This window comes from Netta rufina (assembly GCF_964035555.1).
Source record: "Netta rufina genome assembly, chromosome: 1".
In the NCBI taxonomy this organism is placed as follows: domain Eukaryota; kingdom Metazoa; phylum Chordata; class Aves; order Anseriformes; family Anatidae; genus Netta; species Netta rufina.
Window position 1 is genome coordinate 146,674,541 of NC_140123.1, and position 282,721 is coordinate 146,957,261.

Genomic DNA, 282,721 nt, shown 5'->3' on the forward strand with positions numbered 1-282,721 from the left:
GGGCCCGGGCGCGCCGCGCCGCCGGGAGCTGCCCGGGATCCCCGCGCTGCGCTGCGCTCCCCTCCCCTCCCCCTCCCCTTTTCCCCCCTCCCGTCCCGTCCCGCTACGGGTCGCGGCTGGGCCCGTCCCGGCGGCGCGGCCGCGGCTCCCCCCGCCCGCCCCGCCCCCGCCCCCTCCCCCGCCCCCGCCCCCCCCGGCGCGGGCAGCCAAGATGGCGGCGCTGAGCGGCGGCGGCGGCGGCGGGGCCGAGGGGGCCTCGCTCTTCAACGGCGACGCCGGCCCCGAGCCCCCCGCGGCCGCGGCCGCTGCCCTCGCCGCCTGCTACGGCGCGGGGGGAGGCGGGGACCCGGCCATCCCCGAGGAGGTGAGGACAGAAAGGGGGGAAATAGGGAACGGGGAACGGGGGGGGGCGGCACGCAGCGCAGCGCATCGCCCTCACGGTGCTGGGGCGGCTGTGCCCGGAGGTGCGCTGCCCTGCTCGCTCTGCCATAAAAATCCCCCAAATCATGCAAATCCCCGTGGGATGGTTTCGCTAACCGGCTTGTGTTGTGGCCCCGTGGTACCAGCGCGGCTGAGGGGGTCGAGAGACGGCGGTGCGAGGGAGGGGAGAGGAGGAAACCGTGGCAGGAGACGGGGGTTATTCGGAGCAGCCCTCATGCCAAAGGAGGTGGCACTTCCAAAATGTTTCGGCTCGCGTGGGTTGGCAGGTTTGACTCCCAACGCTCAATTACATGCTGCAGGGTTTTGTCCTCATGTTCTTCTTTCTCTTGAATATCTTGCGGCCCTGCATGAGAGAAAAAGAGCAGCAGCCCGGTACCTGGCACGCCTGCTGGCCGAGAGGCTGCCCCGTCCCAGCCATGGGTCCGTGTGCAGGTGGTTAAGGAGCGTGTGGCCTTGCTGTGTTATGTACAAGTTGGGAATAATGAAACACGCGGGTCTAAGGCAGAGCCGGTGCTAAAATTTCTGCTTCTTGAAGCGGTTTTGTTCCCCAGTTAACTCACTCTTCCTTAAGTCGTAGGTAATTAACTTTTGTTTACGGCTGAAGCGCACGTGTTACGTCAGCTAAAAGTAGTTTTAATAAAACTCAAGACCAAAAAATCGCTGATAAGGTTAAAATAGAAACCGTCCTTAATACAAAAACAAGCCGGCGTAAACTCTAATGCAAATTTGAGGTAACTTAAGTCAGAAAAATACTGAGGTGCTTATAACTGACTCATGGCTCTAATAGAAGTGCCGGTTTTAGTGTTTTGTTTTGTTTCTTCAAGAGAATGTAAGCCTAGGCTTTAGAAGTAACCTTGCTGTGGGAGTGCATCAAGGAGCGTAACTTGGCGTATTTGGAGGGGATGCCTGGAAAGGTTTTAGTTCCACGGCCGTTCAGGAAATGCCCTCCTGCCCTCTGGGAGGAAAGCCTTGTGTTCTACACTGAGCGTCTCGTTTTAAGAGGCGGGTAACCAAGAAGAGTCTTTGACGGCTCTTGAAGTAAGCGGACACAAACTCGTCAGCTGAAGTCCTCTGGTAAAGGAGGTGTTATGTATCAAGATCATAATCAAGTGTTGGTTGAAACTGCAGCAGCGTTATTTACCGACTCAAGGCTCGGGGCTTTGCAAAACAAGTTTACGCCGTATCGTTCAAATCATGGCCAACTTCTAGTCGAACAATGAATGTAGTGCTTCAGAAGTTGCCTTTTCTATCCTGAGAGCTGGTACTAAAAATCCTCAAATAACAAAGTCCTTACATAAGAGAATAATAATTGCTGAAGCAATTTTTTTCTATGTTACAGTTGAAGATTAGGAAGAACGCTTGCATGTGTGCTTATAAGAACAGAGCACTTAGGAAATAAATCCTTTTGCCACCAAGAAGTACCTGAAAAGAGTAGGGGCAAGTGAATCGAGGAAATTTTCTCTTCCCCTCATCATCCTGCTTCTGGTATTAGGAGGCCTGCGATGAGTGCTGGCATCCAGAGGCTTGGAGGCTGGCCTTTGGCAACCCCACGATGAGTTGTCAGGACTAGAGACTGTCTGGATGGGAGGTTTTCAGCGTGTTGTGGGGTTGCTGATGTAGTAAAGTGCGTGAAACAGCTGGGAGGAGAGGCTCTGATCTTGTTGCTAGAGATTATTTACACCAATATTAAATAATTCAAATGGGATTTTCTGTACTCGGAGCTTTGTGCCCTCAAGTGCTCTTTGGAAGGCAAAAATGACTGGAAGCTGTGAACTGAGGCCCTGAGCTGATCTCTTCCTAGGTGGCAATGCTGGAGTTGATCCTGCATAAATACTAGTTATATATTTAGAAACCTTAATCTTGCAAAACATTTTTAAGAAGAAATAAAAAAAATAGAATGAAAAGATGCCTCTGAACTTAAATAACTGGTGGGATCTCATAAAGTAGCGTTGGTATGATAAGAAAAGTCGGCGTTACTTTTGTTGCAGTAGCACTTGGGGAACCTATCATGCAGGGAATTGGAATAACTTTTAATACGTTTCACTGAAGAGTTGACAATTAAATGTGCTGCTTCTTTGGAAAGTTGGAAAGAGAAGCATTTTTTACTTCGTTGCTTTTGAAATTCAACATGAAACATATTCCCAAAATTGCAATTAAGTTTCATTGCACTTGTGTTCAGTGACTGAGCTAAGTTTGCAGTCAGGATTGCCATCCCATTTAACTGTGAGGACGAGTTACACTTTGGCTGGAGATGAAGCATCTCATGGCCAGTGTTCTGCAGGAGCGTATCTCAAAAGATAGCACAAGAGTTGTGTTTTGCACAGCAGCAGAAAGGCCTTTGCTGAGTACTTGGTCGGACTTTGGGCTGCGGCTTCAAGCAGTACGTGGTCCAGCTGGGGAGGGTCCAGAGAAAAGGAAGGAGAGGCTAGATCAGACCTTTGAGGAAAGACTGAAAAAATTGAGGTCATTTAAAAAAAGAAATGGAAATTGTCGAAGATGCCAAGAAGAGCACAAATAACTTGTTCTCTGGGTTGATGGTCATGACTGCTGGGAGTAGTGAGTTTACATGGTAGCAGGAGATTGTTTCAGGTTACTATCAGTCCTTTTCCTTTATGGCTAGGGATCGTGAAGCAGGACAGTAGACCTAAATTATTTGAAAAATGCCTATTAACAGATTCTGTCACCTCCACAGACAAGCGTATGTCAGGAATGATGGGGGAGAGTTGAGCTGGGTGTAGAAAAGACAGTGATTTTGATAACCTCTTGTCTTTTTCTCCTTAGGCTTAAAGGACTTGAGTTTAGTGGGGGTGTTTTTTTTTTTTTTTTAAAAAAAAAAAAAATCTGCTTATGCTGTTTTACCCAAAAGGCAATGGGATTAACAGCTGTGTTCTGTAGTAGCTCTTTTGATTACACAAAACTTGCTTAATAGACCGCTAGGGTCTGAAAAGTTCGGCTGTCTCAGGGGATTTGCCTTCAGCCTGTGTGGATACCCACGGCTTGGATACAAGGCGCTTGGTGCCGAGTTCTGTTGTGAATTGATGTTGGTACTTCAGCTGCTAGTGCTATTTCTACTTGTACTTTGTTGTAGTTGTTAAAGATGTCTTATTTTTAAAGCTGTTCTAATAATATCTTTCTTGACACTTGTTTTAGCTAGGAAAGGCAATTCTTTTGTTGCATGCAGTTAAAAGTACCGTAGAGGAGATGTGGTTTTTGGTTTTTGTTTTTTCTTTTTTTTTATGGAGATATCTCTTAATAACAAAAAATCCTTAAAGCTCCAGTATTCTACTTAGCTTTATTTTGTAACAAATCCATAGTTTAGTTTTATTAATTGCTGTACCTGTAGGAAACGTGAAATCCACCCTAAAATCCTTCATGCACAAAAGAGGAAATAGGATCTTATTTGTACTTGGGAAAGAAATAAAAGGAGGCTTCGAATTAGCATGAAGCTGATAACCATCTTCCTGCCGAGCCTGGTGCAGAAGCTGCAGGTTTCACAGTTTTTTGGAGACGCTTCTCTGCCGAGCGCGTTGCCTGCAGTACGTTTCAGTTTGAGCAACCCGCTTTTGAAGGGCAGTGCAGCAGGAATGCCCCGTCATAACCGTAGTGGCAGATGATTAATGCTGCTCCCGTCGCTGCAATCGCGCTGAAGCTGATCAAAGGGTGCCCCGCCACCCAGAGGGGCCACTTGTGCCATTTCGGGTACCTGCGCCCGGGTACGCAGCCAGATCCACGCCAGCTGAGTGCCGCTGAGATCCTCTCCCAGGTTGATACAGCTCGCTGAAGAAAATTGTGTCACTTTTGGTAGGTTTTCTGCAAGGGTAGCAGACTGAATCTCCTCAGCAAGGCGGCTGGCGAGCTCCAAAGCTCGTGTGCAGTAGGTGGCAAGAAGAATGTGGTTAGGGAGAGCAGTGCTAGCGTTTGACACGCACATACACACCCTTCGTTTTTTTTTAAGGTCACCACTGTCCTGTTAAACTCCACTGGTGTTCGTTTTTCTGGTGTATGTTTGACTGAGAGCTCTTGTGTGGCTGAAGCTTTCTTTGCTGGACTTGTCGGGCTCAGATCCTGACGCGTTAGGTCTTTGTGGTCTTGAGTTTCCTGTGCTGGGCTGTAGCAATCGTGCTTGGTTTCTCTGGACAGCTTCTGAGTGCACCTTTCATGCCCTGAGCATGGCAGTGTTTCACCGGCGTGCCAGGGACGCCAAGGCCCTCTCTGGGCTGCTGGTACAGCAGGCGTTTCACCACGTGAGACTGCGGGGTACAATATCCAGTTTTCTGAGGTGTGAGATGGCTTTCACCATGTTCAGCTGTTCACACGTGTGTGTGTGTGCACGGCTCTGTCCTCAGGGCTGGTACAGCACACCGCAGCGTACAACACGCGTCTTGCTCTGCCGCAGTTTCCCTCTACCAGTTGCTCCGGAGCTTTTGGGGCGTGCGATGCAATCCTCTTAATCTGTTCTCCTGCACACAGCTTCTTTCTAAAATGATGAAATACGTATTTATGCAACTGATTTCCTCTCTGTGACCAGTTCTAAAGTTATACAAGGCTGCTTGAAGCAGAATTACGGGCCTTTTTCCTGTTCAAACACTTGCAGCAAGGAGCTGAACTTGTTACTCCACCTTTCTAACTTTATTTTGGAAGGAGCAGCAGCAATGCCTTTCCTTATTCTGTCTGATGACAGTTTATGCTTGTGGCCCCTTGCAGAAAGAGGTGGAAAGGCTGAAGGTGTAGTTTTTAACCATCCCCGTTGTCTGTTCAGGTGGGAGCTCTCAGGGAGCGGTGCTGCGGCTGTCATCCCACCTGGGGAATTCAGACCCACATAAACAGTAAGGACCCCAAACCAGAGCCTGTGCTCTTTCCAGAATGGGGTTTGTTGTGTAGTGCTCGGTACCAAGTGAGCTCTCCACCCTATCAGCACCACAATCAGGAGGTGATAGGGGTGTCTGTGTGCATTCGTCCCTCTGAGCTTCTGACCAAGTGAAATATTTTTGTGATTCTCCCAATATACCTGCACAAAATGTAGTATGAAAGGGAGATGAAATCTCTGCTTGCAGGGTACCAGTTTCCTTTCAAAATCTCATGTCTGGGAGGCAATCGAGTTTGTTAGTGAACAAAATGTACTTACTGATTAAAACCGTGCTGCATTATGAGGTTGCTAGGATTTTTTTTCCCCTGCAAGAAGAGGAATACCGGCGGTAATATCTCACCGCTGTGCAGTGAGGCCTCTTAAGCAGTATGGTTATTAGTAAAGATGTTGTTAAATGTACTGCTAAGTGGTAAATACATCTCAAATGCAGTCACACTGTGTTTAGTCAACGTTTTCTGACCCTTTGGAGCTCGGGTTTGGTATCCCCTAACTTTTATTGTTCCTCTCAGATGAAGGGAATACATCTTCAATGTAGATGTGTCTGAAGTGTGGGTAGCACACCTAGTTTCCTCCCTCTCTATTGCAAGTTACTTATTAATAATGCCTCAGAAGCACTAAAATCAACTTGAAATAAAACATTATCATGACTTTAAGGAGTTGGTAGCAGCTAGGCGTTTGGAAAATCTGGGTGGTTGTATATTAACACCGCAGCCTTTGAAATGGTTTTGCAAATTTATGCATTAAATCTTAATAAGTCAAACGTTCTCTCTACTTTTAAGTAATGCAGATTTAAATGCACGTCTTAAGCATCATCTGAGGTAGCTTTCAGAAAGGACTTCTTTCAATCTTTTCATATTTTTTCTAGAATGCTGTTTGTTAGTGAGAATAAATTCTTGTGACTTTTCTGAAGCTTGTGCTGGTAGTTGAAAATTTTCCCAGTCTCCAGATCCAGTCATCACAGCTTATGGGCCTTGCAGCAGCCTTTCTGTGACAAATAGTTCTCCAGTTTGATCGGTTCAGGTCTGACTGAACCAACCCACAAGGTCTATCAGCGTTTTTTCCATTTGTCTCTGGAATAGATGGTTCTTTTCACCATCCTGCCGTGATGTGTGCCGTGCCTTGTTTTGATTAATTTATTTTTTAAAAAGACCCTCCTAGCTCTTTGTACAATGAGTGGCAAGGAGCCAGTTCTGCCTTTTAAATTATTTCGTTTTCCACGGTGCTGTTAGAGGTAGTAGGCAGGCTGGTCTGCTGAGCTGAACAGAAATGCCATCTAGGAAAATGTGGTTTCTATGGCAGTTTCTATTTGTGACTGTTTGCTGAGATTGTGGGCAAATTACTTGTACCTGGCTTATTATGATTTTTTTTATTATTTTTTTTGCTTTATAAAACACACTTGCCCTTTTGAGGGTTTGAAGATCTGTTTGTGATAAAAAATGAGATGCCTTAGTTGCTTTGTTGGATGACAGCTCCACTTAAACTAATAGGGTAGATTTGTGTTTGATGCTTATTATCGAAATACGTTCGGATTATATAAGAATATATTTGTATTTCTAACCAGTTAGGAGAAAACACATGCACCATGTAGCAAAAGACTAGTGGTTGAATATTGTAAAGTGCACGGAAAACTATTTTCTGGATGGATAAGATGAACTTGTAAATAGGCGCTGTTTGTCTTCTCTGGGTAGTCTAATTAGTTGGGTGCTCTGGCAAGGAGCGAGCAGGAAGGTTGTGCAGTTCAGGGGAGACTGTTTTGTCACTTTAATTAATGTGACCCAGCCTGTGTCAGAGCTCTGCTCGACTCGCATTTGCTTCTTACATGCAATTATTGTAATTAGCTGGTTGGCTGCTTGCTTTCCATCGCTGATATGACTTGTCCTCAGTGTAACGTGTGTGGAGAAACAGCCCGATGTGTACACAGCACTGGCTCCTTCTTAAGCTCACCACTGGATGGGATTAACACTCACTGACAGTCAACGGTAGTTACCTCTCAGGAGCAAAACTGTGTCCCTAGGTTAGGAAATCAGAATAAGGCTTTCCTCCTACCTCCCGTTTTTTTAACCTTTGATAATCTAGGGAGGATTTTTTTTTTTAATTGGTAAGTGTAAATGCAATGAATTGTACCAAAACGTGATCTGTGTGTGATGCTCTTGGCTACCGAACCACTTCCAGAGTGAATGAACGGGGCTAACAGTAATGCAAGACAGAAGCCTTGAGGAATGTGGAAGAGGAGGTTTCGTTGGATCGCAGAAAGCCGTGCAACTGGTGCTTAGTGACTTCAGGATGGGTACAGACACCTCTTGTTTTTCACACTCTTGTGCTCTGCTGCGGTAGAAAGCTTTTGTTAACTTTCCTTTTCGTGCTGCTTGGAGGCAAATTCTGCTCAGCAGCAAGCAGCAAAGATGGCAGGTGTTGGAAAAGTGGGGGCCTGCGAGCGAAGTGAAGCTGCACAGGAAGGCTGCTGCTTCCTGGGGGCCCGAAGCGCCGACCTGTGGGCTGCAGAGAGGAAAGGTGGCTTTTTGCACCAGCTCCGGTGGTCACCGGGTCCTTGCCAAGCTCTTCTAGCACACTAGGCTGGCAGAAAACTAACCTCAACAGAGAGAAGAAATATTTTGAGTAGGGAAGGGGCGCAAGCAGTGCCCCTGTGCTTAGAGAGAAACTTCTTGGTTATCTTTCAAGACTCTGTCGAACTTTATCCTTTACAATTTGTCGCTGTATCTCAAAAATATTTTTAAATGCTCCCAATAAATAAGAAACACTTGAAGTCCAATTTTGTTTTGTTTAAGAGGAGGCAACCTGAACGGCAAAGGCTGGCAGGTTGGAAAGCTGTTTATTCTGCTTTAAAAAGGGAGCTCAGCGATGAGCAATCCAATTTGCCTTGAGAATTAAACGAAGGAAAAGACAGATCGCTATCAGCTGCAACTGATGGATTGCAAGTAAATGAGAGATGCAAGGCTGTTAAGTACAAACGAAGTGGTTGTAGTACTGAGATGGTTGTGGGGTAAAAGCCTCCTGGTAAAGAAGCAAGTCTTTATCGAATATGCCTGTCTATTGCAGAAGAGTTACCCTGCAGTTCTCATTCAGACAGAATTTCTGCTGATAATTCTTCAGAGATGATAATCCAGATACTTGAGTATGAATGTGGTCAGATGTTTCTGAGTCTTTTGGGGTAGGAAGGGAATTGTTGGCTGTTTGCTTTTAGTCTTTTTTTTGCTCAACGTAAACAGTTTCACAACAAACACAGCTGAAAACCTGCATTATTACTGGTTACAGGGGGATAAGAATAAGCCTTCTCCTTCCTAAAAATGTTACCTGTTAAATGGAAAAAAAGTTGTAATCTTGAAACCTTCTTAATATTTTACTAATTGCCGTGCTTGCAGCAGGTGCCAGCTGACCATATTTACCATAGTAGCTTACTTAGGTGTAATCAGACAGGGTGGTACAGAAAAATGCTGCAACTCTTCCTGAGACCTTCACTTCTTGAACATGCTGTCGTACATCTTCACCAGTGTGGAAAGATATGTTCAGAGACCTTAGACTTTTGTGGAAGAAGAGACTTCTTTCCCGCAGTTACAGCAATGCCTGTAGATAGTAATGTCTGTGACTTGTGTACTGCACCATGAGGGTGAATTTTAACAGACTTGTTCTGAACTGTCTAGCTTAGCCAACAAGGAAGACACAGTGTCAGAGTTGGTATCTCAGACAGGAGCTGCAATAAAATGATTTGCCACCACGAATAAAAAGTTGGGGAAGATAAAGTAGCAAGGGCAGTCTCAATGTTGGCATTTATGTCACTTCTGTAAACTCTTAGGTGAAACTCACTGCAAGCTGGTTTTCAATTCAGTAGTTTTTCAGCTCTTAGTATTTTTCATAATACCTATTCTATTCTTAAAAAAAAAAAAAAAAAAACTTACGCTGCTGAAAATATAATAAGCATAATGAGCTAACAGAGTAGGAGAAATGCAAAAATGAGCACAGTGGATGTGCAAATGGAGAGAAGCTTCTGTTGAGAGACGGAGCAAAGCTGAAGCCTGAAGAAAAGGAGGAAGGAAAAGACTGTCCTTCCCACTCCATGTACCTGTCATATTCCAGTGTACGACACCATAAAATGGGGAGAAAGCTTTGTAAGAGGCAGGAAGAGTGCTAACACCACTCTGGGTTGATGAGGGGAGAAAGTATCTCAGGTAAGATATCAAAATGTGAGAAAGCTTTAACGGTGATTTTTGGCAAAGACACGGGGAAGATGCAAGTTTTGCATCTTGATGTGCAAGCCCTGAGGTGGGGTGCTGAGTTACTAACCCCAACCATGTGTCCTCTCACCTCTTACGCTCTGACACTTTGCTTTCAGGTTCGCGGAGGTGTTAGTTCAGCTAAGAATGAGCTCGTACATGACGGCTTTCTAAAGTCGTGGACCAAACAATCAAATTCATTCTCGAAGAAGCAAGCCTGAAGGGGCTGATGAGAGTAGTGTTGGATATGTATCAATGATTTCATCTTCATTGTGAAAGAGTTTTCAAATCGATTCTTCAGTGACTTCACCTCGTTTGTTCAATTGAAGTATTCTCCATCATCACTACGTGTGATAATCCAAATGCAGGACACACAATGTCTGTGCAAAGAATGACTTCCTTTTCTTTACGGAACAGATTCAGACGTTCAGGTGTCTCCTACAAAGTGTGAATCACAGAGCTCACAGCTGGCATGTGCTGCAAGGCTTGGGTACTGGTGCCAGGTGCAAGAAGCATAAAAGACAGCGTGCTTTGTGCTGTCTCAGGCAGTGCATTTCTTGACAAGCAGCATGGGATGCAAAAACAACTTCATGGCTTACAGCCTCACATGCTGCAGAGCCAGTCTTCACTGAATACAATGGATTTGGCCTCCTACTCCATCTGACTTGCCTCTGGCTTGAAATAGGTCATCATCTTTTCATTACGTTGCAAGGGAGTGCTTATTTGCAAAATTAATGCATGGTTATCCACAATGGGCAGATAGGAGTTGATATATTCCAGAATATCTGGAATATCTCCGGTCTTCTGTCTGTCTGTATCCATTTTAGCCTGTGTCAGCTTCTTTCCGTCAGCAGCACTAAAAGAAGAATCAAATCTAATCTCTTGTGATAAAGAATAACCTTAACCTAATGCTACCAGATAAGGCGGAAAAATTTATTTGAGGCTTTTTAGGAAAAAAAATAAGGTTATCCCAGATATAAAGGAGTCATTACTTTTTTTTTTTTTTTTTTTTTTTGGTGGAACTACAATGAAACTCTGCCTCAAATGACCATGCTGCTTCCCGTGGAAAGTGGCTGGACTTGCTTGTGCGCAATGCTGCAATCGTTGCAGATGGACTTGAGAACGCATCAATATTTCTAGCAACTGGCTCTTAGGCTGGCATTGTTTTTTGCACTTCTGTGAGATATTTGGCAGTAATTTTCTTGCAGAAATCCCTTTATCCACATTTTATTTATGCTTTCACTAGAATGAGAAGAAAACTGGAGAAGCCTGCTGGTCACTAAGGAAGACCAGCACTATTTTTTTGTTGTTATGAGCATGTTTATGAGCACTCCACTGCCATGAAATTCCACACCTGGATGATGTGTGTGATGGGGATGTGGTGTTGAGAGACTATCCTGGCCCAAGGTCTTTAAAGCTGGCCTGGTGCACAGGATGCACACGTGGGTGAGGTGAGTTACCAGAACGTGCAGGTTTGAGAGGAGAAAAGGCAGGCAGGGACTGCTGGCGGTGCACGTGCAGCACGTACAGCGTCGTTCTTGTGAGGAGGAAGCCACGGGCGCTGTGGTGTGCAGAAGCAGGCCTTTTCAGGTCACACGAGGTAACTTGCACAGAGCACCACTTCTGAACTCCAATTAGGAAAAGGCTTACATCCCTTCAATTAAATTGCAGTAGTCGTAGATCCTGCATAATAGGATGCTATATGCTTTCACAGGGGTTGAGTATCAAGGGGAATCAGCTACCTAGATAAGGGATGCTCAGGACCACAAGCGACCCTATTTAACTCTTTTCGCTGATAGGAAACAGCAGAAGGTAGCTTCATGGAAGTAGTAAGAGCTGCTACTTAAAGAGGAACTGTGAGGCTTGGACGCTTGCCATGTCGTGTTCTGGTGCATACTAGATTAAGGAGAGAGTATGCTAGTCAATACTGGATTTGTGAGAGTTTTTTTCAGCTTGTCAGAAGACTTTTGATGAATATGGCACACGAAATAGGTTTTCCATTTCTGTGAGCAACAAGTAATGACTCAGTGCTGTGGTTGACGTTGATAAATTTCCTTCTGCCTTCAGTGTACTTTTAGCTGTGTGAGTAGCCTTTCTAAGGTAATAGAAATCCATGCAAAGTTTCCCTGCAAGATGCTCTTACTTTAGTGCTCAGGTGTACAGAAAGTAATTCAGGGCATCATTTCCAGCCGCTCTGGGCCGTGCTGTCTTCCACTAGATTTAACTGCGGCTTCTTCAGGTAGAGAAATTTTTGCCGTAATCCAGCAGCTGGCAGTAAGTCTCAAATTTGTGGTTTTTTTTTTTTGTTGTTTTTTTTTCATTAGTCATTGAGTTTTTGCTCTTGTCATGGTATTAACATAACCAGAAGATTTCTGTCCTCTGAACTGTTCAAGGCTGTTTTTAGATTTTGTTGCTGCCACCTTCTAATTAACGCGCTTCTGCTGTGCGTGTTGCTGCTTTACTTCTTTAAAAGAAAGCAAGGTTGCTGTCATGGACACAAAATGGGAAATAATCTCTGAGCAATGAAGTTGCTTATTATCAATCTTCAAAAAAAGTATTCGAAAAACTTCATCCAACAGGTTACTTTGTCGGGGAAGCACCTTCCCTCCCCACAGTTGGCAGGCATTTAAGTGTAGTAAGTTTTTGGTGCTGTTTAAAGTGTAGTAAGTGTTGAGGATGACTTCTGTAGGTAGAATTGCCAGAATGAATAATAAAAGTTGCATTAAATAGTAACGAAACTTGTTTTCTGAAAGTAATCTTGAGGCATGCTTCCTTGGTTTGCCATGAATTTCCTGTGTACGCAGCCAGGTTAATAGCACGTTACCATTTGTACAGCAACTAAACATCTAAAACTCTTCTATTGAACAGGTTAATTGACATAGGGTATTGGTTCAAGCTTGTTCCCTTCACCAAGGATGTGGCTACCTCTTGCCAACTTGGGAAAAACGTTAGCAAAATGCAGAGATCTTCCTGTTTGCTGGTTAGCATTCCTAACTCCACATGATAAAGTGATTGTAAGTTGAGAAGCAAGTTGACTTCCCCAGTTGCCTTAAGTGAGTTTGCATCCAGAATGTTTGAACGTCATGCTCTTCATTTGGTGTCCCCTCACCCTTGGTGGTTCAGGTTACTTGTCCCTCAGCAAACTGCTTTTGCTTGAATGTAGCTTGGTGATGAAACCTTTGTTCTGTTTGTTCTGAAACTGGAGCGAGATAGGAATCAATCCTTAGTTTCTTTAGGGAATGGCTTACCTTTAATCTTAATGTTTACTGGCGGATAACCAATGTCTTAAGTGAGTGTAAGTAAGGTGATGCACAACATAGGAACTATATTTTAGAGTTTGTTTCTTCGTGAATATCTCAAGACTGGTAAGACTTGTTTTGATCCAGGTTGGGTTGGATCCTGTTCTTGGTATATACTATGGAATACTCTGGTGGTTGCATCTGCTTTTTAAAGAGAGAAGTTGTGATAACTTCCAGGTCCAGGCCCAGGCCCAGTCTTGAGGTTGTATATGTCATAATAATCCATGAAGTAGAGAAGAGTTAAACTGAAAGATGTAACAGAAGTCCTTATAAACCCTTTGGAAGAAGCAGTGTGGTGTTGTTTTGTTTGTTTGTTTTTTCCTATTCTGGGTCTGGTAACCCTGATTATTTTTTTTCAGGTAAATTAGCTGAACAACAGTACCTGTGAAGAAGAGATTCTCCTCTTTCTTCCCTCTCCGCCCTATACATTTCTGATTTTTGTTGGGTCTAAGTAGGTTCTTAAATCAGTGTAGCGTTATTGTTTGAAATGATTTGAGTTAGTGGTTCGGTGCCTTCTTAGGTGATAGCACTAGGATTCGTAATGCCATTTCCCTGCAGTAATCTCAAAGTCGTGGAATGGGCTCTTTCAGGATGTTGTGACGAATAACTACCAACCTGAGTTGTTTCACAGTACAGTGCCATAAATCTTCTCTGTGCACTAGAGGTAAATGTTTCTTTCAGATCACATCCAAGGCCTGTAAGAAAACTTGTAAGGCACGGGAATGTGGAATTCACGGTATAGGAAGTACTTAAGATCGAGACGTTGTATTACCATGCAAATAGAACTGAGTCTGGATTACGTGAATGTGTTGACGCAGATTACTTATGGCTTGATACAACTCCACTAAACTTGGTAGAGCTGTTGCAAGAAAAATGCTAAATATGGTTTTGATAAACATAAGAACCAAAACATTCCAAAAAGTTGCTTATACAGTCATTCCTGAATTTTGAAACCAAATTTACTTCTTCTCTGTTTACGAGGGAAGTAAAATGTGTCTTACTGACCATGAATGAGCAGGATAGCTTTGTGCACTTACTGATACTAAAATATTTTTATTATGGACTTTTGTTATTAAATATCTAGAAAATGTAATTTGTTTTTGTTTAGGGCTGATTTTATAGGCTCCCTAGGATTTAATTAAGTTAAAATATTTCATTTTCTATTTTAGGTGTGGAATATCAAACAGATGATTAAATTAACACAAGAACATATAGAAGCATTGCTAGACAAGTTTGGAGGAGAGCATAACCCACCATCAATATATTTAGAGGTAAGTTTGTGGACAAATGTGGCTAGGTCACTGGTATGTTATCTATCTTGTGTTAAAAGTAAGAATACCTGTAGTAAGAGTATATCTCCCTTGTGGACTAGAAACCTAACTTTTTTTATTTGGAGATGGAAGGGGGCTGTGTGGAATTCCTCATACGCATCAGTAAGGGAGGATCAGTGGCATTTTTTAACAGTTAATGCTGGTGCAATTGAAATGTAAGGCGTCCTTTTTGGTGCAGGGGGAAAAACTGTGTATGTAGTTTTAAAAGAATAATAGTAATAATAATGAAAATAAAAAATATAACAAAGAATGCATTTTTAAGTGAATATATGCACATGGAACATAAGACTAACTTTGCCTTTACAGCAGTTGAATCCCCCTTCTTTTATCCTTTGAAATACAGTCATGTGGAATACAAAAACTGTTATTAGTAGAAGGGATCTTTCTTACAGAAATGCAAAGAATTGTAGGGTGGAGTAATATTTTAAAGCTGCGTTTAATTTGTAAGCTAATTAAAAATTAAATCTTTTTATTCTTTCATTACTCCTGATTCATGAAGTTGCGTAGATGCAGGACCATTAAGAAACTATAAAAGGACCACATGCATCAGTTGCATCTATTAGGAATTGAATAGGTATCGCTTGCTCCAAACCCTGCCCTTTTCTTGGGTCTTTCAAGTACTGAAATAACTGGAGGTCAACCAGTTTTCTTTTGTAGTCACTTTAATTGTGCTTGCTGCCTAATGGCACTGGGTAATTAAAAATAAAGATCTCATTATTTCAGGTATTTCTAGCTTTTATCTTACCATGTCAGAGCAGGGCGGTAACCTGATTGTACGAGTGTTGACATAATGTCCTTAACTGTTAAGGTCAAATGAGGCCCTCTGTAGTTCCTTTCTTGCTAATATGAAATGTAAGGATTGAATCAGTGTTAATCACTATTTTAACCACTCAGTGGTATATAAACACACCAGTGTTTATATAAACTTGAACCGGTTCATTCCAGATCTCTGTATTTAATATTGCTGAATCTCTGTTGGTTTTATTAAATGATGAATCAAATTGCAATAATAATAAGCCTAATGCTTACTAAGTCTGGATTTCAGGTCGTGAACTGTTTGGTTTGGTACAGCCATTTGTTACTTGCTTGTATGTAGATTAAAAGTGAGGTTCCTACATTGGAAGCTTTTAAATTATTCCATAGTTCATCGATAGGAGAGAGGCCATTTACAGGAGTAAATGTTTACCTAGAAATTATTGCAATAGTGTAAAAACTATGGTAAGTCTGGGATGCTTAGTGACTACAAAATATCAAGCTTAAAGTAGGTTTGTGAGTTTGCTGGTTCCACGTGCAGCTGAGACGTAACAGTAAGGTGGACTGGACTCATCTGTGTGCTATGCAAGCCCTGCTGGACAGGGCAGGGTGTTCTTCTGCCACACCAAGTTGTCCTGGGTCATGAAGAGAGTCTTATGACAAGTAATGCTGGTACTCTTTCAGATAAATTATCCCATAAGGGAGCGGGTCCTGTGAAAAAGAGCCCACCATCATTGAAATGAAGATCCTGAGGTTTTTTTCCCAGCTCTTTGCTAAGTGGTTCCTCTGCTTCCTTGGCTCAGGTACTTGCAGTACCAGTAGTGGCTAAGCCACTTGGAGTCCTTAACCCAAGAGGAAAATATTCTGGTTTTGCTGGATTCGTTTGCCATCCAGCTAGTGGACTGACTGTGGTTATGATGGAGTCCCATGAGTCCCAGAGCTGTGGTTAGTGTTCGGGAAGGGGAAGAGGTTGCAGCTGTGAGTCAAGAACCTAGAAAATGGGGTGAGAGAGAGGGAAACTTCCTCTTTGCGTGGTCATCAACCTGGATTAGATCACGCTTGGATGGATTAATGGAACTGAATAGGATTATATGCTGCAAGCCAGTCACTTGTTTAGTTTTTAGATTTCCTTCAGTAGAACTGAAGTGTGAGGGAAAGAGAAGAAGGAAATTTATTACAACATACCTGATACGGTGAGAAGCAAGATTACTGGCAGCCCTTGATGATTCATTTCAATGCAGCAACAGTTATCTGGTCCGACCTTTCTGCACCTTTCTGGCTGTTTTTTTGGCTTGGTCCAGAACAAAAGCTGCTTTCCATTGTCCAAATTTACTTTGCAGGCATCTATCTGGATGTAGCTCGTCACTGCTGGAGCTAATGTTTTAACTTGCTGTATTCCTCCGCTTATCAGAAAAAGTGCTAGGACAGCCCTGGCCGCAACATGAAAGGACAAAGCTACATGCGACAAGCTGTGGATGTAGCGTGATAAAGTGGGGAAGGACATGTTTGCTTCTAGAAAATGCAGAACTAAGAAAATGCAGTAGTTTTGATATGCATAAAAAGAACAGGAAATTATGCAGAGTACGTGTGGGTAGCTTAAGCAGTTCAGTAGATAACTCATCCTTCTGACATCCGTTAGAAATAGCAAGCTACCTGTGTTCGGAGCCACTCTTGGGCCTCTTGCTCACTTTCCATACCTGGGCATCGTCATGTCTTCTGCGTGTGACTTCTGCCTTTTCCCAGGGCTTCAATGTAGGCCTTGACACCATGGTCTCCAGTATATGCTTGAATGGGAAGGCTATGCAACTTCAAGCTCTGTCCAGCCTCCTCTGATTTCTCATATTTTAATTGCTTTGCTGAAGTCTCATTTCTGGATGTAGAATGTGATATTGCCCTGTTTTTGCCAGAGTCTTTGTGGGTAAATTTGTTAGCCTGTTCCGGTGATGGTGTCAGCTTTCGCTTTCCTTCCTTCCACTGCTCTGATATGTCTTGCATCTTCCATAAAAACTGAGCAACACTTAAGGACTTCTGTGGACTCTGCCTGTTGATCACCTCTTGAGGGCTATCAGCAAGCATGTTGTCTGCTTTTCTTCGCAAAAGATGGAATTATCCAAAGCTAATTGCTAGATAAGTACCTGCAGATGAACGCTTCTGCTTTCACTCCTGTTGCAAACATCTAGTTTATTGCTGTATTGCTTTCTATAAAACCATGGCTTTTTGATATCTCCTGAAAGCTTGACGGCTATCCATCGTCTGGTCTGAAGAGTTCAGTACTACAGCATTCGTTCAGTTCTTTTGTACTCTCATATGGCTTTATATCTTGCTTCTTGTGCCTCTTACCAAGTGCAGAAGTTCACAGGAAGGATTTGGAGCACCTGGTATGCTGTCTGGTATTCTGTGTTACAGCTGCCTCTATGGATTTGTCAAGTAAAGTTGTGGTTGGGCCTGGCAACAAAATAGCATTTCAATTAAAAGCAATAAAAGAGATGGGAAGCATCCATAGGAAAGCTGAAGAAATAGACAAAAAAAATAAAATAAATCTGGAAATCGGCCATTCAGAGGATTTAGGAGAAATATTTTTGCATTGAATATAAAACCTACAGCTCATTTAAAAATAAAAATGAATTTATGCCTTAGTTACAGTTGCTTAAGAAGATATGAGCTAACAAGCTTTTGCTTCTGTGCTCATCTCAAAGAGCGAAGACAAATTTTGTGTGGCAGTTCTTTTTAATTCTGAGGGTGGGGTTCAACACGTCTTACACGAGAAGAATTTTAAAACTGACAGCTATTGTTGCAGCCATCACTTCAGAATTCATCAATTGACTGTGAAAGAAGAGCAGATGACTTGAAATATTGCAGGTAATTGACGTATGCTATGTTGAGTTCAGCGTGTATTTGTGCTTGCAAGAGGGGGTACTCAGATTCAGGGGCATCTCCCTGCCTTGATCCATCACTCCTCAGCAATGGCCTTAAAGAATTGACTCTTAGGCAAGTGGTGTAGGGCCTTCAAGCCTGTATGTGTTACCACTTCCAGCTGCCTGGAGTGGAAAAAGTAGTGTGAAACTCTAGGATATCACGTAACCTGTCTCCCTCCTGTCGGGACAGGAAAGGAGAGGCTGAGGAAGGAGAGTGAAGCTGCAGAGATGCTCCTGAGCATGCGTGTGAGATGCAGGGGTAGGAAACGAAGTGAACAGAAGAAAGAAAAGAACACTCGTCATTAACCATACAATTTTCTTCTAATTGCTGTAATTAGTAATAGCTTTGGGACTCTTATCAAGGCTCTCTAAAATGATTACAAGAAAAACCTCTCTGTTTGTTCTGGATGGAAGAAATAATTAATGTAGTAAGCATTGGCTGTGTTCAGATCTAAGTGTGGCTTCTGTATTGTAGCTAAAATCCTTTCTTAGGTCATCCCAGAACTTCTTCCTACCTCTGTGTGTGAGCATGCATCTCGGATCTAAGAGACCCCTGGAAACCACTGTTAAATATTTGAAATAACTGTTTGACTCAGTCGATGTAGAAATAGTATTAATAGCACTTCTCTTTTATTCTGGAGAAGAGGCTGCAGGGGCTCCTTGGTAGGTTTTACTACATTTTTGGAAGCACTCTGTATCACAGCAGCTGAAAACATCAATGATTTTTGTCTTCCCACATAATTTCTCACTGTGTTATATCTGTACTTGAAGTGCTGTTTCCCAAAATACACAGTTTGTGATTCACTGTGGAAAAACCCTTTTTCTGAAGATTTGTTAGAGCATTGTAAATAGTGGAAAACTTTACTGCAAGAAAAGTCAAGTACTATGATACTGGGAAATCCTGTTCGCAAAAACTTAAAATAAAAACTGTTAGAACAATACGCAAGGATTTATTTTATAATGGCCATCAAAATGAAACCTTTTTGTCTCTACCAACAAAGTACTGATGACAAGGATAACACAAGTTAGGGGCAGAAGGATAAAGGTCTGTGTATTTCAGTGCAACACTGGCAATAAATGCTGTCTGTGAACTCAAAATGGGTTGTACAGATGAAAACTGGCCAAAAGCGGTCAGCTTAAATTTATAAAGGAGAGATCATACTTAAGTAACTTAATCAGATTTGTTAGCCATTATAGACTCTTAATGACCGTTCAAGAGGCCTTATTTAAAATTCCAGAACGTGTTGTGTCCTTCTTGCCTAGCAGTCACGTGTACAAAGTAATCTGATGAATTCAGCTGAGAATTTCACTTAGCACTATTAGCCCCTTAGTTCTGTTACCTAGCCCAGAGTTCTTCGCGTAGTGTGAGGCTGCCTCTTGCACCTGCTCTCTCCTTCATTTAACAGTACAAGAGCAAGCTGCCTGCTTTTAAATTTAGGTTCCATGCAAAATAAAGCAGTACAAATGCATGGCTGGAATGACAGTATCAAATCAAGTTTCAAAACTCAGTCAGCTTTTTGGTGTGCAGGAATCTTCCTTTTTCATAGTCTCACTGTTGGATGCTAATTAAAATGAGAATGATGTGGGTAGAGATGTTTGTCCCTAACTGCTGTGATTTTCTACTTTACACCTAATAGTCCAGGAAAACAGAATTTTATTCAGAGGCCTTGCTCTTGCCATTTTTTGAGAGTTCAGCTATTGAATTTCTGGAGAGTGTTTCGTTCCTTATTCCTGCATAACGAGAATCCATGCAGGAAGTCTAATTAATTAAAGAAGATTACCTCTTTGCTGACCTACAGCATGTTTTTGCAACAGCAGGCGCATACGGGCTGAAATGGATCAGAATGATGAATCTCAGCTTGGTTCAGACTGTTTGTGGTATTTCAAGAAATACTGATGCTGGGTACAGTCACTGGGAAACCTGGCGGTCCCTGGAGAGATTCAGGTTAACTTTCACCAGGCTCCTAACTGATGTGGATCAAATATGTTGGACCAAAACTGGGGTGTCTAAAGTTAGACTGAGTACAGATTTAGGAGCCTTACTAAATGAAGAAATCCTGATTTACGTTACTGTCTATCTTCAGCTCCCATTTAACTTAGTGGGATTTGCATTTGATCAACAGTCTAAAAGGTCAGACATCTTTTAAATAGCAACACAATCTGGGTTTCAGAGACGTGGAAGCTGTAATTTGGGCTTTTAAGAGCCTTGCAAAATATGGGTGGTACCTAAAATTTGATTGAGGAAGGGAGAGAGAATGATAAAAACCATTTGGTCCACTTGAGTTTAGGCTGGGTTCCCACCAGATGCAGTGGGGGACAGGGAAAAGGGGAAACCATAATTCGGTATTGTCCCAGGTTAATTCTGAAAAAAGAAAAACATTCCACTTGTTATTTCTACTTCAGATGTTCTTAACAGAATGTATAGTCTGGTTATGGCCCAAGAAAGCAAATTTCAAATATAATATGAGTAATACGTAATAGAAAAACATGCGTGCCTTTGAGGAAATCCCTTGCTGGCAAGATGATGCTGACAGGACTGAGGTGGGACAGCTGTGTGCCTATTGCGGTTCTGCTGATTTTGGAGGTCACCACTAATTTTGTCAATGGGCTGCAACGCTTAAGGAGTAACTTCTTTCACTCTGCTGCCTGTGAGTGAGCAGCAACATAGTATAGCATGTCTGTACGTTGCATATAAGCACGCCAACTTGTAATGCTTTAAATGGACTTGGCAGCTTACCAGGCCTTTGTACGTTTTACTCGCAGTTAAAGCTTCAGGAGTGGTCTCATATGTATGAGTGCACGATATGCGTATGTACTGATATGCAATATGGTTAATTTTAACTTTTCCTTCTAGTTTAGATAGCCATAGGGTTATTTGCAGATTAGAAAGATGTGCCAGTTTGAATCTAGCATTCAGCTCCTTGAATAAATTTTTCCTTAACTTTGGGGAATGCTGCAAATTCACCCAAAATTGGGAGCCTTCTAGTGATAGGGTGGACAAACAAAGTTGTTGTGGATAATACATGTTATTAAAGACATTTTGGTTTTGGCAATTGATAGACCCCCTGGAGGAGTGGACCATGGAAGCCCAGTGGTAGCAACAAGCACAGCAGGAAAGCTAAGTGCAGAGTTTTGTGCCTGGAACGGGATGGCTGGAGAGCAACTTCACTTTAAAATCCTTCATTTCATGAATTACTACAATGTTCAGCATAATCTTTATTTTTATGGTAGATATGATATGCTTTTTTTCTAAGTTTATATTTCAAATGCTAATGATGATAGAAATCAACCTTAGGGTTGACCAATAGGTCCTTGTCTGATTTTTGTAGCTGTTGATGTCTGCCAGCTAATGTGGCCATGGTCTATGGCATAGCCTTCTCCTAGATAGAAATACCTTACCAAAGGCCACTCCTGCTGTCGTAACACTCCTTAAATTTAACTCCATGAGATAATTCTAGGCTTTGACTTGGTGCTGTTGTCTGTGTAAGGTCCGTGGGTGTTAGTCATCAGCTGAGACTGATGTACTTAATCTTTGTGAAAATGAGATTTCATTGGAGCTGTTCTGTTTCTGCTGCACCTACTATTGCAGCTTCTATATAGAAATATTTTTTTAAGAGGAAAAACATATCTAAAGTCTAATGGTAAATTTTTACTTCCATAGTGTTCTGTAATGGGATCTTCTGCTCTGACATTGAGAGCTTTTGCCTCCATAAAAAAAAATAGGTCTTTTCATGCAGAGTTTAATAGTATAGAATCTAAAGCCTGCAAGAGCTCCCAGTTTTTCGTGCTCAATGTTTATGCTTGTAAGATAAATCATTTGACTTTTGAGTTTGCATTAGTGACAGATTAAGCTGCCAGTGTAAACATTGTAGGATTGAGTATTTTGAAAGATGTGTAGTTTTGTGCAGGAACTAAGCCCACAAGTATCCGGAAGCAATGTAACATTGCATATGTTAGTGCAAATAATATTTTGCAATGTTCATGAGAAAAGGAAGTAAGTATTTAGAAAAGTATTGGTGAAATGGTAACAGTTTATGATTCTTAATTTTTGTTTACTGAAAATAATTCTTGACACATGGAACTTTTACTGGAATTTACATGAAAAGTTGTTCCTGGAAGTAAGAGTGAGATGCTTATGGTACTGTACAGCCAAAAATGCCATTATTTATAATTGTGTAACTTTCAATTTACTTTTGACAGCAGAGTGAAAATGTTCTGGCCTAAAGTCATCAAGTTTGTGGTCTAATCATGAAACACTAGATACTTTCAGTTCTCAAAAGAAATAGCGAGCAGTTGTCAGTTTCTTGCAGCTTATGGCCATTTATTAAAAGATGGAACCTGTATGATTTAAATGGAATTGTAAAATGTAGTGTGTGTTTGCATCACTTGCATCTATGAGCAAGGTTATTTTTTCTCTTAAAATCAATATTTTTTCCAAATATGCACCCTGCAGCTTTTTGGTTAGTTCAGTTCTATAAATTTAAATTGAAGCAAGTTATGCACAGAGAACTAGAGAAATACAAGTAAGGACGGATCTTTCCCTGAAGTAAATATCTTCTTTCACGTTGAAAACATATGCAGCCTGGCACAGTTCTCAGTCTTGCTGGAGAGCTAAGAAGAAAATTCTCTTCATTACTGTTTAGATGTTAAGTTTGAAAGATCTTATTCTCTGCAAAGGTCTAACACAGCTTTGTTTAACGCCAAAATGTTTATGTAGCATGAAGCACAAGTTTCTTAACTGGTTCAAGCTTTTTGATTCAGAATTTTGAAGGCACCTACTAACTTGTATGCTGAAGAAGTAACACTGGTATTTGGATATAGATTGCGATGTTCTTGTTACAAATAAAGTTGATGGAAACAGATTTCAAAACAAAATATATACAGTTGCATGTTTGTGTTCTATAACTTACCAGTAATGTTTATTGGCTATATTTATTTTAAAACTTTATGGACAAATTCAGTGTTGCTGACTTTTTTTTTTTAAAGGAATTTGGTCAGTGTGTAATTAGGATTTGTATAACCTTTACTTGGCAGAAAATCAAATTAATACCATACAGTTTAATTAAAAATATATATATTTCAAACGATTGCTTCCATGTGGTTTTTGGGTGACTTTGTAACAGGGCAAAGTTGGTTGTGTTGTAACTGTAACAAATGTTTTTACCATCTGGAATGGAAGGTTAGTACCAGAGGTGAAGAATGGTGAACAGTGAGCTGAGTACGTGGTCACATTCAGGAAGTAAGAAGCAGGTTTCTGCTTTCTCTTAATTATTGCATTAGATGTATTTTTCTGTTATTCCAAGAGAGTGCTGCATTTAGCTGTAGCACAATAATTTGGAAAGGCACCTGACAACACTCGTTGAAGATTGCTGTCCTTTAACGTAGTTCTGAATTATACCAGATAGTAGAGGCACTTTGGAACTATGAGCTATGATTTCTTTTATCCACTTACCTATTTTATCGATTCAAAAATCAGTTGTTTCAGAAAGTTTAACGTGAGTTTAAAGCCACTGCTTCTTTTTCCTATTAAAAACTTTGACCAGATCATTTTGTACATTTTCCTGGGAAATTTGAACTAGTTCAGAATGCTCTTTGTTTCATGTTCATTCTGAATTTAGACTTCTGTTTTTGTCTGAGGCTACTACATCATTAAAATAGCTGTTCTTCCTTCACAGGCCTATGAAGAGTACACCAGCAAACTAGATGCCCTACAGCAGAGAGAACAGCAGTTATTGGAATCCATGGGGAATGGAACTGATTTCTCTGTCTCCAGTTCAGCTTCAACAGACACAGTTGCATCATCTTCCTCCTCTAGCCTCTCAGTAGCAACTTCATCCCTTTCAGTTTATCAAAACCCTACTGATATGTCACGGAATAACCCTAAGTCTCCACAGAAGCCTATCGTTAGAGTCTTCCTGCCCAACAAGCAAAGGACTGTGGTAAGTCAATTTCTTTGTACATACTTAGAACCTCAGTAGTTCCTGTATTTCTGTTTGTCTTCGTTCAAAAGTTAATTCAGGAGCTGAAAAAATAACCCAGGTGGAAGTCAAAGAGGTGGCAAATCTGTTTGCGGTCTTCAGTACTCCATCATTTTGATGGGTTGGATATTTTCTACAGCATTAACACTAATATGCATTCTGCATTACTGCTATAGTAGACAACACTTTCAGGAGTTCCCTAAGAATGGAAATAACTCAAATATTTTCCAAAAAAAAAAAAAAGCTCTTTTAGATACATAGTGTACTGTACTGCTTTACAACAGGTAAGAGGGGGCAGAAAAATCTATTTCTTGTACTATGTAAAATTATTGATTAGTTTAACAGGGCAAGATTAGGGAAAATAAATGTTTTCCGTCTTGTTGAAGTTACTAGCAGCAGTGAATGCTCTACAGCAAGCACCAAGCTAAGCACAGCTAAGTAGAGCTGTGCAGAATCACTTGTTTTTCTGTTGTTTACCTCCCCACTCTCTGTGGTGAGTGCTTTGTGTTGGGACCCTGATGCTATCGGGTGCTGTATATAGAACTGACATGGGGAGGGACATTGCTTCTGTTAACAGGAGCCTGCAAGTATTTCTGTCGTAGCATTGCCTGCACACTGCTCAAAACCTCTTGTTTATCAGTTTTGACAATGTTACTGTGATTCCTGGGATCATGGAAGAAGAGTTAACTTTTTGCAGGCTATCTAGCTGTCCTTTAGAGGCATGTGTTGTGTTGTTGGTTTTTTTTTTTGTTACAAGCTGTCTACTGAAGAGCCTCAATATGTGCTTTTGAATAATACACTGACCAGTAAACTGATACATGACTGTATCTTGTCAGCAGTTGCTAGCATTTTTTTGGTTTGGTGTTTTTTTGTGGTTTTTTTTTTGTTTGTTTGTTTGTTTTGTTTTTTTTTTTGGTTTTTTTTTTTGTTTTTTTTTTTTTGGAAGTCTTCTCACTTAAAGGGGAGCCATGTTCCCAGTGGAAGTGGGAATTGAATGGATTGCACAGCCAGTGTCTGTGTGAAACTAGTGCTTTTTGTAGCAGTCAGTCAGGTATTGACTCTGACTGAACTGTGACAACCTATGGGATTTCTCTTACTAGCTAAGAGGAGAAAACACAAACTGAGTAGTACTGGACATGAGAAGCATGTCTTCTCCCTTCTCCTGCCACTTTACTTCCCTCCATCCCACGAAATGTAATTTAATGTAAATTACAACCTCTTTGTAGCACTGTGCAGATGCATAGTGTTAAGCAAGGTGATTTTGTTGCCTGCCTGTGAGGTATGGCTTGGCAGCTAGTGCTGCCTATATGTGAAATTTGGAGAGAGGGGTAATGGATTTCAGTCATCCTGCTCTTTTCAGGTGTTTTGTCCCCATCTGTGTAGCTGTTGTAGCCTCAGCTCCTGTGATCAAGCTGCCACAAGTTTTCTCCTTCTTTCCTGCAGTAGGTCACAGTATATCACTGCCTGCATTGTTCTGTGTGTTTCTTGTTGCTCCATCTTATCTCTTCCTCTTCTCTAAGCCATATAGCATGTTTCCACTCTTACTTTTTCTCCTCACCGCAATATGCTTCTGCTGCTCCTTTCCCTCCCCTTTTAACTTCCTCTTCAATCCTTTTATTAGAGATGTTTTTAAGGCTTTTAGCAAGCCTGACCTCTGTTTTGCATTTAAAGGAATCATTTTGTATAAAGAAGAGCTTATGATTATGATTATGCAATACAGTACAGCAAACGTGAAGGCAAGCATAATTGTTTTGATGTTTATAAACATGTGCTTCTCCAGGTTTAAGTTAGGCTACAGGTAGGATCACCAGAGAAAATATGTTTGACTTTACTTGGTTGTGCAACCAGGGCACCTAAAAGAAAAGTTATTTCTGCATATGTAAATCTGATTACAGTTTAGGAAGAAGAGGTGACTGCATTTCTGTGTGAACGTGATACAGGAGGTAATTTGGGGCCAGTACAGAGCTATCTTGCCTCTGAGATAAGGTTGTGTGTGTGTTGCTGCCCCAGTCTAATCGAAGTAAAACAGGCTGCCTAAAGAACTTGAGGTTTAAGTAACAGTGGTGGATTAGCTTGGTATGCTCTAAGACACATGAAGCTGTGCTTCCCTAGACTATGATGTCTTCTCATTTTTATCTCTAAGCTTTGAGTTTTCGGTGGATGCTGTGATTCTGCAGTATTAGTCATGCTCATTAGGAGCTTGCAGACTTAATCACTCTGTCACAGACAAGCTGGTGTTCTTGACCTCGATCACTTGTCCAGCCTCTTGACTAGGAGGAAACTTTCTAGCTTGAGGATGTGCTGTCATTTGAAGGAGTTTGGACCAGAACTTAGTAATGGTCTGTGCTTGACAGCAGAGGAAAAGGAGTTCTTCTGACACTGAACCCAGATGCTTTTCCTGGTTATGGGATGCAAATGAGGTTCAAGTTGGGTGTATACTCAGGGAGAGGCTCTTGCTCTTATCTCCTGCTCTCTCCTGGAGTTTAATTACCATTTGCCTTCCCAGGGTAGGCCTGCAGCTTGGTTTCAGCTTGCTAAATGTGAGACACTAAGCACAGAACTTCAGGAAAATCTGTGGTCTTGTGCTGTGGTAGGATTAAAGAAAAGAAAAAAAAGGCTGTACTGACAAAAGAGGAAGAGGCACGTAAGTGGTGGAGGGAAAGTGCAAGTCCTCCTTAGGCTCAGATCTGGTGTAAGTGTGTCTGCAGGTGTGCGTGCACAAACAGATGTGTGCAGAAGCAGGGAGGGATGACCAGACAGGATTCTGCAGGTCCTTGTAGGGCACTGCTAGCAGATGGTGGCTAGATCTGAGGCGCGTAACCAGGCTTTGTCTGCTCAGAGCAGCCTCAGTAAGTCCTCCTTGGGTGGTGGAACAGATTTTAGACTGCGTTGTTTCCTGCCGGGTGTTTGCAGTGGAGAGGCTTAATCCTGCCTCATATGCTGTATAGCCAGGGGGAGGACAGCTCCCGTTCTGCTTGGAGCAACCCGTTTTTGCTTGAAACTGTTATTCTAAATACACAATTGGAAATACATGCTCAGGTCTGATCAGCAAATACTGCAAATTAATGATTCAGCTTTGTTTCAGGTAGAGAAATGACTATCATTCAGTTTTACACACTGCTTGGATCTAGTTAAGTTACTAAGTTAAGCTTTTATTAAATAGACATAGTCAACTGTCTCTTTCAGAGCTGGGAATTGGTGCTTATAGGAACTCTGAGTGTTGGGGGTTATTGGCCTTGGAGTTGAAGTTCATGTATCAAACTTGAAATGGTGCTTACGTCACTGAGAAAGTTAGGAATATCTTGTACGACAACTCTTAGTAAATACTGGAAACGGAGCAACTACGCTGATCCTACACTTAGTCTGCTGGAAACTCAGGAAATTTCCTAAGCAAACCCACTTCAGAAGTAATTGCAGTTTGCAGTGCGGTTTGGACTGCAGGTAGCTGGGTGATAGGCTGCCAGCCTAAAAACCATCCGGCCATTCTCTGTGAGTGCTGGGATTACTTGCTGTAGTACTTCCTTCATTCTCCAAATGGTTGAAGAAGCATCGCACACATTTTAATCTTCCAAACTAACACAACCTTAACTAGGACCTCTGGCTTTAAGAACAGACCTCTCACGTCTTTCTCGTGCCTATTAACAGAGGCATTTGCTCGGGGTTTTCAGATGTACAGAACAGCTTCAGGTGTGCTGGATTGAAGTAGGAAGGTGATTCCTTGTGAAAATATATGGTACCTACTGTTAGTGTGCCTCCACCCCAATCCCAATTCCATACATTCAGGCTCTGCCACCAATTACATACCTAATTGTAGGACTGGGGACCCACTTCAGGAGTTGAGAGCTTTTGTCAGATACAAGACGGGCTTGTTGTTTTTTTTTCAGCAGGGAGTACAACGATGCTGCTTAAACTGACTTTATAAAACCTGCCTGGTTGGTAATGGAGAGCCAACTTTGTTATTCGTCTTTGATCATGTTCTGAAACAGTCCCAACTACTGCAGCAGCCTTCTGCTGTTCCTTTGGAGCTGCTAGACGTGCAGGAAATAGTGGGGTGAGCTGCTTACGTTCCTGCCCAGCAACTGCCTCGATACTTAAAATGTTTCTGTGTTTTTTGTTTATTAGTAGTACTGTTTATGTGGAAGATCAAGTAAATATATCTGTTTCACTTGGCTCCAGCTAGGAGTATAATGAGAGGTGGTGTGGTTTTAACCCTGGCAGGCAGCTGAGCACCACACAGCTGCTCGCTCTCCCCAGGTGGGATGGGGAGAGAACTGGGAAGGTAAAAGTGCAAGAACTCATGGGCTGAGATAAGGACAGTTTATTAGATAAAGCAAAAGGCATGTGCACAAGCAAAGCAAACCAAGGAGTTCAGTCACTGCCTTCCATCAGCAGGCAGGAGTTCAGCCACTGCCAGGGAAGCAGGGCTCAGCACGCAGGATGATTTCTTGGGAAGACAAATGCCATCGCCCCAAACGTCCCCCCTTCCTCCTCCTTTACCCCAGCTTTGTTGCTGAGCATGACACCACACGGTGTGGGACTTCCCTCTGGCCAGCTGGGGCCAACTGTCCTGGCTGTGTCCCCTCCCAGCTCCTGGTGCACCCTCAGCCCCTCGCTGGTGGGCAGCACGAGGAGCTGGCGAGTCCTTGGCTCTGTGTGAGCACTGCTCTGCAACTGCTGAAACATAGGTATGTTATCAACACTATCTCCATCAAAATCCAAAATGCAGCATCTTATGAGCCTCTATGAGGAAAATTAACTCTATTTCAGCCAAAACTTTAACAAGAGAAAAACGATGGCATACAGAGAAACAAGACCATGTTGACCAGTGTAAGTATGTTGTGTATCTGATGTAAAGTTTCTTGGTGTCAGGATAAATCATGGCGTTTGACAGAAAGGTTTTGGTAATGTGAGAAAGCCTTGAAGGTGCTTCATTGAAAGCCTAGCCAGTAAGTGGTGGAGCCTACTGCTGCTGATTAATTAGCAGATCAAGTTAGCATCTTGATTCAGCTGGAAACACGGCAGAATTAGGACTTCTTTGAAAGTAAAAACAAGTAGCTGGGTTGGTTAGTTGGAGGGGAATCAATGCATACGCGAGTGTCAGAAATAAGATTGTTTTCCTGTGTAGTCATCTTGGGAGGAGATGAAGTTTTCTTCTCTGAACAACCTCCCAGAAAAGTCAACAGATTGTTTGCTCTTCTCAGGGGAAAAGAAATGTCCATCCCCTATAACGTAGAGAGATAAATGTCTGAATTCAAGTCCTGCAAAGAAATATGCATACTTCCTCTGTTCTCAGTGGCGTGGCTCAACTTGCGTGTTAAATGTTTTCTGGAGAAGTGTTCTGCATGGGTGTGACCAGGATAGGTCTCTGTGGGTTTCTTGCTTGTTTTCTAGGCCAGAGAGAAGGATTTTGAAATAATACAAGTGCAAGATGGTACGAGCATTACCTGACATCGTCAGTTATTTTGTAGAACAAATCTCATGCTCTACCCAGACTATGGATGGGAGAATTTAGGGAAAATGAGTTCATTTGGGTCAGGAACCTAAATGGGTATTAGGTGCATAGTAACAAACCCCCAGTTAGGGGAAAGAGCTGTTGTGGGGAGGAGGTAAGAATGCTGACCTTGACCTTAGGGGCTTTTTTTTGTTTGTTTGGTGTTTTTTGAGCACCGGGGTAATGTAATCTTTTGCATGTCTTTGAGACTGCCAATTTTAAACTGATAAGCCTGGGATAAGGATGAAATCCCAGTTCCCAGTTGCTAGGGCTGTTGCATGTTTTGCCGCCTTCTGTAAAATCTGACAATGTAAAGCTAAAATTACTTAGGAATTTCACTTAATGGATTGCTTGGTTACTGTAGACTTTTAAGGTATTAGCAAGACTCTGGATAGGTTTTCTGTGGCCCATCAGTTCTGGCTTGTAGCAACGTGTTCTGAGACCTCGAATGGACTGAACACCTTCTGGATGCATCTGGAGAGCTTGGCAGCCCTGAAGGGATGACCCAAGTGTGTTTCTGTGAAGGGCCATAGAGGACCTAATGCAATATTCAGGACAGTAGCAAGTCTGGAAGAAGGATCTGTGGTTCTCAAGTTTGGCTTAGCTTGTGTAGTCAGTGCTGCGGCTGTGCAGACATGAGCTTGGCAGGTATGTTATATCACTGGCTGGGGCAGAAAGTATGCTGTAAGGGGCACTACAGGAAGAAAATGCAGCTTGGGCTAGGACCTAGCTGTGTGCTTAGTTCTGCATTGTCCTACAAGGAAGGATGGACACGAGGACAACTCTTGTTTTCTCTGGCCTACACATTGCTCTGTGTTCCTTCCTGGTGGCTCCTTCAGTCCAACAGAACACATCACTACAGAGTGTCTTCTGGAACATGTAGGAACCGTGGGGCAGGCCTGAGCTCTGTCCAGCACAGTTTCCTCTTTCAGTGGTCACAGGTAGATGCCTACGGAAGAATACAAGAACAGACCAGGCACGTTTAATATTCTTCCAGCATCCTTTTGAATTTGAACTATTTGTCACTCAGGGATTTTGAGTTTGTGTTTTCTACTTGCTAACCTTCAGTCCAGTGTCCATTAAACCCTTGCTGTGGGTACTAGAAGTTTGTCTTATGCCCACAGAATTCCTTACCATGATTGTATGCTGTGTGAACAACCATCTTTCTTTAGGCTTGGTCTTTGAACATGCTGAACGCTAGCTCTCTAGCTTTTGTAATTCATACTGGAGGAGAGAAAAGCTTTTGAGAAGAGCTGGTTAATACCACGCCTTGGTACAACAACAAAGGGCTAAAACTAGTCCTAACTGCAGTTAGGAACAATATTAGGAGGTATCTGGCAGTGCAGTGAAGTCCAGTAGGGAAGAAGGGAACGTGGTTGGAGGGACTTTGAATGCAAGTACATTATGAAAAAATTTATGTGTTTAATCAAACGCTTGTTTGGTTATATGTTCAGTCAAAGGAGTGAACTTGCTCGTATCTTAGCACTCCTGGCAGATCCTGATTGCCCAAGAGATCTCTTCCAGCTAAGTACTTCTGGTTTGCTAAGACAGTCTGAAGGTAAAGGAGCAGTCCTGAATGCCGCTATGCTGGACAACACCAAGTCAGAAAAATTGGTATTTGGGTGTGAGAAATGAAAGGCATCAGGTGGCGATGGTTCTTGCTCCTGTACGTGGCCTGTTGCTGCCAGCTGCACCCTACTAGCCCCCAGAGGAGATATCTGCTTCGTGCCCTCCAGCCTTCTTGGTGGAGTAGTCTGAAGTGTGGTGAGCAGCTCCGAGTTTAGAGCTAGCCTTTTCTTCAGTGCCTGCTCTTTTTCCATGAGCGTGAGCAAGGAGTGGGTTTGGTTGTTCTCAATTTCAGTTCTGCCTCTAGTGGTCTGAGTAGGGACAGTGAAACTATGCAAAGAAGAGTAGCAGGGGCTGCTCCTGCTGCCAGAAGGAAGCCTCCCTCAGCTGCCTGCCCATTCGGGATGGAATCAAGTCAGTGTGTGGTGGTTTGTTTATTTATTATTATTATTTTTATTTTTTTTAAACTGTGAGGTCTAAAAACATGCCATGGCAGTTTCTAAACCTTATTACTTCAGTCCAAAGAAATTTCCTTTTCTGCTATGTTCAACTACAGAAGAATTTTTTTGTTGTTGTTGTTTAACAGTAATTAGAGATGGTGTAAAAACTCAGCATAAATTTGGGCCAGTACAGTTGATTCCACTTTATTATGTGCTGGCGTGCTGTATATAAGGCTCACAAGTATATATGTATTTAAAAGTTGATGGAAGTTCTTAAAATGCAAATGTGAGATTGAGTATTTTTAAAAGGGGAAATTTGTATTTTTAAGACTTTCAAGGTCCTGTTTAGCTTCTGTATGCTGTGCATGGGGACAATTCAGGTTTCTTACTCCTGTCATGCCTTTGTTAATTAGTACATCTTCCTTTTAATTAGAAAAGCAATCATGTGGTCTTCTCTGCAGTCATGAAGACTGGAAGAATCAGATATTTTTACCCTACCTAAATTCTTAGCATAAATTAATTCATCATGCATGCACAACTGGATTCCTTCAAGTGTTAGTTTGTAAATCTGCTGTTCAGTGTGTTTCTTTTTGACTTAAGATTTTCATCTTACTTTCTGCAGTTCATGGTACGAGCTTGTGCCTCGAGCTTACAGAGTTGTAAGCACTGGATTTCTAGAGGCATTCAAGCTGTCCTACCAGTTTCACCTGTCAAGTTTAGGGAAAATTCAGAGAGGGGATGTTCAGGCAGCTGAATAACTAGTTTCTTCCTTTTAATTACACACCTGGTTTAATGTGATTAGGTTCTTCTAATCTAAAACAATTACAAATTCCCATGCCATATCAAATGCTCCAAAAATGGGGTTTATGTAGCCTGTGCCAATGAGTGCTTTCTGAATGTATCTGTATGCTTTGGGATTTTATGCATTATATGAAGAAACTGGGAGAATGGATCACTGACTTTCAAGTAAACTTTACTGTGTTGTTTTTTGTCTCTTTAATTGTTGTGTCGTCAGGGAGTACTATTGTCCTACCTATCCCATTGCTGAAAGGCAAAATCAAATGAGAGACTAAATTGCCAATTTTAATTGCGAAGAAATTTAACTATGGAAGACTTCTCCTTTAGAATGTTAATAAGCAAACAATTTCATTGCAGAAAAGGAGTTGTACAATGAAATGGACTTCACAGCCAGCATGAGTAAGTCCTTCATATCTAAGAAAGCCTGGAGAATGCACCTTCAGAGGTGTGCAAGGAACCAGGGTGCAATACCAGATGTCACTTGGTCTAGCTGGGATGGAGTTCATTTTCTTGATAGCAGCCTGTATGGTGCTGTGCTTGATGCTGGTGGCCAAAACAACATTGGGAACACGTGGATGCTTCAGCTGTTGCTGAGCAGTGCTTGCACAGTGCTCAGGCCACCTTCCCTGTTTCCTGCTCTGCCCCCATAGCAAGTAGGCTGGGGGTGGGCAAGGGCCTGGAAGAGGCCACGGCTGGGACAGCTGACTCAAATTGACTGAGGAGATGTTCCAAGCCATATAATATGCTCTGTAAGGGAACTGGGAGGAGTTTGTCCCAAGTGACTGTTGCTCAGGGACTGACTGGGTATCGATCTGCTTGTGGTGGGTGATTGCTTCTGTATCACCTGGGGAAAAAGTTTGGGTTTTTTTCCTTCACTTTATTTAAACCATCTTTATCTTGACGGTCATAGCCTTGACGAAGACCATGAGTTTTCTTGCTTTTACACTTCCAGTTCTGTTCCCCCATTCTGTCTGGGATGGGTGAGCAAGCGGCTGTGTTGCTTGGCTGCCTGCTGGGGTTAACCCACCAAATAAAATAAACTGTTGTATAAATTCAAAGTAGTATGTATTAGGAGGCGAGTAATTTAATCCTCTTCAATTTTATTGACAAGCAGCCTTAGATCGCAAAGACAAGCGATATGGAAAGCTCGCCATTATAAAATCGATGGCCTGTCATCTGAAGTGCCTTACGCAACATCGATCGCTGCTTTTTAAGGGTGTTCCTCAAGCACGGGTCGCTCAGCGAGTGCAGTGACTGTTGAATGAAAGGCCAGTTATGGAATTAAGATTTCGTACTTTAAGAGGTGGGAAGTCTGTCTGCACAAAGTAAATCAATGATACAGAAAACGCTGTTTGGAGTGTGTATCTCAGCTTATAATGCGGTAGACAGGGACTTAGTGAAACGGAATGAAGATCACAAATCTGAAAATAATCACAAATATTTCAGTTCTGTGTCTGGTAAATCGTGCTTCGACACATGGTCTCTTGTGTCATCTAAGCAAACTAATCAACCAAAGCTTTAATATTTCTAGGGAAAGCGTATACTACCTGGATTTGAATGTACTTGTTTTTAGGATCATTTACAATCCTTTTAGAAAAGGGTGTGAATCGTAAGCCTTTCATGGTACAATTTCTTGCCATTATCTTTAAAGTATTTAGAGTGTGATTGTCTGAGACAGGGTATTACTCCAAGCTCAGGACTTGACCTGTTACACTTAATTAAACTATTTTGTAACTTTAAAAGAGATGCATTAGAAGTTTGGGGTTTGAGCTGGTTTTTCATCACTTCAAGAGAAACCTCAAGTTTTTTGAGTTTGATGCTCATAGTGCAGCTATGGATATTTTCCTCGATGAGCAGTTCTCTTCTCTGAAGTCTAACCCCTCTTTTCCAAACTTTTTTTTATTAGTGGGTCACTGTCAGCCTTCACAACGTCTGGCATTGGCATCCAGCCCTAGCTTTTAAGACAGTGATCCAGCAGTATGCTATGAATCTGCCACGATCTTATAGCAAGTGTTCCTCTGAACACGGTTTGGGATCTATTCTTCAAAAGCTTGAACAATTGACTGTTGAAGGCTGCTGTTGTGTAAACATGCTGGGTTTGCTCCAGTGTGGTTTAGGGACGGTGTATTCCTGTTCAAATGTTTCGGTGATATGTATCAGTCCCCTGTGTTCTACAAACGAGTACTTTTTAATGGCATTAGCGATGCGGGTGCTGGTAACAGATGTCTCCAAGTTAAATGGGATGCATTTGATGGAACGGTAACAGCTTTGTAAAACGGGTAAGTTCTGTTCAATTTGCCTTGGAAACAATATTCTGTGCAATGCAGTTGTCTCCCATTTGTCTTATCTACTTAATGCGTTTCAGAATATAAACTCTTTTCCTATAGAAGTTGGTCAGAGCACCGTGCCCTGAAATCCAGAACAGCTGCCTGAAAGCTGTATTTTTCATTTCATAGATGTTGTCATGTTCAGTGTCATCATATGTAAGATAGGAAAATAAATGAGGATCTCAAGCTTGGATTTTTATTTATTGGACACAAAAATAGTTTGGTTTATTTCTCCCCTAACACAGTTGAATTCTGTGAGCACATGGTTGGCATTTTTAGTCATATAGATGGGCACCAGGGAAAATAAAGCGTGATCCTTCAAGGTGAAGTAAGTAAACAAGCACTTTGAAGTGATATTTCAAAACCAAGTATGAAATATTCTAGCTGTTGTGCCCAGTGCTCTGATTGTTGAGAATTCTTCTGAAACTCTAAGGTATATTAATGCACAACATTTGACAAGAGTGAACTGAACTACAGTGCTAGGCTGAGGAAAAAAAAATGAATTGGCTAACTAGTTATGAGAATTGTAACGCTGGGTGTTCAGAGCTGTCCAGCTTCCCCACTTCAGAGAACACCTTTACATTGATTTTTGAAGTGCTCGTCAGCCTCAACGGTCTCTTTATTGCTATAAAACATTGGAAACTGCACTAGTGTAAGGAAGCATATTTAACTTACTGCGATGTTGCCATGAGTTTGTGCTCTGATGTTAGAAAAGTGATGTAAGAGTTATTTAAGGATGCAGGCCTGACTTACTGAATCGGGAATGACCCGATTTACAGAAATAAATTAGGCATTGCTTAAATGCTTGTGGCTGCAGTATTAAACATGTATCAGCTCTGGGGCCCCCAGCACAAGAAGGACATGGAAGAACAAGTCCAGAGGAGAGCCACAAAGATGATCAGGGGGCTGGAGCACCTCTCCTACAAAGACAGGCTGAGGAGCTGGGGTTGTTCAGCCTGGAGAAGAGAAGGCTCCGGGGGACCTTATAGCAGACTTCCAGTACCTAAAGGGGGCTACAGGAAGACTGGGGAGGGACTCCTTGTCAGGGAGTGTAGCAGTGGGGTGAGGGAAATGTTCTGGAAGTGCTCAAGGCCAGGCTGGATGGGGCTTTGGGCAGCCTGGTCTGGTGGGAGGTGTCCCTGCTCATGGCAGGGGGTGGAATAGGATGGGCTTTAAGGTCCTTCCCAACCCAAACTGTTCTATGATTCTATAAATAATTTTCTGTCCATAAAAATAGTTTACATGAGTAAAAGAAGCAAGGAAATGGTGCTAAAGTTCTCTTTAGACTGTTTAGGTGGTAAGACTGGCTTGAGAATTTTTGGAGGCACCGGAATAATTTTCATTCGTTTCCTTGGGATTTCATGTTTGCAAAGTCGAATGTGTATTTTGGTGTCTTCCTGAATCACTGCTCGCCTGATGCAAGATGCACAAATAGGTTACTCTGCTATATTATTAAGCTTTCTACTTAATACATCATGCAGTCTACACAGGCAGCTGCTGTGCCATTTCTTAGCTTTGTAGAGCCCATGCTCTTCGTTTTTTTTAAAGTTGTTTGCTGGATCAACTATTCAAATTTTTCTAAAAAAAAAAATAAAAAATATAATAATAAAGCGAGATTTTTCTTCACCTTTGCCACAATTTGGGTGTGAGAAGAGGATGGGGGAGAAAGAGAGGTTTAGATGTGATTTCTTTGCAGGGAGATATTTCTCCTTTCCAGCAAGCTCTGGTATGGACTGGAGGAGGGAGCTGAAGGGCTCCATGCACAGATGGTGATGGACCATGCTGTACCAATCTGGGAACGTGATTAATCAATACCAGAGGAATTTATTCTAGTTCTTCAGCCTTCTGTTTCTTTGCTCGTGAGTTCTGTTAGAGAATGTTCTAAATGTTATGCTGATTCAGGATCCTGATGGGTTTTAGAGGCATCAAAACACTTCACTGTTTGTTAGCTGGAGCTTGTTGCAAATGGCAGTGAAGAGAACAAATGTTCTGGCCGTGTTTCTGACTGCAAGTTGCATAAATACGGTTCAGAAGTTAACGAAAGGAACTTGGGGCAGTAACACTGAGGAACAGTGAAAGATGGGTGAGGGAGACACTTAAGGCATGTTTTTTTATAATCCTATGGCGCTTATTTGGCTGTAGGAAACCTTCGTTCTGATAGCTCCGACATTTTGAGAGCTTGCCTTTCTGACTTCAGTGATCTCTTAAAAGTAAGTCTGTAACTTCATAGATCTTGTTTTCAACTGAATTTAAAAAAAAAAAAATCACATGAAGTGGCATTGGTGTAGTTTATTGATAGCAGTGGAACCTTTAGTTTCCCAGTGCAGTCCTTTGCTTCCTGAAGTGCTGAGGCATGCTGTCGTCGTTGGTGTAAGATCAGTGCCAGAGGAAGAAAATGTCTTCCAAAGAGCAGGAGACTCCTTCCTATTTCTCTCTTCATCTTCCATTTCTCTTTCATGATCGGCCACTTCCCTGCGTATATTCAGTCCCCCTTTTCCCCTAGTTGGTCTGTCACCCTCCCAGTATTTCATCTTCCACCACTTACGGGTGTTGGTGGTGAAGTGTGTGTTGTTGCTGAGAAGTTAGACCTGGAGTTTCTGTGGGGCTTCTACCCCGGTCCAGCACGTCATGTACTTACAGGGAAAACAGCCGTGAGCTGCAGAACGCTCACTTATTTGTTTTTTAGAGATGCTTCATGGCTGGACCTGTCATGTGGGAGGCTGGAGTACACATCTGAAATCCCTAGAGATTTCAGTGAAAAATATTTATTTTGTATTTGTAAATATGTACGTTGGAGGCAGGGAGAAATATGTTACAAACAATTTCAGCATGAACGGTTACGTTGGTAGAGACGTCAAACCCAGTGCTCTGTTGCTTAAAATGGAAAATTTGTTGACAATATTGACAGTAATAGGTGCTCCCAGGCTCCCTGTTACACCAGGGCTTGCTAACAGCTACGGGTGTTTTATGCTGGAGGAGTGACCTACTTCCACAGGTGACTGAAAGCCACAGCATTGACTTTGAGGAGGGGAAGAAGTTACTTTGGTTACTTCACAATACATCTTTTTATTAATCCCATGCATAAAGCACAGCCAGTTGAGGTTGAATAAGAAGATCTTAAAGTGGTATGTTAAAGGATGGTTTTTCCAAGGAAATAATAGAAGTTCTCTTTTAAAAGTTGACGTGTTGATCAGCTGGGAAGCCCAAATGCCCTGTAAGGAATGTTTTCATATTAATGGGAAGAAGCTTGTGAAGCAAAACATTCCTTTAATGTGCCTGTTCTGAGAAAGCATATGCCTGAATTCTAGAAATGCAATATATATAGCATAACCTCAAATGGTATTCACAAAGCTACTCGAAATAGGCTGCTACTTTTCACTGTCAACCTTAAGTAGGACGTAGGGCACCTAAATACCCATGGAAATTTAAGTGTGAGGAGCAAAAACTAGGCTCTGATCCAAAGCCAGCTGAAGCTGATTAAGAGCCTTCTTTTGGCTACTGAGGGCTCTGGCTTAGGCTTCTCATAAGCTATAATTGAGTCTCAGGTGTTCAGACAGGCTTTTTTGGTTAGTCAGGTCTGTGGGTTTTCCTTTGATTCAGGTTTGTTGTGCTTAGGATGAGGTGCTCTGCATGAGTATAGGAAACATCCTAGTGCATATACCAATTGAGGTGTTACATATCTTTGGTATGCAGCTCTAGAAATAGTGGGTAATACTCAACTATATCACCAAGTTATGTATTGTTCTGTTTTTTTTCTGGTTTGACTTAATATTGCTAAATCACAGGCATGCTTAGAGATGATGTACCTATTCCTATAAGAGAGAACTGCAGCTAGAAATAGAATAGAGGCAAGAAAAATATCCTTACTTTGCAGAGTTTACAGTTCTTTGTTTGGGTAGCTTTAGTGTGCACCTCCAGCCAGGCCTGCCAGATATTTTGAACTAATGAAATGGAAGAGAGGAATGCATTTTTTAAATAGGAAACGTCTGTAGACTTGCAAATATAGCTTAGTCAGAAATGGTCTACCTGACCCAGGTGATTGCTTAATCTTGTTTTCATACTTATCTTCTATTTAAAAAATAAAATGTAAACATCTTATCATGATTTTTTTTTTGAGGGCGGTTCAAGCTGTTAGTTTTTCTGCTTTAATTTCAGTTGGCATGTTGCCCTACTTAATCTTACAGCCTGGCCTGAATTTTTTTATAGATATACATAGTTATTAGCTATCTGTGTGCTATGTCTCTACTTTCTTCAAGGTGAGGAGAGTTGGAAGGTCACCTCACAGAGTTGTGTCAAGATTCCTGTCAAAATATTACTAGAAATTAGAGCTCGTTCTCATTTCTAGCTGAGCTAGATCTCTTATATACTACTCACTAATTTAATTTTTTTACAGAACAAAAAAGAATTGAGAAATTCTTACTGAGCATCCTGTAAAGAGTCACAGAAGTAGGTTTTAGCACCTAAGGGTCAAAATGTTTACATCAGTTTGAGATGAATTTGAACTTTGTTTTAATCCCTTTCTTTTATATTTGCCATCTAGGTTCCAGCAAGATGCGGGGTGACGGTCCGAGACAGCCTAAAGAAAGCTCTGATGATGCGAGGTCTCATTCCAGAATGCTGTGCTGTTTACAGAATACAAGATGGGTATGGTTTGCATGGTGGTTTTTACTCCTAGGATTTCTTCTTGGGGTTACCCGGCATGGCCAATTTTATCCAACATTATAAAAGTTGTTTTCAGAGTTTAGAGTTATCTGATACTTCATGCTAAGATAACTTGTGCCTTGTGGACATGTCTGAAAAGAATGGCAAACTCCTGTATTACGCCTGTTCTTTTAGTGATTAAATCATTTTCCAGAGTAGTATGTCCTTAAAAGCTGTCAAAACTGTTCAAATTTGTGCTAACTGAACAAGTATCAAATAGGTTTCTTTAACTTTTTGATTTTATTTTACCCGATTATATGCAATATTAATTGCATGTAGAGTTCCTGCGAAAAAATTTACATTGAGTTTCTGACCCCAAAAAGTTGTTAAATTATCATACTGCACAAAATTAGCTTTCTCTTTGGAACTTTTGTGGAACAGGTAGTTTCACAGACACTTTATTTGATCAGGAAAGTGTATTTGTCTCCCCGGAATCAAGGAGTCAGCCACTATTGAAGGTGGTTGGGAAAGAAGTGCAATTCTTTCATGTCCTTTGTCCAGGGAAGAAGTGCTGTCCTTGGTGGGTGCTGAGCTTAGTGTCTTGCCTTTGAAGTTTCCTGTAGCGAGAGGCTGGGTAGCAAGCCTCCACAGTGCAGAGATCTACCTGATCTCACATCTTCAGCAGGAGACGTGCAAGGGCTTGTGTGCTGGTGCTAATGAGAGGCTTATTTGCACTTCAGAGAGAAGAAGCCAATTGGCTGGGACACTGACATTTCCTGGCTCACGGGAGAGGAGTTGCACGTGGAAGTCTTGGAGAATGTGCCACTCACGACACACAATTTTGTATGTACCACTTTTTATGAAATGCTGAGTTAGGGTTAAGTCGGCATCGTGCTTTCAAATTCAAATTAATGACTTTGAATAATATTTTGTATCTGTGGGATGTGGTGGGGGTTGCAAAAGCCTTTTTTAATCACAATAGCTTAGATTAATTATGTGTAATTGTAGTTTAAATAAATGATGTTAAAGGATACTTGATCCCCCTTTAAAACTTTCACATTTGGATGGAATATACCCTCTGAAATCTATAAATGTTGTGGTTTTAAATCAGCACTGCATTGCAGAGCTGTAATAATAATCTACTATTTTTGTATTGCTGTATCTATAAAATGTATTCTGGGCCTCCCTGCTGGCTCTGCAGCAGCAATTAACTAATGAACTAACTATTCCCAGAGCGGCGCTGACATCATCAGTGATGCTAGTGCACAAATATGTTTTGACCTGATAAGGCACAAAGTACATGGAAGCTGCTAAACAGAATCCATCTACCCTGTTCCAGCTCCACGCAAAATCCTGGAAATAATGTTTGTCATACTGAGAAGAAACACCTTTTATTTAAATAAATCAATGAATAAGCAAAACTCTATTTGCAAGCTTTTAATGCTTTTACTCAAACAAGTTACTTTGGCTGTGGCTAGTTAGATGAAAGTATAATAGGATTAACATTTTTGTGTATCCTTCTAAAATGCTGATTATTACATGTAGTAATGCAACTAGAATATGTGTTCTTATGCCAAGTATTGCTGAGTTTGAAAATGAAACTAAACATTTATACCCTATAATATGGGGATACTGTATGTTCACCCTCTTCGGATTTTAAATTATTTTCAATAGGGAGCCATAGATACATGCCAGTTGTGTATTCCCAGTCCTGTGGGTGTTGGATAGAAATGTCATTTGGCTCCTGGAAAGATGAGATGAGATAATCTTTCAGCAGTTTTTGTTGTCACAGGTTGCATCCAAACTATGTTCTGAATATTTGTCTCTAGCATAATGTACTGTTTTGCTTCAGATTCGCTGCTGGTTTTTTGCTGCTAATGAAGTAAATAAGTAGTTGAAAGATAATTGTAATGCATGAAGGCTATTTCAAAAGATGACATTTTTTAATGAATCTGTTCAATATCTAAAACTGTAGCTCCAGCATCAAAAAATGTCTGAAGTGTATTTGTGGGAGGCGAAAGCAAATAGCCTATCTTAGGCTTACAAGAGGACTTTAACTATGATTATTTTTTACAATTTAGGTACGAAAAACATTCTTCACGTTAGCATTCTGTGACTTCTGTCGAAAGCTGCTTTTCCAGGGATTCCGATGTCAGACATGTGGCTATAAATTTCACCAGCGCTGTAGTACAGAAGTGCCACTGATGTGTGTTAACTATGATCAACTTGAGTAAGTAATCACAGTTTGTTTTAAAGTTGAGCCTTCTATTAAGCTTACAGCTGTCAGTGATTTTCTTATGTTAAATCTTCAGTTCAGGTAGTCAGAGAAGGTGCCTGAAAAAAATATAGGAGCTCAGCTGTTCTTCTGAGACTGCTTAATTCATATTCTGTCTGTGCGGGTTCAGACAACCAGTTCATATTTTTTTATTTTTTGCTGGACTATGAAATGCTTTCTTTGAAGCATGAATAGGGTGGCTGAGCACTTGACTGCATGAGACAGACTCCTCATTGTTCACAGATGTAATTCTTAATCAAAACTGGTTCTTCATTATGTGATGGCTAGGGCCTTGTTTAAATGTTTAGATATAGATCTCTCTTCAACCTGAAAAAATGTTAAGAGACTAGTTTAATATGGTCAAACTGCAGTTGGTGTTGAAAACAAATCTACTAACAAATAAGAAACATAAAAACATGCCTCAAATATTCATGTGTTCTTGAACTTAACTGTTGATTTGTGTAAGCCTCTGTAGGTTAAGAATCTGTAGTGAATTTAATCAAACACACTACGGAGCAGTTTCAGCAGAGGCTATTAAGTCTCTTAAGTAGGCTTTTATATAGGGAATCACTTAAAATGCTAGTTTTTCCCTCAAGAATAAACTTAACTCTTGCTTACATTGGTATTTGTAGCAGTTGCCTTGGGCACCTTTAGAGGATGTGCTCAAGGCTTATGGATAAAGTACTTTTATCCATTTGTCATTTGATTTTGGCCTTAAATCAGTGCAAACTTTCGAGTAAGTTCCTGTACTCAATGCATAGGTATTAGTTTTGTATTCTTGAGGAACCAGATGTTTAAAATTTCAAGTAAAAGTTTAAATGGATATTTTCTGCAAAGGTATGTTTAAGGCATGATCTTTTGATCCCTTTTCAGGTAAATAATACTTCTAACAAATCTTACAGGTTAATGTGTTAGCATAGGCTTTATTTTAAAACTTATAATTTAATCAGTGCTGGGTTTGTGTGTGTTTGTGTTTTTTTTCTTAATCTGAGTGTTGTGAAGCTTCTGGGTTTTGCACGAGTTAGGTTGTTTTTGTTTTGTTCTTGCCTCACAGTTTGCTGTTTGTCTCCAAGTTCTTTGAACATCACCCCATACCGCAGGAGGAGGCCTCCTTAGGAGAGACCACCCCAGCATCTGGATCGTACCCTTCAGTGCCCCCCTCAGATTCTGTTGGGTATGACCTTATTCCTGCTGTTTAATAACATAATATTTCAGTACTGTATGCTTAGAAACACTCAAAGTACTGCTTTGCAACCCTCTCTACATTTTTGTAATCTGGCTTGTCATGCAGATATATCCACATGTGCTTAACTTCAAAGAAGTGAATGTTTCCATTCTCATGAATGGCATACATCAATAATCGATCTAAGTTAAGCATGTGCGTAAGTGTCTCCAGAAATGGGGCTTTACCTGTTAAACTGATTTCTTCTGTATGGTAGTTCAGACCTGGTCTAAACTGGAAAGATTTTATACTTAAAGTCAAAGCAAACCACAGGTATCTCATCACAAATTGTTTTAGTTTGTGTTATGAAGATACAATGTATTTGCGTTGAAGTGACATACTTCTCTTTCAGAGTAAGCCACACAGAATAAGTTTATTCACACTATAAGATTGGTGTGAATAGATGGCAATTCCAGGTTCATAATACTGCTTGAGGAGCTTTTTCATTTACACACAGCTTTAGTGTCCTCCGGATGAGCTCTCTTCCTCCTATTTAGATGTTGGGATATACCAAGAACAGCTGTTGCCAATCCAGCTTTTGTAAAATTAGACTTCTTAAAAACTGACCGTGGCCTTCATCCCCTGTATTTCCAACAAAGATTCTGGATCTTTCTCTGTGAAGAGGTAATGGATCATGTTTAGGTTATGTTCCTACTAAGAAATCAGACAACCAACACTAGATAGCAGAATAAATCTCCAGGAAAGAATACCTCAAGGATGTGCATCAAAACCAAGTATCCTGATGCAAATTTGTTAAAACACCAATGATAAAAGCCTTCAGGAAAATGCTCCTAGGACATGTGCATACTGTGTGGAGATGAACTAAATTGGGCAGAGGCTATCTCAGAATCCTGAGTGTTGTGCCCAGACTAAAGAGCACAGCAGGAAGCTACACTGGCACCTCTGGACTTCGATTGGAAGAAAAATTCCCTGAACAACCAAGACTATTTATGAGAGATCAAATATGTTACCTCCCAGGAAACAGATTGACAGTGCTGCAGGGAGAACCTCGTTTGGTAAGTACAAAGACAATATTCTTACTGGTTTTAATTTGTGCAGTTTGAGCCAAGTTTTGGAAGTGCCTCTTCCAGGTAAGGGATATTGCCTTTATGTGCTGTAGATGTTAGTGCAGCAGATTGTGGACAAGCCTGCTGCTGTGGCCGTGTAAGCTAAGCAGGCTCTGGTGTCATCATGATAGAGCTGAAATTAAAACCAAGCCAGAATTATTAGTCTGTGAGGAAGCTTGTTCATAACAAATGTGTTAAACACCTGTGAAGGCCAAAAGGCACTATATCCCTGATCCTAATGTTTTATATATTAAATTTTCGTACTTCTCAGTTGCCTCTGCCCTCACAATTATGACTTGTTACCAGTTCATGAGGACACAACAGGATGAATTACATTAATTGATACACACAGTAGTGCTTTAGGCAATCTTAGTTTTGTGAAATGAATACTGAAAGGAAAAACTGTGAGACAAAAGCTACTTGATGCCTTAAGGTTTATAATGTTATTTTTATACACGTGAAGTTAAATATACTTGCCAGCTGGGGTTAAAGAGCGTTTTCTAAATGTTGCATCCATAAATAGTTGTGGTTGCAGGAGCTGTAAGAGGTTTCTAGCTTTCTACCTTTTTGCTTTTTTACCTTGCTGTATGCTTTATTTGCTAAATAAGTGAACAAAAAGGCATGCAGCATGCCTTCAGAGGTCTGTTTATTTTGAAAATGTTTTATGATTATGAGCTGGCATTAATAAGTAGTATGCATGTTACAAAGTTATGCAGTTTTTCCCGAACGTCTGTGCTGGTACTGTTTCCTTTCCAGAAGCAGCTCAGACACTCTTGTATGAGCATACAGCACTGTCTATATATTTCTCCAGTTATTCTTTTGCTTTTCTTTAATAATACTTCTCTGCTTTTTCGAGACATAATTGTGAAAATACTAATTTATCTGATTATTTGTTCTTTAAGAGTTGAAAAAAAAAATGCCGGCCTTCTCTATGAAGTCATGTATTTTGTTAAAGGGTATTGCTACAATATGGGGCAGCAGCCCAACTGGAATCAAAAAGGCTGACATTTCAGGTTATTTTGACTGAGAAGAGAGTAAAGGAATAAAGTTATTTAGAGTTGGGCAGTGGGGGGTGAAAATATGAAAAACTAGTGCTTTATTAATGCTGTTATTAGTTTAATAACTACTCCTTTAATTTCTCTGTTCTCCTAGCATCTTGCATGGCACAGCCCACACAGGAAGGAATGTTACTAATTCTTTGGTAAACCCGAGGAAAGAGGAGGCAAACATCCTTCATCTTTAGCCTTGTGAAGGGATGCCGGCTGCAGGCAAAGTGTCCAAAGAAAGGAAGAGTTCGTGTTGCAAGACAAGCTCAAGAGCAAAGGCGTGTATGACATGCTGAGAAATGGGCAAGGGATCAAATGAAGTTGCAAAGAGAAAGGGATGTAAAGGAGGAGAATGTTGGACATGGTGCAAAAGCTGATAAACGTGCTGGAAAACTTTGTTGCACTTTGCTCACCTGTAACATCCTAAAGCAATCCAGTCCGGTAGCCTTTCATTCTGTCAACTGTAAGCAACAGACACTTTGTCCAGGTGTTCCATCCCAAGTGAAGCACACGTGGTCTTGGTTTGCACATTTCTGAACCCCTTATTAAAATGTGTCCAGCTTTCACATTAGCTCTCAGTCCCAGTTCTCTCAGTTTGCACCATCATGTTGTGCAAAAGTAGTCAGTTGTAGTCTGGACTTCACTGGAAAGAATGATTTAAGTGTAGGTCTCCCTACCAGTAGCCATTTGTAATAAAATTGAAGTACACAAACTGTATATAATACTGTATGCATTTTGTTGCACTATTATAAAATTTCTTCTGCATCTGTGCTTGTAAAACATGAGTACCACATTTCTCTGAACACACTTCACCGGATCTTACAGATATATGAAAGATTGAGAGATCACATGAGAGATTAGCTCTTTAGAATATTACAAAGTTTTATTTTTCTGCTTCCATCTATTCTCTCAGATATTGGGCAAAACTCAGCAAACTACTGAGACAGATACTATGTCAGGGTGAGCACCCTCTGGAATGGGGATGGGGGTGGAATAGGGTCAGACTTGAGTAGCACGGAGGCAGATTGGACTTGATAAAAGCTGGAAGCCTCTGCTTTGCTTGAGGTAGGATACTGCTAGCAAGCAATTAGCAACATCTTGGCTTATTAAAAAACAACATTTCATGCTTGATCTTCTACATTTGAGGAAGGAAGAGGGACTGTCTGGTGCACCATTCTTGGAAGCTTGCCAGCCCCTGCCTTAGAGCAGGCTCTAACCTATGATTAAACACCTCTGCTTTCCTTTCTGTCTTCCAAATGTTCACTGATCATTCTGCCTCAGCTGAAGACATTTAAATGTCTAGAAAAGGTTCTAAATAGCTGATGAAACAAAGACGCATTCTTACAAGGATGCATTTAGTGCTACAACACCATTTTAAATCTACTTGTTTTATTGCATAAAACAACGCTGAACTTTTTTCCTAAAATTTCTGGCAACAGACCTTTTCCAAGCCATTGCATTAGTAGATTTCTTATGATACCCACTTTGTTATGCCATCTTGATGAGCAGAAAATGCCTGGTATCAGCATCCTAAGACAATTCCTTTTTATTTTGTACAAAAACTGGGGAAAACTTTATTTGCAAAAACATGGCAGTAAACTGGATTTGGAGGAGTGATGACAGCCACAGGGGTCTTCTCGATAGCCCCGTGCCAAAAAGACAAGTATGAATGCGTACTATTGTGATAATCCTATTTTACACCTACAAACTGATGTGCAGGAAAACATTTACCATGGTATAAAAAAAATGCACTAATCCATATGAAGTTGTGAGCGCTGAAGATCCATCCTGTGGTGCTTTTGGGCTGACTAGTTGCTAGTGCAGATCTCAGATCCTTCACAGTTCTTAGAAACTGAAACTGGAAGTGCACTGTGCTTCTCAGTAACAGTAGTAAAAAACAAAGCCAATTGTACTGTGGTGTAAATGCAGAGGTGAAAAAAAAAAAGCTGTGGTAGTCTGATATGGCTTGTGATAGATTCTGATGAGTATGCAGTCTACCAGGTGAACAGGGTGCTGAGCTAACTGAGATACACTTTTAAGTGGCATATACACTATAACTTCTAATTGTATGAATGTGAACTTTCTGTTTAGGTCTTTGCCTAACTACAGCAAGACAAAAATTCAAAGAAAAATCTTGCAGCCAAGCAAACCTCTTGAGAAAAATCTTTCCTGAGTAGACCAGCTCTTAACTCACCAATATGACTTTTCATATATTTGAAGGAAATTGATCATTTATATCATTTATATTATTTTTTTCATATTTGTAAAGCACACTATAGCCTGTATCACTATGAGTTATAAGATGGGTTATAACTCACAATGTCACTATCATTATGAGTTATAAGATATAGTGAGGATACTATACGTGATTACTATAAAATTGTAATATATGAAGTAGTGTGTGGGCATTTTTGAGTTACTATTCATTTTCCGGTGGACCTAGTTTTGTAGAATAGTAGGTCTGTGGACACACTGGTATTTGCTATGGTTGACGAAGTGTAAAACAACTATACCTATCCATGGTTCATTTCGTTAACTTAGTTATTGCCTAAGTTAGGTAGTTTAGGCTTGCTTCTGTCTCCTGACAAAACCTCCTTCTCTTTTCATAAAAACGGAGGGAACAATGTGCTTATCCCAAATCCACAGTCTAAGCAAATAGCATGTTCTGTTATACCACCAAGAAAGGTTATAATTTATTTTAAAAAGAATGTAGATTTGACAACTCTATCAGCTTGTTGCCTGGGAAGCTGAGAATCTTTTGGTAAAGGGATGCCCACACTTAGGAGGCTGGAAGAAAGTGTGGTACAACCTCTAGTATGTCAGAACACTGGCTTTATCATTTCTAGAAGCTCTCTTCTAGCATGGAGGTTGTCTGCCAACCGCTTACAAAGTCCACAGGAGCAACAGATACTGAGAGCCTTGAATTTAAACTTCTTCTCTAAGCTGCAGCCTGCCTACATGTATGCCACAGTAAACAGTTCTTGGCAGCCGCTGTGCTCTGGTCCTTTTTTTTTTTTTTTTTTTTTTTTCTCTTCTTTGTTTTGGCAATTTCTTTGCTGGCACTTACTCCTCCAGCATAGCCTGCAGATCTAGTTTGGGAACTTGCCCAGAACAGACAGCGTCGCCCTCTTCCAAATGATGAGAGCTGGTCCTTCTTGCTCCACTGTCCCTTCCGTCTTCATGGAGCAGATGAAACTTCATAATACTCTGTGAATGGGCCTCTGATATCTAAGGATTGCTCCATGCTTTCTGATGATGTGGCTTCTGTAGAGCAGATGCAGATTGAGATGCAGGCTTTGCTGCACACAAGCAGAGTCTGCTGGTAATCTCTCCTGAGCTTGTGATCCCAGTAGGCCACCCTGGCTAGCAAACCCCTTGTGTCTTTCTCTTTGCTTTTCAAGCAAAGTTCACATTTAGCAAAAATAGCCCACCTTTTGGTGACTGTCCCAAGAATACCAACAACCAAAATCCTGAGTGTAAAGATAGAAAACATAAATAACTGCTTATGAGATCTCTATCTCTAGACTCTTTGGTGTCTAAAACCCAGAGATCCTCCCAATAAGATTAGCAAAAAAAGAGTTCTTTGTCAAGCTGTAGGTCTTTTTTTTTTCATAAAGATCTGAACTGTCCCCACAATTCCATGAGCAGAAAGATCTATTCATGTTGTTTTTAAAACATGATATGGCATAGCACAGGATCTGTGCTAGCTACATGAAAGGCGTGATGACCCATGACCAGAAATACAGAAGTATTTGCAGATTCCCTTAGTAGATGACTCAAAAGAGGATATAATCAAAACAATATTTCTGCAGTTGGGTTTTCTCTCCCTCAGCTTACTCACAATCACAGAAACTAATTGCTTCTGTTAAGCTGTGTGGCAGAGCTTAAATGCTGTCTCCTGGTCATCCCTAATGCAATAAACTGCTGTTTGTTGTTACGCATTTCCCTTGATTTCATTATTTTGAGGAACCCACAGGAAGTTTGAGCAGGAGTTAGCTGTCCCAACAATGGCAGTACTAGCCTGATATTTTATTTTTTTTTTTTTACTTTTCTGAAGTCTTTCTATGCACCATCAGACTCACTTGCCTTGACATTAAAATGCAGTATCTTGGAATGTCAGCCACATCCTGTGCATGCATCTGCAGTGTCCCCTCTCCTGATGTGGGTTCTAGTTGCATCATTTTCTTACAAAATACTCAAGAGTTCCAAACTTCCTCATCTGCAATAGAAATGATTTTACTTAGCTGTGCTTCTGAGCTTCTTCAGAAATGCTGGGCTGTTGAAGACACTTTGTTGCTTCCCATTGTCTTCCCAATATTCATATTCTGTCATATGACAATAGGTAATCACATTTTTTTAAATGATTAAAAAAAAAAAAAAAACACTACATATTCTTCCTTCTCACCTCTATTTCCTGTTCCCCAGACATAATTTAGGTATTTTATTGTAAGACTTACTACGCCATTATTGGAATTCATTGGCAAGTGCCATGTGTGCCCATTCTTGATCGTGAGACTTGGCCAGGAAGGAAAAGACAGCAGATACTTAGGGTACTGTTAGCACTGAGTGCTGGGATCCATGCCAAGCTGTGTTAAGAACTGTAACAGCAGGTAGGGCAACAGTCTCCTTTAAAGCAGACCTATTTCCAAATAAACATCAGAGATGCTATTGAATGCTAACATTTACCCAAAAGGTCTTTGGAGAGACCAAGGAGTATTTACTTACAGGAGACAGCACCAGGACCTCTTGCTGCTGTGGGCTGTTGTATGGTTTATTTCTGAAGCTTCTCCCAGTGGGCATTGCCTTTGTGGGCATGGTAACTCATGAGTAATTTAATAGCTGGAGGACTGTCATCCTCTGCTAGGAGCTGTGTTTTCTGTAGGTTCTAAAACCTTGTTGTCAGCTAGCAAGTGTATTTTAAACATAAAATTTTCTTACACTTTTAAACATTTTTAAATATAAGTTTGTTGTTGTTTGTTCTGTTTTGTTTTGTTTTTTTAACTCAGAATGCAACAAGTATTTCTCATTAAACTTCTTATATCCATTAAATTGAATCATTATACCTAACAGCGACTGACCTTGACTTAAGTGAGAGAGAAATGCCTGTTCATTGTACTTTACCAAAATAGCAGGATAACCAAATGAGTGACATCCTGCCTTCTAACAAACAAAAACCCAAGTGTATAATGCTTTGTTTTTTAAAAATTTGATTCATGACACTGTGAATTAAAGATTTTTATCTACGTTGACTGGCAGCAATTGTATTTCTTCAGAAAACTTGTCTGTATATTCTGAACGCTTACCTTTAAAGTTGGATCTGTTGCATTGTGTTACTGTAGCAGAGTAAATAATGTTTGAAATGTTGCACTATTCAAAGGTATTTCCTAAAAGGTGGGGTAAAAAGCTGATATATTTATTTTTAATATCAATAATTTGTATTACTTTGGCCATAGTATTACTCATGGTGGGTGACCACTATTTAATTTTCAGTCTTTCTTCATTGCACAATAATCCCTTCCATACAATTTTTTGTGACATTTTTGACCGTTATGTTGATGTGAGGTGTTAAGCATTTTTTAGTTCTTAGTAGGTGGCCATTAAAAAGAGCATATTGCATTAACTCTGAAGTGCAGAAACTGCACAACACGTCAATATCTTCAGTGCATGTTGAACTACCTGAACTGTTTCAGATCAGAATTTAATATTACTAGTTAAATATGGCATGTTAGGGTTTGTTTTGTGTATGTGATTTTTTTTTTAACTCAGAAAACTTCATGGCCACGTAATTAGGTAGTTTCTGCAGCAGAGAGTTGTTGCAATTGATCCTAGGGGAGTAGAGATCATTCATTATAAATTGTTTTTATGCAGGCCTTTAGACCAGCTGTTTTTTATGTATGTATTATTATAGTTGAAAAGGATTTACCACACCCACTATGCAGTATTTGAAGCCATTTGTAGACCTAAATCCTCTTTTTCCTTGACTTTGTTTCTCAGACCATCAATTCTCCCTAGTCCTTCTCCTTCAAAATCCATTCCAATCCCACAGCCCTTCCGACCAGCAGATGAAGACCATCGGAATCAGTTTGGGCAACGCGACCGATCCTCTTCAGCTCCCAATGTTCACATCAATACAATCGAGCCAGTCAATATCGATGTAAGTATTAATAAAATTTCAATCAGAAACAGATTTGATGTTTCCCTTATGAATATCAGGGTGTTAAATTTATCATCTGTATATACGAGGACTATAGCTCTAGTCTAATCCTTGGTCATCTGTCAGAATCTTCATAATTCCCGGGAAAGAAGTGGTTGCTATTGTGAGCTGTATAAATACAGATAACCCATTCTCGACAAGCAGAAGCTGCCTTTTAAGAGTTCAAAGAAGTATTTTACCACAAACCACTACTCTTTTTTTTTTATTTATTAGTTGTAAGGCTTATACTGCTAGCTGTACCACGCCATTAAGAGTATAAAAGTCAGCAACCACTCTTGCAAACTATTATATGAAATAAGCACATTTATTTATGTGCAGGATAGGTTTTGGTTGGTTGGTTGGTTTTGTTGTTTGTTTTGTGTGTGTGTGTGTGTGTGTGTTTTTATTTTGTTTGTTTTTTTAGCATTTGCAATTGAAGTGATGTTCCTGGCATTGAATGAAATCAAATTATTGCAGTTATCTGAGTTCAGATTTACTGAGTGTTGCTTAGGATTTCATGAGCCCAGTATATAGCCCTATATTCTGGGCTCCTGTGTTCTAAGTATTCTCTTGGAGTGTTCAGAAACTGCTACACTTAACTTGTTTTCCATTTTTTTGAAAATGTTGGATGCTGAATTGTAACAATAATAATAGTTGATATTAAGAGTAAGACTAACTAGGATCTTTCAAAATGTTGGTCAAAACAGCCTCTTTCTAATTTTGCTGATGTATACAGCTCGTATTTTACCTTTGAGTCCAGTCTTTAGAAATTCATTATTTGTCAGGTGATCAGTCTTGAGTCTGCATGGGCGTCAAGGCACAAAATCTATTTTGCATGTGAGCTGAGCAGAAGATGGAATGTTACCTGAGTTTTAAGAAAGTGGCTTAAAATTGCTACTTGATAATATGGCAGTGGTGCAGCTGAGAGTCAGGACCAGTATCTTCAGCAACAGTGCAAATGTATAAAAGAATAAGCTGATTGTGTAACCATTAAAAAAATGGTTTGATGGTGCAAATGAACTTTTGGAGGGAAGCTACTAACATTTTCTTGTGTTAAGAACATCATTAGTGTAGGTTCCATATGGTTTGGATATGCCATAAGAGGTACTCTCAGTTAACAGTGGATTACAAGTGAAGGAAATCTTTCACAGTCAGTCATTTCTGAAAAGAGCAGAGTGCATCTGGGTATGCAAACCAGGTGCCTCGTTATGGGACAAGAACTAAGCAGAACTCATTTGACTGACTTACCTCAGTACAGGAAATTGATGTCCCAGCTTCTGATAAGACAGTTCAGACAATTTTGTCGCAAACACTGTAACCAGAATGCTTGGTTCAATATTTCTTTGTGCATTTTGGATAACTGCATGTTTAAATCAATATTTTCATGTCAGCATCTATTTTCAGGGCTGAGCATTTCAGTTTACTACTGGGAGATGCTTTTTTAAAGTAAATCATTTTAAAAAGTTTAATGGTTGTTGTATATAGTTCTTCAGAGTCACTGCTGTTAGTAAGCCAGGATAGGAAACAAAATCTACTTCATGGCCAGCATATAAAGTCAAGGATTCTCAGTTTGATCACTCTCAATTGATTCTGGAATATAAATGTGATAATACTTAAATACAATTATTATTATTTTTTTTAATTTATAGGACTTGATTAGAGACCAGGGTGTACGAGGAGAGGGAGGTAAGTAGTGTTTAAACTAGCTAGAGTGCTATATTACACGGTTGCTGTCCTTTCCCTTTGTTCTACTTCCTTCTATAAAACACAGGCACAAATGAGAATATGACTAGAATAAAAAATGAATTTGCATTTGCTTGTCCATGACCTTAGTATTTGTCTGACAAAGGTTCGAGTCATTTGCCAGTCATTCTGGGAGTGGGGGAGACGGAAGGAGAAAAAGTTTTGAAGTGTTACCTAGTTTTTTAGTTTTAAAATTATCTTGCACTCTCATTTTCACAGACACACACAGACACACACGCACACATACCCACACACTAATTCACTCACATGGCTGCACACAGATATGCTACAACTTCCAAACCCTCTCTCAAAGATTTTTATACCTGTTGTTCACCTTTCCACCCATGGAAACAACAGTCTTTGAAGACCATCAGCACGGTAGATGGACTTTCCATACAAACTGCTGCATCCTAAAGCAGCATGAAGTGCTCCGGTTCTTCTCCCCCTCTACCCCTGCTGAAGATGCTGCTTTGCTGTACTGCATGCCTGTGCTAATCTCAGAACCAAGTTGTTAGGACCTTAAGTTAAAGCCAGGTCTCTGTTTCCTTTAGTAACACCCAGCCACAATTGACAATTAGGCCAGAAAATAGATTTATTTTTCTTGAAATGTTACACATGGGCCTGTTAAGTCACTTTTCTCACTGGCTGTCAAGGTCCTGAAAGGGCTTCTTACATGCCATATTTATTCCTATGAATATAATCGTAATATAGAAATCATAAAGAAATAATAAGTAGGGTAGGCATATGACAGTTTTTTCTAACTCTGGATTATTAACACAGCCAGCTACTAGTAACTGTAACTTGTTCCAGCCATAAGAAAATTCCGAATTATCTCAGTGCACTCCATCCCGATCCCCAAGGTTTTGTACCGTGTACTATCACTAATTTTGTTTCTCCCGTCCAAACATGTTTGTTTGTAGGATGGTACCTACCTCCTGCTTTGGATTTGAGGGAGCTGTTTTTTCTTATGCCAGCAATAGAACACTTTTTTTTAAAGAAATTTCCTTTAGTCTGCAAGCATACTGATTTAAAGTTTCCAGTTTTGGCTATTTTTGTATGTCTCGATAGGTGTGGCTTTCCACAGTTTTGCCCATTTTGTCCGGCATTTAAATGTTGTGCTATCATGTTGGTTTTAACTTTTGATCATAAACTGTCTGCTTGGCATCTGAAAACAATTGGCTATTCCCATTCCTGAAACAGTGTTTTTAGTAATTGACCTTTTTGTCCTTCAAAGTACAGAAGCGATCTATGAATAGGAGTCAAAGCATCCTAGTTATTTCCCATGACTTCTTTCATTTCTTCTATGTGTCTGTCTTTCTGTCTCTGCCTGCCCGTCTCTTTCTCTCTAACAGCCCCTTTGAACCAGCTGATGCGCTGTCTTCGGAAATACCAATCCCGGACTCCCAGTCCCCTCCTTCATTCTGTCCCCAGTGAAATAGTGTTTGATTTTGAGCCTGGCCCAGTGTTCAGAGGTAGTTGGGCTCTTCTTTCTTGTTTTCACCCAAACAAAATAAGTAAAACCACAGATGCTGTTTGTGCCTCACCCTCACACCGTGTGTATGTAAGTGTGTGAGTTTATCAAAACACCTCTGTTTTTTGCTTGGCCTGGCTGGAATGCTTTGAATGTGCTTTCCACACATACCCACTTTCACCTTTACACGCTTGGAAATGACTATAAACAAAGCCTGACTTAAATCTTCTAAAGCAAGGAATTTCATAGTTGAGGTTTTTATATGGACCTTGACATAGTTTTTCGAAACAGAGGTCTTTGGATTGCATTAAAGTGATTTCAAAGACAACGTGATGTCCTTAACTTAGAATTTCCTTGACTGTTCAGTTTAAGTCAGTTCAGTGCTTTAGCAGTTTCTGTGTTTAATAATCTTTATTTTGAAACATAATCTAGGAAATCAAATGTGAATTACAAACATTTCCATTGATATCTTGTCAGGTCTCAAGGTTTGCAAGCATGGCAAGCTGCCATGGCAACTTTCAACAAATACTGCATTTTGAGAATGTTTTATTGATACCGCTTTGGGGCCCTGGATCGTTTAGGCTATGTAATTTTTATTTGGTAAATTTCCAGTGAAACAGTGTTTGTTTGTGCCCTGAACTGCATAAAGTAATAGTCGTCCATTCTCACGTCATTGACTCTGGGGTAATTCAGGCCTAAAGCTGTCAATGGATCTGTTGTATTGCACAAAATCCCCCCAAAAACATGGGATTTCATATGCTGGAGAAACCAAGTACTAAGTAATAGCATGAAATATAAATATTTTGTCTATATGTATAAATGTAGATATGGGTAGTTAAGTGCATGTAGTGTGGTTTTCAAATGCTACCATCTTGGCTGTTTCAAAGACTTTTGTTGCAGAATATATCAGGAGGAGTTCACCATATGAAATGACTTATAAAATGGTTCCAGAAATCTTTGTAAGAAGACAGATGTAAGAAGACAAGCAAACTGACTGCAGAATGGAATATGTTAAATATAGCTTCAGAGCCCAAGCTAATAACTTAAGTCCAACGTTATCTGAAGTATTTCACAGTACTCCCAATAACTTAGAAAATAAGCCCTCTGGAATTATTACGAACAGATTAACTATCATGTTGCACCATGTGCTGAAACTATTTCCACAGAAGGGCGGATATTGTGTTAGCGTTTCTATATCTTGGTATTAAAATTTAAGTAGGAGACTTCAGTTACTTCTAAAGAAAACAGAATGTGTTTTCTTTAACGTCTTAAAGTACAGCTTTGATTTTAAAGAGAAAATCTCTAAGCCAGTAAAATTTTGGAAAATAGCTCATGTTCTGGAAGCATCATAGATTTAATTTGACATATGTTTGATTTCAGACAAGTAATGTACTAAAGTTTAACAGTATAGGAACCATAAAGTAAATATGAACAAAAATGCATCCTTTAGGTCACTGTTTTCCAACTGCTTGTAAGTGTAGTTAGGATGCCCAATTATGCATTATTGTTGCTTTACCACATGGGACAGAGTTCATGGACGCTGTATCCCATTTTTGATGTGTTGGTATGCCATTATCGTGCTCTTCCACTTTTAAATGTATGGATTTGAGCTCAATGAGGAAAAGGAGTGATGGATACAGATAGTGAGATAAATTAGCACACACAGTGGCTGAACTCAAGCACCAGTTACAAAAGTTACAAAGTGGATTTTGAATTCAAGTTGGCATTAGGAGACTTTCTTGGTAAGAAAGGGGCTTCTGAAGGAACATGAGGAGGAGTATTGTCCTCCACCACTGATGTAAGAGAAAGCCCTGGAACGGTGGAGGTCCAGTACAATGACGGGCATTGTTTAGCAGAGCAGCATGAACTTAATTAACAGTTGACCCTATTTTATGTCCTTTGCATCGGGAGGGTCAGCATAACCTTGTTACTAATAACTATGGTGTATTTTAAAAAGCAGCGTCTAGTTAAAGTGTTCTATTTGTAAAGAGTCATTGGGGCTCTGAAAGACAGCTCTGTTAGTGACATTTTCCTACATAGCCTTGTTTAGACAGCATATGTGCTGGAGATGTACAGTTCCAGTTTGTACTTAATAGAATATGTTTCAAATAGCTAAGTAAAGTATTTGTTCCTTTGAAATCCTTTCTACAGTCTTATATTTATTTTTAAATAAGAGCTCCCTACTAAAGAGATAGCTTTAAAACAGCCAAATGGTTTTGAGGTGGCACTTGGAGACTCAGCTAGAAACCATTTCAATTTTTTGCATTTAGTCAATTTTGATTCCAAAGTACAGCATCTCAGTTGTTTATTGGGTCCCAAAAAGCTTAGCTACAAGAAATCTGAGAGGCAGCTACTGCTAACTAAAATGCTACTACTTCTCTTGTCAAAGAAACTGGTGGAATTCAAAGCAAACATACATATTTTTTCTAGTTAAAGAGACTTTGTCCCTCTAATTCAGGACCAAGAGACTGAGGACTATCAGGGATACAGGGATGTTTGACTTGTCTCTTCCTGTTACCTAAGACTTGAGCACTAATCTAGTATTAGTACAATATTTCCAAAGAATGTGTTTGTTCCCTCTTAACATTTACATTGATGTTTGGAGATACTGCATCTTAAAAAACATCCTCGCACCTAGTATCTACATTCTTGTAAGTTGGCTTCTTAGAGATAAAAATGATTCTGTTTCTGAAATTTAGGTTCAACTGCAGGTTTGTCTGCAACACCTCCTGCCTCTTTGCCTGGGTCACTCACTAATGTGAAAGCGTTACAGAAATCACCAGGACCCCAACGAGAAAGGAAATCATCCTCATCCTCAGAAGACAGAAATAGAATGGTAAGAGAAAAATCAGCTATTTTCACTCATAGTATGGTATATTCGTAGTATAGGAGTACTACATATCCATGTTCTTCTCACTTTTCTTTCATCGTAGTCATCTGAATTATTTTGAAGGTATTATAATTATTGAGGACTTTAAGCCAATAGATAATGGAATATTGAAATCATGGGACTGATATATAAATCATCTAAATCATTGACTGTATTCACTTTTCCTCCATTGCACCCAGAAGTCTTGACGTGCTTTATGTTATAAAGCCAGTTTCCATTCAAAGAACAGCTTAATTTTCCCCATCATGTTTCATGAACAGTGAAAGTTCTCTAATGAATCTCAAATATAACAGTACATAACAATTACTGCATTTATTTAATTTACAATTTAATCATGCGACTGAATAGGAATCGAAAACTAAATGAGACTTTCCTTTTAGTAAAAATAAAAATCTCAATTTTTACTGATTTTAACATTGCCCAAAATCTGTGGCAAGTATTTCATGTCAAGAAATTATTTAGTATACCCGTATGCTGAGAGTATATGCCTAGCTTGAAAACTCAAATGCAGCATTTGAGAAAAAAAATATTTTAGGATTTTAATTATATGAAATTCTGATATCAAATCAGAAATTTATTAATTTATATAATATCTTTACATTTATAATGTATATAATTTATTAGTTTATAAAATTTATTTATTAAAGTAAAGGACCTATTTTCACAGGCTTTAATGCACTTACTTTCTTTCTTACTATTTGTGCATTTATGTAAAGAAAACCCTTGGTCGACGGGATTCAAGTGATGATTGGGAGATACCAGATGGACAGATCACAGTTGGACAAAGGATAGGATCTGGATCATTTGGAACAGTCTACAAAGGAAAGTGGCATGGTATGTGGCCATCACAGCAAACAGTTATTCTTAAGCAAATGACATTGCCTGCTGGGGGCCTCCCAGCTGGAAAGCAGCTTTACAGGAAAAGGTCTGGGGGTCCTGCTGGACACCAAGTTAAACATAAGCCACCAATTTGGCCTTGTCACAAAGAAGGCTAATGGTATCCTGGGCTGCTTTAGGTGAAGCATTGCTAGGAGGTTGAGGGAGGTGATCCTTCCCCTCTACCTCATCACTGGTGAGACTACACCTGGAGTGCTGGGTCAGAGTCTGAACTCTCCAGTACAAGAGAGACAGGGAGAGACCCCAGCAAAGCACCTTGAGGTTGATTAAACAGCTGGAGCATCTCTGCTATAAGGAAAGGCTGAGAGAGCTGGGGCGATGCAGCCTGGAGAAGAGAAGACTCAGAGGGAGATCTTGTCTCTCTATATAGAAATACTTGAAGGGAGAGTGGAAAGAGGATGGAGCATGGTAATGGCCGCAAAGTGAAACACAAGAGGCTCTGTCTGATAATCAGGAATCACTTCTTTACAGTGAAGGTGACCAAGCACTGAAACAGGTTGCCCAGAGAGGTTGTGGAGTCTTCCTCCTTGGAGATGCTCAAAAGCTGTCTGGACATGGCCTTGGGTGAAAGGTTCCAGGTGGCCCTGCTTAAGCAACTGGGTTCAACAACATTGCCTCCAGAGGTCCCTTCCAACCTCAACTATTCTGTAACCTGTGAATACTTTTTGAATTTCAAAAGTCCTGTGTTAAGTAATATTAGAACTTCAAACAGTTTAGAAACTTGACTCTTGCGTGTTCTTCTCAATGAAATGTAGTTACTAGAAAGACTGAAATATCCATGTCTTTTTACAGAATATTTACTATTAATATTTTAGTGGTTTATTTCACTAAAGCTAGAAAATAGATAATCTCAATATTTCTGATTTTCTGTACATTATTTTCTTAATTGTGGAATCTATGTCAATGGTACTTATTTAAAATATTTGTTTTAAAGGTGATGTGGCAGTGAAAATGTTGAATGTTACAGCACCCACACCTCAACAGTTACAGGCTTTCAAAAATGAAGTAGGAGTGCTCAGGTAAGAATATTTTTAATGGCGTAAAATCATTTGTGTAAATTTATGCTTCTGTAATCATTGAGTTTCATATTTCTATTAGACTGCATTGGTCATATTCCTTCATGATGATAATTGGGATAGAAAGTATAACTTCCCATTTAAAACATTTATTTTGTATCCACTGCTAATTTGTCCTTCTCTCATATATCCATACCTTCTGTCTGGGTATAGATATACTGAATAACATATGTAGACTGATGTTGAGTATATCTATAACCAAACACTCAAAACAGACTGTTTTTTGCTGTTGTAGTACCCATAGGACAGTCAAGCTTATAGGTGAACTTGTGGGACCTTTGCTCTCATCCACGTTCTGAGATTGAAGGAGAGTGTACCTAATTGCTGTTTTCCAGCTACACTACTGACCAAGTTTTCAATTGTTCAGTAGTTTCTATCCAGTAGCATTGACTCCTCAAAAAAAAAAAAAGGTTTTTGTTTTTTGTTTTTTTTCGTAGTCATTTCTTGATTTTCTTTTCTCCTGTCTGCTGCTTGTACATTCTCAAATGAAGTATTTGTCTTGGGTTCAGTTCTCACTAGAGGATCTATCAACGTGACACCATACAGTATTTCTGGTGGAATACCACTAGCATCCAATTACAATCTTAACCATAATTCTGTTTTATGAAACAAAATAGACACTTCTTGGCTCTGGAAAATTGATGTGTTGAGCTGGGTGCCTGTGCTGGAGGATGGTCCCCCATAAAGTGCATGGTGAAACTCCTAAGTCCATAGCTGTGGAAGTAGAGGCCTTGTGGCATATCTGTTCAGAACATAGTGGAACCCAAAGCATAGCATCAAAAATCTTGTAGTTCATACCTAGTCCGGATTTCTCCTGGCAGTCCTGTGGCTGAAGTCTAGCCCTTCTCTGTTGATCCTTTTGGCACTTACAGTAAGCGGTCAATTGTCCTGTCTTTTGACCCAGACAGGCCAGATATACCCATCATCATGCCTTTCCTATTATGCTTCATCAGTACTTCCTTGAGATAGGATTTGCAAGAAATTGATGATTTTTGTTTACTCAGCAGTTTACTCACAGTATCACTTGACAGATCCTCACACCTGAAAAGGGCACAGTTTTATAGTCTAGAACTGTCGTAGCCTGCACTGCTGAGAGGACAAACAGGGTCACAGTCAAGGCTCTCATGGTAGTTTTTTAATATAAGAAAATATAAAGAGCTGCCAACAAAACAGCACAGCATACAGATTTAAGAAGTTGCCACAGGTTTTAAGCTTGGTCTGTTAGGTTTCTTCAAGCAGTGAGAAGGCTGCCTTCAATACTGAGCTGTGTAGAAGGAAGATTGCTTTTTCCTCAGCCTCTGGGAAACCTAAGAAAGACTCCAGAATGCTTAGGTGCCTCATCTTTGTGATCTGTAGTTGGTATGTTTGGTGGAATCTAGTTCTTCTTCATGTCCGTTTGATGACACTAAGAATGTGATTGACTTCCTGGGGAATTAGGAGAATCTTTCAGATTTTACAATGTATCAGTAGACTCTTCGAGGCCTTGATTCTACTGGGATATCTGCTGAGATAACCTTGGGATTATGCTTTGAGAAGTTTTTATGTCTAGAGTTTCTTCTTCTTTGAAAGAGGTTTGATTTAATGTGACCAAATCTCTGTGGTGAACCCCAGTCTATCCCAGTACTGTTTGGAAACAAGTTCATAGAGAGTATCGTAACTTTACAGAGGTACAGTTTTCATACCTGTTCCCATCATTTTTCATGTGCTAGCTCCAGAGAGTAAATGATTTTTATCAAAGTACTAAAAAAAATGAAGCCTTGTCAAGGAAGCATGTTGATAGTTTCTGAAGGAAAAGGTTGCATTTCCTGGAAGTCACCAAGACTGGAATTTCATTTGGGATGTCCTTCTACTTGATGGGCAGCAACATGTATAGCTGGACTAGGGTTACACAAGACCAGGCCTGCCTTCAAACAATCAATGTCCCTCGTAGACTTAGTGATAACATCTTCTGAGCATTCCTGTGCTGTTTTGTTTTTTTTTGCAAAATCAAGAGAAAGCAATGCTTGCTCCAGAATACCTGTTCCATGTTAATACAACAATAAAGGTTATAGGCTGTAATAATTAATTAGTTGAATCTAGAAATGGATTATCCTAGGGGAAGCTGAGATTGACCCAAGACCTTCTGTTTGGAAAGATGCATTTGGTTCTGCCTGTTTATTTATTTATTTATTTTCCCTCATCAATTTTCTCCTGATATACTTTTTTTTTCCCCCAACAGGAAAACACGGCATGTGAATATCCTTCTTTTTATGGGTTATTCAACAAAGCCTCAGTTGGCTATTGTTACCCAATGGTGTGAGGGGTCAAGTTTATATCACCATCTACACATCATTGAGACCAAATTTGAAATGATTAAACTAATTGATATTGCACGACAGACTGCACAAGGCATGGAGTAAGTCTCTTATTATCTCTTTGCAAATGAGCATTGTGACAGTGTTTGTGTACCTCTTTCACACTGTGACTGACATTGGCAAACTAGATTAGCTGTCTGTCAGTTTGCCAAGTCCAGAGTCCTGCCTTAATCAAAGTATTTGAAGAGTTTATTATTTTGATCAGTAAAATAGACTTCATGGTCTTTTTCTGGAACATAGGGAAGTACACATAATCAAGGAATATGGTCTCTGAAAGCAGAACGCAAGTTTAACCACACTGTAATTATCTTTAATCTTGTGAGAAAAGATTTCTGTTCAAGGCTTTATGGTCTTCACAGTGCAGATAGACTTAGGGTAAGAGTTTAAAAAGAAACACCCTGCAAATGAAAGTACAGAACTGTGTAAGATAACCCAGAATGCAGACAGCCCTGTTAGTGAAAAGAATGCAGTTTCTTTTATATTTCTCGTAAGTGTTGTAGCTCTCTAAATAAAGTAATAGGTTTCAGTGTTTGAAGAAAACATAACTATTTTGTTCTAAGGACTATGTGTTAAGTAATCCTTACTCCCGTTGACAGCAATGGAGGGAACTGGAATTTACAAAACTAGCCCAATATTGTATGTCAAAATCAGAACACTGATGTAAGATAGAAAAATCACCCTTCAGCTGGAAAACCACTATGATGATTGCAGTTAATTGTGCACTTTTTCCACTGAGTATTCGATTATATTTTCAGTCAAGAGGCGGGGAGATGTTTGCAGCAACTGGCCTCAGCCTTCTGTTTGCCTGCTGATATCCCCAGGCTCCCTCTGTAGGTAGTGGAGATACAGAAACTGTTCTTTGAGCATGATTCAAGGCAGGAACATAAAATGGGGCTTTTCCACAGATTTGTGCCACTCTAAGTGATTAAACAAAGAGCCGTGTTGCCCAATAGATTAAACAAACAGTTTTGTTGCCTAATTTAGGCTATATCTATGCTGTGGGGCAAGTACTCTCCTCTGACCTCCCTGCAGTCTATTTATCCATTCTGCAATCTGGGGATCTCTTTTCCAGTCCCACACTAAAAAACAGTCAGCTTGTGTCATGGGATACACATAGAGACTTGGAAACACTTTTAGGTCCCACGATTTGGAAACACCTAGCCTAAAGCTGTGACTTACCCACAAAGTGTCCTGATAGTCACCGTCAAGGCTGGGAGGCAGAGCCTTCAGCACTGAATGGCATGTCAAAAATTACTGACATTCTTTAGTTCTGATTCTGAATATTGACTTAGGCAACTGAAAAGCAGAAGTTGACATGTAATTGCTCTTTTATTCTTCAGTAACAACAGGTTGGTGGTGGAAATCTAAGCTTTATTTTGTTTTTCTTTTCTCCTGTGACTGTTGCAAGATCTTTCATGGATTGCTGATGTTTTAGTGCTTTAACAAACGTGTGCAGTTTGGATATCTACAGAGTTTGTGTTTTGGTAATACAATGAACTTTGAGCTGTTCATTAGTGGAATAACATCTAACCCATCTAATCTATGATGTTCCTTTTCAGTTATTTGCATGCCAAGTCAATCATCCACAGAGACCTCAAGAGTAATAGTATCCTTTCCTAGAGATGTGATTCTGGAATATGACAGCATTCTTTTTTCTTTTTTTTATTATTACTAGTTTTGTTTTGTTTTTCCTGCCAGAAATGACCTTATTGAAGTGAAAACCTCTTCATGGGTGATTATTTGTTGAATTGAAATTTGGTTGAGAAGGCGTTATATAATCAGTAGAAAAGTAATGAATACTTACTATGTCTATTGCTGTGATTCCAATAACATAGTGCATTTTGTTGCAGTTTAACAAAGAATTTCACATCATTGTAATGAAAGATTTTTCCATTTCACTCGTGGAGTGTATTCAGCTTCTAGTGGTTGAGTACTTGGCATCTCAAGAAAGTCACCTGGGCTGTAGGCTGTTCAGCACTGGCCTGGTCATTAAATATGTAACCCTACAGTACCATAATTCATCATGCTGGCTGCTAAGAACCTGTATTATATACATTTCTTTAACGGTAGTGAATGGTTAAAACTGTTATGTTTAAAGTTGCAAGTTTTTAGCTGTTTATTGTTCTTGGAGGACAGAACCAGTACTGTTTGTTTTCCCTTAACATTTCCCACTTAGATATTTTTCTTCATGAAGACCTCACAGTAAAAATAGGTGACTTTGGTCTAGCTACAGTGAAATCACGATGGAGTGGATCTCATCAATTTGAACAGTTGTCTGGATCTATTCTATGGATGGTAAGTAAAGGGGAAGTGGTGTGTCTGTTTTAACTGATTTAAGGGTATCTGACCAAGCTTTCTCAGACTATCCTTCCAGTGCATGGACACGTGCAAACTATCTGAAGCTGGAAAGACCAAGCAGTACTTAGAAGTTCTAAGTGAATTTCAGTTTTTCTTTAAGCACATTTTCCAATAGTCACAAGAAACAAACAAACCTCAGTGTCTTCTTCTCCTGTACTGAGGGTTAAACTAACAGGAAAAAAAATTGCCTAAGGAACAAGAATGTGATCAATTCAGGGTTGAGTTTTAAGGATTCACACATGGTTACTCTGAAGATGTCATGCAAACTGCTTAAATCTTCTAAGAAGTATAGTTATGACCTCTGTTGCAACTCATCTTTCTTCTTTTCCACTTGAAGAAACTGAAGGTTCTGTTAGTTGACATTATTTTCAGTGCTGTTATAATTCTAGTTTCAAAATATCTTCTTAGCCTGAACAGGGTCACTTTGTTCTGTCATAGATCAATAAAGGGATAACCAAGCTAAATAGAACCAATGAGAGATTGGTTATTGATACAGATTTTGAGATTTGTGTCATTATCCCCTCTGTATTAGAACTCAGTAACACCTGAAGCCAGGAGCGGGCCTTGCACCTGTTATACTCTGGACGAGTCCGTATTTTGTTTCTGGTATGCAAGGTGCAGCCTGGCATGGTGAAGTATTTCCTTTTGTTCCTTCCTAATTGTTTCCTTTTGTGGTACAGGCACCAGAAGTTATAAGGATGCAAGACAAAAACCCGTACAGTTTTCAGTCGGATGTGTATGCATTTGGGATCGTTCTTTATGAATTGATGACTGGACAGTTACCATACTCAAACATCAACAACAGGGACCAGGTAAAAAGAGCATGGGCTTGCGAAGGGGTTGACTTCAGTCAGCTGTGGCCTGAAGAAGAGTGATGTAGTCCTGTGAAGTGCCTATTCTGTTGTTTTGTGCGTTCCATTTGTGTTTCTGATGTTCTGAGATGACGTTTCTACATTTAGATCTGCCTCAGCCACATAACACCAATTTACTCACTTCTCTCAAGGTTTTTTTCTTCTTCTTTTGTTCCTTTTTTTACTTGAAGTACAGATTTTCAGATTCTGAGCTCGTTGCCAGGATACTTATTAAGGAGAGAGCAGGTTACTTAATAGTAATCTAGTTTAGAATAGTTCTGCAAAGCAGAAACGATTCTCTGTATGTTCAGTTACTCCTCTTTCTTTTCCACCTCCTGAACCGCCTTGAATAACAGCTCAGGAACAGGACTGACAAAATGGAATGGCAATCATCTCAGTGAGTGTTCCATATTCATTCCAGTCTTGAGAAATGCATGCACCATCTAATGGAGTTTCAGGATATCAGCATTTCTCAAATTCTGCTTGATGGAGCATATGACTTTCCAGAGTGTTTGAATCCTGTAAGATTACTTAATTGTGAACAAATATTCCATAAGTCTAATGATACCCCACGCCTGTAATATGTCTCCACAGGATAGGGATGTTCGGGAAGGCTTGTCTGATTTATCATTTCTCTGTCAAATCTGGAAATAGGATCTATGCATCAAGACCTTTGGTGTAAACTATTCCTTATCTGGCTGGTGATATATTTATGTTGTATCTGTGTCCGCATCCCTTGTTTTTTTTCACTGTCAGTACTTGAGAATTGCAACCATAGCAACGTTCATCTGTGAATGCCATTTTATAAGGCTGCTTCCATATTTGTCAGAACACTTCATTCCAATTCATCAGATTTGGAGTGACTCCTCTTTTTGTATTTTTTTTCTGTTCTTTAAACAAAGGGAAGTGTCTAGATTCCTGACCAGATGGTTTTAGCCTTCTAAAAGTAGTATTCAGACATTGTTTTGTTTTCACCTTTTAAGTTTTGAATCAGGAACCCTGTGAAATGGGTGCTCACATTTGAGTGCCGAAACAAATTTTAAATTGCAAGTTAACCCAGCATAAAAAATGTGACCTGAACTCTTGATTTTTTTTTATCCTCCGTTGTTTGAAAGAGATGGAAATATTGCCCACTCTGTATTGATGCTTCTACATCAGATAATATGTCACAACTGACATTTTTAGTGAGCAAAGCATCATTCTTGTTACACCTCTAAGAGTTTTTCTGACTTTAACAGATTTTTATAGACAGACTAGGACTCTTCTTATAGTGATAATCTTTTTCTAACATCTAATCAATATATTAATCCCTGTGTTATATACAAACAGTGTATCAGAAACAAAAATACTGATGATTTTTGAATAATTTTAAATTAAGTAGTATAATTATTTAGGAAAGAATAACTGCTAGAAGGTGATAACTCTCTTTGCTGCAGAGGTTATGGAGGGTGTAGACAAGCCTTTACTATGAAATGCTGGCACTTGGAAATTTCTGAAGAAACCATTTGGGTGATCTGCTGTACCGCGTAATGCAAATGCAGATGCATGCTGAAAGTTGAAAAAGGACTGTGGTAGTGTTAGTGCAAATAGCATAGGTAGTTTGCTTGAGTTGTGTGTTTTGTTTTGTTTTGTTTTGTTTTTTGTTTTTGATTTTCTGGCAGGTTGTGGCTTTATTTTTTTTTGCCAGTGTCAAGATATTGAAATAGTTATACTACATAAAATATAAGGCATGATACACCTGCTGGGTCTGTCTGACTGTTCAGAAAAGATAGTGATTATCTGCTGCAGCATGAATGGATCTTTGATTAGCTAGTTTGAAAGGGCTTTTTAGTGGCAGCACAACTGCAGTACTCAAACTGCATTACATTTGACCTTGGCTTGATGTGATGCTGTTTGATGGCTTTTTTAATATATCCAGGAGCACATGAACCAGATTCATACTCTGCTTTCCTGCTTTCTATTAATTTACTTTGTTTTATACTTAAGTTTTATCCTTAGGTGAAATGTAAACCTTCCATGCAAAACAAATTACTGTAAAAATTCAAAGCCTGTCTGCCTCTAGGTGAATATCAAAATAGGCCTGTAATACTCAGTTTCTACAGACGAAAGGCAGTTTCATTTTTGTATGTGGTTTTCTTGGGGGTAGGGAGGTGTGGAGGTGGAAGGATGGTCACATGTCAATAATAAGTTTTAGTGGTAGAAAAGCAAACAAAAGAATTTATTCTCAAAAAGTAAGGTTTCTTTTAATATCTGAAGTCCGCGTGTTTCCTAAAATGCCTTTTAGTGTGAACTTTCTGTTGACTTTCGTATTATGAAACAGAATATTTATTCTTAGGAACCGTATTCCTACCACAGTTGCTTATTCTTGTTTTTGTAACAGTTCTTGACACCAAAGAACTCTTCCTTAGATGTTCATTGCTATAAATGGTAACCATTTACTAGCATTCGTGTTTCTCCTAAATCTCTCTTAGTAGAGAAGGAGGAAGAAAAGTCTAATTTCTTGTCTTTACTGAACAAGCAAGCAAACATTACTCTTAACAAACCTGGCGATTTCACTTCCAGACGCTGTTCTTTGGGAGCAGAAAATTTGCTGCTGGAGCTAAAATAGTTTATAGCAAAATGTCCATCTTTTTTTGTTGTTGTTGTTTTACTGTTTATTTTATGAACTCATCTTCTTCCTCTTCATCTGTTTTTTTCCTAAAATAAAGATAATTTTTATGGTGGGACGAGGGTATCTATCACCAGACCTCAGCAAAGTACGGAGCAACTGTCCAAAAGCTATGAAGAGATTAATGGCAGAATGCTTAAAAAAGAAAAGAGACGAGAGACCCCTTTTTCCACAGGTGAGGAGTGTTTTTTCTTTAGTTCTCAGTAGACATGACAATTTAAAAACAAAAAAACAAAGATCACTTATGAATTCACTGGCTAGTTTAAGATTTTTTTGGTTAGTCCTACAGCAGGACTTCATAAGAGTTCTGGATTAGATCATTAGAAATGTTAATTTTCAATTCAAAAAGCAGATATTAAAATAGCTTGTATAGTCAGAAAATCATTTATTTGTTGGAGAAAGTTTCCTGGGCAATAGCGAAATTAATGATTGCAGTTAAACACGTGAATTAGAACTTGTTTTCTACGTTCTCAGAAATCTGTATGCTCTGCTCCTTCCTCTCCCCCAGGCTTTATGAGGGGAGTCTGATAGTTTGGAGACAAAACTTTATCATGCCTGCAGGGGGAGGTTTGGGTTCTAAAAGCTTGAAGGGGGAAATCTTAGTTTGTTTCGAGTGTACCAAAGCATTTTCAAAAATAAATTGAGCTCCCCCTGCTGGCTTTTTGGTAGATGGTGTTAGGGAGACAGCTTCCAGAGAAATGGTGTTTGTTTACGGCGATAATAGCTATAGGTAACAATGCATAAACAAGGAAGCAAATAAAAAGCAACTGTTTGCCATATGCTTACACAGGGAAATCAGCATGGCCTTTTAAAGGGGAAAATGAGACAGTTTCTTCACAAAATGTCCTTCTTGGCTTGTGAAGATGTAAGCACAAGAGTGCAGTGCAGTAATTTTTTTTTAAGTTTCTGTTTCAATGTGTGTATAAATATCTTTTTTTGTAGTTAATTGATGTTCTGCCTTTGGTTTTAAGAGATTGTTACAACTTTAGAATAACTGATCGGTTATTTTCTGCTTGTTTTAGATTCTTGCCTCCATTGAGCTTCTGGCCCGGTCATTGCCAAAAATTCACCGCAGTGCATCTGAGCCGTCGTTAAACCGGGCTGGCTTCCAAACAGAGGATTTTAGTCTGTATGCTTGTGCTTCTCCAAAAACACCCATCCAAGCAGGGGGATACGGTGGGTTTCCAGTACACTGAAAAGACATGTGAAAGCATGTGCCTGTGTGTCTGTGTGCTGGTGTGTTCCGATGTGTGCAACACATTTGTACGTTCTCAGTTCCTACCAGCTACTTTTTTAAGGTTTATTGGGGGAATGAAGACTCACTTCCTAACACTGGGCATTGAATGTCCTGGTACAAGTCTGTGTTGGTATGGAGTGCCTTGGGAACAGCTGGCACAAGAAGATTTATAAGGTCACTTAAGAGAAATGGGAAAAGTCACTTCAAAAGGAGTAAAACTCCTCTAAAGGTCATTGGGTGTCATTTTTGCCTAGTTTATTGATTGGAATTAGTTACTCAGGAGTGTATTTATTTTTAATTAACTCAAAGTTTTGTTTTGTTTTTCTTTCAGTTGAGCTCATTATTAAGGAGCATAAGGCTTTAGATCCTTCAGTTAGTAATGCTACTCATATGTGGGAAACAATTGGAAACATGAACTTAGCTGCAAGGCTGAGTGCAATCAAAACTGCTTGTAGTCAGCAGAAGTAAGCAGAAGCAACACATAATCCAAAGAAAGACCTTGGTGATGTGTGACACTTTTTTTAAAAGTTAAGGTTTTAAAATAGCGCTGTTTAGAGAACATCTCTTCCTGCAGAGAAATGGTGGCTTATTTTTGTTTGTTCATTTGGTTTTGTTTGTTTCATTTCTGTTAGTTTTCGGTTTTGCCTAAATGCTCTGATAGTTACTCTATAGTTTAGACCATCTCAAAATGTTCTATTACAGTGCAACAAAAGAAATTCTCTATGTCTGCTTTTGCTGACTGGTATTGGTCTCTGTATCCTTCAGTTAGCAAGAACTTTCTAATTTAAAAAAAAGAAAAAAAGCATGGAACATAACTAAATAAGAGAAAAAAGCTGCTGCTAACGGATTTGAAAAAGCAGTTGTTTGCATGGAAATCAGTATTATACCATGAATTTTATTAAGGTGAAATACTTTAATTACTTTAATATTGTTAATAATACTACAGAACACGCTTCTGCTCAGTGAGGGATTGTTTTTTTTCACTTCTGTATGAAGCTGCTAGTTTGACTACAATTGAATCAAACTAGATATCTCACTAAGAAAGTGAGAAGCCTTAGCACAATCCTCTCAGCTCACTTGAAAGATTTTATTTTTCTCTGGACCATTCCTGTGGAACAGGTGAATCAGAGTACTGGTTCAGGTTACATCAGTCTTTGATGTCAGATATGAAAACAAACAGTAATATTATTAACAACTGTGTTCTTGCATATTTTGAAATTAATTACGCAGTTTTGTTTGTTCTAAGCAGTTAAGCTGTTCATTTTCACAGATATTTCTGCATTGGAAACAAGCTATTGCTACTCTTGTTAGGACTTAAAGGGCCAGAAAGGTACTTATAGAGAGGTGCGCATACTGTTAGCAATATGTTTTTGAAATAGATGAAGAAATTCCACAGAGGTTTTCCTTTCTGCTGTCTTGCTGGCAACTGAGCCTTTTTCAAAACAGGAAAGTTAGAGAGTTTAAAGAGATGGAAGCAATTTTTACATTTGCTGGCCAGATTCTAATGGTCTTTTTGGCTTCTACTGTTGGAACAGTTTTGGAACTAACTTTTCTCTTTATGTTAGTCAAGAAAACTCAGCTGTTGAAATCTAGCTCTTATGGAAATAGTTATTGATTAAAGTTATTGTTTCACAAAACCTGTTTCCCATCTTTCTGGTAGTTTTGCCTCATTTTGGCAGGCCTATCTTAAAATGAAAACAGGATTTAAATGTTTTTTTCCTCATAATCGTTTTTTTTTTTAATTATTTTAGAAAGTCAGGAGGAATGCTTCTTAACCTTTGCGGTATGGTATTCAGTGCAGGCTGCAATGCCTTTGTCAGTAAATAGCAAGAGGAGGGCTGTTGGGCATTCCGCAGAGTCTAGAATTGCATCATCCCACACAGAAAAGGCTTCACCATACTGAGAGTAATGGAGAGTGCAGAGCCTCCATCACTGCCTTACCTAGTCTTACTCTTTTTTTGGGTCTGCCAGATAGGTTCAAGCAAGTTGTTCGTTGTAGTAGCCTTGGTTGTGGTTGTTAAGATTGTCCTTCATTGCTATAGGAACTATAATTTATGGGGAAAAATGCTGCTATCCTAGATGTGTTTGGCCCCATTGCCTGCTGTATGGTCAGTGCACTAGAATTCTTCCTGTGTCATTTGCTGTTCTTACACATCAGGCATGATTTGGGATCCATGACCATAACATGATCTTAGCTTCTTAGTAAGCATTTTATGAAGCCAAAAATAACACTGCTTTATGTTGATCATTGCCTTAATCTGGCATAAAGGCATTTAGGGGTTTAATTTATGTAGTTTATAATTGCATCTTCAGTGGAATTCTGAAACATATATAGGATAAAAAGGCCTAAATATACCCGTGGACCTGTGGATTTTGGTCAGTGTTTTCACAGATGTGACTCGGTTATATTATTTAGAAACAGGTATCTATAGGTCCTGAAAACAGGTCTGTAACAACCCAGGCTTTCTTGGGTAGGTAATTTATACTGTGTGTGATTCCTTTTTTCTTTACTTCTCTACATCTGAGTATAGAAACAAAATCTCTCCTTCCTTCTAGAAGGACCAGATCCTCTTAAGTGCTGCTGCATATTCTTCTGAGGATATTAATTATCAACATCAGGCCCTGTTCCAAATATTGTATTTAGCCAGTGGATGGTATCCAGATCAGAAGATCAGCACAAGATCTGACAGAAAACTGCTTCTTTCTCACATATTTTTTTTCTGTGTCTGTGAATGTAATCCAGGCAAGTAGGTGTATTTGGTGTAGAAATACTTTCCCTCTGATAAGCCAGTTATTCTCATTTTCATTTGACAAGGCTTGCATGGGCCTGGAAGGGAACCATTCTTCTCTCTCCAATTCTTCTAAGAAAAGTGGCATCTACCCTGGGATAAGTAGAATAGTTAGGATGCCAGCTACATACCTTAGTGACCTCAGAAATTCAGCTCACCTTTAAATTTGTGAGCATAAAGGTTGGTAACTACATGCTAAATCCTTCCAGAAATAAGGGGCAGTTGGTTTGCTTAGAAAATGCCCTTATAATATATCATTTGGACGCAATAAGAAATAACATGGTGATCTTTTCTGTACAGATATTTTGGAGGTGCATTTAAAATAGTGCATATAAAACATGAAAAGTATGAAAAGACCAGTAGCAACTAACTCAAAAGGGCTCTGTAGGTAGTGCAGCCTTTCACATGCTATGCACCCTTTAGAAAAAAAGGACTTTCTCTGTTACCCATCAAAGCAAGTATCCAAAGCTCTTCTTGGTAAAAAGCACACATCAGATGTCTGTCTCACAACAAATAAAAATGTAAAAATGTTGTTTTTATCGCATCCCAAATCACAAATTATGTGGTTTCATAGCTTCAGAGTAAACTGACCTCATTTGGAGCAGCAACAGCTCAGCTTCTTACCCTTGCACTGGGAAATGCTCCGTGTATTCCACAAGGGGGATCCTGTTCCTGCAGGACAGAGCATATCAGGACACATTCCTAAAGCTGTCTTCACTTCACCCATTCATTGCTCTCAAGCCAGACCTTCCAGTCCTGTGAACAGGACAATGGATTCATAGTCCGGGTTATTTCATTTACCTGCACGCATCCCGAGTCTCAGGAAGAGGTTGTCTGTGCTCTCTCCCCCTCCTACAGGTGGGATTTATTTGGGAGGATAAAAGAACCAGCTACAAATATTTTAGATCGTCAGAGTAGAAAGGGTGACATAAAACATTTTAGCTACTCCTCAGAAAGTTCTGTTTTCACCTAACGTGATGAGAATTCCTGCAATGTAGATAGATAATGCCATCTACACTCTTCATCTAGGGAAAGCTTGTACTTGTAAACACATTTTATACATGTTCATTCGACATAATCCCACTATTAGATGAACATGTTACCCATTTGGGCACTTACTGATCTGAGAGCAGATTAGCAGTTTTGAAAGGGGAGATTTACCATTAGCTTGTCACAAAATAAAATAACATTAAAATTAAAAAATATATATATATTTGCTAAAGTTGTATTTAAAATGGAGAAAAAGTCTGAAAATCAATTTTTAAAGCTACTATCCTATCTGAAATACTTCCTGACTTCTGCTCCTGTTTTTCCATTGCCTTTTCCTAATTAGTGGTTCGTCTTTTATCATCTGAAATCCCCGTACGACTATTAAAAGCTGAATTATTAGCAGAAATGGGCAGAAGGACAAGATGAGTAATGAGAGAGCAATCTCTTGTTTATAAATTGATCTTTAATCAGCAGTTTAGGAAAGTAGACAGAAAAAATAAATTAAGTATAGCACGTTTTGAAAGTGTAGCTAAGCATGAATGTCATTTTTAAAAATTAGCTTCACAGGCAATACTTGATGACTTTCCTTGTCCTTCTCTTAAAAGGGAAAAAGGAGGGGAAGAGAATTACAAAAACTGAGGTGCTGTTAGAAGTTACTGTGAAGAGAGTTGGGCGCTGGTGAAATGTGCCAGAGAGAAGCAAGAAGAATTCTCAAATACTAAGCGTATTGTAGAGCAAGGGTTTTATCTGTTGGTAGAACTAGTAAAAAAGGCAATTAGTCTCATCATGAAGGTTTTTGTTTTATTTTCTCTGTTTTATTTTGTTTGTTTTTAATGTTGTTATAGCTACCACCATAGACTATCAGGACAGACAGAGCTCAAGGTGTTTCACAGCCCCCCATACCTACCACTCTTACTTTAGACTTTGGGTGCCCTCCCTTCTCATCTCCCATGTGATACAGGGACCTCTCCTCTTTCCCTGAATTCTTTCTGTTACGTAGATCACCTGTATCAGCTGTTCCTACCAGGCCCATGGATGTCCTTTCTTTTGCCTCCCCCATGCAGGCTGCTGATCGTTTTCTTGGTTCCCTTCTTTATAAAGCAAGACATTCAACTGAATTTATGCTATCAGTCTAAAATTCTGTTTGTAGGGACATTTCCAGATTGTTTCCAATATTCAGAATAGAAATCTTAAGAAAAATGGAAGCCAACAAAACTCTTGCTTTTGAAAAGATGGAAGGACACTAAGATAGGGAGCAGTTGTTCAGATGTGATAGCATTCACAGCCTTCTGTTGGAGCAGAGGGTCTCTTCTGTGCATTTAATTCCTTCATTACTAGGAAAGCATAAACTAACTAGAAATTACTAGAAATAGCATAAACTAACCCAAAATTTATGTGAAACACAATGGGAAGTTATACGTACATTTATTTTTCTTCCACTCCAGAGTCCTTTGGGTTAAACATATTTGCACACCCCTCCTTCAAAATCTTAGAGAATACAAGTTCTGTGGGTGGCAGGATTTTATTTTTTTTGGCTAAAGCATAGGATTACGAGGATGAGGATGAGTATCTTAGTTTCAGCTTCTATTCAAGGTGCTGGCAAACTTCTTAAGACCTTGGGCATCAGTTTTACTCCATGGTGCCATGGTTTCTTCATCTCTGAACTGCTACTATCAGACTGTCCTGTGGTGCGATGAGGCTAAATAAACTGTGTAGAGTTTCATGAGGTGGTTGCATGTGAAAGCACTGTGTAGGATTTCTGTTTGTTCAATAATTCTTCAGGGAACATGGGGTGCTTTATTTTACGTGTTCCCTGTTCGTGAGGCCTAATTTCTGGTCTGGGCCTCAGCAGACGATCTCATCAGTCTTTGTTTTCTCACAGTAGGTTTCTGTGTTGGTCTCTAAACCAGATTCTGGCATTCTTTAATACTAGTTTAATACTCAGGCACTTTACTGTATATAGTATTTAAAGGTTAACGGGTGTGTCAAATTTGCTATTAAACCAGTTTTATACCAGGATAGAAATTAGTTTGCAGTCTGACACGTTTCTTGCAATTACTGTTTTTGAGGAGGATATGCATGCAATAAATAGGGAGTTTGAAGTGAAATTTACCTGACAGATTTTATTTTAAATGCATGATGATTAGACTTTGCTTGAACCTGCAGACCTCTGTCTTGGGAAAAATGGGTATAACTTGCTTTCGAGAAATTCTTTTTCAGTAAAATACGCTGGGTCTGTATTCAATGTTCTTTCACTGTGTTTCTTTTGTGCTTTAATTTTAACAGTTTGCATTTTTTAACATCTTTGGTATCCAGCCTAATGTTCAGCTAGTCTGGAGAAAATCTCTGACCACCTCGTAACTGAAATCACCTTTTTAAACCAAGCTCTTGTCCTCCCTCTACAGGAGAATTTGCAGCGTTCAAGTAGCCACAGCACCATGGCAGCACCCACTCTGTTATTTAAGTCTTGTGTTCCTACAGTTTCTTAACATCAAAACTCTATTCTGCTCCGCCGAGCCTAAAGTAATTTAGAAAAGATATCCATAAGCTTAAAAGTGGAGCAGAATGGAACTGCCAGTCCAACACAATGGGAAAAAAGTACCTTTTTAGGAACCAGAATACTCTGCTGCCAGTGTTTCTCCTTCAACACAAAACACCACGTGCATTCGGAGACCCGCAGTGGCTGCCTGTGCCGTTGGCATCATTCCCAGGAGAGAGGAGAGGGCGCTCGTGGTTTGACTTTGGTGCTCGGGCATGAGGGGATGGAACTGCTGCTGCAACTTAGGAGACTTGCTTTGGATGGTCTGCCGGTCGGCTTTCTCCCTCTAACAACGTATCATCAGAGGCTGAATATCTGATGAGTGCTAATTAAAAGAATCATCCTCCGTTCTGATCTCTCTTCCTGGTGTACTCACTGGTTTGTGGACAATGCAGTATCCCCTTTTCACTGTGTTACAATGTCAAACACCTAATTCTGTCTAAATTGGGGGGGTTTATTCCAGCAAAATTAAACAGTGTGGGGTGGTGGAAGCTGGAGAAGATGTTACTCTAAAGGTGAAGATGTTAATCTGAAGGAAAAGGGGATGCTGCTGCACTTTTTTTCAGATTTACTTTATCGCTTCCTCAAAAAACAAATGACAACCACCAACCTTAACCTTTTCCTTTTCCAGTATTTTCTTGGTGTGTGCATATACAACATCTTTTAGAAGGGTTCAGTAGATCCTTCTTTTGTTGGTCCAGCAACAAACAAGTTTTTAAAAAAAATGTAGCGAGATTGTCCTTTTTTTTTTCTTTTTTTCTTTTTTTTTTGGTATCATATGATACAGTGTATTTATCAAAGATGCTACCGCAGCATCTGAAGTCTGTAGAATTCCTGATACAGACTGTGAACGGTGTATGTACCTACTTTAAAAGTTTTATTTTAAACGAGGGTGCAGGTTAATGCCAGGTACCTTACCAATATGTAATGTTTTCATAAATGGGAAAAAAAGTTCTCAGGTTGAATTGAATACAAATACAAAACCCCCTAGAATTAGACATTCCGAAAATTGTTTTGGTACTTTCAACAGCTTTCTTTTTTTTTTTTTTATTGATTTTTATCCTGTTAACTAAATGTCCTCTGATACGTGTGTGTGTAAATGTGGAGCATCTTGTCCTAATGGCAAGCTGTTAGATCAAAGCAAAACGGTACTTGCTGGATCCACGCTGACTACTTCTCTCATCGCTTTCTTCCCTGTGATCTCCCTCCCTTCCGTTTGTCTTTCCCTTTTGTACACTTTGCAAACTGGGATGAAGGTGGCGGTATCTACTTCAGAGTGCTTTGTTTTCCTGTCCTCCAGTCCTGGTTTTCAAATGGTTGGTAGCTTTTTGACAAGTTACCCAGTCAGGGAAAAAAAAAAAAAAAAAAAAAAAAGGAAAAAAAAAAAAGCTCATCAAGTTCTGCACATTGTTTACCTCTAGTAGAATATCTTGTGATGTGATCTGTTTGCAGAGTTCTCTGGTATGTGGTATTAAATGTAAATTATTTGTACAGAGGCAAGTCAGACCACATTAGGAAGAAATTCAAGCTCAGACAGAAGCTTTCAGAATTTGATCCGTATCTGCCCTGTACCACTCCACGTGAGGCAGGAGAGCTGACCCACCTCTGGCTGGGGGGCCTGGGGGGGAGGGAGATGTTGGACAAAACCGTGACAAATAAATGAAGGAGTCAAGCGCGTGTACGTGCGGTGTCCCTACGAAACGTGTGTGTTGGGCGAGGGGACCGTCCGTGTTTCTGGCTGCAGAAGGCTGCTCCCGGGCTAAGGGAGAAACACGTCAGTAGCGGGACGCGGTGTTGAAACCCCGGAGTTGTGCGGTGTTGCTGGTAGTCTGTGATGGTCGACAGTAAATATTTACTGGGCTTATAGGGACCGGACTAATCTGAAGTGGGAATTATAACTGAAATACTGTGTATTCATATTAATTCCACAAACATTAGCAAGACAGCAATAGTGAATGACTTAATAGTCACTACAAGAATGAAGTGATTCATGTTGGTACATGAATAGAATTGACTTTGTGTACAGGATGCATTTAAAAAAAAAAAAAAAAAGCACAATTTTTTCTCGTCTGCTGTGGGTCTTCAGATGCTGTAAGGCTCTTTCTCCTCATTGAGGTTGGCAGGAACTTCCCTAGTAGCAATAGCCACTTCCCAGTGTGGAGAAGCTGCTGAAGCGAGCGGTGGTCGGAGGCGCGGACGTGGCCCAGGCGGCAGGCGGGGGGCCGCTGCGGTCGGCAGGCCGGTGAGATATTGACAGAGATCAGCTCCAGGAGAGCCCCTCGCTGCTCATTCCCCTTCACCCCACGCGTCGTTTCAGCCCTTGGACGGGCTGTGGCCCAATCTGTAAATGTAGGGCATACTGGAAATTAAGATGCTCTTGAAAGAAACTGTTACCGGAGCCAGTACCTACAGGTGGTTCAAGAGGCGTTGGTTTCGCAGAGCTTGATAAAAGCCCTAGTTTCCTTCCACAAGGTCATGCTAGCAGAAAACTGTCTGCTAAAATATAACTGTTAGGAATTCCTTTGCTTAAAACGAACTTATTTTTGTGAAGATTCATTACCCGTTAGTCTACAATATGCTTCTTGAGCCCATAGGAAAAGCACAAGGAAAATTGCTATCCTTGTCCATGCAAAGCACTTTATAAGTAACACATGATCTTTATGTTGTGTTTTCTTTTTTTTCTTTTTTTTTTTTTTTAATTGGGGTTTGTTTGTTTTGTTTCATTTTTCTGTTTTGTGTCTTTTTTTTTTTTTTTTTTTTCCCTGAGGAATGTGCAAGTTGTTTGGCTGCTGTTTAGAGAAATCCTTTCAGGATGCATTTCTACTGGTTTCCATGTTTGTTCTTTTCCCTTTGGATAGCTGTAGTACCATGTTTGTCTTTCAGAGGTCCCACGTAATGCTCATGGAAAACTTTGGAAGAAATTTGGTTTGTAAATAATTGGGATTTTTTTTTTTATATATCTTTTCCTTCAAGAATGTTTCTGGATGTCTTGCATGCCATCAGAATCAGTCTTAAAGGTGCCCTGTTGATGTTTAGTGAGTGGGGAGATGGGTGGACAAGAACTGAATGCCCCGTTACAGCAGAGCAGTGAAGGAAGTGAAGTGAAATGGAGTAACAAATACATTCATGTTCATTGCACCAAACTTCTTAAGCTTCTCTGTGATGTCCCAACCACAAGCACATGCCATCGGATGGAAATGCTAGTACATGTTGTGTGTGTGTGTGTCGGGACAAACATCTAGGCAGTCATGTTGCTTATCTGGTATCTAAGAACTATTTGCAAAACAGCCTGTAGCCAGTCCCAGCCCCTCATGATGTCCTTGCTAACCACGCACGTACCTTCCCCTCTGCCTTTCCTTTTCCGTGCAGTTGGAAGAGGGCTGTGACCTTTACATCTTCCCTGTTCAGTGTGTGATCATTTCCTATGGCATATCTGCTGGAACTGGAACGTTGTAGTGGAGCTTAAACCAAGTGGTGTGAGCACAGAGGCCTGCTCATTTTGAGAGTAATTTCTGCATGAATTAAGTCCTATATGGCCCCAGATACAATTAGCTCAGTAGGGCTGGGTTTCTGTTGGTGTTGTTTTCCCTGAACTCATGCAAGTCATTAAATGCATCCACTTCTGCCTTTTATGCTTACCTAAAATCATCTTTTCTTGTACTGGAATGCTTCAGCAGCCGATGATGATGTAGAATAAATGAGGCTGGGCGCTGCCATCTTACTGTGGCCTCTCAGCATCACTTGGACTAGTGCGTGCCCATCAGAGGCAGAGTTTGGCCTTGATGATCTACAGTGAACGAAATGCTGGCTGTTGATAAATACCATGTCCTTCCACAAATGCCCCAACAGGGTGGAAAAGACGCTGAAGGTCATGCATAAATAGGTTTGCTTCTGTGTTTGCCTGGTGATGTGAACGCATCCAGAATTTTGCGGAATATCTGGGAAAGCCAGGTCCTCAGGAACCTTACAGTCACGTGTAAGTCAAGCTGAGGATTTGATCAGTGAAGCGGGGTTAAATTTAGGGAAGAGGCATGTAGACATTTCACACCTTTACAGGCTATAAATTGAACTCCCTTCTTAACTGTGAGTACAGCATGTGTAGCACAAATTATTCATAGTACTGTAGGCAATGTCTTCTGTCTGTTGAAAAAACCTTTCACCAGTAGCACAATATGACAGGCAAAGCTTCTAGGTACAGTCAAGCTCGGTTAAAAACCAGTTGCATGAACGGACTGTTATGGCATCGCTTCGAAGGTGCTGGGTGTTTGTGTTACTCCTTTTACAGAGAAGCTTATGAAACAAACTGTTTACTGCAGCCTTGTTAATATGCATTTGCACTTCGTGTCTGTTTCGGCATGCATTTTTAAGTATCTTTCGTCATTGCTTCATTACCTCCTACCGAGTAAAAATCATCAAAAGAGCAGAGAATTTAAGTTTCGAGGATGCTAATGTAGAAGCTAATAATTCAGCAGTAATAATGACGAAATTGTGGAGGGAGGAAACGGTTTTAAAACTGCAGAATAGAGAGGATACCAAGAATGAATTCAAGTGAAAACTAGCACGTATCTTTTCTTCAGAAAAGAGAGCTACCGAGACCCTCTGAGAAATGGTTTACATAGGAATCCCCCCAAAAGTCTTGCAGTTTGCCAAATGATCATGTGCCTTCGCAACCTACCAAGTACAACAGAATGTAAACCAGGTGCTTTCGAACTAGAGCCGTGGCTTTGGTTTACTTCTGATGCAGTAGTCTTGTATATAGCTGTTAATATAGGTAGGCATTGGGGAGCTGGTGAACTTCTGTAAAGGAGCGAGGAGAGCAGAGAGCATTCCCCAAAACACCTGCAGTCATCTCAGAGCTAGGGACTGAAGGATGCTGATTCGGTTACAGTAAACCTGCTACTTGAAACCTGCTCTGCTGAAAATTGAGTGAGGTTCATTTAATCTAAATAAATAAACCCTCCTCCCCCTCCAAAGACACCAAGATAGTGTCAAAAAAAGGTAATGTAAAGCTTTGAGTTACACTATCGTTACATCTTGGAATGAGACGGTGGATGAAAAGTGAGAACTAGATTAGGAGAAATCGATGGCTAGTACTCCTGTAATCAAAGGCCACGCGTATCAGGTTGTACAGTGAACTCCCTGGCCTGGAAAGCGCGATTAATTTTGCTGTATGGAATATCATCAGGCTTCCTTAGCTCTTCCTCAGGCCTCTCGCAGTTCCCCAGCAATGCACAGTTCCTGCACGTTAGCCCTGGGCGATGGTGGGTGTCGTGTCGGCGCAGGGACAGCCAGCGTGTGCCGGTTTGCTCAAGTTTCAGTCTGGTTACAGAGGCTTCTGGCAGTACCTACGCACGAGTGTCCAGAAGGACAAAAGAATGGCTTTTGGTGTTAGTGCTTTTTCTTTCGCAGATCTTTCCCTTTTCTTTTTTGGTGCGCGATTTTGGACATTATTGTAAATCTCAGTTATGTCTAAATGCACAGTTTGTGCAAATATTTGGCTGATTTTAACTTGGTTTTGTCCCTCTTAGAAATCAAAGTATATTTAAAAAAAAAAAAAAAAAAAGTTTTACTAACATTGCAGGAACTATCTGGAATCCTTTTACCAACTGCAAATTCTGCACTAAAAGTAACAAGAGTTGGGAGGGTTGTCTTTTTTTGAGTACAAAATCACAAAAGTCATTTCCCTGCTTTGCCAAGAGAAGGGAGCTGATGGGAGCGCTCAGGAGCTGCTGAACTACCTGGGCGTGAGCTTTATGGCGTGGCAGCAGCGGTGTGCTCAGCTCATCCCGTCTCCTTCAGAGGAGCCGTGGCCTGTGCAGACATTTAGCCCAGCGTACCGCGTTGGCAGCAGCTGTACTTGAGAATAAGCCCTGGGTGACAGTGTTTTACTTCTGAGTGAAACAGAAAAGCAAAGGATGACGTGTTCTTTTTTTCGGTTGGGTTTGAAAAATGGCTCGTTTTGGGTTTGCTAAATGTCATTCTGTGTTGCATTTGTGTGATCACCCTACTTGAAAAGAAAATCTGTGTGTGTGTTTGGGAGTGTCATGGAACGTTTTAGAAGAGATGAGGCCCACCACCTGGGCACAGACGTTGGGTCTGGGGTGCGAAATGGACCAAACTCGGGTGTCGGGTTATTTTGGGACGGTGGGAGATTGTGAGGGCATAACTTAAATTAACTCTGTCTAAAATAAAACGTAAGTGCAATAAATGTGCTTTTTTATTCAAAGCTGTGAACCTCTGGGGGGGGGGAAAAGGAAAGAAAAAAAAATGCACATCATTCCTCCGTGAGCCTCATGTCCTTCCTGCCTCCCCTTCCTCCCCCCTCTCCGCACTCCTCAACTGACAGAAACCTGCCAGTGGCCGACCTGCATGTGTTGGCGACCCAGATCACACCACGGCTTTTTCCCCACTCTCACCTGTTGGGACCGGGGAGAAGTCCTGCCCCTAAAACTCCCCTGGGAGCCGGCCCATAAGGGCTCTACGCTATCCCCACTTCACCCCCCAGCCGCAACTCCCCACCCCGTGTCCCATCTCCCGAGGGTCTCGCAGGGCTGGGCAGATGCCACATTTTTCTTCAGCAGTTGCAAAAAGTAATCAGTCGTCGGCTGCCCCACTGGGTCCCTTTTTCCCCCCGTGTCAGCACACACATGCAGACTGGCCACTGTTGCCTTGTGTGACGCTGCCTTGTTCGGAAGGAGCAGGTGCACCCGTTTGCAATCAGCCCTGCACAAGTTGCACGCTCTCTTTCTTCCTCGAGTGCGCGCAGCTTTTCCTGGGTGAGGAAAGGTGCACCAGGCTGGGGGGCTTCCCCGGGAGGCTTAACGCGTGGGCGAGCGATGGAAGGTGGAGCACTCGGTCATCAGACCCCGCGGGGGCGTAAGAAAGGACTGGCTCGTTTAAAGTTTATAGACAAAGAGATCTATATCCTTTAAACTTGATTATTTTTATATATAGTCAAGACAATGGCATTACCTCATAATACAGAGGCTCGTTTATGAGAGGCAAAGTCGTAAGGAGAGGAAAGGGAAATTTATATACAGATTTGATTTCTTTTTTTGTTTGTTTCTTAGTGCAATGACGTGTATGTCCCAACAACTTAAACTCTGTGCTAACACAACATTCCTTTCAGCTGTATTCTCTTTGACCACCGGAGGTTTGCAAGGGGCTTATGACTGCAAAGTAGAAGGTCCAGTCTGATTACTTAAAAAAAAAAAAAAAAAACACAAAAAAAAAATTGTGTTAGTAGATTTCCATAGCTGCTTTTTAAAATCTTACAATGGAGTAATTGTTTTGAAACTTGTATTTATTTTTTAATTCATAACAAAATGTTTATTTTCAGTTTTCTGTTACGTATAGGTCATGGCAACTCCCCTTCTTTCCCTCTCATGTTTCCCCTGTAATTGCCAATACAACTTACTTTTCTTGTTTGTTCCTTCCCCCCTTTACTTTTGTTGTCCCTTCATTTGTATTTTGGAGTTTTTCTCATGTAAATTTGTACAATGGGAAATATTGTCCAGTTTGGTTAGAGAGCATGGAGACTTAAAACATAATAAAATTTGATAGCTGAATTCAGATTGAAGAAAACTATTTCTGTGTAAAGTTATTTAAAGAACTCTGTATTATATAAAAGGCAAAAAGTTCTATGTACTTGATGTGAATATGAGAATACTGCTATAATAAAGATTGACTGCATGGAAAAGTCTGAAGGAGATGGTTTGTCATGGAATTCACAACTTGGCCTCTCAACAGAGTTCCAGAGGTGCAGCCAGGGTCACTCAGAGCGAGTGAAAAGGTAACTTCAGAACTAGCTTTTAGACAAACAAACTTTTAAACAGTTACTTTAGAATATAACTCTGTGCCCAGAATGAAACCCGCCTCCCTTTGCCTTTCTTATGCTGGCCTGTTTCTTCCTCGAAAGCTGTGCTCAGCACTTTTACCTTCAGAGAGGGTTTCACTTCACAACGCTTATCCTGAACTCTGGTCGTAGGTTCTGGTTCAGAATTTCCCCCTCACTCCAGGGAAAGCTTGGCACAAGTTGGCCTCTCTTTAAGAGAGCTGCTTCTGCTCCTACACAAACTGTTACTCCAAGATGGGAGGAGCCTCAGGGCAGGTTTTGTTGGAAGAAATTTCAGCAAAAGGTCTTTCCAATTAGTTCCTCTGCTGTTCTAACAGAGGAATTTTACTCCCCACCACCCCTTTTAGTGTCTGGCAGACGTTTAGTGAGAGGGTTTCTACCTGCTGTGCATTCGTGCAAGTTCTACCTCACCCTCCAGCTGTGGCCCTGCCACCTCAGTGCCCAGGGGGGCGCGTTATTCATTAAGCAAAGATCACAGGGGCTCCTTCAGGCCCACGTGCCCCACCTCTAGAGCTGCAGGGCAGCTCTCCAGAAGCTCCACAGCACCCACAAACAAACCACGGTTTAACTTAGACTCTCTTTTATTGAAACCTGGACAGAAGAGACAGAGGAGACTTCATTCCAGGGATTGCTTCGGTTCTGCAGACCTGCAAACGAGAGAAGAGGCTCCAGAGAAACTCTCTGCCAGTTGTCTCACGGCGGAGGCAGGAGGAGAGCCCTCAGCGGATCCCCTGCTGCCTCCAGGGGCCGGTTTCCCTGATCCCTGCAGAGAAACCCCCCGAGGGCCGTGCCGGGCCGTACCGCGGTGCTGCCGGCTCCTACTCCGCGTCGTCCGGGGGGATGCCGAGCTCCTCGTCCGTCCAGGCCGCGGGGTCGGGATATGGGAAGTGGCCCTGCAGCCATGTCGCGAGGCGCTGTCACGACACGGCGGGCCCCCCACCCCACCCCCACCCCCTTTTTTTTTTTTTTTTTTTTTTTTATCCCCTCGTTATTCCCGCCGCGGCCGCGGCGCACCCACCAGCACCATGTCGGAGCTGTGCCACATGTGCCACAGGATCCAGAACCACATCAGCCCGCTCAGCATCTCGCTGCGCACCGCCTGCGCCCGCGTCAGCTCCGGGAACTGCCGGTACCGCGGCTCGATGTGCACCCCGCCGCCCGCACTGCAACGAGCGCCTCGCTCACGGACCCGGACCGACCCGGCCGGCTCACCCCAGCCCGTCCCAGCCCCGTTCCCCACTCACTGCCGCCGCCCGATCCCGGTCCCGGTGCCGGTCCCGGTGCCCCCGGCCCGCAGCAGCCGCCCCGCGCAGCGCCCCAGCGACGCCAACATGGCGGCGGCACGGCCCGGCCCCGCTCCCCACAAGGTCACCGCACCGCGCCTCAGCGCCGGCCGGCACCAACACACCACCGGGGGGGGGACGGGGGGAATTTCCTGCTCCTCGGGGCTGGCTCCGGGCACGGAGGGCAAAAAGAAAGCAGCGAAGCCGCCTCCGCAATTCAAGTACTCTCTATAAGAGTACAGAGAGAGGAACGGGTGTCGGATGTTAGGGAAAGGCTGAGGGAACAGCCGCTGCTCCCCCCCAGAGTGCCCACTTGGTTCAGCCCGAGGTGCCCGGTCGCGTAGCAACGGTGCGCGCTGAGGCGCTGAGGGGAGCTGAGGGGAGCCGGGGCCGGGGGAGCTCCGGGGCCGCGGGCGCCCACGAACAGCGGGCAGGGAGCTCCGAGGAGGAGCCCAGATAAGGCGGGGAGGTCCCCGCAGCGCTCAGGCTGCCCCCGGGTGCTGCTGAGGGGCGCAGCCCGGCAGGGAGCGGCGCTCGGTGCCGGCTGAGCCCACCTCTACCCGACTCCTGCGCCCGTCGCTCACCGCCCGGCTCGCGCTTGCTGGGAGAATCACGCTGGAAAGTGAACTTCAGTTTCAAAAATACTGCTCCTGCTTAGGGATCCGAGTGTTCAGAAGCCCTGCTCATATTCTTCTTCCGTCTCCTTCCCCCTCCAGACAGGCTCCATGCCCATCCCACACGCGCGGTGCTGTCACTCAGCTAATAAAGGCCAGTTTGGCTCCGTGCTGCCAGGATGGCCCCTGACACAGTAAGTTCAAGAGCTGTAGGTGGGTCACTGGTAATGCAGGGAACTAAAAAAGCTTGGAAACAAAGACAGCTGTGCAGGGCAGGGGCGGGCTGGTGGGATCCCACATCAGTTTAGTTTGTTTCCAAGCTGCAGAAGTTCCACCACCACAGTCGTTAACTGGATTTGTTTCCTACAGCTTTCCTGTTTGCACCTGGAACCCAGATTCCCTTTGCATGCCCTCGGTATCCTCAGAAAAAAGGAATTGCATTCATCCATCCTCAGAGGCTTCCAGTTTCCTGAGGGGGGCTCGTGTGCTGGCAAGGAGAGAGGCCGATGGCTACTATTACCTGGGCCACGTTGCACAAGAGGTGAAGGTAGCTATTCGCTGGGAAACGTGCCTGTAAAGCGCTCGGCCTGGGCTCCCTGTGGCTTTTCTCCTGTCCTTCCCATGCCTCGCCATGGCTCTGCTGTGGGGCAGCTCTCCTGTGAGCCTGCACACTTTGTGACCGCAGCTCTCTCCCCACACCCTACCTTCATCTTCTCTTTGTGATCATGACTGGCTGCTTACTGGGAAGAGTCCTGCACGCAGAAGCAGCCTGGAAATCAATCAGTTTCAGGGGTTCTGAGACAAACTAAGCATGTCCTTCATATCCCTCTTGTCTGCTTTCACTGCGCAGCCTAGCTTTCTTTAAAAATCCAGTCCATTTTCCAGCTCAGGGGCTAGTTAAATAAATGGTGATGCCAGTATAGCTGTGTGGGGTGGAACAGGTGTCGGCCAACAGCATCATTTGTGTAAGGGCTCTCACGGACCTGCAGAGAAGGCTGAGATTTTCACGGTAGAATCTGCCCCACACCCATTGCTGGAGGCTTAAAGTACTCAAATTTGTGGCAGCTATGGCTTTTTACTGACTTTTTAAAGGTTTCCTGTCCCTTTGATTACGGTGTAACTAGCTGCATCACATGCAGCAGGTTCTTTTGGCTACTTGGGTGGATGGTTTTCCTGGCAAGGCTCTTTCTTAGGATGCTGACTGTGCCCATCTGAGCCAGGTAAGCCTACTAAATTCCAAGTCCAAAAGGAAAGGAAGAGAGTGGCTGTCAAGCCCCTTCAGCCCCAGCTTTTTAATTACTTTAAAGTCCAACACGGACACGGTACAGTGAAAAACCTGGTGGAGGAGGACAACAGCCTTCACAGATCACGTTCTGCTTCCTGGGATTTCTGCCACTTCCCTCTTAGCGCTTGTGTTTGGCTGTTAATTGGCCCCAGATGTCTGTCTTGCAAACTGAATGCTTCACTCCTGTAGGGCTCAAGGGAACGCTTTGTAATCGAGTTTGACAGAAGTCGTGCTCTGAAAGGCAAGGTGGAGCTTCGCCTGCAGGAAACGCCTCTCTACGACATCCTCCACTACGAAGACGCCAGGCGACAGCCACTCGCTCCAGGAGACAGGGTCCTGGCACCGTGGGAGGCTAAAGCTGAGCGGTTTGGCCCAGGCACTGTGCTAAAGGTTATGGAGAATGAGGAGGCACACTCAGGTACGAGGTATTGGCTTCCCAATCAGTGCTAAACTCACCACAGCTGCTGGCTGTGATACAGAGAGGAGAGAACAGCCTCAGCCATGGAGAATTCACCACCTGCTGCTTGGTTTCTCTTCCTTGTCTTGTTGTTGGCCCAGGCATCCTGTTCCTTTTCAGTGCTAGAATTAACACCGCCCCAGAATTAGCCTTTGTTTTGTTCTGTGAGTGGGAACGTCCTAAAAAAACAAGGTGGGCTTGTTGGGAGGGGTGGGGTCATCTCATCAACACGGAGAAAAATGCTCCTGGCCCTCATGAGTTTCACCTGATAATCTCTTAGTCTAGTGTCCAGCTTTGGCAGAATGAAATCCTGGCTCACTCTGGCTAGCAAGAGCTTTGTCATCTTTTGCCTCTTCAGAGGAAACTCAAAAGGACAAATTCTAAACCTTTAAAGAAAAAGTCATGTAAGCTGCTACAAAATTATAAGTCATGCTGTTCCTTCATTTACTGGTTTCTAAGAGATGCATCACACGGGCTGCCGTGTTTCTAATGCTTTTTCCCTTTTTTTCTAATGTGCTCAGCACAAAATCAGCAGGGAGTGCTTGTCAGTTTCTGGAACGGGCAGACCAAGGAGGTGCCTCCTGACCGAGCCCTGCGCATCCCCCTGCCCCTCAGCGAGCGCATCATCCTGGAACTGCAGATGCCTCTGGCGGCCAGGCAGATGGTGGTGGAGTCCAGCTGGGATTACCCCTACGTCGTGACGCCGGGTTACAGACCTTCAGGGTGTCACAGACAGGGTCACTCCGCTCTGGAGTGCTGCCCAAGGGGCCTGTGTTCGGCTCAGCCCTGTGCTACGTGCAGCTGTAGGTGCGCCTCACTTCCCCGCTGCTGCCTGGCAGCCTGCGAACACCCTCAGCCCCCAGAGCACAAAGTGCAGCGAGAAGATGCCTTCGTGCCAGGAGCAAGCTTCGCTAAAGAAGAGCTCAGCAGGAAAATAGAAGAGCAGCTGTCTGAAGTGAGGATTTCCTCTTCGGGAAGCGTTTCCAGAGAGGAAGAGAAAAAGGAAGAGAAGGGATTGAAGGCAGAAAATGCTCCAAAAGATGCTGAGTCTTGTTTGGAAGAGGACAAGGAGGTTTTAGATCCTAAGAAGGTAAAAAGTGCTTCATGCTGTCTCTTAGCATGGAGTTTGCTATTGTATAATTTCTGGTTTGTTACCTTACCTTTTCTGCTCTTGGTACCAAAAAATTACAAAAGGTTTTGGGTGTGACCCTTGTGTATGTCTGCTAAAGAATGGAGACTCTCTGACTTTACTCCCCCTTGTGTTCCTAATCCTTTGATCTGGAGAAGAGCTAGAAGCTGTCATTCTTTATCACTGGCTGGAGCGGACTCCTAAAACCTCTTCCAGATGCAGGACCTGAGAAGTGTTGCGTAGCCCAGCTCCTCTCTGTAAAAGCAAGAAAAAGTGTCAGAAAAAAGGCTTCACGCTGAATAAGGATTCCAGTAAGGATTCCTCAACACCAGGGCAGTCCCTGGCATAATTCTGTTACAATATTTCTCAACCATGGCAGAGGCATCACCCCTGTGAATCAAAGGCCTTTTGTGATCCTTCGTAGTTGTTGTTGTGTGTGTGAGCAGGGTACTGTGCGAGGATCAGCAAGGAGGAAGTTCACCTGTACCAGTTACTGCCAAGTTTTCTTCTACTGCTCTGCAAGGGTTTCGATGTGGATTTTTGGCATGTGCCTGGAAAGCTGTCTTCCTGCCAGAGCTCCTCTGGCTTGATCTCTCTGTGCCACTTTAGACCCTTCAAGGCAGTAGTACTGTCCTTTTTTAGGTCATTTTAAGATGTGGAGAAAACCAAAAAATTATCAGAAACTACTTAAGAGTTTTTTATTTCTTCAGTAAAGAACTCCCATGTGCTTTTTTTTCTCTCAAACTTGAGTTGCAGCATAACATCTCACACTGCAAGTTCACGAAACCAACTTTTTCCTTATCAGGCCTGGATTACGATTGCATTTCTCCTTGTTTCTAGAGTCCCCAGAGGGAGCCGGCTCACGTTACTATGGTTGATGCTGCTGTCAGCACGGACAGCTGGCTATCGGAGGCAGTCTGCGAGGAGGAAGCAGGCAGCAGACAGCAGGATGCTGAAACTGACGCTCATTTTAAACACAAACACGGTACTGAAATCGTAGCTGTTTTATCCAAATATAAAAATGGCTAAAAAAAAAAATCATTGCAGCGGGCCAGCATGTTCTATGGCCATAGTTCTTGATGCATTGAAAGAGAATGTCGTAATGCCGTGCTGTGTACAGCCAGCCTAATGCAGTACGTAGCTGTTAGTGGCAGCTTGGGTTGAGAAGCTGTTCGTCTTTCTCTCAAGATGGAAGTCTTACATATTTTTATAATATGTAAGACATATTTTTCCTGTCTCTCAGTAGGAGTTAGAGCTCAGGCTTTGCAGTGTCAAGAAATGTATTAGTGTTGGGTGTCTCAGAGCACTGGCAGAAGATGCTTGTGTCTGTTTGCAAAACGCCACATAAACAAACCTTAAACTGAGTAGCTGTAAGTGTCGTCAATGGTCTTGTATTAAAGCGATCTTGTAAAAAATCTGGGTTGATGGCAAAGGTAAGCTTGTTTTTTGAACGCTGGGACCTGATCTGGGGAGACTAAGAAACGTCTCACTCCATCAGAGGAAAATGTTGATACTTAGTTATAAAAGTCTTGCTTGAGCATATTTTATGTGAAAAGACTTTTTCTCTATTACCTGCTTTCTTTTAAGTTACCTATAATTTCATATATCCCTGCTCTAATTTATCTAACAGGCCTTTTTGAGTCCAGAGAGACAGAAGCTCCAATCCAGCCTTCCCAAAGGAGCCGTTCCCTGGGAAGCAGTGCTTTGGGTCCTTTCAGGCGACAGAGCTTCTTTGACCGAGTGAATCAATCACTGGAGAGAGACAGGCTGGCCATTGAGTCAGCTCTGCGTGTACAGAGGCCACACAGCACCTCCAGTGCGCGGGCTAGGAGATCCACAAACCTCCTGCATCTTCTAAAAGACAAAAGCATTACGGTAAGTACTTGTCCAAACGAGTTTTTGGCTATTAGGATTGGGTGATTTGTTTATGTCAAGTGAGAGTATACTCTCATTTGATCTTTCTCAAAGGATTTTACTGGGGAAAAAAAAAAGTATATATATATATGCACATGTAAAATAATGGCTATAATGCATAACTAGAAACATAAAGTTTCCACTTGGGGGTCAGTGATGGACAGGGCACTTCTGGTATTTGTGCTCTGCTCTTCTGATATTTTTTTTATTATTATTTTATAGGTAATCTTTCCTAAATTATCCTTCCAACCAACTCTGTTGGATAGGAAATAATTCTTAATCTCTCTCAGATTCTGAGAGAAAAAAGAGAAAGTCTAGCTAACCAGTTGAATTTCTTGTCAGGGAATGCACATCAGGGCTGGGGTGGAACCTCAGGTCTCCTGATCCTTAGGCCAGTCCTTACCTGTAGATAACACTATTTGTTCATCTCCCACCTATGAAACACCTTGGATTTTTTTTCTTTGATCTTTCCCACCTCAAGCCATTAATTACAAACCACTCACAGGGTGCAATTTTGCAAAGAACAGTAACACGCTGAAGAACAAAGGTTCTTCTTATGCCTAGGAAGTCGCTGATTTCTCTTAAGCTGATCTTTGTCAAAATGCTATGTGACTGTGCCAGGAACAGTGATAATAAGGCAGTGGACATTGTTTGAAGGTCCTGTAGGGTTTCCCAGCTCATGATATTGGAGATGGCCTCCAGAAAGACCTGGAAGGAGACGTTATGTTTTCAGAAGAGTGGCTAATGGCAAGAGCATGCTAATTTTTGCTGGGAGTAGAAGGGAGAATGCATGTGAGAGAGCAAAACACTGTGTGGAAGCTCTGTTTTTGCTCTAAACATCTCTAGCAACATAACTAGAATGCATGTCTAAGTACTGGTGATGTTTCCTGCTCCTTCCCTTATGTAGAGGGAGGCAGATATTTCTTTCTCTAATAAGGTCTGATAAGGAATCCGTAGTACCTACTGGATTTTTTTTTTCTTAGAAATCAGTCCTTAACAGTGCATCTCAAGAAAGAAGGAAAGAGATGGACCTCAACAGAGCCAAGATTGAGCACAAAAGGGGGCAACAGGAACAGAGGCAGCAGAAGAGGCAACAGCAGCAAGAAGAAGAAGCTCTCCGACGCCAGCTGCACCGGAACAACCAGAGGTAATACCTAGGAGCTGTTTTATTTTGTTTGCTTTTGCCAACCATCTGACATTTATTAGTGATCTCCACTCCTCAGTGCTCTCATTCAGTCTCTGAACATCACGCGTTGGCACGTTATGCTAGAGCCTGCAGAGTGGTCATGATGGTTCGCTAATGGGAATAAAATTAATGCTCCATGTGTGAGTGAGGAGGTACCAATGGACCCATAGCCTTCAGCATTAGCTCGAGGGCAAATTCCCTTCATTCTCATCCTCAGAGCCAGAGACCTTTTGCCTCCTGCACCCCTGCCTCTGGCCCCACAGTCCACTTGCTCTTAGCAGGTTCTTGCCCCCACAACCTTCCTCTTTCCATCTCTTCTCTTGCCCCTGTGGCACCACCACCAGTACACACAGCCACCCAGTTGCCTGGATGTGTCCTACAGCCTTTTGTCCTGCAATCCGTTTCCTTGGCTCCTGGTCTTCAGGCCCAAGAACGCAGAACCACACCAGGTTATGTAGTCAAGTGAGCACATGGCTGTAATTAGCTCACATCAGGCACCAGCCCATTTTGGGGTTTTGCCACTTCTGTTTCGGATACAGCCTTAATCTTCATAATGTAACAGAGTCCTGTAATATTAACTGAACACAGATTGCCAGAATATCTGCTTTTCATTTTACGCACTTTTTTTTTTTTGATTGCTTTTATTTTCTGAGAAATCTGAGAAAATTTGTTTTGGAAACAGGCAGCGATTGCATCAGAGAATGTTGCAAGGGTTGGAGAAACAGCTGGAGCACGAAGAAAGAGCTTTGCAGCGCACGGCATTGCTTCAAGCAGCGTGGTCGGAGAGGAGCAGGAAGGAATCCTTCTTGTCAGAGGAGGAGAACAGAAAGGCAAGTGAGAGGCTGCAGTCCTTACAGACACGGCGATTGCAGAGAGAGAAATTGCTTGCAGAACGCAATGAGAGGAGCTTTGAACAGGAGAAAGAAAGGCTGGTAAGGGCAATTTCAGAGTTTTACCTGTACTACTACCGTGTTTCCAACTGTGGCGCCATCTGGAGTATTTGTCGTTTTGTATCCAATATAATTACATCACCTGGAGATACATCAATGGAACTTTTGAATGTTAACTTTTTCTTTAACATGCATACAGATCAAAGATGGGAAGTGAACATTTCTATATCTGTCATAGAAGTAGTCCTTCTGCATGCAAGGAATGCATTTTCCCAGGTTATTATATAGAGTCATAGAATGGTTTGGGGTGGAAGGGATCTTAAAGATCATCTAGATCAAATCCCCTGCAGAGGAGAGGTGCTCCAGCCCTCTGATCAGTGTTGTGCTCCTCCTCTGGGCTCACTCCGACAGCTCCATGTCCTCCTTCTGCAGAACGGGCAGAATTTCTTCCCTCACCCTGCTGGCCTCGCTGATTTTGGTGCAGACCGGGGTACAGTTAGTTTTTTGGGCTGCAAGTGCACATTGGTGGATGAAAAATTGGATGTGAACTGGCAATGTCAACAGGTCCTTCTCTGCAGAGCTGCTCTCAATCCGTTTAGCCCCCAGTCCGTGCTGATGTTTGGGACAGCACCTCGCACTGGGCCTTGTTGAACTGCAGGAGTTTCATGTAGGCCCATTTCTCCAGCCTGTCCAGGTGCCTCTTTTCTGAGCTATGCCAGTGATAACTGTAGATGATATTCTGACTGAAAGCTGGCTTTGCAATTGTACGTGTCATTATTTCTACATAGGATCTTCTGAAGAGCAGAATGCAGTCACAGCAGCAAATGCAGAAGCAAGGCTCACAGGAGCAGGACAGGCAACAAAAGCAGCACCAGGCTGCCAAAAGGAAAGTGTTCCAGAACAGACACCATTCACAGGAGAAGGCGCAAAAAGAAGACCAAAAACACTGTGACCTTCAGCAGTACCTCAGGGAACAGAATCTTTTGATGCTCCGGGCATCACTGCTTGCATAAGGAAACAGCAGAGTGGGTAAGCAGGTGCTGATCGGATCACAAACCCCTTCTGCACCTCGATGTACAGCACTGTGCTGCACTCTGGGTGCCTGAGTGCAGCTGTGACAAATGGAATTAGGACTCATGGAGAAATCTTTTATCTCCCTTTCATTGCAGCCAGCACCTATTTTCAGTGCTCTGTCCCTTACCAATCATTTTTTCCTGGGGTTACTGTTCTGGCCATTGTGTAGGCCCCTGCCTCTGTCAAACTCTTCTTTGGATTTAGGCGTATGCAGCAACCCCGCTGAGAGACCCAAATCTGCAACCCAGAGCCAGGCTGGTACTGAACATGAAGGTAGCATGGCCATCAGCACAGATTACGTCCCACTGTACAAGCCGGAAGGGGAATTAAATACAGGCCTGAAAAAACTTCCCCTGGTGAATTCCAGGGGCTTTCTGCCCTGCTGTTTCTTCCAGAACAGGGCCAGAAGAGCACATTTGTTAAAGGTCAAGGACAACACAAAATAGAAAGCAAAGCTATGTGATGCTGGCATATGACTTACCTTGCTATGTTAACATCACGTGAAATATGGGAAGGAGAGCTGGAGACCAGCTGGATGAAAAAACAATGTACGTATTAAAACACAACAGAAATATCAACTGACTCTTGCAAGTGTCCCACCGCACGTGAGTTGCAGAGATCCATGGAAAGAAGTCAAGTTGTGCTACTCCTGCCAGAAGTGCTGTGGGTCCAGAGCTGCTGCAGGTGGCAGGGCAGGAGCCCAGTAAGAGGCGAGGTCCTTCAGAAAAGCTGGTAGGACAGCTTGGAACCATCACGCTTGGGCTGCAGGTGAGTGTAGATCCCTCCACTGTCAGTATTCTTCAAAATGTGGAGGCCATTTCCCTAGAGGAAGAATCACTTATGGAAAACCAAAAAGCATAAAGGAAACTTTTTTTGAGGGGAGAGGGAAAACTAAGTGAAAACCTAGTTACCAACAGAGTTGAGGATGCAACTGGCTCCTCGCTCCCCTGTTTGAAGTGCACGACTCCCTTTCCTTAGTGAAGCGTGGCGTCAGCCACTCCCAGGGACATGCTGCCACCTTTTCCCCTCCACAGAAAAGAAACATTAAGATGCACCAAGAGATGCTTTTACACAACAGGAAAGGGGAGAAGAGATGTGTTTCTAATACATTGTACGTTGAGTAGTAGCAGCCCTTTTGTTTGCAAAGGGGAGGAGGAGGTTATTGTCACATCCTGAAATGCTTTCCCTCTTCCTCATATCATCAGAGATATAAAATACAGCAGCAGTGTCACAGAGAATGTTTTTATCACCTTTGGGTAGCAAACAATGTAATTCACACGGGTATTTAGGAAATGAGAATGGACATGGCACAATTTGCTGAAGCACTCGAAGCTGTATTGAAGGGAGTTTTTATTTTTTAAGGAAGTGTGCTAAGATATAAAATAATATAAATTTGAAGTACTACCCAGAACCAGACTGGATATGAAATTTAAATGCTGTTGCCTGACATTCTGTGTACATACAGAAATGTGTAAAATACCTTCTGGACTATCAGTCAGCAAAGAGTGCAGGTATTATTGCAAAAGGGAGCTCTTTTGAAATTCTGCTTCTTTTGAATGGCCAGCAGTTTCTTAGCACTAAATCTCAGACTGTGTTCCTCCAGCAATAACTGAGAGGTTATGCCTTCAGATTTCCCCCAAAAAATTAAGATTAAGACTAGATCTCTCATCCCAAAGTTTACTGACTGTTCTAAGGTCTTTATGGCTAAAAGGAGTATCTTTAAATTTAGGATCCATAATACACATGAACTATTCTGAGGTTTTTATTAAAAAAAAAAGAAAAGAAAGAGGAACGTAAGTATAAAGTAAAGGTTTTGAGGATTGTTTTTCTGTTGTTTTTTTTTTCACTGAGGTCTGAAAAAATTGCATTTTGCTGCGTATTTGCAAATGCCATGTGAAGCACAGCTCTGCCTCTTAGCCACTGAAGCCTACCATTTGGTTAAGCTCTGTTTAGCCTCTGGATGAAGTTGGATGATGTGCTGTTGGGGAACGTGGTGATGGCTGTGCCTAGGACCTGCATAACCGCCGTGAACACAGCACTGCAGGGCGCTGTGCCCAGCCCTTGTGCCAGCTGGGGGGATGCACACTGCTGGGTGAGAGGGGGTCCTGGCTGCACATGGAGCTTGTCTTTAATGTAAACAATAGGGGTTCCTTGACTCTTTTTTTAATGAAGACAGTTGTCCTACTCAAAATCACGTACTGGTTAGGACAATAACGTACCCAGCTATGAGTTTAAGTCTGCCTAGACTTACAAAAACATGCCTAGATCTTAAATGTTACTATTAAACCCTGCTGCTGCTGCTTTTTATCCTCAGTCATTTGGAAATGAAGCATTTAATAATTAAAGTAAATGAAATACACTGAACAGAACTCAACTTATTTTTCAGATTTCAATTATAAATCATTATTTCATAATCACCATTAAACAGCTGATCATCCATGTACGTATTTTCTCTTCTTTGCTTAGCCCTCTGAAACCAGACTACTGCAGCTACCCTGTGTGGCTGCAATTTCATATAAAGCGTATCTGGAAAAATATTTAGTATTATGCTATTTCCAATCATTCATAGACTGTTTCTTACCATAAAAATAAGGCCATAAAATAATTTTAAGAGTACTATTAAAATAATTGACTTGAAAAGCCGTGTATGACTTAACTCATTTGTTGATGACTTTAATTATCCAATTTAAACATTCACAATGTTTTCAATCCATTAGGAAAATCCTTGGACTCCTTGTTTTGCAAACTACCTGAGGGGGAAAAAAACAAGCACTTGGATATTAGTTCAGGTTTTGAGTTGAATGTGGTGAGAGTTGGGGGGGGGTGGAGGATGGTGTTAGGGGTAGGGAAGTGACAGCAGCAGGGGGAGAGGACAGACTTTTTTTTAAACTTCAACAAAAACCAAGACCAGTACAAATATTCCAAAAAAATATTTTTATTACGGAATTAGTTTTTCTGTTAAGTCAACTATTTTCTTTTGCTGTTCATAATCCAAACTCCTGCAGTATTGTGCTAGAGTATGGGAGTTTGAAAAAAATAATCGGCTGGTCTGTTTTTGTCATCCAAAATGACCAAGAACAGCCCACTCCATGCAGGATCTCAGGACACTTCTACAATAAAAGTAGAAGTTGAAGTACAAAAGACAAAGAGACTTTCTGGCTTTTTTCATCCCGAATTGCTTGCTTAGGTGTCAGAACATCATTTCTCATATCATAGTGACAGATGAGTCAGTAAATTAACTTAAAATATTTCACCTGATTTATTTCAAAAACAAGCCAGCTTGATCACTGAACATCTTTTTAAAGACTTTTAGACCAGTAAAACTATTTTGATCAGGCTGCAGTGGTCTTGTATGCCTGAACTGCATGATATGTCAGTTAAAAACTAGCAGAGCATACTAGCTCGTAGAACCAGGTAATCGTAAGAGTCAGAACTCTCCGTCTGTGAGAAATCTTCCTGGAAGATGAAGGCCTTACAACCATCCCTTGACTGGTGCTTGGAGGCCGCATTAATGGAGAGTAATCACCACATGGCATTTCCCCGAGACGTGTGAGTGTCCTCACCTTCAGCTTCTTTCTGTCAGCTCGCAGGCACCACAGGTAACCCACCCTGCACAGTGAGGGGGCAGCAGCTGCTGGAGTCTATTTGAGGACAGAAGCTGCATTTTTGATGAGCAGTGGTTTAGCTGCCTCTAGGATGTCCAGTTCAGGGTCCAGTGAACGACCAAGACCTTCCAGAACCATAATGGCAAAGATGATGGAAGCAAAATTGCTCTCGAGCTTCACCTAGAACCACAAGAGACTGAATGAACTCAGTGGACCTTTCTTCTGAGCCCATTTCACAGAGGTACCAGCTCTGGCTAAGCAGAGAGGGAAGGAGAGAAACAAGAGAGAGCTTGTAAGTACATCTGAAACCATGCTGCAACTTCATCATTTGGAGTTTCAGAACACTCTGAAATCCAGCAGCAGGTCCAAAAAGTAACAGTTTCAGGGGAAGTGCCCTAAGGGAACCCAAGAGTTTACTTCTCAGTTCCAAGTAGGGTGATTGTTGTTTTTTTTCCCCACACTGGAGTAGTGGAAGTTTAGGATTCCTCACCACCACTAACATGGTTATAAACTGCAGTAGGATCCAACCTACCTGAACACACAGGGTTGTGTAAGGGGCAGCTCACCTTCTGAAGGGCCACAGAAGAGCTCCCCGTATCATGGACAAAAAGAGCCCTCTGCTCTGCATGGAAACAAACTGGCCCCCAGTTCCCAGTTCTATGATTGTTTTAAGGCATACCAGGGCACCAAGAAGTCATGGAGACGTGAGCAGGAATTGCTTTGTAAGGGTCTCTACTACGTTTCATGTTACTGGAGACCAGCTTAATGAGTCTTAATGACTAAAAGCTCTAACTGAGGAATGTTTACAGGGACCCTTTGCAGGCTGGGTACACCTATGGCTGACAAACAACCTTCTCCTCTCCAGTTCAGGTCACCATGGCTTTGTCGGTTTCCAAGGCTGCTTCCAGCCTTCGGAGCTTGTTCCCAGAAAGTTAGAAGAAAGAATCTCCTTTTTGGGAGCAAATCCTCACAGAGGGCTCTAACTTACCACTAAAACGGCCTAGTGCTGTTACATAAAGATACATGGAGAAAAGTTCAGGGAAGAAAGTATGCAGTGATATATAAATGGAACCTACATTAGATTTCCTTTTCTACTTCTAAGAGGATTTTAAAAAGATAAAAAATACATCTTATAGCAACACTTTACTAAATATTTCCCTAATATGTAATATGAAATTCCTTTTAGCTAAAAATATCAACCATTAAACGAAGCATTAAGACAAAATCCAACAAAATAGAAGGTGGTCTTTGTAGGATGTATATCAGGACTCGAGAAATTGCATGCCTAAAACCCTTCCATGCCTTCTGTCAGTCCCCCTCCTTGACATTCACTTCAGAAGTCACAGCCCCCCACTTCAACTGCCCTTTGTGATCCCATTACTTCTACCTCCCCAAACAACTCCCAGCTGCTGAAGGCAGACAGCGAGAGGACCTCACCTTATGGGTCATCAATAATTTAAAGACATTCGAGAGGAGATTTGCCACCTGAAGCTGGAATAGAAAAGGAGAAGTTAGCAACTGATCAAAAAAACCTGTGGTCAAGACAGTCAGATGCATGACAGGCAGGATTCTAAGTGTTTGTTAGCATTTAGTGACAACAGCCAACCTCAAAATATGATCCTCTCCACCCTGCCCAAGAAGAAGAGTTCAGCTGTGACCCATGGTTCTTGTTAGAAATTTAAAGAAAAAAACTAAACACTTTGTTGTTGTTGTTAGAAGGAAGTAAGAAAGAATTTTAGGGACTTTTGCTCCATGTGAGGGACTAAAAGCTCCCAGTACTGGTTGGTGGTGCTGAGGGGATCACAGCTGGCCTTTCCACCCAGCCCATTCTGAAAGCAAAGTCGTGCTGATCTACAGGTACATGAGGATGGGACGCGGCTCGTGGGCTTGCCTTTCCCAGGGCGATGGTGTTCCCCCGGACTTTGGTCACTAGTTCTGCCATTTCGGATTTGAATCGCTCGATATCCTGGCACTGGTTAGCACGGGCATGATGAAGGATCAGTTCTGCCACTCTCTCCCCCTGTGAAACAAGGGAAAAAGAAAAATCAGCAAAACTGCAGCACTGGTGCCAAGCCTGCGGGGAGCTGCACGCTGTTAACCTCTGCTGCGGATTCCTGGAGGAGGCACACTGCAGGGAGAGCTCCCAGGGTCACGCTTCCCATTTCCAGCAACAGGGACACAAACAACAGAAGCGGGTACAGGAAATGTGGAACTGGTCTAAAACTATTAGCTGGTATCTGGTAAAGGCCTGCTCTGCTGTTCTTGCAGATCTTGTAAGGGAGGACATAACAAAGATGGTCTCAGATAAGAGTTTAGGGGCAAGGGGGAATAAAGCCACAGGATTAACATTTTCTTCTCAACAGATGAGGTGGTGCAAAGAAGGGCATCTATTAACCCTTCCCTACAGGCTAAGTCCAACCTTCTGTTTGCAAACCATGGAGGGAAGAGCGAGATGATTCTGTACCAGGGCATTCGGCAAGAAAAGGACAAGGCAGGAGAGGAAGAACCATCTCCAAGCTACACTTGTGAGTGGCACTGCAGCTCCTCATGGATGATGTGGCCCAGGTATGGCAAGGAGATTTGGTGTCAAGTTTTTCACCTCGAGATCACAAATTAACCCAACCTCAGCCATGAAGGCCTTGCAAGAAAACTTTCAGAGTTTTTGCTTATCGGCTTAGACGTCTGGCAGTACAGAATGGGCCTGGACACACTGATTTTAGCACTGACTTCTGGGTGTGCTTCAGCAGATTGGACCAAGGTAAAATGTGTCCCTCTGATATGCTGAGGGGCCATCCAACCCACAGCTGAGGAACAGCAACACGCCAGTATGATTACATATGCTTTTTCTCAAAATGAACAGGACACATCGGCACTGGATTCTCTAGCCCATCTGAGAACATATTTTAAAGTGTGAAGGAGGAGAAAGAGGAGCCCGGCTTCAGCTGAGCATCTCATCCCCGTGCCTGGCATAGCTTCCCAGCTGGCAAGCCTCCTCTCCCCTCCTGAGGAGGGCTGTAAGGGGAAACAGAGAGCACTGTGCTTTACCCACCAGGCTCCGTGGCTCTCTCCCTTCCCCAGCCTCACCTGGCCCTGGACCACAGCGGTGAAAACAGCACGGAAGTTCTGCATGTCGGCGCTCTGCAGCTCCGCCACGATCCCCGCGTCCAGCAGCACGAGGCAGAGCCGCCGCAGGGGCGGCTGCACCTCCACCACCAGCGTGTCGCACAGGTCCACCACGGCCGTCTGCTCCCTGCCACCAGGGCTGGCCTGGGCCGTGCCTTGCACCAGGATGTTCCCGGGGTGCAGGTCGGCGTGCACAAAGTTGTCGACGAAGATCTGGAAGACAGGCAGGTCTCACAGCAGCTGAGCCAACCAAGCCTGCCCGCACCAAACCCCGGGCAAACAGCGTGGGTTGGTTTGTTGCCCTTATTGACACACATCGCCTCAGGCAGCAGCAGTCAGTGGCTTCTGCTGCAGATCAACCCTGCTCAAATGGGGCGGGTACTACTCGCTCCCCGTGAGTCAGCAGAGCTGGGTGAGGCAACCCTGCACAGCTGCTAGAGGCCAGGTAGAACAGCAACAAGTCCCAGCAGGGAACTCCAGTTCTCTCTGACTATTAACCCTGTGCCCAACGCAGCCTGGTGGGCCTTGCCGAAGAGGACCAGTAAGAACAGACTGTTTGCCACTCACTGGTGCGGGGTTTAGTGCGTGGCTAAGTTTGTCCAGTGCATGTAGTACTTCTCCACCTCTGCTAGCAGTTAGCAGCAGAAAGGGCTAACAAGAGGGCAAGCACAAGGTAATGCTTCTCCACCAACGTTCTTGGCAACCCGAGGCTGCAGGGCTTCATACCCACAGGAGGTTCTCTCTGTATATCTGACAGATTTCTCCCCCTGTGAATTTGTCTAGTTGTCACGTAAATAATTATGGCAATGTGAAAACAGCAGGGTTTTGGGGCACTGCCTGAAAAAGTGACCTCTGTTAATTTTTATGTCCTTATTGTTCTAAGAAACCATAAGCAATAGATCCGTATTTATTCTCTAACACCCATGACTATATAACTGCATTATAAGCTACTCCAATTTCTCTGCTTTTCAGAGCTGAGTCCCAGTTATTTCATCATTCCTGCACAGAAGCCATTCCACACTGGTAGTTGTCCTGGCTGCCTTCCCCTGCATCCTTCTTAGTTCCATTACAGCCCTTGAAATGGAAGATCACGGACAGCGAGGGACTAGAACTGTAGAATATGCTAGACAGGTACTTGTTTTATATACAGCCTTAATGTTTATTTTCTACTCTTTAATTCTTTTCTACTCCTAAAATCCGGATGGTTTTGCTGCCTTAGCACAGGGTTGCAGTTATCACTGAATCCCACCTGACCCTCGCTGCCCATTTGCCCAGCACTGTGAGGTTCTTTTGCAGCTCTTCCCTGCTAGTTCTCATGGCTTCTCAAAGCCGATTGTGTCACCTCTCAGCACTCCTTTCCAAATCACTTTTGATTATTTGGCAATAGAACAACTAGACAGCCAGAAGTTAAGTTGTAAGCTAAACCTGGCTGGGCTTTTCTTTGCTCCATATTTAGTTCTGCCTTACAGAAGGTAGTTTTGGAGGAGTGGGCGATAAATAAACAATAACTAGCTGTTTTCCCAGGGAGTCACATCCCTAGTATCTGCGCAGAGCATGATATTTGCTAACTACGTTGCACTTTGCAGCACTTAGGCAGTACACGAATATTCATTAAATGGATCAGTGGGGTTTGTAAGCAGTGCCCTGATCAAATTGCACGGCAGGACCCTGCCGTGTGCAAGCAGCTAAAGAAGCTCTGCACCAAAACCTACAGTGGCGATGTGTCTAGTCCAGGCTTGACTCAGCCCTTTTGTTACGCCGCACACGAGGTAGGCGCTCCCTCTGTCATTTCAGGAGCTGCAGTGCCCCAGCAGCCCACGTCCTGGGTTACCGCAATACCTGGCGTCCACGGGCTGGCTCCAAAAGGCACAGCTGTGTCTTTGAGTCCATGGGGAGAAGGGCAGAAGGCGTGGGAAGCAAATAGGTTCTGTTCTCTCTTTAGCCATAGTGCCTTATTACCCCAACTGAATAGCTTCTGCGGGAAAACCACTTCCACTTCCAGCCTCAGCCAAGTGCGTACCATCTTTAGCAGCATGTCCATGCCCATCTTTGCAAGGCTCTGCCGCAGTTCTGTGGCAACCTCTGCATGCAGGTAGCGCGAAATGGGCTCGCTCTCCTGAAATAAAGACAGGGCTGGAGTCAAACACACCCCGCGTCCCGCTTTCACCCGTACCTTCACGTAGGTGAAGAGTTGAGGAAATGCAGTAAGAATGTCTTCTGGGACACACTGTTTACAAACAAAGAGTGGAAGAGACCCTGAAGGAACGACACCGATCTCTTCAAGCAAGTAAGAAAAAGCATCCTTCTGCCTGTGAGTGCTTGTTCTCAAAAAACACCTCTTTAGAGTGCTCTCCTAAGGGCCTTCTCGCTGCTATCACTGTTCTCAGGATGTGCAATTCTTACCTCAAACGTTTCCACTAGAACTTCGCTCGTTACCAAAGGGCGAACGGGAGTTGGGAACTTCACAAAATCAACATCTAGGAAATTTTGCCGGAAGCGCTCCAGATTTCTGGCTTCGTAGCGTAAGTCGATCTCAAGGGAGAAAAAGAAAAAGCAGGTTGGGAAAGAGGTGCAATTAGATCTTTGGGATCCTCAGTGAGGGTGTTGCTGTGCGGTGCAATGCACAGTACCAGCAAACCTGTTCAGAAAGCCAGAATCAGAACAGAACAAAGAGTGGCGCTTCTTACATGCTTACACCTTTCCTGATGGAAGAGCAGAGCAAGGCTCAGTAATGAACGACACAGGACCCAGCACCTCAGAAACAGAAGCTACTCTTACTATACAGGCAGGGTGTCCCAAAAAAGACCAGGACTGCATTATTTTCCAGGTTGAGATGGATCCTGAACCAAAGCTTACTGTCCAAATAGCAAGGCAGGCAGGCAAGGTGGGAGAACTGCAGCCCTAGCCTCACTTTACAGACAGACACGCAAACATAGCACTAAGAAATTTATTGTAAGACACGCAAAATAATCCGCTATGGGAAGCCATAGCCCCAGCTTCTCAGTGATCCAGTGCCTTGACGCAAGGCCACCTCTCCCTCCAACAACATTCTTGTACCTTCTGCAGTCCACTGCTGCTGCACGAGGACATGGGAGGGAAGATAACCCTGCCTCACCTCAATGGGAAATATCATAGGAATATTTCTTGTTCTTTCAAAAAGAATTAAAAATTACAACAGGCCTGAGATGCTCTCCTGGGCACCTCCTAATCCTGAGTCTTCAGAGCATCCAGGAAAAGCTCTGCACCACTTGACTGGTCCCAATGACCCTGAGTCACATCTGAATACACTGAAAAGCTTACAGCATGAGTTTGCTTGAGTGTATGTCTTGCAATAGAAAAAAGAGTTAAGGTTTTCAAAGGTTTAAAAGAAACTTCAGACTCTACAATCTAGACACAAAAATGAAATTAGCAGATAATGGTTAATTTTAATAGAAATATAGCATTTATTTAGGAAATAAATTTCCCTATATAAATATTTCCCTATTTATATAGGGAAATCTTTGTAAATTTGGTACTAAGGATGTTTCAGTACTGTGTCTTTGTAAGACGTTAATGAATCAGGACACGTTTTCAGAGCTACTTGTAAAGTTTAACTTTACCAGCACTATGAGTCTGATGATGATACAATATAGACTGTTATTAACGCATTTAAAACTGTATTAATTATATGTATATACCTCTAGGCTAAGAAACACAACCAGTGAGTACAGATTGTAAACATGTATGTAGGACTAAAGAGAAGAAAAATGTCTGAACACTTGTTCAGAGAGATCCTTTTCCTACAGAGAGGCCTTTCACCACTGTTCACTTGTCCTTCACCGTCCTGCAAAAAGGACTGCAGCAGTGTTCATCAGCTGTTCAGGTTGCTTCATAGAAAATATACTCAGTCTTGAAGCAGATTTTCAAATCTAATAAAGATTGTTAAACTTATCTGCTGCTTTGCTTCTTTCATACTGTGAGCATGTCAGGTTTCCTACAGCAACTTTATGTGAGTGATTAATTAAAAAATAAGCAAGCCTTCACCTAACCCTTTAAAAAGGAGCTGTACGGATGGAGTTAGAGCCAGTCAGAAGCAAGGAAAAGGTCGGGTTTACTTCATTACGTAAAGACCGTGGCACTGTACATACCTGCTGAAGCATAAGCTTCTCAAATTCCTCCACAATCTCTGTCAAACTGAGCCACTTGAATCCAGGGAGAAGTCCAAGGATGTGGCTACCCATCTTCATGAGAAATAGATCCATCTGCACTTGGTGGACTAGCCCAGGATGCAGGACCTGCACAAGAAAAAATGGTGGCAAGATCAAAACACTAAAAATGATAGTCTATTTTGATCAACTAAAATGATATATTCCAAAAAGACAGAAGCCGGTCTTTAAAACTAGGTGCTAACAAGGCTTCACCAGCTAGTCCTCAGGGGAATTCTTACTTTGCCATGGCTTAAGTCATAAAGAAACACTTCATGATTTTTCAGATGGAATATTTCTCAGCTGAAGCCCACAGTTTCACCCCGTACCATTTTCCACCACTTTCATTTTCCTGCCCTCTTCCTGCCATGTATTATAGTAACATGTATTAACGTGTAACATTACAGCACCAGGTATTACAGACTAGCATTTGGAACAGCTCAAATGTAAAATTTCTTCAGACAAATGTTGCTGGAAAGAACCGAGCTGTTCCAGATTTCTTCATGTAAAAAGGCTCATTTTCTGAAAAGTGACACCAAGATTAATACTCATTCTTTTTATGTGAATTGGGCCTTTGCAGGCATTTCTGGTGCCCAGGCGCCATGCCAAATGGTGCCACAGGCAGGATGTGTACTTGGGCTGTCCAGGCTGGCAAGAGTTGGGGCCACTGCTGCCTAGATTACAGCTGGCTGAAACCAGAGCACTGAGAAAAGCCAGGCAGGGAGATGAGCGTCACTTCTGTTGCTCCACCTAGCCCTAGCCAGCCTACTCATCCCAATGGGGGATGAAGTCTTCTTAGCACCATTCAGGGTACTGCACTTTGAGATGTCTGCCAGTACAATGTGTGCTACCAGTCCGGTGTACAACTTACTTTAATGGCTACAGGCATGAGATGTCTGGCTGGTGAAGGGTTTGCGTTGGGGGGCGGTTTGGCCGTCTGCTCCACACACCGCGCTCCGCTCAGGGGGCTCTCAGGAGAGCAGCCCACGGGGCCCAGCTCCTCGCCCCTCTCTTCCCACCTCCCCTCGCTCTTCCTCTTCCTCAGCCACCTGAGGAGGCCCCTGAAGCCTGACACCTGCCATGCTTCCGAAGCGGACCTCAACTCGGATCGCCACGCCGGCTCCTGGGCCTGTGCCCCGGCGACAGCCGCCAGGTCAGCGTAGGCTTTATACACCTGCGCCACGCAGCCCGAGCCCACCGGCTCCTGGCTCTGGAACCGGAGGAGTCGCCTCCACTCCTCGCCGAACGCCTTCCTCAGCAGCTCGGCCGTGTGGCCCCAGGGGTGCGGGCTGACCTGGACGTGCAGCCTGGCGAACTCCTCGCAGAAAGCCTGCGAGAAGAGGTCCCTGCGGGTGCTGGCCCACTGGCCCAGCTTGACGCACGCCGGCCCCGCCGCCTCGGCCGCCCTGCGCAGCAGCCGCAGCCACAGCGCGCCCAGCGCGGGCCGCAGGCGGCTCAGCGGGTAGAGCAGCAGCAGCGGCCCGAAGCGCAGCAGCAGCCCGCAGCCCCGCAGGCACAGCCGCAGCCACAGCCGCAGCCGCGCCGACAGCCCCAGCGCCGCCCGCTCCCGCTCCCCTGCCCACAGCGGCGGCCGCCGCCCGCCCGCGGACACCGGCGCGGACACCGGCACCGGCACCGCCAAGGCCACGGCTGCCCAGCGGCCGCCCCGCAGCCCGCCGCGCCCCGCCGCCGCCGCCGCCGCCCCCCAGCCGGGCAGCGCCCCCCGCGCCCCCGCGGCGCGGCCCAGGCGGGGCAGCGGCAGCAGCCGCGCGGCGCCGCCCGCCACCATCGCCCCCCTCCCGCCGCTGCCGGGCCCCGAGCAGGGCGGCGGGGATGGAGGCGGCGCCGCCCCGCCCGTTAAAGGCGCACGGCGGGGCCCCGAGGCTGCGGCTCCGCGCCCGGCCGCCAGGCGGCGCCGCCACACACGGCCGTGCCCACACCCCCAAAATGGCGGCGCCCCCAAATGGCGGCGTTCCCCTCACCCCCCCTCCACAAGTAGCACAAGCATGGCGTGCCCGCGCTGTGAGGTGGCTTGAATCTGCCTCAGGGTGCTTGGATGTGGGGTTTGGCCACCAAAACGCTTCATGCGACCTCCGCTTCACCATGGGGTGAAGCTGCTTCCTTCGCCATACTCATGAGGTGTTGGGTCGTCGTATCCATCCAGACCAATAGGATTTTTGTCGTGCCACTAGTTTCTGAGGTGTATTTTTAAAATTTCAGCTAATGGGAAGTGGGAGCATGCAAAGGAGCCGTGGCCTGGCTAACGCAACACAGCCACGCTCTTGCTGTGTGCAATGGGATGGGGAAGGCAGCTGGTAATCCCACTGCTGTCATCCCTGCTGAATGCGGTCTGAGGGGAACTGAAAGAAAGCAGGACGGCTGCTCATGGCTCATGGATGAAAGCCGAGCCACAGAAGCTTTAAAACTGTCCCAAATTTATTCTAGTAGCATCTTAAGCAGAAATAAGTCCTGGGCCTTGGTTGGGCACAGACCTTCTTCCTCACACATTCCCTGCTAGTCTGGCCGTGCTGGAAACCCTGGTGGTCCCTGGATGCTCCAGTGTCCTTGTCTCACGGGGTCGGTGCATGTTGGATCTGGGGTGCCAACAAGGGTGAGCTGAGCTGCCCAAGGTCTGCTTGGAGGGCCCAAGGGCCCGCAGGCAGGCAGATGTGCAGCCCAGGTGGGCTTCCACTGGCGTGGTTTTGATGGTCAAGAGATTAAAATCTTTCACCCAAGGCAAAAGCAGCCTTCGGACCAGCGTGTTGCTGTGGATGTCTGAGTCTTGGGCAGCTGTGGATCAGGTGATGGGTGGTGGGTTATATTACACGGCTCACACACGCAGGGGTGCTTCAGCTGCTGCGAATGGTACCTGGCGTTTCTGGAGCAAGGGGCACGTGCATGGGACTAAGTCTGTGCCGGCTTGCACTGAGTACCTGGGTACAGTTCAAGTCTTTCACGTGATTTCATATATGGCTTTACGAAGTATCTTATAAACTATTTGTCCCGTCATTCTTTTCCCCTTTTCAACATTTCCACCTTCACATATGGAAAAAAAATTGAGCTTGCTTTTAAAAACCTTGAGATTTTACATTAAAGTAACCAGAGATTTAAAAATGCTAGTAATGGTTGGGCTGCTTTTATTGCCTTCTGCATAAGGACATTTTAAAGCCTTTTTTTTTTTTTTTTCAGGGCGAGTAACACTGGGAATGCCCTTTTTTATTTTGAACTAAAAGCTGAGAGTTTCTAACCACTGAAACGGGCTGCGCAGGGAGGTGGTGGCGGTGTTTAGGAGCAGGTTGGATGTGGCACTTTGGGACACGGTTTAGCGGGCAATGATGGTGGTGGTGGGGGGATGGCTGGCCCAGATGACCTGGGAGGTCTTCTCCAGCCTCAACCATTCTGTGATCCGACGACTCTAATGACAGCCTGACGCACCTAGCCGGAGCGTCACGATCATCAGCGAGTCCCTTAATGAGATATTAACGAAATATATCTCATTAACAGGGCGGCGGGGCGGGCCGGGGGCGGGCTGGGGCGGCGCTGCCGGCGGAGGGCGGGCGGCCGCGGGGCCGGGACCGGGGCCGGGGCCGAGACCGGGGCTGGGGCTGGGGCTGGGGCCGTGGGGGGGCAGCGGCAGCGGCTGTCGCTGCATGGCGGGGAGCCCCCAGCCCCTCCGCAGGCCGCCAGCAGGGCGCTGGGCGCCGCCGCCATGCCGGGGCGCGGCCCCCCGCCGCCAACGAGGAAGGTGAGGGGCTAGGGGCGGCCGGGCTGCGGGGGGCTGCGGGGGAGCATGGGGGGGGGGAGCGAGGGCTGAGCGCCCCGTAACTTGGGAAAATCCCCGTCCCCTGCATCCTCTGGGTGCTGTGCGTGTGACCTGGGGGCTGAGCCGTGTGGAGTGTGCTGGGGATGCTTTCAGGGGGCTCAGCAGGCTGCGGGGAGCCCGGCGCTTGGTGCTGGAGGAGAAGGGAGCGAGGCCTCGGGGCTGCCAGTGCTGAATCCTGTGCTGGTGTTTTAGTAGGGTACGGTTTGTTTCCTGGACGGGACAGCAAGTTGTGTGGTCAGGGAGAAGTGCCGCTTGTTGGGAGCTCAGCTGGGGTGGTGGAGGGGAGCAGAGGGGTTGCCTCGGAGCTTTAGCTAGGGTTGTGCGGGTGTTGCTGCGAGATGAGCTGCTGGTGGATTAAAAAGGTTAAAAAGCTGCTTTCTGCGCTGGCTGCTAATTATTGAAGGGTTACTTCTTGATGTGTGGTAGTGAGGTCCTACAAAGCATGCTGGCCCCGTTTCTGAACCCCCAGAAAGGGAGTCATTACGCGTCCTGCTGGAGAGGAGGAACGTGCTCCCGCGCCCTCACGCCGTGTCCCGGCTTCTTGTCATCGCGGTGGTGTTTGCGGGTCGGGGTTGTTGTTGTTTGTAAGTCATCCAAACAGTGCTTCAGCCTGTGGGACCGGATATTTACCACCTTGGGATAGACTTGGACAGAGCTGAAGGCGGTACGGATGGAAATGAGAGGAAAGCCACAAGATTTCCCAGGATAATACAGTGCCTCGTTGAGGAACTGAAGAGAATGCACTGAAAACAAAGGGTGAAAACATTCGGGATGTGAAAAGCAGGCTAAAGATTTATAGCTCAGCTGGGACCGCTCCTTGCCTCTGGGTTAGAAGGTTGTGTGCTGGAGCTTGGGTAGCCCTTTGGCACGTCCCCTGTGCACGATCCCCCTTGTAGACGAGCGCAAGTTGCGTGTCCCAAAGTGCTGCTTTCAGTGGTGTCTCTAGCTCGCTGCCTTGGGAAATCTTTTAGGACATTTTGTCTATAGAGGGAACCACGTGATGCTTGCTGTCCTCCAAAAACAGGAAGGGCATTTAGATCCTTTGTCAAGTGCTTCTGGTGTGGTTGTCTTTCTCCCGTGTCTGGCATATTGACGTGTTAGAAGTTCTCATTTTGGCAAGGAGGCGATAAAGAAGACCTTGTCAGCTGCAAGACTGGTTTTTAGAGGTGCTCTAAATTCAGTAGAAGCTTTATCACTGAATTTCAGCCATAATAACCAATTTGTACAGGCTGTAATTAAACATCAGTTGTGCTGGGTGCTCTGGGAACACAGAGGCAAATGCAATCCTCGCCCCAAGTTTAACAAATCAAATTTTCACGCAACAGAGCCAGGCTATTCAACAGGAGTTGATGCTGGGCGTTTCAGAAGTGCCAGGTGAGGGTCGTGTTCTTCTGGACCACTGTGAATGCATCGTCCAACGCAGTTCATGCTCTCTTCCCTTTGTAGCACCTGACGTTATTTCCTGCCCCTTTCTAAGCGGGGGCCAGACCAAGGGGAGCAAAGGCCCTTTAGCGCACTTAAGGCTGTGAGAACGGAGAAGAGCTGCTCTTAAGCTCTTGTTGGAGCTGTTTGGTTTGATGTTCGGCCCTCTTAGGCGTCCAGAGCTGGGGTATAAGCTCTTCAGGGAAGCATTTTTTAGCGGAAGGATTTAAGTACTAGTGGCTGATAGGTCTGTTGGCAGGGTCCCAAGAGCTGGCTGGAAGAGGCCTCTACTGTGAAGGAAATGCTGAAATAAGACTTTTAATTAACTTGCATAGCAGTTCCTTAAGGGCTGAGAAGACTCCACAGGGAAGAAGGGAGTGGGACGTAGCTAGGAGGAAATTCCTTGTTGCACTTGAGCTCTAAAAGTAGATGAGTGAGTCTGGTCTTACCTCGATATGGCTGAAATAATGTTGCATCTGAGGGTACCTGTCTGTGGGTAGGTACCATTGCTTTACCCACATGAGGCTGGAGAAGGGGCAGTGCTTCCGTGGTTGGATCTGTGAGGTACAATGGAAAAGACAATAGCATGCTTATCTTGTTTATGGTTTTTGTTTTGTTTTGTTTTGTTTTGATTTGTTTTTTTCTGTTTTTCACCTTGAAACAGCTTTACAAACTACTGCAAATAAAAGCAAACGTTAAAGTGTGTGAATGTAATTTCTCCGTGGTTTCAGCCCAGGCTTTAGTGAAGAGCAAATGGGACTGTTTTCATTCCCGGAGTCTACGGTCAGCCTAGCAAACCACACAACCAAAGTCCGGGCTCCTGGCTTCAGGACGTGCTTTTGAAGAGTTGACTTCAGCAGGGGCCCTGGGTGATCTTGAATTTGGGCCAGTTCAAGGTCTGTGTTGATGGGATGGCACTGAAAGGCGCCATCACTGTGTTAAATAAGTAAATACTTGAGATCCCATAGTACCAGCGATGATTGAAGGTTTTCCCTAATTAAACCTGTTAAGAGCTAGTGCATCGCTGAGGCCTTTTACCTGTAGCATGAGGTCTCTGCCCCGCCGCTGGGTGCTGCCAGCTTTGCCTGGGGGCTCTTTGCACTCATATGTGCCAGTGCTGAGGCCGGCCGGGCCCATGGACCTCTGTGCTGCAGGAGAAGCTCTCGTCAGTCCTCCCGGGCTGGGAACCGTGGTGTTTGTGCGGAGAAAAGGAGCAGAAGATGGCTTTTCCCGAGCGCTGCCTTTGCCCCTGCATGTGCTGGCTGGGAGCCAGGATGGAAACTCTGTCCTCACGAGCAGAGAGGCAGCAGGGAGGGGCGAGAGGCAGAGGGGCCCCGAAGCAGAGGGAGCTGGAATAAAACCACCGACCCGCGCGGAGAAAAGCCTCCAGCAGATGGGCCCGCGCCTCCCCACGGGCTCTCCACGCGGCCGGCGTCGCATGCTCTGCTGGCCGGGTGCCGTGGGGGGCTGCGTGATGGCAGAGCAGGGTGAGAGGCAGCAGGAAGGACACTAGAGCAGTAAGTTGGGCTCTGCCGTTCCTAAAGCGGGGTCTGTGCGTTGCTGCTGGGCTGTGATAAGGCTGGGGATGCCGCGTGAGCAGCTGGAGGGGCATCGCCGTGTCTTTTAACTGGGGCAGGTCTGGGCTCTGCAAACCCATATCGCTGGTGCTGGTGGAGGTTTGCTGTGAGGTCTTGTGCCTTGCAGGAGGCGGCAGGTCTGGTGTGGGAGGTGTATCTCTGGTGGTGAGCGAGGCTCCGCACGTGGATGCTGGCAGCCGTGTTTTCCCATGCCCAGGCCCTCGTTAGGCATCGCGGTAACTAATCAGCTCAGTTCAAGTACTGCTGTTTGTAGCTGGAATCGCTGTAAGTGGCTAGATACTGCGTGTTTTAATTAAATTTCCCCTGGGGAATAAATGTGGTGAAGTGTTGCTGTGATCCGTCCACGTTTAAGCATCCTGTGCAGTGCCCCCAGCTTGGCCAAGCGTTTCGGCAGACGTATAGGGTCTCGGCGCACGCTTCAATCCGCCCAGCAGAGCGCTGTGCTCCCGGTGCAGCGCATCATTTCCACCCCAGGGAAGTTTGGGCTGGACTTGGTGTGCCACAAGCTTAAACCTAATTGCTGACAGTGGGCTTTGAGCAGATGCTTAAAATTAAACACCTGCTGAGGTGTTTTCCTAGTCACGAGCGGTCTCGCACGCTCAGGTGAGTTCTGTGGAATCGTTTTACGTGAGCGGTGTCCTCGAGCAGTGCTTTCCTCTTCGTGCCCCGTGAGACTTCTTCCCCAGCTCTGGCTGCCAAGCCGCGTTACTCAGGTGAGCTGCAGTCACAGCCCTGGTATTCTGCTGGCGCTGTGGACAGGCACGCATCTGCGAGCGATTAAATCAACCCATCAGGGTGTCATCTGGAGAGGAACAAATGCTGAGCTTGCTTTGCAGGCGAGGGGGGAGGATAAGATCCCCCCTCCGTATTTTCTGCTGAAAGCTTTTCCCCGCTGCAGATGTGCAGCTGCTGAGGTTCCTTGCCAAGAGGCAGCCGTGACTTAGAGAGCGGGGGAACAAGCACACATCTGCGTGCAGAGCAGAGCAGGGAAGCGGCTCGGTCCTCCTGTCCCGGGGGATTATGTTCTCATGATGGATAGTGCCAATTTTCATGGAGGGGAAGGGCGAATTTCACAGGGCACCGTAAGGGCACCTCGTAAATACGAGTTCACTTGCCCGTGTCAGCCAAGCAACACCTGACTGAATTAAACAGAAGGGAATTCCCGAAGACTTTTCCGACTGTTGGAGCTTTTTCTTTGCGAACGTTAAGCCCCAGAAGATAAAAACAAAAATACGTGTTTCAGCTGCAAAGCATGCTGTGAATATAGGCTTTGTGTTTCCTTCTAGGTGAGAGTTGAGCTTGGATTATCCCGAGCTCATGGCGGTATGTGGCCATGGGAAATAAATACCTCTTACTAAAATCGAGTAGGGTGCCTTCTCCAGCACGGTCAGCATTTCAGAAATCAGCATCTGGTCAGAACCAGACCCGAGGCATCGCCCACAGCCTATGAAGTCAATGGGATCTTTTCCATGATTGCAGTGAGCTTGGGATCAGGCCATGACTGGGAATCTGCTTTTCCCTGCCTTGACTTGTTAGGCCGTGTGCGCAGCAATTTGTGGCCGCATTCTGCAGGCGCACCGAAAAGAGATGTGTGAGGCGCTGAGCTTTTTCCAGATGATGTAAGAAACCCTGATCGCGCTGGCTGCCATTTTTCAGCTATGTCAAACTCGGGGAAAGCTTTCCTCCCGGGAAATCAACGCACGCCGACTGTTTTTTGCATCAGATTTCTCTTTCCCCCAAGATTACTCGGAGTGACTCCAAGCTGAAGTTTTGCCATGGTGTCACCTCTCGCGTGAAACAGTCCTGCCCCTGTGTTGGTGAAGGATACAGCCTCATAGTCTGTGCTCAGGTTTGCCCCATTGGTATCCTTTTGTTCACATAGTAGGAGACTTCCCTTGTAGGATGACTTAGTGTACCCAAATTTAGTGGGAAATGAAGGTTTCACCTGTTAAATTCCTAAATTTTCCCATTAGTCAGAGAAAGACACTTTTGGGTGTTTTTCAGGGAAAAACAGGATTGTCTCTAATAGCCACAAATTTCGTAAAACACTGCCAGGATTTGATGAGGGAGGTTACTTTTAAAGAACTTATAACTTAATAACTGCCATGTAATGTATTATTTAATGTCCCACTTGTTTCATATTTGCTTGCATGGGGCAAAATTATTTTCCTCATCCAAGGAATCTGGAAGCATTATCAGAAACAGGACTCGCCCTACAGGAGTGGTGAAGCACTTCAGCTCCAACTGACATTCACTGCAGGAATACAAATTCCAGCTTTTCTGGTCTTCAGACCAAACTATTCACATATGTTGATAATCCCAGCCCCTCTGCTAATTCACGCTCAAGGCAGCCTTCAGCGCATTTAAAGGGAAAAAAAACTTTAGGCTCCTAAAAATCTGTGAAGTTTTTATTTTTTTAAATCAAACCTGATCTTGGACTACATTGACTTTTTTTTCTTACTATTTTTAAGTTAAAAGAAATTGTCAGAAAAGCCTGGAAACAGATCATCACTGACCCGTTCTGTTTTCCCAGAGGAGTTAAGTAGTTCGGCTGCCTTGCTGTTTCTGTTGCACATAAAACTTACTCTCTTGTAACTTGGGAACCGTATTTTGCAATCGAGGAGATTTTGGTATGATTTACCGTGAAATACTTGACTGCAGAATTAAGCAGGAGATTGTATAATGCGACTTTTCTTTAGCAGTTGCCTCAGTGTGTCAGCAAAACTTGGCGATCCGCTGATGAAGCACAGCAAGATGGATCTGGATGAGGTCACCAGGCGAACGAGGCCAGCTCTTCCGCTGGTGTCAACAGGCAGTGCTCCATTAACTCAGCTGAGCAGTGATCTGGCTGTGAGGTTCAGGGGCTTTTGTGCCCTTTTGTGGTGTGTTTTTTTCAGTTTTGTGGTTGAATTAAAAAATATCTAAATTTGGAGACGTGTGGCAGGGTAGCCCCATCTCTTCCCTTCCCTCCTCTTTCCCTTCCAAAAAAAATTAATAATAATCAGAGGGAAGGAAGGGAAGCCTAAACAAAATGTTTCAGCTGCTTTTGGAGGGAAGGCTTAAGCCCTTCAAAATTTAGCTAAATTTTGCTAGGAAATGTCATTTCAAAATAAAGAGCCTAACTTTTGTATGATTTCTCCAGGTTACATCAAAAAAATTCTTGAATCTTTCTTTGTCTGGGCATACTGCGTGTAATTATATTGAACTTGGCAAAAAGGGTTTCAGTTGATCAGAAACCATAAATAATTTGTTCATCCAGCAACACTCAAACCTATCTGTGATTTATGCTCAAGGAGTTGCTGAGGCTGCAGAGCAGTATTTCAGATACGTGAGTGGGATCCGTCTTGCCCAGATGAGTTGTGTCCGGACCCTTTCTGCTCAGGTGAGAGGAACGGGCAGTTTTACAGCGTAGTTCTGACTTTGTGAGGTGCCCACCTTGGGAGAAGGAGTACTTCTGGAGCATGACTTACCTCTCAGGAGTATTAAAGAGCCTAAAGGATTAGTTCACACATGGGCATCAAGATTTAGTTGAGACAGATGTGCCCATTGGTTCATTTTAACTCCTGCATGGAATATTATGTGGGATATCCAGGAACATATTTGCCATATGAATGGCTTACTTGTATTTCAGTGTACCTTATTTTGAAAAGTCATTCTTGACAAACTTATGACCAGAGGTAGCACTAATTTCTTATCCGTCATCATTTTTACCTGTCATCAAAAGTCAGATTTGTGTGAATTCTTAGTTTTATGCGATAATTGTATTTACAAGTACCACGCATCTCTCATATACATTTTGCTTGGGAAGGCATATAAACAAAATTAGCTCCTTGCTAGTCTATTTTCAGCGCTGAAATTTCTCTTCTGTCATACTTTTCTTTTTAATACAAATGGAGTGAACCCACTAGGAGAAGCAGATGGCAGGTTTTTGTTAAGTAAATGTTATCCAGTGTGAATGTTTGAATTATTACATGTGGAAGGGATGGGAAGAAGAATCCCTACTCGAATGCTGAACATTTTTCTTACCAGCCAAGAAGTAAATCAAGTATAGCATTACGTAAGTTCTTCTCGCACATCTTCTAGTTGAAGAAGACGTTTGGGGAATTTCCCCTAAAAGATCCAGTTTAGGTTTAGTTTGCCAGTAATGCCTGTAGCCATGCTATTGTCAATAAGGAAAATCTGGTTGCTATCAAGAGATCAGCTGCGTTAAGCCACAGAAAATTCAAGCAACACAGTCCATCTTCTACCTTCGTACAGAGAAGGTGGCTCTGGCGAGCAGGGTTGGGTGAAGTGGAAGCCGCGCCACGCTGGGTTCGCAGCGATACCTTCAGCAGGGCTAGGATTTCACCTCACGTTGGACCAGAGCAGCAGATGTTTCGGAGTCTGAAGATGAAAGACAATGCTGTTTATTGAATCGGGCAGGGGATAGGGGCTTCCGCAAAGGGTTGGACTCCGGAAGACTCCCACTTTGAGATTTTGTTTTGGGTCCTGTAAAATGCACCCTTGTGCAACGCATTCAGTGCTAGCTGCTTTGTAGTAATGAGCTTTTCCTGTGCACAATAAACAGTATTGGGGCCCCGGCCAGGACAACGTTCAAACATCTTGGGTGGAGTATGCCCTTGTGGTTACCCTGGAATACAAAACTTGGATGCACTTTCTCTGGGTTGGAAGCTTCTGTAAGAATAGCTCTGCTTCGGTCGTGAGATAAGGGCTCGGTGGAGGAAATTATACACGGATTCCCTGCTTCTGCTCCCTTATCAAACAGTGCGATGTATGTGGAAGAAAGTAAACAATGGAAATTAAAGTCCTCTAGAGTGTGTATTGCCTTTAGCACATCCCTTCGAGGAGAGCAGTAACAAAATGTGCCTCTGGTAAATCTCCAGTTTCTGGGTTTCCTGCCATGAGAAACCCAAGTAAATGCTTCAGGAAAGGAGGAAAAAAAAAAAAAAAAAAAAAGAGAGAGAGAAAGATTTCCCAAGTAAATGTTTTCAGTGTTTTTCAGTTTCTGTTGTTGATTGATTGATTTACTTAATTCAGTCATGCTTAAAAAAAAAAAAAAAAAAAAAAAAAAAAGAAAGGAACCCTGATCTATCTGAAACTGGAATGGAATGAATTTGGGAAGAAAATATTTTCTTTTTCTAATACAGTAGTGAAAATTTACACCGCTCATCAGTATTTGCCAAGGCAGTTTTACTGGTGGTTACATGGCCTCCCTAATACCTCTCACTGCACTGCTGAAGTTTATTAGGCACTACTGAATCACTGGGGACTAAAGATTGTACAAATATGGTAGGAACAGCATCATTTTGCCTCCTTCATTTTTGCTCCTTCAGCCTGAGAGAGAAGCATCCAAAGAAGTGGCCTCAGGTCGTGCCTTGTGCTACACCAATGGTTTTGTTTTACGGGAATTAACGTGTTCAGAAAGTCCTAACAGACAGAAAGTGGAGCCTGGGGGAACCCAAGCCTTGTTTTAGAAAGGGACGGGGACGCATGGGTGGCAGTCCAGATCTCCCTTAGACATGCTCAGATGCAGAGAGTCACTGCCAGGGCCCAAGGAAGCTCTTCAGACCATGTCTGGCCTAGTGGTTCTTCTGGGAGAGCCTTTTTCAGGACCTGGACCTGGTATCTCAGGCACCTCCCATGTTGGCAAGTTCTGCCAGCCGCATCTGGCACCTGGCTGCGTAGATGTGCCTGGTAAGTGCCAGAGCTTTCCAGGTATGTAAGTGCAAGTAACTGGCTTTGAAGAAGGGTCTTAATATTATTTAGTCACTTCTGAAAATTTTGCTTTTCTTGTTTTTTATGTTTTTTTTCTGGCACTAAGGTGACAGAAGATTGTGCCACTGAGCCATTGTGGTGCCAAAGAGCTCAGGTCTGTCCCTATGCCATTCTGTGCTCAACTTGCTAAAAGCCCGGCTCCTGGGGGCTCTGCTCTGGGAGCAGCATGGTATCTGAACAACACAGCGAGTTCATTTTCTCTGTGTTTTGCTTTCTCACCCGGGGGTGCCAGCATCAGCACAGGGGAAATCCTCACGCTCCCTGTGCCGCTGCCCTCATGGTGCACCCCTCTGCCGAAGCCCCTCAGCGGCTCCTTCACTTGGCATCGCCTCCGCAGCCAGTGAGGGAGCGAGTAGCGAGCCACACGTGCGAGTGACAGGACCGAGGAGGGACAGCAGCTTTCCCCAGGATTTGGGGTTTTGTGTTGGGCTTTTCCCCGCTCTGTTGGCCGGCAGCGCAGTGACCCACGCCACCGCACGGACCGGGCCGGCGCCCTCCCCCCCGCTTCCTCTCCCTGTCAGGGCCCAGGCGCTCAGATTTCCTCCCCAGCACAGGGCGGATGGGGATGGCGGCTCTCGGCTACATTCCTTTCAGTACAAAAGAAGAGGAAAAACTGCTCTCCGCACGGGCAGATGGCCGACTGTTTCCTGGCAGCTCCGCCACAGCGTCGTTTTTCCTATTGTCCTGACAGAGACACGCACACCCCGGGCAGCTTCTCTCCTGGAAAAATAAATAAATGCAGGCCCTCTCTGCAGAGCTGGGGTGGTTCGCTGGGGTTTTTCGGGGCTGTGCAGGTTTCCTCCTCGTGATGGGTCGGTCTTTGGCGGGTCGCGTGCTGCCTGGCCCTGAGGAAGGCTGAGGGATGGGGTGACGTGTGCTGCCCTGCGCATGGGACATTGCAGTGTAGGAAATGGGATCTGCACTGAGCAGGGCCTGCATCTGCAGTGCCTGAGGTACGTAGGACAGTGAGGAGCGAGAAGCAGTCCGCAGGCAGCTCTTTGCTGCCTCAGCACTGCTGCAGGAAGGTCTCGGGGCACGCAGCTACCTGGGTGCTGCAGATGGTGCCCCAAGGATGAGGGGAGGGCCGCCTCAGGAAGCCCTCTGCTGAGTCCTCTGGGGGGACGGAGTCAGCATCCTGCAGGGTGAAGGCCACCGCGGGAGGGATTTGCTGAGGCTCAGTTTATCTTCCCCAGTGATAACTTATTTTGGAAGTTTAGGCTCTTCATTGTAATGCTCTCATTTCCTTTCTCGATGTTAGAGGATTTGTCTTCCTGACAGGAAACTCTTTGCAGAGTTGCTCCTCTTTGGGACCTCTTCGGGTCTCCTTTGTGCTAGAACAGCACAGGTTATCTCACCACATTGAAAATTAATTCCAGTGTGGCTCGTGGTCTGAACACTGTATTTTAGTGGCAGGTTGTTTCCTATGCTGTCAAATGTTTGGGTTTCTTAGAAGCGTAGTAATAACTCTGAATTCTTTCCAATTCTTTTTAACACTAGAAGTGATTGACTGTCATAGTAAGACTGGTGGTTTTGTACCATTTGTAGCATTCCTATCAAAGGACTTAAAGTAGCTACACCAATTGGCAACACTGGTAGAAATGCTTATTTGCCAATAAAGTTTCATCTCTGTTGGAGATTTAAGCCAGTTCCACTGCATCTGTTAGGAATCCTGCCTCTCCATGTGGCTGATGGACCATTCTGCTGGCATATGTCTGCTGGTGCAAATCTGGTCCCTATTTCTGTTGGTTTATTCCCTATTGACTGCAGTCGTCTTGTATGTGGGGAATTCCAAAGCCAAAGAAAACAGGTATGAAATGCTGGCTCCACTGATGTCACCAGCAAGCTCGTGTTTGCTTCAGGAACACCAGATTCGCCACTATTCAGCCTGTCTTATTCAGCCTTGATTTAGAGTAATTGAATTTTCATGTATTAGGCTGTAAAGCAAAACGTAAGTATTATCCCACCTTGAGGGGCTGAGCAGTCCCACCATGTGCACACATGCGCTCATGCAAGACCTGAAACACGCAGAGATGACCTGGTATTGTCAAGAACTGGCACAGGCGTGCTGTTTAGTGTAATTCCACTAAACATTATAATTAGAACTCATTTTAGCAGCCAGATTGGGAAATAGTGAATCTTTCCCTTCCTTCCTATGTGAAGGAGACCTACCTGTAAGAGTGGAGATGCATGGTGTCTCCAAGCAGTAACACAAACCATACTTGCCACCAGGAGGAATAACAGTATTTACCTTCTATACATGCAAGGCTTGATTAAATGTGAGCTTGTGAACAATGAATTAGAAGGAGAGTTGCTGTTTTGCTTGACACGGTCATGTCGCATCCTAGCACGAACCCTGGAAATGCTGTGTTTGGAGCTGAGGGTGTGGTTGTCTGAAGGAAGCTGGAGGGATGTTGAATCCCTTTGAGCTGCTGAGCTTTTCTTCTGTTTGTTTTGTGTTTAGGGGGAGGAACAAAGGCAAAATAAGACAATGGGAAATGTGGAACTAGCTTAATAATAGTGGGTGCAACTGGCCCCACCTTTAACACAACACAATTTGTATTGTAAGACTCTGTTTTCAATTTCTGTCTTCAGATCAATTTTTTTTGTTTCAGTCTGCAGTTTTCCCTGCTGAGTCTTTGCCTCTGGCTGAATTACTTTTGAAAGCCTTCAGCCAAAATGTTTCAGCTGTTGCAGGGAGTGAAGCTAGGGAAGAAAAATGTGCTGTTTCCCCTACATTAAAAAGTACACCGGGCTTTTCTTTTGCTATAACTAATCTTATGCTGTGGAACAGAAATGTTATCTGTTGGTGAGGGACTCTGCTTGGATCAAGAGCGAGTCCTTTGCCATTCCTGTGTCATCTCCAACTTAACTTTTCCAAGGCTCTGTGGGAAGAAGATTTTAACTTGTACTCATGGCACTGAGAGGCATGGTTTAGTGATAGGACTCTACAGGTCAGGCTGATGCACTGGTCCTGTCATAAAGCCCCAGCCTGGGAGTTGTATGGGAATGCATACATGGTATCTGCAGTACAGAGGCAAAGGTTGGCCTCCTAAACAGGTACAAAATACATTTCTGGGGTTTAGTTTTATTTAGGTGAGCTGAGGCCTGGGGATGGGTAAAAATAAATCTGGAGGCTATAAGGGAAGCAGCTTGTAAGGTCCACTGAATGGTAGAGGCCTCCTGGGACTGGGAGTGGGCGAGGGAAACTGGGGCAGGGCTGCAGCTGGGATCCATTGCAGAAAGTCCTCGAGATGGAGGGAAGGTTTGAACAAACTGTGGGTACAGAAGGGCTGGGTAGGTATTTAAGCAGACAGGACTGGGAAGAGAGGAGTAAAGGGAACTAGTCATGGGGAAAGGGGGAATGGGGAGGAGCAGATAGGGCCTGGATGAGACAACTGATAGCAAGTGGGGTGAAAATGAGATTAGCAGGACCTGGGGCTTGGGTAGCGACCTCAGGGAGTTAAACCAGGGCTGTGTGAGCAAGGGGACAGCCGGGGAGCAGAGACTGGTGTTGAGTAGGTGAGGAAAATGGTGTGGAACAGGGGCCTAGCAGGGCGAGGTGAGAAGACTGAAGTGGGGGCAGACCAGAGAAGATCTTTTGAAGATGGAGTGATGCTTAATGGAAGAATCGTGGAATCATGGAATGGTTTGGCTTGGAAGGGACCTTAAAGGTCACCTACTTCCAGCCCCCCTACCATGGGCAGGGATGCTTCCCACCAGCTCAGGGTGCCCATGGTAATGGAGTGTGCCCCAAAGCTACTTCCAACCAAAGCCTGGAATGGCACTGGGATTCCCGAAGCTCCCTGTACGTACATATGAACCCATGGCAGAGTGTCTGTCCCCCATCTTACTGGAGCTGCCCCTGCCACCAGCTCTTCCACTGCCTCAAGTGGCAGAGGGCTGTGTGGGCCAGCACATCCAGCCCCTCTGGTAACTCCATGGCAGTGCCTCTCTGATGCCATACCGTGGGCCTTCAGTGTTTTTCTTGTGTTTTATTTATTTGTTTATTTATTTCCTCAGCCTTTAAAACAGAGAAACCCAAAACTGAAAGCTCGTTTGCAGTCTCTGAAAGCAGTTTCTGTGCGTGTGAAGCCGAGCACTCGGGGAGTAAGAAGTGCCACATTTGCAGTTACCTGAGCAGTTGCAGTTGGGCCCTCCGAGGCGTCAGCGCTCAGGCTTTCACAGCACTTGTTGGCTTTCACAGCAGTCCTTGGACACATCTGCAGCCTTGTTCAGCACAGCAGGAGGGGCTGGCTCCGAAGGTGAACCAGGGTAATGTAGTGAGTGAAACTGGTGCCTGCAGGGACTCCCTGCTAAATTCAGCGTGCAATGAGGAGAAGTGGCTGAGAAACCTCCTCACCTGACCTTCCCAGGCTCACCAGTGTCAGACAAACCCTTAGCGAGGAGTTTTTGCCAGGCAGCTGTGTGCTCCCTGTCCTGGGGGTTGTAATGCAGTCTGAAGTCTGTAGCAGTCTGAAACACCAAGTCTTGCTTCTCTCTGTGCTAACAGCAAACTGTAGTTTTGACTATGATCTGTGCAACAGTTTGCCATTTATACCCTTGCATATTAAACAATAAGTATCCTTGAAGAGAAAAAGTGAGGAGAAAGCAAATATTCAGTGTATCCTGAAGGTGGTTTCATCTCTTCCTTTCCCAGGGCTTCAGTGCTCATCAGGTTTTCCATGACAGGCGGCTGATGTCACTACCTGAGCAGCAGACTTTTCATTTTCACTTGAATTTCTTTGCTAGTTTACTGAGTTGAACTAGCTCAGCAAGGGCTTTACAAGCATTGTGACTAATAGAAAAGAGGCAGGAGGAGTGAGAGGGAAGGGATATGGAATCACAGAATCATTTGGGTTGGAAAGGCCATCAGGTCCAGTCATGAACCTAACGCTACCCATACCAACGCTAAGCCATGTCCCTAAGCACCACATCCATGTCTCTTAAATATCTCTAGGGATGGGTACTCCACCACTTCCCCGAGCAGCCTGTTCCAGTGTCTAACCACCCTTTCCATGAAGAAATTCCTCCAGATATCCAGTCTAAGCCTCCCTTGGGGCATTTTGAGGCCAATTCTTTGCGTCCTGTCACTGGTCACCTGAGAAAAGAGCCTGACACCTCCCTGTTGCAGCCTCCTTTCGGATAGCTGTAGGGGGTGGTGGGATCTCTCCTCTGCCTCCTTTCCTCAATGCATCCTTAGTCAGTAGCAACTATTGATCCGATCAGGCATGTCCTTTGCCAAAGACAGGGAGGAGACCACGTTTCTGGCCACCAAGGGAGGAGCAGGACAGTCCCTTTAAGTGTAGCAATCCACTGAATCAGGTTAGTGACATACAAGCAGGCAATTTGCGCTGTGGACTTAGAGAGCGAGATCAGTGGAATGAATTGTGTGATAAAATTAAGGACATATCATAACACAACAGCTTTCCTGCAGGCAGCCCGAATGCTGACGCTGTCAGCTTCTGCATTCCTTGAATTGCAGCGTTGTCCCTATGACAGGGGGGTGCAGGCACAAGAGAGAGGTTGTGGTGCTTTGATGCCATTCGGGTATTTCGACAATACAGTTTGTTTTGACACATGGGATTCTCCTGAGCCCCTTGTAAGCACTGTGGTAAGATACCACAGATCAAAGGGAACAGAGTGGGGCAAGAGGGGAAGGAGACTGTGTGGGATCCAGCTCTAAAACGTACTCCAAAACGTACTATAGGAACATATCACTTTCCAGTCATTGGCCCTTCATGTTTATGTTTATGTAAGTTTATCCAACTTTCCCTTTTTTTTTTTTTTTTCCTTCAATAAATGGCTTGGGCTTTGCAGCCCACAGTTAGGATCCCATCATGTGCTTCTAGGGGCTTCGCAGGGGCCCGTGCACGGCCCAGAGATGTTGCCTGGTGCTGGGACCGTGCGCAGGTCCTCACCATGGCCCTACGTGCCTGTGTTCGTGCACGAGCACTCGCCTCCATGCTTTCTCCTTCCCCCAAAGGGAAATGGGCTCCAAACAAAGTAAGGGCTGGGGGAGGGGGCGCGTGAGGCTTTGACTCTCGGCGTGGCCTTGCTCACGATTTTCCTGTTAGTGTTTTGTCTTCTTGGCATCCTTCCTGTCCTTTATGTATATACGTCCTATAGCGTTGGTGCATTGTTTCCCCGTGTATGTTGCGTCCTTTGTTCTGTAAAGCACCGACCTCGAGAAGTGTTGCTTGCAGGCTTTGCCTGGCAGCCCCGATTTGCTGGCCCGAACGCAAAATTTGTGAGAGTAACCGGAGAGAATATTTCTGTGAGCACCGAGGAGAAGAAAGTGTGCGTGGGCTTTCAGCGCAGCATGGCTTTATTCCTCTTGGACGAGAGTCTGACCAGCTGCGGGTCGCTCCTGCTGATGTGGAGCCTCATTGTTTGTGTGCACCACCGTGGTGGCTGGGGTCCCACTTACAGGCTCGGATCCCGTTTCTGCGCGAGGTGCAGCGTAATCGGAGCAAAGAAGATCTTGAGACGTGGCCTCCAGTGCACAGCAAGGGCAATACCCACCCCCAAACCACAACCCCATCGAGGTACACTTGTTTCATTCCCCACAAACGAAATAGCAAAGCAGGCTGGCCTGGAAGGCTCATCATGACCATCTCCTGACCTTACTGGAGACAGGTCTGCCTGGGTGACCTGGCCGTATGCATTTTTGGTGCTATAAGCTGCAGGATATTCGGTGCTCCCCTGGCTTTTGGCATCGCTGGTGGCTGTACCGAGCGCATTCAGGTAGTGGACATAGCTGGTTTCTCTCCCTCCCTGAAGAAGTTTAGCTTGCAGCCCTCCAGCAGCCCCCTCAGCCCTCTGGATCTAGGAGCGTGCCTGCTGTTGGCACCTCTGTTTTACCCACCAGTGCCCAGTGCCCTGAGGCAGATGTGAGCACTGCCGGCGGCCTTTCGATCATCGGAAGTGGGGAAGAGGGCATCTGGGAGGCTGGGAGGGGGGGGGAGGAAAACTTAAATTAGCAGAGAGTCAAACAGCTCTTGCTGGAGACAGATGATTACAGCTCATTTCAAGGCTGCTTCCTGCATGCCAATGATAGAGCAGTAAACAAACGCCTCTCCGCAAGCACAAAGCAGGCAGGAACTCTGTTTGGGAGAGAGGGGTCGGGGTAGGTCTCGCTCTGCTCGGTGGCAGGAAGCCCCTATCACATGGCCCTGGGAACCGTGAGGCCGGGCGCGAGGAGAGGCTTCTGCTGGGAGGCTTCACATCCTTCCCAGAGCCCCGCCGGCAGGTTCGAGGGCTCCCTGCCCTCCCGCTTCCCTCCCGCCTCCTCCCCTGGCCTTCCTTTCCCAGTTTAATTTTGAAACGGTATCAGATGGCGGCTTTGTTCCCCCAGACAATGGCAGGGATTACTGAATAAATCCTGGTGCTGGGGCTCCTCAAACGGGGCTTGGCATCTTCTCTCCCCCTTTACGGCCCTGCTGCCCCGCGGTGTACGTGCCAGGAGCCGCGGCTCTGGGCTCGGCTCTGCCTCACCTCGCGTAGCAGAGTTCGTGTGTGGCTCATGCAGAAAGCTGCAGTAGGCCAAAAAGGACCTGCTTGGTGTACGTCTGTCCTTCTCAGGCTGTCTGCAGGCTGGACTCGGCCCTGCCCGTGTTCCTCTAGGCGATTTCAGTGCCCTGGTCACGCTGCACATGAGGCAGGAAAGCAGACAGCACTGCTGAGGCTGGTCTTTCTTCCCCGGTGTCCTCCCGCTTTGTCCACACACCCCCATCTCCTGCCTTGCACCAGATCAGGTGTTTTTGACCCTGTCCGTGAGCTGCTTCAACTAAACTTATCATCAATTTAAAGCAGGTCACCACGGGGCTCCAAAGAGGCAGCGCACGGTCAGGGTAGGATTTCTTACCCCTGAGGGCAGTGCCGAGGCGCAGCACTCGCTGCCCCTGCTGTGCAGCACAGTTCAGTCTCTGCTTATCCGAGTAAAGCCCATCCCTGCTCTGGGGAAGGTGCAAGCCAAGTGCAGAACAACCTCTGTTGGCGTTTTTTGGAGGAATGTGCTCGGGCTGCCTGGGTGAGTCATCCCTTGGACAGGGACGCGAGCGGTCAGTAGTTTTTCATTATCCTCAATCCATAACAGTTAAGGGATGGATGAATAGATTCTGTTCCTCGGGCTGGTCAATTTTGCAAGGCTGCTCTGTGTCTAGAAGTGAAGCGGGTGTTTGTTCCACTTACTAATGAGGAAGAGAAGCCAAGGGGGCTTATTGTCTGGGGAGAGGGAGCCTGCTGAATGGTTAGCCACGGCCTGCCCTGCGTGTGTACACACTGAGTTGACCCAGAGTTCACTCCTCATCTCAGGAACGTTGCCAGTGGGGGATAAAAGGAGGGAGAGAAAACTGGAAACAAACAAGACAGATTTTTTTTCTATTTTTTTTTCTTTCTCTCTGCCCAGAGTACTTGAACAGTGGAAAAGAGAGATTCTTTTGTTCTTCAGTGTTTTGGTTTGATTTCTTTTTTTTTTTTTTTTTTTTTTTTAAACTACAAGAGCCTACTAAATTTCCCAAGGCACTCAGTCTTGTTGCCAAACACTGGGCATGGCAGAGTAGCATCTGGCAGAGCAGCTGGGAGGATAGATTTGAGAGGCTTCAGATTTTCCGAGTGTTGCGTATTATGTGGTGAGCCCCTTCTTGTCCTGGAAACGCTGCAGAGCAGGCAGATTGCCTAGAGAAGTAAGAAGGTGGTGCTGCAAAGTACCAGTGCTCTTTTCTATGGAGTAAGAGTGTTGTGGGGCAATAAAAAGAAGTTTGTTGTACTGACCATGTAGTAGCAGTATGCGGAGGACAGAGAGGGACGGACTTGCTCCACGAATGCTGGAAATCGTGAGGCAAACAGAATGACTCGTTTTTGTGACCGATTTGTCTTGCCCCACAAGCTGCTGTCCTCTGAAAGCAGGTCATTAGCAGCCTGACGTGACCCACAAAGAGAATAGTGTAAGGTAACCAGTTGCTTCAGTGCAATGTCTGGTGAGCAGAAAATGTTTCCTCTGCCAGTCTGAAGATGTTGTGACAACTGCAGGAGCACTAACTGTGTGGCCTTAACACTGTGCTTATTAAAATCATTTTTGTTTTAGTCTTCTGTGAGGAAAGAAAATCTAAATCCTTTGACAATTTGAATATAATAAAAGTGTTCATAAAATATGCTCCCATTTTGCAGGTGATGAGATGGAGGCTGTCCTCTGGGAGCTGCCTTATTTTGCTTCTCTTCTTCTCCTGGATTTCAGGAAGAAACATGCATGTGTGTGTTTGCAAAAACAAGGAGGATGCTGAGCACAGAGCAATGCCTCTTCTTTGTGTCTGCCTGCAGGTGACCTGCTGCCCGGCTGTGTGCTGACATGATGACAGCTAGCAAGGCGGCCGATGTGAGCAGCAAGACTGAAAGCAGTGTCTGCAAGTCCACTGAGAGGTGAGAGCTTTCCATGTCTCGGTGCCAAGGTACCTCGCTTTCATTTGTTATCCCCAAGAGAAAGAAAACCAGAAGAAGAAAGCATTCTTTCTGCTCTGCCCTGTCCCTCTCTCCTCACAGGTTAAGTCACGCCACTGTGTGTCTCAGCTGGTTTCATTGCCATTTCAGGGCTGTCCTGCTGTGGTTTTTAGCATCCTGTCAGAGCAATAATGTCCTCGACTCATAGCGTTAGAAGAGATCTGCCCCAAGACAAGACCGTTTGTGCTGATGACACCCGTCAATGTGTGCCCCACCTGCACTTGAAATCTTCAGCAGTGGAGATTCCGTGGCTTCCCCACACAAGGCTTACTGTCACCACAGGCCTCTCCCAGTGTACAGCCTGGGTTTCCACTGCACAGTCCAGCATCGTCAAGCCCACTTCCCTTCACTTAAAAATCCATGGTGTTCACAGCGCCAGTTCTTGACCAAATCATGATGTTGTCACTGAGACAGCCAGGAGTTAAATTTCTGTGAGGCTAAGGAGGAACAGTATCTGGCTCAGGTCCTCTTTCTGCTCAGAAACCCATCCCAGACTCAATTTGTGCTACAACAGTCTGCAATGGCTGCCAGCGGTGCTTGACTCCAGGACAAAGCTTGAGACCTGCCAGCATGCAGGGTATCCAAGTGAATGCTCTTAAAAAAGTGCTAAGTTCTGGAAGAGGCACGCTTGATACGTTTAGGTTAACAGCAATTCACTGGGTTGAACCCCAGTGCTGGAACTGTGGTTAAATGGGACTGATGACAAGGGCTGGCATCTCAGTAAGTGCCTCGTGTTGTGCTGGTGCTCCTTTCCAAGCCCAGGCATCGCTAAGCACTGAAAATTACTTTGGTTCAAAAACATTTGGTGTCGGAGTAACTATTTGTCCAGCTGGAACTTCACAGTGTTGATACAACAGCACTTGGAGAAAAACTTGAAGAAAGCACTTGGAGATCCCCAGATTAAAGATAATAGGGATTTTTGATGCAATTTGGACTCAGACAATGACAATGTTTAATCCCTTGCTGTGAAAACATTGAGTCTAGTCCCCAGGTGCTACGTCACATGCTCTGGGCCAAGGGAGTGTGCCTGGATGTGTGGGAGTCCGAGCCCACGTGCAGCTTGGGATGGTGAGGACATAGAAACGTAGTAATAAAAGAGCAGGGTTTGTGCATTAATGTGCATGTGGGAACATTTGGGTGAGTCCAGACAGATCCTCTGAGCAGGCTCTAAAGGAAGGCCAGCTGCATCACATGCTTTCTCCTCTTAGCAGCTACAATTTTGCTGTTGGTTGCAAAGGGTCAGTTTTGTGTTTGTTTGCAATGGATCTGCTTAACGCCCCAACGATGTACAGAACTGCCGCACATCTAAGCACACATACAAAAATGCTGTCGAACCTCTCATTAGCATCAGCACATCTGATGCACAGAAATCATTACCTGCCACCTACTTCTGCCACAGACAAAGATTTCATTTCACACTGTTAGTCATAACAAGAGCAGAACATTCTGTTCCACTTACAAAGACCATTCCCATAGCGTTCTCCCCCATAAACCTGTCTCTCAAGCTCTTGGTTTGAGCATCCTCTGCTGTTATCAGCTTTATGAGGTAGAGCTTGTGGAGCTGATGGGCTGAAGCGAGGCTGAGCAATGGCAGTGAATGTTTCTTTTTCTCTTTGGTGTGTAGGATCAAGCTTGCGGATAAAAACAATACGGCAGCTGTGAAGAAATTAGAAAGACTTCTGTGTGGATTTTCGAGTGAGAGATGTTCTGAAGGTGCCTCTGTCAGCCTGAGTTTAACGCCTGAAGCTGAACCAGTTTCTTGTGTGGTGAAGAACCCACTCGGAGCCTTGGAGAACTTGATGCTGGATCCCAAACTAGACTGCTTTCAGCAGAACATGCTTAGTCCCAAAATGATCATCAGCGACCCATCTGTGGATCTGAACGTTAAAGAAAACAGTAAAATCATCAGGAGGCAGATAGGAGGTACTCAGAATATACGGTCACCTGGAAAAATTGGCTTGAGGAATAAGTCCTTTAGCATTAAGGACAAAATTTCAGAGTGGGAAGGGAAAAAGGAAACACAGTCTGCTCCTCGCCGAGAGGAGGAGCAAGGAGCTAAAGAGGAGCACAAAATACCCTGTGTAGTTGAGAAGACGAGTGGAGAAGCACTGGTGACTCGGAAAGTGGAAGCCAAGAGGCTTACGAGCTGGGAACTGGAGTGCAAAGGGGCAGGCAAAGAGAATGAGCGGAAAGCAGGAACTCCAAAAGGGCAGGGAGCAGAGCGAAAGGGGGAAACAGAGAAGGATGGGGAAGTGGAATCCGGCATTGGAAAATGCAGGGAAGTGAAAGGTGGGAAGTGGGAGGTGCAGAAGGAGAACGTTTCAGTGCTTAGTCAGGTCAAGAAGCTAGAGCAGGCTTTGAAAGATGGCTCAGCAGAGCTGCAGCCACAGTTGCCTGGTACTTACTACTCCCCACAGTGCCTGCAGGAGAAGGCGGCACAAGGACACGCTGCTCCAGAGGGCCATGAGAGCGTATGTGGGGCTGAGCTCAACAAAAGACTTCTTGGCTTGGACTCTGAAATCAATGAGCCAATTTTTGGGACTCTGGAAGAGGTAAGAACTCCTCACACGAAATCCAAGGACTGCAACGTGGAAAATGTCTACACAGAGCCAGGGGTGCCGGAGAAGAAACCCTTTATCAACCCGCTGCCAAAGCCCCGTCGGACTTTCAAACACGAGGGGGAAGAGGACTGGGTGCCAGCAGCTAGGAATAAAAGGAACTTGCCCCCTCTGCCATCTATTCCTCCTCCTCCTCTCCCCTCCTCTCCGCCCCCATCAGCCGTCAGCAGGAGGCTCTGGAGCGGGAAGCACAAGAACAACGCTGACCACAGGTACTGGGGCTGCGTATCGCGCAGGTGCTGCTCTTGGTGGTGGAGTTCCTCCTTCCCACATCTCACTGGGAGAGCTGGACCTTCCTGGGTCACACACAATCCCCAGTCCCCCATTTGTTCGTTTGCTTTGTTGTTAGCAGAAAATGTAATTACGAAATGGATATTGCTGATCTGGAGCCAAGTCTAGAATGAGAATCTCTGGGCTCTAGCGCAGCATTTTGGCTGTTCATAGCATACCTGTGCTCCTAACTGAATCTGATGTGTATATCTGTTCCTGGGGTGCCTTCTTGTGTTTTTGTGTTTTTTCCTCCACTCCCATGATTGTAGCACATTTTTGAGGTGGTAGGCATAGAATACACAACTGTGCAAACAGTCGCCTAAAAATTCCTGGTTTGGTTGCAGGAGGGAAACAGAAACTCACCAGGTTTGTCAGTGGAGGACACTTAGTAGAGTTTTAACTCTTTTTGCCATCCCAAACGTGAGTTCTGCTCTCCTGTACTGCTCGGAGGGTTGATCTTGGGGCCCCCTTACTCCTGCCAAGGGTGGGGTCTGTGTTGTAAATGGAGCCTGTCGTGGCCTCAGGTTCCACGCAGTCTTGCAGGATGCGCCACCTCACACACATCTTCACAGCGTGCTATTGCCATGACAACCCCAATAATCTCTGGCATCCCTGAAATGCCTTCAGTTGTGTGGCTGGTAAACATAACAGATCTCAGTGTTTCATTCTCTGCATGGAATGGGACTGTGCACTGTTCCCTCCTCAGTAACCCACTTTGGCAGGTACCTTGTGTGTCGGGAAGTGAACTATGAAGCGCTGCAATGTGGTTGTAAAAGCTGTTTGGCTGTATCACTCTCCTCATGCGTTCCTTTCCTCCCCATCAATGGTGCAGGAAGTCCTATGAGTTTGAAGACTTGCTGCAGTCCTCATCTGAGAACGGCAGGGTGGACTGGTACGCGCAGACCAAGCTGGCCCTCACACGCACTTTATCTGAGGAGAACGTCTACGAAGACATACTGGGTAGGAGCTCCGGGCGAGGGAGGGGTTTGACTGCAAGCACTGAATGACTCAGAAGACTCGTGGTCAACAGAGATGCTGAGTGAAGGATGTTTATTATCCAAATGCAAGCCAGGATGTGGTTTACACAGATTATTGGCAAGTAATAAAAAAAATAATGGACAAAACGTTTCAAAATTTATCAGCTTTAAAGATGAACCTGAAGCGTGTGGGAACCAGCTTTTATTTTTTGCTGGCATCTGTCCTCTGTCCTCCTTTTGTCCTGTGGACTAACTCGCACAGCTCTGGTACCTCCATTGTTGTGAGCTTGTCACCACTGAGATAAAGGGAACGTACTGAAACCAGCCTTGAAATGAATTCCATGGTTCAGAAATAAGCTCTCAGTATGGCACCAGGTGCTAATCAATTAAATAAACCCTGAGGTCCCACAATCCTTGAAAAGGAGTTGTATTTCATTCTATAACTTTTAAGACTATTTCCTGCAACATTCTCAATTTCTATGGTGTTTTTTTAATGCTGTAAGTTAGATGGGCTTTTGTGGAACATAGAATAGAAGCATCCCTCTTGAAGAAACCTTAGTAAGTTTTAGTAGCTGTAGGCTGGCATTGAGTAAGGCTGAGTTTAGTAGAATAGGAAAAGAGAGGCTGCAGCAGCTCTTAATACAGCTGCTACCTACAAAGGTGGCCTGCATTTTTCAGTGTGGGAGGCAGCTGCGCTTTCCTAGGAGCAGTGAGGGCATTATTGTTTTGATATGAATAAAATCTCATCATATTTGATTAGAAAGAAACCAAATCTTTTTTTTTTTTTCCTTCTCTGAAAAGAATGGTATTCTTTTGGGGCTGGTTGCAGAAAAGGTGATGCCAACCTGTCCTTTTTGACGTTTTTGAAGCTGTCAAATTCTCACGTGGAGCTGAGGACTCGTGTCTGCCTTTTCCTTCTCGGGGTGGTGAAAGAGATGGGAAATGCCTGAACAGCTGGTGGGGTTTTTGTGTTTGTGTGTTTTGGGGCGTGGTGGGAGGTCTCAGAAATCACTGTGGAAATGTCACTTTGTCAACTGGAATAACAGAGATAGTGTTACAGGTTGGCTTTATGAGCAAATCCATCCGTCCTTCCAAACACAAGCACACCCGTGTGTCCCACGCTTGCACAGAACTCAACGACCAGCCTGAAATTTCTCTCCCCTCCAGCTTTTGTTGCAAAGATTAGAAGCAAACAAGGTAGTGGCTAATCCTCAGCTAATGGAGCGTGCTTGTTTGTTTGTTTTTCTTTCTGCATGTTCAGGCTTTGCCTGGAGTCAGTGATCTTTAATTGGTTCCTGCAGTCCTGGTGGTGTTTCCATGGGAGCTTGGGAAAAGGGGTAGACAGGGGATAACTCCAAAAAAGCCACAGTTTTATTTTTCACAAGACCGCAGGCAATTATAGTCCACACAATAAAAAGAAACAACATGTGAAAACCACAGCAGTGGAGGGGTAATGGGGACCTCAGTCGTAGGACACTAGTGCTGACCCACAGATAGTCGTGTGTCCATCAGGGCACGCAAGCACACATGTACACCCCACACACATGATTTGGGAAGGTTTCAACTGCTGGTCGGAGAACTGCTGTCTTTCCCAGCGAGTCATACAGATTCCCTTCATCTACCACCATCATTTTACCTGTTTGCCATTGCTTACCTGGAATATTGGAAATTGTAATGGGCAGATAGATGTTTTTTGTGTGTCAAAAAGAGGGAAAACGTGTTTTTTTCTTTCTTTTCAACTATTTGGACGTGCTGCTGAGCAGTTTTAGTACAGCGTGCGCAACAGAACCTAACCTCATTCCTCCTTCTTCAGTCTACCCGGTATATGACAGCTGAAATTTGATTCTGAAATATATCATTGGCATTAGAAGGTGGAGCCCCTTTCAGGGACTGGAGCATGGTTCCTGACAAAATGTTTGTGCAGACTTGCTTTGCCAGTGTGACACGGGCTCACCTTGTCCTTCCTGGTGAATTCAGGTCCACCACTGCAGTGCTGAGTATCTCTAAGCAATGGATCGAAGTCAGTGCTGGAAAAGAATTGGGATTCTGTCTTTGAGGACTTGGTCTGCGCCCCCCTCCCCAGCAGGGCGGTCAGGTCGGAGCACGATGGATGGATCCTTGAGCCATCCGCACTCCTCGCTCCTCGAGGCCTGCATCACTGGCCTCCAGTCCTAGCTCTCAGCCAGGTGTTGCATGAAAACAGGAGCAAGGCAGTTGTTCTGAGTCCCAGCTGTCCATTGGGATGGCACGAAAGGATGGTGGTGAAGAGAGAAGTCTTGTAACAAATTGCATGCCCGTGAAGGTGCTTGGGCTGAGATTTTGTCACTGTTTTTTAAGATGCTTGGTTGAAGTTACTGCAACCTGCTTTTACAGAGTTGTGTGCTTTTCTCTGAAGACACTTAAGTTAGCATTTTCCAGCACTGCTGAAGAATGGGATGTAAGAAGTTCATTAGACATAATTCTGTCTGTTTAAAACTCAGCCTAGTCATGGACCTCATCTCCAGAGTCAGTGGCATAAAAGGGACATCTCTGGGTCCTTCAAGCCTCATGTTTTTGAGAGGATCTCATGTAAAAATGGGCTGAATCTTTTCAGAGATCTTCCTTTTTTTCCTTCCCTCACACTTTCTCTTCAGGGAGGGAGCACCCTGAATTTTGCATGGCCTAGGTTAAGTAAAGTGAATCCTTCCCTCTTTCTGAAGTGGGACACGGGGGAACTGAGGCATCCATGAGTGGTAGGTGTGTTTGAAAGCCTCTGCTGCCTGACAGAGATCCGTGCTCAGAGAATGGGTTAAATCTCTGCAGAGTCAGCCCAAGAGCAGTGTTGACTCCGCTTAAACGATGACCAGACGTTGCCCTGAACGTGGGGTTAAATAGAGGATAGAGGACACTTATGCTAGCCTTTAGCTCACAGTTTCATTCGGAAATAATTCTAAGCAGAAGACTGCAAAGAAGGAAATGCAATTATGGACCACTGTGCATGAGAACCTCACAGCTCCTCTGAAGACAAGGAAATGAGCTGGAGGACTTGCAGTGTCTTTTCCATCTGTAGTTTCTGTGATATGTTTCTATGGCTGAATACATCAGTGTCAAGGTTTGGACGCTGTCCAGTGAGCAGCTGGACTTCAAGGGCTATGGAGAGGATGAAGCAATTGCAGGAATGCTTGAGAACAGGTCTTTATGTCTGATGTGGGAGGTGGGAGAAGGCCAGCAGATCCCCAAACAGATTTTTATGGCAAACCTCAAGGATTTTCTGCACTTACAGTCTCTTGTTTGTGGCTTTTTGCTGCAGATCCACCATCGAAGGAAAACCCTTACGAAGACATTGAGACCAACAGCCGCTGCTTGGGGAAGAAATGCGTCCTGACCTTCCCAGCATCCCCCACCTCTTCAGTGCCTGGGACTCCCACTAAGGTACTTTGATTCAAGTGGCCACCTCTCCTGCTCCAGAGGGCTTTGGGTCCTCTGTGGAGCTGTAGAGTTTTGCCACCGACTTGGATATTGTTAGGATTTTTTTTTCCTTTCTGTCTTTACCACTGGTCAGAGTGTGGTGTGATAGAAGAGAATGTATTGTCCTGTAGCAAGGTAAAAACAATATTCCCTTGTACAAATGGTTTCTTGGCTTGCATTTTTCTTCACACGAGGGCTGCATTCCCCTGGTACTTTGCAGCTGCTGTGCAGCAAGGAGCAACTGGATTGAAAGGGGCTAAATTATTTGATGTTACACTGGGGTTTTATGCAGCTGCAATACGAGACTGGAGTGATAAACGAATGGGAAGAGATCCTCTTCTCAATCCATTTTTTATGCAGATGTATCCTCAGCAAAACTGAACCACGGCCCTGTCTTCTGAGCAATTTCTGCAACAAATGTATAGCAAGAAAAGAGCAGCTCTGGGATTTTATCATGTTCATGTACGTGAGGAGTAAAGTGGTGACAGCTTGAGACTTCAGCCCCTTACCTCTGGAAACCTGCCTTCAGGATCTTAATAAAATCTGAGTGATGGTTAGCTTAGTACTTCTACTCTCTCCAGAACAGATGAGTTGAAAGGTAACGGATACAAAATGGGAATCCAGAAATGGGTGTGTTCGTGACATGAGGTGGTTTGGATTTAGGAATTAGCTCTGAATGCATAGGAAAATGCATCATTCCCAGTGCATTTCTTGTGAACGGCCTAGAGCACTGGCAGAGGGGCTCCACTGGCAGAGCTGAGAGTGAAAACCAGCTGCTGTGTCTTTGCCCCATACCTGTACTGGGACAAAAGCAGGGTGCTAAATTTCTTCCAGATACTGAACAAAGAGGGCAGGAAAGCTCCTCCTCCCCTTCTTCAAAGAGGGCATTTAAGTGCTTGGGTAATCGAGCCCTGCAGTTGTCTTGGCTCTGTGTCTGTGGGCTGTAGGCAGTCTGTCTGTGCTGATGCCAAGATGCCTCTGCAGACCACTCCCTTAGGATGCCTCTTTTGCTAACTAATGTAATGCCACTCCCCTGTTTAGGGAGCCTGTCCAAAAAGGATGTCCCCACCAGCAGGACAGCTTACAGAGTTGTTCCATTTTCCTCCTTGGCAGTGAAACCAAAAGAAGAGGTAAAGCACATCTTGCTCCGAGCTCACTGAGGCCAGCCCTGCTCTCAGTTTCCCGAGCTGTTTCGGCTGGTTCACAGAATCACAGAATCACAGAATTTCTAGGTTGGAAGAGACCTCAAGGTCATCGAGTCCAACCTCCAACCTAACGCTAACAGCCCTCCACTAAACCATATCCCTAAGCTCTACATCTAAACGTCTTTTGGTTCCCTTTCTCTATTTTAGATAGTCCAAGCCTGGAACCGCAGGGGCAATGTTAGAGCACAAATCATCTTGGCAGAGCAGGTAGTAGGGATCTAAACATGGTTTTCCTGACCGAAGGGCTTTCCCATGCTCTCCAAGCTGCAGCTATTATTAGAGTTGTTAGCCAACATTTCCAGAGGTTTGACATGCATTTCTTGATGTGTTGCTCTTTTCCAACCAGCTTAATCAGCAACTGAGGTTTTTCCAAATAATTCAGCGCTTCAAAGAGAAAATTGCCCTGCAGTTCTGAATCCATTCTTGTCACTATTGAGCTCTAGAGCAGTGTAAGTCTGTATGGGAGTGTTGGGATGAAGCTGATTTTGCTCAGACAGCTTTTCAATCACTTGTGCACCCTGATGTCCCTCCCATACAGTGTTACACAGAAACATCTTTCACGCTAGATACGGTTCCCAGCGGGACAGTTAGTGAAGAGTTGAAGGGGAGCAATTACGGTACGTTATGGTGCTTTGACGTCCCAGAGCTGTGATCTGTATCGGTCAGAGAAGTGCTGCAGCTCTCTCTGCAGCTGACTGGTGTGCAACAGCAGTGTGAATCAGGCTGGAGAGCCTGCCCAGGCTGGATGGACTTCCAGCAGTGGCTTATATCGTTAGTGCAGGATGAGGTTCTTCAATATGAAGTCTCTTCTAAGATTCATGTGACTTCTCTGTGGGTGGGAAGCATTTTTGTGAGCTGAGTGTCTTTTGCCAAGCCATCCGGCAGCACCTGAGCTGGCGTGAGTGGATACAGCAGTCTGGTTAATGCCTCTTCTGGGTATGTCTGATGCAGGCAGACCATTGTGCTACCTCAGCTACTGCGCTGGTGTGACTTGTTCACAATTAGCTTGGAGACCTCCCACCTACAGTTCCTAGTGCCACATAGAGATGGCTTTGAGAGGGCACGGTCAGTGCCCAGAAAAGGGGCAGCTTAACCTTATCGTAACTGCTGGGAAATTCTGTTGGAGAAGACAAAAAAAAGTTCTTACTGAGCACCTTTGTGGTGAAAAGTGGTTTGCCTTCCTTTATCTAGAGCTGAGCTTTCTGATTCTCTGCTGCTGTCCTTGGTCAGAGATTTGAAGACCTTTACTTTGGTACTTACATGTTTCCTGTTGTGCTCCCTCGCAACTTACTTAAGAGGAAACCAGTCTCCGTAACTGCCTGCCGTGACAATTTTTTTGTACCCTCCTCTGAAATATTTAATTCTTCCCCTGTCAGAGACAGAATACCGACCGTGCTTTTCATTGGGTCTCACTGCTTCTCTGTTCCTCCTGGCCATCTGCTCCTTATCCCAAATGCTTGTGGCTGGCTGGTTGGTTAGTCTTGTCCTGTTTACAGTCCCAGCCTCTGGATTGCACAAGTCCTGGGAGTATTTTCACACTGGAGTGAGGCTTCTTGACCAAACCCTGGGTTTGTGTTATGTTCCGAAATGCGTGTGGGGTTGTTAAATTGCTGGTCAAAATAGTTCTGGCCTAGCCTGGCAGCTGGACACGTTCCTTGTGTGTGCAGGAATATGGGAGCACTCTCAGAAGTCAGCCAGTTTTGGCAGCTGAGTGGTGTGGATTCCCCACTGGCTCTACTGCCATGACAGTGTTAGCAGTGAAGCAAAGGTACATTGGAGGTGCTGTCTTTACTCACTCCTTCTCCTCCATTTCCAGTTGCTTTCCAAGCCCATTTTTTTCCGACAAAACTCAGAGCGGCGGAGTTTCAAACTGCCAGACATACGGAAACTGAGCCGCGATGGAACTGGGTCACCATACAAAATCAGCCCTCCCTCTACCCCCAGCAGTCCAGACGACACCTTCTTCTCCTTGGGAGACCCTCAGAACGGCAAGAGGAGAAGGAAGATTCCCAAGGTAAATCTTGGCTTTTCTCTCTTTTGCTTAGCTTCTTCCAGTCAGCAATGGAAGTACGTTTCCAGTATGAGAGAATATTTTCTGCAGTTTCAGTGTGGCATCCCTGCAGTGTAGCCCTTGTTCTGGCAGTTGACCTGACTTATGTTTAACTCCCTTTCTGCCTGAGGGGAAGGTGCACAAACCTCTCTGCAAGTTTTTCCATCTGAGATACCATGATTGTCAGGAGAGATTAAAAAAGAGAAAAAAAAAAAAAAGAGAAAAAATGCAGTTTAATTTTTGGATAAAAGCTGAAGCTTGTTGGGGGGGGGAAAGCAAGGAATATCTCTGGGAAAAAAAAAACAAAAAAAAAAAACAAAAAAACAACACACATCTTAGTTCCTCCTTTGCTTGAAAGGTGGGACAGTCAGAAATGTGTCATGTTGGTGCACCCTCCTGGCAACCTGTTGTTCTTTGTTAGGTCTCATGCATGCGTTGGCAGTTTCTAATCCAACGTAAGGTGTGATCGTGAGTGAATAATGAAAAACCTGACATTTGAGTGACAAGAAGTGTTCCCATTAGTGAAGGAAGTGAAGGGCATTTTCTAGAGTGACATCTCCTACTTTGTGTTTTGATACAGTATGACTTAGTTTTAATCGTATTTTCTTTCAGATCTAGCAGGAAGTGTATTCAGTCCAAATGAGGTTTGGCAGCAGGCTATCGATTGAACATTTCAAAAACACAGTTATAAAAACAAAGTTGCTTGTCCCAGTCTTTGCAGGACAAGCAGAGACTACCAGGGCCCGTCTGTGGTGTTTTTTTCTGAACCCACAGTTTTCATTTGGGGAAAGGGGATGTGTTTGTTTATCCTCTTCATTTCTTGGTTGCCAGATCCATGTTCATATTTGTATATATGGTTTTTGAGTGCCCTGTCTGTATACCTCGGCTCTCCAGGAATGAACCAAAGACTACAAATGTTTAGGGTTTTCTTTCCCATTATTCCTACACCTCTGTGCATATGCTTGAGCTCTGTCAGTGTTTTCACACAAACATTTGTGTCAGCTGAAGGGAAGGTTATGAGTACATATTTACTGGGCAGTGCCCCTGAGCAGTCTTGCAGGGCAAGCTCAGAGCAGAAATTCAATGCATCAGTGGCAAGGTTGACCTGAGATTTCGGCTGGGGAGCTGGATGGAAGTTACACTTCCATATCAGAGCATCTCACCTCTTGATGTTAAGGTTGCTCTCATCCTCCAGCCAGTTTTCTGCTTTCAAACCTGCAGAACAAGGCAGGTTCCCAAGGGTTACCCTCCGGTGCTCCCTGGAGAGTTGACCATGGCAAGGAGAGGCCCAGGTGGGTGCCAGCAAGCTCATACAGCCACAGGGTGTGGAGGCACATCGAGGCCTGGCCTTGGGCTCCTGCCACGCCAGCACGACTGTGCTGCATCTGTACCAGAGCAAGCATGGCCACCGGTAACACAAGTATCTAGACCATCAGGTGAAGTGTTCCAGTACAGCCAGGATTGGGAAGCAGAGCTCTTTTCATGAAATTCTAACCTTCTTTCTTGCCTGGCAAGGAAAATAACCTTTTTTTTGTTTGTGTGTTTGCTGAGCAGCTTGTGTTGAAAATCAATGCCATTTATGAGGCACGGAGGGGAAAGAAACGTGTCAAGAGACTATCGCAGTCTACAGAGAGCAATTCAGGGAAAGGTAAAGGAACTTTGAATCATCGTACATCTAAGACTTTTGGAGGACTTAGACTTTAGGCTGACTCGGTCGTTCATGTGATGTTTTTCAGTGCTTCTTCCAGTCCAGTGTGAGACTGAGTTGGGCTTTCCACCTCTTCTTTTGGAAAGATAAAGGTTGTTCCACTGCCCAAGGGCCTTTCATGACAAGGCACTTTTTTTTTTTTTCTCGCTTCATTTTCATTTCATGGCTTTCCATAATAACCTCATAGGTCGCACCAAAAATGCCTCCACTTTTTGATGTTTATTTCTGGAACTGGCTAGACACTTTTGAGAAGAATGTTCTGTCCAAAGAATCTGATTTGTTGAGATCAAAATATTCTGTGGGAATGTGTTACTTTAATGAACTGTCCAGTAGAAGATAGGAGAGTTTTGAAACAGCCCTGTTTTCTTCAACATCCCAATAAATAAATAGCCTCAGCTGGGAGTCAGGGTTTCTAGACTACTGACTGTAGGACCATCTCCATCATCTCAAAATTAAGACTTTCAGCTTCTCACTGCCAATCAACAGCTTACCAAAAGTGTTTAGGTACTTCAAAGCAATTGTTTATAAACATCTAATCTATGCAAAGCTTTAAATGACGTCTTTCCAACACAGTATTTTTTTCTAAAACACCCCAGTTCCCAGTGAAAGGTGACCTCCAGGTCTGTTTGTTTCCCACAACTACTTGTTACTGCTTGTCCTGTTTTATACATAAAACAGGTGTTTATACATAAAACAGGGGGGTGGGTGTGTTTATATGAACCTTCTCCATATTTTATACTCCTCTCTGAAGCATCTGAGGCATCGACAAAAACAGGTTATGGGATGATATAGGGCCTGAGTCTGATTCATTCCAGCAGTTGTAGGGATTTTTGTTTTTGTTTTTGCCCCTTGTCCTGTTTTTTGTTTGTTTTTACCCCTTGATTGCTACATGTGAATCAGTATTTTGCTTTTCTGTTGTGCTTATACAGATGTGGATGAAATACTGCTCTGTCATTTTATTCTTTATGCAACTCTTAGGGCTGTGCAAAGTAGATTTTGATGCATTTTTTTGTGTTCCCTGAATGAGTGGGAAAATACTGAGGTTGGTAAGTTAAATCTCTGTGGGTGTATGCATCCTTGAAACAGATGAGGCCCTTGAGATCTGTATTGTCTTCCCCCGAAATTGTTAGGCCTGGCTTTCTCATGTCAGCGATGAGAAATGCACTCTTATAAAAAGGCTTTACTTACTTCATCTTCCCCTTTCTTATTTTCTAGTTACAGATGAAAACAGTGAATCAGACAGTGATACTGAAGAGAAACTGAAAGGTAAGGCAAATGTGTGAAGAGAGCAAATAGCTCCTGATAAACTCTTCTTTGAGTTCCTGGGTCAAGTTCTCTCCATTATGTTCTGCCTTCAGAGAAAGAGCTTGTTTCCACTCAAAACACAGTGAGAAGACAAAGATCTGGAAACTGCAGAAGAAAATCCAGGAGCAGAGGACTTTAGGAATCCAAAACAAACATCAGCTCCAATTCCCATCAAAGCTCTTTGCACTAGCTTTCATAGGAGCTTTCCACGGCTTGTATGGTGTGGAAATAAAAGGAGGTTTTTCTGAGTGCACAGTCATAAATGTGTGCACAGGCTGACAGAGGCAGTATTGCAGTGGGACAGGATGTTCACAGTAGGACAAGGTGTTCACTAACCCCACTACTCATTTATTAAGAGAGAAAACCCACCAGCCAGAATGCCTAGCTAGGGAAATGGGATTGCAGTATATGATTTATTGCTAATTAAACTCTTCTGCATTGGCTGAGTTGAGATAAAGTGCTGCATTCTTTGGTTTGCTCCAGTAGAGCCGATAGAGGGTATGCTGGTCTCCATAATTCTCTTCTCAAAACTTCTCGTATTGGTAATTACCCTTGTGACATGCTGGTGGCATTACAGTCTCTTGAGAATTTATATGGTGAATTAAAAATCCTGATAACGTTGGAATACAAAATTGAAATTCCTTCACAGTCCAGAGTTTCTTCATGCACGTGCACACCTGATCGGGGTAGCAGGTCAGTTCTCAAGCTGAAAAGAGTTAAAAGCAGCAGTTTTCACTCTGTGTCAGCCACAGCACGTTGTGCGTAGGAAGGCTCACCCCTACCCTCTTCAAGTTTTTTAGAACAGAAACCTCAGTCTGAGTTCCCTTTCATGTTTGGTTGTACTTCCTGCATAAGAACTACTGGAAAATCTGAAAATCTTTGGTCTGTACTACTGTAAGAGCAAGATCAAGCTGAATATCGCTGCCCCTGCCTGCCTTTTGACAGGCTCTCAGGCTATCCTAAAGACAGAGAGAAAGGGTTTGTGCCCTGATTGCATAGGAATTGCATTCACAATTGCTTTGAAACATGATGTTATGAAATGTAGTTGCACGTTTGATTGTAGCTGAGAAAGACAGTGTAGATGGTGTAGATGTGGCCAAGAAGACTCAAACTCTTGTCTGTTCCCACTTGCCGAGGTGAATCATGTGCAGCACCATCACCTTGTTTCTGTGTAGGATGTCTAACTGCAGCTGGGAACTTACAGTGGAGGAGATGATTCAGATGATCAGAGGTCACTTCAGATCAAACAGCACTGGACTCTGGACCATATCCAGAGCCATACCTGGATCTGAGCGTGCAAAAGGCCTGCATGTCTAGATAAGTGTGAATGGGGGCTCTGGCACTTGCTGCTTGCTCTTGCTAAACCTGTATTTTGCTTTCTGCCTTACTGGACTGTGGACTTTGCTATTTTTGAATAGAAAAAGGAGATGATTTATCAAGTAACTTTTATTTGTGACTTTTCATTTCTGTATGTTGTACTTAACAGAGCAAACACAGCCAGTTACCACTGCGGAGCAAGTCACTGTACCTCAGCTGAGACACACTAAATCATCAGGAACCAGTCATCAGACTGCGTGTGAGAGCCAGAAGTACTGGCCCTTAGGACGGAAAAATGTTTAAAGACAAACTCTGCCATGATGACAGCAGTACAATCCTGGTGTCAAACAGTGCAGAGCTCGAGTGAGATTTTCAGAAGCACTCAGCATTACTGTGACACAGCTCCTTTTGAAGTGCCTGGTAAAACAGAGGCCACTTCTGAAAGCTTTTGAAGAATTGCAGCCTTAAAGCAAGTGGTGTAATAGCTGATGAGAGAAAGGAGTCTAAGCCATTTTTTCGAGGGCTTTAACTGTCCTGGAATTGTGTCACTCTGATTTAAGAAGCACCTTTAGGTTGCTTCAAGTTATATTGTCTGGAATAGTCCGTGACTACTCGACCAGACAAAAGGTCAAGAAGTTTGTACCATCCCCCAGAAAGCTCTGTCTCCAAGCAGATGTGTGGCTGGAGTTTCTGCAGTATCCCTGTGGTTGTTGTTTCTGTCAAAAATGTTGCATTACCACCCGCATTAGCAAAAAGCACTTTGTGAGAATGAGCTGTAGCCTCTGCTTGTAGTTAATTCTTTCTTTCTTTTGTAGTAGGGCTAAGGGAGACTCATGGAGATTTAATTTGAGATGCAACTGTAAAACAAAGCAGGGGGAAGGTCTTAGGGAATCTCATCTGGGCTCTTCCCAGCAGGCAGCTTTTCATTACTTTCCATGCTGGAATGTTTATTGTCCCACAGCTCAGATGTGTTGCAGTTACAGCTTGCTTGGCAGTTTTTCTTGTTTTCCCATTGTCTTGGGAGAACTTGTAGAAACACAGCCCTGAGAGATTCGCTTTAGGCAGAGGAAGGTCTGTCATGAGCCAGCCTTTTTCATTTGCACCTCTTCTCTTGTTTTTTGCTGTTGGCCTGCAGCCCAGCACGTGTTCCCAAAGCGGGGGGTCCCCGGCATTACTCAGCCAGGGGAGCCCCAGCCTGACCCACGTGCTGGTCTTGTAAAACTGTGGAGATCTCTACCCCAGCCTCCTCTGAACAAAGGTGATCGATCACCTAACTGTGCTGGCTTCAAAAGATGCATAAATGAGTGCTAGGATGAATGCCCAGATATTATCTCTTCTGCTGTGTCCCGCATGGATCTCAGTTTGGCTTGTCCTCAGCTGCAAAAGCCATCTATGAAATACTTGTGCTGCCAGAGCTCTTCAGGGTGGTGATATCAACAAGATTATGTCCCATCTCTGTCAATATTTATAGTGCAGCTTACAAATGGGGCCTGCCTCTTGCTCAGCCACTGACAGAACAAACACAGCGAGGTTATCTGTAAGTCTCTGCAAAGCCCTGTTGGTGCTCTTTACAAAGAGCTAGGCGAAGTGACAAACTCTAATCTTTTTCTTTGTAGCTCACAGCCAGCGCCTGGTCCACGTGAAATCTCGCCTGAAGCAGACCCCGCGGTACCAAACCTTGGAACGGGACCTGATCGAGTATCAGGAGAGGCAGCTGTTCGAGTACTTCGTTGTGGTGTCGTTGCACAAGAAGCAGGCCGGAGCCACCTACGTCCCTGAGGTTACCCAGCAGTTCCCACTGAAGGTGTGGTGCCTGTCGGGAAGCTCTGGCTGCTGTGTCTCAGAGTGCGTGGTGCATTGCCCTGCTGGAGAAGCCACAGCTTCCCTGTATCAGAAACCCCTCTGCTGTGGCATTGTTCAGGGAGACCGAAGACAGAGGGGCTGCAGCAACCCCCTGAGCATTGTTATGACATTCCTCACTGTTGAAAGAGCAGCTGATTCAGATCTTTTGCTGCTCTTGGCTATGACTTTTATGTAGCTATTCCTTTCTCCACCATTTATTTTTTCTTTAAGGAAAACTGACGCTTGGGAGAAGATGTGTTCTTAAAGGGAAGGCACAGCTTTCACCAACAGTTTAGCTGAAACACAGGGAATGAGAGAAACAGAGAGCCAAAGTGACAGCACATTTGTAAATGCAATGTAACCAGAGTTCCCCCAGACTTCAGTACTCTTGTCCCTTGCTGGAAGGTGTGTCCCAGCCTGGAGGCACAATTGAGCACAGGGGCAGGTGTTGCAGACACAGGGCTAGGTGGAATTGGGGGTACAGAGTTACTTTAAGATATCTAAAGATTAGGTGAGCCAGAATCACAGAAATTTTAATATCTTCCAGGCAGAAGCTTAGCCTCTGTCATCACCTCTTCATTTGTCACAGGAAAAATATTTGAAGTCATTCCATCCCCACATGACTAATTGGAAACATTCCTTCTCTCTGTTCTCCCTTAGCTTGAACGCTCGTTCAAATTCATGCGTGAGGCAGAAGATCAGTTGAAAGCTATTCCCCAGTTTTGCTTTCCTGATGCAAAGGACTGGGCCCCCATCCATCAGTTTGCCAGGTAAGTACTGTACTTTGCATTGTGGCTCGTGAGAGATGGATTTATGTATCGAGCTAATTAAATATGAGGGCTCTTATGGTAGAAGGTTGGGCAGAGCCCTGAGAGGGCTGTATTGGAAATGCAAAAAGTTTGTGGGCTTAATGGGTTCATCTGTATGTCAGAGTTTGTATGTGGGTGATGTTCTGCTTTCTTTTCATTCTGGTTTTTCTTTCTGCAGTGAGACGTTCTCATTTGTCCTGACGGGGGAAGATGGAAGCAGGCGTTTTGGATACTGTAGGAGGTTGCTGGTAATTATCCCTTCTTCTTCTAGCAGAAGAGGTGCAACCTTCTGGGGGGTTCCTGTCACTGCTACCTATTGTGGAAAGTAGAAAGCTGCTGCTCTTCTCGTTAAGTGTGGAAAGGGTGGTAGCAGAACAGCCTTGTTCTCTTCTGCTCTGCCCAGTGCTAAGGTCCCTCTCTGAATGCCATCTGCCAGTCCAGACATGGTTCTTTTGCCTTTTCCTTACACCAGTGCTTAACGTTATGATCACAGACTGTTGGTCCACCATTAAGCTGGATTTACAGAATTTCACAGAATTTCACAGAATTTTTTCTAGGTTGGAAGAGACCTCAAGGTCATCGAGTCCAACCTCCAACCTAACGCTAACAGCCCTCCACTAAACCATTTCCCTAAGCTCTACATCTAAACGTCTTTTGAAGACTTCCAGGGATGGTGACTCCACCACTTCCCTGGGCAGCCTGTTCCAGTGCCTCACAACCCTTTCAGTGAAGAAGTTCTTCCTAACATCTAACCTAAAACTCCCCTGGCTCAACTTAAGCCCATTCCCCCTCGTCCTGTCACTAGGCACGTGGGAGAACAGGCCAACCCCCACCTCGCTACAGCCTCCCTTGAGGTACCTATAGAGAGCGATAAGGTCACCCCTGAGGAACCCATTTAGGGTTCCTCTCCCTTCATTTTACATAGCTAATAAACAGTTGGCTAAACCACTGCTGGTCCTGTAGGCTCAGAGTTGTCTCTGTAGAGCAGTTTACCCCATCTTGGTCATTTGACTTAGGAAGGTTTGGATCATATCATGGATGTACCCACTTCTGCCCCGTTTTAGTGAGCTGTAGAACTCAGAGACCAGTCACTCTATCTCTGCAGAAGTTACAACTCTGTTATTTTCTTGGTGTTTTGTGTGTGTGTGTGTGTATTTGTGTTTGTCTCGAAAGCCCAGTGGGAAAGGGAAGCGCCTCCCAGAAGTTTACTGCATTGTGAGTCGCCTCGGATGCTTCAATCTCTTCTCTAAGGTGAGGGGGGAGAGAGAGGGAATTTGTGCAGTAGGCCAAAAGGGACCCAAAAATAAAGTCGACGAAGAATGGGAATCGGGGAAGGTGATGGCAGAAGAAAGGGTCTGAAATGGTGTTGGCAAGGCAACTGCATGCTAATTCCAGAACCTAGCAAAAATACAGTTCAAAGGAAAAAATAGCTTGTCAGCTGTTGCCTTGCTCCTTCAGCAGAACTACCAGCACACAGGCGCTCAGAGATTAAAAGGTGGAGTCTTGATTCTGAGGAACAGGCAGCTTGCAAATTGTAAGCCTTCCGTTGACCCCATGGGAGCCAGGTTTCTCTTGCTGAGCAAAATGCAAGCCTTTCAGTTCCAGGGTACTTTCTTCCTTGTGATTCAAGGCTCCACATCAGCGTTGTGCTAAGGAGCGAATGCCAGTACACTTTATTGCTGGTGTTGCCTCCCTCCTCCTGCTTCACACGTTTTTGTGGTTTCATGGTTTTCTTTCAGATCCTGGATGAGGTTGAGAAGAGACGGGGCATTTCCCCAGCCTTGGTGCAGCCTCTCATGAGGAGTGTCATGGAGGCGCCTTTCCCAGCCTTGGGCCGGACAATTACAGTCAAGAACTTCTTGCCAGGCTCAGGAACAGAGGTAAAAACCCTAGCCTGGAGGGAGGGAGGCAGAGTTAGGGCAGCAGCTGGTGCAGTGCTGGCAACTGGAAGCTGGGACTGTGCCATAGCACTGGAGGTGTCCAAGAAGGACGGATGGTCTGGCAGTTTCGAGGGAGGGAGCTAAGGAGTAAGATAGGGGAGCAGAGGGGATGGCATGGAGGGTTCTCCAGTGACCTCAGAATCAAAAAGGAAGTCACGGTAAAAGTAAAGGTGGAGACAAAATCGCCACGTGGCAGGATGAAGCAGGACATTGGTGCTGAGGCCAGGTGCCACAGACTGGCAGGCTCCATGCTACCCAGCACGTGACCTTGGATCTGCTCAAGGACCTCCCCGCTTAATTCCCTGAACTCAGGATTAATAGCATGTGCTCTGGCATCTGTAATGCAGCATCACCGTTTGTGTGGGACAAAAGAGGGATTTCTGGTTAAAAAATACCTGAAATGACACAAGGGCAAAGCTACAGCCTTTCAAAACCGCATTTTCACAGCACGGAGATGAGGGCATGTTTTTCATCTCCCCCAGCATGATGTGAGGACAGAGGGAGCTTTTAAGAGAGCAGAGCTTTGGGGGATCGCATTGAAGGGCTGTTGGCAGAAGCAGGGAGCCAAATTGAATGTGGTCTCAGCCATGCTTCCTGTTGGGCATGACATGTGCTGAATGAGAGCAAGGGGAAAGAGACAGAGTTGATGGCGGTTTTGTCTAATGGGGAGCATGCCAAGTACAGACAGTCAGCAGGCAAAAACAACTGGCCTTATTTTATCTAGCAACACCACTATATATATTGCTGAAGTCAAATGTAAAGAAAAGTAACCCACACAAGGACCAAACCGAAAAAAAAAGGCGGCCAAAATGAGTTACAGCCAGCAGAGGACAAAGTCCCTGTGTCTGTAAACACTGGAATTAGTGAAACCTGCTTCCTCACTCTCCCTCTTCTCTGAGCACGAAGCAGTTTCCGTGCCCCTGCCTGCTGTCCTGCCAGTGTCTTTGTGCCAGTGCACGGGGGAGCTGTTGCAAAGCAGGATGTGTGCTGGCTGTGCAGCGCTCTGCCTGGCTCAACAGGGTGCCACACACCTCTCCTCCGCGGGCGGCTGCTTTCTGCAGAGTGTAATCGTCCTTGGGACCCCTGCTCATTGGAATGGGAACCTGGCCAGCTGGGGAATCACAAGTTGAAGGCAGGAGGAGGGCACCAAGGGGGAGCATGACTGCTGCGAATCCAATTTCCTTGGAAACCCAGGCTGGTAAGGGAGGATCTGTGAATACGTTAGAAGGATGAAGCAGACACAGAGAAACACTGAATGCTGCCACTGGATTGGTTTCCTCTTCTAGCATTAGGAAACTTTTAATATATGGAGAGTGAAGAATGACCTTCATATTCTTTGTTTTTGGCCTTCAGAAGGAAGATTATTTACAATCAGATGCTCAATACTATTAATAGCAACAATGAGAGGGTGAGGGTGCAGGGCAGAGCAGGAAAAGCTTGCTCAAGACAGTATTGGGGTAATTGGGAGCTGAGGAGATTTGGGATACAGTTCTGTGAAAAACAACTGCAGCGATGCCTTTTTGCTGTTTCGCAAAAGCAGCTGTTTTGCAAGCAGCTCTGAGAACAGCAAGTCCCAGCGGAGCAGGAAAGAGAAGGCCTCGTGTCTGCGCTCAAGGAGAGGGAGAGGGAGGAGGATACCAGGGAATGTAACAGGACCAACCTAACTGATTGCTGAAAATACGTAGGAACGAACTACATAATCAACTGATATGAATCTAGAGGGTCATAAAGTAGTGAGAAATAGCTTGGATTTGTGAAGAGCCATGTTAAACTCATGTAGTTTTCATCTCTGAAGTACCAACTCTAGAGAGGAAAATGTGGAAGGCTTTTTAGGGAAATGTGGGGAGGCTTTCGGTAAAGCACTACGTGCTGACATTCTCATCAACCGAACTGAACAGGCCAGGCTAAATTAAATCTCTGCAAAGCACACGCATAGCTGGTTAAAAATCCGCACTCGAGGAGTAGATTCCCTGTGGTGTGCTTGGCAGGCGGTGAGAATGCTTCGGCTGCCTGCCTCTAGGATCCGTGATGCTCGTTAGTTAGCTCCTTGATGGCATAAACCCACGTTTGTACAATTGGTGGATGACAGCGCTGAGATGGGATGCAGGCACTTCGGAGAGTTAGGGATTGAAATTCAAAGTGACCTTAGTAAATTCAGGATTTGGTCTGAAATTCAGCGTGGATAAGAGCAAAATGCTGTGAAGGAGAAATCAGCAGTCTAATACGACATGGAAGTATCTGACTGAGCAGCAATACTTCAGAAAATGATCTGGTGGCGTAGAGGCTCATAAAATGGGCGGAAATAACAATATGGTGTTATCAGGACGATCTCTGGCATTGTGAAAGAAAGTGAAAGGCTGAATAATGAAGGAAAGCAATTTTCCTGCTCTCCAGCATTAGTGGAGACTCATTTGGAGTATCGCTTTCAAAACAAACGTAAACAAACGCTAGGAGAAAGCCCCAGAGAAGTCGTTCCACTTACTAAGTGGTTTAGAGAAGACAGGCAAAGCTTGAGAGAATGGTTTGCTTAATACGGAGAACAAAGGACAGAGAGGGACAGGTGGTGATGACCTCCGACAGACAAGAGGTTTCCCGCAGAGCAGAAAGTGTCCACTTGTTCTGATTGTATACCCAGAGTAAAACAACAAGTCGGAGAGGTAACTTGCCACTGAGAGAGCTGAGCTCTGGGCTTGGTGTTGGTAAGTAAGGGTGGTTCAGAACTAGAGTAGGTCTTACTGTGGGGTTTATGAAATATCTGGCTTTGGAAGGTCTCAAAAAGAATTCAGTAAGATCTGTCTAAGATAAGGAGTGTGAAGTGCCACGATGCTGTGACGGCAATTATTTAAATAGATATGAACAAGGGAAAATGCCCACAGGCTACAAGGTAGTCTTTTCTGTAACTGGTATCAACATTTATGGTCAATAGATTGGACATCCAGATTCTTGCAGTAAAAAAGTAAGTAAATCGTATCTTTAAAAATGAGAAGGAAAATCAGCAAGTTTCTGTGCCACTCTGCTGCTCAAATGTCAGAAAGCCTGGAAGCCACTTAGCTGGACACAAACTAGTTTTCCTCCTTCTGAAGAGCTCCCTGTCCTCGGTCCAGTGGGGTGGACAAGTGAACGGTCTCATGCTCTGCATATTGGGGTGGGCTCTGGATGAAAGAAGGGTTGGTGGGAGGTCTTCGGAAGATCGTGTTGGAGGGCTGAGCGCCGTGTGGTGCCTGGCAGCAGTCAGTGCCGCGTGGTAGCTTGTAAAATACCCGGCGGGTCCTCGCTTCCTCGGTGTCGGCGGGCGGGGAGAGCTGACCTGTGGTCTTTTCCTCTCCAACAGGTAATTGAGCTGCGGCGGCCTCTTGACTCCAGGCTTGAGCATGTTGATTTTGAGTCCTTGTTCACATCCCTCAGCGTGCGGCACCTGAGCAGGGTCTTCGCCTCCCTGCTTCTTGAAAGGAGAGTGATCTTTATCGCAGACAAGCTCAGGTACCCTCTTGCATTTCCTTAAACAAAACGCTGTTATGGAGGGGAAGCTGAGGAGACTGCACTGACTGAGCTCTTTGCCCTCTTCTTTTTTTCTTTTCTGCTTTTTCCCAACATATATCTGATGTAAGTAGGGCTGTCGTAATTCCCAGGAGCGGGGAACTCAAGCCGTGCACCGTATTTTAACTTGGCAGCTTGCAAAAAGCGAGCTGCTTCCCATCCCCATAGAGAACCAAATTCCCTTTCCTCTAAAAGGTTTCAGAGTAGAGCCCTGGTACTGAGGAATCTCCTCTTGGTCTATGGTGTGCTGCACAGAGCCGTGCTCATGTTCTAAAGGTGAGACCTCAGGCAGAGGTAGCTGTCCCTTCTGGATCGTTCCTTGATGTCACAGCATTTGTTTCTTAAGTCTTTAAAACCTGAGCTTGAATTTTAATATCGGTTCTTTCCTAAAGACTTGTGGAGGAGGAAAGTAAAGGATGCAGTGAGGGGGACGGGGACAGAGGACTTCCCCCTTCTATTTTTAAATTTGCTCAATTTGCTTTTTTCTTTTTTCTTTTTCTTTTTTTTTTTTTTTTTAAATTTGCTCTCCAAAGTTAGAAAAACGGGCCCAGGTTTCTTTAAGATCTCCTGCAGCTGGTGGCTGGCTGCTCTCCAGCCCTTGAAGCACTTGAGGATTTAAGGAGGAGAGCTCGCCAGGGCTGGGGAAGGAAAAGCTGCCTGGATGAGTAATGACACCGAGGAGCACGCTCAGGTTTCAGGAGTGTACGGTGCCCCTGAGCTGTCTGTTTTCACAACTCCCAGCCAGCGGGCTGCAGTCCTGGGGCTGAGTGCAGGGGCAAAAGATGGGGAGGCCCCTTCCACGGGAAAGCTAAGGGAAAAACTCATCCTGCAGGGCTCCCGGGCTCTTGAGGGCAGAGCTGAGGCAGTCTTATCACAGGAATAGGAAAGCTGGGGAGAGGGAAGCTGTAGGATCCAGGCAGCGCTGGCTGCTTGCAATTTTTGGCATCTGCCTTGGGTCAGGGAGGGGAGATTTGCTTCTTTATAGTCAGTGATATATTATACACATAGATGTGTAGTGTTCTGGATGTTTAAGCCACACTTGAAATGCAAAGCAGTCAGACTTGCAGAGAATGCATCCCAAACTCTGTATTTCTACATACATGATTTATGTGATAATTTATGATGACAAGCTTTGTTTTCAAAGGTTTTTCTTCCCTGCTATAGAACAAATTTTACATTTTGGGAAAATCTGTTAAGGACACAGTTGACATATTAATCTCTACGTGAGGCTGGGTGGTGAGAATGGGTGGTAGGGTTTGGGGCTGTTTTTGTATTTTTAAGGCATCTCTTCAGAACGAACCTTTACTTACCAGATCTTTTCCTATCAAATCTTTTTATGTCAGCACACCACTGTGTATTCCGAGCATGCTGTGTTACAGAATATCTCTAATTCAGAGCACTTCCATGGGCTGATACTTGTTTTTTCCCCCGTATCTTCTGTCAGTATATCCAGAATCTTTAGGAATGAATCAAACTGCCCAGGCCTGTCAAAGAGAAAAGAGAGCTGTAGGATCATACTTCTTAGAATTTGCTATATATAACATAAACTGCTTTCTTCTGTGAAGAAAAAAAAAAAACAACTCATGTTTTAAAGATCCAGGGTCTGTTAGACCACGGGACTCAGATTCAAATATTTATTTTAGACTTGCCAGCTGTCTGCAAGGCTTTCACCATTTGATGTATGTGAGAAGACCTTGCTCCCAGTGTCAAGCAGTTTCAGGAGAGTCTTCATTTTATTTTCCTCCAACAAAATATGAAGTTTCTCTGGTTCTCCTTGTTGTAGAGAAAAAACTTCAAAACGACCCCAAAGGACTGCAAAGGCTTGAAAAACAGAAAACGAAGGAAATAACCCTCAAAATGACATAAACTTTTATTTTTAATCCAGTCCAATGACTTGAGTGTACTGGATTGGTGAGCCTTTTATAAACGAGAGGTCTACAACCTCTTGTATGTGTTGGTAGAGGTTCCATGTTCTGGATGCCGATGGTATTGTAGGTACAGGGCCTTCTGTCCAAATGGTGCTTTTCCTGGGACAGGAACACGCTGAACTCAATGAATACTAAACGGTATTGACTTCGAGGGTGAAAATGCTGGTTTCGGGGGAAAGAAAAGAAACATTTTTTTGGCAGTAGCTTAAGAGAAGGAAAAAACGATAAAAGCAGCTGTGCTAAACTACTCAGAGGTTTGGAATGCTAGAAATCATCCAGCCGAGGTGGATTAGTGGGGAGAGGGCAGGTGACACGATGAAAGATGCATGATAAATGTCATTTGCAGTTCTTCGTGCAGGCAGTATCACTAACTATCTGTGCACGTGTGTAAGGTACGTATGGGTGCAAGTGATGGAGACAATGATGTATGCCATTTATTTTTGTCTCTTCATTGCTGTAAAGTCAGGCCCTGGGAAAGAAAGATGAAAGGTCTTTTGCCAAGTGCTGTGTGAACTGTGAAATGTTTTCAAGCTGAGCCAAAAAAAAAAATGCATCTAACAAGTGTACAGCAAGTGAAATACTGTCTTTTCCATCTTTAGAATGAACACTGAGTGTTTTTTAAAGACCCGTCAATCCAAAGCTTGGCAGCGGAAAAGGAAAGAATTGGGTTTATTAGCTGTTGGTTTCTCTCTGTCGCTATGGGAACTGGAGTATACGTTCCCTCGCGAGCCAGGAGGATGACTTGGTGAAAACTGTGTAGGTCTCTGCAGTCTTCCCCACCTTAACTCACTCCCAGACTGTGAATTAGTCCTGGGGCAGTGGAGGCAGTGGCACAGGGAAGGCGCTGCAGCTCTGTTCGTTTCTCACTGAAACCACCTGGCACGCAGCTCGAGGCATCCAAGGCCAACGTTTTAGAAGGCATCTTCCAAATAAAAGCGTCCCGATTTCCCCAGGTGCCTAGTGCCAGGTAGCTTTTGCTGGCCTGAGTGAGACGTGTCTGATTCAGAGGTTTTTTTTAAACTGGGAGATGTACACAGGCTTAAAATCAAGGCACCGTCTTTCCAGCTCTCCTCAAAAGCCTGTTGTGGGGCTGACCGACTCGAGCAATTGAGTCTGCCCCGCCAGAAACCACAGCTGTGTCAACAGCACAGAGTGCTCATTGTTATCAAAGGCAGATCTGAAGGAGAGTAGACACTTCCAATGTGGTCATCCCAGGAGAAGATAATTAATCACTAAGAGCAGCCCTCTCCGAGCGCCGCAGAAGTGGCCTGAGCTGTGCCTGTGCATTCAGCCTCACAGGTTTCTTGGTTTCATGTTGTGGTTGGGGAGAAGAAACCCAAGGAGGAGGTATGTACATCAAATAATAGCACGGTTTCTTCAGATGCCCTTAATGCTTGCTTCTTCACGTGCACCAGCCCGCCTCTCTCCGCTGGTGGAGCCTGGCAGCATCCAGGCAGGGGGTGCCAAGTCACAGTGCAGAGCCTGGAAGCTCCCCGCGCCTGTTAAATGCTGTAAACCAAATCCGTGATGCAACATAAGTAAATCCAGATGTTAGGCAGTGTCAGAAACCCAAAGGTGTTTGTAAAATAAATCCTGCTGTAGCAGAGCTTATTAAAAAAAAAAAAAAAAAAAAGTGGCAATCAAGCTATGCTGGCATTTTGCAATTTAACGTATTTTCAGCATTTTGGTGGGTGCAGGGAACAAAGGGCTTACTGGCAGTAAGCTCCAGAAGGCTGCTTGATTCAATAATATTTTTCAGAAATCTTTCAAGTATCCCAAAGCCAAAGAAAGATTCGGTTTGGTGGTTTTTTTAGCATACGCTCTCGCCTTCGAAGCAGACAGCTGCAGAACCTGCAGTCAGGCTGAAGCCTGGGAAGAAAATAACCAAACTGAGCACCCAGCATCCTTCCTCTGAAGCTGTTGCAAATTGTCAGTGTCTGTTAGAGCAAGTCAAGCTAGTCTTGGAGCAGGTTTTCCCCAAGAAGAAGAGTTTCTACCTAGCTGCAGCTGGTTTGTTCGGATTCTGCGTTGACCCCCTCTGTGCAAGGTGCTACCAAAAGCAGCAGCTGCGTTTGCTTTTGCAAACATGCTTTGTGTAGGGTGCCGTGTGGGGGAAAGGCTATTGTTTAAGCAAACAAATAGGTACGCTATCTTCCGTCTGATCAAGGGAGTGCCCAGCCAGGGAGGTCTGTACATCAGCCAATACCCAAATCAGCCCTTTAGGGAGAGAACATGACGTGGTTCTTTGTGTGCTTTGGTGCTTTTTAGCCCCCGTACTATAGGAGTCATTGTCTCGAGCATCAGGTGTACAGCTCAGCCATGATCTCTCTTCAGGAGGCTGAGTGAACCCATGAGGATGTGCTCAGGATCTTGAAAGCGTGCTTTAGAGACTTAAAAGTATTTTAAGGATTTGCTGTTGAAATCAAAAGTCTTAAAAACAGTGTCTGCCTCCCGTATGAACAACTCACAGTGAACTTGTGGCCTGGTATTAGTGCATGGCAGCCCCCAGAGCATCCTGCAAGCACACAGGTAGACCTCTTAATTTCTGGTGGCACCTGGAGCACAGCAAGCCAAACACAGCACCCTGGGGCAGTGTTAATTCATATGATAGCAGTCAGCGTGGTGGCTGTAGTGCATATGTCCTGGGATTTCAGGATTTTCAGTAGGGACACTGGCTGTAGCTGGCCAAAGGCATCACTTGCCCTTTTGGTGTAAGAGCCCTGAAGCTCAGTGTCCACTGCTGCTGCTGGCTGCAGAGCACACAGTTACACGGCTGGCACAGAAGGAATTCATCAGACTGGATTCCCTTGCATGGCTCAGTAACCTTGTCTGATTCAGGACAGAGCTCTTACATCACTGCAAGCTGCAACTCCTGAAGCTGTCTGCAGGGGACATCAGGCAGAATCACACGCAGAAGAGATGCTTCAATGATACCTCATCTGTGTCCCTCTCTGAAAACTGCTCTGCCTTCAAGGGAGGCTCACGGACCTCAGCCCCAACAGCCTTACTCTTCAGAAATTCCTTCCACGGGGGGAAGTGTTTCAGAGCAGAGATCAGTAGTTTTTTTCCTGAAGGTGAGGAGGCATTCACAGATGGAAAGGTAGAAGGGGAAGCTATCTGCTTTTGCTTCCCACGGCATGGAGCATATAATTTGAGACTTAAACAGCTCTCTGACTTCCACTAACTGGGCCTCAGCCATCTTTCCTCCCACCTAAGCTCTCACGTACCGTGTGTGCTCACTGCGACTTGAGAGCAGGGCTGGGGGAGAGCAAGGCACCATAAATACACTGGGAGACAGCAAGCCCTAACGTCTCACCCTGCCATAAATAATCACCTCCTTCAGCAGCTCGCTGCTCTGCCGTGGAGCTGTCTGGAGCCACAGAGACCCCTCTGTTGGCTTTTGTGTGCCATCTATTAAGTCGGTTCCTCACCTTTAGGAGGAACCTCCAGTGGTGGCAACAGTGCCACGGTGCTAGGTGGGGAAAGCAGGGGGAGTTCCTGCAGCTTTTAAAACTGAGGAGTGGAAAACACGCTCGGCAGTAATGGAGGAGGAAAAAGCCCTGCTTTTGCACCTGCTAGCATGGCCTGAAATTTGTGGGTGTGAGAGTGGAGCCACCTGGAAGAAGGCAGTTTTTAAAGGATGTCATTAGCTTGGGCTGCACTTCCAGGAAGGTACATCTACTAAATGAAAGTTACAAGTGAAGAAATTTGCTCTGATGTTGGTCCCACACTTCTTCTGTGGGAGTTGGGTTCGGGTTTATGGTGTGGTTTTTGTTGTTTTTTTTTTGTGTGTGTGTTTTTTTTTTTGTAAAAGTTACCATTTATTACTAGCTCTGTGGTTTCTTATCTCATTACATTCGTTCTGTTTCTCTCTGATTCATCACCTACCTTGCACGTGTGGGGTGTAGGCAGCCGTGCTGGGCAGCTTTCAGCAAGGGCTGGGTGGTGAGGGCAGGCGCAGCTGGGGAGCAGCAGCAGGAGTGAATGCAGGGAAGGGAGAAGGATGCTCTAAGAGCTTTCCGTGGCTCTCCTGCACAGTACAGGCCCTGTTCTTTACCGAAAGGGTTGTTAGACATTGGAACAGGCTGCCCAGGGAAGTGGTGGAGTCACCATCCCTGGAAGTCTTTAAAAGATGTTTAGATGTAGAGCTTAGGGATATGGTTTAGTGGGGACTGTTAGCGTTAGGTCAGAGGTTGGACTCGATGATCTTGAGGTCTCTTCCAACCTAGAAATTCTGTGATTCTGTGAAACCTGGGGCTTTCCCGTGGGAAGAACAGGGGCAGAAATTTAGGAACAGAGCTCGGTGATGGAACAACTGGAAGAGATTTCCCTTGGTTTATCTTCCAGCACGCTCTCCAAGTGCTGCCACGCCACGGTGGCCCTCCTGTACCCCTTCACCTGGCAGCACACCTACATCCCCGTGCTGCCGCCGTCCATGATCGACATCGTGTGCTCACCCACCCCCTTCCTCATCGGCCTGCTCTCCAGCTCCCTGCCCCGCCTGAAGGAGCTCCCGGTGGAGGAGGTGAGCCATGCCCTTCACAGCGTTTCTTCCAGCAGGCTGAGCTGACTTCTGCCCTAGGAAGGCTGCTACCGAGAGCCACATTTGCCCCTGCTGCTGTAAGGCAAGGCTGGGTGTCACCACAGAAAGCTGCCAGCCGCCGCATGGTGGCTGGGGGTGTGAAGAGACTGAGAGCTCGTGCTCTGGCTCCTGCAGCCAGAAGAAAGACCCTCAGGGCCCATCGTGGCAGAGTTTTGGGCTCTGCCTTCTCCAGAGCCTGGGAACAGGGAGCTGGGATCTCCCACAGCAGGGCTGCTGCTGCTGGGAGCTGATTTTCCTCAAGTTTCTCTTGGTCCCTGGGTGATGTTGCCTCGGGGCTGAGCGCAGTCTGCAGGAGTGACTTTGGGATGCCAGAACCGGCAGAGCCGAGGCAGAAAGGAATGGCAGGCTGGGCCAGGAAAACAGCCTCTGCTTGTCCAGGCTGCTCTGTGGTTTGTGGCGAAGTCGTGAGAAAGCCGCAACAAGGCTCCGCTCTTGGCTCGCGCGGGGGCCTCCTCCAGCTGCCGCGGTGGTTGGGAGGAGCAGGGCCAGGCCTCCAGCGCTTCCTCCAGAGCGGCTGTGGACCAGGATAAACCCTGACGGTGGAAATAACCCTTTTCATCTTGCTCTCTCGCTCTCAGGTCCTCGTCGTTGACCTGGTGAATAACCGGTTTCTGAGGCAGGTGAGCAGAACTGTTCCCTACCCTGCGCCTGTTGTCCCCTTTCTCTGTTTTTTTAATGAGGGGGAGACACAGCACTGAGTACTTCAACACTGAGTACCCCTTCGGGGTACCCTGTAAGACTGAGGGCAGAGCTGAAAAGCCTCAGCTGAGCAGTCATGGGGAGCAGCTGTGGCTCTCCTCTCACACACCCTGCCCTGAGCAGGGGTCTCGATGATTTCTTTGCCCTGCTGCCTGGCCTAGGAGGTTGTGATTTCTTGCTTCACTCCAGTCTAGCTGTGCAGACAAGATTGCCTGCTGATTTTTTGCTTCCCTCTGTCACGAAGGGGAGGAGCCAGGTATTTAAGGGGAAAGGCCAGATGAAAGAACATGCTCCTGGCCTAGAAGCTACTTTTGCAGGTGGCTGAGCAGTGCTGGCTGCGTGGCTCTGTCCTGTGCCTGGGGTGCTGTGGGCGAGGAGCACATTTAACACATTTCTGGCTCACCAGCGTTTGCGTCCTGTTAGCGGGCAGCGGGGCCAAACGCTGCGCCTCACGCCGCTCCTCTGGAGGCCCAAGCTGCGTTGTGTCATCTCAGCCGGGGCTGCTGAGGGCTCCCACACGCTCGCAGGCAGTTCCCGGCTGTGGTGGAGCCTCCAGAACGCGAGCGGTGGCGCCTGCCTGGCTGCGAGCCAGCATTGTTCGCCTCAGCCCTGTTTGTGGCGGTGGGAGCGCTCACACACAGACCGGGTGGCCAAATGCGACCCCTGCCAGGTAGCTGCTGGGCTCAGGCACCTGAAATTCTCCCAGAACAGGGCAGCATTTGGGAAGGGAGACCCCCCCCCCCCCCGCCTTTCTCTTTCCTCTCATGCTTCTTGACAGCCCTGGCTGGGAGGTGCTGGGAAGGTGCCAAGTGTGTCAGGAGTTTTCTTTCCCTCTCCCTCTCCCCACCGCTCCTTCCTAGTGCTCCCCCTGCCGTGTCAGGGGCTGGATAGGATCTGAACGGCGGGCCCTGGGCCCTGAGGAGGTGGCTGGCTGTGTTTTGCAGATGGAAGATGAGGACTCCATCCTGCCCAGGAAGCTGCAGGCCGCCCTAGAGCACATCTTGGAGCAGAGGAACGAGCTGGCGAGTGACAAGGAGGAGGGCGCCGTGAATGGCAAGCAGGGTAAAGCGCAGTGCTGCTCAGCTTAAAACTGTGTCTCCTCCTGCCCCTTTTGCCTCCTGTCCCTTCTTAGAGGAGAACTAGGTTCATATTGAATTAAGCACCACTGAAATTAGAGTTAGGTCAGAATTGTCCTTGAAGCTTTATTAAATATTCCAATGCACTGACAACCATTTCTCTTTGTGTGAAGAGAAACATTACTTATCCCCTTCACGGCTTTGTCCTTCCTTCTCTTGTGGCTCCAGGGAACAACTGTAATCCTTTTTGGTGGGTTTACGCCCGCTCCCTGCTCTTGATGGCGTGAAGGATGCAGGCTCCTCCAGTGGACACCCAGCTAGTCCCAGGGGCAGCAGCTGCAAGTGGCTGGGCTCTGACAGCTCCTGGGGGGCAGTGTGGGCATAGCCTGGTTGCAGAGGAGCCAAGACAAAGCTGGGTGACTTTCAAAGTAGCAGCAGCCCAGTCCTTTGCCTTGGAAAAAGAAAAAAAAAAAGCATAGTTTGTACCCAGGAGTGGTGCGGCCCCGTGTGTACAGATGTGTAAAGGAGAACACGTTTTTTCCTAGCACGCCCTTACAGCGCTGTCCTCACTGCTGCCTCTTTGTCTTCTCCTCAGAGACCAGCCCGCTGAACGAGGTGGTGTCCGAGGCCTTTGTCCGTTTCTTCGTGGAGATCGTGGGCCACTACTCCCTCTTCCTGACCCCCGCTGAGCGCGAGGAGCGGACGCTGCAGCGCGAGGCCTTCCGCAAGGCCGTCTCCTCCAAGAGCCTCCGCCGCTTCCTGGAGGTCTTCATGGAGACGCAGATGTTCGGGGGCTTCATCCAGGAGCGGGAGCTGCGGAAGCAGGGGGTCAGAGGTGAGGGGCTCTGCGGTCCTGGAAGCCCTGCTGCTGCTCCCAGGAGACCGGAGATGCCACCAGCTCCTTCTCCAGCAGCGTGGCCTCCAGCAGGAGGCTCAGTGCCTGTGCAGCGACGTTGCAAGGGAGGTGGCAGGGAAGCGCTGGGGCAGGCCGATGGTTTGAATCTTCTGACAGCCTTGAGCGGCCTTCAGGAAGTTGCTCAGCAATTTTTTGTCTCTGTTTCCTTGTCTTCCCCTCACAGGAGGGTGGTGAGACGTAGTGTTTGCATCATGCAGAGGAATCAGCTGCTGGAGAATAGGGTTTTTTATGTGGCTTACCTCACTGTCCCTAGGACTCTACTGACAGCTAAAGTTTCTCATCCGTGCTGCTGCTCAGTGCTAGCGTAGCAGTTTCCTCCAAAGCACTAAAGAGCAACGGGCACTTAAACACGTGGCTGAGTAAAAGAGTTCTTGCAGTGTGGTAAAACGTGGAGCATGACAGCTCCACAGATGATCTCACCTTCTGCACTCTGCCATGTTTGTAGCAGAGTGAGCAGAGGTTTTGTCTCGCCCTGCGTGAGGCACAAAAGATCAGTGGTGGGGAGGAGGCGGTAGCAGGGCTCATTTGCTGGGAGCCCTGCAGACACGGACCAAAGCTCCTGTCCCAGATCTGGGCTCAGCAGGTGGAGGAGGTTGGGTGGTTTCCCTCTCATGTGCAAGTTCATTGCTAGGCTGTAACAGCACGTTGGCAGATGCACATTCTAACTTTTATTTATAGGGAAGCAAAGTGAGGGTTGTTGACCTCTTTCTTCCTGCAGGTCTGTTTGAGGTACGGGCTCAGGAGTACCTGGAAACACTTCCCAGTGGGGAGCAGAGTGGAGTCAATAGGTTCCTGAAGGGACTAGGTAAGGGACCGGCAAAACCACCGGCTGCTCAGAAAGCTTGGGACTCTCGTTGCCTCGAGATTTGGCAGCAGAGAAGCTGCTGAAGGGTGGCAGGACTCAGCTAGTGACTGAGTGGGGCTTCCTGCAGAGCAGCGTGCTAGCCTTGAGTGGTGCCTGGCCATGTAAACCTGCTCTGGCACCGTGTTGGCTCTGCTTCCCCGTCTGCCTCTTATCTGGAGGCTCTCGGGGAAGCAAAGTTTGGGCCACGAGCTGTGCCTCCCAAAGGACACAGGTGGGTGTGAGGAGATAACAGAGGGACGTCTGTCGGTGCGGGAAGCCCATTCTCCTTTCTCCTTCTCTGCAGGTAGCAAAATGAAATTCCTCCACAAAAAGTAAGCACGAAGCACGTCCTCGCTCCGCAGGAGAGAATGGCCTTACCATTCAGCACCCGATCAGACGTACCAACGCCCCCGTCCCGCCTGTTCCCGGGGGCCAGCAGCCTCGGGCGAGCTGACCGCCGCCGGGATGCGCGCGCAGACGTGCGGTGCCACGGGAGGATCCGATGGCTGCGGGGCTGCCGGGACAGGTCTCTGGATATCCACAGTACCATGCACTGGACCAAGCACTCTCTGAACTCTGCGCTAGCACGTTGCAGACATCCCAGCAGATCGGATCTCTTAGCTAGTCAAATTTTTGGTTCTGTTGTATTTTTTTTCTATTTATATCGGGGTTAGGACGAGTATTAACCGATGCCTCTTGCCCTGCCTCCTCTCCGCCTGGTGCTGCAGGAGGCCGCAGTGGGACTCCGCGAGGCTGAGCTGGCAGAGCTCCGGCACCGAGGAGGGGAGGAACAGAGGAGTGTGGCCGTGGGTCTCTGCAAAGCGAGGACTCTGAGGACCGTGGGGCTGATGTGGGCTGACCAGGAGGAGCTTCGGAGCAAGCGGAAGGGCTGAGGGGGAACCACTAAACCTACTGAGGACTCGATCGTCCAGCCAGCCACCGGGCCGGCTGCGCCAGGGGGTCCTGGCGAGGAGAGGCCTTTCCTTATGCAATGTAATTAAAAACCAGTGGTGTAAAAGGTGTGCAGCCCCTGGGGTGTCTTTGGGGGGAGAGCTGCCTCTGCCCACCTGCCTGCCTGGCACGGAGCGTGGGCTGGAGGAGACATCAGGCGGCTGAGCCCGCGCCCCGAGCAGTGGCCTTGTCCCCTGGCCCAGGCTGCTTGCAGAAGGAGCCCAAAGGGGAGCTCACCCCTGGGGTCTCGCTCTGAAGACCCCCTTCAGGTCGCACAGGTTCTCCTCTCCCACCTCTGCGTCTTGCTGCCATCAGCTGAGGCGCTGCCTGCTGCTGGTGACACCTCCAGCAGTGTTAGGAAGCGGGGGACTGGTCGAGGGCAGGTGCTCTGCAGCAGGAGGTGGAGGGCAAGCAGCACGTGAGCCCGATGCACAGTGGAGGAGGCCAGAGCACCAAGCAGAGAAAATCAGCAGCGTGTGCAGTGCCAGCAAGGGAACCCGCGGTGTGGTGTGAGGTTGGTCACCTGCTGTGTCCCTGTTCTCTTTTTAAAAGATGTTTTTTTTCTTTTAATGAGAGCAAAATGGGGTTTGGCAAAGCTGAAGAGCACCCACCCCTGCCGGGGTGCCCGTAAAGCTCCACACAGCAGTAAGTTAAGCTGAGCTTTTGGCTCAGTTCAGGCCACTCGAAGCCAATGTGGTCCCGTCACCAGGCCCAGGAGCTCCACGTGCCCCTTCCCACGCGATGTTTCAGTACCGTGGGACTTTGCCCTGCTCCACGGACACCACAGCAGGGAGCTGGGAGGCTTCCCAGGGTGCCCGATGCAAGCAGGCTGCTTGGACTCAAATTTGTGTGACCAGGCTCAAACACCGGCAGCTTTTCCTGCAATATCCTAGCAGCCCAGAATAAATCGAGTCGTAAAACAGCCACGTTTGTGCCTTTTGGGGGCTGCTCTGCAGCCACTCGGTATTTTGTTGGCAGCGCTAAGGAGAGTGGGGCTCACACCTACCCAGCGTACGGCATCCAGGGGTGTTAAAAACCAAACAGCATGAAAAGCACAGCGACAGAAACATTTACAGCTGTATAATTAAGGATTTAAAAGGAAATGCAGGCAGGAAACGTCGGTCTCAGCTGCAGGACGGCCTCTCCAGCTTCACTTCGAGCCGCGTGGCTCGGGGAGCAGGGTGCCGGCGTGCCGCCCAGCGCTCTGGATGCTGCGCAGGAACCCACCTGCGAAGACAAACCCCGGAGAGCAGCGGGGCTGGCTGCAGCCTCAGGGCCCCACAGAGCCTGTGCAAGGTGCCACGGGCACGCTGCCTCCTACCTCTCTGCCAGGAGACGGCCTTCAGGCCGCAGGTGCCCGCGGGCAGCTTGCAGGTGTACAGCCCCAGGCAGCCGCCGCAGTCCGAGGGCTTCTGGCAGGGCCGGCGCTGGATGCCGTGGCAGGAGTGCTGCAGGGGAGGCAGGGAGGTGGAGGCCGTGCCCGCTTTGGTCTTCATCCCAAAGCCGACAGCCTGGGGAAGGGCTCAACCCCGTTAATGCTCCTCGCGCCGGAGAGGCACTTACCGTGTCGGCGTTGAACTTGCCGTGGCCCTTCAGGTGGAGGCTCAGCCCCAGGCTCCTGCTGCGGGAGGGCTGCGGCGGGCGCCTGCGGAGCTGGCTGGGGGGGCCCTGCTGCCCGCTGCCCCTGGCCTCGCTGGGGGCCCTGGGGGTTTGGGGGGGCTCAGCCAGCACCTCCCCTGCTCCTGCCAGGGGGTGACTGCCCTCCGCGCCCTGTCTGAGCAGGGTGTCCCCACCAGATCCAGCTGGGTGGGGGGCTTCTGGGGGCCCCCAGCCTCCGGGCTGCCTTTCCAGGCTCCCTCCCCATGCCTCAGCCTGTGCTGGGGCCAAGGAGAGCTGCGCCAGCAGCAGGGGCAGAGCTGTCAGCGCCTGGACCTTCATCATCAGGGCCTGGCAGCTGTGTGAGGCTGCGGGAGGCAGGAGCAGAGGTCGGGGCTGCTGCTCTTCCCCAACACAGTTGCTGGAGTCACTTTTATAGCGCAGGGACCCAGCCCCGGGGCACGGCCGTGTTCCCCCGCCCCTGCCGTGTCCCACCTCCCCTCCCGTGAGCTGCTGGCGGGGCATCCCCCTCCCCGTGCTCCCGAGCACCCCAGCACCCTCCTGCCACGGCCACCCATTGCCTGCGGGTGCACAGAGAGTGAATGCTACGAGCCTCCTGAAACTGCTCTGGGAGAGGAAAGAAGCCCAGCGAATGCCTCCACCCGCTGCCGTGGGGCTCCGTGCTTTTCTACGAGCAGAGCCCACACGGGAGAGCGGTGTTACAGCTGCCCTGGCCACGGTCAGTCAGCTTTGGTGCCCCGGTGGCCAGCAGAGACCTGCACCTCCGTCCTGGTCCTCGCTGGTGGGTGAGCTCGGTGTGGAACAAAGGGTGAGTCCGCACTGCAGGCTCGCTACCCACCAGCTCCAAAATCCAGCCAGCACCACTGGAAAGGAGCTGTGATTACTTGCAGCGTTCACCAAAGCCCTGTGTGCCCACCGTGGTTTATAAACTAAAAAAGAAAACCATCCACCGCACCAGGCTCTTCTGTGGAGCCGCCAGCCCGCCCCGAGGTGTGAACAAAAGGAAGGCAGGAGCGAGCAGGAGGGCAGGGAGCTGGTTTTGGTACAGACAATAAGGAACCCGAACAAAGCACAGGTATTTTCACACACAGCTGTTACGACAATGAGCATGGACACCAGTCGGTGGCAGCTGGAGTAAGGCTGTACTGGCTGCTTGTCTAAAGGCTGTGGTCCAGACCTGATTCATACAAAATTGATGTAAATGTAGATGTCCTTGCTAATAAAGAGCAAGAAAGTGCGGCGTTTGCTGGCTGGCTTGGGAAGACTGATGAGGATGTCCTACAGCGTTGTGCTCCTGCCAGCTGAGGCTCTACACAGGCTGCGGCCCACCACAGAAACCAGGAGTGAGCAGCAGGAGGGGGTGTTGCTGCCAGGCCCGCCTGAAGAGACGTGGTCCTGGAGGTCTGGGAGCCAGTGACAGAGCTACCGTGATGATGAACCACAGAGACATGAGGTAGAGGAAGGGGAAGTTCCCTCAACAGAAAGTCTAGGAGGAGTGGAGCTTCAGGGAAGCTGGAGGTCCAAAAGGTCAGAAACCAGCTTCTCTTTACCAAGAAGTTTGTTGAGCTGGGGCCTCCTTCCGTGAGGGTTTGCTCCAAAACAGTTTGAGGAGGTGATGGCTGAGAGAGCCGTGGTGACCTAGTCCATCTTCCATACCTTCGCCTCTGGCCAGGTCTTGCCCTGGACTTGTTGCCAGCTGACAGTGGCAGCGCTGATTGCTGGAGAAATGGGCTCGTAGGAGCGGAGGGACAGGCTCGCAGCCAGCAGACCCATCCGGACACAGGTGTCTGTGTTGTGCTTAGCGAGCATCCCTGCAAGGAGGCCTGCCAGTAAGCTGCGGAGAGACAGAAAGGCAGCCCTGAGCGCTGGGGAACAGCCCTGGCCCTGGGAACGTGGCCACTGGGGAGAGAACTCACTTGGATCCAGATTAACACTTAGAGAAGCAGAATTTGTCTTAGAGGAGGGGTGAGGTGATGATGAGAATTCTGTGCTTCTTATTTTTAGTTTTAAATTTGGAAGGAACAAGTGGTGCTGTTCATTTGCATTTTATTTGCTTCTCATCCGAGAAGTCAAGGGCATTTCCCATTCCAACACATTTTCTTTTTTCCACAGTTTTGCAGGAGAGCCAGGAGAAAAGAAAGTGTGTCTACAAAGGGACGAATCTATTTTTCCCTTGCTCTTTATTTATTTTGTTGCTTCTCTGCTGCTTGTTGGTACCATGTTACACTCCCTCCTTTCCCCCACTGGGATGATACAGATGGGAAGAGAGGTAAATCTCCAAGTATAAAGTGAGAGGGACAGCAGACACAAATAGAAAAAGAAAATCCAAAGCTGAAATGAGATTTCTGATTCAGATTTCTGTCAACTTTAGCAGCGGTTTTCCATTTGAGATTTCCCAGGAAAAAATGATGGCAGTGCTTGGAGCAGCAGCTGTGACCCACAGCTCCTTACAAGGAGGCCATCAGAAGAGGGTGACTCCAGCATGTGCCTGCCGTGCAGGGCACAGCTCTTTCGAAGCACGGATACATGCAGGGTGCTGCTGGGGACCAGCTGGGAGCAGCCAGTGTGTGTTCATAGCGAAATGCAACTGTGATGCTAGGGAGCTAGGGAAGGACAAAGGAGAAGGGAAAGTGAAGGGAGAGGAGAATAGCATTGAGGATGAAGAAGGAAGGGCAGGAAAATGTGACAACAGGGAGGATTAATGAGCAAATCTGTGTGAAGGGGAAAATGACTCCTTTTTTGCACTCTGGCTAATTACCTCATTTTTTTCCCCCCCTTAACAAAGACACAGAAGATTGTGGTTTCAAGAAACCACTCAATCTCTCAACAGCTCGAGGCTCAGCGTAAATATTTGGGGGAGCATCCCCTAGCAATGCCGAGTGTGGGCACGCTGTTGCCACAGCAGCCGGGTGCGAGGAGAAAACAGCCCCTGCTCCCCGCACGCAGACCCCGCGGCTCCTTGGGCAGTGGCTCTGGGTTGTAGGACAGCCTCGGGATCCCCCAGCCTTAGGAGCTGAAGGGTTTGTAGGGCTGAGCTGTGGATGTGCAGTAGTCCTGAGTTATACCCTACTGCATGGTCCCTTGGAGAAGCCAACAGGCTGGGCTGCCTGTTGTACTCCCGTTTAACTCAGTGGAGGTGTTTGACAGTGGTGCACATTACCTTGCCTTTGCTCTTCCCTTACATTAACCCTTCAGAAAGGGAAAGGAAGCCATAAGGAAGACATTCAGTTTCCATTGGCCCCCAGAACAAATCGGTTTGGGGCAGTTGTGTAGGAGCAGATGGTGCAGGGAGGAAGCTGTGCCCCTGGAGGGGCTGCCAGAGGCTGCTAGAGGCAGCGAGCAAAGCCGAGATGCTATGGGATGGGTGACCCCACGAGCTTGCCCCAAGCTCTGTTGCTGTGTTAGACCTGCACTCACTGTGGTCTTCTTCAGGGTGTTGTGCCAGTGGTGGTCAACTTGTCTGAGAGGTGATTTGGGACACTAGGAGTAATCAGAGGCTCTGGCGTTAGGTAGACTAATTAACTTAGCAAGAGTTGTTGCTTGAAACTAGCTAAAATATTGAGGACTCTGTAAGTTATCACAAAGATGACTATTCTTTCTGCCCACCCATCAAAGAAAAAAGGGGAAGTGTTGCTATGTTGAGTTACTGCTAGGTAAGAGTAGAAAAATAAGAGGAAATATCTCACATACAGCCTTCTGGTCTGGCCTAAGGCAATGAAAGGGAAGAATCAACTATTGCAGGAAATGAATAAATAAATAAAACGGCTGCTGCATATAGTTTGACAAGTTAACAAGGAGCATAATAAAACTCTACTCTGGCAGACTGAGAATTGATCACCGGGGGTAGGAATAATACGTGTCACTTCCTACTCCCCTGTACAGCACTGTGTGACCAGCTAGGCGAATTATACAGCAGGCTCTTTTGAAGCACGAGCTATTGCCAGAGGCTAGTGCAGAACCTGATGAGATGCTTTTACAGGGCAATTCTAGCTGCTGAGTGGCAGTCCCTCTTCCACTGGAGAAGTGTGGAAGTAAATTAGTTAGCTAGGAAGTCAGCTTTGATGTAAGGTGGTTTACTTTGCTTTGAGCAGCTCAGCCCAGAGTAATTCAGAACTCCTGGATTGCCATGAAAGACTTGGATCCTAAGGAAAATCAAAACTAATAATGGCAAGACTGGCTTCAAGATGCTTAGCAGGACATTTTTAGCAAGCATTGCATGGAATCACAGAAACCAGCCCTGTCCTTGTGTCTCTAGTGTCTGTTCCTCAAGCAGCAGAATGGAGTTTGACTTTGCAGTAGAATTTGAAAGAAATCCCATTATGACTGTTCCACATTTAGCTGGAGAAGATGGAGTAGCTAGAAACATACCTGTCACCAGCTCCGGAGACATTGACTATCTCCTCCCTGCTGATGTGGATGGCAGGGTAGTGGGTGGCACAGAGGCTGGCAGCAGCAGGCTGTGTGGGGAGACAAGGGACGTTAGTGGGAATTGCCCAGGCTGGTAGGGTCTGATGTGGCTGCTGCCATCCAGACCCGCACAGCAACCAAAAATATATTAAAAAAAAAATAAAAAATGAAAAAAAGAATAAATGTAAGCCATAAGCCAATAATCTTAATAATTGTTTTTCATGGTTTGGAGGAGATCGGTGATTTAAGTTGCTGAAAATGAAGCTTGCTGTCATGAATATTCAGGGCAAGCACATTTAAAATGAGCTGGCTGTAAGCACTGCTGCTAGGAGCCAGAAGGACAGACAACATGATTTTCTTCGCTAATCCTCAGAGCCGTGTATTCCGCCCCCAAACATGAACACTTGCCAACTGTGATGCCACGTTTCCCAGCACTGCTGCTTCGCCACCAGAAATAGCAGCGGTGCTGCATGGTCCCAAGCAGAAGCAGCCGAGAGCCCCGGGTTGGTTTTCCGTGCCCTTACCTGCTCGTGAGCTGCTGGACGAAGCGAGATGCTCCCTCCCAGGCTCTTGCCACAGAGAAGGACGCCGTGAGCACCCAGGGTCACCACCACGCAGCACAGGTGGGCCAGCAAAGGGCGGGCCAAGGCCATGGCTGTCTGGATAACATCCTCCAACCTGGACGGCAGCTCTGCAGGCAGCAGGGAGGAAAAAGGGTGGCATAACTGTAAAGGTCCTCAGCAGGCCCTTATGTAGGCTCCTATTCTTACTTCTCCCATTTATGAACACAACTAGTTATAAGAAAAGTGTTTTGTTTGTTTGTTCTTTGAATTGTAGGAAACACAAAATTATCCAACACCAGATTTCCATACCATTTATCCTAAGCTGAGGAAACCACCATCACGGGACTACAGATGTGTCTGTAGAGACCAAAAAACTGTCCAAAAACAAAAACAAAAACAAAAACATGACTTTCTTGTTTTGATACTTTCGGACTTCCACCTGCATGTGGTGGGGTATTTCATTTCCCCAGAGGGTGGTGCCTTCGGGGCCCTCAGAGCATCGTGCTTCACTGAGACATTTATAAACTAAAAATTATTCTTCTTTGGATGGTGAAGCGAGGAAAATGGACAAGGAGCCACCCTGGGCCTACTGCGTTCTTAATAGATCATCAGTCTGGCCTGAGCCGTACAACCCCTGCAGAGATGGTGCAAGGTAGAAGATGCCAAGGCTGCTTATGAATTCCCACTGTGTTATAACTCAATTTGATTGAAATGGGAGATGCGGAGGCAAACACTCTCTCCAGGGTCTAGATTATCTGAAAATGTGATTGAATCTTCTGAGTGTTCAATACCTGCTGGCAGAGGGTTCCCAAGGGTCCGATTTATTGCTCTTAGCTCTTGGAGGTTGGGGGAAATGTACGTGAGTGCTTTCCAGCTGTCTGAGAGGAATGGCTTAGAGGCCTTGTTCTCATCTGTTGGCTCATAGCACACTTAAAAACAACATTGCAATTGGTTAGTTAATTATTTAATCAGTGGTTCATCTCTACATCAGAGCAGGATGCGGTGCAGAAGGCTAAGTGAGATCAGCACAAGCAGGGTTATATGTGTAATGTATTAGAAGCTAAATGTTATTTCCCCCGTGCTGGAGAGCAGGTCTCCCCAGTTTTCCTTCCTGTTGCTCAGCAATGACATGGCTCCTTCTGGCTCTGGAATGATATAATCAGACTTCAGGTCTGTTACTCCTTTTAGCTGGTTTTGGAGCCTCTGCCAGGTTTTAAGAACATTGTCTCCTCCTTCAGGATTTGCTTTTTAAAATGGAGGGGTAACTCCAACGGTTCAGGAGCCTTGTGAAGGGTCCTCAGTGTAGCAGGAGAGGGGCTATGTATTTTTGGGGAAATGTGAGAGAAATCCTCCCAAATGATGCTTTAGCACTTACTCTGAGAAGCAAGCTACAGAAGCACACGCATCTGCTAGCCTGGAGATTAAAGGCAAAGAGAGCAGCTTTTTCTGGCAGTGCTGGAGGGCTGTAGCTCCTACGCTACAGGAAGTGCGCTTTAGCTGCAGGATGAGACAAACTCAGAGAAAGCAGAAAGGCTTCAACCATTTGAAATAAAGCAAGTGTAGACAGGAGCCCTGAGCAACACAGCATGTCAGGCAAGAGCTGGGTATCTCCGTCAAGCAGCAGAGGAGGGTGCTTGGGGTGTGTGGAGTGTCCCAGTGCACACATTGATAGGAGCTGTGGGGCCAGGGCTGGGCAGGCTCTCCTTACCTGCTAGCTGATGCTCCCTAGCTAGTTGGCAGACGTACTGGATAGTGGACAGAGGCACGTTTCCATCGATGCAGATGAGTGGGGCCCGGCACAGCTTCTCCTTGAACTGGGACACCTAGTGCAAATCCAGGACACAGAGCAGAGACAGCCTGAGTCATTGCAGAGGGACCTGTTCACACCGAGGATGTAGGATTCTCACTCGTATCACAGTTCTCGGGTGCAGGCATGGACCTAAAGGAGTGATTCCCTAAGGAAAGCGGATCTCTCCGTTTACCTCTCTTCCTCCCCTTCTTGTTCCCTGCTCCCCATCATTAAGAGGCAGACTCAATGGGCTGGGCCCCTCCAGCAGAGAAGGATGCTGGTCCTCCCCTGACCACTTTGATGCCCCTGGCTCAGTCAGAGACCTACAGGGAGAGGGAATGCTGCTATTTCAGGTCACTGTAGGACTCCCTGTGCTCTGCCTGGCCTGACTGCTCCTTCGCTTGCTGCCTGTGTCGTTCAGGTGTCCCAAGGAGGGCTTTGCAACAGCTCCTGCAATGACCAGGCAGGCAGTGGGAAGAGGGGAAGCACAACGCCAGCAGCAAAACCAGTCTTGGAGAAGTGAGAGCACCATCTGAAAGTGAGTTTTCTTTCTGAACTTGGTGCTAACAACCCAGTGAGATGCAGGCTTTTGGCTGGTAGCTCCCTTTCTGGAGGAAGATGACTTAAATCACCCTTTGAAGAGGCACATAGACTGGTTCTTTGTTGTCTGGGGGTTTTGTTTTATCACATTTAATTTCCTTTTGTCTGTTCATGCCCTGTTCAGCTCTTATGTTTAGCCCTGTGACTACAGTGCTGCTCGACACAGTGCTCTGTTACTGCTGTCTGTAAAGCAGGTAGTGGGCACCTGATGCCCCTTGGCTCTCTGAGGCTGCATGACCACTGCCCAAACCCCAGGTCAGTGCCATAGGCACTCGTGCAGCCTCCCTCCTGTGTCTCCACTAATCCTGGCTGAAAGAAGGACTGCCAAAATGCACTTTGCAGCAGAGGATTGGTTCAGATTTTCCACTGGCCACATCTGTTTCATAAAGCTCAACAGAATTAATCTGTCTTGTAATGGTTCTCTGTGCCAAGGCCTGGGAGAGGCAGGGTGGGGATGGAAGTGGAAGCAATGACCATATTTTTTCCTACGAAGCCTCCACCTCACGGGGAGCCCACCGGTAAGTAAATTGCACTTAACTTTCATGTTGCTGTCAGTCATGAGGTACGGGCTTTTGTTCTGCTGACAGCAGAATGAGTAGGGAAGGAGGGTGCAGTGACGGGGCTTTCACTGAATCAATCTGTAATTAATGCTTCCATTAGCCCTGATGTTCTGAAGGCTTGGATGTGCTGAGAAGCAGTACCTGGTTATACGACTCAGCATGTAGAAACAAAAGGGATGGCGGGGAGAGGGTGGAATAGGGAAACTTTCTTTAACCAGTGTTCTGTCCAAGGTTGGTTTTTGGCTTTCCCCTAAAGGGGGAAATGTCATTTCTGCAGGTAGACTGGAATTACCGATGGCTTTATGGTACAACAAGTGATAGGTTAACTGGAACTTGTCACTGAAGAGGCTTCTGGCTCACAGGTCAAGCTCCATCTGGGTAAGCAGCAACAGGCAGCTCTGGTAGCTTGCCATGCTGCAATCCCAGTGGCCAATGTCTGGGGTTAACTTTAGGATTTCCCATGTTCCCTCCACACACCCACTCACTCCTGGTACAGCTTCCCTAGCTGTTTTTTGTCACACCTCCACACTCCTTCTCTTAAGCAGCAGGTTACATACAAATCAGCTGACATGCATACGTATTGCTCTGTTATCTGGTGGTGGATGTCCATATCTCCCAAGCCAATGCTCAGCTCCCCAGCACTGGTGATCACTGCACAGTAAGTGGCTGTGCTCTTCCTCTCCAGCTGCAGGATGGCACTCATGTCCTAAAACAAGAACAGTTACCTGTGGAGCACGTTTCTCTTCCCTGTCACTCAGCTCAATGTCCATACTATTTCCCTGTGCCCACCTGATTTGTAGCTGCAGCCCAGCTCATTGTTCTCCCTTCAACCTCCCTTCTCCCTTAAGACAAACAACATTTCAGGGAAATCTTGGTCTCGGCAGTGCTGGCAGATGGCTGGTTATTAATATTTGCAACGCAAGAGAAGCCACAGCAAAGATTAAAGAACTGATTCAGTAAATGAACGCGACAGGCCTCTGCCACGCGGTTCCATGGGTGGTGTCCCTGCTGTAAGGGAAGGGCGTCCTGCAAAGGGCTGAAGCACTGCCTGCCCCAGCCATCCTTTCCCCTGTCTTATGTGACAGATCTGATGGCGTGCCAGGCACACCTTGGTGGCATGCTCCAGCTAGTGATGATGTTAGCGACCTCACTGACTGCATGGGCAGGGAGGCTGATTTTGATGGCAGCCTCGGAGCCCTTTTTACAGCAGTCATGGACATGACTGTGAGGTGTCCTTCCTCTGTGGGCAGCCTGAATGATCTGCAGAGAGAATGTGGGGCATTTCTGGGAATGTGCATGGGGATGGAGAAGTGCTTTCTGCTGAGTAGTTCACAGGGAAGTTGGCATCACAAGGGCAAGGTCATCCCCTGTACTGCTGGTAATGTTTCTTGCAGGCCAAGATTGCTTGGCAGCTAGTCCTGCCGCATCTTCCCTTGGGAGACCGCTCACTGTGATAGCTCAAACTGTGCCATGCTTGGGTAGAGGAGAGATTACAGGTCTGCAGTTATCAAGCCTTTATATACTAAATGCGAGTTCTTGTTCCTATTGCTGCTGTTATTGAGCTGCTCAGGTAGCCAGAACTAAGGCCTCAGGTGCTCCTTCTGTCTGCACATCAGGGTCCTGAAAGCACTAACAGACCTTAATGACCCTGACCAGCCTCACCTGGGGTCTCCACCCACACCCCTGGCTTGCCCTCAGCTCTGTCTCTTCTCCACAGAGGTGCCTGAGGGCTGGGGTTGCTTTCAGGGCCTGCTCTGCTCCCTGCCTGGCCAGGCTGTGCCCTGACAGCCCTGGGGAGCTCCTGGCTCCCTGACCTTCGAGGACAAGTGGCTGTGAGCACCAGGTACTCCTCTGGTGCACGGTGAGGGGTGTGGACAGCTCTGTGGAGGATGCTGCTCTGAACCGGGGAGGTGCCTGGCTTTGGGTCCCAGTTCTGGGCTTTCTCTGTCTTATGCTTTACCCAAATCAGGCTGTTTTGGCATTGCTTTGTTTATCCTGAGGGTCAGGTTTTGCATATTTCTGGCTGTGCTTAGGTCTTCTTAGGCATTTTTGTTGTTTCTCCTGATTTACCTCTCTTGGTCCTTCAAACACCAGTCCCTGGAGCTGAATTCAGGCCACATGGTTCAGACTGCAAGCTGTCCATACATGTAGCCTGTGTGCTGGGGGTGGCTCCTTGCTTTTTAATTGGCTGTAACTAAAGGAGCATTGAACTGGTCTCACTCTTAGCCTGATGAAAGGTGACTCTTATGACTGCCAGGGTTAAAAGGATTTTTCCCTTTAAGTAATGTCATCACCTCCGTGCTTCTCAAGTGCCACTACGGTGCAACGTACCATGTGCTGACAGTAGTGCAGGATGGACTCTGAGTGTTCGTCCTTCCCCACGGCAGACAGAAAGAGAGGAGTCAGCCCGAGGCGGCTTAAGCAGTCTAAAAGCAAACAGAAACAAAAGACATTAATAGATCTGTTGGAGTGCTGTGAAAGCAATGACAGCCTGTGCAGGCTGAGTGTCTGTAGGAAAGCCCTCTCCTGGAAAACTGAATGCCCATCTATCCTCATCTAGCAGGATGTTCAAGGCTGCAGCTGCTGCCAGGCTGGCTGGGCTGGGCTGATCTGTGGCTGCCTGCCATGCTGCGGCTCTGAATCTTCTGGAACCACTGGGAGAGGAGGAAAGAGAAGAAGGAGGAAGAAACTTATGCATTTCCCTGGCATCATTTCCTTCACCTATCACAAGCATGCAGGCTAGCCCACATCGCTTCAGTGCGCAGCCTTGCCGCCCTGCTTTTCTCACCATACTGTCTTACTGGAACCTGAACGGCCTCACAGGAAATCCTTCCTCTTCTCCCTTCAGGTTACTGAAATTATACCTCAGCAGATGGGTGGCATTTCTTCTTTCCTCAAGCTTCCCCACTTGTGATCTGAAGTGACAGTAGATTTATGTTAAGAAGAGTTGGGAAAGGCCAACAAGCCAGAGTAATCCAAAGACCTGTTTGTAATGTTCCCCTGCTAATTTCAGTGGGCAAACACAGGTCTGCTACTGCTTGTGGAGGAGCAGCAGGCACACTGTGGTCCTTTGCTACTGCCTGTGGCCCTTTCTCTCCTACAGTAATTCCTGTGTCCTAGCTCCTCTTGTCCCTGGTGCATGGATGATCATCTTTGTGTAGGCCTAGTCATTTCTCAGGACATACTTTATTGTGACTACAACCTGACATTAACTCAGAAACTGAGGACCAGGCCGTTCAGCAGTCACTGAGGATCATTGATGTTGATTTAACCTTGATTTGGGGTCCCTGTGCTATATACTAGTCAATTCCATATTTGAGGACCTTTCTTTTCATGGTCGCTGCCCAACTTCCTCCTCCCCTCTTATTTTTTGGAGTGCCTCTGCCTTTTCCAGGCAGTCTGTCCCCTGGTATATTGCCTAAAGCGTCCCAGATCTCAACAGTTCCTGCTGTTGAAGGAACGTGAAAGGACAAATCACAGCTGACACGCACCCACAGGCAAACCCAAGCACTAGGCACCTGCCAAGTTTCTTCCAACGCCGCCGAAAGTTCGTCTCACTCTTCCAGCATTCGTTTGCCCACCACCCTGGAGGAATAAATTATTAATCAGCAAAGCTGGGAGAACCACTTGGCATAGATGCCATCTCTCCATTAATATTTGAAGTGAAGTTAATGCTGCTGAAAGGGCAGCAATTAAGGGGGTAGAAGCCATCTAGGTATGGGTTTGTGTGCAGCACAAACTCCCACAGCCCATCTGCAGACTTCAACCCTGGCGACAAAGACCCACTTCCTAGGAGGGGAGATCAGTTTGGGCTCCCCATGTATTGCTGTCTTGGTCTTGTTGGCTAGAACCTTTCTGAATAATGTCAATATGAGCAGCCCTCTGAATTTACTTGCTCGTGTCAGCACTGTGACTCCAGAGTCCCATTTTTTTTCCCCATTTTGAAGATAGAATGAGCTTTGTCATCTTTGCCTGTACTGTCCTCTGTGGGCAATACTTTACTCATGGAAGGATCTATTTCAGTGTCTGAATGCTTTTCTTCCACTTACCCTTCTCTTCCCAAACATCTCCCTCCTCAGAAACACCCCTTTCCACCTGTGTGATTACCAGCTTCTCTTTTCCCTTGCCTCTGCCTTCTCTGTCCATCTGTCAGTCTGTGACAAATGACCAAATTGTCAGAAGGTAGGCAGTCCCTCATCCATCTCCTCCTGATTTTCCTGCGAGAAGAACGACCTCAGTAAGTGCTCCGATCTCTTTGGGCTTCATCACTGACTATCAAATGGTTTTAAAGCTCCTTTTTCATAAAAACCTGAAATGTATTTTCCATTTCAGAAGAGAGCTTGTCACTGGCATTCGTAACAATTTTAACAGCTCTGGATAATCCATAGCTTTCAAGAGTATGTTGAGTGTTTGGGTGGCAAGTGCAGAAGCATGTGCATGCCCGTGCAGAGCAGCTCCTGGCACAGACTCTCATGTCAGCTCAGGTGCACCAGAATACCCCTGCACATGCACATTTTTATTGCTTGTAAACACTTCTACCCATCCTAAACAAGGATTTTACCTTGGGGTAGAAAAATGCTCTTCATCCAACTCCTCACAGTTCTTGGGGGTTCTTAAAACTCATACCAAAGCTTTCTAGGGACCCTTCTTCCACTGTGCCAAGCTTTGCTCTCATGGACCTGTACATATCTGTCCCTTATAGGCAATACTTTCTTCATCCCGTCCTGTAACTGAGAGGCTGCTCTCCCATGTAAACATGCTCTTTTATTACCCCCAGGCTGCTTTTGTTTCCCGTGAGTCTCCCCAGTTGTGCAGTCTATAAGACTTTATGCTAATTCTTGACCCCTTTGTTCCTCTGCCTGGCAGTTCTCCAGGCCCAGCACTGCTCAGACACCCTGAGCAGCGCTGCAGATAAACAACCTATCACTTCTGTCCACCTTTCCACTCCTCACCACTCCCCATTCACCCAAACTCCACTCCATCACATTTGCTTATGCTCCCTGTGAATTACCACTGGTGCTGGCCCCTATTTCAATATTAAAAGAGGGTGCTGACTGCCCTTGGTAATGAGCACAGACTCCACTCAGTGCAGTGCAAGTATCTGGTTTTCAAAGCTGATACCAGCAGGAGTGTTGAAAATACTCATGAGCTCCCTTCTTTGCCTGGCATGCTGATCTTCTCTTTCAGTTCGCCCCCACATTCCAAAGACAGAGCTTCGGGTTTTTTAAGCCAAGCTTTGCCCTAACAGTGGGTGTACCAGCCTCCCACTCAGGGACCCAGCCGGGGTGTGTTCTGGTGTTGTACAGCCCCACAAGACATAAAGAAATGAAGATTAAAGCGCCTTAAAGTAGCAAGTGGGTGCAGTGAGAGGTGAACTGGCAACCTGCTTGTAAAGACAAAGCAATGACTGGCCCTTATCACACCTTGCCAGCTCAGCTGGTAACTCAATCTGAGCAGCACTTGGGTTATCTCTTCTACATTACGTCCAAGTGGGTTTGGCTAAGATGAAAACAGGCTTGCTGAGATGGTTTGCAAGATGACTTGAGTTGATGCTTTCTGGCAAGGTTTCAGGGAATTGACAGAGTGTCTAGGACCTTCTTCTGTGTCCTGAAAGACTTGAATTGCTAATGTAAAAGTGAGACTCTGCTCTACTTCTGGATATCCTGAGAACATTATAACCAGAATGCTTCATCCAACACCTTTCCCTCTGCAAGAGACCATGTGTCTTTCTCTGCAAGATGACTTACATCCAAATAGTTATTTATAGGGCACTTTGCTTCTGGATAGCCTTGAAAGCTATGTGAAAGCTAAAAACGGTATAGAATACAGCTGCTTTCTTGCTAACTGGGACAGCACGAGGTGCGAGTGGTACCCTAACGCTCTGCAGTGAATACAGCATGTATAAGGGTGGGACCTGCTGGGTGCTGATCTCTTTGGAAAAATCTGTCTTTGAGAGCCAAAGCAGACCAATACTGCTGAGACTGCTTTTTCCTCTGTGCATAACCGCAGAAGCTGTCAGCAGAAACGTTTTGTCTGTCAGTTCCCAAATCCTCCTGCAGCTTGGTATTTGGGTAGCTGCCCTGATGGGCCTTCAGCTCTAGGGCTCACTGCTATGCATACAGACAGGTATTACCTCACCTTTAAATGCAACATTAACAAATTTTTCCTTTTCCCTTGCCAGCTGCTTCCACTGGGATGTGTGGCTATCCTTGCCCCTCACCATGCCATGGGTGGTCCAGGGGTCTGCACTCACTGCTGACACGACGGGAGGTGGCTTGCCCACTCCTGGTCACGGTTTGGGGCATGCATGCTATCGGTTAGATCACTGCAGAAGCAGTTGGGCTTTCAGTTTTACAAGTCTGCATAGCTAATGCTCCGGCATGTGTCACCTTTGACCCCTATAATACTGTTTGGCCTTTGCCTCCATATCCTTGAATAGCCAGCTTCCTTAATGAGAGCTTCCCCAGCAGGTCTTTCCCTATCTGACTGAGAGGTCTTCACAGAGCGCCCAATTTGAAGGACGAAGATGGCCACGAGTTTCTGCTCCAGCAATCAGCATAGAGTAACTTGAGGTGCTAAACAAATTGTGAGCAAGCTCCACCAACTCAGCCTGTGGTACTTCGTGTTATATCTCAACAAAAATTCTGTAGGCTGTGTAATGGCTGTCATTTGCAATGGGGAAGCCCCATGCCTGCAAGTCTGTCCCACTTTAGCCTCTTGGTTGTTTTGTGGTCAAACCACAGTGAGAAAGAGAAGGTCTGGTGACATTTAAAATGCTCAATATTTTTAGAGCAATCTGTGTGTGTGTGATTCAAACCCTGTATGACTGAAGAAGCTGGCTCTCTTGTTTAGCTGTAACTGTGTCAGCACTACTTTTCTCAAAGGCTTCCACTACCACTGTGGGTACTCCACATGGGGTCTTTGGCTCCTGTTCATGCCACTGTCCATTGCTAAGAGAGCCCCAGGCAGCCAGAACTGTCTCTTACCTGGGGATTTCCTCGCTATAGGGTCTGCCCTTGATTATGGGTTAGCACAGTGAGGGTCTTCACCCATGGCTTCTAGCTCTTTGCATATGTGCTTAGTGAGTGACCTGGGCAGCTCTTCTGCTAAAACAGCTCTTCGGACCTGCGGCATCAGAGAAGAGCCCAGAGGTACCTTAACACTGATTGTCAAGGCTGGAGTGATATGTGGAGTTCATAAGGATGATATATGGCTCTGATCTTGTCTGAAGTAGTAGGGATAGTGACTTTCAGCATGTGAACTGAGTAGGTCAACGTGTATCACCCCAGGTCTGACCCAGACAACACACCGAACGTGCAGCACTACACCTTCCGTGTTTGTGTGTGTGCTCATACAGACACAAAGATAACGTGCACTGACACCATCTCTTCCCATCCCCAGCCCCTCGTTTGACTTGGTACTCCTGTAAAAGTAGCTGGAAATGGCAGTGGTGCTAAGATACAGTACCAGAATGACAGGGTTCTGTGCCTTGGCTATAAAGTCAACGTTGATACCTCCGATCACCACCTTTAAAAGGAAGAAAGAGGTTTAAAAAAAAGTGATTGGAAGGACTCAAGGGAAAAGCTCCAATTTTCCTCTGCCTTTTTTTCCCCTACTTTTACCACCCTCTTGAAAGCTATCTCATTTACAGTGTGAAGGCCTGTGCGTGTTTTGGCTGGCTATACGCAGGTCTGCACAATTCTAATCATAAAGAACGGAAATCTTTTCTAAATGTTGCTTTCTGAATTATCCTACTGATAACCAGCCCCAGCATGGCAGGACATTATTGTGCACATACAGGGGTGCTGGCAGTTTCACTGGGTGGTCATGGAATAATGTAAGAAGCTGCACGATCTGGTTATGTCAATGCCCTTGAGGCCTTCTCTCTTAGGACAATTTTTGACGTACCAAACCTCAGAAGGATTCAGACATTGCCGTGTAAAGGGGAGGAGAAGGGGTAAGAATGGAGAAAAGAAAATGGGAAAAAGTGGGCAGAGAAATGCAGTCATTTCTTGCAAGCTCCTGGAAGACATTGTCCTGCCCAGTGAAACTTTATTGATCGTTGTCTTATTGTCCAATAAAAACAGAAAAAGCAGCATAGCTCCACAAATGGGAAGTTCCCAGATTCTTTGGGGACATAGAGCTCTTTTTTTCCTCATTCTGTCAAATGCTGGGTTATTGCCTTTGGAGTCACTGCGTTCTTCTATGTTAAAAAATCCTACTGCAAATGGGTTTTAGAAACTTCTTCAGCTCTCTAAAGACTACCTAAAATAGATTTGCTGTAAATCATGTAGCACACACAAAATCAAGATAGTGAATGGAGTATGAGTTATAATGGATCTTGTTTGGGATATGCTGCACCTCTTGTAATTTTGGCAGTCATGAGCAGGAGGCCAACAAAAAAGAGATATTTATAAAAAAGTGTGTGACTCAGCAGCTTAAAATATCCACCTACCACCACCCTCTTCCAGGTCTACTGCTGTAGTCACAAGGGCTCCCTGGCACTGAGAGGAATACAATTGAAGTTGTATGTGAGGTCACAGTAAAAGGTGAAAAGGTGATTAAAGTTTTAATGGATTTGGTGGTCTAAGACTTAATGGGATTAGGCCATCATCAGTGTTCATTCTCTGTAAGTAGAGTGGGAGAGGAAATTTATCAGAGAACAATAAAGAAAACTAAAGAGAGAATGTCTGCCAGCATAAAGCAGAGAGATTGGTCTCTGGCTGAGTCACCTCTTATTTTAGAAATAGATAAAAATTTATCTTCGGTGCTGTCAGTAGATAGGAATTAAACAGAGGACAGCAGGGGACTCACTGGCTGAGGTGGGGTTGTGTCCTCTTGCCGAGGCAGGTTCCCCTTCCTTGTAGCTTTCTGCAGTTTGCTCAGGGCCACTGCAATGCAGCTGCCCACTCTGGCGTTGTTCTTGATCAGAGCAAGGTCTGTATGGCATTTTTTTGAGAAAAAGGAAAATTACCAGCAAGATTGACATTACAGAATTCTATGTAGGATCTGCCTTGAGGGGGACAACAGGAAATGCATGCCGTGAAACTTGGTAGATTTGATTGCCCTGCACCAAAATCAATTGGGGGCAGATATACTGGGTTACAGTACTGCATGAGCACTCTGACATTTTAAATGTATTCACCTTCCTCCATCTGTGTCCATGGAAAGTAAATCTAACATCCCCATTTTACAGATAGGGAATAGAAGCAAAGGCCTCCCAGAAGATGAGGTGAAGTGCCTAACCTGAACAGTCTAAGAACCATTAAGTAACTCAGCCATCTTTTCCAGAACTAGATGCCCACTGAGATTTTTGCCAAATCTCATCTACATGCCCCTTTTTCATCAGTTTCCCTGGGAGCAAAGTGTCAGAGGCTTCGAAAACCCCATTTTGTGGCAGCATACAAGTCTAGTATCCAAACCCCCCTTTACTTATCTGCCCTGACTGACCAGCCATGAGGTTTCCCAGAAGGCTGGCAGCAGAGCCTGGAGGTGAACCTGGCTCTCCCAGATGCTACATCAGCATCCCAGCCAGTAGATCTGACTCTTCCTCTTGCCTGTGCAAGAGGATTCACGTTACACAGGAGTATTTTTCGTCCCAGTTTCTCTTACTCTGCACTAGCATGAAGAGTTGCATAAGGCAGTATGTTCACCCAGGCATCTTCAAGTGTACAACCCCACCATGTGCATGGATCCTCAGACTCCATCGTAGAGCTGGCAAGCTCAGGGATCAGATGTGAGGGATCCCTTTGGGCTCTGGACCACCTGATCTCTGTGCTGGCCTCCAATTTTTAACACAGAAGTGGATGAGGACTGAAACGGTGCTGCTGAAGAAGCAGGATGCAATTGCTGAGCTTTCAGCTGTTTGCAGATAATGAGGTATTTGCCCCTCGTTAGACTGTCAGTAAAATGGCAGAGTTATTCAGTAAATGTTATTGGAGGAAATGAGAAGTACACTCCTCCTCTTCCCCTCCCCTCTGTTTAGTAAAAGGATACTTGAGTCCAGTGATTTCCCGTTGGTTAATTCATTGATCTTCTGTAACATAAAAGGGGTCAGTTCTTTGCCTGTAATCCCTTTGGACCTGCAAATACAAAGAAAATGACTGTAGATGAGACAAACCGAGCTGAAACGGCATCAGAGGAGAAGCACTGCTGCTAGCAGACAATTTATCTCCATAACCACACGCCATAAAGAGTCCTGTAAACAAGCTTCAGGTTACATAAAACAACAGTGAGAGCCTTGTTGTGGCTTCATCCACACCCAAGGTTGAGCTGTGCTACAATCCCTGTGGCAGTGTCCCTGAAGTCATTTATTTCCTCAAGCCCACAGGGTGAGCAAAGGATAGTGCTTAGGGTGCCTCTCACCTGGCTTCGCCGAGAGCTTGCTGGATGGCTTCTTCGATAACCTGGCCTGAGGCAGCTCGCTCCTGGGGACAGGGCACTGCTATCAGCACCCCGCTGCTCAGGCCTAGCCCCATGGCACTGGCTGGGAGAGGACAGGCAGATCGTTAGCGGCTCTCCTCGGACACATGAAATGCTGAGGGAAAAGGGCAGAGGAGAGTGGGTGCAGGGTGTGTGAACACGCAGGGCTGGAGCTCCTGTGCTTGGCTGACCCAAGGACAGGTTCTTTTCCAGCTAGCAATTGGCTTATATCCTCCTAATTCTTTTGAGTCTGTATGATAAGAGGCAAAGACTTTTAAGAACAACAAAGATTCCACTTTTGTGACCCTCTGTTCCAGGGCCACACGTGAACCTTTCTCTGCTGGAACACACCGATGAGTTTAGCTGCCTCCTCTTCGTCCTGGACGTGATACGGTGCCTTGAAGCCGCTCTGGCGTGAGAAGAAGGCTGGGAACTCCCTCGACTCCCCAAAGGCAGCCACACAGACTCCCTGAGTCTCCTGCAGCCGGGATGTGAGAAAAGAAGGTAACCAGTGGAGGGAAAGGGAACCCCCAAAAAGAGATTGACTTTTCCCTTCTAACCAGCTAGAAGCTGCCTTTCTTTAGCACAATGTTTGGTTACTTTCATACATCCCATTCTGTTCTGTTCTGTCAAATCAAACAGCCGGACGCGGTAACTAGTCAGACAGAAGCTGTTATTGAAACATAGGAGACGCATGCGCTTTGCTCAGAGCTGATCAAAAGCAGGGCAGCTGTCACTAGCACAATACTGAGTCCAAGGTAACAAGCTGGGATCCGAAGTTATGTTGTGAGCTGACAGGAATTTAAATGAGTTCTGCTTCTGATTGAGAGGTATTGACACTGGCTGTCACCTGAAGTGCTGGCTGTGGTGATTTCCAACATACCAAACCTTAAAAATGGACTCTAATGAAAATCATCTTGTTTCTCCTTTTAATTCTGATTTTGATTTAGAGTCTGATGGATCTAGATTGTGTGATCCATCAGTGCTGGAGCATTTTCCCAGTAGATAGTAAAGTGACTCTAAAGCCAGAAAAGAGGCCATGGCTTGGGGTATCTTTGGCCTCAGTTGGAACAGTTGCTGGAACAGCATCCTGGACACAGATAGGTTTGTGTTAGGGGTAGCCCAGTGCTTGAATAGCCCCAGAACTAGAAAATGGCAAATATGGGCCTCACATCCTCTCAATAGTTGTTTGTGAAAATCTTGGGCTTAATAACTGCCTCAACATCGCTGGGCCTTCTTGTCACTGCTGGACTTGGTACACAAAGCATATCATCACCTGCTTTCATTCTGAGCAGCCCATGATACCTACCAGATATTCCAGTGTCCTGCCAATATCAAGGATAGACTTGACTCCTGCAGATACAACAGCAACTGGAGTTCGTCCTAGCTCTGTCAAGTCAGCACTCACATCCAGAGCTGTCAAGAGAGAAGCAGCTGTTGTTTGTGATAGCGTTGTACACCAAGGTGACCTTAAATGCCCTCTTAAAAAGCCGTATCTGCCTGGGATGCCAGGGCCTGCTTTTGCAACCATTTTGATCCACAGACAAACATTACAGGTTTAGATCATGCTATTAGATGTTGAGATTGTAAGAGAGATTGATATAGGAAGAGAGACTGAAAACTACGAAGTCGCTTGGCCTAGGGCAGAGATGCAGCCCTACACTGACTGTCTCACCTGTTTGTTCACCTCAGAAAGCAGCATGCAAAAATTTGGTTGAAAAGAAAGAAGAAGGTGTCATAAAACAAGGACAGAGTTCAAGAAGATGGAATATAAGAAGACTTTGATTGTGGTGTTGACATAGCTGGCAGAAAAGCACCACAGGAGTTCTGCTGACCTCAGGAAACCCCCTGGTCTGGAATTTATATCACATCTGAAAGAGACAGCATTCATCAGGGCAGTTTGCTTACACTATGCTAGGAATATACGTGGCTAAAAAGAAAGTATGTGCTTAGAGGTCACAAACTACACTGCCAAGGCTGTGCCATGTCCCCATGTTTCCAGAGAGGAACGTGGACCAGGGCCTAAATCTCTTTTGTGGCGAGACCCTCCTCCTCCTTAGCTGTCAGCGAGCCAATAACAGCACCATGCTTCACAGCCACTGTCAGGTTATCCAGCGAGCACAAAGTGGGGAAAGTACAGTCAGCTCCTGCTGCACCATCAAACGATATCCATATAATCCTGTGCAAACAAAGGATAAAGAGAAACTCCCCCACTCTTATCTGGCCGGTGCTCAAGAGGAATATTTTGAAGCTTCTGGAAAGGAGATACTGGAGAGAAAACAACCAGAGTATGGTTGAGAAGAACGATAGCTTTACTCTGCTGAGCAGACAGTTACTGTAGGACAAACCGAGAAAAAGGAAGAAAGATGGGATTAGATAAAACTGCAGCAACAAGAAGAAAAGTAGAATGTATCGACTTTCTTACTGTTCTCTCCTCCCCGATGGACGCCTCCGATGCCTCCTGTCACAAACACACAGATTCCTGCCTTGTGTGCTGCAATCATTGTTCCGGACACGGTAGTGCCACCGGACAAGCCCTGTCAGGGGACAACCGGTCACAGTCAGCACCCAGCACGACCCAGAGAACACTGCATGCAGGCAGCTGTGGTGGTGGTCTGACACACAGCAACATCACACCAGGCTGCTGACACAGCTGGCAGGTGAAATTCGGATACAGATATTCCTAGGCAAAAATGCAGAGGAACGATCATCCCTGCTACATAAACTGCTCTTGTAGTAGCAAAGGCCTTCATTCTCCAGGGCTTTCCAACCAGAAGGGTTCATGGGCAGCCAGTGTCACCTCAAGCACTAACTTGGGGTGGCTTGTGTGTCACATAGTTCATATGTAACATGATGATCCCTTATCCTGCTGTTATGAATGTTCTTAGCTTAGCCAGCCAATGCAGAATGGTCTGACTCCAGGTCTGCTATTCCCTGACTGATGTATTTTGACTCTGGCTAGGAATATATTTCAACTTACCAACAAGACACCATGTTATGTGGTGTCTTAAAGAGGTTTAGATCTACCTGGCTTGAAACTGAACACCCTATTGCTATACAGAAAACATCAGATAGGAAGCCTGCATTACCATACCTGGCTGAGGACATAAGGAAGATCTCTCCGAGACACTTTAACTACATTTTTACTGCTTGCCAAGAACTGAAGCTCCTCATCTGTGAGTCCCACGTGGATTTGACCCCTTAAAATACCTATAGTGGCTGGAACTGCTCCATTTGTCGTTACAATTTTTTCTACCTCTCTGGCCATGCTAGAATGAGATAGACAAGACAACGATCACAGAATTAGTGAGGGAAACAATCAGGTAAGACATCTACCATGTTTGACGGCCAACATTCCCAATTTCCAGTTTTATGCAGTTTTTGGGATTTCAGCAAAGTCCGGTTCCTCTTCTGTCTCTTGCTAATGGCAGAAGTCTTTGCATTTGATTTTACAGCAGTGCAGAGCTATCGAGAGCTCCCGTTTTCAGGACAGCAATGTACAGGCTCTGTGCTTCATTTCTGAGGCAGCATCCATAAAATAGCCTGGTTTACGAGCAAACCTATTATTTGTACTATACACTACTGAATATTCTCCAAATAGAGCCTTTCAGTATCTATTACTTGTATTTCTGAGAACATAAACCTTCATAGAAACCTGAGATACTTCAAGTCCTATTTGAACAACCAGGCTGTATTTTTCACAATCTGAGCAGTCAGATATAAGGTAACAACAGTGCAGAAAAGCTGCAGCCTGAGAATATTCTAGAGTTTCAGACTAGTTTTTTTGAAGCTTTCCAGGTTTTATATTTGATCATCTGTAGACTACTGTCTTCTTTTAAGAGCAGCTTGTTCTCCCTTTCTGAGCTATCTGTACATACACTAGATAATCTTTAACTCTGAAACTACCTTCTCCAAAACCTTACTGAGCTTCCTTGTAAGATGAAATGCCAGGCAAAACAATGGCAAGGTCAATACTGAAACCTTCCTGTGCTTTCAGGAAGCTAGGATGGAGAGGAGACTGAACAAAACACAAATTTACAGGACATCAATAAATAACAGGTAGAGTTTTTTGTGGGCATTTTTTTTTTTTCCCTATGCAGGGCACAGGTTGACCAGCAGCTCTCGCAGCAGCTGCTCTGAGTGGTACCAATGAGTAGATTTCACTATTGTGTTCTAGTCCTTTTTGTATTATAAAAGGTACACCTAAAGAAACCACAGTGTGTTTTCAGTATCTGTACGAATTACGCAGCCACAAAGTGTGGTTTATCAGTCTTAGAGCAAATGATGATATTTCCTGCTGCCAGATTTTAAAGGAAGCCAGAAATGTGAGGTGTTGTGTAAGGACGTGTGTTGTATGGTTCTGCTCTCCTTAGAAGTCCAAATACAACTGTTTCACACCAGAGCCCATATTCTGTATCCCTAGCAACCTGACATTTCCCTTCGCTTCCTTCTTATAACTTCGTTGAGTGAGGAACATAAAATCCACAACCTTAGATTCTGAGGATAGGCCATGCCATGTGTAATGATGGTGCTTTCCAAGGCTACAACTGGTCTCCCCTCCATCAGGGCTTCCTGTACGGAGGGCTGAATCCTGAAATAAGCACCTGGGGATAAATATAGACAAATCAGTTATTTGCATGGGTGTTTGCAGTAAACACTGAGCTATTTTATAGAGGCAAATTGTCATCATCATGATACATTTATTCTCCTTTTCAGCTAATCTTTGGGGGAATTCAGAAATGACTCCATGGAGACTAAAACTGCGTTTTATGGGACTGAAATATTTGCAAAAGCCAACCAAACAAAAAACAACGCTACGATTAATACAAATAATAATCCTCATCACCATCACTCAGTGTTCCTCTCCCACCACTATTGCAGCTGTGTTGTTATTGGCTCCAGTAATATTACTTTAAATGAACATTACTGTGAATGAACTAAGCTCTGCAATCATACCCAAAGAATAACATGTTAATGGAGTGGAAGCACCAAGGGTACCATAATAACCCAATATATTATAACACTATTTTGCATCAAAAATTCTCCTAATTTTAATGTCTTTATCAAGCTACAGAAACTCCCTGCGCATTTAGGACTTGAAGTATCCTTCCAAAAGCTGAAAATGCTGCTCTTTGCTTTTCTCCCACAATGCTGCCAGCAAGGTTTCTGCTGCATTCGGATGAGGAATTTGCTTTCTGCCCAGGGACTGTTTCAGAATACACTACTCACCATGCAGAAATCTTCTCACCTGGGTGGTCCTACATGCCAGAGTGGACACACATCTTCCCAATCTACAGGTTATCTTTGTAATCATCTTGTGCATAAGGATGGTCCTGAGAGTACAAAAGTCAGGTAAAAAATAAAAATTAAAGAAGTAATTAAGCAATGATGTGACAGTATACCTAACATTTCTTGCACTGATTTTGGAAAGTGAACAATCCTGGGCTGGCCCAGGAGATTGTGTGGCAGTTCCTGGTGTTTCAAGCGTGAGCCCTGGTGTCAAAGCAAAATGTTAAACTGTAGAAGTAGGGTTGTAAGAGTCCATCTAGCCCATTGCCAATGCTGGGCTGAAAACATGGCAGAGCAGAAGAAAGGATAAGTAGTAATGAATTGGAGAGACTTTAGAAGTATGCAACATTTTGATTTCCAAAGCTACTTGTTCACGATAAATTGCAGGCTCAGCTGCTGTCACCTTCAACCTGAAAGATTACAAGGAGAAACCTACAAGGAAGATGCAGGCAGAGGAATACTATAAAGAGAAGAGCCTTTGCAGGTATTTTGAGGGAAACAAGCAGTTCAGTAAAATAAAGAAGCTAAGGACTGGAAAGCCAGATTGTAACCACCAGGAGGAAAGAGCAGCTCTTCCTAGAGCCCAGAGTGCTTCATGCATGCTCAAGTTACATCGTCTTTTTTAGTACAAAGTGTTGGAAGCAGAGACACAATTCAGCCCCGGCAAGAACTCCAGAACTCCTCTTGTCTCTTAGCAACTCCTATTCACTTTAATTAAATTCATTGCAGAACAGAGAAAGAGGGGGAGAGAGTTGCAAAGGTTAAGAGGCTGGTCTGGTCTGGGCCTCAGGGCAGTTTCACTCAGTTCCTGGCTGCTTCACATATTTTTGCTGGGCATTTGGCCATATCCCTCAAGCCTTTCTATTCCTCGCCCCTTAACTGGGAGGAAAAGATTTATCTCTTTGGTCCTTTGTGCCTATTGTTAATTCAGATAGGAAATTAGAGTAACAGTACTGCTACATTTAGCAGATCTCAGTGCAATTTGTGGCACTACAGCTACACAGACACATTATATCCAGGAAAAGCTTTTTGTTTGTTTGTTTGTTTGTTTGTTTGTTTCCTGGAATCTTAAGAATTTACCTATACAGGACAGCTTAGTCTGTGTAACAGGGAAAGATGGACTGTTTCTGCTAGACATTTCTGAACTCTCCGAGACAGAGATTGCCGTGAAATGCAATACACACCTGAATGAAAAAAGGCGATTTTTTTTTCCAGTTTCCAAATCCTTTTTAAGACCAAAATCTCCACAAAGTTTACGAAATCCTATCATGACACAAAGGTGGCAGAAGCTCCTATTCATGCTTACAATCTCTCCTTGTGCAGTGCCAAATTCAGCAGTCAACAGCCTGAAAAGTTCATGCAAATGCGCAGGGTTCCTTGTGTGTGTGCCTACACACCCCTTGCTCTCTGGGGCAAAGTCAGCTTTGGAATAAATTCATTAAGCCAACAAGGTTACTACGGCTCGGATCAGTTGGGCTGCTCGAGCTGTGCTCTGAATTTTAACAACCCCCCGTAATCTGAAGCACAACAGCCCCGAATGCCCAAGCCGAGGCGGCCTGCGGATAAAACACAGCTGGTCACCACCTGACACCGACACGAGTTCGCTGATGTTCGCCGGAAAGTCAGCCAGCACTCGGCCCCAGCAGCCTGAAAGGTTTCTGCAGCTTGGCAAGCGGAGCAGCGAGACCTGCCCGGCCTTTCGCCTTGCAACAAAACTTTGCACGTTCCCGCTGCAAGTTGTGCACAGCTCTGGCACTCAGCTCGCCTCTGAACATCCCCGCTCGCCTCCCCTCCTCGTCCATCGGGCACGTTTGGCTCGGTGAAGCCATGGCCTGGCGCGTCTCTTACCTCCAGGCGGCCGTGGCACATGGGAGGCTGGCTGGGCTCTGGAGCTGGGCCGGGGCAGCCCTGGGAGAAGGCGTGCCGAGGGGGCCGGCGGCATGGGGGGGCTGAGAGAGTCCATTTATTATTAACCACAGGCGCAGCTGAGCTCTGCCACTGCTCCCTGCCCGAGTGCGGCGATTTCACAGCAGGGCAAGGAAAGCTTCTGGCATTATTTTTGTTTGCATGGTGCCCGATTTTTCCCCAAGTCTTTAAAATATTATATATTTTTTTCCAGATTCCTTTGCTGCTTTTAATTTTTTTCTTAGTCAGTGAATTCAGGGTTCACTAAAACAATGCCTCTGAGATCGGGCTCCTTTTGTACCTATTCATAAAAAGCACAGCCATTGCATTCATGCTCCCCCTACAACTTGGCCAAATGCAGTTGTGAAGCTCTTTCTTCTCCGGGTGAGAGCCCAATCCAGCTCTTCCCCGGCGAGGAATGCTGTAGGTCTAATTGTGGTGACTCTCCTTATGATGCAGATGCCTGGCTAAAGAGATACAATGAACACAAACTGAGTTCACAGGGGAAAACTGTGGTAGTCTCATCCTGTGAAGACATCCTATTCTAACAGGTTTAGGGTGGCTTTGAACAGGACTTTGAAATTAGTAAATCTCTGTCCCCTTATAAAAAGCCATACTTAAAAGGACACTTTGAGATCTGGTGCAGTGATATGCGCGTTTAGATTTTGTGTTCTGTAGAAAGTATCACATTTCAGAGTTAAACGGCTATTCAGGAAGGCGTTGGTTTACAGGCTAAAAGACAGACAAGATTCTATGCAACCTCCATGCATAACATAAAACTAGCAAAAGTAATTATCAGTGCACTGCTTTTAAGTTGAAGTAATCAGTGTCAGGGAACTGATTTTACTGCACTATAGTAATTGGGAAATTGTAAAACATCAGTTTTTGAAGCAGTCTTCATATCTTACACTTGTCCCTTCCTAAATAAGTTTTCTGCAACTTTTGTTTAACTCAGCAGTAAGGAATGTCTTTTTAGTTTCTACAAAAATAAACACGTTAAAGGAGACTTCAAGCAAAGATTGCTAAGTTACAAAGACAATCCACCTCTGACCTCTGCTAAAGGGTCTGCAGGGAATTTAATTGCAGGAACGACAGGTTGCATCCTCAGGTACAATAAATGGATGCTGAAGATTTTGTGATCAGTATCTTCTTCCTGAGAAGATGGGAGGATAGGTAGCCAGATGTATTGAAAACCAAATCTGTAGATAATATTAGATTTTTGAAAAATATATTCAAATCATAATGACATTGTTTTAATTTCAATTAGATATATTTGGAAGCACTGCAGTTCTGTAGAAACATATCTGGATTATCACATTTTTGGCATGTTACCAGGCAAGATGACCTCATAATCAAGCTGATCTCTGAGTTTCCATCTCTCTCATAAAGATCAAGTTCATCTTAAGATGATCTTACACCATGGGCACCCAGTTCAGTCTGTGGTATCACAGACAGGGTAACAGTGTGTTGCTTTATTTACCATTTTTCTCTTCAAACCAAGGGGGAAATCAGCCCCTCAGCTTGCTGGATTTCTAGCTTGGCTCTCCCCTTTGAACCTGCCTGCAGGTCTCTGAGACAAAAATGGGCCACTCAAGCAGCTTCTTGCAATCTTGTGTACATCCCAGTTTTTGCATTTGTCTTTTGGATTTACTACTGCAAAAATAAGAGTATATATAGAAAATTATTGAGGGCTAACTTCATCTTTTACTTCATTATAAAAGCAATTGAGTCTTGCTAAACCAGGAAAAGAATGGGCCAGTTTGATACCTGCTGGCCTCCAAGAGGTAGGCTGACCATGCTCTTCCTGGGACATTTCTGAAATGGGTTACGTGGCTGATGGTGGTTTAGGGAACAGGGCAGCAGTGAGGACCATAGTGTGCATTTGGTTGGGAGAAGGGAAGAAAGCCCCAGAGAACTGCTGGAGAGAGCTTTTGCAAGAAACTGTGGGGAAAACTTGCCCCTCTGCTTGCTACATTTGGTGACATTTAGTACTGCCCGCCTGCAGCAACCCGGAGAGTTTCCTGTTAGTACTTCCCCCTCGGAGCCTTGGAAGCAGAAGTTAATATTAAACTGGTTGCTGGGTGAACTGGGAGCGGCTGGGAATAAAGAAATCGCCATGACAAATTCTTACAGCCTGCTGGGAACCGGGCCCTCAGGCCACAGCCGCTCCCAGGCCACCCTTGCATTTTCATCTGTGACTGATCTGTACCGAGTTACCAGCTCCTCTGAAACCCTTTTTCTCTCAAGGGTTTCACTGCTGAAGAAATTAGGGAAATAACAAGCTTTGCTTTAGTTTTGTCACACTGGCATGTCCGCCTTGGGACACTTCCTTTACCTTGTACCTGATTTATAATAGTCTATTAACCTGCAGTGGTTCTGCAAGCTGGTATTTACATCCTGGTATGTCGCCGTACATTCTTAAGCTTTCTTCTAAATATTAAGTATACAAAAGATGCCCTAGGAACATGCAGAATCATATGGAACATTTTTTAACTGTTTATTTTATCTTTGTGTAAATAATAGTGTCTGGAACTGGACATCATGCCAGGACTGCTCTGTAAGAAACCAATCTAACCAACATGAAGGCCCAAAGAAGTTGCTCGTCTGTGATTTAACTTGTCTTTGAAGGCTTACATTCTTGCACTTTTATCAGCAGCTTTTCATGATCATTCTAATGGTTCTGAAATGACTTTCCAGATTATCTTAATGGCTTAGGTGAGAGAGTATTTGATTAATTTCTAATAGGAAGTTTTTTGTTTTTGTTTTTTTTTTCCTCCAGATCCTTCTAACATAAGATTGAACATATACAAATACTGTGTGGTTTTTGGCGTTGCATTGCAGTGCAGCATTGTATGAAAGCTGTACTGTGATGGAATCATGTGCAGAAGATCAGTTTCTCGGTATTAAACAGACTCCTTCGAAAGGTCTTCCTGGCTCTCGCACAGCTCAGTGTTGCACTGAACCTCCTGGCTTTCTCATAACGGGGCTTTGTGGAACAGAGCTCACTGTCTGGCATCGATCACTGTGCCGCTCATCTCAGGAGAGTCAGCTGCTGGTCCCAGCTGTAAATGCGACATGGACAACCTGGATCAAGGTCTTAATCTGATGTCAGCTGACATCTCTGTTATAACCAGTGAAGTTCTGATTAGCCTCGAGGCAGAGCTTGATAAACACGTAGACAGTGAATGACTACAGACAAGACAGAGAAAGAACATTGCAACTCACAGAAGGAGAACTTAGACTATTATTTAATGCAAAGTAATACTTTTTTTTTTATTTTTTTCCCCCACAACTCAACTATTTCCTTCATGTCCATTCTACCAGTGACATGGATTTCTTACTCTCGGAGGCTTTTTTTCAACTTTGTCTTGGATAAAAAGGGACAATATCCAGGGAGTAATGGAGGATGAGAAAGTTGGAAGGCACGCCACAACGTTCACCATAATAACGATAATTATAAAAGATAGAATGTGAAGTTTGGACCACATTATAATTTATAAAATGATTGCATATAAAGATGTGAATTGTGTATATAAGTCTGGGGCAGGAAAATTGAGTTTACTTGAATGCATTGCCGAAATATATTACTCGGGGGCAACACTGGAAAGTAGAGGGTCTTTTGAGTTGAAAACTTGTGTGAGTTGTAAAAGATATCGGTCAGTTTTTGCCAGCAGGAGTGACAATGCAGGAGAAAATACATAAAAAAAAAAAAAAAAAAGGAATCTTCTAGGGATATGGGAAAGGGCTATAGAACTGGCACGGTTCCTGCCGCCTGCAGCAGGTCACCGACACCCTACCACACATGTACCCGCGATTTCCCAACACCCGGATCTGAAACAGGCAATGACTAAATCTGGATGACTCAGGGGCTGGACAGGATGAAAATTATTCACTGCCAGCCCCTGAAGGATACAATGAGATGCATCCCCAGTGTGCTGACGAGGTTCTCATCCCTCAAACCCCTGTGAGTGCGGGGAAAAGCGCTCACACCCTGGTGCCCGTGGGCCTCCAGGTCCCTGTGGGTGCCTATGGGCTCATCGGGCTGAGCTGGGGGAAGGAAAGCAGGGCTGTGAGGGGCTGGAATGGGTGCTGTGTGAGGGAAAAACCACATTTTTTTCCTCTCTGTGAGGGCTTGCTGCAGTGCCGCAGCACAGCGTACTGCAGGGCTGCTCTCAGCCCAGACCGCTGCCCGCGGAGCCCAATCATTTTATTTTTTTCGGACATTTTTTTTTTTACTCGCGGTGTGTACCACCAGGTTGATCACACCGCTGTGTGTGTGTGTGTGTGTGTGTGTGCTTGGCTTATTTCAGCCACAACTCCCGAGCTCCGTTCTCCCAGGCGGGGCCACCCGAGGGCACGGCTCCCCCCCTCCCCCCCTCTTCCTCCTCCTCCTCCCCCCCCCGCCTCAGGCCGGCCATCTTGTGCCGCCGCCCTCCCAACAAAGGCCGCGGGGCCGCGCGCGCGCCCGCCCGCTTCCCGCCGCGGGGCCGCGCTTAACGGCCCTGCGCGGCCGTTGCTAACGTCCGCGCTGCGCAGCGGGAAGGCGGGCGAGGGAGAGGGGGGGCTGGAGGCGTTCCCGCCCAAACCCAACCAATCAGCGGGCCGGAGGGAGGGCGGAGTGGGCGTGCCCTCCGTTCGCCCCGCCCCTCCCGCCCCGCCGCCGCCGCCGCCGCCGCCCGTCAGGCCGCGCTGCCGGAAGTTCCGGGCTGCGGCCGTGAGGGGATAAACAGTAATGGCCGAGGCGGTGGCGCTGGGCACGGCGGCGGGCGCCGCGGCGGCGGCAGCGGCAGCGTTGGGGCCGAGCGCCGCCGCCGCTGCGGCAGCCGCGGAGGAGGCGGGCACGCTGTTCGGGCCCGCCGCCGTGCCGCCGCCGCTCGCCCTGGGGCCGGGAGGCGGCTGGACCAAGCAGGTCACCTGCAGGTAGGCGCCGCGCGGCCGCCATTACCCCTCCCCTCCCCGCTCCCCTCCCCGCTCCCTCCCCCGCCGCGCCGCCGCAGCGCCCCCCCCCCCCCCCCCCTCCCTTCCTTCCCCCCCCGGTTACCGGTGACCCCGCGGTGTTGGGGGAGGGGGGGGAGGAGGCGGCCGCCCGCAGTGCGGGGGCACCGGGCCCGCCCCGGCATGGCGCCGCTGCGGCACTGCGGAGAGGGCCGCGAGGGCGCCTTGTGTGCATCCCCGCCGCTTATCCCGACGTAAAACCCCTCCACGTCGAGTTTAACGGGTGAATGTGATCCGAGCTGCTTCCGAAAAAATATATAAAACAATAAAAATCCGCATCCCGTCCGCGCTCCTCGCCCTGCACGCCGCCGGGCCCCGGTTGCTCCCCCAGCCCTTTGTGCCGCTGCCCTTCGGCAGGCCGAGAGGCTCCGCGAGGCCGGGCTGCGCTGTGTGCACGTGTGTTTGCTCGGCTAACAATGAATCAGCTAGAAGGCGGCGACTGCCGTGCTGCAGGAGCAAAGGGGTTGATTTGGGGCCGCCGCGGTGGCCTAATGAATGCGTTTCTTTCGCCTAGGCCTAGTGGGAAGTTAAAGCTGGGCCTTTGTAATGATTTACCTGCTTTAACGCGAGCTTAAACAAGAGTGAGATCTCAGTTTTCAGGCCTAATGAGCCCTTGCATTCTTCTTGGCTAATCCTCTTAGCCCTGCCATCGCTTGCTTGTTCATTTCTTTGTTTGTTTGTTTTTAGTGGGCCCTTCGAATTGTAGGCCAGAGAGCTTTCCTCGGGCTTTAAAATGAAATTAACAATTCAACTCCATCTTCTGGGGCTGTGTGATAAGCCAACAAGGACTACACCCTATTGAAACCTAACTCAGGGAAATCAAATTCTTACCAAAATAACGTACTTCTCATTATTAAACCTTGTTCTACCTTTATGAATGACCCAGAGGTTTTAACTGCAGGATGAAGGGATTCAAAAGCATTTCAAAATAGTTTTTTTCAGTATAGCATCTAGAGCAGTTTCTGGTTTGAGTAACACTGCAGAGTTCCATGTGTTTGTAGGCATTATTTATCTGAATTGCCATAGGAGTGGCAGCAGATAATGCCTAAAAAAACTTCTGAGAAATGGGGCTCTCTTCAGCACAAATACTCTGCATTTTGTGGCTGATGGAGGAATGCTGTTTTCTCAGAAGTGAGAGTTTCAGAATTGCCAGGGAAAGCTTTTACTGCTGCTTTGGAGACTTGATGTGTTAAATTAGTTGCTTAATTGCTCTTGTTACGTCAGGGTGGTGTCCTTGGGATGGACGACTGCCATCTTGGAGTGGGAGACACGATGACTAAGAGGAAGGACTTTGATGTCCCCGAGACTTGTAGTTCTGTGAATAGTGCCCTTCTGCAGCTGAGGTTTAGACCTCTGGATGAAAAATGATGGATTCATCCTGTTTCTTAATAGGTCATGAGAAATGATTTTGTTACATCGCTATGGCTCAGCGGTTTTCAAGGCTTTTGTGCTGCGGGGAAAAAATCCTTTAATTTGGACTAAGATGTAGGGGAATGAGTAGTTATGAAATATAACTCAACTCATATTTGATCCTTTTGTTACTGGTATGTTTGAAATAAGAAAAGGAATGGTAGTCCTTACCAAGTGTCTCTGCCCCTCCAGTTTTAGGTGGATGTGTAAGTTTACTGAGCAGGGGTATAGCCAACGTTTAAACCCAGGACTTGATGCTGATAGTTTCAGATATCTGGGTTTTCCAGATTTTGTGCAGCAATACTTAAGAAATAATCAGCTCATGGAGTTGATGTAAATTGATTGTGTTTTACTTGTGTGTTCAGTAACTGACCATAAATAAAACCCTCTAGCAGCCAAATCGCTGTGTTTTGGGAGCTGCCTGCCTGTGTGTAGCTTTGTTGCTCTTCCTTAGAGCCTGGACCAGGTATTTACTTGCCTCTCAGCACGAAGAACCTGACTCACTGACGTGTGCCTCCTTAACGTGGTGCAACACGAGCGATAAGGTGTGGCGCACAGGCCTTTGAAATGCTTGCTCCATCGCCCCTTCTTAGCCGCTCTCTTCCGGACACCCCGCTAGCTGCTTGCTGAAGGTTACAGCAAGGAAGGGACGAGCAGATCAATACCGCCGAGGCCTGCTTTTCCCCTGTTTCATAAGGCTGCTGGCTCCTGCCGAATTTCATCAGGCACTGGTGGCTGGGTGCCCGCGTGCCACGCTGGAGCCGCGTGCCCGGCCTCTCCCCCAGCACCTCGCTCCCCAGGGGCTCACAACCCGCCCAGGCCTCCCGAGGAAGCCGGAGCAGCCGTGCCCGTGTCCCTCCGAGGCTCCCATCTGCCAGCAAGGGTGGTATCTCTGTGGGGGAGGCTCAGCGTGCTGCCAGGTGTGGCCTTCCCGTTCGGCAAACCCTGTAGCTTAGGAACAAAACGGGGTTACCTGGGAGCAGAACGAGGTGGACCTGAGGCAAAGGACAAGCCACGCCTTGAACAAGCAAACCCATTGCAAGCCTCAAGCTGTGGAGAGAAAATGTTGCAGAGTGGCTTCACTAAGAGGATTACACGTGTGAAAACGCCTAATGTATATTAAGCAAGCTGTCAGAAAGAAGCTGGTAGCTCTTAGGATTTTAGGCTGCAGTTACCCGTGTTACAAATAGCGGTGTCTTTTTAATAAAAGCCATTAAGCATGTTTTTGCTCCAGCAAATGGCAAGTGATCGAAGCAATCACGTCCTAACAGCAGGGGAACGAATCTGTAGTGGATTATTATATTTTTAGGCATTGCTGAAATCCAGGTCATTAAAATGTGGGTATCCTGAACTTCCCAACACCAGCAGGGAAGGGAGGCAGGGGACTGGGCCTGTGTCTGCTCTGTGACAGTGGGAGAGCCTGGCTCAGCGCCTGTAGGGCAGTGCTCTGATCGAGTGCTCCTGGGGAGTTCTCCCTTCAGCCGTGGCCTTTCTCCTAGTTGCCTCTCTCAGCCCTAGCAGTTGGCTGCGGTGGGTCTGAGCGGCGACCTGATCCGGGCTAAGAATAACCGCGGGAGCTGCCGAGGGATGTCGGGTGAGAGCTGAGGCAGCTCCGTGCTGAGTCAGCAGGCGGCCGGGGAGCTGCCTGCCCCGGCACATGGGGGAAGCAGCGCTGTGTTGAAATGAGCCGCGGGTGGAGACAGCACCCTTAAAGAGCTAGTGACTGACATCTGGCAACCCCCCGAATTGCTCCTGCCCCTGCTGGTGTGGGTCCCGCTCCTTAAAGCAGCCGTGGGTTCCGGTTGTGCTCTGGTTCCATGAGCTTGGCGTGCTGGGTTCTTGGCCCTGAGGTGGGTTTGTCTGCAGGCAGGTGAGCGGGTTGTGTCGGCGTGTTTGTGTGTGCTTTTTGGGTGGAGGGTTCTTACTTGTCTTTGTGGGGCGTGTGGTTTGTGCTGTTTCAGTGCCCTGTTCCTGGTGTGTGCTGGCAGAGCTGTTGGTGCAGCCACCTGGCAAACCTGACGAACCTACTCCCTGCTCTGGGGAGAATATCCTGCAGTGTCATCTGGCCTTTTTATTATTTATTTCTCCCTAGGATTGTGTTTCTTCTCTGGTTGGCTGTGTAGCTGCAGCACACAGCCAGGTGGCATTTCTGAGGTGTGAATTTCAGCCTGATGGCTAGCGTCAGCTGGTGGCTTATAAAACCACATTAGCTTTTCTCTTCTGAGTACCTTGAGTAAACCACTGGTTTTGCATACCCTCTGTCAGCCCTCGTAAGACTTGCTTCAAGTTCAAATATTTCCCTGGTATTGGGCTACAGATAGAGCTTGGCTTGTGTCGTTTGGCCAAGTATTGCCTTTGATTTATCTGGCATCCTAACAACGCAGCAGTCTGAGTACCCATGCAGAAGCTCATGCGGTTCAATAACCCTGTACGTGTACAGGTATCGACTTGAACGTGCTTTTTTTTTTTTTTTTTTGTGAAGAGCTCTCCTGGTCTTAGCATGTGCTGTGAAAGGTGATCCTGTTATCTCCTCCCCTGCCTCACAGGACCTGGTGCTGCTGCTGAGCAGGGGTAGTGCCAATGCAGAGAGGTGCCAGTGTGTAGCAGGAGGGCAGGCCTTCAGCAGCAAGATGGAAGCAGACTGTACCCTTCCAAGTCTGAATCCTCACTCGAGTGGTTTATAGACAAGCTAAGGATTTGTATGAGACCTAAACCTGAACAATTTTCCGTGTTTACTAAATCTGTTTGCGACAAGTTTGCAGCTTGCTTCATATCTGAGGGCCAGTGCCTTTTGTAAGCTGAACTATTAGTAAGCAGTTCTTACGTAGGTTTTTTGGGGGTGGTGGTGGTGATTAATACTTCTGTGTTGATTGGGTAAGATGTACTTTAAGTTGCATTTTTGTTTGTGGCTCTCTTGAGTCTTGAGTGTACATAGCCTCAGTAGTTACAAGGCCTTAAATGTAAAGAAGCCTGTGTCTTCTGGGTTAAAACTTAAACCAAATGGAAAAACACTGTTCAGTTTGCTTGAGCAGCTGAATTTGAGGGTATTTAACTGAACTTGCCTTATTTGAAATGCTAAAATCGAGTGAAGTGTCCAGTTTGGGACAGGCAGCACAGTATTGAAGCAGGGTGCTCCTACTGATTATCTGGCTCCTATGGTAAAAACTAATGTGCATGTTTAGTCAAATATAACTATCCATTAACAACATGTATTGCATTCTTGGGAAATTACTCCTGGCTCAAATATTTACAAATTAACAATAGACTTTCCTTTTAAAGGAAACTTTTAGGATATGGCTGGTTTTGATGTCGGATTCAGTGGTAGGCTTGTCTAAGGTTTTTGCTTGTGTCAAAACACAGGAGCTACTGCTAAAACTTTGTCCCCAGCCCAGGATAAGGTTTACTTTACTTTTTTTTTTTTTTTTTTTTAAGGCTTCTTTAAGCATAAGCCCCTATAAATGCAGTGCAGTTCATTGGAATTGCTAAGGCTTCATCTTTTTTCAGACTTTCTTATTTGTGTGTTTATACTGGGGCATAGTCCCATGAGTCATTAGTGATGTTCTTAATTCAGCACACCTTGATTTATAAAATAACTCATCATCCTAGTGCTGTGTTTACAGATTCAATGTTTGTTCTTAATTCACAGTAATCTTCTGTCTTACAGGTATTTCATGCATGGAGTTTGCAAGGAAGGAGACAACTGTCGCTACTCCCATGACCTGTCCACTAGTCAGTCTGCCATGGTGTGCAGGTATTATCAGCGAGGATGCTGTGCTTACGGAGATCATTGCAGGTAAAGAAATGCCACAGACCATGCTGTAGGGGAAAAATTTCATTCCAAGTCCCTGAGTAGAGAGCTCATGGGAAGAAAAAATACATATATTTTAAAGTATTTTAAATACTATAGTGTTTGCTTTGGTTTTGAAAATAAGTGAAAGTGAGACAAGGAGAGAAGAGAACTGGTTTCAATAAAAGCAGCAGTTGTCAGGATGTGATTTTGTTTCGTAATGATCTGAGGGGATGAGTTGAAATCTGAGACTACATTCAAACTGGCTGAACTGATGAATGAGTAACATTTGGTAGATGATGAAGCCTGAACAGGTATGAATGTGTTTTTTCTTATTCTCTCTTCAGGAATTGCTGTTCAGACAAACTGTCACATCTGAAAAAGTAACTGGAGTATAGTTGTCTAGGTTTTTAAACTGCTACCTGTGCAAATTGACCCTGTGGTATGAAAACATATAACTTAGCCTATGCTCTTGAAAAAGAGAAACAAAAATGTGTGAACAAAGGAAACTAATGCTTTCCTAGTGTAGCAAAGCTTCATAAAGGCTTGTTTTTTTTTTTTTTTTTTTTTTTTACATCATCTTAAATTCACTTTATTAAAACTTACCAGGAGTTGTAACATTATCTTGTTGCAGCTCTTATGCATGATTAAATTCGTATCATGACCTGGTAGCTCACAGTTAGTAGCAGTGTGTTAAACATGAAAGTAAAACTATATATAAGGAAGATAAACTTCTAGCCTTCTGTGTATCTGCCAATGCTGCTTTCATAGTCATGTAGATTGGTGGTCTCAACTTCTTTGATCATGTATGCCACCAGTGAAAGACTCTGGAGCACATAACTCTAATGAATGTAGATTATGTACACTATGTACGTAATTATGTGCACTATTATGTACACATAATAGATTATGTACACTAAAAATTGCACAGATTTTCAATTATTATATGCAAAACCTTGCTTTCACTAAGAATATTGTATTTTTTTTTTTTTACTGAGAGCAGTGTGGTTCAATATGCTTCATTATTTTTTAAAATCAGTTGAACATTTTTATGCAGTGTTTTGAAGGTCTGGTTGTAAGCTCAGTTTATGTCAGTATTTGGCCTTAATGGCTGTTAAAACTGAAAAAGATCGCTCGCAAAGATATGCAGATCCAAAAAGAATTTAGTTGTTGGCTGTATTTACTAAATCGTGATGCTCATTTTTCATTCCTGTCCACCAAGTATGTAAAGGTTTTGTTGAAATTTGGCTAGTAAATTTCTGACTTCTGATATCAATTTCTCTTGCAAACTAATCAAATGAGTGTAAGGCACACTGAAACTATTTAGAAGACTTATAAACAATCTTCTAACATGCTTAGAAGTTTTTAAAATGTACAAATATGAGTGTTTCCATGGGTAACATGCTTTCATTGTTTTTGGCAACAAAATCATACAATAATGGAAGTGTTTCCAAACAGCCGTTTTCAATATGTCATCTCCATAGCACTAGCTTCTTTCAAAAAGCAGTTAATTTCTCATTCTGAAAATGTCACTCCTACCTTGAAGGGGCAGATTAAGTATTTGTGTTTGTGTTTTGAAAATATCTGTTAGGTAGCATACTAGTCACAGCCACTTCTCATCACCGAAGAGTTCAGTAGATCTGCAGCATTTCTGGTCTTATGAAAGAAAAATGTGTGACTCATATGTGACAGCTCCTTTAAGCACTTTGCTGTGAGATAACCAATAAACCTCAGTGTGGTACAAAAGGTTTTCATTGTAACTTTCCTTTTCATTACAAAATATTGGAAAGATTTAGCTGTTTTCAAGGCTTCATTTTTGTAAAGTTAACCGTATCGACAACATCCTGTAGCATTTTGTGTGCTTCTGGCTCCAACTCTTTTGCTACAATATCTTGCCTGGGAGGGATGCAATGAATGAATTTTGCGTGTGGAGCTTTTTGTAATCTTACCCTGGAACGCTTTATTTATTCTAGTCAATTCAGCTGTTCCTTCAATGGTTACACTTGTGCAGTTTTTCCCCATAAAACATAGTTTTTATTAAAGAAGTCATTTACTGTTGAGAATACATCTTCTCCAGTACATCTCTCCTTTAGTGGCTCACAAAAAAGCAGTTCACGTATTTCCTTGTTGAAACAGAATCTGTTGAATACCATAAGCTGAGATGTGTTACTAACAAGTACTTTCATCTGCCTCTATTGTAAACCTCCCACACTGCGTAATTTGTTCTAGGACTTGTTTCTTTGAATCTTCAGCAGTGTTCTGTGTCTCCCAACAGTATTTACTGACAGGAAGGCTTTCATTTGTTGCTGTTTTGTTTTCCATGCATTATTTCAGCCGTTTTTGCCATATCAGGAAGAACAAGTGTTCTGACTTGTATGTGGCTTTTTGTCTTTCTGTTACTATTTAAGAAACCTCAAAGACACTTCTCGACATTTGTCGCTTTTTTTGTAAAAACATTTGATTATCACATGATTTGAAACATCTCTGGAAAAAGTTATAAAAGTTGGTCTTAATGTTCAGAATGCTTTGCTCTTAAATGTCTTGTTAACAGTGATGGCTTCATACTATTGTTAGCTAGTACCTGAAGGCCTAATGTGCAGTTGGTGCAAGGCTTGTTATGAACAATAGTGGATCTGTATTACAAATGTGTATTTCAAACAGTCCTCTTGGTAATTTTGATTTTTTTTCCCAAGTTTTTGTCAGATCTGATTAGGTCATCACTGTTTTTAATCTTGTACCGTGGTTGAGGAAGAGCTCGTAGTAAGTGGAAGTGTCAGCTCTGACATCTTGTTTTGTGTTCACATTCTGTGTTATCTTCAATCCACAGTTACTTCGCAGGAATCTTTTTTAAACTTCTTGTTTGTTTTGTGAGGGTGAGTTGAGTTAAAAGTTGATAATATAATCTGTGACGCTATTTAATGGGGCAGGTATAAACTGCAGTGTTACAATACATTAAAAGTAACCAAGCAAGGGTGCTGCTGTCAGTCCCTCTGCATTATGGATCACCTGCTCTTCCTTAAGTACACCTTGCATACCATGTGTGACGGGACCCTTTGACATATGGACTGAGTAAGGATGCTGGCCTCAATCCATATATTAAATATTGCTAAAGCTTAATTCCCTTGTTTTTTTTCAATAGAGAAATTCTGATACTTTGTTCTTGAATTCCAGTGGATTGTTTTTGCATAACACCTGGAGTGCATGTACCCTGCTTTGGAAACCACTGACACAGAGGTCTGGAGGCTTGTGTTTTAAACTCGTTTCATAGCTTCCTTGAGATTTCAGAGCTGACATTCAGCTGGGAGCACTTCTTTAATATGCAAGAACTGTGATACATTGTTGTTTCCAATCTGACACAAGGGAAATGAATCACAGTTGCTTAAAGGTTTTGTGTGATCTCCAAGAATTCTCTACCTTCATCCTTGAAATTAGTCAGCAGATATCTAAGACTTCATGGGAGAATTAATTATTGTCTTTGTGGTCTACTAGCTGCTGGAAGATACTTTTGAGGGAAATAATGCTTCCCTGTTGTTCAGGGGTGGTAAGAATCAAAGTGTTCTTAGCATCGTTTTCCACATTAAGATGGAGATGTTTCAAGGGATTACTGAAATTCAATGTAAAATCTGAATGAGGCAAGATGCCAAGGTAAGTCAGTGCAGGTCATGTAGCCCATGGCGTTGTCCAGTCAAGTTTTTGATTATCTTCAAGGACAAAGATTGTGTAGCCTCTCTAGGCACCTGTTTCAGTGTTTGACTACTCTCATGGTAATTTTTTTCTTTTTCTTCTAATAACTTATTGTCATTTCCCACTTTGAACTTGTCTGCTGGCTCTCATTTTGTAACTGCGCCTCTAAGAAGATTTTTCTGTTCCGTCCCACTGAGTAGATGAAGACAGCAGTATCTGCTGTTAGTGAGTTCATTCAGCTTTGGAAAGACTAAATTTGATAATACTGCATGTGTATGACAGGTACATCACCAATTTTGGAAATAATTGAAGTTCATTCTATGTAAGTTAAGTAAAACTTGTGTGTGCTACTCTGTTTCTTACAAAATGCCAGAGTACCTTTGATTCCTGTAGGCAGTGCTGACACATTACAGAAATTCTTCCACTTGTGTAAAGGGTCATCGGTGGCATTCTCTTCCAAGCCACTTCTAGATCTTTCTTCATTATAGGGTGTTTACATCGCAATCGGTTGACGTCCATAAAGCAACCAGAGGGATTAGAAGTACTTTTTTGTGATGAGTTGACATGATGTGTTTTAACTTTTTAGATATGAACACACCAAGCCACTGATACAGGAAGAAGAAGAAGAAGAAGATGTGACTACTGTGAATCCAGATGAAAAAATTTATCCCTCAGTCTCTTCAGACCTTGCATCATTCCCTGATGAAACCATTGAAGAAGAACTTGTTGAGTTAGAAGCTGAAGATTTAGATATGGCAGCTGCAGGAGTAGGTGTTGAAGACTGGGTGAATGCTGTAGAATTTGTCCCTGGGCAGCCATACTGTGGACGTGGTAAGCTGATCATGGGATAACAGTAAATTTCTGCCAAGGGTCAACAGTTTCTACATAGTGCATTTATTTTAATGCTTCTGGTTTTGTTGAGTGTAGCTATTCAGCTTTATGAATCACTTCAACTGTTCTGTCATGAAGTTCTACCTGAGTTTTCTGGCATGAATAATAGGATCATTCCACATCAGTTACTACTGCTGTCATGATGTTCTAAAACCAGGTATGCTTAAAGACAGTCTCTGCATACTCGTAAAGGTTTTTCCAGTGGAGGTGCAGATTCCCGCAGAATGATCTGAAACCATATGCTTGCTTTCATGAACCCCATGGCAGTTCAGACCAGAGGCTGAAAATTGTGTATTCTAGTTACCTGAGACTTAACTTTATGAGACTAAGATGGCTCATCTAGAGAGTGAGACTGGGACTCGCTCTCAGTGAGTCCCAATATGGCCCATCATATGGGACTGGACTGTTTGTAGTGTACCTGTCATCTGCTTTCCTTGCAAACAGGTAGCACAAAGACTTTAAATTTAGAGGGGACGTAGGTTGCTTGTGTTTAGCATAATCTCTAATACCTGGCTGTCTAAACTAAAGACTTTTGGCCTTGAATAATCAAATTAGGATTGAATCCTAAACATATCCTTTATGACATAACTTCAAATTATTCTGGGCATAAAGTGCTCAGATAATGCTTCTTAGCAGTGGCTCATCTTTTACCATTAAGACAAGGCATTCTGCTAATGCAGATGAATCTCTGATTTGTGACTAAATGCACTATCTTGAAGATGACCTCATGGCCTAGCAAAGAAAATAGTGACAATTCTTTGGATACTCAGTTTTTGAGGTACAGGTGCACCACGCTTCCATATTTGTTCTGCTGCTGTAATGTCTGCTAGATGTTCTGGAATAACTGAGGGAGAGCAGAAAGGTGGCAATATAAGAAACGCTGAATTGGGTTGCATCAAGTCCAACTGCCTGACCACTTCAGGGCTAACCATAGGTTAAAGTATTTCTTTTAAAGGCATTTTCCAAATGCCTCTTGACTGCTGACAGGCATGGGAACATGAACCACCTGTCTAGGAAGCCTGTTCTGGTGTTCAACCACCCTCACAGTACAGAGCTGTTTTCTAGCATCCAGTCTGAGTCTCCCCAGCACAGCTTTGCGCCAGTGCCGTGTGTTTCTCATCAGTTACCAGCATGAAGAGTCCGGCACCTCCCTCTCCACTTCCCCTCGTCAGGGAGTTGCAGAGAGCAATGAGGGTGCCTCTGAGTCACTTTCTCCAGACCGGACAACCCACGTGTACTCAGCTTCTCCTCACAGGACATGCCTTTCAGCCCTTTTACCAGCATTGTCGCACTCCTCTGGATGCATTCAAGTATCTTAACATCCTGTTTATATTTTGAAGCCCAGAACTGTACACAATATTCGAGGTGAGGCCACACCAATGCTAAAGACAGTGGAAGAATCCCTTCTTTTGACCAGCTGACTGTGCTGTGTTTAATGCACCCCAAAATGTGGTTTGCCCTCTCGGCTGCCAGATGTATATGTACTGGATGGCAATAATTGTCCCAGTGTGAAAGCAGGTGTGTGAATTGATGGCAATAAGCTAGTTTATATAGGATGACTTTCTTTCAGTATTTCTAGACGTTGAGGCATCTATCTTAACATGTCTTATACTGTCTTGTTTCCTAACTGAAGATTTATTAAAGCACAGGCCTCTTCCCTGGGCTTCTAGGGATCTTACGTGTGTTGCATCAAGCTGAATTGAAGAATATCCTTTATGTGAAAAGATTTTCAGGAAAGTGGTCCTGGAGTCAAGAGAGAAGTTGAGGTCAAGATCATTCAGGAATGTTCATTAGGTATCTTTCATGAAGATTTCAGTCAGAAAGCGTCAAAAAAGGTTGAAGACACCTTTGTTCAGTTTCACATTGGTTTGCTATAATATGCTTGTGCTTTGAGAGGTACATGCTTATGATTCCCACAGAGAGGGGTGATTAGGAGATGAGCTCATCCTGCAATACCACAGTTTAGTGGTTTTGGGTGGTCTCACTAGAAGAATGGAAGTTTCTGTTCCATAGATGGCCTGAGGTTTAATACACTTTTTTTAAAAAAATCAACATAGTAGAGTTTCAGGAGTTGTCTAGAAGTACTTATATGCAGAAGACTTAGTGTTTGAAGCTTAATACTCCTGATTGTCTAATACTATTTTCCTTTATTTTCTGAGGCAAGCAATATGCACTTAGCCCAACTCTTCCCATTCAGATTCTATGTACAGAATTCCTGCAGCATGGAGAGAGACTTGCTGTCTTCCATTGTAGAGGACTATATTTTTTTTTTTTTCCCCTTTTAAATGGTGGACGTGAGGAGAAGATTAACTTCACTGAAAAGATCTACTAACAGAATATGCTAACCAAGTATATGTCTTACTTCATAAATGGAAGACTGGAAGATTTTCATGGAAGGAACTGTTAAACTTCTTGGAGTGGGTTTAAGTGGACTGGAATGCTCTTGTTCTGTGTACCCTATTAAGGGAAACAAGTAATCTGAATAATCCTTTTAAGAGATCAACATTTGAATATAGCGTGGGCTGAAGCTGGAGAAAGAAAGGTCTTGAAAGCAAATACTTATTTTATAGGCACAGCTTCACACTGACAGATGAGATAATATCTAATGCCTTCAGAGTTCTCCTAATGAGTTCGTCAGAATGGGAGAGATTTTTTTCCTCTTTGCCTAGATGTGTTGTCATCCATTATAATAGGAGCTAGTAACCATATTCTTTTCACATTCAGGCTCTAGCAACATGGAGCAAAACTGTAGCAGATACAAGAGATGCTCATGCAGGGCTTCAAATTATGGAAGGTATTAGGTATTATTACTAATTACTTATATTACTTATTTACTTATTATATTACTATATTATTACTATGGAAGGTATTAGGTATTATTACTAAGTAATTATTACTAAGTAAATTAGTATTGTTACTAAGTATGCCTCTTATTACTAAGCAAAAAGATTAATTTCATTTTTATGTCATTGAAATAGAGCTCTAGCTGAGGGGAAGTGCTGGGACTGCACAGAAGACTGAGACTGGAAACAAATGTCACTTTCAGCATGTTCTCCTACCTCCTACCCTGTCATATCCCATAGGGGTACCTAAAGCCATTATTGAAGATTGATGTTCACAGAGCTGTGTCTTAGTGGCTAGACATCTAGACAACAAGAACTGGTTGTATTTTTTTGTACAAGGGTGGTATTGTGGACTTGGCTGGAGATTACCAGCTATACTGTATATTTTGCTTGATGATTTCAGTCTTCAGTATTGTAGTTTTTTGTTGCTTAAGCAAAAGTTTTGTATACTTTGCCGAAATTTGAAGTTCTGCTCTCTCCTGTTGTGGCCTAGCATAAAATAAATAAATAAATAAATAAATAAATGGGTTTGTAAATCAGGCTTTGGGGTAAGACTTCAAAGCTTTTATTTTCAAAGAACTTGAAGTAAGAAGTGTGTTTTCTTTTAAACAAATAAAACCCTTCCTGCATAAAGATTTGGCCAAGGATATTCCTCAGAGGAGTGCGGGTGACTCTGGAAACTTTCTCCATTAAGAAAAATCTCAAATGTGCCTCTGATTTCAAAGTACACATTTCCCAGGGATGTATAACTGCAAAAAATAAAAATCTTGCCAGCCCCATTCAAAGAAATATCCACTAAACTCTCCTTCCTTGCTAGTTTAAAAAAAATAAAATCTGATAGCATTAACTAGAATAAAACACTGGCAAAAATGATAGCTGAGGGTATAGAAACTGACTGGTAGTTGAGATCTTTGTTACTACCTTTGGAGAAGGTGATACATCTGAAACACCAGTAGAGGGGAATGGAATTTCAATTAATGGGTACAAATTTTCATATTGCGTTTAGCTGGGCAGAAGGTTAAAACCCTAGTAAATGGTTACTTGTGAATTAACATCAAGGAAGAGTAACTAGAACTCATAGAGAAGAGGAGGTAATGAAGACTTTCTTTTTTCTGGTTCTGAACATTTTGCTGAAAATGAGCAGGTAAACAGTTGACTTATACTTCTGAAAAGCAGTTGTGACTGTTACTAGCAAACAGACTTGTCTAAGATCAGCATGAATGACGTCGAAAGTCAGAAATAGTTCTACTATGCAAAGTCAGCAGGAAGTGAACTTCAACTTTTTTTGAGAGCTAGTATTTTTCCTGCACTAATCTTTGCTATTTGCTTCTCCCCTTAAACTGTGAGCTCTCCAGGACCTGCTTGTTCTTTCCTCTATATCTAAAGGCTACCAAGCTGATAGACGTTTATTAGTTTCAATAAAAGCATTAGAGTGCCAAAAGAAGGCAATGGACATGGTGAAGGGTCCAGAAGGCAAGATGACTGAGGAGCAGCTGAGGCCCCTTGGTTTGCTCAGCCCAGAGCACAGCAGGCTGAGGGGAGGCCTCATGGCAGCCTGCAGCTCCCTCACGAGGGGAGCGGAGGGGCAGGCGCTGAGCTCTGCTCTCTGGGGACAGCGACAGGACCCGAGGGGACGGCATGGAGCTGGGACAGGGGAGGGTCAGGCTGGGGGTTAGGGAAAGGGTCTGCACCCAGAGGGTGGTCGGGCACTGGGACAGCCTCCCCAGGGCAGTGGTCACAGCACCGAGCCTGCTGGAGTTCAAGAAGTGTTTGGACAATGCTCTCAGATGTGTGGTCTGATTTTTTTTTTTTTGGGTGGTCCTATGTGGAGCCAGGAGTTGAACTCAATGATCCTTGTGGGTCTCTTCCAAGTCAGGGTGTTCTGTAATTTTATTTTGCATCTTTATTTCATGGGGTAAAATCTGTGTGAGCATGCAGCCTCTGATTCCTTTTGAGAAAGTGTCCTTTACTCTTAGTAATCCAAGTATACCTCTGCTTGTGTGCTTCCTTCTCCAAATCTTGAGCTTTTAAAGCTCCACTTTCAAAAGCACATAAGACTTTTTCATTCTTATTAATATAACCAGTGATTGTTATAAAATCCAGTTGCTGTTCTTCCTTGTATTTTTGTATTTGTTCTGGATATAATAATTCTGTTATCTTCCTGCATGCTTGAACTGCTTTTGTCTTGTAACTTAGTTTATCATCCTACTTTATCATGATCGCAAAAGGCTATTTGGCTTGTGGTGACACAGAAGCGTGTTTTCAAGAGGAACAGGGAGAAGTCTGAAGCAGAACCTATCTAAATAGCAAAGAGAGGCTATACTGATTTCAGTTATGTTTAGAGTAAGGTAGGGAATTTATTTTGTGTTTCAGCTTTTTTTTTTCAAAATTGATGGCTAGCTTAGAATGTAATGAGAGTACCTTGAAAATCACTGCGTTTCTTTAAGTTAGGTTTGTATGTCTGGTACTGATGTTTTGATAAATCCAGACTAGATATCTGTCTTGGGTGGTGTCTTTTTGCAAATACCTAAAATTAAGGTTAGAGGGATCTGGACAGGGCTCTTCTGTTCTTCATGCAGGTGTTTGGGAGTCTAGAAATGGAAGTTACTTCATGCTGATCAGCAACATGGCTTATTAACCTGCACATGAGGAACTACTTGTGTGGTGGTTCCATTTTTGGCATTTCTTTTGCTGGATACAACTCTGTTGCTTCAGCTGTGTAATTGTTGGGGAGGAAAAATGATGTTAGCTGATGTGGAACTGATTCTCAAAGCAGTGAGATTTTTCATGTTACTTAATTGCTGCTGGCCCGTGGTTTGCATAATGCTCTTGAAAATCTCACTAGTTCTCAGTAGCTGTGGTGTAGACCTAGCCTGTAAATGGATTTGAATCTGACCACTGAAACCTTTACGGCTTTAATCTTGTCTGAATTGAAAGAAGAACAAATTGCACCAGAAATTAGTCTTGCTTTCTTGAGTGAGAAAATAACGGTTGGTTCGTACTGAGGGTTTGAAACTAGGACTGAAGTAAGCCTTTCTTTTTTTTTTTTGTTAATCCATTTGCATAACTTGAGCAGGGTTGTTCGAAGACTTTTTTGCATTAAAACACACTCCTAACGCTATAAATCTGAACGTGTTGCTTACCATCCTTAATTTTGTTCCCAGCTGCTACTTCCTGCACTGAGTTACCCTTGGATGGAACCTTGGATGGAACCTTGGATGGAACCTTGGATGGAACCTTGGATGGAACCTTGGATGGAACCTTGGATGGAACCTTGGATGGAACCTTGGATGGAATGGTGATTGAGGAAGAATACGAGAAGCAGGAAGAAAACGAGGAGATGAAGAAGCAACTGTGCCCCTACGCCGCAGTAGGAGAATGTCGTTATGGAGAAAACTGCGTATATATCCATGGGGATGTTTGTGATATGTGTGGGCTGCAGGTCTTGCATCCCATTGATGCTGCCCAGAGATCCCAGCACATAAAGGTAAGCAGACAGCTGTCTGGTGTTAAACAGCCTTCAGTTCTTGCTTCCTAGCTCCTTGTAATCACTTGCTACTAATACCCTTTGATTTGAAGGTGCATGCAGGTCAGACAGAGAAAGAAATTCCTGTTGTAAACTGGACTGTTTCCTGTCAGAGCCATATTCAAAAGCATCTGGGTTTCCTTATCTGTGCTGGGAGAGCAGTCTGGGTGAAGATACTAAAGCTTTGTACTTTGCCTAATAAAACTGGATGGTCTTTCAGATTGCTTTTCTGATGTTTAAAAGCAGTGTCTGAAGAAGTGAATTTGAACTCTAAATTGTTTCCCACTGTCTAAGCAATGTTTATTTTTTTGAGGATAAAGACTTTGCAGCTTAATCATTTTCCATTCTTTATGCAAAGTAAGAGTGAAACTGAGCTTAAAACCTGTTTGAAGTTCACCAGGTGACCAGCTGTCTCTGTAGTTGTTTTCTCTGTCTCTCCTTTTCAGTCTTGCATTGAAGCTCACGAGAAGGACATGGAGCTTTCATTTGCCGTCCAGCGTAGTAAAGACATGGTGTGCGGGATATGCATGGAGGTGGTGTATGAGAAAGCTAATCCTAGTGAGCGCCGCTTTGGGATCCTCTCCAACTGCAACCACACTTACTGTCTGAAGTGCATCCGCAAGTGGAGGAGTGCTAAACAATTTGAGAGCAAGATTATAAAGTGAGGCACTTTCCCATTTCGATTGTGCTATTTGTTGCTATGGAAGAACTTAGTAACTTGTGACAACTTGCACCAGGCCTCCCCCCTGCACAGAGACTGCATTTAATACATGCTAACTTCAGTTTGGAAGTGAAGTAATTGTTAAGGGGTAACATTTACACTCTGATTTGGTTAATGTGGATTAAGTTTGCAAAAGTCACTTAATGGTAGAAAATGGCTTTCATTTATTTAGTAGTGTGTTGTCCGCTGGTTACTGTTTGTCTTGGACACCCAGCCAGGAATCTGAAAACAGATTAACCAGTTCAGAATGTATGCTGCTTAATTCATTACCGCCCTAGGGCATTAATCAGTTGACAAACAATTTCTCCATTTAAAGGCTGTTCTAAAGAAAAGAATCCAGTAAAATAAATACAGAAATTGAAACAAAATAAATTTATTTAATGCTAAAGAAAAAGGAGTCTGTGTGAAGTGTTTTTTTGAGACCAGCTGCCATTGCTATTGAGTTCTCGAAGAGAGCTTAGGTTATCTTCATGTGCGAGAGAATATGGACCAAAAAGCCCATGTAGTAAGTGCACTTGTACAATAGATTGTAAAGATCGATATATGCTGTGACTTGTTGTGTAGGAGAGCACCCTGTAATGTGGAGTTCTGCAGCACAGTCTGTTCATTCCCCAGGTCCTGCCCAGAATGTCGGATCACATCTAACTTTGTCATTCCAAGTGAGTACTGGGTGGAGGAGAAGGAAGAGAAGCAGAAACTCATTCAGAAATACAAGGAGGCAATGAGGTACGAGCACTGCAGCCTTTTGTCAAGTTCAGAGCGCAGAGATAAGGGCCCACATGGAGAAGGATGCTGATTTAAAGCCTTCTCATATCTCCTTTCCACTCCCACTCGTGAAGTCCATCCTTACCTACCCACCTGCAAATGCATGCAACCACACAGTCACTAAACTGTTCCTAAGTACTTTGACCTCAGTCTTTCCCTTGTACACATAAAGCACCGGTGGTGTAGCCGTAAGGTGGTACAGCTTGTGCTGTGCAAGCCCTCTGTGCCCCTGTGCATGCATTGACCCACACCTGCTGGGTACAAGCATTGTGTAATACACCCTTTTTTTGCGTAGGTGTTGTACTGACAAAGTATCTTCAGCTTCAAATGATACCTGAGATCCCCTTGTACTGTAGGTAAATGCAGTTCTGAAGTCTGGTTGGGTCTGCTGTAGTAAGGGTTGCGATATTTTCCTTTCCAGCAACAAGCCATGCAGGTATTTTGACGAAGGCCGTGGGAGCTGCCCGTTTGGAGGGAACTGTTTTTACAAACATGCATATCCTGATGGCCGTCAAGAGGAGCCGCAAAGACCCAAAGTAGGAACGGCAAGTAGCTTTTGGGTTAGTGGTGGTGATTTGTGTTCTGTATATATCTGAATATACAGAGACAGATCAAGAGGGGCGTGCGTTAAATCTGTCTTGAAGAGGATAGGGAAACTGTTTTTTCTGACAGACCTGTGTAGTGGTGAATTTGAAGGAGGGGGTGGCCTAAAGTTTGGGAGTGGTGGAGGCCAAGGTGTAAAAGAGTGAACTTAAAAAAAAAAAAAAAAAAAAAAGAAAAGAAAAAAAAAGTTCCTGTTACACCAACATCCTGAGGTAAAATGTTGGGCAGCATTAATAGGGATGTGCAAGGGTAGATTCTACCAGAGGTGAGTATATCCCTGAAGGAGAACCATGGTTTCCTACATGTCAGAAAGTACACCAGAGGCTGATGGTGTTCAGCCCCTGGGAAGACTCCTGTCTTGTACCACTTGGTCACCTGGGGAAATGCGTGTGTTCCACTTGCAGGCCCAGCGAAGGAATCGGTTCTGGGAGTTCATCGAGGAGCGAGAGAATGGTGATCCATTTGAGACCGATGAAGACGAGGTGGTGACCTTTGAGCTTGGTGAGATGTTGCTCATGCTGTTGGCAGCAGGAGGTGATGATGAGCTAACAGATTCCGAGGACGAGTGGGACTTGTTTCATGATGAGCTGGAAGATTATTATGACTTGGATCTATAGCACCTGTCAGTGGAGTGTGGACTGTTGTCTTGGCTTCAGGCAGTAGCTATTACCTGTGGTGTTGTGGCAGTGCCTGTGTTTCTCCTAGGCAGGCCTATCAATTCCAGGTGCTGTTGTAATAACTTTTACCCAGGGTCTGTCTCTTCCCACCCCCTCCCATCCCAGGAGTGTTGTTTTTCCTCTGTTTAAACAAATAACAAGAAATCTTCAAAATGTTAGTTTTTGTAAAAATGAATTTAACTGTCAAACAGTTAGCTTAGGTTTGTTGCTTCATCTATGTACCCAACAGAGCTCACCCAGTTCCAGGGTTAAAGTGTTTACAGGACTTCCACACTCATTTTGAAGAGCCCAGATACAAAAATGAGCAGTGGCCATGCAGTGGGGATGTAAATTGGCTGATGGCCGTTCTTCTGTCCTTATATCAATATTTCTGACTGCAGACCAGATACAAATAAACCTGTTCTGGCATCAGCTCGTTCCAGCCCCCTCATGTACACATCTTCATTTGTGATTTTGGTCTCTTGTTTACTTGCACATTACTATTACTACTGTGTAACCAGAACCAGGTGTGAATGTTCCGGGTTTTTACTGTGTCTAGCATGAAAGGATAATGTCTTAGTGAAAGGAGAACTTCTATGTGTATATACAGATAAATGTAGAGTTGGACCTCAAGGATGGGGAGACTCTGTATAAGTTAAAAAATAATAAGACCACCTTTCATCCCCTCTTGGTGCATGAAGTCTAGCCTCCAATTGGACATGAAACTGATTTAGTGGTCTCAGCTCAGTCTATTGCAATGATCTTAACTATCATGTGTAACTCCTTAACACACCAGCTCTCTTTCATGTGTATTAGTAGGGTTGTCCAGGAGCAGAAATCTGGTTAGCCAAGGTGGGGTCGGAGGAACACCGGAGAGGCCCCTTTAGCTGTATTGCTCTTTAAACTTTAGAACTTGGTGCAACCACGTAAGCCGTGAGCTTTCCTAGGAAATCAGCGTGCCTCTCAGCTGGGCCGAGGTATGCGTGCCCTTCAGCGCCTGAGCTCGGCGGGTTGCCTGGTAAAGCTGCTCGGCTTATGTGAGCTACTGCTTATGAAGTCAGTCATGCAGTTTTGGGCTGTAATTTGCATTGAGAAATTACTCTGCCACCAAAGCTCCAGTACAGGAATTTTAACCTTGCATTACGTTATTGCTGTCTTTTATTGACTCGTGGATGCCCCGTGATCTGTTCTCCTGCTGCTCTTGTCCCCTAGACTGCCTCTCCTTTCACTTTTAATTGGAATGAGAAATTGTTCTGAGGTCTATAATGTAATGTTTTGCAGCTGCCTTTTGTAAGAAGCACTTTTCCCAAATAAAAAAACAAACAAAAACACACAAAAAAAAGCAAACAACCCCCCCAAAATTAAATGAGGTCTGTCTGTTCTTTTAAGTTCGAAGCTTCTGTATTTTAGCTTGATGATTTGTGGGGAGGGGTGGCGGTGGCATGTGTGTTTGTGTAATACAAAGGCATTTGTCACTTACTCTTAAGTAATGAAGAATCCTGTCACGCTAACATGAAGTTTTAACTTTGTTACAACCTTTCCAAAAAAGAGCCTGTAACGTAAAGAACGTGTTCTGAACGGATAGCTGAGACCATTGAACAGCCGGAGGAACAGATCAGCCCTTAGCGAGAACAGAGGTGGCTACTGTCTGCACTATGGTATAACTCCTATTGTCCTGAGCCAAGTCAGCTGCAGTACATACTCTATTGATAGTTTCCTGTCATAATGCTATTTGTACAGTAAGCCTGAGCACTGCCTGGGAATCCACATGCTTCCTTAAGCCTGTGTGTGTTCAGAAAGAAGTGTTCTGTTGAACTGCATACAGTAGTTACCTACTAGAAATGTACTCAGACGTGTTGAGGAATGTGACTATGAAAAGATGAGCCGAACAGTCTACACCCATTGTCAGCTTTTCTTTTAAAGGAAACATAGTATATATTGAATAAATACCTAAGATACAGAAACTGAAGAGGCCTATGAAATTATTTATAGCAGTGTTAAGATGAAAAAGGTATAAAGACTCCATGAATTTTCACCAACAAATCCTGACTTCAAAACAACAAAAACAAAACAAAAAAATGCATGCTGTCATTTGAAGTGCCTTGGCTTCACTCCCTGTGCAAGAATACATCCTTCTGGTTTGACTTGAAATTGTTTACCTCATAGTGGGTGTACTGAGGGTGCTGCAGGTAAGCAAAATGAGCCAGATGGGGCAGTGATAACTGTAATAGGCCAAGCTGTTTATACACACAGCTGTAGCAAGGAAACAGGAGAAGAGTTGTAAATATGTGAAGTTTCTGCCCCTACTTGCTGCTGTTGCTGATATCTAGGAGTATGCAATTCATAGGGGTATCCAGTTTATCACTGGTGGTCAAGTCAGTGTCCGTAGCTGCTTGGCAGCAGCTTGATGTGATTGCACTGACACTGCTTGTGCAGGCAGTTGACTTGAGATTGATTTTTGGAACAGTATCACTAAAGTGTATTCAATAACTTTAGAAGGTCCTACCTGGCCTGAGCTAACAAGGTGTAAAAATCTGAAGCGTACAAGTTCTTCTTAAAAGCTGATGTACTTTAAAGTAAAAGGGGCTCTTGCCCTGAATGAAGCAGCTCCACAAGGACTTGCATATCTCAGCATCACCTGTCATAGTTTTAGTCCTTATACACTCCAGAGAGGTGTCTGAAAATGGCTTCAGGAGTCAGTACGGAAAGCAGTGAGTTCTAAATCCCACCACACCTTGAGCTGAACCTGTCTTTCTGGGGATTGGCATATGTAGAAGCCCATGCCCACCCATAGCAGCAGCCCTCTTCTATGAACTACAGCTGTGGAGGAGCTGCTCTCACAAAACAGGGCTGTGGTTGGAGCGTTTGACTGGTGGAGAGGAAGGGTTGGCTTTGCTTCAGGTGTGCATCTGCTTCCTGAAAGGAGAGTCCAAGATAGAGCTGTTCTGCTCCAGGCATGGGCCTGAGAATTGCTCTTTTAGTCTCTTCCACCTTGACTTAAACATTAACTGGAATGATTAGATAAGAGCCTCAGCTTTTGTTACTAAGAGCCTGTCCCTTATATATGAAGGGAAGTTTGACCACGCAGCCTGGGCTCTGTGCCTTCCACATCATTGTGTTGCAGTTACATTTACGTCGGTCAGCTTCTGGAGGTATGTTCTGAGAGTTTGCTCTGTTTCAGAATCTTTCCAGTTCTTTGTGCCCTGTTAGGTGTGTAGGTGCTGCCTCAGTCTCACCTGGTGTGGGTGTGGTACCAGTGCAAAGAATGTGCAACAGTAAATTTACTGTTACCTTAAATGTAAGCAAAGATTTAAATACTTCTGAGTAGATGAACGCAAACAATTTTATCTTCAAGTTGGATACACAGCCCTTAAAGTTGTAGGACAGTAGTAACATTCAGGACAGCATTGTAAGCACCATTACAACAAGCCACCTTCTCTGTACACACGTTTAACGGTGCTCTCGGGAAGCACATCAGGTCTGCATATGATGATGGAGGAGCAGACATTAAAATAAGGTTCTGTAGCAGCTAGTGTCATGCCACTTGTCCTGGTGCCATAGCTGCATGCTTTCAACTGCTGTGATGGAGGAAGGCACAATTGCAGAAGTTTATTTTTTAATTTAGTGGTTGCTATCCAACAGTCTAGAACAACATACTAAAGTTAAACTTTATAAATTTTCTTCATATGTTACCTCATTAACAACAGGCTACTAATATACACTGAGGAACTTTGCAACTGTTGCAGTTCTTTCTTCATTCATAAGAAGAGAGCTTAGAAAATAACCCTATGGGAACAGTTCAACAGAACTGCTGGAAGGGCCTGTGGAAGGCCCAACCAAGAGAGGGCTCTCACTCCTGCGTTAGCTACACTGAGGTGACTGTCAGGGTAGGTAGTTAAGGCCAGGTTCTTGAAAAAGGGTTACACCTGGCAAAGGAAAGGGAAGAGAACACAGCACAACAGCTCAGCCGCAAGCCTGTTTGTGCAATGTGGTGTTGCTCAGCTTTCTGCCAGGGAAGGATTTTACCAGTAGCTCCATGTGTGCTGGAACAGGATGGCAAGAGCCCTGTAGCTTGGTAGTGCCAGACAGATAAGGGATCATGAGCCTGCAGAAGCCTCCTCCATCCTGAGGGTAAGCAAAATAACTTCATACAAAAATCTCTAAGGCAATAAATCCAATGAACCATGCACAGGTTAAATCTGTTGTTAAGATACTCCCTCTCATTCTCAACTAATGAAAGACATTAACTAGATATTCAAATTTTCTATTTTCTGGAATATTAATAGTTGCTACAAATATCTCAGGTATCTCTGAAGTAAAACAGCTTGCTAGCAGTTAAGTGTGGGTACTAAAAATGTAACAGCTGCTACACTGCAGAAGAGGGAGTATGGATTTTATACAGAAAAACGTTAAACTCACATTTGACTGTTCCCAGTGACAGGAGGTGAAGAAAATACTGGTTTGGAGGGTAGACTGCTACTTAGCCACTTTGAGAGGTTAGGGTACTTGGTGTTGCTTAAATGTAATTGAATGCACTTACCAAGCTAATACCAATTTGAAATGAAATTAAGATTAAAAAAGAATACATATCAGAAAGAGAATACTTGAAGAAGCAGCTTTGTTCACACCAGGCTTATAGTAAAAGGCATAGAGGTTACCACTGAAGATTTATCCCTCAGCTTACAGGTAGCTGAATGAACCCTTTCTTTGCATGCAATAGCAAAGAACCTGGCTGGAGGAAGCAATAATAATAATAGAAATATGTGCAAGTCTAAATCAATGATTCACTCTACTTTATTTTTGTGCTTCTCAGACAAGCTTTTCCAAAAGGATTTGCTACATTTTTCCCTACACAGAAAAAGTGAGCCCCCCCAGTAGCAGAGTTTGCATTTGGGAAGAGCAATACAAAATCTTCTACTGCTACCACAACGTTCGGTGAAGTCTCCAAAGGAATAGCGTATGTACCTGTCCAGGGGTAGCTTCCTGGTGTGCTCCATGCCCTTCCCTTACTGCTCTAAGGTGAGGTTACGTCAATAACCCATCGTACCCATCACTGAGATTTGCAGGAGCTTGAATCCCTTTCTTCACAATCCCTTGAAAATCTGCAAGCATACTGCCACTGGCCTGCCACACAAACAACGGCCAGCTTTTGATGAAGATCAGTACATCAAAAGCAAGACAAGCTTAGGAAAGAGCATGGTCCTTTCACCCCAGTATTAAGCCACTACTGTGGCCTTGAAAGCTTCAGTGCTCCTTGTAACTGTAGCAAGACAGGTCACCACTAAATACAATCCTTATCATTTGAGAGCAAAGTAAAAGACAACCATTTTCGCCCCAGGAAGATGGTTGGGACCCTAATATGTTCTGCCTGCTTTGAAACCTCAGGAATGTCTCCAGGTTTGTCTGGTGAAGAAATTAACAGAGATCTGAAATTCACATACTCTTGCAGATGTGAATATTGAGCTCCTGGGGATGGGTAGCTACGTGCCTGACGTCAGGACCTCCCCTATACAAAAGTTGCAGCAGCAGTAGGTTAGTGCTGTCCAAGGACTTCAGACATTTTAAAGCTACTGGCAAAGGGGAAAGAGCTTGCACTACAACAAACAATGTATTTTAGGAGGATCAAAGCAATGCAGAACTCTGGTGCAAATTTATCTTCTGACACAGCCAGAAAAATCTTTCAGAAACATAAGTAAAGGCAACCATTGTTATAGTTCTCTTTGGTTAAGGCAAGGGCTGGTAGATTCCTGAGTCCTCTCAGCTCACAAGTTCACGGTAAGACATCAGCTGCCATGTTCAAAGCAACCTGTGCTGTCAGCAGCAACAGTGATCTCTGGAGGTACTTATGCACCAAACTGCAAGTTAGGGATAGCAGAGAGATGGCTTGAGGCCATACAGCAAACTTTCATCAGTAGAATAAAACTTAAAATCAAACAGCCTCGGAAAGATGACAACTTCCAACTCCGTTCCTGAGATCTCTTCAACAAAGGCACTGGGTCTTCTCTGCAGTGGGACTGGCAATCACTGGCCTGGAGTCAAGATAGATGCTGTTTGGAGGATTCTCTCCATGAAGCTGCAAGGTATTTCTGGCTATCAGCTCCCTAGCCATCAACACGAACACCTCTTCTATGTTTTGAGCTTCTTTTGCTGATGTCTCCAACACAGCTAGGAGCCCATACTTCTCTGCCAGTGTGCAGGCATCTTCAAACAGGACTTGGCGCTTATCCACCGAGTCTGATTTATTCCCTTAAAAGAAAGCAGATAATTGAACTTAGTCTCTCAAGATTTCTTTAAACACAATACATTCATTTAATTTTGGTAAATGATAGAATTATGTTGGGGCTAAGAATTGCTGGAAAAGCAAAATGTAAGCACATCAGAGACACAACCATAGAAAATGGATCAAAACTGATGCTTATCAAATGAGTTAGCCGCAAAACAAAACTGTTCATCTAATTATTTGCTCTAGATAGTGGTGCCAGAGGATTCTTTAGAAGCAACTGTTTGTTCCTATTCCCTAATGTTTTTAAACATTAAGCAGTACTTAAATCAATTTTCCTTTTAAAAAAGCTTGGTAATCTTTGTAGCTATAGTGACCTCATTCTATAAACCAAAGCAATGTCGCACAAAGGTTTATTCCTCATTTGACCTTCACTGGAAGCCACGTGTGTTCTGCTATTTATTGTGAAGCTACTTCACATCTCAGAGTGGATGCTCAGCTCTGGAGTGCTGTTAGTGCAGAGAAAAAGGAAGAACCTGCCCAATTGTTAACAAGGTTTTAACATTGACACCAACTATCTTAATGCTTACAAGGTATACCTAACAGGTTTCTGCGCATATAGATGAAACTTCTACTCAAAGCAGTTTAGTCAAAAATCTGACAAATGATAAAACATCTCAAATAAGACACCTGTGTATGTTTCAGTAGCTCCAACACTTGTAGAATTATCATCAGTTCTGGCATATACAGTGCCTGGTTGAAGTCTGCGTTCCTAGTTTCAGGACAGCCTTTCATCACATTCAGATCTTGAATTCGAAGCATATATTTAAGCTAGTTCTCTTCTCCCTTTAAGCTGCTTCTAGCTTTTCCAAAGCGAAACAAACAGCAACAACTACCACCAGCAAAGCACAGGCCCTCAAAAACACCTTGTTTGATGGTTGTTTGCCATCTTAACAAAAGACACAAACACTCTTGACACCTTTCCTCTTTCAGTTCCAAATGGGAGAGTTGAATTTTTAACCTGTCACACTAGGAAGGCATATAAAATGACTACATCTAATTAATCATACAAAGACTTCCTGCTAAAGTAAGTAGAACAGCACAAGCTTTGGAAGGAAGTACCAAGTTGGATCCTTGTCAAAAGCTTTATTTTTACCATTTCGAAACATTTCTTAAGGAAAAAAAAAGGCAGCCCTACACACACACACTAACAGATCTTGTTCTTTGGAGTCATGAGTTAGAAAAACTCTACCAGAATTAAGTGATTATTTTTCCCTCCTTACTCATCCCGAACGCTGCAGTTGCATGCAGGTCAGAATTTGTTTCTTCAGAAGAAGAACAGGAAGAACCACCCAGCAGAAGTAAGTAATTTGCTAGGGGCACAAGCAAAAGCTTAGATCCTATGCCTACTGTGCTATGGGGCTCAATGCTGCCTATCCTCAAAAGCCAGTTTGGGCTGCTGTGGCTGTGTGTTGCTCTCAGCACACTGCAGTGGAAGAAGCAGTGGAAAGTAAATAAAGGCTCTGTCATTTTACCATGTCAGAGCTCTCATTTACAGCTTCTTCCTTGGGGGAGAAGAGCAATAATAATCTGAAAGCCGAAGGGAAAGAACCGTCCTGCTTTCTCCCATCTCCAAATTCAGCAATTTTTATCTATTCCTTTCCTCAAGAGGCAAAGTTTCTTGAATGCTAGCAGTATAAACAAGGAAGAGGAATGCAAGCAGACTATTTAGTGCTCTTCCAAAACCATATATCCCTGTTTACTGTCTTACCCAATTGGAGTCCTATTACAGAGCCATGGGCATGCATTATCAAAAGAACTGGGAGGAAAGATGAGAAGGAGGAGTTGTGTTGCTCTGTGCGTTCTGCTTCCTCTTAAATTATCAAGCTGCTGAATTCCTGCACATCAGGAACAGCTCATCAGGCTTAGTGCTGTTCTAGCCTCAGTTGGGTTGTGCTTGCTAAGCTAGCAGCAAGTTTGTTGCATTATTCCAGCATGAAAAGAACAAGTAAAATGTTTCACAGTGCAATAGGCTTGGTCCTATCCGGGTCAGGATGTGACTTTCCCAATTTTTTAAGCTTAGATCAAACTTAAATGTATTTGAATCTATTTTAATTAAAACTGTGTTCCTCTTTAATTCATAGTTCACAGATGAAGTAGTGGTGGGAAAGCGACAGGGATTTCATAATATTTAAAAAGCTATACAACATAGTATTTATAATTAGATTCCTACCAATTAACATCATGACCAAGTTTGCAGCACCATACTTTTCAATTTCATGGATCCAGTGAGGAATAGATTCAAATGTGGACCTCCTAGTAAGGTCATAGGCAAGGATGGCCCCATGGGCACTCCTGTAATAAGACTGGGTTATTGTCCGGAAGCGCTCCTGACCGGCTGTGTCCCACACTTGGATCTGTAAGAGAAAGGACAGACGTTGTGAGGGGAAGTGAATGCTGCTTCCTACCTGTTTGCCACCCGCATCTATGTTTTTGAAACCCCTGGCCCTTTTCTGCAATGCAGCTAGACCTGTTCCAGCTCACTTCATCAAACCACAGTACGGCTTTGCCTTCTCTGGATCTGAAGAGACATTGATGTGTCTATTTAGATGGTGTACACAGACCCAAAAGCAAGCTGTTGGGAGTAAAAACAGCTTTGCAAAGAGCCCGGCTTTCAACAAGTGTGCTGAGAGATACAGGGCATTACAGCCTCTCAATAGGAAAGGATGAAGAGAAGAAACCCTGATGCAGGGCTGGGCAGTGTGAGGCAGTCTGAGTTCAGGCGCACACCAAAGTGAAACCTTTAGGAACCAGAAGGTTTTCCATCCTTGCTGCCCCAGATCCAGCTCCCACATCCCTGGAGGAGGGAAAACACCCCCCCTCCGAGCCAGAGGCGGCTCTCAGAGAACTCACCCCGGGTACAGCAGGAAACCTCTCGAGGTGATAACCCAGAGAGAAGGTGAGCGCAGGACTCATCCCCCCGTTAGGTGACTGCGTCCCCGAGATACCCCGAGGGGCAGGGGAGGCGCTGCCCCGGGTCCCCCCCGGCTCCTGCCACCGACCTTCACCCTCTTGCCGTCGAGCTCCATCGAGCGCACGGTGAAGTCGACGCCGATGGTGTTCTGCTGCTTCTCGCTGTACTGCCCCGTCTTGAAGCGGTGCACCACGCACGTCTTCCCCACGTTGGAGTCGCCGATCAGGATGATCTTGAAGAGGTAATCGAAGGCGTCGTCCGCCCCGGAGCCCCCCGAGAAGGGCATCGCGGCTCCCGCGGGGACCCCCCTCACCTGCCGGCCCGGGCGGCGCCCGCTTGGGACCGCCCCGCCGCTGGGGGGGCCGGCGGGAAATGTAGGCGCTGCCCTTCCTCCTCCTCCTCCTCCTCCTCCTCCTCCTCCTCGTGCCCCACAGAGCCCAGCCGGTGCCGGAGCAGCCTCCCCCGGCTCCCCTCAGCCTCTCCCTGCCTCCCTCCGAGCAGCCCCGCGGCGCTGAGGCGGCGGTGCCGGCTCCGGACTACAAGTCCCGCCGTGCCCACCGGCCCCTGCCTCCGGAAGAGCCGCCGCCTCCCCGGGACTTCCTGAGGGCCGGGCTGGCGGCAGGGCTCGGTACGTTGTTACGGCTGGGTGATTTATTTATTTTTTATTCCTTTATGATCGCTGTGAGCGCACAGCGGGGAATGGCGGCGGGGCGAGGGGGGGGGGGCGGCGGTTGAACGGTCGCGCCCTGCCCGCCGCCGCCTCAGCCCCGCTCACGGTTCTGGGGGGGGAGCCCCGGGGGACCAGGACCGGGATCGGGATCGGAATCAGGATCAGAACCGGGATCGGGATCAGGATCGGGACCGGGATCGGGTCCCTCAGCGCCCCCCAGCCCGCCCCGCCGAGCAGGGACCCCCCGCTCGCCTCACGACCCCCGCCCCGGCGTCCCCTCCCCACCCTTCTTGCCCCCTCCCCGCTTGGAAAAGAGGCTTTATTTTAATAAATATTTCCTTTTTCCTGCTCTGCGGGGCGGCAGGGTGGCGTTGAGGAAGTTTGTTTTGAGCTTAAGGGGGCTTATTTTGACCTTACGTAGGGAGACTGCCAAAAGCTCAGTAAAAGCTTCCTCAGAAGAGCCCTGAGCTGAGGGCAAACAGCCTGAGCCAGCGGGCAGGGCAGCCTGACGCCCTAAACGCGGCCCTCCTCCTTTCTGAAAGGTTTGTGCTTCATTGCTTTGATTTCTGGGGCTGGTCCTGCCCTCAAATTTTTTCTTCCCCTGTGACACAAATGACTGTGGAGTCCTCAGGTCTGTGAGGGCAGCCTCCTCGCCGGCTGGCTCTTCGGCCCCAGGGAAAAGGCAGCACGAAGAAAGGAGAGAAAAGAAACCAAAATCTGTCTGTAAACGAGTGGAAAATATCATCGTGTCGCCTCTGAGAAAGCTGGCTGAGGCTGAAAAGCTCTGAGGAACGGCTATTGCAATAGCAGGGTCTGTGAAACCATACGTGGCTTTAAGGTCAGCTCCAGGACTCGGCTTTAAAAAGCTGGGTATCTTGGCCAAATAAGAGCTGTGTTTGCGTACGGTGACACGAAGCGGGTAGTAAATCTCGTGCTTCGGGCTGTAAAGTGATTACACGAGGAAGGAACTTTTTCCCCAGCCTTGCACAAGTTGCGGTGTTGTGCTTTCCTCCAGAGACCTCTGTTATCTGCCATTGTGTGGTAAGAGGGGAAGAAGAAACAGGGAAGGAAAAGCAGCTCTTGTCTGTGACCACCAGCCCGTGCAGTCTGCAGGCTGTTCCCAGGGCTGGCCTCACCATGCCACAGCTCTAGCTGCAGGTGCTGTTTTCCCCTGAGCCAAGCCACCCAATTTATGTGCTGGGTGCAGTAACTCTGTGTGCTGGTGTCTCCAAGGTGGAGTAGCTGAGTCCCTGCCCAGCTGGGTCATTTCCCCAACTGTGTGCAGAAACAAACTGTGCCAGCGCAGCTGAGGGAGTGGGATTAGCGTGGCCTGAGCCAGTACTATGAAACAGTGTGGTGTATCGTAGCCTTAATGATGGAGGTGTTTCGTATCTGGACGTTTGGGCAGATGTCACCCATGCCTTACAGGTAGGGGCACTAAATTTTGACTTGCCATGAGTTAGTGACAGACGGAGCTGCGATGTAGGGCTTGAGAATGAACGAGCAGGCTGTCCTCACAATTATTTCCCCTTTCTAGCTGTGCAAGTCCACCCTTGGGGTGCATTTTGTACTTGTTCTTTAATTCATTTGCTTCCTTCTTTTCTCCCTTCCCACCTTCTTCTATTTAAGTGAGAAGAAAAATGACCTAAGCACCATCTGACCTTTGTGGCCCAGGACAGGAGCAGGGTTGGAGCATGGCTTTGCCTGGAAGCTCACGGAGGCAGCCCACAAACAGGGGCCTGGTGTCCCACTGCACTCACCACCACATTGCTGTCTTCCTGCTCACCTTCTTCAGGTAGGCTGAGCGCCTTTCTGCAGGGAGGGAGGTTCATCTCAACAGATTTGGAGAGGTACAGAGCATAGAAAGAGAATGAGGGTCTCTGAGGCTTGAAAACAACCTCAAAAGCAAGTGACGACTGGTCTGGGAGTCCTGCAGTAGTAGAGCGAAGTGTGCTGTGCCCCTGGGGAGTCCAGCCACAAGCAGGGCTCACCTCAAAGGCGAGACAGACTGTGCCACGCAGGCAGTGGTCCATTGTGGGTGTGGGGAGGTGTGTGCTGAAAGGGAGCAGGAAGCAAATCCTGGTGCTCAGAACTCGTTTAATGCCTGATCTGACTGAAGGATCTTCTTTAAGCGCTGTTTGCAGGGGGCAGGCAGGCCTCTAGAACAGGGATTTCTCTGCTTCAGACCTGAGGGTCTCCCGGATTTGTGTTGAAAGCTCGTCTGTTACACCTACTGACCAGAGCTGGAAAAACATGCTGCTTCTCTATAGAAACTGCCTCGCTGGTATCTTTGATCCTCACAGCAATACTGCCACTGATGCTTAATCTGCCTTTGGGAGAGCACTTGTGATGGTGGTTAGCAAGACGAATGTGTTTTTTTCTCTCTTTATTATTCTGTTCTTAACTGTTGCACAGTCACCTTCTCTTTTGAAAAGAAGAGAGGAGCTCCTTTGCAGTCCAGACCCTGTGTCACACTTCCCCACTAAAATCAGTGTGTGTCCCCTGTAATTCTGGGGGTTCTGTTACTAACAACTATCTCCAAAACTGTTGGTCCTCTGCTGCTCACTGCCTGCTCAGACAGCCTGTATCTGAATTTTGAGTCTCACCCTTTCCCACTTGACCTGTGGAGATTTGGCCAAACCGTGCGTGTGTTTTTTCTGGCAGCTACTCCTTGCTCCATGCTTCCAGAAAGACATTCAGTAATGTCAAAGTCAGCATTTCGAGCCAATGGACGCCCTCCTGCCTAAACAGCACAACCCTTGAGCTCCGGCCATATGAGGTAAGGAGATGAGGGGCTGTCAGGTGCCAAAAAAAGATGGGTAACTTCCAGTGTGCTCAGATTGAGGTGCTGATGATGCCCTTTTTCTGAGAGAGACAGTTCTCTGAATGTGAGTGGGAACTTGGTCTCGGAATTGTAGCTTTCTGGATCATCGGCTGATGGTGACATCTTTCCTGGTAGTCCCCAGAGGGAAATTGCCAAGAAATTGGTGTTCCAATGGAAACGGGGACCACAAGAAAGTTTCTGTAGGAATCAGAAGGGAGGAGGTGAGGGAGGGGGAAAGAGGAGTCCTACCTCTGAAGTGTCAACAGCAATAAACAAAAGCGGTGAAAGGGGTTACAGCGCTCTTAACATCCTGCCTGGGGCTTTCTGGTGGTGGTGGGGCTGCTGCCCTGTTAAAGGGGTGCTCAGAGTAGGAGAGAAGACTCTGGGAAGTACTAGCTGCTTATCATAAACGGCATTTTTTCTTGTATCTGAAAGGTATTATTTTCCAAAACTCCGAACATCCAGTATCTGTTGTGTCTAAAATCCTAGCTTCGGGGAAAGCTGTGGGAGTTTTGGCAGCATTTGCGTGCAGGAAAGGAAGCTGTGTGCTGCTTACACCTCACAAACAGGAGCGCAGGAACTGCCCACTAGCTCGTACCTGTAGTCCTTTTCGGAGTATGCTTGTTTTTAGCAGTGGCCTGTCCCGGTGCTTTTGAGAAGTGAAAGGGAGTTCCAGGTCAGCTGCTTAAGCTTTATCTGCATTATAAGTCACCAGTTAATTGAACGTTTGGCTGAGGAGTAAATGCTGACTTGTGATTAGTGAAAACAGTAAGTTGGGCCTGGGCTTCATAGTATGGCAAAAAGGAATTCACATCTCTGGGATGCTAAAAGAAACGAGGTGATGTTTGTGTTTTGTTCCTTAACTGATATCCAAACAACTAGAATGCTTTGGAAGCTGTCATGATCTTTGTGGTATAAAGATGATCCAATTTTTTGCTGGATTTTAGATGTATGTGTCCAATTTTGACCAAAAAATGGTCAAAATGGCCCTCCTTTCCTTTTGGCATCAATTCAGGTTACCTGATTTAACAATAAAGTGCATTTTGGGAGGCTGATGGACCAGACTAACAACATGAACATGCTGTCAATTTTGAACTTTGATGCATCTTTTGAAGTACAGTTGCTCTTTATTTTTATGCTTAAAAATAGTTTGAAAATGTTTTGCAATTGCTTCATAAGTAGACCCAAGTATGTTTTTATTAGAAGGACAACTTAGGTCTATACTTCTCAGCCTTTAAAGATTTGTAAGTCCTCTGGAGGCTGTGTAATGAATTTAAGTCTAATAACAAGAGCTTTGATTCTCATATCTTTGTAAGACTCTTAATAGCTCCTGGAACTGCAGGGATAAACTGTGGTTAAAAGCTGAAAGCTAACGGTGTATGAGGAGGTATGGGTGGCTTCAAGTGGCAACAAATACTTTTCCAAGTCTTTATTAGTTCTCTTTGACACATGAGACGTAGGCAGAAGATGTGTTGATAGGCCTTACCAAAATTAAATCTCTTTAAGATGTGTAATTAGTGTTGTCTGTACAGGATGCTCTACTGGGGAGGGAGAATCAAGCAAAAGCTGATGATATTGGAGTTAGATGCATGGATTGTTTGCTTCTGTTTTTTTTGTTTGTTTGTTTTTAATGGGGGTATAATGGGGAGGGAGGAAAACTTTGTCCTGATTAACTTTATTCATTCTTCAAGTCGTCCTCAAAGCTTGCTGATTTCCAGTGATGTCACTAATCTTGGTTTAGGGACAATTGAGTCTTTTCCCTTTTTTGATCATACTGCAAATAAAACGAAACTGAGGGTAAGCACAAAAGTAACAAAATCAGTGACTGGAATTCATTGTAAATAGTTTCCAACCAGTCTATTTCTTCCCCTTGTTCCTCTCATGCTTTCTTTTTTGTTTGTGGTCTGTCATTTCTTATTGTGGTTGCTGCCACAAATATTATAAGGGAATTATTCATTTAGTGAAGACAGTAAGATAACTACAGAAGAGACATTGCACATAAAGCAGGATATGCCTTTATTGTATTATTCATTAAGATACTCATCAGTGTTTCTGTGTAAGAAGCTGTCTAGCTGGTGCATGCTTGTTAGAAGTAGGGTTTGCGTTGCCATGTCACTTGTCTCGATCCAGGTAGAACTAGCATTTCTCACATGGTTTGCTAGCTTGTCCTTTAAGAGTGAAACACAGTGGCACTGGGCATTTTCTGTAGTACATAACATAAAAATTGTTCTTGATTTGGTAAGTCATGTGGTGGAGGAATAGGAGGATGCTGGGGGCAGATGCTCTTCTGCTTTGGAGTTGCAGTTTGTGTCAAAAAATAATATAAGGAGCTGTGCTTCTACATTTTTACTTACTTGTTACAATTTTCTCTCTGTAGCTCTGGAACAGCAGCCATTTATTTCCAAATGCAGAAGAAGCAACTCTCTTCTTGGGAACATTGGACACTATCTTTTTGTTCTCCTATGCTGTGGTGAGTAAAACTAACCCCAAGTTTGGGTCAGCTTCTACTTCTTTTTAATTCTTGCAGGCCATGGATGCACATTTTGTGCCTTTACTTGATGCCTCATTTTGTTCTTAGGGTCTCTTTGTCAGTGGCATTGTTGGGGATCGCCTGAACTTACGCTGGGTTTTGTCTTTTGGCATGTGTTCATCTGCTCTGGTGGTAAGTTGGAACGTACTAGCGTGATTTAGAAACATCTCTGTCAGGATTTAAGGGCAGGGCTCTATTTTAGGAGCAAAGGCTCTATTTCTGTGTAAATCTTGCCACGAACTGTTGCTGTAGCTCAGTGGTCTCAAAGTCTCGGCGTAAAACTCTGTCCTGGCTGCACTTACTTCCTTGTGTCAAGCATAAGGCTACATGAGATGACTCAGCTCTTCCTGAAATACCTATTTATGGGTAGTGTGTCAGAAGGAAATGCCGAAGTTTGAGGCACTGGCTAGAGTCTTGATGAATAGCTTTTGTGCAAGATCAGTGTATTTGGACATTTTGCGACTGCCTGCTGTTACAACTGTTCTCCAGGCCCACGTATGCTGTCATCGAGTTTTTTGCCTCCAGATGCAGTTTCTACTCCCTTCTTTAAAGGGCATGCTAACAATACGAAGCATTCATCTGCCTGTTTTGTAACTGGCAGGAGGGCAGATGTCAAAAAAAGTGTGTCTGCCTGAAACAAAAGCATTCTTCAGGTTCAAGCCGCTGCAGATCAGCATGAATGAGTCTTATCTCGTTGTGGCTTTCTGGTTGCTGAAGTAGTGGTAAAGTGTGTGGAGTGCTTTTGATTTAGCCAGCGGCTACAAGCCCCACTCTGGCCTATTGCATTCTGCAGATGTGTGACCACAGACAAGCATCGAGCACAGCATGCCACAAAGGGTGTTTATTTGGACTGGCTTGCAGTAGGACTTGCAGTAATTTGAAATCTAGCTGTGGTATTTATGTTAATTTTTGCTGAGATAAAGAACTACTGAGGGTTTTGTGTTTGCATAGAGCCTTGTGGATTCAGATGTCAGTACAGTGACAAGTCATGAGGCTACTTTATTTTTAGTGTTGTTACTGCAAGAATTTGTCTTTCTTCTCCTCCCCGATTAGGGCTGCTATTTATAAAAATAAGTCTTTGGGAGTGGAAGTGCCGTGCTCTAGTGCGTGTATCTCACGAGTTGTTTTGGCTCCGGAGTTAGTGCTGCGATGGCTCAGCAGAGGGTGCTGTTAGCTCTGAGCCATTCCTCAAACAATACCAGGCCTAGCTCTGGCCTGGCCGCTGCGGGGGACCTTCTCCCTGAAATACGATTACTTCTTTAACGCCTCGCTCCTGGCTTCTAGCAGTAGTCTCATGTGTTTTCTTTTGTGTGTGTGGTTGTGGGTTTGTTTGGTTTTGTTTTTTAATTCCTCTCTAGGTATTCTTCTTTGGCACGCTCACAGAATGGTTGCATTTCTACAACAAGTGGTTCTACTGCTGTCTCTGGATTGTGAATGGCTTGCTGCAGTCCACTGGCTGGCCCTGCGTGGTTGCTGTCATGGGCAATTGGTTTGGAAAAGCTGGGTAAGTTGAGTTTTCTTCAGTGACTCACTTCTCTGACTCGCTGAGCACAGGCTGAGCTGAAAGTCCCAAATAAAAAAGGCACAACTCTGTTTTGTCAGCTGTTAGGTCAGAATTGAAGTTCCGTGGGATGAGACATGCCTTTCTAGTTACTATTACCTCTTTTCTTCTGGAGCCATGGAACAGTTTGGTGTGAACGCAGATGTGTGTAGTAAAGGCACAGGGTCAAGCTTGGGAACTTTCGTAGTGCAGAGTGGCTGAATTCAAATTCCCCTGCCACTGGAAGACCTGTTTCTGACCGCTTACCGCTAAGGAGACCAAATGGAAACTAACTTCTACTGTGGTTTTGAGCCTGTCACTTGGGGATATTGAGCTATAGTCATGGCTTGTAATCCTGATATTGCCAGCTTGCTGCTGCTGCAACGCTAGTGGTTCAGGATAGAACATTTCTTGCTTATTGATTTCGTATCCCCAAGTTACTCCATTGTAACTTTATAGATAAATTAAAGTTCATTCTAATGTTATATGTCTGTCTAGCTCCTGATGTCACCTCTCCCTGCATCCTCTTTTCCAAATTCTCTTCTGTTTCTTCAGGAGAGGCTTTGTGTTTGGACTCTGGAGTGCCTGTGCATCTGTAGGAAATATCCTTGGGGCATTCCTTGCCTCCTGCGTTCTCAAATACGGCTACGAGGTAGGTATTGCTGTCTGGCTTCTAGCTAGGGCTGCGTGTCTGGGTTATGCACAGACTAGTTTCTTATCTTGTCTCTGAAAGAGAATAGAAATATTTTTCTTTTTATCTGAGTGTCCAGTTTCATTTTCTGAAATTCTGTGGTAGGAAGCAGTAGGCAGAATAGAAGGAGTATTCCTTTCCTGACCCTTCGGGCTTAGGAGGAACGAACCTGAGACTTCTCTGCAAACGTGACTGGTATTTTTGAAGAGCCCTAATGCTGTAGTATACCCTCTTCTGTTTTGGGGGGCTCAAAATGCTCTTCATCCATCACAGGTTCTCACTAAACTGAATTCACTGCTGCTGAGTAGTGGTGAGGATTTGACAGACAAGGAGATGACAGACAACGTACGGTGGGGAAGAGGCCAGGCGTGCTTTACGTCGCTGTAGTGCAGCAGGCAGGCAATTGAAAACAGGGAATGTTTGTGAATGTTGCATATTGGGGCACATGACTTATAAGGACAGACAAACAGGACTGAGTTTGTCCGGGATGGAGACGAGGAGGCTTAGGGGGTACCAAGTAGTAGTCTTCCAGTGCCTATGTGAAGGCTGATGAGAAATCAGAGCCAGACTCTTTTGGGTTCCAGGGTGAGAGAGCAAAAATCATGGTACAAGGTGAATCAGGGAAGGTTTCAGCTGTGTGTTTGGAAAAATATTTGACTGTGAAGTTACTTAAGGACTGGAACAGGGGCCTGAAGTCTGGAGAATCTGCTTTTGGAGGGTTTCAAGACCTGGCTGAACCTGGTCTGAATTTGGTGTTTGATCCTGCTTTTGAGCAGTCCCTTCCAATGTAGTTAGATCTGTGGTTGTGTTGGGTGAGCTCCTTCATCACTGCTGACACCTCAGTAAACTGAAACAGCTTTTGTGGTGTGGTCTTTTAGCCTAGCTAGAACCAAGTCTTTTGAGGAGATGCAGAGGTCACTTGTTTCCAGGTTTTATGGATCTAGTCTGGGTTGTTGTAACTATTTTTACTCTCTGACAAGGTTGGGGTATAGAGGGATCCTCATTGATCAAGGAAGCACACGTGGCTGGAAGCCTTTTAAAAATAATCTTTTGTTTATTTATCTGCAGTATGCTTTCTTGGTGACTGCCTCAGTGCAGTTTGCTGGAGGAGTCATTGTCTTCTTTGGGCTCCTGACTTCACCAAAGGAAGTGGGTAAGTAGAAGAGGGCTGCAGCATTTCAGCCCCTTCATGGAAAGCAGATTTGCAGCTTTCCATGTAGTACTAAAAGTGCAGCTTGTTCTGACAGCACTAATCCTCAGGATTCTTACGAAATGGTATTCCACTTTAGGGTGTTTAATGCAGCAAATGCTCTCCTTACCAAGATCACTCTAAATGCCATTATGCATCATCCATATAGTCTGGATATTTTTAAAAGCAAGATGAAACAGCCTGGCTGTAATGCTTCCATTAGGATGTGCCTAATTCCCAGTTTTCCTTCACCTGGAAAATCAGTATTTTTAATTTTTTTTAAGAAACAGTGAGCAAACTAATAACTGGCTGTTGCAGGAAAAAAAAAACAACTGTGGCAGGCCTTAGCTCTGCAGTAGGAAAGGAAAGTGCTTTTTGTGTGCAGGTTCCCAGCAGCCAGTTAAACAGCCCTCAGGCAGGACGTGGTCCTTTTCTGAGGAGGTGGTGGCTTGTGTGTAACAGGAGAACAAAAGAACGTTCAGGCTTTGACAGGGCCATGGAGGAGGTTTCCCAGGTGCCTGCAAAGGCTGTAAAGTTGGTAGCACTAACACCACCATAAAGAGCGTGCGTACGAATGCTCAGCAGCCCAGAAAGCTCAGTGCAGTCCCTGGGCCTTCGTTCCAGCAGAGGCGTTGACAGGCAGCAGGTATCTGAGCGGCTGGTGGCACGCTCTGCCTCCACACGCAAGGGAGGTGGTAGCCAGGAGCCAGGCTGAAGGGTCCCAACAGCAAAATACGGGGGGAAATGCACTAATGTGTTGTCTTCCAAGTAATGGCCAGACATTCAGAACAGACAAAGCCGGCGCCAGGATCAGACAGAATACTTTCAAGAGCATTAGAAGATAAAGGGTAGAACCTGGCGGCGCTGCAGAACACCATCTAGAAGAGTTTCTAAGCCAGAGGATGGAGGTATGGGAGAGCGAGGGAACTGCTAGAAGTGAGAATCGCTTACAAGAAGCGGGCGTAGCTTTAGAGCGGGGAGAGGGTGAGCACTCTGCGGTCCCTTGTCCCTGTTGCATATCCCCTGTGTGTCTCAGGCCTTCCTGAGCTTGGAGCCGACGACGAAGGCGGTGTGGAGGAAGATGCCAACAGACCGTTAATGGGTGATGACGATGTGGATGATGATGAGCGCAACTACTCCATTCAAGCAGCTGACACTGACAGCCAGCCAAAGGCCATTGGCTTTTTCCAGGCTTGTTGCCTTCCAGGTGTAATACTGGTGAGGACACGGATTCTTGAGTGGGATCTGACTTTTTGTGTTGTTAAACATAATCCTGACTTTTTGTGTTGTCAGCATTTGTTGATGTGATTGTTGGCATGTTGACCGTGTGCTTTAGTTATCAATATTTGATAGAAGGGAGTCCCTGAGCAAAGGCAGTGGTTGTAGGATGCTTTCTTGGTAAGGCACTAACCCAAAAACGGGATTCTTACTGCTAGCAGAGCATCACACCAAACTGTGGCACTGATATTTGGGTGTGGTTTTTAGTTGCTTTAGAGCAGAACGCTGGCCTGGAAAGCCTTAATCGACATGATGTAACGTGACAAAGTGGGTGTTTTAAATATACGACTGGAAACAAGGCCTGGTGATGCAATTTCCCCATATCCTCATCCTGTCCCCTGTGTGAGAACTTGCACTTCTGCATCGACAGCGTTGCCCAATTTGTGGATTTGATCCAGCAGAAAAATTAATCTACCATTAAAAAATACTGTTAGTTTCCAGTGCAAGCGGGCTGTATGCCCCCTGCATAGTGGAGCCAGCATGAGAAAAAGGCCAGAAGGGCTTGTTTAGCGGTACAGTGTGAGCTGCTGGGATTTGATCGTGAAGCAGAATTACTGAATGGATGGTATTGTCAGATAACAGGTTAAGCAGCTGGTTGTTGTGATTAAGGCAATGCAAAATCTAGAAGGGATTTGGTGGATTGTCAGTGTCAAGCATGCTGAACAACCACAATTCTGTTGTTAAGACCTTGGTTGAGGGATGGCAGATGAAAATATAGCCATCTTGAGTTCTTGCCTAATACGGCTAAATGCTGTATAAGCCCTGGCTTGGTTTTGGTGGTGCTAAGAATGGGATGGCATACAAGGAACCTTCAGTTTCTAAGCAGTGGTCGAGGCTGCCTCAGTTGGTGTGGCTTTTTTTCGTTGGCCAGAGCATAAGGAGGTACTGTACAACTGGTGTTGCTGCTTCTATACTTGGGATTTTGAGGGCATCTTCTGTGTACTAACACAGCAACGTGAACACCTCTGAGGCTGTGAGTTTTATCTGATGTCAGATCAGTGACCAGGCAAGCCGGAGTGCTGTCAGATCAGTGAGTGAGAAGCCAAATGCTGAGAGAACCTCCACAGCTCTGTTGCAATCCTACAAAGATTTTATTTGACTCATTTTTCTGTAGTTGCTCTCTTCTCCTGCTGAGTGATATGGTTGGAAAAGTTTCAGTATAGACAGTTTTCCCTTGGGCCTTTAGCAATTCAGTGTTTTAATTGGTCAGACAATCTGGATGACAGTTTCTAAGCATGTTGTAATAAATATTGCTTTGTACGGCGCAAATCTTCACACCCAGAGGCAGGAGAACTCTACCATTCCTATGTATTACATATGTGATGGAGGTTAGTTTGTGTCCTCTAAAAGTGGAAAAGCAATGAAAATACAGCAAAAATGATGTATTTATTGGAAGAATTTCAGAAGAGCTGGTTTTGTGCTGTTTGATATATCAAAATATTCTGCTTTTTAAAAGTCAAGGACAACAGCATGCATATACATACATTCTCAAAAGCTGTGCCCCTAGCAGGGTATTTTTTCATTAACTCATTTAACTCTTCAAATACGGGTTCCTTAAAGTGCTCTGCCAGTGTTTATCAGGAGGCATTACCGCAATAGTGTGCCTCATCCTGCTGCGTGCTGGGCCAGCGATCCCAGAGGAGGAACTGTTGCCATGTAGGAAGGCTCTAAAGGAGATCTGCTAGCAAAGGAGCAGGCAGGGGCAGGAGGTTGTCTCAGCTGTTGTGTTTGGAGACGTGTGCTTAGCTTTGGCCAAACCTTTCACCTTGTGATCTTGTGTCCTGGAATATTTACCTGGGGGTCACGAATGAAGCTTTCTCTCTCCTGGTGCTGTAAGCAGGTGAGCCTTCTGAACAACAAAAGGCAGCAGAAGAGAAACTACTTCGTGTAACTTTGTTCAGCATGATGCACAGATGACTAAATCTCAGGCTTGTTTCATGTCATACGGTTGGCTCCCTTCTCCTTAGAAGGTGAATTAAATTTCTTGTTGTGTGGTTTTTATTTTTGAAGCCTGGTGTCAGTTCCTCTCAAAATTGCATGGGAAGCATTTTAACCCATTGCATTCAGTGAAAAGAAAATAACCTTCTTGACAGTGATTTCTGTATTCCCGGGTTCCCTTTGATGTTCAGCATTAAGCTTTCATAATGCTGCCTTCTTAAATGAAATGCAGAAGCACTTCCATCTGAAAGCTTCGTCTGGGTGTAGAGCTTGATGGGAAGAAGCAGAAACACTGCTTGTATTTCTCAAGTGCTAACTGTTTTCTGGCCCTCTCTTTGTTCCAGTATTCTTTGGCCTATGCCTGCTTGAAACTGGTGAATTACTCATTCTTCTTCTGGCTGCCCTTCTACCTCAGTAACAACTTTGGATGGAAAGAAGCAGAAGCTGACCAGCTCTCCATCTGGTATGATGTGGGAGGAATCGTAGGTGAGTGAGCAAGTGAATGACATCTTCCTGCAGCTGCCCTGCTAACATTTGGAAATGCAAGACAGCAAAAGTAGCTCAGAGCAGTCACATTCAGTGGAATCTAGCTGCTTACTGGATGTACGAAAAGGCCAGTTAGGTATGTGGCTGCTGGGCCGTTATCTAAAAGGCATAGCAAAATGTCCCCGAAAGAGTTCACATGTGATTTAAGGGACAGTGTAGCATTCTCAGACACTGCCCCCAGCAGGCATTTTTCTTTATTTGCTAGGGCTTCCTGAAAAGCGCCCCATACAAGGTGTCTCAGCTGCTTGCTACCTCCTTTCTGTCAGGTACCCTTGAGGGAGAGGTGAGGTCTGTGCTGTTGGGTTCTGTACGATACCTTTTGTCTTGTATTTTTAAGAACAGGCTCAGCACAAAACCCAATAGAGGGGCACAACTCTGTTATCTTTAGTGAAACCAAATGTAATTGCATTTGGGTCTGCTGGCTGCAAAATCCGCCCCTATTCCTCCAGCATAAAGAACGTACTGTGTATGTGATTAGGCTCTCACACTCCTGTGTTCAATTTCTCACTTTATTACCTAGTCCAGTTAGCTTTCCTAGAATAGGCATCCTTGTTTTGGTCTTTTCAGGGTCAGTTTTTCTGCCTCTGTGGCCTTTCTTTTATTATGCTTTCTCAAACATCCTAGATTTTACCAGCAGAGCGGTTCCTGTGGAGGTAGCAAAGATGCATGAAGTGATTTGTGTCACCTATCAGAGTTTGTTGCAATGAGCTCTGCACCTACCCTGAGTAGGTGAGACAGCAGGGAATGTGAGCCCCCTGTGTGCTTAATGCCTTCCCTGTGAAAAAGAACTGCCTTTTCCTGTACTTTCTATTAAAGAAAGCAGCCACAATGTTCAGCTTGCTCACGTCCAGAGTTGTGGTTGCTGTGATGGTCCTACAGGGGAAGGAAAAGGAAAGCAGGAGTACTGACTAGTTGCATGCCAAGACGAGGGGGAAGAAGTAATAAATTCCTGGGAAAGCAGCATGAGTAGTTTTCTCTGCTCTGTCTGGACCACTTAGGTGTACAGTTGTCTCTGTGTCTGGGGATTAAGGGTGGCAGGAGACTTAGATTTTCTTGACAATCCTGAAAACTACCTTCATAAGAAAGCAAGAGGCCACTGGGTTCAGTAAAATGACTTGGCTATGTTCAAGGTGTCAGCATCCTAAGCCTGATAATGATTTATTTTTTTTGTAGGTGGGACTATCCAGGGCTTGATTTCTGACGTGCTACAGAAGAGAGCCCCAGTGCTAGCAATGAGCCTGCTCTTTGCTGTAGGCTCTCTCTTTGGATACAGCCGTGAGTATGTTTTTGTTGTATAGTAATCAGAGGTTCCTTTGGTGCTTCTTAAAGAGAACCAAAGTACAGCCTGTTCGGATTGTTCTCTGGTCTTGAAGCTGCTTATGGATCAGGGTGGTGCCTTGTGGTGTATTTTACTTGGCGTGTGGCACCGCACAGAAAGAAATCTGTTATCTGGTTAATGAGGTGGAAAAGAATTTTTCTGAGCGGGAGGATTTCCCCGTGCCGGTGAGTTATAGTCCTAATCCTTCCCCAGCGTCAGTGAGATTTCTGGCATCGTCGTTGTATCAAAACCACAACTGGCAGAGCAGGAAATCGAAGGCGTGCCTCTGTAGTAAGAGGAAGGAGAATCTGGGGACAGAGCTGTGCTGAGGTACATGTGCTACAAAGAGGCAGCAGCTCTTAGGCTTCACCACTTACGCTTCTGTAAGTGGTAAAATTGAAGAGTTTCTGTCTTTTATAGAAGATACAGCTCTTGGTTATTGGTTATTGGAAGGAGTCTGCCAGGTAAACTGAGTAGGGCAGGCAGGTCTCATTTCTGTGAGACATCTCTGAAGCTCTTCTAAGGGCAGCAGTTTCGTATCTTGAGATGTATTCTCCAGTGGTACCAGAGGGCTTTAACTCACTTTGATGTCATTTCTTTCCTGTGTGTCTCCCTCTGAAGTGAGGTGGTGATACAGGACAGCTTTTATAGAGTGCTTTGAGATCCGTGGACAGAAACCATTGCCAGAGCTGGACGTGAGCTGTGAAGTGTGCCTTTTGAGAGGCATGCTGGCTTACTCATCTGGTCTCAGAGTAAGGCCAGGGAGGTGTAATCATTAAATAACAAGGGTTGGGTTTGGTGGAGTTTTGGCAGCTCTTGAGCTAACTCATTAGTGTCAAAAGTGAATTGGAAGCAAGTACAGCTTTATTGCTGAGGAAGTTTGAAGCTTGTACTGGATAGCAGAGCAGCCAGAGACCCAGCTGTCTTGTGCTCAGCTCGACACAAAGTACTGTTGAGCCAGATACAGAAGGCTTAGACATGCAATGCGGAGTTATTGCAGCGTCATCATTAAATTTCCCTTGGCCAAATTAGGAAGATTTTTTTATGCTTATATTGTGCTGTGCATAAGTGATAACAGGCTGAGAATATATGAACAGGGCTGCAACTTGTCTCTCACATAGTAACTTGACCATGTGTGGCCTGAAGTTGGGGCAGTGAGTAGGGAGTTCTGATGATGCCTGGGAGGGAGGTATTGGGGAATACAATGTCTGAGAAGCATGGAGGAACTCTGAGGGCAAAGCAATTCTTTGTGCATGGTATGGTTCCTGGAAAGGCAAGCAGAACCCTCAGATACCCAGGCATGGTTTTGTAAGGAAGAGTTTGGATATGGAGTTTTGTAGGGTTTTTTGCTTCTTGCTCAGCATTGCTTAGGCAGCTGCTGGATTACTACCTCCAAATCTAATCTCTGCAAGTTAAGTAAGAGCTTGGAAAATTCAGAATGGGTGGAAGAGGCTGATCAAGTGCTGAGGGAAGTACTTTATGGTGGGAGAGTCTGAGTCTAACTTCTTCAGAAAGAGAGAGGAAGGATCCTATTACTGTTCAAGTGGTGGTTAAAGGAGAGTCCTCTGTCTCTTGACACGAGCAAGCTCTGTGTCGTGGGAAAAGGCATAACAAGGGCTGGAACCCAGAGCCAGGCAAACCTAATCATGAAATAGGGCACAAACTTTTAATGGCAAAGGTGGCTTTTCCTACTGTAAAGTAGTGAAGTGCTGTCAGGGAACTTTTGGACCGTCCATCTCTAAATGTGTTTGCAGTAAGACTAATCTCCGTAGAAGTCTAGTCAGGTAGAAGCTACTGTTACTTTGTAGGTAAGTGGAAAGGTGATTGAAACTGGATGTGGGCATAATTGTCTCTGATCCTAAATAAATGGCATTCTTGAGTTCATGTGCTTTATTTATACTTATCTGGTCTTTTTCCTGCAGGTTCTCCCAACAGCAAACCTATCAATGCTGTGATCATGACGATTACAGGTACTGTCTCAAAGGGCACCGTCAGGCCAGTAGGAGTTATACGTGTATGGATGTGACTTGTGTATGTGCTTCGTACAGGGATCAGTAACGCCACGTGTAGGTGGTGGTCATGCATTTGTGTGCTGTCATCCCTGCTGGTTTTGCAGAAAGATTACTATCTGAAGCCCAACTTATGTTACCTTTGGAATAAAGCTGTAGAAAAACTGCCTTCCAGAGGGAGGTATAGGATATAGACTATATGGAATAATAGATTGGAACTACAGGGGTCTGCCTTGGCTCAATATAATGGAAGGCAGATTTATGCCAAAATACCTCGCAGTGACCTGGTGTCTGAGGCATGGACACGTGCTGATTGCTGCTACCTGTGGTACAGGAACCATCAACTGCAGCAGAGAAGGAGATGTATGCAAAGTCATGAGCTGCAGCTCAAATCTGAAGGTGTTTGTCAGAGCCCCAAATGCCCTGTGTACTGCGAAAGGTCACAAGCTTTCTGTGCTCCCAGACATATGATGTTGTGTTATGGAATTAAGATTAGCCCGCATGAATAGAGCCTTTCTTTCCAAACACTCCTATTTCAGAATTCTCTGTCCTGTGGAGGTTTTTTTCTTCCATCTCTCCACCAGCCCTTGGAGAATGAGGCTATAGCGTGGGGCTGTACTGCTCCAAAGTAGGGACATATTTGTATCTGCTTCGTGTTGAGGGTTGGTATACGCATGCTGTTCAAAAGTAGCGTTTTGTATTCAGTTTGGTGCATCCTGACTGCTCTTGCAGTGTGCCAAATCTAACTACCTTGTTTTTGCTGTTGAGTGAAAATGAGCTTGTTGGCAATTCCTGTGCGCGTGCTCTGGGTGTGCGCGGTGTGCCAGGACTGCGCTCTTCAGCCGGGAGGGTAAGCTTCTACCCGCAGCCAGTCTGTGAGCACTGTCCCTAGAACGAGTCCTTTTCCTGAGCTGTGCGTGGTAGAATCTGTGTTTTGAAGACGTTCTGTTGAGCATCCGTCCCCTTGCTTCTTTTTGCACCAAGGCTGTTATCTTGGCAATTTCAGGCTTTTTCATCGGAGGCCCTTCCAACATGATCAGTTCTGCAATTTCTGCTGACCTGGGGCGTCAGGACCTGGTGAGAGGCAGCAGCGAGGCTCTGGCAACGGTGACGGGAATTGTGGATGGAACGGGCAGCATTGGCGCTGCAGTGGGGCAGGTGAGGCTGCAAAGCGAAACAGAGGAGTGGGGAAGGAGCCGGGGAGTCTGTTGTGGTTAGAGAGGTTAGTGTGCTCCTCGATCCAAAGTTGTGTGGAGCGTGGCGGGTATGTATGCATTTATTTAAGAAACAACCATGGGAATGTGTTTTATGTTTCCAGTGGAAGAAATGTAACTAACAAATAAGCTAAGTATTCCTAGTGCTAACGCTACAGCAGTTTCATAAATCAAATGAGTTTGAGACATTCATATCCTGAACTGAAAAAAGCAAGACAAGGTCAGCTTCACAAAGATTTAAAATAAGATATTTTGAAATTTGTTTGGGATTTTTGCTCAAAGGTAAAAAAACCTTTGCTCACAGAAAAGTTTACCTATATAACTGACTGAAATTAGAACGCCTGTTATGGTGTTTACAAAGTGATTTAAAATTTGCGCTTATTTTTGGTTCCCCTTTTTTATTTGTGGTTGTCTCTTGCACCCTGTAAATCCAGCACCACCTGCTGCGATAGTCCTTCAAGTATGCTGCCAGGGGCCTGAAGACTAGACTGTTGCAGAAAAGGAAGCTGACAGTGTGCCCACTGGGGACGTTTTTCCTTCTCAAATACAAGCGTTAGCTATGTGGAGGAACACAGCGGTGCTTTGGGAGGGGAGGACTTAGTAGGAGGATCAGAGCCAGTTCTATTCCAGGCATCCTCTAGCGCTGGTAAAATACCAACGACTTAGGCAAGGCACACGAGCTTTGCTCTGAAGGGATTTGGATTTGTTCTTGTCATTTATTGCCTGACGAGCACGATGGTTCTGTCTCTTTCATAAGAGAGATGCCACTTAGATCTGTTAAGCGTGGAAAATTACAAGTGCCTCGTGGCCATATTACAGCGTGCTGCCACGCTCACTTTTCTTATTACATTGTCTTCAGCGTTTCTCTCTTCCCCCACACATACCATTGAAACTTCCGTCACCATAAAAACTGGGTCTGCAGTTCTGAAAAATCCCACCCGCCTCCCATCCTAACCTCGCGTTGATTTCAGCAGAGACAGCCCTGACGACATTCTGGGGGTGTGTGAATAGCAGCAAACGCACAGGGAACGTGTTGGAAATTCAGACCCTGTTTTGTGCTCGTGTACCCAGAAGAGAAGAAGGGAAGCCCTTGAACAGCAGCTGAATATAAATCTGCTAATGGGGAATACATTTTCTTTTAGAGACTGTGTAGGCTTGTAGAACCAGGATGCGGTTCGGAACGGACTGTAGTCTCAAGTGCCTTGCCTGCGCTGAAGGGTTAAGTAGTCAGTGGTTGCGCAGCTCTTGAAAATGTGTCCTGTGTAATTTATAAGCCATTCTAGAGCTTTTAGTTCTTCTGAGAGTACTTATATCCACTTACATCTCAGTGTTCTGCTCAAAAACCTTGTATTCAGCAGAGTCAATTTGTCACCCCTTGAAGCTGCAGTTCAGTTCTGGCTCTGTGCTGCTGCGAGTTACTGTAAAGCTTCAGGATGGTCCCTCTGCTTTGAGACTGTGGGCTTTGCACAGAAAGGCTGCTGCCCTGACTCATCTGTTCTGACAGGAAAAGATCAGCTGGAAGGTTCTTGTGATCAGCTCTTTATGGAGTGTTAACAGCCCACAAATTCTAGAAAACGAAAGAGTAATGTCTGAGAGTCGTGCTTGTCTTCCCAGTTTGAGTCATGTTTTTCCCTTTCTTTTTAGTATTTAGTGTCCTTGATCCAGGAGAACCTAGGATGGATGTGGGTTTTCTATTTCTTTATTCTAATGGTAAGAACCATCCTTTTTTATTATTATCCTTGTGCTAAAGTTCAATTTGCAGTAGAAGGTTTTCGTGAGAGCCTAACCGTTGTGACGTAGGCACGCAGCCTGTGCGTGTAGTATCTGCAAGCTTTGGTGCAGCTATCAGAGTGGTCTGCGGTGTGCCTTTGCCTCAGGGTGTCTAAATCAGCGGGGTTCCCCTTACATCCTTTAAAGGCACATTGCTCAACAGGAACTGAGATTTTGGCAGACATCCAAAAATGCTTGCCTAAAAATACCTGTGTGCGTTTCCCAAAGTGCATTCCACCTGGTTGGCTTCCAAGGCAGGACTTTGCTCGTCCATCTCCGGGATACGTAATTCCTAATGTTTTCTGAGAGCTGCTTGTTTGTCAGCCCCTGAAGGTTAGTGGAAGGAGTGATGAAGATCTTGACGCTAAAATTAAAGTGTCTTGGCCTGATACACCAGTGGGAGAGGGGATGGTTCAGGCCCTGATCTCCTCAGCATTGCTGGGGTGGTGAACACTGTTGGATTCACCTGTTCTTCCCTGCTGGAGGTGGCAGGAATTGTTTCAGCATCTCTGCTGACAATGGAAAAAGCCACTTTGGGACCTAGCAGGGGAGGCCGGTAGGAAGGCCTCTGGGAAGGAGAAGAGCTCAGCTTCTTCCTGAAAAGGTCATGACAGCTGAAAGCACAGGAGCTTCTGTGCAGTCTCAGACATTTCGTCTGCTGTGCCACTGTGTTGTTGCTTCTTTTAGCCTGTATCTTTCTCTGAAGGCCTTGAACGTTCATTGGAGTGCAGGATGGTTGCAGCAGGGATTGCTGTGCGCTAATTGTCCTGGTTGTGCTTCTTCCCACAGACGAGTTCAACAATCCTCTTCATTTCACCATTGATAGTGAGGGAGATCAGATTGCTTCTGCATGAGCGGCGCCTGCGGATGCTGGCTGAGTGACTTCTGCTTGCCTCTGGGAGGCCGGCTGTCTGGGCCTGACAGCTGGGACGCTGATCAGATCCCTGGGAGACTCGCTTGTTTCATCCTCCAGGTTTGGACTAACTCAAAATAGCTCTGCGAGGTGTGATGGATCCGCCTTTCCGAGCTCAATATCTAAGTACCAAATATCCGTCCTGAGACCGTCCACATCATGGAGCTGCTGATCTAAGCTAGACAATCCCCGGGGCTGGTGGATTGTCCCAGCCCACCAGGCTCTTCCCTGCCAGCAGTCGCTCTAGGGCCTGCTGCTGGGTGGTCTCACTGCTCTACCCTTTCTTATTTATTTCTGGATGTCCTGGCCAAAGGTCAGGTGTTTAAAACTGACATTGGGGAGGCTGTCTTGCAATGAATTTTGATGCTTTGTTGTGCTGGCGAAAGCACACGCTGCATTTCATGGGTAATCTATGTAGCTTTTAGAAAGGGCAAAACTATTTGGAATTTGTGCTGTCCGATTGTTTCAAAAATACTGTTGCTAAATCTCTGCAGAGATGGACCTCTGCTACCCCCAGCTAATAACTCTCATATTCCAGTAGATTTGCATGGAGAGGTTAACTCCATATTTGTTTTTAGCATTTTTTATTAATATTACTACTAATCTCTGGGAAATGAGATTTCGGTTTTTAAATATTTAAGCAGACAAACAGTGTGCAATACTTGGATAATGTTTTACTGTGATCTCTGAGAAAAAGCCTTAATAGATCCTTTGCCTCTAAAGGAACCTTGAATGGCTTTGGGGATCAGGAACGGGACACAAATACTTTCACTACCAGTTTGTTTTTTGAACTTTGATCAATACTGACCAAAATGGGATTGTCTGGTGACACTGAAGGAAGCTGGTGTCACTGATTTCATTCTCATGAGGCAACTGCTTTTATCTCCAGCAAGGGAAAAATCAGAACTGAATTACATGAATTTAAGGGACCTGGCTGCTCTCAGATGTGGGCTTCCAGACAGGGACGGAAGCTTCCTCATGGAACAGTATCATGAAGCAAGTGCTGCTGTCTCCCCCGTGTTCCTCTGCCTATGGCTGCACAGGGGACCTCAGACTCCAGGGTTTTGAAGCTGAGCTGTATCTTGAAGAGGAAAATAGATGCCAGTGAGCTCAGAAAACGTGACTGCACTTAGTATGGGAGTATTTGAGCATTTCGCAGTAATGCGGTAAGCAGGGAAGCTGGCTGACACCTCTAACATTTGTTGGTGCTGTTAATGGGATCACTGAGTAACTTCTCAGCAAATTGTTTTCTGCTTTTGCCTTGGGATGTTCTGTTATGGTGCGTGTGTGTGTGTGTGTTAGCCAGCAGAACTTCTGAGCAAGTACTCCTTCCACCTAGTCAGCGGTGCCTGGACGGGGGCAGATGAGGGCGCAAAAATTCTTGGAGCTGAAAATCTGAAACGTTTTTTAATGGGAAAATTTGCCTTTTTAAGACGTACGGTGATTTGTTTTTTAATTTATGAATGTCGATTTTTAGTCACGTGTTGATTGTAACGAGTGGAGCGTTACCAGTGCCTTACGGTCTTACTGTACGGAACGGTTGCTTGGTGATTGCTGCTTCTGCAGTGGTGGCTCTGTGCACAGCTTTGCTTCATTTTTACACTTGTTTTTTTACATTCTTTTTCCTTCTTGGTGGAGGTGATTCTTGCATTTTTTTTGCTAATCCTCAAAATTTCAGTGCTTGGGAAAACGATGGCTTTAATCTGACAGGGGACCTGAAATCCTGTTCCTGTCTCTTCTCATTCCTATCCCAATTTTGCCTGTATAATTAGAGCAGGGGACTGAGAATCTCTCATCGTGTTCTCAGAATTATGCCCCGGGGCTGCCGTTCGCATCCCAAGCTACTCATTAGCCCCCCCCCCCCCGGGCAAACAGAATCAAAACTCCCTGAAATTTGGTTCCAAAATTGATGGCGGCACCGTTTGCCCCGGCCGTGGTGTCTGCGACTCTCCGGTTTCAAATTCCAGCCTGGATGGGCTTTGTGGCCGGCCGGGCGCTAGATAAGCTGCTGATGAAAGGTGGGGTGGGAAAGGGACGTGGCCGGGGGCGGCGGGGAGGCAGGCCCCTGTAACAAATGGCTTCCTGTAAACACTTCTGTCCCCTCTGGAGAAGCGTCAGATGTGCTGCGAGCTCTGCAGGCACAGGCTGCCCAGCAGCTCGCCTCTACGGCTGCTGCTGCTCTCAGGCCCCTGTCAGTGAGCCGGGCATTCCCCTGGCTTTGGGATTTTTGTTGTTGTCGTCGTCGTCGTCCTGCGTTTTGGGTTCTGTGTATTTCCTCAAGGTGCTCAGACAGAGAACGGTTTTCAATCTGAGAATGTCCAAAATGATCTGGTAAATAAACTTAACCTGACTTGATCCGGGGTGACTCGTGTGTGTGTGTGCTTTGCGTCGCTCTTCCCAGCGTGGTTCTGCTGAGCACGCTTCTCTTCGTCCTCGTTGTAGGTGCAGCTCTGCCAGCTGCTTTTGGGTCACCTACTGCAAAAGCGGGTGCCCTGCGTGGTGCTTGCCCGTGGGGCGACCACCTCGCTGCTCCCTGACTGCCACCTCAACCCAACCCACGTGCCGTGGTTTGGCACTCTTCCTCTTCAACCCCTCCTCAATAAGAAGTTCTGTGAGATCCCCCTAACAGAGATGCTTATAACGGTGTACTCAGGGGTCCTAAATAAAGAAGCCAGAACACATTACCTGTGGGTTGGTTTTTTAATTATTTACTGCTCGGCATGTAGACGTCAGGTGTTCTGCCCTTGAAATTAAACTTGCCATGTGGCTGCTGGCGCTGCTGTGCCTTCTCTCCGGTGGCTCGTTTCGTTAAGCACAAATCCACACCCACACGTAGCTGTGTTTAAATGGACACAGTGGGAAACTTTGTAATTGTGTTTGTGTTTTATAGCTAACTGTAAATTCCGAGCTGAGCACAATACTCACTGGAAGAAAGGAAAGAAAAAAAAAAAAAAAAGCACATGCCTGCATGTTCTGGTCGATCACCTCCAAGTAGTTTGGTGCCATGATGCTGGTCTTCAGGAGAAGTAACTACTCATATTTTTACCCCTCTTCTGTCTCTCCCCACTGTTATGAATAGGATTGGAGTTTTCCAACCTGCTCTGGAAGTACCCTACGTAGAGTTTTGCTTGAATATGTATTTGAAGATGCTGATTGTGGCAGTCCCATCACCAGCGCTGTGACTGATCCCAGAGCCCTGCGTTTGGGCAAGTGGAAGTGCGGGAGTTACTCAGCTCTGGAGTGCAAAGAAGTGCACCAGAAAATGATCTCTGAACACTTAGCTGTAGCCCGGGAAGGGATGGGCTGTCTGAGCAAATTGGTTATGAAAGAAAGGATGAGCTTCAGCCCCCTAATGCTCTTCTGTAGCGAGGAAAGTCCTTGCAATAGATGCCCTTCAAGTAACACTCCTGGGTCCTGAGTTTCTTACAAGTCTGGAGCCAAATGGCGAGTAAGTCTGTGCGGTGGTGGTGATCACCGTGCTCTCCAGAGGAGGAGGAATTGGGCTTCTGCCCTAACAGCTGGGCAACCTGAGAGGGCACACAACCTTCTCCTGACCGAGCCTAGAAGACCAGAGTTCCCTCACACAGGAGAGTGGGAGGAGAAGCAGCAGCGTATTTAAGGGCTGTCTCATCCTCCCTGACAAAAAGAAGAAAGTATCTATTTGCAGAGTCCCACAGCTCGCACCAGCACGTGCTGTTCAGGGATGTCTCAGGCATCCCGCTGTTCGGTTGCTCTTATGCAATTTTGCCTTCTGTCCTGTGATGTCCAGGGTGCCAGACCAAACCTATTTGTGATTTCTGTCCTTTTGTTTTCTAGGCATCAACTAAAAGTGCACACAGGAACGTTTTGTGTTCTGCTCTGCAGAAGTTTTCCAAGGCACCACGTGCCTGCCTTCCTCCGTCTTTGTCAAGCCTTATCTCGTGCTTTTAGTGAGCAGCCTGCAATTCTCCGAAAGCTGCGAGTACAAGCTCTTAAACTGTTTTGTGGGATCGGGGCGTGTTAAGTGCATGCCTGTGAAAGGCATCTTGGTTCTATTAATGCCTTTCCTAAAGGAGATGTGCTTAGATCAATATTTATAGTGATGCAAAGAAGAATTTGGACAACTGCCGTAAATGTTTCCTTTGGCTCTCCTGTGCTGGTATTATCTAGGTAATTATCTAGGTTTGTTCGTGGCTGGGTCCCGGGAGGTTCTCCTGGAATGCCCCTTTGACCACCTGTGCAACAGGGTGGAGGTGCCTATGAAAACAAATTCAATGGGGAAATCAAAATGTCTTGGAGGATGAGAGCAGGTAGCAGGCTTGAGACCTTTTTGTTAGCTTTAAGATCACTGTAAGGAGGAGGAAGATTTCTGTCTGAGGTTGCAGAAGCCCAATTAAAGCTGTTCAGAGACAACCTGTCTCGTTCCTGAATCCTTTTAAATCAGCAGATGGCAGATGATGGACCTGCAGGTGAACTGGAGAAGTCTGTTCCCGGGATGTTGGTGTTCTCATTCATCTGTCAAGGACAGGAAATCCATACACTGGTGCCTCTCGTCCTTGCAGATCACATCAGTAACAACATAATCCAGAGTGTACGAGCGAAATGACAGCAGAGGAGGATAAGATTACTCAGTTGTGCTATTTAAATCTTCTTTCCTTATAACGTAGGGAGCAAAGTACTGGGAATTTGGGTTGGCTTGATTTCTCTGAGCTCTTGGATTCCAGCACAAACCCAGAGAAATCTTACACCTGGAGACCTAAAGCCTCACTTTTTTCCCCAGTTTGTCAGGTGGGACTAGTTTCTAAAAACTCCCCCGTCTTCCCTAGAGTACCTGGCAGAGAAAAGTAACACTGGGCTGACTGAAGCTGCACTTACCTGCAGTGAATGCCAAAGCTGACAAACCAGTGGGGTAATAGCTCTCCCTGCTATGTACTTGGAAGGGCGGGAGCATCAGAGGCAGTTTTGGCAGAGCTGGCTCCACTCACCTCTTCCCCTTCAGCCTCCTTGCCCTCTGCTCCAACTGTTGCATCCTCCTGAGGTTATTAACGTGTCGTTCCTTGCAGCTTCATCCCGGGACTGCTCACCACAAGCAGAGCAGAGAGCAGCAGACAGCCGCGGCTGGCTCCTGCTGCCCAAGTGCACCATCACGGGCTTGTGCCAGCCTTGTGCCAGCAGGAGCCATGTCTGTGTCAGTGCACACCTCCAAAGCATCAGGTGAGTGTGTGTGCAGGGCTGGGAGGGGTTTCTGCTGGCTGGGGAGGGCTTTTAGCTGCTTATTATGGTTTCCGTGTGCATCTGTGATGCTGCTGGGGGCTCCTGGAGCTCCTGGGTCCCATTTAAAAGCAGGATCTTGTCTCTGTGTGCTCAGGTAGCATCAGGGCTGGCATCCCCGAGGGAATGAGCAGGGCACTGGGGGGAACGTGGAGCCTCTGCGCCAGCAGCTGGATGCCACCTGGTTCTGAGGGAATCTGGCCTTGGCTCCCAAATGAGGACATCCAGGTCCCTTCATACGTCTGCTTCTGCTGGGTTGTGCCACTTGCTTTGGCTCTGTGTTGCTGTCAGCTGGACGAGGATATTTGCCTGCCTGCTGCGACTTCACCGATCACGTTTTCTCAGGTGCCTCCATCCTTTACCCAGGAAGGGAGGCGGGGATTTGTTTGAGGGGAGTTATCATAAAACAAGGACTTGATTTGCCAGGCTTGCTCTTTTCTCCCTGCTTCCACAGTTTCACCTCAGGTTACCCATTCATTCTTGAAATCGCAGGGCCAGATTCCTCCCTCTTCTTTCCCCAGCCCGTTTTCTTTGCTTCTGCCTTTGTGGGAGCTTGTCTCAACACCCAGAAAAGGAGCCAATGTTTTCTGCGCTAACAAAGTGAGCATTGTTATGCAGTTGCAGAGTGGGTGGATGTGACTGCTGACAGACTATTCCTTCTGCTAGGGTGTGGATTAAAGCTCAAGGTGACTTTGTTCCTGCATAAATTCACTAACTTCCCCTAGGGAACTGGAGGGGCAGGGCCGGGAGGGGAGAAGTATGATAAATGAAAGTGTCGGAAGGAAATGCACTTACATAGCACGCACTGCCAAAGCATAAATGCGTGCTCTGTAAGGAGCTTTCGATATAGCTTAAGGTAGCACTCCATGGATTAAAAAGAAATAAAATAAAAAAAATAAAAACAGCCTATGTTTAGCTGACGACTTGCTCTGCAGGCTGCTGTCCCGGTGTAATTGCCTGGGTAAGTGGATTAGCGAGCAGCAGCGTGGCTTGTTCAGGGTTAGGCATGCTTCGAGGGGCAGCCTGTGCTACAAGGAACAGCTCTGCTGCCTGCCAGCCGAGCCTGCTCGCCGCTGAAGACGGAGGCAGACTGTCGGGTTGTCATCGTGTGCGCTCCCTGCGAAGGGTCCCATGGAAACAGTTCCTTTCAGAGCTATCGCTTGTCCTTATCTGCGGCAAGGTGGGTATGGTGACAGCAAATCACATCTTGGGACACTTCTTTGCCTTTGTTGCCATGGGAATCTGCCTTCTGCAGCTTTGTCTTCAGTGAAAAAAGAGGAGAGTCGTTACCTTCCCTTGCTCACCCCCCCAAATGTGCTGAGGTCAAGGGGGCTGTGGTCAGCTCCATAGAACAAAATGTTTGTGTTGCGGACGGGGCTGTGAGGCCTTTTGTCTTAGAATCTCACCACAGCACACACATCCCTCCGTGGTAGTTACTGTGTCTGTCTCACGGAGCGGCGATGCAAAGCACAAAGCAGCGAGGCGAGTTGGCCCAGGTAAGACGTGCTGGGGGTGTCAGGCGCCGCGTATCTCACCGTGCCAGAGAAACAGGGCCGGGACCTGCCCCTGCATCGACGTTAGGCACAGGTGGAAGAATCCGGGTCATGCAGGAGGAGCCTGACGCACCAAAGCGTGACGTCTGCCTGAAAGCCTGGCACGACCCACAGGTTCGGGTGCCAGTGTGGGAGCACCCAGGTGTGGTTCCCTGCCTCCACAAGAGAGGGCGGCTGCGGTGGTGCCAGAGGCCCCACAGGCTGCTGGCAAGGCAGGGCCGCGGGAGCCATGTGGCCATAACCAGGAGGCGGCAGCACCGCCGAGCCTTTGAAGGGGCGCAAAGTGATGCTGGGAAGCAGGATCCCGACCCGGCCATCTGGCCAAGTCAGTGCTGCGCTTCTCTGGTGCCACAGTTCATGATCAAGCCCTGTCAAGTCTGGTACGGAGAGAATGGAAACCGCATTTACAAAGCGAGCTCAATTTCTTGCGGGAAATAGTTCAGTCACTGGAATTTTCCACCTTGTAAAGGGAACCACGTCGCTCACTCAGGAGGTACTCTGAGGTGATGATAACAAGAAATCAGCGCATTTCAGAGAGCTCCTCTCAGTTGCTGGGTATGTTTTGTTCCTTCCCAGCCTTTGCTCGCATCATTTCTTCAGATCATAGCTGATCTTTGCTTTTGCTACGATTTTTGAGCGGATTCCGATACCAAACTCAAAGATATTTATCTGCACAGGACTCCTACGAAATAAAGAAGTTGTGTCATTTCCATTGTATGAATGAGGAACTGAGTCATAGGAGCCCAAATGACACATCTGAGGTTACTCAAGGAGGCTGAGCGCTGCTGGGAACTGAATCTGGGTGTTCCTGTCCCCGGCGGAGATCTCGCCCACTGCGCGCTGCAGCGTTTTCATGTGGGGCATCGCTGCGCCCTGCCTCTGGCCTTTGATCTCAGCCTGGGCCCTTGGACTCTGAAACGAGTAATAAACGCAATAAACCTCTTTCAAGAGGGAAGAGTGATTTATCTGGAGCCCTAAACTTTTGGCACTGGAAGAAAAAGCAGAATTTGAACTGGTCAATGTAAATAACACTACAATTACAATCAAGTGCTTTTGCTTAGACTTTGGTGTTTGTGGTGTCACGTCCTCCTGGGGAAGTGGGTATTATGCCTCCAGTTGGCAGAAAGTTCACATTTGTGCCTAAGTTGATGCAGGTTTTGTTGCTAAAAATACTGCACTATTTCAAACTGCGCTGCTATAAGCTATGCAAAGAGTCATCGTCTTGATGTTGTTGTTCAAATTAACAGTGACTAAATGCAGAAATACAAATGAGAAACACGCAATTCTGGAGCAGCGGGAGAAAAAGATGCAGCAGTCTAACCTGGGATAGGAAAAAACACACAATTCTCTCTCAAAATGTGTGCAAGTGCTGTGTTTTTAAACATAAAAATACCTACATAACGAGCCGGTTTGAGTAATTCAGAAATGACAATTCAGTACTGAAGGAAGTTTCACTTTCTTGCCTCATAGCTGTGTGTTTGTTTACCTTTTTGCATATGTATGAGTTTATATATAATGTGAACGAGTGCATGAAATGCTCACGCTGTTTCAGTTTGAGCAGTCTTTCCATATTCCCCCCGTCTGTAACTACTGTTGTTTACTCTTCAAGGATGTTCACCACAAAACCCACTTTAACTCGTGCGCTGCTAATTTTACAGGCAGGGTTTCAGTTCCAGCTCGAAGCAGCCTCATTGTCCTGGAGCTCTGCCCATGAATGGGCCTTCCTGCAGTTGCCAAGAATACTGAAATGAAACGACTGGGTAAAAACAATGCGTGGCGGAGCGCAGGCAATTAATGAATCAACGCGAGGCACTGTCGGTGGAATACGCTGAGCATATTGGTCTGGCCGCCTCTGCGTCAGTGCCGAGTTCTTAGAAATGTCCCACTCGAGGCGGAAGATACAGTCACCCGGCTGCTTATGGAGAAATGGGACGGCTTCAGTGCTCCGTGAATAACACGAGTCATGTCTGCCGCTCTCTGCTTACTCACCCTTGAAAGAAGCCAGTATGGAAGCAGCAGAAAGCGACTCAGGCTCGCAAACGAAGTGGCTCGGGCTGCGGCGTGGTAGGAGTGAGTCACGTTTCGCTCCGCGCTCCTGGTTTTGCTCAGCAGCCTCTGCAGCATCCCGGCCTTTATCTGCCGCCCCGCAGGACGGGGGAGAGGCCAGTGCTGTGCATGTGGGGGGCTGAGGGGCTGCCCAAAACCCTCCCGGGTGCTCGGAGGGGGAGAGCTGAGCCCCAGAGCTGCCCCCATGCTGGCGGGCTTGTGACTGCCCCTGGCTGGGGCTTGCACGGGGACCTGCTGCGGGGCTGGTGCTTGCAGCAGGCTGAAGTCAGGGGGGTTAGGAGCCTGCAGGCACAAAACAGTTGTTCGCTTGGACATCTGCAAAGTGTTTGAGGCTGTTTCCCTCAGCCTTCTCCCAGAGAAAGTGGCTGCAGGTGATGCAGTCCTTGTGAGAGTCACGAGCTGGTCACAAGTGGCGCTCCTGGGGGCTTGGTCTTGGGACAGTTACAATATTTTTTATTGACATCTTAATGAGGGGATGGAGTGCACCCTCAGTAATTTGGAGATGACACTGAGGTGGGGTGGATGCATTGATCTGCCTGAGGGTAGGAGGGGTCTGGATGGGACGGGTCAATGGGCCACATCCAACTGTATGGCCTTCAACAAGGCCAAGTGCCAGGTGCTGCCCCTGTAACAACCCCAAGCAGCAGTACGGGCTTAGGGTTGTATATAAAAGGGTTGTTAGAAAGCTGCCCTGCCACAAGGACCTGGGGGTGTTGGCCAACAGCCACCTGAACACGAGCCAGCAGTGTGCTCAGGTGGCCGGGAAGGGCAGTGGTGTCCTGGCCTGCATCAGCTGTAGCGTGGCCAGCAGGACGAGGGAGGTGACTGTCCCTCTGTGCTTGGCGTGGAGGATACGCCTCAGGTATTGCCTTCGGCTTTGGGCCCCTCACCACAAGAAGGGTATTGGGTTGCTTGGGCATGTGCAGAGAACAGCAACGAAGCTGGTGAAGGGGACTAGAAAATGGGTTGTGAGGGGCAGCTGAGGGATCGAGGGCTGTTTAGTCTGGAGAAGATGAAAGGCCTGAGGGGAGGCCACATCGCTCTCTCCAACTACCTGAGAGGAGGCTGCAGCAAGGAGGTGTCGGTCTCTTTTCTCAGGTGAGAAGTGACAGGATGTGAGGGAACAGTCTCAAGCCGCAACAGAGGAGGTTTAGGTGGAAGTTAGGAAGAATTTCCTCACAGAAGGGGGTGGTCAAACACTGGAATGGGCTGCTAAGAAGTAGTGGAGTCCCCATGCCTGGAGGTATTTAAGAGATGGACGTGGCACTAAGGGACATGGTTTGATGGTGGACTTTGTAGTGTTAGGTTTATCTTGATGCCAGGCTGGACATGATGGTCTTAAGTTTTTTTTTTTCTATCTAACTGATTCTGATTTGGATTGTGTGAAGTAGCAAGGCTCAGTCTTGAGCAAGCCCCTCTCTTGGAGGCAGGGGGGCTGCAGATACTGCTCTAGAATTAACACAGAATATTTTACCCATTAAAACTCTGGGCAAACATTAACTAATCCTCTGCAACCCCCTCCTGGGGTAGGTAAAATACCGATCTCGGCAGGGCTAGACAGAACGGAGGGAGGAGGAAAAAGCAACGTGACTTGCCTAAAGCCACAGAGAGGGAACCAGGTGGGGATAAAAACAGGGGAGGTGTTTTATGGCCTGTGCCTGTGCTCGCCGCCCCCCAGACAGCGTTGTTTTACGTGCACCCGGGGCTGCCGTCCCCTTGGTGCTTGGAGGAGCCAAGCAGGCTCCCAGGGGCCAAGCAGAAAGCCTCCTGCTTTGAAGTCAGCGAGGTCTGGGCTTCAAGGCGGGATCGCATGCCATGAAAAGCTTGTCCCGTCCAGGCTGGGGGTGCCTCTCAGGGGGCTTAGCCCCCCGCCGCCCTGCCTTCAGGCGGGTGATAAATGTTGTCTGCAGCGCTGGACTTGTTTACCTTTGGGATTTACACCACTGATAGGGCGGCGGGGCGGCCCTGCGCCTGCAGAACCTGTGTCCTGACAGCCTGGGGCTGCTGCCCTCTGCTCCTGGGGCCCCGTGCTGCCTTTCCTGGAGCAGCGGGGTGGCAGAGCCAGCGTCTGGCACCCCGGGACTCTCGCCTCCCTCCTTGGTGGCTAGCATTTCAAGCACCCTCGTAGCCAGGAATTTCTCTCGCCGTGCCTAATCACTCCGTGCTAACCTCTCCCGCTCCACAGCCCGGCAGCTTGTCTCAGGGCTCGTCTTCTCGCCTCTGACCCGGCTGAGGCAGAGCCCAGGCCATCAGATAAAATGCAAAGGGAAGGTTTGTGTGCCCAGCCGCTCTCACGCCGCGGGGCCAGCCCTGCCCAGAGATAAAGGTTGCTCCCGCGCCTCCGAGGCGACGTCGGGAGGCTTCTGTCTGCGGCACGTTGTGCCCAGCATCTTTTAATTAGAGCCACTGCTTTATTATTCAGCAGAATATGCTTTCCCGGCCGTTTGTTAGGATCTTGCATCCAAGAGTGCTGCAGACTGCGAGCCCTAAATTAAGCTGTACGAAGCATATTGAGCACCTCTGAAAAGGGGTGGCAAGGGGCGGGGGCTATTGTCCTCTGCCCGCATTGTGGGCAGCTCCTTCCCGAGTTGGTCCTTTCACTTGTTGGCCAGCTCGTCGGCGCCGCGGTTTGTTTCTGCCTCCATCTGTTCCAACTCCAGTTTATTCAGGGCTCTGTAGGTATTGTACGCTGTGCTGCTTGCTTTTTTGTTGTTGTTGTTGTTGCGGATGGGAGAGGCTCCCCTTTTCATGCTTCACCTATTCATTTTGTAGATCTCCAGCTTCCTCGTCAAGTTTTCTCTTTTGTCGTATTAAATTGGCCTTAAGTCTACAGTCAGGTGCTGTGCGCGTGCTTCCCGTGTACACCTTCACCATCTGCTGCCTTTCATCTCCATGGCGCCCAGGCCAAATTCCAGCTCTGGCAGTGACATCCTGCTCCCTGCTCTCCTGCAGCTCTAATTGCCCTTCAAGGCCCTGGCCTGTCCTCACCTCTGCTCGTGGCTGGGAGAGGGGTGAGGTGCCCGCCTGTGCCGCTGCGAGGAGAAGGCAGGGCTGGAGGGAACCTCTGCTCCGAAAGGAGGTGCAGTCTTCAGCACTGAAAGCAGTTTATGACTTGTGTCTGTCTGTCCTGTCCAAACACAAGCTGTCTGTAGTTCCTGGACGAGGGCAGAGTGAGTGCTGCTGATGTTTACCTCTGTCTCTGAGTCTTGATGTGTCCCGGGGTAAAACCCAATTTGCTGGGTGATCCCAGAGTGTGTGTGAAGCTCCATGAGTTTCAGTGGGGTTTTTGTGTTTGTTGTGGTTTAACCCGGCTGGCAGCTAAACACCACGCAGCCGTTCGCTCACCCTCCCCCCTCCCTCTCTGGACGGGGGAGAGAAATGGAAAGTGAAGCCCGTGAGTTGAGATAAAGACAGTTTAATAAGACAGGAAAATAATAATAATAATAATAGTAATACAATGATGATAATAGTACTAATAATAATAATATGTACAAACAAGTGATGCACAATGCAATTGCTCACCACCCGCTGACCGATGCCCAGCTTAACCCCGAGCAGTCCGGCCCCCTCCCCCCGGTAAGCCACCCCTATAATATGGTTTAGCGTGACGTCAGATGGTATGGAATACCCCTTTGGCTAGTTCGGGTCACCTGTCCTGGGTCTGTCCCCTCCCAGCTCTTACTGCACCCCCAGCCTGCCCGTTGGCAGGACAGAGCGAAAGGCTGAGGTGTCCTTGGCTTGGTGGAAGCACTGCTCTGCAACAATTAAACCATCGGGGTGTTATCAGCACTCTTCTCATCCTAAGCCAAAACAGAGCATTCCACCAGCTACTAGGAAGAAAATTAATTCTGTTCTAACTGAAACCAGGACAGTGTTCAATTCACCTTCTCCTTTATCCGCCCTACAGTCCTGCCTGCAGGTTATGGCATGGGTTGGGACTCTCGTGTGCTCTTAAACATGGATAAAAATATGTATAAAATGAACTACCTGTGTGTCTTGGGTACCATGGTAGGGGAAGACCATTTATCTATCTATCTATCTATCTATCTATCTATCTATCTATCTATCTATCTATTTATTTTAGTGATGAATAGAGCAGTGCAGCTAGCAATAAAACTGTTGGTGAATAGCTGTGTAAGCCCCAGTCCAGCATACACCCTAGGAACATTATATATAATCTGTCTTTTGTGCCTAAAGGTCTCTGTGAAGGCAGTGGCCTGCCCAGCCAGGTGTGAAGCGTGCATGTGCTCGTGTAGAAAGGATCTGCCCTGGAGGATCTGGAGCTCAAGGAGCCGAGAGAGGTGGGCAAGGGCAGTGGGAAGGAAGGGCTGTGGGTCCCATGCCCCTGAGCAGGCTGATTGCAGGAGAGATTTTTTTTTCTTTAATAGAATCTGGAAGCACAGAGATGTAGGGAGGTGGTTTTCCTGCTGAGCTGCTTGCTGGGATCCTTTGTAGCACCTTGGTGCACCCCTAAGTGTCCTGGGGAGCTCACTGGAAGTGCCAGACATGGGTGTCCAGCACAAAGCTCCCGAGGTCTTCTGTTTGTGACAGCATCCTCTGCTTGCTACAAGGTAAGGCCTCTAGATCAGCAGTATGTTGGATCAGATTTAATGGCTTGAACTGCACGGGTTTGTTTACAGGGAAGCAAGCTGGTGCTGTGCTTGTGTCCCCGTCCCCTGCCGTAGCTGTAATTCCTGTAACAACGGAACAGGTTGTGGCTGTGGTGAATGTGCTGCTGCTCACAGTCCTGCGAGGGAGAGAGAAGTGAGATTCTTGCTTTCCTGTAGATGTGCGGCACAGAAGAAATAAGCTTCCTGCTCAGCACCACAGAAGAAAGCATCATCGTGACGTTAACATCAATCCTGGTGAGCAGCCTGCCCCTTGGGAGGGCTTGGGGTAGGGAGCAGAGACCCCCTGGATGAGCACTCGGTCCGTGCCCCTTCTCCTGCCCATTTTCTCATTCCCGTGGGTCAGATCAGCTCTCTCCCTCTGCCACAGCTCATCCCAGATTTACGGGAGCCATAAACCGCAAAGCAGAGAGAAATAAAAATACTAAACACTTAGGTTTTTAAAAGGCCAACAGTGCACTGAAGCCTCGGCGATAATTTGCTCGTAAAGAAATATAATGCTTGAAATCACAACGCGGGGCTGCGGACGGAGGCTGGGGTCTGCTGCGAGTTGCTCCTGCTCAGGCTGTAGAAGGACAGCAACATGGCAAGAAACCCCACAGAGCACGTGGGGATTAGGTTTAGTAAATTGGCTGTCATTGCACCAAGCCGGGAGGTCACCTGGAGGCACTTTGGTGGCCTCCAAGGGCTTGTCCTGTGCTGGGTGCTGGTGAGAAGCAGGGAAGGTAAAAATCCACCAGCAGCAGTCAGACCAGCGGGGTTATGGGCTGCGTGCAGCTCCCCAAACCATCAGGCTGAGGATGTTCCCCTCGGGTCTTGCATGCTTCAGCACCAGCAGCTCGGCCAGGCCCAGCTTGGGCAGCAGCTGCTGGGGGTAAGGTGGCTGCTCAGAACTTCACCCCCTGTGTCAAGTTGCTTTTTATTAAAAAAAGAGAGAGCCTTGCTTTCTGAGACGTACACCTGAATAGTGGTGAGGTAGGGCTGCTTGGAGAGACGTGGGAACTGCCCAGCGTGCAGCTCTGCTCCAGCTGCAGCCTCACCGGTGCTGAATTATCACCTCCCGTTGGCCACGCTGCCCCTAAAGTTGCCTGCCGTGCGGTTTGTGTGGTTTGCAAGGAAAGCACACTGCTAACTCATAGGTTTGGCACCGCTGTGACCCCCAGGTCCTGTTCAGCTGGGCAGCTGCTGGGCCAGCCTGTCCCAAGCCTGCACTGCTGCCTGCTGCAATTCCTTCCAGGTAAGGAGCTTTGCACTCCCCTCCCTGCACTTTGGGAGGCCGAGTTCCTTGGGGTGGTTCTCAGTTCCCCCATTTGCTGAGCGCATGCTCTGTCTCGTGTCACGTTTTAAAGGGTTTTTATCACTCCTGGAGCTGCCGCGTTCAGGCTGGCTCTATCTGGAAGGCTTGCAGGAGACCTCAGCAGAGCCACAGTAACTGTAACCAGGGGGCAGGGCACCGCACTCCAGCGAGGGCTTTACGAGTTAAAATAAGAAGGTGTTAGCAAAAACAAACGCGAAGCTGAAGCAGCCTGGCTGGAGAAGGAACCAGGAGCATTTAGTTCCTCCACTGAAGCCACCACTTGGACAATTCCCCGGTGCTGGGGTGGTCCTGGCCAGGAGCTGCCCCTGCCCTCCTCCCGCAGGCAGGAGGGCTTCAGGCACTCTTCATTAGCCACAGACGAGCAAAGGCAAGAGGCCAGTTGAACTCCCCTGGGGGAAAATCACCTTCACCTTCTAAATTAATCCGGCCAAAAGAGCATTCCCTCCTCTCCAGCCCTTCAAAGCCCTCCCTTCCAGGAGAGAGAGCTCGGAGGCTGTTTCTTCTTTGGTTAGAACATTCTCTGTGGTTCCTTCTCTTGGAGAAATCAAAACTTTCAAAGCCTCTGGCTGCCGCCACCTTTTCATTAGCGCTTCCTGATCTGTTTCACAGCATCCTCTCTGCCTGGTTCCCAGTGACTGAGTTCCCCTTTGCGGTAAAGCCCTTCTCACTCCCTACCGCAGCGTGGCTGAGCAGCACGGCCTTTGTCAGTACATCTCTGCAGGGAAAACAAATTACCGTAATGGCCCAAACGCTCCGTTTCTTCTGGTAAGTGGCTGTGGAAGCAGAGCTCAGTTCCCTTCCCTGGATTGTATTTGCACAGGGAGGTGGGCAAAGGCAGCGTTTGGGGGCTCGGGTGCACAGCGGGGCGCTCGGGGCAGTGGGTAGGGGCTGCTCTCTTTGCATGTCTCTCTTCTTCCTAGAAAGCCCGCAGGTGAACTTTGCAGGTCGGCTGTTCCAGAAGAGCAACCACCACGTGCTGACCTTTGCTCGCATGAGCGCCGGCGTTAATGAGTTACCTGCTGACCCCAGAGCCCTCCAGGAACTGTGTCAGCCTCCACAGAGACCCCGGCTTGCCCACAGGTGGCTCCTTGTTACGCCCCAGCCCGCCTGTGCCCACCCCACAAACTCAGCCCCTGGGCCCCGGAGCTGCTGTTTGCAGCTCGGACGTGAGCAGGAGCCTCCTGGCCCCTGAGCTCAGCGCTGAGGTCTGCTGAAGCTTCTCGGCCAGCTGCAAAACCTGAAGGAAGGAGGCGATGCTGTTTAGGCATCGTGGTTTTTAGTCCTTCGTTGTTTTTTTTTTTTTTAATTTTGTATTTTTTTAAATAGGGATTTTACAGTTGTTTCTGTAGCTTTGTATCTGAACGAGGCGAAAAATAACTTTATAATTTCTTTTAAATATACCCGATAGAATGACAAGCAGGACGAGAAGCTGCACTTCGGATCGAGCCTTCCTCTTTAACGTGCAGCCTTAGTACCAGAAAGCGCCAGAAGCTGCTTGTCCCAGAACAAAGCCGAGAGGTGGCCTCTGCTTGCTGCATGCACCTGCCTCCTCGCCGCCCCGTCCCCTGCAGGGACCCTTCAGTGTGCCTGTGCCCAAACCCCGCTGCCCGTCCCCAGACCTGCAGGAGGGCAGGGGCGCTGAGAGCCGTGGGGCGCTCAGGGGGGCAGCGCTGGGGTCCCTTGGGCACAGCAGGAGCTGGGGACCGAGGGGCTTCCCCTAACAAAGCCCTTTCCATCCGGCTCCCACCATCCCCGTTGTTGGCGCAGTTTGGGATCTGCGCGGCTCGGGAGCACAAAAGAGGCCAAACAATAGGCACGGGGGAGCCTCCTGGCCCTGTCGGTCCGGGCAGCTTTGTTCCAGCCTCCTTCCCCGGGCGGGCGCTCGCCCCGCTCCTCCGTGTCCTTTGTCTCCAGCTGGAGACGGGCAGGTGAGCGGCGTGCGGGGCAGGTGCTCGATGCACGAGGCTCCTCGGGCGCTGGGGCTGTGAATTTGGCCGGGTAGAGCCCTGGTCTGCCCGGTCCTGAGCGCCGCGGTGCTGCTCTGGCAGCTCTGGGCTTGATTTTAACCAGCAGCTGCAGGTTCTGCACTTCGATTTTACGACTGGCTGTAATTTTTGAACCAAACAAACAGGCAGCTGGCAGGCAGATACTAGCCTGGCAGAAATCAGCCCCTGTCCTGACAAGGCTGGTTCGGAGAGGGGGGTTTGATAAGGCGTGTACGGAAAGGGGGTGTGCGATAACACCGGGGAAGGAAAACACACAGGCTGGAGCGGTGACAAAGAGCTCGGTCGCACGCTCTGCCGTGCAAACGGGATTGTTTGCGCGCTCGTCTGGCTCCCTCTTCCCCGTCCCCCAGCACCGGAGGGGCCGGGCTCCTCGGGGAGCTGCTGGGTCTGGGCAGAGAGTGCCCCTGGGGTCTGCGGCAGCAGCAGGGGCTGCATGAGGGGACGTGGCCTCTGGGGCCGGCTTTATGGCTGCACGTGGAGAGCGACAGCTGAGCTCCTCTGGCTGCTTTCCCTTACATCCTTAACGTGCAGCTCGTCCCATCCTGCACCAGCCGTCTGAGAACACACCTAAATGGCTCTCCAAAACAAAGGTCCTCGTGTGATTGTTTTCCTTTTTTTTTATCTTAGCTTTCAAGGAATGGAGGTGAACCGAGAGCAGATAAGGAGTATTTACTCCCCGTGAGCAAACAGCGGAGGGCTGAAATGAAGGATTTTCTCCAGCAACAGCACTCCCTGCTCGTCACGCTGCACCTCTGAGTTTCCAGTAAAAGTACCCGAGCTACAAGGCAAACAAATCGAGAGCCATCGAGGTGTATTTACCCTCCTGCTGCTCCTGCCACGGCGCTGGTGCAGGCTGGTGGCACAGGGATGGGCACAGCCACCCGCACACCGGGCCAGGCCCTCGGGATGCACCCAGCACCTCCAGGATGAGCCCATCCTCAGGCCCATTGCAGCTCTCTCCCCTCCCTTCTGGTATTGGGAGTTAGGTGATGATAGTGTTTTGGTAAAGTTGCCTCTTGGAGTAGCCTTCCTGAGCACTAAAGGAAATGCTGAGCAATCAGATTGAGGAGGTTTTGCCTTTCTTTCCCCACTCGGTGCTCCCCCACCCCTTATCTCCAGACGGCTGCTCTGCCCCAGCCGCTCTGTAAACTTGTCCGGGCTTCCAGCGCTCCCCGCATAAACCGCAACTGGGTGCTTTTTGCGCCGATTACGATCACGCTGTGTGAAAGCAAACACAAATCAGCTGTGGCCTTTGGGCCCCTGACACGTCTCCAGAGTCGCCGCCGGCGCCACAGCGCTCGTGCAACCCCGCAGCCTCTGTGCGGTGACGTGCCTGCGCCGGCACCGTGCGGGGCTGCTCCCAGCTCAGCCGCTAATGCTCCCACCAGCTTTTACCACCAAAGTGGGAAGGGAGCTTTTCAGCAGCCGGATGAACAGCAGGAACTTGCTTTTTCTCACTAGGCTACAATGTCAGATGTGGGAAGGGGAAGGAGGGGGAGGATTTCCTGGGTAATTCCCCAAATCTTGATGTGTGTGCAAATGCCTCCCAGTCTGCTGCGTGCCACCCCTGGGAGCCCAGTGCAGGGGGAGGCCGTGTCCCTGCTCAGGATTACCTCCTGCAGGAAAAGAGCCCATAAACTTCTTGTGCAAACCAAGCCTGAAGTTTGCCGCTTCTCTTATGCAGGGAAGCACGGGACACTTTCCTGCCTGCTTGGACTCGTGCGGCACACAACGTGTCGCACCGTTTCAGCGCCCCTCGCATAAGCTCTGCGGCGTGTTTACCGTCAGCAGCGGTGTTTCGTTTCAACAGAAACCTTTAAAGTCTTTGCAACTTCCTCCGGGGATGCTAAACTCAGCGTCGCCGCGACCGGGTGGTGAATGGGTTGAAAACGCTGCCGACGGTTTGAGGCCGCGCGTGGGCGCCGCGGGGGCGAATGTTCCCTGCGCCGGGTGTTTTCTAAAGGTCTCCGACGCACGAGGCATGACTGAATGACTTGTGCTTTCTTTGCGTGGTGAGGGGGTGAATCTTGAATCGCTGGGCTGCTTTTATTTTTGTTAGACGTGTGTGGGCTGACGACATGACTCAGTATTTTCTCTGCAGAAGCAAAGATCGTCCTGCCAATTCTGGGTAGACTCTGGGCAGTTCCATGCGGAGAACTGGAACACTTTTTATTCCAGAGCTTTGCTTTTTGGCAGCCTGAAGCCCCTTGATGTGGAAATAAATAATAAGTAAATAAATAAAACAGGAGTGCTCTTGCAAAATGTACAAAAATATACTGAAAAAATGTCCGAGGATGGGGAAACTACCTCTTACCCTTGTGTTTTCCCAACAACTTAACTGATTATTTTCTTGTTACTCTGAAAAAATGCCTGTTAACATCTGACTTCTTTTTCTGCTCCTTCCAGGTCTTGGTTGCTTGTGGGCCATCCCTTTGGCTGCAGTAACGACCCAAACCCTGCTACAATCTTGACTCAGTAACAGCCCATACAGCTGTGAACTATACCCGAGCACTGATTGTAAGCTAATTACAAGCCTTTGGTACAAGCGTACAGAAGGATGTGCTGCAGTGCCACTGTTTCATCTTCCTATCATCCTAGTTCCTCATCCTAGTTCCTCAGTCCTAAGCCCTGCTTCCTATTCTTGACATTTTCTCCAGCCTGCACTGCCCACCCACAGAAATAACGCACCCCAAATGTTAGCTCAAGCACAACCATCATTCCTCTGCACCTAGTGGGAAGCTGCTCCATTTGGTCAGCCGAGTGCCTTCGCGGCCCTGTCCCAGAGTAAAAGAACGGGGTACTCCCCCTTATCCCCTCTGGGCAGTGCTCACATTTTCCAGCAATAATCCAAGACTCTCAGCCCTTCCTATCACACTGCCTGATCCCAGAAAGTTGGGTTTGCCAGGGGCTGCGCTCGGCAGGGCCTGTTCTGGTGGAGAAGACGGGGGGAAGATGTTTGGGGGCTGCTTTGGAGGGTGAAACCGCTTGCTGGAGCTGCTGAGGGATGGTGAGCAGGCTGCAGGCTGCTCAGGTCTGCTCAGGTGCCAGCACTGTGGCGAGCAAAGCATGTGCTGCTGAAGCACTTTGGTCCTGCTCCTTTATGCGCAGTCAAGGTTGGCATTGCCATTTCTGTTTCTAAACTGCATTTCATGAGGCTGTCCGGGTTTCTGGGAGGAATGCTTATTAAAAGAGGTTTTGTAATTCTCTTACAGCGAGTGTGTGGTCTTTTCCTTTTCTAAACTTCTGCTGTGCTCCATTCAAGTGTATTTGTGCTTGGAAAGAAACCTTGGACAGAGAACAGCTGACGGAGAGCAGATCAGACTGGGAGCAAGATGGAGCTGGCTCAAGCTATGTTCCTGCTGCAGATGAGGCAGGTACCCCCCACCTGCTCAAAGGGAGCCTGCAGCGGCCAGGATCGCCGATACACCCTGCTTGGAGGGAAATCACAACAGCCAAAGGATGTTGTTTGTGGTCGTAGAGAAAGTGCTCGTTAACCGGTAAGCTTTGCTGTGCGTGGCTGAGGCTGCAACTTCCTTCTGTTCACAGAGACCTGGGTTTGTTGCAGTACTCGAGGCTGGTACAGGGAAAGTCCCTGCAGAGGGCTGAGCCCGTCCTGCTTCCTCATTCTTTGCACTCTCTCCACTGGGCAAACCTTTTCTGTGTCACCTGCAAACTTCCTCGTGAAATCGAGCAACGCCAGACCAACCCTGAGCAAAACGAGGCCTCCTCCCCACAGGTCACACAGCCTCACCCCCTGCTCTTACGGGAATACCCAGCGGTGTGCTTTACCGAGGCGATTAGAGGGGTTGTCGTTCGCGGAGACCTCCTGAAACACAACACATGTGCATTTTTATGGCCAATTTGGATAAAGTTACCACTGCAGCTGGTGACTGCAGCTCCAAGATAACACCCAGCACGTGACAGCCTAGCAAGCAGCACACCAAGGAGCCAGGAGCTGTGTGTTTTCAGACTGTGGCGTGGCTACAAGTACCGATGTGTTGTTGCACAACTTTGCCGTGAACAGCTGTCTCCCCGTTGTTGTCATGTTGTTATTACTTGTAAATGTTTCTGCAAGAGCTTTCAGGCCCTACCACTAATACGTATTTTCCTTAATGTCCTTTTGGATTAGATTAATAACTCGATGTGCTTTTGAATCAGATTAATAAAGGAAAACAATGTCTGTCGTAAGAGAATGTCCCGGTACATATTATACCCTCAGGAAGTTTGCAGAAGACAGCAAGCTGGGGGGAAGTGTTGATCTGCTGGAGGGTAGGAAGGCCCTGCAGAGGGACCTGGACAGGTTGGGCTGATGGGCAGAGGACAGTGGGGTGAGGTTCAGCATGGCTGAGTGCTGGGTCCTGCACTTTGGCCACAACAACCCCATGCAGCGCTACAGGCTTGGGGCAGAGTGGCTGGAAAGCTGTGCAGAGGGAAGGATCTGGGGGTGCTGGCTGATGAACACGAGCCGGCAGTGTGCCCAGGTGGCCAAGAAGGCCAACGGCATGCGGGCTGGGGTCAGGAGCAGGGAGGTGATCGTCCCCCTGTACTCGGCTCTGGAGAGGCTGCACCTTGAGTGCTGTGCTCAGCTTTGGGCCCCTCGCTACAAGGAGGACATCGAGGGTCTGGAGTGTGTCCAGAGAAGGGCTGCAGAGCTGGTGCAGGGCCTGGAGCACAAGTGCTGTGAGGAGCGGCTGAGGGAGCTGGGGGCGTTTAGTCTGGAGAAGGCTCAGGGGAGACCTCATGGCTCTGTAGAGCTGCCTGACAGGAAGGTGCGGGGGGCTGGGGGGCGGCCTCTGCTCACAGGTAACCAGTGACAGGACCAGAGGGAATGGCCTCAAGCTGTGATAGGGGAGGTTCAGGCTGGCGATGAGGAGACATTTCTCCTCAGGAAGAGCAGCCAGGCACTGGGACGGGTTGCCCAGGGAGGCGGTGGGGTCACGGTCCCTGGGGGTGTTTGGGGAGAGGCTGGACGTGGTGCTTGGGGACACGGTCAGTGGTGACACTGGCGGCAGGGGGCGGTTGGACCCCCCCTTCCCTGCCCCTCGCCACACGGACACTGCGGGGGCCTCGACGCCCGCGGCCGGCACTGCGCCTGCGCGGCAGCCCGGCTGCCCGCTCGGGCCTTCGGGCAGCTTCGGCGCCGCTCGGCCGCTTCCGCCGCGGTTACGTAAGGCGGGGGGCGGGGCGCGCGGCGCGCTCTTTCTCTCCGTGTCCTCGCGGCACCCCGCCCCGCCCCCTCGGCCCGGGGAGGGAGGGAGGGAGGGAAGGGAGGGGGGGACGCGCACGTGCCCCGGAGGGCGGGGCGCGGGGAGGCACGCGCTGCTCCCCCCCCCCACAGCACACACTCGGTTCCGTCCGCTCTTCTGGTGCGGGGGGGGAGAGAGAGGCGCGCAGGCGCAGTGCGGCGCCCGCCTCCGAGGGGAGGGGGCGAGGAGGAGGAGGAGGAGGAGGAGGAGGAGGAGGAGGAGGAGGAGGGCGGGGAGGGGAGGGGCGGGGCGGGGCGGCGGAGCCCCAGTCCGGGAGTTCTTTAAAGATGGCCGGAGCGGCGGTGGGGGCCGCTGCCACCGCCACCAGCACCGCCACCCCCGTGTACTGCGTGTGCCGGGAGCCCTACGACGTGAGCCGCTTCATGATCGAGTGCGACATCTGCAAGGACTGGTTCCACGGCAGGTAGGGACGGACGGACGGACAGACGCGGGGACAGAGGGGACGGACAGACAGACGGACGGACAGCCCTGCCTCGCCGTCCCCGTGTGCCCCCGCTGCCGGCCGGCCGGCGGACAATGGCCGGGGCTCGGCTGGGTTTGACGTGCGGGAGGAGGAGGAGGAGGAGGAGGAGGAGGAGGAGAGGGGGGGGGAGGAAGGTGATGATGGTGATGGTGATGAAGATGAAGGGGCGCCGGGGAACAAAGGCAGCGAGCGGGGGGCGCCCGGCCCCGCGTGTCCGCCCCCGTCCCGCGGGGCGCGGCGCGGCGCTGCCCGGGCCCGTGGCGCTGCCCCCCCCCCGCACCGCCCCCTGCCGGCACCGGGCGGCTCTGGGGGGGTGGGGGGGGGGGTGATGGGGGGGGGGGGGGGGGGCCTTTGTGTGCGGGGAGCGATGAAACAGAGCCGCACCGACTGGAAAGCACAGCCACAAAACACAACAAGGTCGCCGTGCCGCCCCCAAGCAGCTCCTCATTAACATTTTTAATGAGGCGGCTGCTGGTGGTGGTGGTGGTGGTGGTGGTGGTGCTGCTGCTGCTGTGCTGGCCCGGGCTGTTGTTTGCAGCGCCCGCTGTGCCTCGCGGGGCTTGGCGTGAGTTTGTCAGAAGTTGGGGTCGCTGCTGGTGGGAAAAGGGATGGGGCAGCGTCCCGAAGGCCTTGTGGGGTCGCGGGGTGTCCTAGCAAAGCTTTCTCTCCGCACGTGTGTCAGCCTGAGAGGCTGCGCTGGGGATCGCTCGCTTTGCACGCGAGCTTCATGGAAACACCAGTCCTGTGCGCTAACACTGCTGCGGTACGGGCGAGCTGCTCTCCAAAGTGGTTACGAGGAGGAAAGGCTTGTTTTGCCCAGCCTCATGTCAGCCCACTGGCTCCGCAGCCCTTTAAAGTCTCAATCATCTGCCCGGAGACCCACAGCATCTCCGGTGCTGAGCTCTCTCTGTCAGAACAGTGCTTGCTCGCCGGCAGCCCCCCATGTGCCAAGGGCAGCTGGCAGCAGCCCCCCGGCTGCCTGGCTCCGGGTTGAGCCACACAGACCCGTGACAAAGGGCCGGGATCGTGGGAGACGGGTATCTGCTCCCAGCTGTGCTCTGCCCTGGGAGCTCCCCTCCCTCTGTCTGACACGATCTGAGGTCTCTTACGTAGCTCGTGGAGGAAAATAACCCAGTCCGAAACGGCTGAAGTTTTGGGGGAAGGGGTTTCTCGCTCGCTCGGTTTCTTTCTTTTCTTTGTTTACCCAGCCTGGGGATTGATGTGACTTTGTTAAAGCCGTGCTTGGCTAAGGTGCGCTGGCATGATGTGCAGCGCGGTGTTACCGGATTACAAACCGTGCAGCCAGAGCGCCGTGGCGATAACACACAGCAGGCAGCACCAGGTCTGTTTCCGACAGCTGTGCCAGACCCTTTGCATGGTACGGGATCCTTCTTCTGGGTGTCCTCCTTGTGCTGTCTGCCTTCCAATGACCCTTTCGGACTACTGTTGTCAATAATTAATCAGCGTAAACAAATAGGTGTTTTATTTCTTCTGGCAAGTTGTTCTGTAAAAGCAAAACGTCTCCATGTGCCTTTGAGGCTGTGAACCTATGCTCTGGGTTATGGTGACTCTGTAAGTGGGCCTAGCACCTGGCCACAATCTTGTGTAATTACCTTTTGCTGACAAAAGAGCATTACGTGTGTCTGCCTGTGTTGTAGGCTTCAGCACTTCCTTGGATGGTTTGCCAGGGAGAAAAAGACTCTAGAGACTTGATGTGACAGACTGTCACATCTTTTAGAGGGGCGCATCCCGCTAGATTTCAGACAATTTCCATATTTACCTGTTTTTCTTCTTCTAATGAACATGTCCCATGAAGCTGCCTCCCCCTTTCTGCCTTGTCTAGAATATGCCCCAGATAAAACGCAGCAGAAAAAACTCCTTTATGTCATCTTGTGCTCAACTTTTTCTCCAGTCTTTTCAGTAGCTCTTCACACCTATTTGAGCTCTTGGCTTTGTCTTCAAATAATACAATGCATGACCCTTCTCCTTCTACCCCTGTCTCCCTTCATTTTTTTTTTTTTTTTTGATGCTGTACCACAGTTATTGGTTAACCACATCCTGCCTTCTTTTCTCACTCGTGTCTTTTATTGTGATATATTGTATGCGTAAGGTTAAAAATATATATGTGCTGTGTGTGTGTGTCTGTCTGTGTGTAACTTACAGTTAATTATTAGAACATGTCTGGAGTTTGCAGAAATCCTGTTGTCAGCACTGAAGTCTTTGTCCTTTGTTTTTTTTTCCTGTCTGTGACACGTGTTTTGACTAGCTATAACTGCGTTGCGTAGATGTCACTTCTTGTAGGCTAGCTTTAAGACCAGCCTGAACAAGCTGAAGTTTCTTTAAGCATACAATTCAGTTTTTGTCTGCACCACGCAGTGGTGTCCGTAATGCTTCCGAAGCAGATTATCGCGGAGCTGGCTTTGCGAGGCTGTTTACTTTGTCACACTGCACCGGTGCTGTGCTGGCCGTAACGGAGTGGAGGGAAGCCAGGCTGTCAAACTGAGAATCGAGACACGCACGTGCCCCTGGAGGCTTGCTGGGGCGCTGCTCCAGTGGTGTTTTGTTTGTGAGCCGTCCTGCGCCGAGGCTTCCAGCGTGCCCCAGTGGCAGGTAGGGTAAGGCTCCGTCCCACCTCGCAGTGCCAGCTGCAGTGGATCACTCCCCAAGCAGCCTTTGCCTTTTTAAAATGCTTGTGACCTTTAGCATGTCACTTTTTACATCAAAAACAGTTGTTTTTGTTTAACTAAGGAAATGTTTTATTCTTCAAAGCCAGAGCAACAGGGGAACAGAAAGGAAGCATCCCTTTTTTCTTCAACAACTGGTAGCTTTTCCTAATATTTCAGAATTGCATCAACAAAGTTGTTGTGCCCTCTCTGCTCCCTCGCAGAGAGAGGTCAGAAAGGAACCCGCCCACCTTTGCTCGGCGTTACGTGCAGTTGCATCTTCGGTGTTTTGTGTAAATGAAACTTGGCGGTCACAATGGCTGTGTCTGTTTTGACTCCTCGTGTTTACAGAAAGCAGCCGTGTGTTGGGGCAGGTGAGAGGGCAGCAGAGGGAATGCTGCCCTCCTCTGTGTGCAGTGTACATATGGACATAGCTCTGTTACAACACAAACCCCCATTAATTACATTTATATGTAATCATTTTTAAATCAATGGCCCTTGCTCTCAGGATTAGTTCTGTGCTCTCTGAAGCCTTCTTGAAAGAATGAACTTCTCTTTTCCCCCTGTCCTAGAGCAGTTCATTGATGGTACGTAGGACTTTGCCATTGAGCTTTTTTTTTTTTTTTTTTTTTTTTTTTTTTTTTTTTTTTACAGCTTTGTCATTATTAAAAAAACATTAAGTAACATCACTTGAAAAGTAGAGTGATTCATACGCTTTCGAGGATGGTTATTTCAATTGCAGATACCTTGAGGCTTGTTGCATTTTTTTTCAAATGGAAAAATAAACCTGCAAAGCCCAAAACATAACATTAAAGTTCATGTAGGACATAGTTTTTTCTGATACTAGACTTCCTGATAGACTTCAGCATGCTGTCTTTTAGCCTCTGAAGAAATACAGTATTTCCCAATCGTGCCTTAATCTGACCTCAGCCTCAGAACGAAGGTTCCCTCTTGCAGCTGGGAAGAGGGCACCCTGTACCTATCCTAATGCGCTGCTCTGCATGCTGAAGGCAGGCTTTCTTTCTCTGTGGAGAAAGAAGGAAACGTACATGCTATAGTGACTACTTAGCCTGAATTGGTTCTTTGTTTTGGCGCTTTACACACCAGGTTGTGCACGATGGGCTTCACCGACCCTTTGCTGCTCAGAGAGGCTGGCCTGCTCCTAGCCGCGTGCTTGTGTCGTTTCTCTTGCTGGTTCAGTGCTCGTGTGATTGTTTGGTAAGCCAGCTCCACCGAGGAAACCCACAGAAAGCATTCCTCTGCCGGGTTTTGCTGGATTACTGAGCTGAGCAGGCTCCCCCGGGGTGAGGGCAGGGCTCGGGGCGTTGCGAAGCACCACTTGGGGCTGCGGTGCTGGAGGAGATGGTAGCAGGGGGAAAAGACAGGGGAGCGCCTGGCTTCCTTCCTTCTGGCCCTCTTTAGGGTCACGCAGCTTTGTGGAGCAATGTCTGCAGGTGCAGGTCTGCCTTGAACCTGCTGTGCCCGGCCCAAACCCCGCTCATCACCAGCCTGCAGGGAGGGCGAAGCGCTTGGGCCACAACTGGAGGGGACATGGGATGAGCAAAGTGTGGCGATGCCCTGCAAAGAAACACGCAGGGTGTGAGGAGAGGCTGTTAGAGACGCCTTTTGGTGCAGACCTTCTGTTCGCAGAGAACTAACTAATTATGAAACACGCTGCAGTACGTTCAGGGGCCTGAAGTGAATCAACAAATCGCTGTCTGGTCACCGGGGCTTTGATCTGGCACCAGAGGCTGTTGAGCTGGCTTTCTGCCTTTTATGATATGGAAGTCTTAAATTCTTCCTGTGGAAACTGGGAGCACGTTAGGGAAATGTTTCAGACCTCAGGGGACAACAACACATTTGTTGATCCTGCTTTTCTTTGGTTTGGCCTTGTTTCCTTCGAGGGAAGGTGGAGGCCTGAGCTCCGGCCCAACGAGCTGTGTGTCCTTAAGAACTAAGTGATTTCAGGTGACTTTGTCTGTGCTAGCAGTGCCACAGCTGAAACAGTTTGGGCTAAATGGAGAGGAAGCTAGTAGTAATAAAGATGCCAGACTAGTTTTGGTTAAACCAAGAAGAAACTAGCAGCAATAAAGATGCCAGACTAGCACTTGTGTAATTGAATGTCTGTTTCAAATCCTTTTATAGTCTTAATTTGAGTACGCCATTTCCCCCCCCTCTCTGTTCCCATCTGTGAAGTGGGAAGACTTATTAATATATATTAAAGTAGATGTATTCCACCATAATAAGCACTACACAGTAGTACGTATTCAAATTTCTTCAATTTTTGAAACTATGTAATAACATCTAGCATTATATGTATGAGGTTTTCCTTTTTACAGTTTTCTTGCAAAACTGGCTTTGTTTGAAGTGTATATGCTTCTGAAAGTTAACACTTCTTCCCTTTTGATCTGTAATCTGCCTTTTTCATTATATTTTTTTGATGTTCTGGAATAAAGCATAGTAGCTGATTTAGAATATGCATTCTGGCATAATAAACATGAGAAGAACAAGAAAAAAAAAAAAAGGCATTGTCCAGTCGACATTTCTAAGACAGACAGGGAGCAAGTACATCATTGGGCTTATGTAATTAGAACGTGACAAGATTTTTGTGAGCTTCTAAGTACTGGTTAGGATGCTGATAGCTCTAGTACCTGTTAAATGATACTTTTAAAAAATATGAAGATTCAGCATTAGTGATTTAAACAGCGCCTTTTGTTTCTTGTAATGCTGTGGTTGATCTTTATCAGTTTTACTGATACTGTTTTTTTTTTTCTCTTCACCCGTTCTTCATTACGTCAATGAAGATGCTGCAATTTTTTTCTGTAGTTTCACTAATAGCAAATTCATAACTAGTTAACTTACGGTTACAAATATGTTATTTCCAGGTGCTTACGTAGCACTTCTGTATCTTTCTTTCCTTCTGCTTTATCTAATATTTGCTTCACCTGACGGAAGAATTAAAATGTTTTCCAATGGCTCTGTTTTGTGACTTTTATATCCACAAACTACAGGGGTAAGAGAAGTCTGGGTAGGAGGCTACTGCTTGGTGCACTGATGTCTGTATCTGCTCTGCACTATAGCACCTAGCAGATATGAAATACACTCCTTTAAAACAAACAAAAAACAAAACAAACAAACAAAAAAACCCAACAACAAAATGATCTGTTGGCTGTTTGTAATGCTGAGCTCTCCGAAGACAACAATAATGTCAATAAATGGCAATAAAATGGGTTAAGCCTTGCAGTGGAGTTTCATTCTGTTAACACGAGTTTGCCCACTGGCAGTTAATCTTGTTTTCACTCTTCATTTGTGGTTTCTAGCTTTTCGTGGACAGTTACCATATTCGTTAGCAGATTTCATATGCTCAGTTCAGTGTTGTGTGCACTTTCTATATCTTCTGAAAGATCATGTGATGCAGTGTCTCTGCTCTGTTTACATGACAGTTTGCACAAGATGAAGATGAACTCATGCTCTTAATATAAATATTTATACTTGCCCTACATAATTTTGAAATCAAATACCGTCGTCTCAAAACAACTCTGAGTAATCAGCAAAGACTTTCACAGGTACAATGTATGTGCTTCAAACAGAGAAAAATACTCCTGTATTTTCATTGCCCAAGTATGAGAATTCTTTTAAAAACATTGCTATTGCTTATAGGGGAGAGATTTTAGTGAAACACACAGCTTTTAGAATGGCTAGGCTATTGCTCATCTGTCAGTCCTTTCTAATGCATTGTAACATTAGCTCACAAATACATGGAACTAACAGTCTGTGGAGTATGAATAGTCTTCAGATGCCTGCTGTATGGTGGTAATGTGGATTTATGTGGCTAGTTACATCTCCTCGGGTCAGTTCTGCTTTTGAATGGAATTAATATTTAATACTGTTTTCTCCATTACTTCAGCATTAACTAAAGTAGACTTTAAAATTGGTCTTTTCTTTTTGAAAATATTGAGTTCATTGCTGCTCAGGCAGCCATAAATGCTGATGTTTGCTACAAAAGCAAGAAAGCTTCAAAAAAGCAACAAAAAAAATCCTCCTCCATATCATTCCATCTTAAAAGCTAACTGGAGTGAGGATGACTGCTCTAAATTTTTAATACATTGTGGTATAAAGTATATTTATTTTCATTTGAAACCATCAGCTGAGATTGCAGGTAGCTTGGCAAATTAATTTCATAAATTTAATCATATTTCTTCCATTTACATTAATGCTGTATTCACTTAAAAGCTCTTAAAGCACTCATCATGAAGACGAGTGCAAGGAAAGGTGACATTCTGAGAAATGAAGTCTTTGGTATTCAGGATGTAGGATCGATCTGATCTGTCATTCTTACCAGTTATCAGCAGGTATTTTCTGAATAGACTGACATTTTCCTTTTGGGATGCTGGTGCATGAGGACGTATAAACAAAGGCCAAATTGTGTAAATGAAAAGCAGCCAGAGAAATTGCTGTGTCTTATTATCCAAAGCTGCTTGTAAAACTTGGTGGCTCGCCAGTGATACAGATCTTTAGTTTTGTTTCAGTAACAAAAATATTCCAGTCATTTTGCTAGATGATAACATCATCCAGTTGACTTACAAAACTCAGTGTGGAGCAAGCAGAGGTGCAGTGGGCACTGCAGAACTTACCACGGGCAGATCTGTGAGCGGTACTGGGCGGTTTAGGAACAGTACCAGAAGGATGGTCACAGTGATGTGACAGTGTGCCCAGGCAAGTGTCGCCAGTCTGCCTCTGAGGACAGCTTTCTTTCCCTTTTTATTTCGTGATGGTGTGTCGTATTGGCAGGCCACAGTCTCAAGCCCAAATGAGACGTCCAGGCGTTTCTCTGTGCTCTGTTGCTTGTTTAAGAAAGGACCAAAAGCACGTTACTAAAAATGTTGTATGCATGTAGTCTGTTAAATCTCAAGCTGAGTTCCAAGCGCAGTGTTTGTCTGCACTGAGGATACATCAATGTGCAGTGAAAGTGAGCAGCAGCTTGCTGCCTCTGCTGAGCTCTCCTGTGTCAGCTGCTGGTTCCTCTGGGGACATCGTTGTGAATCTCTTAACGCTTTGGTGCAATGTGCTGCTCCAATATCTTGTAAGGAACTTGGGAGAAGTAGCTTAGACTGCTCTTCATATTCTTGCTAAGGAAGAAGAGTGGCTTGGTTAGTTGTTGGTATTGAGTGATGGGGCTGGCATCCTTACTGAAAAGTGAGTGCCTTATTTAACGGAGTGAAACCAAATGCCTGAGCTGCAGCTCCTACTTTGTGTGGTCACACGGCTTGTGCTTGAAGCATCATGGACTGGACTTCCACAAAGGATTTAGGTATGAAATAGAGTTAGGACTATCATCTGTCTAGAGCAGAATTCTTTGAAGCAAAGAAATAACTCTCAAGTACTTCTGCAAACATTACCTTTTGCTTTTACATCCTACTAGTAAAGGTTAAACTCTAATTTTGTCATTTGGAATTGGCGTCTCAGCTAGCATTGCAAAATGAAAACATACTGTGTTCGCTTTCCTGGCCCTTACTTGCATGTGGAAATAACTTTAATGGCTAAAGAAGAAAGCTCAAACCCTCCACTTTGTACAAGTGTAAAAACTCTTTACTTCCAGCTGGCTGGTTCTGTTACTGGATGCTGAACAGGCTCCTTACTGTAAGAGAAATTGAAATCTTGTATATTGGCGAAAGGAAGCTACCACTGCTGGTGCCACTGCCCCACGTGTTAATGTGGGGTAGTTACCTGCTGCTTACACAGGTAAATGCATGCCTCATATGTAACTGGTTGTTTTCCAGAATGTATTTCCTTATATTAAGGAACTGATACGGGTTAACTCTACAGTTCTGTTTGTTTATGGCACAGCAGTACCCTTGTGACAGTTTTCTTTTTCTAGCACTTGTCAATGCATGTCTCTGACTTGATTGGCAGGACTCAGCGAATTTCACAGCCAAATCTGTATTTTTTCATAGGGTAGCACTGCATCTAATTCCATCTTGTCTTTGATAGTTTTGCACAGTGATATTATGTTGGAGGGGGGCAAAGAAAGGAGGCAAAATCATGAAAAAATCGTAAAACTTACGGAAAAAATTAGCTTTTGAGTATGGTCAGATAATCATTTTTGTGTGGTGACCATCTCTATGAAGTTATTTGTGGGAGATGTTCTGTTGCAGCCAGTAGGCTTGCTGATGCAGACTCATAATTGAGTTTTTGATTTGATGAAAGCTGCCGTAAGGTGTACAGAAAATAAGTGATATTCAGCGTTAATTTGCAATACAACTTTCTGTATCTTTCTCCAGAAGCTTCTGAATTGGCTTCACCGTGTCTAATCTTAAACCTTGTGTTTTTTGAAGATAGAAATGGAGTTTGAGGTTGTTTATGCAACTCTTAAGGTTTGAATTGCTGCTAAAAGTAAGAACTTTCTTTTTAGGGAAAGTTGACTGTGGATGTATTTGTATTGATATGCTACTCATTATTGTGCCAAGTTGGAGAGTTGTCACTCTTCAAGTAGCTTGATTGTTTTTTCTTAGTATTTTTTAGTTTGATAGTGGTGTGTAATACAAACTGATAAATAAACTTCTCTTATGTAATTGAATTGTGAGAAAATGGCTTAATATTTTGCAGTCAGTGTATGAGTGGACTAGATTAATGCTCTTTGGAGATGGTTGACCTCCAGTCCCTTAGCTAGGAAATGGTGGTGAAGGATTGAGTTCTTTCCTCACGTGAAGCATTTACTGGTTGTTGTTAATGAGTCAAGAAAAGCGTTTTTGGATCTTCTGGGTTATCTTAGTGAAGGTAGGAAAGAAAAGGAAACCATTACTGCCACCTTCAAACCAGAAAAGCACCAACTGTTAGGTGTTAGCGCTACTCCAAAAGGTCTGCCAGGTATGGGTCAGGTTTTAGGCAGATTCCAAGTCATTCTCACCAATTCCTGAAATCTTTAGAGAAATGGATGCTTCTGCCCCCCTGACAGGTGCGTGCCTAGGTAGGGGTGGACCCTCCTGTTCATGGAGGAAGCAATGTTAAATCAGAAGACTGAAAAAAAAAACGTTATGTTTTAGGACCCACAAAAGGTTGCACTGCAATGAGTGCTCCCTGTATGATGACAGGGGCAGGGACCAGGGCTGAAGATAATCTCGGCTATGTCTGAGTGCCCTAGCCAGGTTGTTTGGGTTATGCTGCATTCTTTTCTGGGCCCATAATTCTCAGATTCTTTCCTGCAGAGTAAGAGGCTGTAAGTGGGGGAGATAAGATGTCTCTTTAATAAAAAGTAGCCTGGAGATGAGCATTCCCCTGAGGTGTGTGGGTTTGAGCTCTAACAACCTGAATGAGCTTTGCTGCCACCTCACTTGAAAAGCAAAATAACTCCTCCCTTCCTCAACCCCAGGATATAACTATTTATTTTAGTGCCCAGTCCTGTGGAAGTGTGGTCACACACCTCAAATTCTCTGGAATTTCCAGGTCGAATGGAGAAGTGTGAGGTGAGTTTAGGTACCTCTGTGGTTAGCTGTCTGTCTGAATTTAGGTAGTCCTCAGGGGCCTACATCTGTAGGGCCTACATCCGTATTTGGATATTGCAGTAATGCCTGTACTCAGGCATATCCTTTTTCTCTCTTCTTGCCATATTTCCCTCATTCATCTCTGTTCTGGATTTGAAAATATCTGCCCCTTACCCCTCTATTCCAAGGCTGGATCCTGTCATGCCTGCTGTCTTAACTAATCCACTGCTAACAATTGTTGTGGAGCAACAGGCATCTGCTGGTCTTATTTTCAGCATAAACCAGCTTTATAAGCGTAGTGGTAGACTCAAATAAATACAGAAAATTTGGATTTAGCAAAATTTCCACAGAATCACCAAACTGTTGGGGTTGGGAGGGGTAACTTTGAGATCATCTATCCCTCCCCCCCTGCCCGAACAGGCTCAGTAGCTGGACTTGTTCCAGTGAGTCTTTGTCCCTCTTGTACTGGGAGCCCAGCACTGGTCCCAGTGCCCTGGCGTAGCCTCACCAGCACTGAGCAGAGGGAAGGATCACCTCCCTCCACTGCTTTGCCTCAAACAGCCTGGAACACTTAGCCTTTTTTGCCTTGAGGCTGCATTGCTGGGTCAAGGTCCTCTTGCTGTTCACCACAGCCACAGCTCTGCAAGAGGAGCTTGTGTTCCAGCCCGTCAGCCTACGGCGTGTACTGGTGCAGATTTCCCTCGCAGACAAAGCGTGAGACCCGTGATGCGTACTTTCACTCTTGAGTTGCAAAGACTTACATCAAAACATTGTCATATAATCACTGCTTGTCATATTGACACCCAAAACGTGTCAATATGGACGTGTTGCTCTTTGGCAGGCTTCCTGTCTTCACTTGTAGAAACAACTAAGCAAAATTTGAGCTAGAATTTTTGTCCTGAAGAACTAACTTTATTTCCCCCCCCCCCCCCACAATAAGTGAACCTTGATGATTCTGGTAATTTTTATAGGAATAGTAAATGTACTAGCTTTCAGGGGCCCTCTTTCAGTAGATCCTCTGATTCTTGCTTTATATTTTCCTGTGTGTACCCTTGTTCACATGTTAACTGTGTTGTGCCCACTATGAAGAAAAAGAAGACATAAGAGCTACATATACATATGCCAGATTAATATACAGATAATATCTTTTTTCCTTTCCAAAAGCTGTGGAGCTGAGTTGCATAGACTGAGATATAAAGATTACTTCTAAAAGTGTTTGTGTACGCAATCCAGAATAAAAGATGTGGAATTGTACCTTTGCAACTAATATAGATGACTTTAGATAGCTCATGAAAGAGCAGAGCTGCTTTCAGTAACCTGGATCTGAACTGGTTAGAGTTTGAGATTAAAATCAGTGTGTTAAATTGTAACCAGAATAAAAATAATTGATACAGATAAAATTAAACCTTAGAGCTGATGTAACTCAACCCCCAAACTCTACTTAGCTTTGTTCTGTGCTATTTGAAGTTTCCATGTGGTCTGAAAATAACTGTGCTTCATTAATTCCATCTGAGGAGGATTGAACTGAGATTACTGTAGATAGAGTAATGTGTAGAAGCAAGTTATTGATATGTCATGGACTACAGGGATGCAGTTCTGCTGGTATGTTCCTCTGGACCTCTATAAGCAGCTGAAAATCCAATAAAGATCTCTAAATTATGGGCATTATCCAGTTGATTGAAGGAGCTTATTCTACTTACTGCTCTGCCAGCCAGCCAACATAACATCTGATATTTAAACTCATTATCTGTGTATCTGAAACAGTTTGCTTGTAGCATAGCTTAAATAGAAGTTAATGTAATCAACTACTCCATCTGCGTTTGAAATGAGGATGGTGAGCAGCAATGATGAGCCAGTTTGCTCTCGGATTTCTTCAAAAATGAAGCGTCTGTCTCTGCTTGCTATTGACTGCAAGTTTATTTGCCGTATAAAAGTAAGGTATTTCAAAGCTTTGGAAGCCATCGTGCGTTATTCTGTGTTGTGGTTAGAAAATGCAGAAATTATTCTGCTTACTAAAAAGCTTGATCAAGGGAAAAAGTAAGTTCTTAGCAATGGCAGAAGAAGATTGTTGACTGGAGGGGGAATTACATAACTGGGAGGCAGAAGAGTGTAAGAATGTCTTTGAGTTTCCCTTTTTTTTTCTTAAGGGAGGAAAAATATTTAATGATTACAACTCTGAAGGAAATAAATTAATGTTAGGTACAGCTGCAGAGCCTCTGAGTGTTCTGGTGAGTGTTAGGAAGCCTTTAAAACCCATCTGATTCAGAAACTTTTAAAGCAGTGAGGTGATCCAGTGTGTTCAGTTCAAGGCACCAATTAAAAGGTGCGTAAAGCAGCCTGAACAAACTTGCTGTCGCTGCAGTCTGTATAAATAGCCCCACAGTAAGTAACCCAGGATAAGGGATTTGCAGCAGTGCAGTCTTAGAGGTTGTGCGAACGCTGGTTACTGGTGCTAGAGCGGGGGGATAGGAAAGGGTACTGACCTGTTGTTAGCTGAAAGCTGTGTTCTCAAATCATGCCTGACATTTCCTAACGCAGGTGCACAGGTTATAAAAACAGTTGTTAGCTTCCTGATCAGTCCCTTCAGGCGAAGAAGCCATTGTGGGTTTTCTTCCTGTTCACCTGCACAGCTTTTATTGTGACTGGGCTTGGGACAGGTCCGATGGTGTCTACTGACGGCGTTACTCAGGATGTTGAAAGATGTACAGGCTGCCTGGCATGAAGTAACAGAGTACTGATAGTACTTTGTCGTGCGTGCATCATCTTTCTAAACAGCTTGTCTCTATTAGGCAACCTGATCTTTCTAAACAGCTCGTCTCTATTAGGCAAGCAGAATTACCAGGCAGCGCTCTGCAGGAGGCTGCAGACCAGGCCCTTCGCTGGTGAGGAGCAGTCAAGGCTTCAAGCTGCTGATAAGGAAACTGAACTGCTGAAGATACCAACAAGATTGCCAAGTGAATCAAGAACTGCTTTTAATATGTGGTGTAGATCACCTGAAAGAGTTATTTGGTCCTAATGCTGAAGAGATTTGTTTGTTACACAAGAACATGAAATTAAATGTTTTTTTTTTCTAAGGCTTGTGTGTGTGTAATTTTGGAATTCAAGAACTGCTGAGTATGTGAGTATATTGGTAGTGAGTAGCTTAAAACAAACAAACAAACCCCAAGCCCCACAGCCAGAACAGCAACAGCAAAAAGCCCAGCCAAACAAAACATGTGCATGCACACAAACAAAGCCATCAAGTCCTGTCTTCCAACAACCTGGCATCAAGTGACATTGCTGGTGTTAAAAGCAGGCAGGTGTCTGCACATTTCAGAATGGTCATCATGTTTCTATCAAACTACGAGGTGGGAAACAGTCTGAAAATTCTTCTCTCTGATCTTGTTCTTCATGGAGAGCCATCCTGTGGCTTAGAAATGTGACTTTCAAATTGATCTGTTGGAGTTACTGCCAAGACAGTTCTGTAGGCAAACAACATGGACAGTGGCATAAAAATCATGGCTCTGCCTGGTACCTGCCTCAGCCGTTCTTGCACCTGGGTCTCCAGCCATGTGGTTTCAAGGAACTGATGAAACTAAATACTTTAAAGATGGATCAGGATATCTAAAGGCAGTCAGAGTAAAACCATAAATGCTATGCTATCTAAAAAAGCTTGCTTCACTTGGCGTCCAGTGCCAACACACACATCTCTTGGACGTGATAACATCTTTTTTTCTGTGCTGTGCAGATCATACAGTTAAATTCTAGGTGGTTTTTCAGGTCTGTTTCAGAAGAACATCTCTCCCTGCAACCTGATTGTGTAAGCTGTTGGCAATCCATTAACCCCCGCTGGTTCCAAGCATCAGTGCACAATGAGGGTAGGGTTACCCCATAGCCCTGACCAGTCTGGTGATTTCTGCTGCCAGACAGGGCCGTCCTGCTTCTTGCAGCCCTCTCTGGATTACACAGTCCCGCTCCCTTTCACAGGCTGGCTCTGATAGCTGTCTGTGCTGTGGGGTGACCTGGTAAACAGGGAACTGAACTGGTTAGGGTAGTTTCTGTCAGATAGGCAAGTGAAAACAAGGTGCTTTGTAGCCAGGCTAGTGCTGGGGCTACGGCTGAGAAGGGGAATGAGTGCTTGGTCGGGAGCGAATGGGGAGCTCGCCTCTTCCAGTGGCTGCCAGCTGCTAGATCAATGCAAGCTGTATCATGTCACTGCTTCTTGGAATTTGTTTGTCACTGTGGGTAGAGCCTCAGTTTCTCTTCAAAGGCTGCCTTTGATTCAGTTGACTTCTCAATTTGCATTCTCTTCCAGTGCCCTCTCCTTAGAACCAAATAGCTGGCTTGTGTTTGGTGCACAAAAGCACCTTGATACCTACCAGGAAAACAAACCTGCTACAAACTCTGTGCTGTAACCAGGATGGGTTTGTATTGGCCGTGGCCAAAGGGACTCCAGCACTCCTTAAACTGCATCATCTGCAGTGATTCATTAAGGCAGAGACAGAATTAGTCTGTGAAACTTGGCATGGAGGAGGAGAAATGAAAATAACACCAGTGAAAGTTGAGGCAAGCACATGTGCGTAGACAATATATAACAAAGAAAAATCTCATTTTAATTTCACTGTGGGTGTTTTCATTCAGGAAAAGAGGTGGCCTTCACTTACTGTATTACAGTTGTCATAGTTGATTTATTCCAGAACGGTTGGAGGTTTAATTAATTTGTATACTGGCATCCCTTTTTCACCCTCTTGCTACCTCTGTAGTAGAACCTAGCCTATTTCTTCCTTTTTTTTTCCTGTTGGGGAAATATTGGTGGCAGTTTTGGGTAGCAGTTTGTTCTCAGGTAGACTATAACCATGCACCAGACACTCAGTTACCTATGGCAGCTGCTTTAAATGGGTTGAAGATTTTTGTGTTGTGGTGGGTTTTTTCCCCCATAGTAAGAAAAGTGTTATTCCTTGTTGGTTCTGCCTTAAGCTTCGTGGTTTGAAAGTGTTACAACCAAGAAAAAAAAAAAAGTATTTTGAAATACTTTTTTATTTCTTATCCATTTTTAATTGCAGTCAGAACAGCATAAACTTGGTTAGGGATTGGAATAAGGCAAGTTGTGTAAGTAAGATGCAGTTACCTGTCAGGGTTTTTACTAGGAACATCTCAGTGGGGGGAGGCGTAAACTTTACATGTTTTGGGGCCTTGATGAGGAGGTAAAAATAATGCATGGAAAAACGTTCTTAAAGGTCTAGAAACCTTTGTAGTCAGTGTATAGGGAGTAAGGGTGAAAATAAATCAGCTAACTTCTGTCTTTATTCTCCCCCTTCCAATGCCCTCCCTCTTGAACCAGGTAATGTGTGTATCCTTCACTCTGTATAGGGCCCATGCCACCTACCAGGGGAACAAAACTGCCACTAAAGAGAAGTGAAACTTCATATCGGTAGTGGTCAAATGAATTGGGACACCAATTTTCCTAGAATTACTTAAATCCAATCTTAATGCCTTTGTTTTTTCCCTGCATCAGTTGTGGGGAGGGCAGGATGGTGTTCATTTACTTCATCCTGCTTCTAGCAGTTGCTTTAGATGCCACCTCTTAGTTGCCTGGTCTTACAGATCTGCTGGTTTCCCTCTGCTGTGGTGTATCAGGCTGGGCATACTGGGGGGGCAATGGGGCAGGTGGGAGTGAGAGATGCAGCAGAGGGCAGTCCTGGACTCCTGAGGTGATGGCTAGTGCTGAAGAGATGCTCTTCAGGTCAGATTGATGTAGGCTTCTTTTCCTTGCTTTCCTATAAATCACATGTCATGATTCACTTGCTGGTGTCATCCTGGTTTATCTCATCTAATCACTTTCACACTGAAATAAAGCCTTCAAACACCACTGCAGCTTTTAAAGGCCTTTTTCTCCTGGCTTTCACTGACATACTGTTTAGTTTTGAGGTCTGCTGTAGTTTACTTAAATGTGATTTTTCTGATTTTATTGAGGCAGCTTATTTTGATAAATCTACAGTAAATGATCTAGGTTCCTTCAGACCTGCATTTCTGTAAAACAATGTTTTCAAAAGGATGGGGACAAAAATGAACTGTAAATACTCTTTTAAAGCAGCTTAATGCGATTGGTATAGTTGGGAAGAATAAGCAGAAATCTCTTATTGCATAAGAAGGAGAGAGAAATTGTGTGCTTAATGGATGATACTAAACAGAAGGGATACATCCCAAATACTTCAGTGATGTTAACTCTGCCTTGTCACAAAGTCATTACTAGCAAAAGTACTTCTCTCATACAGCTGCTGCATGTAATCCGTGGTGGTAAGCCAGACTGTGTCTTCTCCTGGCGCTCCTATCTGGTAACGAAAAGGTTATTTGCCGTTGGTGTACATTTTTGCATGTGGAGTTCTTTAGAAATCCCGAGCCTGTACTTATTTTGACTGCAGCATGAACCCTGCCCCAATTTGTAATAGTTACAAAATCATTGTATGGAAAATCAGTTTTCCACATACCCTTTTCATAAGCATAGATGATTAGATACATGATTATGCTGATTATACTAAACACACAGTTGTCAAAGTATGTTATGAAAGTAGGGGTCCTTTCTCTCTTTACTTCAATGTCACAATGTAATTGTACTGATACACATGTTTCCAAAGATCTGGTTTATGTTCACTCTCAAAAACTTAGCAATTCATTTTCTGATTGGACTGGAATTACAAAATAGCGTGCAAATAATGTACTTTAATGTTGTTTCCCTGAGATTTTAGGTCCCATGGTGGTTATGTTGAATACATCCCTAAATGTAGGTGGAAGGTTTTGTGTACCCATACCCGAGCCTATATTGTTACGTAACTAGATAGCTTTGTTCCATTGCTGGTGACTTCCCTTTTACATTTCTGCTTTTCAGAATCCGTTCTGTGGAGCTGAGCTTTCTTTGACAAGCTGTCACTTGCAGATTTTTCTTTATTTTAGCTTCTGTGCTTTGGGTGAATGAAAAGCTGTGGTACTTCAAAGAGAAACTATTTATATTGATTTTCTTTCTCAATGGAAGAATGCGCTTGAGTGTTGGCATTAAAAGTGTCTGCTGCGAGGATGGCACTACCATGGGTATCAAACTTTAGGTTTTGATTCTGGATGTCCAGAAACTCTGATCACTGGAGAGCCCTTTGGAAATTAAAATAGATCATTACCTATCTGCATGTTTGCATTACTGTGACACATCACATGAGAGAAACACTACTTAATTTAAAAGGAACAGGGATCAATTACATTAGGGAATACTAAATCTGTATAATGAATGTTTATATTTTTAGCGTGTGATGTGATGATTAATCTAGAGGAAGATCTCATAAGACTGAAAGATGTCTGAGCAATCAAAGAGGGGCAGAGTTGTGTGTTAATGGCGTGCAGCATTATTCTTGAGGTTGTTGTATGAAAAAGTATTTTCTGGAGAAAACTGGTAGCACTAAGAGAAGGAATACTTGCTAGAGATAAATGTTTTTCTTTTTTCTTCTTTGTAAATAGTGTATTTATGCATTCTATTTGAAATGTGCTTGTAGGAATAGTTCCCCTTAAAACATACTTTGCTTTGGAAAATGAATAAATATGGAGAAAATAAAAGCTCAAATACTTTCCTGTTGAGTGTCTTTTGTGTAATTTGTTTTATGGCAGTATGTTTCTAATATGTAGTGAATAGAAGCCTGCCACTTCTTTCAAATTGTTTAATTATCAGAGTAAATCCCTGCATAAGCCTAAAACTACAATTCCCATTGTGATTCCAGAGTTGTTGCCACACTTACCATGGTAAGATGAAGAGGAAGCTGGTGGTTCTTTCCACATTTCCATGTGGATTTGCATTTTGCAGTTTTATTATTGCATGTTCATATTTGTGTACGCAACTACGTGCATTTTGAAGAAGGGAAAATATCTAGCTGGTGCTTGAGGTTCATTTGTTTAAAAGCTTAACACATTTATTTTAAGTTTTAGACTGTCCTTCCTTTTGTTCTACAGTAGTCTGACATATAGTCTGACAACAGTACTGTCACACTGACTTTGTCTTCTATTCCTAATTAATTACCTTCATATCTTCCAAGAAGGAGTAACAGTTGTGGCTTCAGAAGTACTAGAGAACTATTTAGTTGTGGCAGTGACATCTTCAGTACTTTCATTGTTTTATCCTGTAAATATTGCCTACGTGACATAGTGTATGTGCCACTTGCATAGTATAGGCTTTAGTTAACGACAAAACAGAAAATTAAAGTTTTCCAAATTGACTTTGTATCTCATTGCCTTGCTGGTTAAGACTGCGTCTCTTTGCATTCTTGGGATGGGGTATGCAAAGCCATTCTTTGCATAACTTGCACCTTGGGTAATTAATTTTGAGAATTAAGGCAATAGTATTTTGGGTTTTGTTAACCTCAAGTATGAAGAACTGAAAGCAGCAACTGCAGACCTTATAAACGGAAAAGTTTACTGTAGTATGTGCCTGCCACTTAGGTAGTTCTTTGCTCAGTATTTTAATAGGAATATCTCTCATCTGTGATTTGAAACTTAGTAGTAAGGCCTGATACAATCTCATGTGTGTGTATTTTCAGCCTGAGATTGCTCAAGTGACATTTCTTTCCTATTGTTGAGCAGTCATTTTTAGAAAGCCAAAATAGGTTAGAGATGAAATAAAGCAGTGTTTTTGAATAACAAGTCTTAAAAATACCATTAAGTTTGTATTTGGTGAATAGCAAGGTATTGCTGTAACTGGCAACACTTGAGTTATATATTACGTTGAAGACTCTTATTGTCAGGGTTTCTAAAGTCTGTTTGAAAAAGGGAGTTGAGCAGGGGCTAACTTGCCACGGATCGGCTTGCTGAGCTGACTTGATGCCTGGCTGCCTGGTGGTTAGATCTGGTGACAGACACAGGGGGAGTCTATGGTCAGGCAGTTGTGGGAGGCAGGTTGGGACCTTTTCTTCGGAGCAACAGCCACGCTCAGTTTAATATTCTGAGAAATCATACCCCAAAGTAGTCACTACAGTTTTTGGACAATAAGGTTGTTACATAACTAATTGATTTCTGCTACCTCAAGAAGTATTCTTTTTCTCATTCCTGGTAAGGCACAATAGGGACTCACTGTCTGTACATCTTCTCAGCTCTTTTGGAGGCAAACTGGAAATCAAAAAAGGATTTGGGGATCTGCTCTTCCATGTAATGAGCAGGAGTCAATGGGAGAAAAGCCTATACCCCTAGTAATTGTCTGTAGCCCTGCATTCCTGATAATGGGGAACATGCTGTAATAGCCCTAGTATTTTTCATCTGTTCCAGCATTTTTGTTGATTTTCTTTTTTTTCCTGCTGCATGTCAAGATGTGTGCTTTTTCTTCTTCCTTGTACCAGATAATGCCTGCAAGTGCTTTCTGAGACATAGCAACAGAAGCTTGTGGGTGTCAATGTAAGGGGGAGTTGAAGAAGAGGATGTGCTGAGTTCTTGCTCAGAAATAGGATAACGGAGAAAGAGAAAGAAGAGTACCTGCAGTATTTATTCAGGGACAGTATGTGTATCTTTGAAAAAAACAATTTTTAGTAATTTTACAGCTTGGAAAAGAAAGAAGGTATTGTGTCTAAACATACTAGCACGAATGAATACAAGATTTGCATTTATTCCTTTTTACACTTGAAATTTTATATAACTGTAGAGTATGTAGTCTTTTAATAAGATAGTTTTTCATGTGATTATCTCTTATAAAGGGTATGTGAAAATAAAGTCTTGAAGCTAGAGTGTTTTGTCTTGTGTTTCTTTTTTTCCTGCTGAAACCAGGATTCTTTCAATTAGACCAACAACAGCAGTTAAGCAATATCCAAAATGCTATGGATGTGCTTGATAACATTAAAAGCAGTGAAAAGGAAAAAGCAAGAACAGTTTTA

At 45.5% G+C, this 282,721-nt stretch overlaps 10 protein-coding genes across 15 annotated transcripts in view; 6 read left to right on the forward strand and 4 right to left on the reverse strand.

Moving 5' to 3' along the window:
- Positions 1-211: 211 nt before the first annotated feature.
- BRAF (B-Raf proto-oncogene, serine/threonine kinase) lies at positions 212-77,422 on the forward strand (the record flags this gene model as incomplete). Of its 2 annotated transcripts, none has more annotated exons than XM_084283621.1 (19): positions 212-364; positions 14,006-14,107; positions 23,511-23,774; positions 38,976-39,079; positions 39,817-39,919; positions 41,158-41,306; positions 42,406-42,525; positions 50,681-50,840; positions 52,529-52,565; positions 56,793-56,929; positions 57,700-57,817; positions 58,815-58,899; positions 61,175-61,351; positions 62,870-62,916; positions 63,487-63,605; positions 64,349-64,480; positions 67,228-67,362; positions 68,210-68,363; positions 74,609-77,422. In XM_084283621.1, 19 exons carry the CDS (start codon positions 212-214, stop codon positions 74,629-74,631), a joined length of 2,319 nt encoding a protein of 772 aa, XP_084139747.1. The 2 variants fall into 2 exon arrangements, with proteins under 2 accessions (XP_084139747.1, XP_084139748.1); XM_084283622.1 differs by lacking the exon at positions 74,609-77,422 and adding an exon at positions 53,975-54,094 and having other exon boundaries at positions 68,210-68,383.
- Positions 77,423-83,160: 5,738 nt separating this feature from the next.
- On the reverse strand, positions 83,161-83,997 carry NDUFB2 (NADH:ubiquinone oxidoreductase subunit B2). Its single transcript, XM_084286339.1, has 4 exons — positions 83,842-83,997; positions 83,616-83,760; positions 83,399-83,490; positions 83,161-83,244 (listed from the first exon to the last, which is right to left on the reverse strand). The coding sequence occupies exons 1-3, from the start codon at positions 83,928-83,930 to the stop codon at positions 83,416-83,418; spliced, it is 309 nt and encodes a 102-aa protein (XP_084142465.1). The 5' UTR covers positions 83,931-83,997; the 3' UTR covers positions 83,161-83,244; positions 83,399-83,415.
- Positions 83,998-88,278: 4,281 nt separating this feature from the next.
- Positions 88,279-92,368, forward strand: LOC311220604 (uncharacterized protein; the record flags this gene model as incomplete). Its single annotated transcript, XM_084304166.1, has 5 exons — positions 88,279-88,350; positions 88,996-89,240; positions 90,263-90,426; positions 91,148-91,397; positions 92,144-92,368. Exons 3-5 carry the CDS (start codon positions 90,305-90,307, stop codon positions 92,366-92,368), a joined length of 597 nt encoding a protein of 198 aa, XP_084160292.1. The 5' UTR covers positions 88,279-88,350; positions 88,996-89,240; positions 90,263-90,304.
- A 3,296-nt stretch (positions 92,369-95,664) lies between these two features.
- On the reverse strand, positions 95,665-105,130 carry ADCK2 (aarF domain containing kinase 2; the record flags this gene model as incomplete). Its single annotated transcript, XM_084287578.1, has 8 exons — positions 95,665-96,214; positions 97,472-97,525; positions 97,926-98,054; positions 99,119-99,370; positions 101,178-101,273; positions 101,561-101,689; positions 103,285-103,431; positions 104,213-105,130. The coding sequence occupies 8 exons, from the start codon at positions 105,128-105,130 to the stop codon at positions 96,071-96,073; spliced, it is 1,869 nt and encodes a 622-aa protein (XP_084143704.1). The 3' UTR covers positions 95,665-96,070.
- Positions 105,131-106,951: 1,821 nt separating this feature from the next.
- DENND2A (DENN domain containing 2A) lies at positions 106,952-159,526 on the forward strand. Its single transcript, XM_084306139.1, has 20 exons — positions 106,952-107,086; positions 125,278-125,376; positions 127,079-128,284; positions 129,175-129,302; positions 132,609-132,730; positions 135,788-135,985; positions 137,576-137,669; positions 138,945-138,995; positions 141,968-142,155; positions 142,854-142,963; positions 143,181-143,250; positions 144,176-144,253; positions 144,742-144,882; positions 148,274-148,422; positions 154,755-154,932; positions 155,589-155,630; positions 156,654-156,771; positions 157,381-157,620; positions 158,420-158,506; positions 158,850-159,526. Exons 2-20 carry the CDS (start codon positions 125,306-125,308, stop codon positions 158,879-158,881), a joined length of 3,303 nt encoding a protein of 1,100 aa, XP_084162265.1. The 5' UTR covers positions 106,952-107,086; positions 125,278-125,305; the 3' UTR covers positions 158,882-159,526.
- Positions 159,527-162,751: 3,225 nt separating this feature from the next.
- On the reverse strand, positions 162,752-184,777 carry LOC311215618 (uncharacterized protein; the record flags this gene model as incomplete). Its single annotated transcript, XM_084296888.1, has 18 exons — positions 162,752-162,947; positions 165,482-165,570; positions 166,045-166,211; positions 166,875-167,012; positions 167,792-167,906; positions 169,610-169,738; positions 171,364-171,458; positions 172,551-172,617; positions 176,500-176,559; positions 177,847-177,971; positions 179,029-179,114; positions 179,398-179,518; positions 179,806-179,932; positions 180,764-180,870; positions 181,880-181,991; positions 182,549-182,723; positions 183,944-184,058; positions 184,684-184,777. 18 exons carry the CDS (start codon positions 184,775-184,777, stop codon positions 162,752-162,754), a joined length of 2,118 nt encoding a protein of 705 aa, XP_084153014.1.
- Positions 184,778-191,304: 6,527 nt separating this feature from the next.
- MKRN1 (makorin ring finger protein 1) lies at positions 191,305-212,490 on the forward strand. Of its 4 annotated transcripts, none has more exons than XM_084306498.1 (8): positions 191,305-191,568; positions 196,718-196,846; positions 201,111-201,355; positions 207,423-207,745; positions 208,231-208,445; positions 209,121-209,231; positions 209,692-209,815; positions 210,278-212,490. In XM_084306498.1, the coding sequence occupies exons 1-8, from the start codon at positions 191,381-191,383 to the stop codon at positions 210,488-210,490; spliced, it is 1,548 nt and encodes a 515-aa protein (XP_084162624.1). In that variant the 5' UTR covers positions 191,305-191,380; the 3' UTR covers positions 210,491-212,490. The 4 variants fall into 4 exon arrangements, with proteins under 4 accessions (XP_084162624.1, XP_084162625.1, XP_084162627.1 ...); XM_084306499.1 differs by having other exon boundaries at positions 209,692-209,806; XM_084306501.1 differs by lacking the exon at positions 191,305-191,568 and adding an exon at positions 194,701-194,903.
- Positions 212,491-213,932: 1,442 nt separating this feature from the next.
- Positions 213,933-220,051, reverse strand: RAB19 (RAB19, member RAS oncogene family). The gene is made up of 3 exons (XM_084306236.1): positions 219,812-220,051; positions 218,983-219,166; positions 213,933-216,775 (listed from the first exon to the last, which is right to left on the reverse strand). Exons 1-3 carry the CDS (start codon positions 220,007-220,009, stop codon positions 216,510-216,512), a joined length of 648 nt encoding a protein of 215 aa, XP_084162362.1. The 5' UTR covers positions 220,010-220,051; the 3' UTR covers positions 213,933-216,509.
- Positions 220,052-220,313: 262 nt separating this feature from the next.
- SLC37A3 (solute carrier family 37 member 3) lies at positions 220,314-242,494 on the forward strand. The gene is made up of 15 exons (XM_084287170.1): positions 220,314-220,351; positions 222,023-222,188; positions 223,058-223,172; positions 225,595-225,687; positions 225,796-225,879; positions 227,106-227,251; positions 227,843-227,939; positions 229,047-229,131; positions 230,204-230,385; positions 232,728-232,869; positions 234,103-234,204; positions 236,170-236,217; positions 237,263-237,414; positions 239,115-239,180; positions 240,030-242,494. The coding sequence occupies exons 2-15, from the start codon at positions 222,088-222,090 to the stop codon at positions 240,120-240,122; spliced, it is 1,506 nt and encodes a 501-aa protein (XP_084143296.1). The 5' UTR covers positions 220,314-220,351; positions 222,023-222,087; the 3' UTR covers positions 240,123-242,494.
- Positions 242,495-262,506: 20,012 nt separating this feature from the next.
- The window catches only part of KDM7A (lysine demethylase 7A), a 61,284-nt gene continuing 41,069 nt past the window's right edge, over positions 262,507-282,721 (forward strand). For both annotated transcript variants that reach the window (XM_084288950.1, XM_084288951.1), the window contains exon 1: positions 262,507-262,645. In XM_084288950.1, the coding sequence (XP_084145076.1) occupies positions 262,509-262,645 (137 nt within the window). In that variant the 5' untranslated portion in view covers positions 262,507-262,508. The remainder of the gene's footprint in view (positions 262,646-282,721) is intronic.

Bases quoted from the DNA above. Each gene is read 5' to 3' on its own strand.
- NDUFB2 (XM_084286339.1), bottom strand. From the start codon at position 83,930: ATGTTGGCGTCGCTGGGGCGCTGCGCGGGGCGGCTGCTGCGGGCCGGG. The intron at 83,761-83,841 runs GTGAGTGGGGAA...CGCTCGTTGCAG, and splicing joins ACCGGGATCGGGCGGCGGCA to TGCGGGCGGCGGGGTGCACA. The intron at 83,491-83,615 runs GTGGGTGCGCCG...ACATGGCTGCAG, and splicing joins ACAGCTCCGACATGGTGCTG to GGCCACTTCCCATATCCCGA.
- DENND2A (XM_084306139.1), top strand. From the start codon at position 125,306: ATGATGACAGCTAGCAAGGCGGCCGATGTGAGCAGCAAGACTGAAAGC. The intron at 129,303-132,608 runs GTAGGAGCTCCG...TTTTTGCTGCAG, and splicing joins CGTCTACGAAGACATACTGG to ATCCACCATCGAAGGAAAAC. The intron at 148,423-154,754 runs GTACCCTCTTGC...TTTATCTTCCAG, and splicing joins TTTATCGCAGACAAGCTCAG to CACGCTCTCCAAGTGCTGCC.
- MKRN1 (XM_084306498.1), top strand. From the start codon at position 191,381: ATGGCCGAGGCGGTGGCGCTGGGCACGGCGGCGGGCGCCGCGGCGGCG. The intron at 196,847-201,110 runs GTAAAGAAATGC...TTAACTTTTTAG, and splicing joins GCTTACGGAGATCATTGCAG to ATATGAACACACCAAGCCAC. The intron at 207,746-208,230 runs GTAAGCAGACAG...TCTCCTTTTCAG, and splicing joins AGAGATCCCAGCACATAAAG to TCTTGCATTGAAGCTCACGA.
- RAB19 (XM_084306236.1), bottom strand. From the start codon at position 220,009: ATGCCCTTCTCGGGGGGCTCCGGGGCGGACGACGCCTTCGATTACCTC. The intron at 219,167-219,811 runs GTCGGTGGCAGG...TTTCTCTTACAG, and splicing joins TCGACGGCAAGAGGGTGAAG to ATCCAAGTGTGGGACACAGC. The intron at 216,776-218,982 runs GTAGGAATCTAA...CTTTCTTTTAAG, and splicing joins CTTGGTCATGATGTTAATTG to GGAATAAATCAGACTCGGTG.
- SLC37A3 (XM_084287170.1), top strand. From the start codon at position 222,088: ATGGCTTTGCCTGGAAGCTCACGGAGGCAGCCCACAAACAGGGGCCTG. The intron at 223,173-225,594 runs GTAAGGAGATGA...TTCTCTCTGTAG, and splicing joins TTGAGCTCCGGCCATATGAG to CTCTGGAACAGCAGCCATTT. The intron at 232,870-234,102 runs GTGAGTGAGCAA...TTTTTTTTGTAG, and splicing joins TGATGTGGGAGGAATCGTAG to GTGGGACTATCCAGGGCTTG.